General features: G+C 47.9%; 8 protein-coding genes across 9 annotated transcripts; 3 read left to right on the top strand and 5 right to left on the bottom strand.

Moving 5' to 3' along the window:
* The first annotated feature begins 31,987 nt into the window (after positions 1-31,987).
* STC2 (stanniocalcin 2) lies at positions 31,988-42,667 on the top strand. Its single transcript, XM_033073530.1, has 5 exons — positions 31,988-32,162; positions 34,175-34,317; positions 36,729-36,940; positions 40,358-40,732; positions 41,889-42,667. Exons 1-5 carry the CDS (start codon positions 31,988-31,990, stop codon positions 41,890-41,892), a joined length of 909 nt encoding a protein of 302 aa, XP_032929421.1. The 3' UTR covers positions 41,893-42,667.
* Positions 42,668-69,139: 26,472 nt separating this feature from the next.
* On the top strand, positions 69,140-70,633 carry NKX2-5 (NK2 homeobox 5). The gene is made up of 2 exons (XM_033073451.1): positions 69,140-69,440; positions 70,026-70,633. The coding sequence occupies exons 1-2, from the start codon at positions 69,140-69,142 to the stop codon at positions 70,631-70,633; spliced, it is 909 nt and encodes a 302-aa protein (XP_032929342.1).
* A 15,988-nt stretch (positions 70,634-86,621) lies between these two features.
* Positions 86,622-91,285, bottom strand: BNIP1 (BCL2 interacting protein 1). The gene is made up of 6 exons (XM_033073609.2): positions 91,179-91,285; positions 91,006-91,098; positions 90,614-90,705; positions 89,748-89,849; positions 88,969-89,087; positions 86,622-87,239 (listed from the first exon to the last, which is right to left on the bottom strand). The coding sequence occupies exons 1-6, from the start codon at positions 91,263-91,265 to the stop codon at positions 87,043-87,045; spliced, it is 690 nt and encodes a 229-aa protein (XP_032929500.1). The 5' UTR covers positions 91,266-91,285; the 3' UTR covers positions 86,622-87,042.
* An 878-nt stretch (positions 91,286-92,163) lies between these two features.
* Positions 92,164-118,097, bottom strand: CREBRF (CREB3 regulatory factor). Its single transcript, XM_033073123.1, has 9 exons — positions 118,010-118,097; positions 108,710-108,887; positions 107,709-107,834; positions 105,758-106,841; positions 101,516-101,710; positions 99,683-99,872; positions 99,066-99,139; positions 98,569-98,691; positions 92,164-98,023 (listed from the first exon to the last, which is right to left on the bottom strand). Exons 2-9 carry the CDS (start codon positions 108,716-108,718, stop codon positions 97,908-97,910), a joined length of 1,917 nt encoding a protein of 638 aa, XP_032929014.1. The 5' UTR covers positions 108,719-108,887; positions 118,010-118,097; the 3' UTR covers positions 92,164-97,907.
* A 2,466-nt stretch (positions 118,098-120,563) lies between these two features.
* Positions 120,564-130,331, bottom strand: ATP6V0E1 (ATPase H+ transporting V0 subunit e1). The gene is made up of 4 exons (XM_033073391.1): positions 130,187-130,331; positions 128,520-128,567; positions 123,516-123,631; positions 120,564-121,061 (listed from the first exon to the last, which is right to left on the bottom strand). The coding sequence occupies exons 1-3, from the start codon at positions 130,288-130,290 to the stop codon at positions 123,538-123,540; spliced, it is 246 nt and encodes an 81-aa protein (XP_032929282.1). The 5' UTR covers positions 130,291-130,331; the 3' UTR covers positions 120,564-121,061; positions 123,516-123,537.
* Positions 130,332-131,688: 1,357 nt separating this feature from the next.
* On the bottom strand, positions 131,689-135,629 carry RPL26L1 (ribosomal protein L26 like 1). Its single transcript, XM_033073535.1, has 4 exons — positions 135,543-135,629; positions 134,579-134,751; positions 133,629-133,769; positions 131,689-131,861 (listed from the first exon to the last, which is right to left on the bottom strand). Exons 2-4 carry the CDS (start codon positions 134,744-134,746, stop codon positions 131,733-131,735), a joined length of 438 nt encoding a protein of 145 aa, XP_032929426.1. The 5' UTR covers positions 134,747-134,751; positions 135,543-135,629; the 3' UTR covers positions 131,689-131,732.
* A 1,409-nt stretch (positions 135,630-137,038) lies between these two features.
* ERGIC1 (endoplasmic reticulum-golgi intermediate compartment 1) lies at positions 137,039-196,865 on the bottom strand. The gene is made up of 10 exons (XM_033073047.1): positions 196,767-196,865; positions 176,078-176,139; positions 170,116-170,188; positions 160,246-160,340; positions 159,517-159,641; positions 157,207-157,311; positions 154,147-154,207; positions 153,003-153,103; positions 149,432-149,554; positions 137,039-140,672 (listed from the first exon to the last, which is right to left on the bottom strand). The coding sequence occupies exons 1-10, from the start codon at positions 196,784-196,786 to the stop codon at positions 140,565-140,567; spliced, it is 873 nt and encodes a 290-aa protein (XP_032928938.1). The 5' UTR covers positions 196,787-196,865; the 3' UTR covers positions 137,039-140,564.
* Positions 196,866-225,354: 28,489 nt separating this feature from the next.
* DUSP1 (dual specificity phosphatase 1) lies at positions 225,355-228,053 on the top strand. Of its 2 annotated transcripts, XM_033073599.1 has the most exons (4): positions 225,359-225,837; positions 225,931-226,079; positions 226,281-226,500; positions 226,995-228,053. In XM_033073599.1, exons 1-4 carry the CDS (start codon positions 225,468-225,470, stop codon positions 227,363-227,365), a joined length of 1,110 nt encoding a protein of 369 aa, XP_032929490.1. In that variant the 5' UTR covers positions 225,359-225,467; the 3' UTR covers positions 227,366-228,053. The 2 variants fall into 2 exon arrangements, with proteins under 2 accessions (XP_032929489.1, XP_032929490.1); XM_033073598.1 differs by having other exon boundaries at positions 225,355-226,079.
* Positions 228,054-284,404: the final 56,351 nt, after the last annotated feature.

Consider the following 284,404-nt stretch of genomic DNA (forward strand, 5'->3'; position numbering starts at 1 on the left):
GCAACAAATCAGGACAGCTCTGTCAAATGTCCCCAGGCAGATGACAGGAGAGGCAGAGCTGCAGGAACGAGCTCTGCAGAGCAGGAGGGGATGGCTGAGCTCAGCCACCACCTCGAGTTTCCCTTCTCCACCATCCCTGGCAGCACCAGGGTCTCAGTGGCCACTCCAGAGAGCACATCCAGCTCAGTTCCAGAGGATTTGCTGCTCCTGGGGCACTGGAATGCTCAATTCCCCTGTACCATGATCCTGGCCAGCCCCAAGAAAGGATGCTCAGGGATCTTCCCTGTATCCCTCAAAAAGAATAGAGAGTGAAGTTGTCCTTTGCAGTGAGTCTAACACAAGTTTCAGAGTCCTGGCAATGTCATTTTCCCATTCTCTGAGCCCCATCTGGCATCACCTGTCCCAGCAAAACCAAAAGAAACAATAAAAATAAAAATTTTTCCAAGGAAGATTTTTTTTTTCTTTGTGAGCAGAGGGTCTCCATGAGGCCAGTGGAAAGTTACTGGGAGTTTTTCTGTCCCACAGAGCAGGACTGCAATGTCCCAAGAAGATTTAGATCTACACTGGTGCCACTGATGTCAGGACTGGGCTGGCATGTACAAATAAATATGAAGTATTTCGGTGCTGTGTCACAATGGCAGCAGTCTCTTTCCCATATTTATGCCTGCAAAATGTTGCCCTGCAGTATCAGAGAGGACTTCTGTGCAATCCAGGAACTGGTGACAAGACTCCTTTAATTGCACTCAGAAATATATTTTTAGGAATAAGACCAAGAAGTCAATGCAGTTTGCTTCTTGTTAAAAACTAAAATAAAATGTCTGATGGGCTGGGAGAGAAGAAAAATGAAAGTATTGATCAGTTCAACAGCTGGAAAAATGATTACTAGCACAAATAAAAATTTTAAAACCCTGCTAATATTTTAAAGATTGTGTGGCTGGGGAAAAAAAAAGTCACATTTTTGTTTGTTTGTTACTGTTGGGAACTTACAGCTTCTAGAGAATCAGGTTTCCATAAAAACCTATCTGCTGTTTAATGCCACTTGGAGCCTGGAAAATCAACTTCTTAGATATTTAACCTTTTACTCACTGGAAACCAAACCAACCTGTATGGGAGATGTGACAGCTACAGTGGGGATTTTATTCATTTCAGCATTAAAGGGGATGTGGGGAACTTTTTAAAAAGAAAACCACTCTTGTCCTTGACCCCAGAGAGCCTTTTGTTCATCCCACCCACCAAGGGGGAAGAGCAGGCTACAAAATAAAATACAGGAGGGCTGGGAAATGGGGTTATTTCAGCCCTGAGTGCCCCCACAGCACAAATGTGCCAGGCAGGTGCTGAAATGTCTCTTCTCATCCTGAATGTCCAGCCTAAGGGACAAAGCAGGCCTGGTTTTCACAAATTTCACCTTTCTTTTATAGCTAAAACCAAAGAAAGCTGCAGATGCTCCCAAGCTGAGCTCAAGGACTTGAGATCAAGCATTTCAAAGGGGAGGTTCACAAAAACCAGAGGCTGCTTCTCAAAAGGGCTTCTATTTCCCTGCACTTCACACAGCAGCACATGAAATTTCCAGAGCATTTGTTTTTAGACTTTTAAGTCACCTTAAGCAAAGCTAAATGTCAGTTTTAATAGATGACAAAACCTCCTCTCAAGTCCAGTGCCAGCAGTCAGAAAAACTCTGAAGCAGAACTGCTCCTGCCAGCACAGCTCACCCCTCATTTCTTCTGAGCAGTGCAGCAAAGTTCTAACTTCACTGTTAAATGCACTTTTGGCTGCTGCCTTTAGAAATGACAAACAGCTGATCCATTTGTTTCAAAGTTGGTAATAGTAAAAGAAAAAATTTGAAAGTCATAAGCACAGCCTAGTGATGTTGAAGTCCCACTTTCTTAATTTCTTAAAGAAATCTTAGATAATTTCTACAGAAAAATCACATCTCAGAGACCTCAACCTGCAGTTAAGTGCAGCTAAAATTCCAGTCCAGTCACAGAATCCAAGCAAAAGAGCCATCAGAAAACAACAGAAGTTTTACTCCACATCATCTATGATTTATATTGATGATGATCATGCTAAAGCAGGAAACAAAGCAGATTAATTTTTATAAATACCAGTGTTGCAACCATTGTGCTGCTGCCTGAAAGTCACTTTTCCTCACTTTTGAGCAAAGCAAATTTACTCTGGGCTCCATATCACAAAAAAATTAATGAAAAAAAAAAAGATGGAAGACTGATGCCAACGTCACGTGGATCATTTCCAGATTCCAGCCTCTGTTTCACATTCTGTTGTCTTTGATCCTCACACGAGTTCAAAAGTATTTGTTTACATCAAGGTCATTCCAGCTGACTCAATAATTCAGCAGGACAAAATGTTTGAAAGAAAACAAGTGGTTAAAGAAATTATTGAGGGGTTTGTTATCTGTTTGTGTCATGCCATAAAGCGGAAAATTACCTCAAATATTGAAGGAAAAGACATGCATGAGAGATAAAGCCAAAAGCACGAGGGTTCTGGATAACAATTTACAGCAGCAAATACTCTTGAACTGTTTAACTTCTGCATGGTTTCAGAGCAGGAGAAAGTCAAACTGCAGCAGGCAGGTTTAACCCTTAAAAACCCTGTTCATAACCATGAGGCTCTTTCATCCTCACTCAATTTTTTCTTGTTCTTTTATTTCATTTCTGTGTGAATGATGAAAAGTTTGTGGGTTGCTTTCCCCACTCCCCTCCCCATGAACTTGCAGGTTCTCTCATGAGCACAGACCTTCCAGTTTGGCTGGAAAATGAGTTAACAGGTAAAAATGGCACAAGTCCTGCAAGAGCTTCCTTCCACTGGGTTATCACCCTGCATAAACCAGAACAGACACAAGCAAATTGTGCCCCACTCCCAGTGAGGTTTTTGATTTGGAGGCAGCATTAATCCCATCAAGGAACAGTGACTTTCCAACCTATATTTAGGAGCTGTGCTTCTCAGCATCCCTTGCACCACAGCAAAGACAGGAGAGCAAGAGCAGGAGTAATTTAGTGCACACTGCTTTTATCCAGAATTCAAAGAATTTCACAGCTCTGGGGGCTAAAGGGATGAGCTCCCTTCTGGAGCACTGATCTTGGTGGGACCTGGCTCTGATTTCAGGGAAATGCAGTTCTGTGTTTGCTGGTTTTGTGCCAGGGTGGGACCTGTGTGCACACATGTGCTTCCCCATCGTGGCAGGAAAAAAAATACAAACCCCCTCTGTTCCAAATCTGATCAGATTTCCCAAAGCTAGGGAAAGGGAAAATAGAATGGCAGGTTTGAGAGCTGAAAAACAATTCAGGGATTCATCAGAAATGCCACAGGTGCCACAAGAAAGGAGTTTTCTTGTTGGAATGACTGTCTAGCCAAAACCCCAGCTATGTAAAAAAAACCCTCCAGTGCCAGGTTTAACCCAGGGTTATCAATCCTCTGTGCAAACTAAACTCTTTTCCCATCTCTTACCCTCCAAGCCATATTCCTTCTACAATCCCCATCTCTTCACTGATTTAACATTTCCCTAAAGCCAGGCTTACTCCCATTCCTGAGCCCAGTCCCAAATGTCTCACAGTGCAGTGGATGACTGGGAATGCTCTGAACTGAACCTTAGCCCCTACTCAGCCCAGCTCTAACCTCTGGGGATCACCATGCCTGTCCCCTTCTCACCCATCACTGAAAGAATGGCATTTTCATGGTGGAATCACCCTGCTGCCTTCAGAGCTTTCCAGAACTGATAAAAAGACTCATTAACTGCATCAAGCTCCTGATAATGAATTGCCATTTTGTGTATCACAGTGCTGGAATACAATGGAGAACCTATAAGCTAACACCTATAAGCTAACAAAACTTTTTATATCAACTCTTCAAAGTTGCTGAGAAAATTAACATTATATCCTAACCCAGCAGGAATGTTCCTTTAGGTCACACTGAAATCACATTTTACCTCCTGATTTCCCCTCAACTCCCCCATGCTGATATCCTTCCCTCTATTTGATGGACAGGCTCCAACAATTTAAGTTCCCCCCACTGAATTGATCAAGCCCATTGCCCAGCACACTCCAGTGGGCAGGAATTCAGCTCCCAAGTGATTTTGCAGCTCAGACTCCACAGGAAAGCTGGGATGGAGAGCAGCAATGCCTGGAACGTGTGAGATGTGGCAGGAGAGCAGCCTGCAAAGAGTGTGGCCACCCTGGCAGCACCCACAGAAACTCCTGTGAGGTGGGGATTTCAACTCAGCCAGGTCTTGTGTCATCATCCATCCGTCTTCTTGGCTTTCCCTCTCCGGGAGCAAATGATGAATGTGACCTTCTTTGTTTGAGTTCTTGCAATGAAGCACTGTTTGCATAAGGCTCTTTTTTATTTATTTTTTTCCTGCGGCTTGTTGACTTTTATAAGACATTCATAAATTTGTTCTGAGTGCCAGTGAGATGCTTAATGGTGCTAAAGGGAAGGTATTAAGGATAGTCGACTCATGTCAGAACAAGCCACTTGAAAGTAGCTATAAATATTTGTCTGGATTTCATTTTGCTAACAAACAGCTTCTTTTCTTCTTCTCCTCCCATCGCCCCCCTTAAAGGGTTGATCTCATAAACAACAGAAGAATTTTCTCATTAATAAAAAAGCACATGTCTGGATTTGGGTTTTTTAATAGAAACTTTCCTACTGGGGACATTTGAGTCCTTGTGCTCTGTCTGCATGGAGTCGGCTCCCTTTTCAGGAAAACCTTGGCAGCTTAAGACCTCCAGGGTGAGCTCATGTTCTTTTGCACTCCCTCAAACTCATCCCTGCTCTTTCATTGCTCTGGCAACGACTTTAGGCTAGACTTAGGGACTGCAGTGTCCTAGAAGCAAGCCAGTAGCTACACATTCCTCCTCCTTTTGCTCATGAGCACACTGGAGGGTTTTGGATGCCTTCAGGGCTGGAGCCACTTGCCACAAAATTTGGGAGCTCCACCCTGCAGTCCCATTGCTCCAAGGTCACAGTGACATGGACATACAGAATATCCTGCTCTCAAAGTCCTTCTCACTGGGAACCAGGGCTGGTGGCTGGGGGCTCCCACACACGCAGCCCCTCCAGATCCCAGCCAGCCCCAGGGCAGCAGGGACAGCTTTGCACACAACAGTCCCAAGCTGCTTCTTGGAATCAGCAGGGATGGATGCTGAGGGCTTGTCCCAGCCTCTGGCTCTGGGCAGGCAGAGCTCTTTCCTTCCCAGAATAGGCTCTGCTGTGTTTCAGCACTGGAAGAGCAAAGCTGTGTTGGGATGCAACCCCCAGAGGAGGTCTGAGGAGCTCCAAGCAGATGCTGCTGGTTCAGATGAGCAGATAGCTCAGCACTCAGCCAGCAGGAGCTCAGGAAATGGGGGTGCCCAGAGCAGCCAGATGGGAAGGAGAGGAAGCTCTCTCTTTGAAAAGCAATTAGGAAACCAACAAGAGGGGGAAAACAAGGTTGGGGAGGGTCTTTCATTTGTTTGGTTTGACTCTGTGGGAAGAATGAGTTGTCAGTGCAATTTTTAATTTGTTTTCTTGGTGTTCTCACAGACCAGAGCTCGTTGCAGCAGTCCAGAAAGCAGCAGCAAGGAGATCTTGAACACTGTCACCTCAGACCAGCCCCAAAAGAGCCAGGGTGAGTTTTACCTGGATTGTCAGCTTTGGTCTGAGCCAGCAAACCAACTTCGATTTGCAGCTTGAAGTCACTGCTAAAAATATTCAAATCCCCCAGAGAACTACCCCAGACAGCAAGGAAAGCATAAGAGAAAATAAACTTTCTAATACAGAGCTCTAAACTGTCTCCAGTGTTTTTTCTGGACCCATTTGGATTTTCTGGATTTGTGCACAGCACTCTCCGTTATAAGGCATCATTATGGCACAAACAAACCCTGCCTCCAGCACAGGGATGGAAAAGACCTGGCAGATGGTCCAGATCAGCAGAGATAAGAACAAACTACCCCACAGGTGAGGCACCTGCCCAGGGGAAGGCTGCAGCTCCCTGCCAACATTCAGCTCTTGTTCTCCCTCCTCCCCTTTTTTTTTTTTCCTTTTTATTTTATTTTTTTTTTCAAACTCATGTATATCACTCAAGCAGCTTTCCCAGTGCCTGCAAATGCTAATTGCCATGGTTTGTAACATTCTGTACCCCAGCAGAACGAGATGGCAGCCCAGCAGCCCTGATGATATCGTGGTGAATGATTTATCCACCCTGTACCACATTCCTGCACTGTGCTGAAGCAATAATGCTGGGCAGAACTTGGAGTGATTAGTTTGCCTCTGGTGTGGGCTACAATCAAAGGTTAATGGCCTTGAGCACCCAAGAAGTTCAATTAATGCCCTGAAATGGCCTAGCTGGAAGGCCTTTATTAAATGGACCATTAACACAAGGAACACTATTTCATGCCTTTGTAAACATGAGTAAAATACTCCTCACATCCAAAGCACTCAGGCCTTGTGCTAAATCAGCGAGCACCTGAAGAACTCCTTGTTCAGAGATGGGCCCCAACTGCCTTATGGACACATTTCCACCATCACCACAAGTTTAAGCTCTCTAGAAAGTCAAAAGTCTTGGAAAAAAACAGATTTCTGACACTGTTAGGAAGCAGCAGTTTTATACCACCTCCCACCAAAATTCCCAAAAGCCTGAAATGAGCACAGGGAAGAAGAAAATCCTTCAGAGTTCTCCTGAGGAAGGAAAAGGAGTGCTGCTACTCACTGAAGGAGCTTTGCTAATTAATGACTGTGGGGACAGACCCATCCCATGCACCAGAAAAACTTTGTGTGATTGTTCTGCTCATCCTTGTCACTGACTGTGAGGGCAAAAATGTGGATAGCAGCAACCAAGAGCTGCTTCAGCAGCTGATTCATTAAAATGTAGAAAGGTTTTTCTATCAACCCATCCAAGCAATCCATCAGTGCTTCCAGCCACCAACAGCCACGAGGAGGGCAGGGAGATGCAGCCAGGTCATTCAGGGACCACAGGATAACTCTTGGAGATGGATCCAGCAAGAGTGGAGCTGGGAAGAAACCTTCAAGGCCAATGACTTGCACAGGATTCAGTCACTCCCTCAGTGCCCTTGAAGTCACACACTGAACTGCTTTTAACTGCCCAGTCCCAGCTTCTTCCTCTGCTGAGACTGATGCAAGCTCCTTTCTCACATCCATCCATTTCTAGTTCATTTATAAACCTCTGATGCCTAAAGAGGCTCCCTGGGACAGAGGCTGGGCAGAGTTAAAGGAATAAAACAGGAATTTATTAAAATCCTTCACAGGATTCACCTTGGGCAGTGCAAGACCCTGGCCAGGGCTACATCCAAGATGGAAATCCCAAGTTTTCCCACTTTTATCAGTTTTGTTCCATTCCCACCTTGGGGTTCATTGTCCAGTTCCAACCCCAGGCTCTGCAGTCCCACCCTCCCAGATTCTCTCCTCAATTCCCTGTTTGCACTTTTTGGGGCTGGAGCTGCAGCGTGTCCTTGGTTCTGGGGCTGGAAAAGGATTGTTGTGTGTGCCTGGGCTGGGAGAGAGCCTGGAACACTTTGTGTGGAGTTCAGAGTCACACACCAATACAGAGCCTGGAACACTTTGTGTGGAGTTCAGAGTCACACACCAATACAGAGCCTGGAACACTTTGTGTGGAGTTCAGAGTCACACACCAATACAGAGCCTGGAACACTTTGTGTGGAGTTCAGAGTCACACACCAATACAGAGCCTGGAACACTTTGTGTGGAGTTCAGTTATATCCTATTGCAGGGCAGAGTCTGGAAAATATAAAAACTAAAATTTCAGGCATCACCTTAACCCACAACTCCTCCTTGGCCAGGACCAAGCCTTGTGACACAGCGAGGCAGGAGAACGTCGCCGTGCAGCCAGCACAGGTTTGCTTTCTGGGGCTGCCCATCCCAGCCACAAAACTCCCTGCCAAGACAAATTGGATTAAGCTCAGATCAGATTATGTGAGAGCTGGGCTGTGGGGACTTTTCACTCTGGCCTTTCTTCAGCAAGAAGAGCTCCAGAGGCTCAGAGTGACAACAAGGGAGGGAGAAAGGGAGAGAGCCTGGAGCCATGGGGAGAGCGCTGGGCTCCTGGGGAGGGGACAACAAAGGGAGATAAGATGCAAGGTAAATAAAAAGACACAAGAGCTTAGTTGTGACTTCAGAGAGAGAAAGTGGGGGGCAAGGGGTCAAACTTTACACTAATTAACCTTGTATCAGCAACCCTTGAAAGGCTGGACCGCCCCAGGGGCTGTCAGCCTGGGCCATCCTCATCTTGGAAAGCAAGGATGAAAAGAGTGACAAAAAAGGGACAGCTCCACCTTCAGACCTCAGGCAGTTTGCTACAGGTCCCACCTGAACATGGGAACAACATCACTTAAATTTGTTTAAAAAAAAAAAAAAATTAAAAAAGCATTGTGAAAATGTGCACCTGCTCCCTGATCCACCAAAGCAGGGACCTGTGAGCTCACCTGTAAACACAGGACACTGCTAACCCAGGCAATCTGAAATCATTCAACATTTGCTTTTCTGGATCAGTCAAAGAGTTGCCATGGGTGTCCTCAGGTTGCACAGTTAATAAATGGAAGCAACACCTGGTTCTGTCAATGCTATGGGCACAGCAGCACAAATCATGCAGCAACTCAGAGAAATTACGAAGATTAATGCATAAAATACATTGAAAATCCATGTTTTGTACAGGATATATATATAGGATATAGAAAAAAGGTAATTATATCTCTGTTCTCAGTGGCTAATAGGAAAATAGTAAGCCTGGTTTGGGTGTTCTGGCTAGAGGAAACAGCATAATTGCCATTTAATGCCTTGCTTGTTGGCTTGGAAAGAGAGTTTGAATTCTTGGTGTGCTAACACTGAAAAAGCATCAGAGGAAAAGGTGTTTTTATCAAACACTGAATACCCAGCTTTATTCTGATAAAGAAAACCAACCTCCATAGCATCTTCCCTATTTCCCCCCATTAGCACAGGGGATCCCCAAAACCAGTGGGGGAAACACTCAGAGTTCCTGCACACAAAATGGAGATTTTTTAAATTTTTTTTTTCTTATTGGTGGAGTCCTGAATTACAATCCCAAACAGCTGAAGTTACTGCAGCACAAATTGACAAATTAATTCTGCTAAAGGGTCACCAGGCAACACTGAGGGGACTTCTCTTTATCAAGGTTCTGTCTGGAAACTCTGCACACCTTTGTCCCCCCGGTATAGAATAAAAATGTTGATTTTTCAGGATTTGGGGAAGGCAGTGCCAGCTCTGCCTGGCCCCTAGCACACACCAAACTCACTAATGACCCCAGCAGAGGGAAGAACAAAGCTGCACTCCCATTCTCCCAGTTCTTGAGAACTCCTGAAAAGTTCCTTTTGCTCCCCAGTCCACTTTGTATTTGTTTAAGCCCAAGGCAGACAAACACGAGAGGAGCCCCCAGGAATCCATAACCACCCTGATGCTTTTGGGTAGCAAAACCATCTCCACTGCCATCTGTTTTCAGTCACTTCCAAACGAGTTCTGAAGAGTCAATTGTTTTCTTCTAGGAAAAATAAACATGCAAGCTGCTATTCATCCGATTTCCAGCAATTTTCTGCTGTGGGTAAATGTAGCTTCAGATTTTAGAGCTAAGTCTCATTCTCATCCAAAGAATTTTGCAATATAATTACCTCATTTTTACTGACTTGGATAACTGTTGCCCTTTGAAAAAAAAAAATTAAAAAGGGGGGTGTAAAGTCTGCAGGACTAATTCCTCCTCCTGCCCCTTTGTTATAAAATCTTGGAACAACTGACAGTGATTAATCTCACTTGATATTTCTTTGGTTCTCTATTTGTTGATTTAAAGGCATTTTATGACTGATTGTTTTCAGTTGCCTGGACAGCTGTCAGATCTGTACTGTGGTTTGATTTGGCTTTCGGGGAGCAAAATTATTATTTTTCTTATTTTTACAGCTCCAAAACATCGTGGCTGACGGAGGTGGCCCGTCAAAAACCATCTATGTGAAACCAAAACTACCTCCAGATTGAGAGGAGATGGCTCAGGCATTGTGCAGGCAGATTACACAAGCAAGATGTGAAGGCAATAACACATTTTTTTAAATTTTATTGCTAGTTTTTAAGATGCCCAGCTTGCACATCGTCTCAAATACAGTGGCAAAATCCATCCCTAAGTGTAACATCAGTAGTTTTGTAGGAGTAACTTTGGCCTCTGGAGCAGCACTGGTGGAGCTGGTGTGGAGCTGCATTTTCTATTTGTTTTGGGGCTGAGTGCTGCAGTCCAAGTAATTCCCATCCCTGCTTGCCTGGGAAAGGCTGTGCTCAGTACAAGGAGTGTGAAACAGCATCTGAGAGTCTGAAACAAATAAAATAAAATAAAATAAAATAAAATAAAATAAAATAAAATAAAATAAAATAAAATAAAATAAAATAAAATAAAATAAAATAAAATAGTGAGAAGAGCTCAAGAGAGGAAGGTGTTAATACTGAACAGCTCAATATCCATCTCCTTCAATCTCCTGTCTCTAACAGTGACTACAGCCTTTGACTTTCAACCTTACCCAATTTTAGCCTCTTTTCATCTCTGCATCTTCCTTTTACCTCCATCTCACCCCTGTTTGCCTTCTGCCTTCACTTCTCTTATGGTGCATCTTCAAACCAGACTAACACTGCCTGAACATCATCCCTGCCTCATCCTCCTGGATTTTTTTTTTAATTTTTTATTCCAAGCTAAAACCTCATCAGCTTCTACCTCAAACAAGGCTGGAGAGGGCTTGGAGCACAGTGGAAGGTGACCCTGCCCATGGCAGGGGAGTGGAACTAAGTTTTCTTAAATGTCCCTTTTAAATGTCCTTAAATGTCCCTTTAAATGTCCAGTCCAAACCATTCTGGGATTGTCTGATTCAAAATTTACATGAGAGCTTAAACCTGTGAAGAGAGCAGCTGCTGTGACTCCAGTTTGATAAAATTTAAGCCCAGAAGAACAAATGCTCTTACAACCTGGATAGATGATGGGATCTGCTTACACATCTTCATGTTGGTCCCTGTCCAGTTGGACAAGACCAGGAGATGACAGCTCCAAGGCAAGAACTGGATGGGGCAGCCACAGCCCAGGCCCATGCTTAATTCCTCATTCCTCTTTGAAATCTGTGCCTCCCACCCCCCAAAGTTTGCAGCACATGAAACAGCCAGGACAGGGGAACAAACACGGTGAAAAGAGGGGTGGGACTCATCATTTTGCAGACTCTCACTTGGCAAAGGAAGTTGTCTCCACCACCTGAGCCCCCCTCCTCTTTCAGTGCCCACATCACTTCCCAGGCTGCCTCCTCTGGTATTCCTAGTTGAAATTAGGATTACTACCAGCTCTTTTAGAAATAAAAACAACCCACACTCTTCTTTTTTTCACTTACCAGATTATTATTCACCCTTTCAGCACATTCTGAAGCATCTTACATTATTCAGATGCAATGCCTCTGCTTTTCTAACCAAGGGCCTGTGGCCCTGCTACTCTTTTCAAGCTTCACACACATATTTTTGACTTTTCCTCTTCCAGTTCCCTCCTCCACAACGCCCTACAAGCAGTGGAAGTGAGCCCTGCATTATGCCCTGAGAGCCTGTGTGTAACAATAGACTTCAGCTTGGTTTTACTAAATCACTCATCCCAACATCTTCCCTCCCTTGCTTTCTAAACCATGGCCATAAATTGTTGGGAAAACAGCAGAACAGTCATATCTCTGCATCCATGCCCTCAACAGCTCTTCTAACACCCTGCAAACTTGGGCCACCAAATCCACCAGGGCACGTTTAATGGTGCACAACACACTGGTGGAGTTTCCCTCACCCTTGCTCACATACAGATCTTCCAACCTGGCTGAAACATCTGGGAATTCTTCTCCCAGTTCCACAAATCCCTTTCCTGATCATCTTCTTAGGGTACCACCTTCTCCAGACACACATCCCTTCTTCCCAGCCTCTTGTGCACAGGACAGATTGGGAGCATCCTTGAACAAATAAACCCCAGTGGTTTTCCCATCTCCTCTGCTTTCCACCACTCTGCTCTCATTTCTGTCATCTGATTCCTCTTTATCCACATTGCCTGTTCTCATACCCACTCACGTCACACACTTAAGAAGGTGGCAAAGAATGTCAAATGTCTTTATAATCCCACTAAGCCACATTTGCCGCTTCAACCGCCAGCTTAGTTCACTGGGCTCCTTTTAAACAAACACAAACAACCCCAGAAGACGTAACAACAACAGAAACAGGCGGGCAGCAGAGCAGGACATGCTGAAACTCAGCGTGGTCCCCCATTAGGGGGAAAATTTCGAGTGTTTGAATCATGACAACGGCACCACAATGAATCAGTGGATGTGACGGGTCAGCCTCTCGGCTGGTGCAGCGCCAGCAGCTTCCACAGGGGTTCATCAGGCATCAATTGGCCCCATATGTGAAAACCCTCCACAGTTTGTCCAGTTTCTCTCCATATGTGAGATCCCACAGAGCTGTCAGCCAACGTCACATTTCAATAACAGCAAAAACAACCGGGGCTGCACAAACCGGCGCAGCAATCCCATTGCTCATCAGCTGGCAAGTGACCTCCCCTGGCAGCGCTTTTGTTGATCACAGCCCTCTCTGTGGAACAAAACATAGGAGCTATCACGCCAGAGCAGGCTCAGTGATCCATCTTCCCCCCTGTCTCCAGCAGAGGCCAACGCTGATGCTGGAATTGGAGATTGGAGATGGATCCACGACGCCTGCGAGGCACCTGGGCTGCTTGTGCAATCCTGTGCCCTTGACCCAGGGAAAATCTCTCCTGTTCCATGCAGTGAGTTATCCCAGAGAGGAAAGGCTCTCAGGGGCTAAAATAAAGCAACATATGTCCCAGTCAGACTGTCCTCTCTTTTTCTGTCTTTATTTTAGCTTGATTGATATAGCTGAACATCCTCTTTTTAAGATCAAGTCTTTGATTTCATAAATTGATTGAGTTTTGTGTCAAAAATATTGTTCTTACCTAAATTTATAGCTTTTCTCACAGAGGATTATTTTTTTCACCTTACCCTGTTTCTCATGGTTTTAATCCCTTTCCTTGCCTATTCAGCACCAAATTCACGTTGGTCCATTTTGTAGATAAATCCTCTCCCTCCAAACTTTATAAACTTTTATTCTTTTCTACCTTTATTCCATCTTGTCTTGGACATGATTTATATAGTTCTGCTACAACATTATTTGGCTCAGTCCTGAACAGAGATTGCATTCTCAGTTCCCACAAGGCAAACAAATAGATCAGGTGAAAAATTTAAAAACCTGAAATTATATCTTGTACTTGAGGTAGAGTTCAGGGAAGTTGATGGCTGTACGATAAATCATGTCCTTTCTAAACTGTTATAAAGAGCAAACCATTCTCCAATTCAAAAGTGGAGATGGTGATCAGATGACTGCACTATTTATAGGTCTTTTTGTCACAAAACAACTGATTTTGCAAATATTAAACCCAAAGAAAATATGATCTGAACTACTTCTTTCATTTTTTTTCCATCTCTGAAAGAAGCATTTTTTAAATGCTGAGCCTTATAGAACATGCTAAGATTAAAAAAAACTCTCAGGTTAATTTTGAAGCGAAGTATAGACATTTCTGGTTTAAGCTACTAATTATAAAAAAATTTAAAACTAAAAAAAGAAAGTTGATTCTCTCAAATTATGAATACTCAGAGCATCTCCTGATTCTGGAGACTGAAGCAGAGAAGGAAAACTCCTGCATCCATCCCCAAGCTGAATATTCCGTGAGGTACCAAGTGCCAGTCCTGGCAGCCCCGCCACCCTCGTTAGGTGATAAATTAATGCTCGGCTCCCGCTGTGCCCTTGCCAAGCTGGGCAGAGCTCCAGCCCGAGCCTGGCTTGTCCAACCAGCACCCACCCTCTAGTGGGATGAGGGAAAAGTGCTGCTCCAGCTGCTCCCGGCTGGATCCATCCTGCAGCTGCTGGACACCAGAGGATGCTCCTTTAGGATGAGCATGGCCAGAGCTCCCCTCCTTTGCTGCTCTCTGCCCTCCACAGCTCTGCTGGATCACAAAGTGTTTTAGTTCTGAGAGATGATTCCAGCCAGGATGAGATTCTGCAAGGAACTCCTGGGATCATCTTTTCTTTCAAGCTCTGTGCACTGCAGGGTCAGGGCTGTTTTAGCTGCGTTTTTATAGGTGACCAAGCAGGGATAACCCAGGGAATCAGTGGCTGTAAATGTCATCCTGTGCAAAAATAGTGTGGCAGCAGGAGCAGGGCAGGGACTGTCCCCTGAGGTCACACTGAGTGCTGTGTCCAGCTCTGGGACCCTCAATTTGGGAAGGACAAGGAGGGGATGGAGTGTGTCCAGGGAAGGGAATGGAGCTGGGAAGGGTCTCAGAAGGAGAAAAGGAGGCTCAGGGGGAATTTCTGGCTCTGCACAACTCCCTGACAGGAGGGGACAGCCAGGGGGACATCCAGGATGAGAGGGAACAGCCTCAGGCTGGGCAGGGCAGGCTCAGGGTGGACACAGCAGGAATTTCTCCATGGAAAGGGTGCTCAGGGATTGGAACTGCCCAGGGAGGGCTGGATCCCCATCTCTGGAGGTGACACTGAGTGCTGTGGGCTGGGGACGAGTCCAGCACAGGTTGGACTTGATGATCCCAGAGTACTTTTCCAATCCTAATGATTCTATGATTATACCTTTCTTTTTTATAAGGAAAAGAGCAAAATTGCTTAGGGAAATAAAAATCCAGCCCATTTTCCTCTATATGTTAGATAGACCAATGTAATTGAAAAGTAATTAGAAAGTGGAACATTTCTGTTCAACAATGAGCACTGCAGTCATTGCACAACCTGTGAAAGTGCAGCAGAGCTGTAAGCAGGTCTCAAATATTGGTACAAAATATAAGAAGTGAGAAGTCTGTAGGGAAAACACTCTTGAAAAGGAACTGAGAGTCAAACTCTGCTTCTCAGAACCACTGAAATGTGCTTTGCCAGGGACAGGATGAGAGCAGGGCAGCATCACCAGGTACAGAGATACAGCCCCCAGTGCCTGGGCAAGAGGTCAGCAGGTCCAGTGGGCATAGCTGGGGTGAACCACAGCCCAGAGACCCAGAGAAACCCAAATGAAGGCCAAAGGTGCAGCCACAGCTCAGCACAACAGCCCCACATGCCCAGGGGCTGAGCTTAAGCCAGCTCAGGACCTGCCTGCACAGGTGGGTGCCCAGATGGAGACACTCAGGGAAGTCAGAGCCTGCTGAGGTCTGGCAAACCTCTCCTTAAACCCAGAGTAACAATCCCCAGTGGCTCGAGATGAATCAAATTAGGTCCTGAAGTTATAAATGAAGATTTACAATGACAGCGCGAAATGAAAAACCGCTAAGAAATATATTCTGTTCTCAAACATGACACAGTGAAGGGCAGGAATGAAGCAGCCAAGGCCATTAAAAGCAAGATGGGACCTGGAACAATTGAACAGGGCTGAGGAGAGCGTGATCCTTTCCTCGACATGATGCAATCAGCAGCCTCCAGCAGGTCTAGAATGGAAACAGCGTGAAGGGAAGGAGGGGGGGAAGGAAAATAAAGCCATCTTTCATGGATCACATGGTCCCATCAGGAAATATGGAAACCTCTGACTTGTCTGGCTCTCTGTCTCTCCCTCCCTACGGGTCTAGTGCAGAAAGCACAGCCTGTGTGCCCAGGAGGTGATGAAATCCCTAATGCTGTATGGCACATGGGGAATTTGGGGGATTGCAAAACAGGATGTTTCTTGGAGGAAATACAGTCTCAGCAAGCAAAAGGTTCAAGTACGGTACATCTCACAATGATGTAAGAGCTCGATTATGCATCTCCCTTAAAGCCCAGCTTAGGGTTTCAGTTCTAGTAGAACTAATGGGCAACACCTGCTGCGATGAAAACAATTTCCGTCCCTGAACTGGAGCAGAAGTGTTTATCTTTTGAGTCAGAAAATGTTCCTCTAATGTCTGAACAAGACTCCAGGGACGGGAACATATGCCCAGAACTGACGTTTCCGCGCATTAGATCGCTTATAAAAATGGGAATTAGAAAAACCTGGTATCATCAGATGTCTGGTCCAATAAAGTCATTAAATGGAAAGTACAGGAAGGTTCCTCTAACGTTTCCTCTCCCTGCCACTGTAGTCCCAGTTGCTCTTTGGAGAGCAGGAACAGAGGCTACTGGAAAAGCTTGCTGGGGTAAATTGAGAGTTCAAAATTCAGGGCTTTTCCAGACCTATCCCTGGCAAAATTACCATTGGCTTCAGTGGAAACTTTACCCAAATATGGGCCTCAGGACTTGGGCCTTTTGGTTTTAGTTACTAATTTTATTATTAAAGGTTAAACAGAGCTGTTGACAGTACAAACTATTTTCTTACGTAAGCAGTGAAAGGGAGAGTGTCAGATATGCAAGATAAAACAATACTGCCAAGTCAAGGCAATATAGGTTATGGGTGAATGTCCTTTCACAGAACATCCTGCTCCAAACCCCAAGTCTCACCCTTCTCCTCAAGCAAAACTCCCACTCAAATCCACTGGAGCTCGGTGTGATAAGGAGGCAGAGTCAAAAAAAGACCTTGGGGTTCAGCTGTGGTTGCTGAAAAGGTTTTTAGGGGGTGTAGCTGTTGAAAAAACAGAGATTCTACTTTTTTGTAATATTCATTAAACATTATAATGTAAATTAAATGTTTAAGCCATCAGTTATACACACACAACCCTTAACAACAAAGCCCTGGGTGATAGGAATGTCAGAGAGGATATGTTGGGCTTTCCTCCCTTAGTTTCTGCTGTGATGTTCTTTATCTAAAGCTTGGGACTTGTTTTTAATTCTTGACCAAAAATAATAACAGCAAATTATGTGGCACTTAAAAATAATAACCATCCAGTCAAAGGCAGAATGTTCTCCATTCAGCCAAACAACACTTCACTGGTTTGGTGATTAAATGGCAATCCAAAATTTAACTCCCTGGAAAATCTACTGGTTTTATAATGCAATTGTAGTGTCAGGGCCACGGATAGTTCTGTCTTCAATAACAATGCATCAGACACTGAGAGAAATTCCTGTGGTCGCCTGTCCTCCTCAGATACAGTTATCATCCCATAGATCATCAGCTGCACAATGGGCAAGGGTGTCACGAAGTTTTTGACACAGTTAACACATTAACACATCAGACAAATGCAGGACTTGAGCCAGTTCTCACCAAAGCCAGTGGAAATCTCCAACAGAGCCGTGCTGGGCACAGGGATGGTGTCACAGGGATTGTCAATCACGTAGCCAACAAGACAATCCCAGCAGCTTTGTGACATCAGCGTCTGCCTCCACTCGAGGCTTTGGCAGAGCCTCAGGAAGGACTGGCTCTCTGTCTCCTGCTCTTTTAAACAGCCTGAGAATCACAGGGTTTGTTGTTTTGGCACTGGGTGTCCTAAAGGACACTGTCGAGCTTCACAAAATCTGAATAACTTCTGTCTTTTCTTCCTGGATTTCATGTATTTTTGAACATGATTTTGTTTTTGCTTTACCCAGCTTTTAAAAACAAAGCAGCAAGAAGCCTTTGCTCTGCATCAACCCCACAACCCCAAATCCCAGGTCAGCTCTGACTGTGCTGTTCAAGTGTGGTCATATCAGCCAGTGGGTCTGACCACAGAATGTATTTTCTGAGCAAATGTTAAGTAAAACTCCTGTAATTTTGCTGAGTAAGAGTTCACTGGGATTGATCTGCTCAGGGAAGGAACATCACGGATGAAAACGTCCTGTTCCTTTACAGTCACAACACAGCAATAAACACTGTCCCTGGATGCTAGAACCCTGGAAAATGAAGCTTGAAACAGCAAAATCCTTGTGCAAATGGTGCACAGAAACACCAGAACTCCCAGCTTACAACAAAAAGCTTAAAAGTAACAAAAGAGAAGGAAATATTTGATATTAATCCTTAGGGCACTGGTTCCTGCTGGGTTGAAGATCCAAGTGAATGAGTGGGCAAGAGAACCTGATCCTGGAAATAAGCTCACAGAAACAAAAGCAGGAGTCTGAATTTTCCATTTTTGTACAATCAGGGCTATAAGAGCAGAAGCAAACCCACACACATTTTCCTATTAATATGGAAAAACATCAGTCCAAGGCTGGAGAGGCAGAGGCAGAAGACAAAATGAAGCTGCTCTCTCCCTCCCTCTTTATTCCTCTCCATCCCTAACTCTCTGAAACTCTTAAAAGCTACTAAAACATAAATTGTACTAAATTTAAAAAAAAACCTAAAAAACAAAATACCAAAACTAAAAAAACAAAATAAAATAAGCAATAACTGCAACCAATCATTTAACCTGCCAAGTTCATGTGAGGCGCGTCAACAAAATAAAAACACCAATCAAAAAATACGTAATCACCTAGTTTTAAAATGCATAAATAAAGTTAAAAATAAACAATAAATGAACTTCTACATAATTGCATTGATTTGCAGCAATGGGGGCAGCAGGAATGTGCTCCCTCCCTCCCTCCAGCTCTCCTTGGCAGATGGTGGTTGTGCTGCATCTGCTCCTGACAGAATTCTGCATCTGGGACTGATGCAGCTCTTAGCAGTGATGTGCTGTGAGGAAAGGCTAGCAGGTTTGGGGTTGTCCAGCCTGGAAAAGAAAAGGTTTGGGGTCACCTGAAGGGAACCCACAGGAAAGTGGAGAGACTCTTGACAAGGGATGGAGGGACAGGACAAGAGGGAATGGCTGCAAATGACAACAAGGAGGGTTAGATGGGAACCCTGATCTGAGAAATTCTTCTCTGTGGCTGCCCTGGATCCCTGGCAGTGCCCAAGGCCAGGCTGGATGGAGCTTGGAGCAGCCTGGGACAGTGGGAGTGTCCCTGCCCACGGTGGGGGTGACACTGGTTGGGTTTTCATCCCATCCCATCCCATCCCATCCCATTCTGTGATTCAGGGGATTCTGTAACCCCTGGGATTGCAAACACAGCCTGTGCAAGCACTACCCAAAGGAGGTTGCCACTCAGAGCCTTCAAAGGAAAATGGTTGAAGAACATGATAAGCAGGTAAATGGCTACTCTGGGGTGATGATCCATCAAAATCAGATCAATAACACAGCATTCATTACCAAACTTTGCCCAACATAATAAATACACTTATCCCCAAATTTTAAATCACTACAAAAATGCTCTCTTTAAATAAAGTGGAAATGTGTTGTAAGCAACTTCTTATTATTTCACTCCAAAGACCACAGTCTTTTTTTTTTTTTTTTAGCTGCAATTCATAGAAGACTGCCTGGTTTACATGGGAAACTGGGGAATGAGCACTGCCTGCAATGAGTCTGCAGAGGGAAAGAAATGACTTCTCAGAAAGGGCCAAGTTCAGGATTTCAGCCTGCACTTTAAGCAGGGGCTAAGAGTAAAGTCCTGCCTGCTGGAATTGTGAAATCTCTGTAAGCAAGTTTATAAGCAAGTATTAGCACAGCTGGCAAAGGCTTTCAGCTAGGAAAAAGTTATTCCACTGGTGAAGACGTGCAGCAGGGAGCAGATGAACTGATGTCTGAAAAAGCACAGCAGATGGGGGCTGTGTTGAGAAGCCACTGCAATATTCATGAAGGACTTCAGGTCTTTAGAACAAAATTCCCCAGCAGTAGCTATTAGTAAAATATTTTTTCCTCTATTTTTTCCCCTGTTGCCTGCACAGACTGGAGTTTTGCAGACAGCGACAATGAAAACTGCTGGAAATGCCAGACAGAGGGAGGAGATGGACCTGGCACAAACTGTGAGGAGACTGCTCTGGGATGTCCTGATGGAGCACTTCAGCCCTGCTATGGATTTGGGAAGCACTGAGCAGAATGCAAAACTCACAAAAGGAAAAGATGCCTGTTCATACCAGGGCTCCGCTAAAAAAAGCTTTTGTGAAAAGTGGGGTCACAAAGAGCTGACCAAAGGAACTCCAAAATCTACAGTGGTGAAGAAAAGGAAGGTAGGGAATTAAATTAGGCAGATTCCCTCAGCACCAGCTGTTAGCTCCCATCTGTGTGCAATTCCCACTCCTTCCCTCTCCTTTCCTTCCAGAAAGGATTGTGAGTGAGCTGGCTGAAAGCTGGAGGAGACCCAAGTGCAAGCTTGTGCTGGGTGTCCCACAGCTTGGGGAAGATCTTGTGCTCCCCACAGGGGTTTGAGGCCATCTCCAGGCAGTGCCAAGGTCACCAGTGACAGGATTGCCCAAGTGTAGGGAAACCACATGGGGGAAACCAGAAGTTGCTGAAGCAGCAGAGTGCCCATCCCCAGCTGTCCCCAAGGCACTCAAAGGTAGGACAGTGACAGCCTGGAAACCACAGTGCTGCTCAGAAATAACCCTGCCCCACAGAAAACGTGCATGGCTCAAGTACATGGGACTGCAAGAACTAAATCAACTGTAATTATCATCCTCACCAGGAGAAATCCAGCTCTTGGTCGAGTTCTTGTCTGTATAACAGTAAATTGTTCAGATATGGCAATAAAATGATCACTGTCTGCAGGGCTCTGAGTGATCTGTTCCTTCAGCTACCTGCTGTTTTACCATGGTGGTTGTGGTTAAATCAGCTGAGAAAGCTGCTGGTTTGGAAGGGGTTCATCCCTCTGTTAAGGGCTAAATTTTCTCCTGGACATTTCCAGTGGGTGGGAATAAGAAGGATTGCTGATTCTGGGGGCTATTCATGGTTTCCTCACTTCCAGGGTGACAGAGATGAATTGCTCCTCATGCAGACTTTGAGTAAAATTGTGGTGAATCCTGTCCACAAAACCCTTTCATGATGCTCCAGGTGTTTGTGCCATTTACACTGACTGGTGGGAATCAGCTGCTGCTGCTGGACCAGTTCATGCTGGTCCAAAGACCATATTCTGCAGAAAAATGACATAATCAGGTAGTGCCTGGTGGAAAGTCACGTCACAGGGACAGAGGTCAGCGCACCTGGTGTCACAGGAGAAGAGGCTGGCTCTGAAACAGCTCAGTGAGGTAAAGGCTGGTAGAGAGAAGAGAAGAGAAGAGAAGAGAAGAGAAGAGAAGAGAAGAGAAGAGAAGAGAAGAGAAGAGAAGAGAAGAGAAGAGAAGAGAAGAGAAGAGAAGAGAAGAGAAGAGAAGAGAAGAGAAGAGAAGAGAAGAGAAGAGAAGAGAAGAGAAGAGAAGAGAAGAGAAGAGAAGAGAAGAGAAGAGAAGAGAAGAGAAGAGAAGAGAAGAGAAGAGAAGAGAAGAGAAGAGAAGAGAGAAGAGAAAAGAGAAGAGAAGAGGAGAAGAGTAACCTGGCTCTCAGGAAAGGTCAGTCCCTCCTCCAGAACTGAAGAATTTGGGAGCCAGCCCTCATCCAAATGAGGCCACACCAAAAGCAGAGCAAGCCCTCCAGAAGCTCTGTCATCATCACTGGTCAGATGGCAAGGAAAGAGAAAATCTTACCCTGGAGCACAGCCAGAGGCAGCTCTGAACTCCCTAACTGCCCTCAGCAGACCCAGCTGCAGCAGAACGAGATGCCAAGAGACATTTGGGCACAAGGATTGTCTCCTGAAGCCTTCATTCACAAATAAATCCACTTTCACCCCAGAGCAGACACTCAGGACAGGACACAAGGGAAATATGTTCATAGTTTACATATGGTGTCATCCCACTAAAACAGGACCCAAATATCAAAGTGAAACAGTGATAACCAGCTCTACTAAATGTCATTCAGAGCCATAAATGTTCAGTAGGTACGTCAGGGAATGACACACAGTCTAACCCCAGATTTGAGAAATGAAAACATCCTCACTTGGGTTATGATGTTTCTGTCCTTAAAACACACACTGAACTTTTGGTAGGAGAATAATAGACTCCAAATCATTTTAATGAGACAAGAGATGAAATTTGCAGGGACTAGACATCAGTTTGAGAGAAATCTTATCCTGCTGGCAGGAGATTTAATCATCTGATTATTTCAGGAGACGCATTTTGGCATGGGAGCTGTTTGTAGGCTCCAAAAAATTGCACAGGTTTGTTCAAAACTACAGAAGAGGCACAGAACTATTATGTCAGCCAATTAATAGAGATTTTTGACTGTAAAAAAGGACATTCAATCAAAATTGCCTAAACCAATCCTTTCTCATGTATCTAAATTCAAAGTTCTTCAAAACCAAGCTGATCTCAAATCACCAGCTCTCTTATATCTCAAATATCCTTCTCTCTTCTTTTAGGTCTTTACTCTGGGGTGATGATCCATCAAGGTCAGCACCTATTATCAAATTTTGCCCAACATAATACACTTAACCCCAAAATGTAAATCACTACCAAAATACTCTCTTTAAATAAAGTGGAAATGTGCTGTGAGAAACTTTTATTTTTCACTGCAAAGAACGCAATCTACTTTATTTTTTTTTTATCTGCAATTCATAGAAGACTGCAGCTAAACATGTTTTTGTGAATCACTGTCACAAGGCCACTTTGAACCTCTCCTCAGAGCTCTTTAGCCAGCTGAGGACATCTGTGCTGAGCTCTGCTTTCCAGGCACAGGGGGAGGAACGTGCATGGACACAGATGTGCACCCACACATCTCTGAGGGCTCTGGAAGGGGCACCCCAAGGTCTCCAAACCTGACAAATCCTACCCAGCAATGAGGAAATTGAATAGGTAAAATTGGATATTTTAGCAGATACAAACCTAAGGGAGATGCTCATTGAAAGAGAGGCAAACATTGAAGGAACTCCATAACCCTCCTAGACAGATGCACAAAAAAAAAAAAAAGAATTTGGAAATACCCCAGTGTGTTCCAGCAGCCTATAACGGGAGACTGGCTGTGGAAGAAGAATTGCTGGTATGATCTCAGGACTGAAGCCACTGTAGTCAGCCAGTCTGCCCACAACGATGGGCCAGCCAAGACAATACCAGCTCTATGCTCACTGATAATCCAGACCCAAACACAAACTGCATCCCCCTGGCTGGCCACGCCACAGGGAGGACAGCACAGGCTACCTGCTCTCCTAGGTTCAACAGCAGGGAAGTTTCTTTTGCTGCCTGCAAAAACTCCTAATGGGGTCAGCTGAAATGATGGATGTAAACAGCTCCTCCAGCCACAGGCAGTGCCGGATATTCCTACAAGTACTAAGCTCCTGTGGGTATTACACAACTGCCTCTATTCAGGAGGCTAAAAAGGAGTTCAGTCCTGCTTGTATATGCTGGAATCATTACATACAGCGTTCCCATAAATCATATAAATGAGTATTACTGTGCCACTGCTTGGGACAGCTGCTGTTATTATTGAAAACCCTCCTGGCAGCCCAAGCCCGGTGCCATTCAAGCTGAGGTTGGCCTGGGTGCAGTTTGTGCTGGGCTCAAGTCTGTGCCCTGCAGTTTCCCCAGAAGATTTTGGTGGGGTTGAGGCTGCTGTGCCCGTTCCCCATCACCCAAGGGTGACACATGTTGACATGGAGCCCTGTCACCAGCCCCTGACCCCTTGCAGCAGGGTCTGCTGCTGTTCTCCACTTTGTGTGACACAGGGGACAGCCACCCCAGCCTTCCTTCTGGGGACATTACACACACTCAGCAGAAGCTCTCAGGGCACCCAGCAAAGCTGCTGGGGACACAAGACACCGAAGCACAGGCAGCTTTTACCTCAGCCAAAGTGCCACCAGTAATCAGAAGAGACACTTGACTAAACACAGAGGCTGGAAAAGGCAGAGAGGAGTCCCAGGAGGCAGCAGAAGGCCATGGACACCCTGTCTGTGGTCTTGTTCTGCACATTCCACCCTCAAGTTGGCTCTGTCTGAACCTCTCACCCACACACTAATTTATTCCTGCGGGTTTTCAAGAAATAGGAATTCTGAAACAAGATGTACAGAAAGTTTAGTACATGGTGTTAAACTAGCATCCATCATGTCAGTTCTCCCTCTCCAACAAATTCGTTCTGCTTGTTATTATCATCTGTCTATATTCATAAACAATACCCTTATGATTTTTTCCATGCCTATTTATTTCCTCAGTCACTGACTTGGTTTCCCGAGGCTATCAGAAAATTACATATAAATATTTATATAAACAGATCTCTATTTTGAAACGGTCCCCAGCTACTTCTGAATGCAAAATGACATCAACCAAAACTCAAGGCATGCTTGGCACATGGAACCCACTACTGACTGTGAAAATGGGTGTAGCTGAAACAGCCCCAGGAAAGGACCCACCAAACTCATATCCAGAATATATTTCAGTAAATATGGGGCCCAGGATTGGTACATGGATGGGCAAAACTCTTGGGGAGATGGGAGAACAATTTCATGAGGGGTCATTCCTGCAGCAGCCAGATGTGCTGTTAGAGCTGTACTGCAGCACCATGCTCATTGAGGGGGTGAAAGGGTTGAGCTGCACTCCTGGACACATTTCCAGATTAAAATCTGATTACACCACGACAGAGAAGACAGCAAGTATTATCTCTGAGGGTTTTTCATGCAGAGAACAGCATCCAGCAATTCTTCCATTTTGGGTTATAAAGCAATTTGGGATGAAGAGAAAAAAAACCTTCTGAAATAATGCCTTTGCAGACATGAGAAACTGCCATGTACGGTGCCATGCTGATGAGCCCAGCTATAATCCACTCTTTGCTTTCTGCTGACTGGCTGAGCTCTGGTGGTTTATGATGTCAGAGGAACCCCTCAAAAGAATTATAGCCTTTTAGTCAGCTCTGAACCACGTATTATTATGAATACTAAACTGGTTCAAGTGCTCTTTTGGTCTTGCTCTAACATTAGACAAAGTCTCAAGCAATTACCTATCTCTTCAAGGAATGTGTTTTCCTTGGCGTGGGATCCTGCTGGAAGCAGGAGGGAACATTTGTGGATACAACTCCCCCAGAGCCAGCACACTGCAAGGTACAAACACCAGGACAGGGCTCCCATCACCACAGCCCCACAAAATAAAAGGCTTCCACCTCGAGCAAATCTTAATTACTCATCATAAAAACACATTCAATAAGCACAGACAGGGGTGATGCAGGCGAGGCAAAGTTCCTGTGAGCTCCTTTGTGGTGGATAAAAACTGCATTGATTTGGAAACAGATGCCAGCATTAGCCCTGCAGAAAGAGGGGTTCAGGCAGGTTCCTGCACCCCAGCAAGCTCCATGGTAGCATCAGGACCTTCATTTGTGTTTTATAATTTGCCTGTTCCAGTGTTGGTAGCTGGAGCTCTGTGACTCTGCTCACTACACTGACCCCTGGTTTTTCTAAGCCTGGTTTGTAACTGCTGAGATTTGGAGAATCTTTTTTGCCTCAACTGACAATTAACGACTCACTTAAAAGCGTGGTGGTTTTTAATGTGGAATTCAACTCACAGCACTCATTATTCCACAGGAAGAATAAAAATCTATAAATTGTGTCATGTAGGTCACGGATGCAACACCTCTAAGCCAACATGATCAGCTGTGCTGTGTGTCAGAGCCCAGATCCCACAGAATTGAAAAGAGAGGTCCTGCCACACCACAGGAACACTTGGACCTAGGGGTTAATTATTTTCTGTTCCAACAGAGAAGTCCCAAAGCAGTGGGAAGACCATCTATATATAAAAAGTGAAATGTGGTTATGGAAGGCCACTGAGAGCCCAAGATCAGACTGCAGAGATGATTTCCTCTGCTCACTGCAGGATCACACTCAATTTCTCAGGTTCAACATAAAAACAAAATCTGAGCCTAAATTTCTCCACCAGCTGTTGTCCTCTGCACGGCCATTCCCAGGAGCAGCAGATGCTCTGTGGATCCCAGGTCAGCTCAGCTGGGAGCAGCCAGGGCAGCTCCAGAGCAGTGTATTGTTTGGACTCTGATTGTGGAATCGCTGCTGTGTGCAGCCTGTGGGCGGTGACTCGGGTGCTATAATTACCACTCTAATTACATTGGCACGTTTCCTTCTTGGCGAGCCCCGTGGAATTGCAGTCCCGTTACCTGACCTGGGTTTCTGATAGTCCTGCCACAATGGGCTGGAGCATTTTGCTTTTGGTCTGGCCACAAGCTGGTAGGCTTAGTGTGAATTGGAAGGTCAGGAATGCCAAGGTAGTTTTTTTACATTTTTTTTTCCAGAGCAAAAAAAATGTTGTCAACATCCACTTTGTGTGCAAGTATTACTTGTGGCTCCTTCAGGAGGTGAGGAGGAGGAAGGGAGGAACCAGAACTGAAAGGATCTGGCACTTCAAAGGAGAAGGGACTAGCAAATCTTCTGCCTCATGGAACTGCATCATAAACACTCACAAACTGGGTGTGTCTGATAAATATGTCAGCTGGGACACTTGATTAAATTATTTGCATTGGGCTTGGGCATTAATGTCATGGTGGTAATTCTCATCTCTCCTATAGATACTGCTTCAGGATTTGGGGGGTTCAAAAACTCCAAACCATCCTCTGGTGCAGGTGGAGCCCAGCTCACCTCTGGATTTGATGCTGCCCACCGAGTCCCTGTTAACCTCCACTCACACAAAACAAAGAGGATGCTTTAGGCACCACATGCTCTTCAGGTGGGGGACCCAGAAAATGCTTTTTTGCTCTCTTCTTTCCCAAAATCAGGCAGGGTTTCTTGCAGAAGGGCTGTGAGGAGTTTCCATGCTCCTCCAGGCTGGATGCCACACTGCAGCCCTGGGTTGGGAGCTGGAGCTGGGTCCCAGCAGGCTGTGGTCTGGATGAAACCAGAGCCTCCACCACAAATCTTTTGCAGATCCTTCTCTCCTTTACAGCACTCAGGGGGATTCGGTTTCGGTGACTTTGCTGAACAATTCTCTGAATCAAAGCTGCTTCTTGAAACTCTCCAGTTTTTTTCTGATGGATTTTTCTCCCTGCTGGTTTGGAGCTGACCTGGGAATAGGGGTGTTACAGGATGTTCAGCACTCCTCAGTGTCAGGCTGCAGCTGCCTGAGGTAGCCACTTCACTCGAGGAAATTATTTGAGGTTTTCTGAGAGCCTCTTGACAGCAGGTGAAGATTGTTTCAGCTTGTGGGAGCGCCAGCTAGAAGCCTCCACAACCTGAGTGACGTGCAATGTCATGAAAACTCCTGCTAAAACTCACTCTGTCCATGCAAGGTGCTGATTCTGATGTCAGGGTCTGTCATTTCAACCATCACTGAGCAGCTCATCTGGGTCAGAACTGGCAAGTTGGAGATGGCCCACAAATCCCTCCTAACAGGACACCCTTCCATGGGTTATTTTAGCTAAGAATATAATTCTCCACATCTTGCAGATCTCTTCCCCGTTCTCTCAGGGCAGAAAAAAATGTACTACAGTGAGAAAAAGGGAGAAATGGATGATTTTTGGCCAAAGCTCTTCTGTGGTGACTAAGCAGACTGCAGTCTGATATGTCTCAATCTGAACAGCCCCATTTTGATGAGCCTGTCACACATAACTTCATCCAGAACTTCCAGTTTTTCTTTAGCTCGTGCAGTAGTCCCAGAAATCCTCATTGTTGGGCATTATCTGCCTTGTATGAGTTGTAATCACATCACATTTTTGGTTATATCCAGCAGTAATAGAAAACATGCATATCTCCAGTTTGACTTTAAGAATAAAGTAAATACATAATTCTGGCAAATTGCTTGGAATTATAGTTTAACAGCATCTGGTTCAGATATTCTGTAGTAAATTGTTGGCACAGGCATTGCCCCTTTTTTTTATTATTATTATTATTTGAACCAAAATGTTCTCAGAAACACGTGTTTTTCCTCCAGCTTCCATGTAATCCATTTTATGACGGCCACAAAGCTGACAAAGTTTGAAACTTAAACTACCTGGGCAGAAGGGATTGTTTCTGGACACTCATTACACAGCTGATTAACTGAGGAATAAGCAATTCTGGCATGTAACCCGGTGTGTCAGTTGTTTTGGCTTTTTGTCTCAAGGAGTTGTCTTTCTTGAAATACCTCCCCAGGTACAATGTGTACATTCCACCTTGTTTTGCTCACAAATTACATACCTGGCTTTTATGTCAAGTCCAATAGAGCTGCACCAGGTTTTCTTATTCCACATTAAAAGTAACCAATTACTTGAGTAAATACCTGTTTTAAAAATATCTCAGAGTGGTTTCCTGCTGCTCTAAATACTGAAATATTCGGCAGCGTTTCTGACTCCTATAAATCTTTCCAGTAGTTCATATTTTATCAAAGAAGCCACATCAGCTTTAAACCTGGTGCATAACTCATTGAGAACATTTCTCAAATACATTATTTTTACACCAGCAATCAGGAAGAGAATGTATCATTTTGAATATAATTAGCTTTGGCTTTTCGTGCATTTCATTTTCTGTGACTTTATTGTCAACTTCTGCTCGTTCCTCATAAAAACTAGTTACCAGAAATTCAAAATCGATGATGAGAGGGGGGGAAAGTGGCTTAAAATACAACCCTTTGAAGCCTCCCAACAGACCTACATTTACTGAGCCTAACAGGTTCTCCAGTGTCGAATCCCATTTCAGTCACTGTCAGCAGCTTTATTCGCACCATCCGAGAACCAGCTTGTGGGAATTAAATCAACATGTTCCCAGAGCAGGTCCCACACCAGGAGGAACCAAGTCCAAGAGGCAGCTTCCTCCAATCTCCTGACCACGTTCCCAGCAGGGCTTTGCAGCTCTGGGCTGGCCTGGTAATGATGTGTCATTTGCAAGTCAGCACCTTGCACTAAGCCCCGAGGTGGGAAAATTACCCAGGAGAAGAGGCAACACTAAATTCCCCCGTCCTGCTTATTTTCTCAAGTCTGATGAAATCCCCACTGCGCTGCTGGGGCTGCACAGCACAGCTCACTCTAACTCTAGTGTGAAATGTGTTTAGTCACAGATAGAAAGCCCAGAATCCAGACCTTGGCACACCTTCCCTACAGCATCCTCTTCCCTTTTGAAGTCATCGGCCTCTCCGTCCTTCAGAACTGGGTGTGCTCGCTCTCTGCCTGTGTGCTGGAGCCTCTTGCACAGCATTCCTCAGCCTTCACCTGCCTGCAACGGCCTTGCAGGGACACAGCCCTCTTAATAGTCATGAGGGCAGCTCATCTCCCTGAAGACGCCAAACAATTAAACGCTTCCCATTTCAAGGCAGTTGCAAAACGCTCGTGCCACTGCTTGATCGTATGAAGCCTTAATCGAATTGTGAAACACTCTTAAAAAGAAAAGCCTGTGTGTGTTAACTAAAGGGAGCTCAGAGTGTATTCCTGAGAGCTGACAGGTGTTCAGAAGTTCAGGAAGGAGTTATGGTGCTCTCCAAAGTGTTGCTGCTCAAGTATGTCCTCAATCACCATCCTGCAGTCAGGATTCTGTGTCCACGCAAGCTCCCAGCACTGGAGCAAAGCTGCAAGCTCAGTGCCTTTGGGATTCAGGCATCCCAAGTGCCCTGGAAACCAGCCCCTAAATCACTGGAATTGGTAACTATTCCATAAATTCACCTGGCAGTCCATCATGCTGCCAGGGAGTGAGTTACACCTCGCTCTGAATTGCTGGAGCGTGACCTGTGGATTGGATCCCTCCAAAGTGCAGCCACAGCTCCCTGACCCCCTAAGGAAATGCTGCATGGCACCAGGTCCTCTAATCCCAGGAGCACCCTAAGGAGTGACTGAGAGAGAGAGAAAAGCAGGAAAAACCCTGCAGCTCTGAGTGCCACCCGCTGCCCAGCTCTTCTGAGCAGGAGGAGATGGGAAATGCTCAGCTGAGCTGGCAGCCAGCAGATTTCTTCCCAAAGTGACACGAGGAGAGGCTATTTTAGGCACGTTTTGGTAAGGAAAAATGTTAAAATAACCTTGATTTGAGTGATTAATACAATATGGGCTGAAAAGGAGGAGCAGCCCAAAAAGGCAGCCAGGGCTGAGGGGTTCGAGGGACACGCTCTGAGAAATTAGAAGATCTGACTAGAGAAATCAGCCACAGGGAGGAAATGGGGTCTGGAGGATGGAGACTGCACAGAATTCGAAAGTCAAAAGGGTAAAACACCTCCAAAAATTGTAACTTTAAAAAGAGGCAGAAAGATTGATGAGGAATGGCTGCAGGAGGGCATCAGACTGAAAGCAGCAGGGAGACAGCATTAAGAGAAAGCATCACTTGTGAGGCACCAGGAAAAATACATCTTTTATATAAATATAATACAAACTTGCTGATTAGGAGCAGTGCATTGGCTGTCACCTCCTGCAACAGAGAAAAGCTGCAATCCCTTAAATCCTCCTGCCCGAGTTCAACTCATTCAGCCCCTGGTCCTTTGAACACTCGAGCTAAGTTAGACCTAGCAAAGGCAATTAAATAGCAAAACTCTTCAGCAGTATAAATAGTAAGAGAACAAGGACAAAAGAAGGGCCAGGCACTCCGGGTGAGGTACAAATGAAGAAGAAAAACCTATTCCTTGAACAGCCCTGCTGTCAGAAAGGGCAGAGCCCAACCCAGGGGCACGGGGGCTTTGCAGACATCCGCACTGGCACAGCCAGCTCCTTAGAGCAAAGCTGCAAGTTGCAGTTCCGAAGGCAGCAGCATGTTGATAAAAGGGAATTTCCACACGAGCTTGGCACCACCGTTAAGAATTTCAACCTTAAAAAAAAAAAAAAAAAAAAAAAAAAAAAAAAAAAAAAGACGTTGCGATGTCAAACCCTCCGGAAGGATAAAGAATTAAAATCAAACTTCGCACGGCTCAGCCGCAACGCACAAACCCCGTGGGCCTGAGACAAAACCAGGGGAGGGCTGGGGGCTGCCGGGGGGTGTCAGGACGTGCCTGCTGCTGCGTAGCCGTGGAGCCATGGTCCTGCAGCGCGGTGTCACGTCCCGCCGAGGAGACCCTTGCTCGGGGAGGTGTGAGTGGATTTCCTCAAGTGCATTTTGACAGCTGTGAGGAAGCGGGCGGCAGCAGCAGCTGGAGACATTCCTGGCTGCGCACCCCCCCTAGCCCGGCGGGACCCCCGCCCCCGGCACGGCACGGCTCGGCACGGCTCGGCTCGGCTCGGGGGGCTGCAGGAGCGCATGGGGCCGGCGGGGTCTGATGAAACATCTGATGTGCATTACGGCAGGGCAAGGGGAGACACGCTCGCCCCTCCCCAGCCAGCGCGGCACTTCTCATCACCTGCTACGGATTTTCGTCCTGTGCTCTCTCTGTGTGTCTGTGTGTGTGTCTGTGTGTGTGTCCCCCACCCCGCTCCAGACCCCGGACAAAAGGCAGCAGCCAGAGCTGCCTGCTGGGGGTTGTAGGTGATGCTCTCCCCATGGTGCTGGTGGTCTAGGGGGGTTCTCCCATCCGCTCTGCACCCAGGGTACCACTTTCCCCCCCTCAAGTGATGTATTTGGCCCAAATCCCCTCTCAGCAAGCAAGGTACAAAATCCCAGGGTGGGTGCGGAGGGGGAAAAAAAAAAACCCGAGGGAGTGGAGGGTTTCCAAGAAAGTCATTGCAATAGCTGCTTCGGAGAGGGATTTTTATTTTTTTTTTCTTTTAAATCAAGTCTTGCCATGAGGCGGCAGTGCCGCAGGACGGCCGGCGCTGGCAGCCGGCTCGGGGCAGCGCGGACACCCCGCTGCTCCTCGCTCAAGGCCAGCGGCTGCTGGAGCGCCCCGAAGTTGCCCACGGAGGGGGTGGGGAGCAGGAGGGGGACCTCTGACAAAAAAATCTGGCAAAAATCTGACAAAACCCCGCTTTCTCCCCTTTTAAATTTTTTTCTCATTATTAATTTTTTTTTTTTTTTTTGCCGTCCCTCCCCCTCCCCGCTGTCCCCGCTCCCCCATCCCCCGTGCGCGGCGCGGGTGGGGCGGGGGGCGGGCGGCTGCAACCTGCCGGCGGGGCACGGCCGGCCCCCGGCGGGCGGGCGGAGCGGGGCGGCGGCTGCCATTGGCCGCGGCGCGGAGCGACACCTGCTCGGCTCCCTCATGCGAGTGACACCGGGGCTCGGCGGGGATATTTGAGGCTCCCTCCGGCGCCGCCGCCGCCACTCCGCGCTCGCCGCCGCGCCGGGCACATGCGGTTCGCGGGGCCGCGGCGAGCAGCGCGCTGGGCCCGGGTGCGGCACCCCGCGGGGGAGGACGCGGCGGCGGCGGCGGCGGCGGGGGGAAGGCGCGACCATGTGCGCGGAGCTCGGCGGAAAGCTGGCGGCCCCGGCGCTGCTGCTGGCCCTGCTGATGGCCGTGCTGCTGGCCAGCGCCCGGGCGGCAGCGGGCACTGAGGCCACGCACCCGCCGGAGGGGCCGCAGGACAGGACCCCGCAGCAGAAGGGGCGCCTGTCCCTGCAGAACACAGGTACGGCGGGGAGGGCACCGGGGTGGCCTCTGCGTGTCCCCCTCCCCTCGCTGCTGATGCGGCCGCGTCGAGGTTACGAGCGGCGTTTTATTTCGGTGTCAGGCGTAAATCACGGCAGGAAATGGGAGCTCGCTCCTAATTGCCTTTAAAGCCCGGCTCTGCCAAGCACGTGTTGCCCGTGCCCGGCCGAGCCCCGCCGAGATGCTGCGAGCCCGGCCAGCAGAAAGTTTGTGGGAGCGGGTGGAGGGAGCGGGGCTGACCGGGAGGGCTGGGGGATGACCGGGGGATGACCGGGGCTCTGCCTCCTCCGGAGAGAGCCGGGCAATGATGCAACGGGCCGGGGGTTTCTCTCCTCCTCTCCCGCCCCCCGCGCTCCCTCCCCCGGGCATTCTCTGCCTAGGAAGAGAGAGCTGGGGCGTGCACTTGGCTGGATCGCTTCCCAGCCGTGCAAAGAGAGAGCGCGGGATCCAGACGCTTCCCTTCCCCCCCACTCCTCCATCCCGCCCCCCCCTCCCCTTTTCTCCCTTTCCCCATTTTTTTTTTTTTTTTTTTAACACTCTCCGTGCTGCGAGACGTGTTTAAACACACACGAGCAGGAATGCACGAATGCCCATTAGGGACTGCCACATGTGAATCACGGCACTGTGCAGTTCTCAGCACGCTGGAGCCAGGACATGTGATCCGGCACAAGGGTTTGCATCCGGATGCCAACACAAGCACCAGAGCCCCGAAAGCTCCGCGCTCCGCAGCGCTCCACAAAGGGCTCCAGTGCCCCTTCCCACCCCCTCTGTGCCTCGCACAATCCTTCCTCCATCCCACCCCCAGATGCGCTTCAGGGCAGGTAGAAGGGAAAGAAGAAAAAAAAAAATATTAAAAAGTGCGGCGGTGGTGATTTGGGTTGGAGCTGGTGGCGGGGGGGTCGTGAGAACTCCGGCAGGCTCCGCATTTCCATCATTTCCATCCGCGGCTCCTCGCTCTGCCTTGCAGCGGGTGGAAATGAGACCGAAAGTTGCTGTAAAGACTTGCAAATGCACCGCATGGCAGAGGGGGAGGCTGGGGATGGCTGAAACACGCTGCGGTTCCAGGGGGATTAGGCTGGCTCCCAAGGGCGAACTTTAATTAAAGGTACCACAGGGCACAGAGTACAGGAATTCTTAGCATCCTCAGTTCTGGTCTAAAAGCTGCTCCTGTTTAACTTTATCCCCAGGCTTTTTCAGCAACCACCTTCCCTCTGGCAGTGCTACTACATCCATTTTTTTTTAAAGGACCAGAAGCTATCGTGTTGAGAATTGCATTTTTGGGTTGGTGGGGTTGGTTTGGTTTTCTTTTTTTTTTTGAAAGTGAGTATTAGACAGCATTTTTTGCAATATTACATAACATCTGAAAGGGCAGAATAAACACATATGTAATTGCTAGCTCCACTACATCTATTTCATGTACTGCATGTATAAATATAAATATTTTCTATTGATTTCTGCATAGCTGAGCACACATTTGCATTTTTATACAGCTCTTGATGCAAAGGACTTTACTTAATCAGTGAGAGTTTTGCCATTAACTTGACAGACATCCTGACAGGCAAAACCGAGTGGTCTGTAAAAAACACTGTGCTAAATGGCCAGAAACTTGCTCAAAGTACCAAAAATGAAAGATTTTGCTGGCTGGGACCTGGGCTTTTCATTTTGGCGCTTTGCACGAGCCAGAGAGCAAAAATCATGCCTGTCCTCTGCTACTGAGGAATTCAAGAGCATGAGACAGTTCTCAAGTGAAATGGCTTGACGTAAGCATAGTGGATTTGGCATTTACTTGTTGGATATCACTTTCATAACGTAATAGACCCAAGTTTTGGCCCAATTCCTGTGAAAAGCGGGCACGCTGCGGGTACAATTAACCATTGTCACGCATTTTTCTCCCAAACTGGTGTTGGTTGCAAAACAACTCTTGTGTCCCCTACCCAGCACTGGTTCCTGTGAAGAGCTCTTCAAATTAACTCTACCCAATACTCGTTTTAGCTGAGATCCAGCACTGCCTGGTAAATGCTGGCGATGTGGGATGTGGAGTGTTTGAGTGCTTTGAGAACAATTCTTGCGAGATCCGAGGCTTACACGAGATCTGCATGACATTCCTGCACAACGCTGGAAAATTCGATGCCCAGGTAACACGGGGACATGTCCTACCTGTCTGCTTGCTTCTAACACACACTTGGCTTGTGCTGCAGCTCCCTAACACGCCTTTGCACAAAAAACCACCCAGAGCCAGCCTGCTTTTGCTGTGATTCACTAATTCACTAGGAATTTTTCTGTTGAAAGGTCCAGAATCAGGACCTCAGGACAGCAATAAAGCAGTGGTGTGCAACCTGTCCCAGGAGACAGGCTGGCTGTAGCTGCAGCTCCCTGGATCCCTTCCACCCACTGTACCCAGGATAACTCCAGCAGAACCCCTCATGGAGCCAAACATGGTTTTAAGAAACACTGGGAGGCTTAAGCCTCTACACAGTGTTTGTTCAAAGCCGGCTCTGAGACACAGCTCCCAACTCATTTAGAATTATCTCAGTATTTCCCAACGGGGCAGTTACTAAAGTTGGCCCTCAAGACTTGCACACAACCAGCCCAGGCAACCTCCTAAAGCTGCTGTACTCAAACAAGCCCTGGGTTCGAGCACTGACGTTAAAATACGTTACTTCCATGGTATGTGGCATGAAGTTTGTCTCCTTCATTTTCTCCCCAGACCATTTATGCATCATTGAGACATCCTGTTATTATGTCTTGTAAACCTCCTCTCCCATTTCAGTGTGGAGGGAAGGGAACATTCCGCCGGGCCAGCGGCATTCTGGCCTGACCAGGCAGTTTACAGAATAACTTGAGTAAAAGCACCAGCTCCATGGCACTGCTGAAAGTGTGGCACAAATAGAGCTGTCCTCAGGATCCAGCCTGTCCCATGAGGGACCACCCAGCAGGGAGCACTTTTTTGAAGTGTTGGAGCTTTAGGTCCAAATGCTCAAGGATGTACGAATGGCTACTCATTAAAATAGGAATTGCTGTTTTTGTGGGTATCTGAAAACCTTCAGCTTCATTTCAAAGTGGCTTCCAGAAAACATTGATTTATTTTTGCACAATATTTCTGTCAGTGAACAGAGTTGACCAAAGGAGTAGGGAAGGCAGGGAATGGTGCCTGTGGAGGCTGAGCGTAGCCATTGATGCCAGATCCCCAGATACTGCTCATCAAACACAGCCTGTCTCACATCCAGCCTGTCTCCAGTGCACAGCAGAAGATTTAAACCCCTGGAGCTTTATTTAACATGAAGGTGACTTTAGCCTCTGCTATGACATGGCTTTTCACAGCTCCTCTCTGTATCATCCCCAGTTATTTCAAACTGCATTAAATGACAAGACTAACACTGGCCGTTTTCTCTCTGCTCTGGAACCTGAGAATTAATGTCAGTTTGGGTTTATATAAGAATTCTCTTTTTCATCTCTAATTGCCTGCTGTGCTGTGTGTTTGTTCCTGAAGGGAAGGGCAAACGAATGCCTTTGGGATGGGAAACAGAAAGGGATGGAGCAGCTCTCTGATGAGCAAGAAACATTTCTGGCTTGAAACAATTTGGGGGCATCACCTGCTAGCAGGTCTGGGTGAATCTTATTTGGTGTCAGTGGAACTGGGCCAGTGCACTCTTGGCATAAAGGGGAGCAAGGATTTGGTACTCAGGGAGCACCTGCATAAAAGGATGTGAGGCTGATGAAGAGGTGGAGGAGTGCAGGAGGCTTCCATGGGCTCAGCAAAGCACAGGGAGTCTGAGCAGAGCTGTAGCTGCAGGGTGCAGTAAAAGAGGAAAGGAAGGGATGGGTTTGATGCCCACCAAGCCACTGAGTGAAGGAATCACAATGGTTAAAGAGATGCTGCTATTGCAGCTTTCCTCCACCTTAATTTTTAGCTTCTTGGTGTGATTATCTTAATCTCACTTAGAATTTCTTGCAACAGCCATGAAGACACTGTAGGATTATGATTATTATTCTTAGTGCTGATTTGAGTCCCTCTCTGATGAAGAAAATACTGATAGCTGAGGAATAGGGCAGGTGCATATAGATCATGCCTGCATGTCTCTGAGTTTGTAAACTAATTTTAAGATGAGTAAAAAACCCCATGTGGTTGCTGAATGGGTATCTGCTTGTGGTCCTGAGGAGCTCAGCCATGGCAGGATGCCCTCTCCTTTGTGTGAACCTGCTGTTCTGCCACCCTGGAAGCAAATTAATCCAGTAACTCCAGCACTGAATTACTTCAAGGTGCTTACTTGTACTCTTTCCCTCAGCTGTTGGGGCAGAGGAAACCTCAGAGTGGCAGTGAGGAAGCCTTGGGTGTTTCAGGTGCACTGGGATAGCAAAGCTGGGTGACTTGGCAGGGTCTTTTAGGGCAGAGAAACAGAGAAGAAGGGGAAAGCCATGAAGGGATATCCTTAGCACTGTAATAACCCCTGACATTGTCCTGCAGAGAAGCAGCTGGCTGGGCATAAATCAGCTGCTGTGCTTAATGGACAAAAATACAGACCTACTCCATTTCTTTCCTTCTCAGGGAAAATCCTTCATTAAAGACGCTCTGAAGTGTAAGGCTCATGCCTTGAGGCATAAATTCAGCTGCATCAGCCGTAAGTGCCCTGCCATTAAAGAGATGGTGTTCCAGTTACAGCGGGAGTGCTACCTGAAGCATGACCTCTGCTCTGCTGCCAAGGAGAACGTCCAGGTCATTGTGGAGATGATTCACTTCAAAGACCTGCTGCAGCATGAGTAAGTGCCTCCGTGCTGGTGCAGTCAGAGCGTGGGAGCTCCTTCCAGGAGTGCCAATGGGCTGTGCATCTGCCCAAGAGCTGTTTCACCTCCTTCTGGCCTTAAGCACCTCTTGTTTTCCCATGTACAGCACCCAGGTAAAGCTTTCTTTGCAGGGCCCCTTGAGGTTTGTGTAGCAGGGCTGAGATGTGGCTGTGGAAGGAGGTGAAAGGAGTTGGAGTTGGATCTGCCAGTCCCCTCTGTGCTCTGACAAATGCACCATCAGAGGCATCTCACAATTTTTTTTTTTTTTATTTTCTGAGCTCAAAGGCATCGTTTTGACCCCAGTATTCTGTTAGAGGTGACATCTAGAGAAAGGGGGAAGAAGGTTTATGCAAAGTTGTCAGCAAGATGGTAATTTCTTCTTAAAGTACATACTTTGAAATGTCTTGTAGTTAATTGTCCCTGAAAGAGCTGCAGTCCCAGAGGTAATCTCCCATTCATCTTGCTCTTTATTAATTTCAGATGGTTTTTAATGAAACATAGGGTTGCACAAAATGAAGGCACGAGTCAGATTTTTGAGGACTTCATTGCTCTGCCTGGGAGCACAGCTGTCCTCCAAGGAATGGCAGGCACAAATCCTACTTGGAATTGATCAAAGCTGCTACATGACAGCAACAAACCGAGCACAAGCTGTTTGTACTGACTCTTTGTGCACAAATGCAAAAATCAGAGCCTGTTTTTCTTGCAGGTGAACCTCTCACTCCTTGAAACAACTCAGCCTGGCATCAGGCTTAAGCTTAGAGCATCTTCCTACCACGCCTCTGTGCCTTAATATTAGCACAGAAACTCCAAATCCCAGCAGTCATGACAGACAGATTTTTTTACTGAATCACTTCTTTGGGAATTTTAGCCTTGCATTTTATTTTCCTCACTCCCCAGAGGAGCTGTGCTCTGATTCCCTTCGTGCTGAAAACCACCCCCCAGTAATATTTCAGCTGCAGTTGCACAGAGATGCTTCAGTGCCAATTTACTCCCATAAATCCTGTGCTGTGGTTTGTTCAAGCTGGCCATGGTGGCCTGAAAGCAAAGCCCTTTCCCTGGACATTCCTGAGGCTGGGATCAAAGGCATGGCTGGGGGCAGAGCTGCTGTGCCCAGGGCCATGGGCAGCATCCTGCTGGTGAGGGAGAAGGGCAGCAGGGCTCCATCCTGCCCAGCAGCACCTCTCTGGGCACTGCCTGGGCTGTGTCAGCAGCTATAAATTGGGTACTTGGCACCAATTAACACCCCCCCATCATTTGGGGATGAAAAGAACCGTGCGAGCCAAAAACCTGTCCAAGGAGGAGTGAGTTATCCTTATTTTATGAACAGGCTCAAGCAGGAATGCTCAGAGGCAGCTGCTTATTTCTGGGGAGCTGAACTGGGGGGTTGTTGGTTGGAGAAGAGAGGGTCATTCAGCTGAACACCTATAATTTGCATGATCTCATTTAGCGCTTCCTACACTCCAGCATCTCCCGGAGCGGGAGCTCGGCTCTCCTATGCGGGACTCCCCAAATAGAACCAGCCAGCCTCCTCCCCTCCCCTAAATTTAGAGGCCATCTCTGAAGCTCTTGAACTAAGGAACTTGTTCGAGATCAATAGGCAAGTGTGGCAGAGCTGGAAATAAAATCACGTCTGCTGACTTGCAGCCTTGTGCTCAGTTCAGGTACTCTGGTCAGGCCGGCTGAAATGCAGAAAGTAAAACAGGCAAGGAGAAATGGGCCAGTATTAATCCACAGGGCTCTGGCAGGCTCTGAATACCTGAAATATTTGGCAGCTGAGCCACTTTTTAGTCATACCAGCGACCTTTTTTCTTCCAAAGATTTCTGCAGAGGTTATGCCCAATTTCACGAGCTCATTTCTTGGGAGGCAGGGAGGTTTATATCCTTTTGCTGGATACACTTTGTATGCAACGTGCTCAAGCTCTCTCTTATCTCCTACTTCACATTTAAAACAAAAAACCTAAGAGCAGGGAAGCAAGTGGCAGCTCTCAGGCTTGTTCTCTGTGCTGTTCTGACTGTTCTCTCCCGATGAGTGTTCGGAACGCGGTCGGGCAGCAAAGCCTCCTCCTGAGTCAGCTGTGGGGGTCAGGCTGATTTGCTATGGTGGAAGTGGTGACAGGCCTTGGCACATTGGTCCCTCCTGCATTCCAAGTGACTTTTTTTTTTTTTTTTTTGAGCAGCAGGAACAATCCAACCATGGGAAATATTTTGAGATAGGGGAATAGGTGGCTCTCCAAGATTAGCGATTCCAAATGAGTTTAAGCAGTTGGGTAAAATCAGACACTGATCATAATCTGTTGGTTTTCCTCATCTCTTCTGTTTCCAGTTAATGAGAAGACATTTAGGCTTGTCCACAGCCACAGAGGTGATGTATGGGGTGCCCAGAAGTTGCACCCCCATCACCCACCCCTGCTGACCCTGGGCAGCTTTCCACTTGTGCTGTGGATGCTTCCTGCCGTGGAAGATTTTTAAGCACGTCCTTCTGGGCCTGCAAGCAGCAGCTGAGCAGTTGTGTCAATAGACAACATCAATATTGACCCACAAAACTTGTGACCACAACTATTTTAAAATTGCTGCACTCTGTGACCTGTGGCTGAGAAGCCCAAGTGCCTGTGCTCGAGCTGCTGCTGCCTTGGGGACACTCAGGGGGAGGTGGGGAGCACAGAGGGGACTGAGCCAGGGCTGGGGAAAGGTGGATACTGAGAGCTCTGTAAGGAAATGAAGGAACAGAACTTGGTGTGGGAAGAAAAAGTGCCACCAAAGTGGATTCCATTTGTCTGAGCTCTGTTCAGGCAGATCCTGGGTCCTGATAGGATCTTGCCTGTGATGGAGATCAGCACCCAGTGCTCCAGAGATGATGAGGAAAGCCAGAGAATCTCTAGCTGAGTATTTGTTGCTTTCACAGAGGTGAGAAAATGCCTCCCTCTTGCAGCCTGGGGGCTGGTGTGTGCTCTGTAGCACCCAGAGGCAGAGCCTGTTTGGTGAAGCTGGTGGCTCTGGACAGGAGAAAGTGTCCCTAGCTTTGTGTCCTGGTAATAAAGATGGGAGGGTATGGAAAGAGATGGAGGCAGAAGGTGTGAGATGGTTCATCCACTTGCCAAGCAAGACCTCATCTGTTCCTCTGGTGAACATTCCAGTTCTCCCAGAGTGTCTGCAGGGGGAGAGCAAGCAGGATCAACCCGGAGAGGCTTTGACAGGACTCCACTGCGCATTTCCTGCAGCGAAATGGCTGATTAGGATGTGGGATTTTCCATAATTAACGTGGGCAGAATTGCTGCTGAGTCAGGGGGTGCCACCACTGGATTTGCTGTGCCCAGGGAGGGTGAGGCAGATCCTTCCCTGCTTTTTCCCTGGGCTGCTTTTTGACTTTGCTCTCCCTGCTCCCTTTCCCTGCAGGCCTTACGTTGACCTAGTGAACATCCTGCTCACCTGCGGCGAGGAGGTGAAAAAGGCAATAACCAGGAGTGTGCAGGCCCAGTGTGAACAGAACTGGGGAAGCCTCTGCTCCATCCTGAGCTTCTGCACCTCGGCCGTGCACGGAGACGCCGTCCTGGCGGAGAAGAAGGTGGGGGAAGGCAGCAGGGCCGGTGCTGGCCGCGGGGACATGGTGGCCCACGCCGACCCCGAGCACAGGGAGAGCTCACGAGCAGCCAAGGGAGAGAGAGGTACCAAGGGCCACTCCAGCAGCCGGGTCAAAGCTGGGGGCCACAAAGGGGCCCACGGGATCCTGGACCGGGCAGAGGAACTGTCCGACTTCTCCGACATCAGGAGGTGAAAAAAGGCACCAGCTCCCCCTTCCTTCCTTCCTTCCCCCTGAAACCTCCTCCCCTGTTCCATCCTCCCGTCTATGGACATTCCAAAGCATTTCCCATTCAGAGGTCAAGCACAGGGCATTGCAAGATATCTATGGACCTCGGCATCAGTGTGTATATAGTAGCAAAGGGAGAGCAGTGGCAATGGGTTATCGATCCAGCAAACGCGGCACTCGGGTGGCAAAATGTCTCCAGCTAAATTCTTTCCCCCTTTTTTTTTTTTGTTTTTGTACCAAATGGGCGTCGTCTGAAATTTAGGATTTTGTTTGGGGGTGGTTGGGTTTGGGGTTTTTTTTTTGTTGGGTTTTTTTGGGTTTTTGTTGTTTTGTTGTTTTTTTTTTTTCCCTTTGGTCTCCTTGGCAGGGGAGAAGGTTCCAAGCGGGCTCTGCCAGGCTGCATGTGGCTGCTTGTGGCTTAGCACCTCCAAAGGTTTAGGGCACAGCCTTACAGCAGATGGCTGAATTCCAGGGGGATTTGGTTTCTGCCTGTGGCTGGGAACGCCAGGGCTCGGGGCTCTCCATGTGAAGCTCTCTAATGAAGTGGCTGCCCCGTGTCTGGCACAGGAACCGTGTGGTCTGGAGCTCCACCACTCTCTCTGAAGTCACTTCTGAGCCATTGTTCCCACCTGGTGACGCTGCCTGGTTTTAAGTGCCCCCTGTTAGTTTTTAACAACTGCATAACTTGACACTTGCTGATCACAGAACCATACCCAGTCACTTCAAAGGCAAGTAATCAGCTTCCAGACAAGGCAATGTGACTGTTAAGACTTGCACAGGGTGGAGGACCCCCCCAAAAATACTCTCATGGACCTCTGAAAGCCCTGTGCATATTCTCTGCTTCCATCTGCCCCCTCAGTGATACAGGTCTTCCACCCTTACAGCCCAAGCCTAAAGGGGCAGGTGTGGGCTCAGACAGCAAAGGACCCTATAAATCCCCAAATATTTCATTTTTTTAGGGCTGCACTGAAGGCCCATCAGAAGCCTGCCTCTCCTTAGCAGTGTGGTGTGGTTTGCTGGGATGTGGAGCCCCACTCTAACCTGCCCCTATAGCTTGGTTTATCCAAATGCCAAAGACAAGGAGAGGGGATTGACTTGGGTTTTTTAATTCTTGTGCAGGTAACGGCGACCAATCTCCACAGAACGAGTTAGTAAAGGTGAAGAGTGTCAAGAGCTTATTGTCTTTAAGCAGTTTCAAGTGTGAATGAGGTGTTTGGCCATATCTCTCCTACCCCCTATGCAATTGTTATTCTCAGGTTGCAGCTCTGCAATCCTATTTATTCCCAGATATTGTACTGGAAGTGGAGGCTGCGGCACCCACAGGGACAGGAGGGTGAGCTCTCAGCTTCCTCTAGAGAGAAAAAAGGGAGTTTTTCTTAGAAAGTGGGAATCACACCGGGGATTGGAGCCTTCTCATTTAGAAAGTTTGGGAGGAAGGCTGTGGGGGCAGGAAGGCAGTTCAGCAGAGACAGAACGTACCCAGTGAACCAACGTACGTCTTGCTGCATGGTGGGAAGGAGCTGCATAAACAGGAGAGGAGGGTGTTGGAATTTGGCTACAATTTCCAACTCAGATTTCAGTTCCTGCTAAGTGAGCACGGCTCCTAATAGCTACATTCAGGGTTTAATGCAGGGATCCACCCGCAGAACTTGGAGGCACTGCTTTAAATAGACACCACGTAGGAGGCAAGAGGGGACACTTGAGTTGAAAAGGTGTCTCTGTGACCACCAGGTCTTTGCTGGAAGCCATGGCCTTGATCCTGCTGGATTTTAGCAGAGTTCTGTGGTGAAATTTTCGTTTGGTTTCAGTGGGAAGAGCTGGGATCAGGCCAGGTGCTGCAGCAGCAAAGACCTTGGTGATGGTGCAGTGAGGGTGGCACCTGCCCCGTGGGGCTGGTGACAGCTGGTGACAGCTTGGGACACCCCAAGAGCAGCTGGGTTTGTTCCAGCCTCTCTTCCACCTCCTCTGCTCCCAAATCCTGCTGGTGGTACCCTGAGAAGGTTTCTGGTGTGTGCCTCCGTGGGTTCCCTGCAAGTGTCCTCTCCCCCCTGGTGGCACAGAACCACCACGAAGAACAAGCTCAAACCAAAAAGACAATCCAAGCATTTTAGCACAAAAAAATAAAACAAAAAAAGCAAAAAAAAAAGAAGCTAACACAAACCAGAAACAACAGCTTGCTACCAATGTTCTTGCATTGAACTAAAATGAGATCCCTCTGTCATTAGAGGTCTTGATTTATCAATGGGAACCAAACAGATCTACATCTTTGAATGTCTCAGTCAACATATCACCTCAGCATGCATACAGTTTTATTTGTATTCATTGGTTCTGTGGGGAAAATTGTGGATTCCCCTTGTTTAGTCAATGAAAATTGGGGAGGGGGTGGGAGGGATTTTTGTATAAGGCATCATTTTTTTTTCCTCTGTGTGTGAAGATTTTATGTGTTCATCTACTGATTCCACATATGCTATTATTGTAAATATTTAACATTTCTATTTATTATAGTGTCCCCATTTAAAAAAAGAACACTGCTGGCTATGATAATTTAAACGTATGTCATGACCTGTGTTGTATATATTCATGCCACTAGTATGGTTTTTTTATGTTTAAAGCTGCGTAAATATAGTTTTATACAGTTCCATAATGTTATTGACAGCATAAATCATTTATTTATTGTTAAACCTTTCTTTCATATCTAACAGATAGGGTGCGTTTTACCTGAGATTATTTTATTGTGACATCTACATAGCCTTAATTCTTTATAAAAAAAAAAAAGGAGAAAAAAAAAAGAAGTCCATTTAGATACTGTATGATGCTTTAATTAACATTCCTTATGAACCTGCTGTTCATGAAGGAGGTTTAGCTTAAAAGCCAAGGTATGAATGTTTCCTTTATGCTTTGCATCTGGAATGAGCCTTGTTCTGGAATGAAAATACTGCGAGAGAAAAGCAAAACGCCTACAGGAAAAAAGATAGCAGTAAACCCTGGAAAATGCTGTCCTAACTCACAGTGCTGAACTAAAAGGAGAAAAAAAAAATAAAATAAAATGAATAAATAAAAGACAAACTGTCCTTAATTCCAAATCTCTGGGAGAAAAACATACTAGTTTTATCTCGTGTAGAGTTTGCAGCCAAATAAGCTTGTAAATAAAGAAAATGCATATGGCTTTAGACAAAGCTCTGTACCTTTCACACACTATTATTTTCCTTAAACACTAATAAATGTTTTGAATAAGTCTGTGGCTGGGTTTTGTTGAGCTGAGATAAGGGGGTAGGAAAAGCCCTTTGAAGCTGAGCCAGCAGCTGCAGCCAAGGGGGACAGAGGTGCTGGGGCTGCTCGTCCCCCACAGCCAGGCAGGGGCAGAGGGACATGGGGACAGTGCCAACCCCTCCTCCAGAGCAGGGACACACCTCGGGTGTCATTCCCCAGGAGAGGGACACCTCTGCTCTGGGACCTGCAGCTGGCTCTGAGGCAGGAAGGGGGGTGCAGAATCAACTCGAGGGTGAAAAAATGCAGCAGAAAGAAGCTCCTGCACTTCTCAGGCTCAAACAAAGCCCCTTCAGGAGGATTTCCCATGGACTGGGATCTTGTCAGAGCCACTCATGGCTTTAAATCAGCAGGTTTGGGTTAGGGAAGGAACATTGCTGGGGCTTTCTCCTCACTGCCCTGATCATCCTGGATCCCCAAATGGAATTCCCAAATTCCCACACTTCAGGCACAGCCCAGCATCCAGAAGTGCATCCCAGGGGAGCCAGGCAGGGGATGTGTGGCTGACCACAGCACCTGCCTGTGGGTGAGGTGTTGGCAGCCCCCAAAGCCCCAGGTGCTGGATGCCAGCCAGACCCATTAACAAACACAACAGCCAGCCTTGCTGCAAGCTGCAAGGGCTGATAAGATTTGTCCTGCAGGCATGAGAGACTCAGCTCCTGTCACACAGCAAGTTTCCCCTCCAAGATTTTACCCTAAAAGCAGAGGACATCCATTTCCCCTCCTATCAGTAACCTATCAGTAAGTGGCTGTACAGGGATGTCACAGGAGCTCTAATTCTCTCTTAAATCAGAGATCAAAATCTTAGATGCTTGCAGGAGTTTCAGCAGAGGAGAAAAGCAAAATCCAAAGGTTTACAAAAAGCAAGCTGCAGAAACTGCCCTTTGTGTTGTCTCCAAAGTGATTTTCATACAGTGTCGGGGTGTAGGCAGCAAAGGGATGGGAAATTATGAGAAAGCACCTCAGAACATAAAGCACGGATTTTTATTTTTTTTTTAAGGCTGCTTGCATGAAAAAGCACATTTTTAACACTCCTTCTGTGGGGTTTAAAAATAACTAATCCAGTTGAAGCCTTTGGATGAGATGGGCTTCACAAGCCTAAATGTGATTTGCAGCAATGTAGGACCTGTGGCATTTCTTTGCCTGTAGGTGCAGCAGCTCTTTATAATCCTGTCATGGACTGTCAAACACCAACGGGAGAGCATCCTGCCAGCAGAGCTGTCACAGTTTGCTGGGATGTGAGCTCAGACCAACCTGCACTCAGGCTACAGACAAGGAATAACTTGTGCAGGACCATTCACAGTGCATTTTTTTTGTATTTTTTTTGTATTTTTTTTTGCAGGAGCTGCTCCTCACCATGGCTGTGATGCAGCTGAGGTGGCTGCATTCTGCCTCCACACCATCCTCCCCACAATTTCAACCAAAAAAAGTTATTTTTCATCTCCCAACATGTAAAATGGTGAGCATGCATTCTGCTCCCAAAAGTGGCAAAGGTTGGTGATGGAGAAAGGACCCTCAGCTCTCCTTAGGGCATCACAAAACAGCACAGTCAGTAACAGTGCTGACATTAAAAAGTGCAGAAAAAGAAACACTAAAACAGACTGCAGAGCAAGGATTCTGCATTGCACAACCCACTAAAATGTGTTTAATACCAGCTACAGGTCTGCTTCAAGGCTGGAGCGATCTTTGTTCAATTTGCTCCAAGTCACTTGACAAGTGAGGTGAGGAAAACCAAATCCAGAAAATCCAAACTGCAAATGCACATCCACACACAGGTCTCAGCCAGCTGAACAAACCCCACCAGGATTCATCCCTGTGATCCATTTGGACTTATCCTCTTCACGGGCTCCCTGTCTTGCCTCCCAAAAGAACAAAATTAATCCCAGATATTGGCTCGCTCAGGCATACCAAAACATTTACAAATGTATATGGCAATTTCCATATGTCAGCCCACACGGTGAGCTGAGTCAGAGCTGCTGCCAGCTCTGCTCTCCCCAGGTTCCCAGGTGCTGCCCTTCCCTCTCCTGCTCTGCCTGGAGATGCCAGGAGAGCCCAGGCAGCTCCAGAGCAGCTCCGTGCTGCGTCACGCCTGGGGAATGCATCCCAGCGATTTTCCCAGGTGAGGGAATAGTTAAAAGCTTGCTGGGAAGCCTCTCAGCAGAGCATTTTTAAAGCTATTTCCTGACATCTCACCAGAAACACAAATCCCACTCAGTTTTCACTGCTAGTTATGTTCGTGTTTCCATGCTCCCCTCGGAGACTCTCGCAGGAAAGGCTTCTCTCACACCTGCTCCAGGCACAAATTTTGCTGCTTGTTCCCCCAGGGACAAGTTCAGCACATCTCCAGCCTTGAGCCATGCTGGGCAGTGCCCTGTGAACAGCCAAAAATGAATTATGGAGAGGGGGCAATGGACCCCCCAAAGGCAGGAGTTCCACTGATGCCTCCCAAAACCTTTCCCAGCTCTTTCCTGCAGGTCCTGGCACGGGGTTGGGGCTAAGCATAACCTTATAATTAATGAAATCCTCATTAAATCCTCAATCCTCGTTAAATCCTCACCATTTTTTTTGTTCCTGTGCATTTTCTATAGGGGAAGAACCTCCCAGCCAGAGGAGCATTGCATTTTGAAATGCAAACCTGGCGTGTGTCTTGACTGGGAATGTGAAATGGGGACTCGAGGGTTAGAGAGATGTCGAATTCTGGGAAGTTGCAGGGGCTGAGAATTCCTATCTCCAAGAATACTGCCTGTTACAGCCTTAACCTTTTCTGCAAATACCATCCTTCCCTATAAAAACGTGGCTTGGAGTTTATTTAGAAATTCTTTTCGAGTAAGAAGCCGTTCTTTGGAGAGTCTGCTGTGAGGTTCTCCGTGTAGATGGAGGCTTTTTAAAGGAATTCTGCTGGGAGAAGTGCCCCAAGGGCAGTGCCATGCACCTCAGTGGCTCTGGTGACACCACAGACACCAGCCCTGACGTGGTTCTGCAAGAGGAGCCTCAGCAGGGTTGGAACCAGGGCTGACACAGTGCAGGAACAAAGTGCCCCCGTGGCACAGGCAGCACCAGCTTCCCCTGTGCCATTGGAAACAGCAGCTCATGGAAAAGCTAAATCCAGGCTGCATTTTAACCCACACACTGCTATCTGAGCCATGATGGCACGAAATCCCTGCTAGAAACCCCTCTGCCATTTCTCAGATTTTCTGCAGTTTGTAGCTGCTTTTCTATATCCCACAGTCACACCGGGCTACATTTGTCACCCATGAATAATCCCACTTACATTGCAGAGTCTCTTCCTACCCTGGAGAAAAATGCAGTGGGAGGTGTGGGGAAGCTCAGTGAAAGCTGACAGCCAGGAGAGACTGGGAAAGGCCTACAGAGCTCCTTATTTAGATGTCCTATTTTAAGATAAAATGAAGAGGAACTGTGCACATTCAGCATTTTGCTAAACTGACATGAAACCAAGTCACTACAAAATCAGTTTGCAGAGGGGTGCAGTGCACATGCTTGAAGCCTTCTGTAAAATATATTATTATTATTAATATTATTATTATTATTATTATTACTATTTATGATTGCAGTAACTCCTGGCTGTCAGCAAGCCCCAGCCTTGGGGTTACTGATCCATGTATCACAGGAGAGAACCATGGCCAAAAGAAGATTTCATTGGTAGAAGGAAATATTGCCCTTTGCCTCCCCATGCAGAAAATGAAATTGTGCCTGCCTGGGCACTCCCTGCACAAGATGCTTTGCAGCAGCAGTGACAGGAATTACGTGGTTTTCTCCCACCTACACTTGCTGACCCAAAAGCTGCCACTAACTGATGATGAGTTTGCAGGAGCTCATTAAAAGCATTTCAGCCTGTAGAGAAAGAGGGATTTAAGGCAGCCAGGATGGCTTGGAGGGGGCAGAGGATGCCCAGAGAGGCTGGAAATTCCCTGCAGCAAGAAAGGGGCTCTGGGGGTCCCAGCAGCCCATGGCAGCAGCTGCTGACTCTGCAGATTCCTGGAGAAGATGTGGCTCTGTGTGGGACATGGACTGGGGAAAGCTGCCACAACCAACAGCCCGGGGCTGGGGAAGGAGGCTGGGATAACAATTAAAGGCCCAATCTTGGGTTCATCAAAACCTCTGCTGAAACAACCCATTGACAGTAACAGCAGGACATGAGGACTGGGCTTTTGGCTAATCACTGAAGCTTTCCTGACTCCATAGGCTTATCAGAGACAGTTTGTCAAAACCAGAAAAGAGATGAGGCTGAAAATAATCTGTCCTCAAACTTCCCACATTCAGAAATGCCTGATCTGAGGGATGGGGTTTTCATGCAGCACTCCTTGAGCACAGACCCTTTGCTAACCATGGAAAAGCAGGAAATCCACAGTGCCTTTCCACAGAATCCAGAATTGTACAATGCCTTAAGTATGACAAAGGTAAGGCTTGAATACTGCTTTTAAAAATCTGCAATAAAGTTTACCAAGGTTTATGGCATTATAAACCCTATTGCTTGAATTCTGGCCATCCTACACTTTATTTCTGCTGGTCACATATCACAGCTTTAGCACAGCCTGGAATAAAGCTCAGGCCCTCTCTTTAAAGGAGAAAAGACAGCTGTACCTCCCCAAGGAAAATTATACCAGGATTTTGGGGAGGGGGATGGAATAGAGTGATTATTCTGAGCAATAGCATAGAAATCAAAAACCTGAAAGGGTGGAGTGAGAAAGGAGCAGGGACAGTAGTGAGAACACATGATGATGCCAGTCCAGCACACAAACTCATTTAGGAGCTTGCTTGGAACAAGCTGTTCTTAGGGCACTGCCAGACTGACCAGAGACAAGAACAGATTTCAGTCCAATTGACCAACAAGTTGGTCAAACCCTCTCTCGTGCCACTGCCAGCCAACCTTGTAAACACTGAAGGTCAGACAAACATCCAAGTGTTGCAATTTATTGGATTCACATTCCTCTGGCGATTCACCTATGTTTTCTTCTGTCGGGACAAAGGGTTGTGGGCACTCACAGGAGGATCATGTTCTCTGCCAGCACGAGGCACAGGCAGCACAGACAGGGCAGGGGATGAAACAGGAAGCCCGGATTTTAAAAAACAAAAAGCCCCCAGTGCAACACCCACCCTTATCTTCAAATTAAAAACTCAAGTATTCTCCTATCTTAGAAATTCTGTATAGGACAAGAAAATGAGCGAATGTAAAACCTTGCAGGGGTCACAACAGCAGGTGCTGCCACTGAGGGCTCGCTTTGGAGCCACATCAGAGGGAAAGGAGAGTTTTTCCATGGCTTTTCCATGGCTTTTCCATGGTTTTTCCATGGCTGTTCCATGGCTTTTCCATGGCTCTCCCATGGCTTTTCCATGGCTTTTCCATGGCTGTTCCATGGCTTTTCCATGGCTTTTCCATGGTTTTTCCAGAGCTTTTCCAGAACTTTTCCAGGGCTTTTCCATGGTTTTTCCATGGCTGTTCCATGGTTTTTCCAGAGCTTTTCCAGGGTTTTTCCGTGGCTGTTCCATGGCTTTCCCATGGCTTTTCCAGGGCTTTTCCAGAGCTTTCCCATGGCTCTTCCAGAACTTTCCCATGGCTTTTCCATGGCTTTTTCATGGCTCTTCCAGAGCTTTCCCATGGCTTTTTCATGGCTCTTCCAGAACTTTCCCATGGCTTTTCCAGAGCTTTTCCAGAGCTTTCCCGTGGCTTTCCCATGGCTTTTCCAGACCTTTCCCATGGCTTTTCCAGAGCTGTTCCAGAGCTTTCCCATGGCTTTCCCAGAGCTTTCCCATGGCTATTCCAGAGCTTTCCCATGGTTTCCCATGGCTTTTCCATGGCTATTCCAGAGCTTTCCCATGGCTGTTCCAGAGCTTTCCCATGGTTTCCCGTGGCTTTCCCATGGCTTTTCCAGAGCTTTCCCATGGTTTCCCATGGCTTTTCCATGGCTTTTCCAGAGCTTTCCCATGGCTGTTCCAGAGCTTTCCCATGGTTTCCATGGCTCTCCCAGGGCGGTGTCTCCCTGGAGCAGGCACGGCGTGTGCCGCAGCAGCCCCGCGGTGACGCACAGGTGGCAGGAGGAGGGACAGCAGATGAAAGGCAGGGGTCAGCTCAGTCCAGGAGATGCCCCAGCCCTGCACGGGGCCCTCCTGGCTGCCCCAGGCACAGCTGTAGTGAGGCTTGCACAACCCCTGCTCTAATACGCTCGGGGACACACACCCCCACAGCACTCACAGTTTACTCCTCTGGCTGGAAAACAGCAGGGCCAGACCCAGGGACCCTCCTGTGGCACTGGCAAGGCCACCCTGATGTCACAAGAGGGCTGGTGCCTCCAGTCTGGCATTGGGATAAACCAAGAATTATTCTGATTGCAATCTTACACCCCACAGAACAGCACAAAAGCACGAAGCTGGCTCTGGTTTGTCTTTATCAGAGAGGTGAAACTGCCACCAAAACACAGGCCAGGAGAACAACCCCACTGTCTACAGGCTTTAGATGCTAAAGCCCAGCCAGGTGGGAAAAAAAACCTGTGGGAATATTTGCCAATATCTCCATATCCCCAGTGAGGAGCTGCAGGATCAGGGTGGGATTGGATCAGCCCCACAGGAACAATCCCTGTGCCCTTCAGCAGCTCCCAAAGACAGGGCACCAATTCAGCAGAAACAGGCCCTGCAGCACTGATGTGCTCTTTTATTTCTGGCTTTGAACTCCAGGACCTCACAGGATTCCTGGCTGTGGTGTCACCCACACCAGGTGGATTTTCCTGGGGTCTCTCTGGGAAGCTCTGGTGCCTGCTTTCCATCTGACAGCAGCACAGCTGAACCACAGGGATGCAGAACTAATCATGGGAAGAAGGGAGCCAGAAAGGGATTCCAGCAACATGAAAACCAGAGGGGAGTGCTGGAGTGGTGCTATCTGTGATCAGTATCTGTGACCCTTCATTTTCCAAGAAGCAGCAATGATAAGGCAGCTCTGCCCAGGTGAAAGATAGCAGCAGGGCTAATTGTAGCTGAGCAGGCTGATTCTCATGGCAGTGCTGTTATCTCCCTGGATTCCAGCTCCCAGTGCCTGCTCAGAATATCCAGCAGCACAGAGAGAGAGGAGGAGAAGGGGGCAGGAAGGAGAGAGGAGAAAATGAGGAAGAAAGGAAGAAGAAACAAGGAGAAAGGAAAAGTGTAAAACAGACAAGACAGAAAGGGGAGGAACAGAGAAGATAAGGAGAGATGAGAAGGCAAATGGGGACTCTGAGCTGCTCCACAATCCCCTCTCGCAGGGGTTCCAAGCCAGCAGAAATTGCTCACTGTGGGTGTATTCCAAGAGCAAACTCAGCTCGACCCTTCCCTGAGGACACCCATCCTCTGCAAGGAGGGCCCGGGATTGTGTGGAAGGCACAGGGAGTGCAGAAATCACTCCGGAGACACATTACCTCTCCTCTGACTGCTAATGAGCTGCTAATGAGGCTCAGCCTGTGCGCACAGCACAGCGCAGAGGGGAGCCTGCTCTGCTCCCCAAAAACCACCCAAGAACCAAGGGATGTGCCTGTCCAGCAGGAAGGGAAACTTGGTGCCCACTGCCACCTCCTCCTGCCATTCCTGCACCCATCCACAGTCCCCTTGTCCCAGGCAGTGCCCAGATTTGGGGCAGCCCCAGGTTGGAGCAGGGAGGAGCTGCGGGCACTGCCCGTGCTGTGCCCGGCCAGCTGGACCTGTCAGACCTGCTGCAGGTGGCTCTGGCCCTCGTGAGCATTAATTACCCTCCTCACATCCAGGGAAATACTAAATACAAGCTACAAGAGTGCCTGGGCTCAGGAGGTGACGCTGGGAACAGCCACAGCAAAGGATGAAAGGAGCGACTTGCCCCAAACCACGTAGCACAGCAGCAGTGCCCAGCACAGGATGGAAGGGTTTGTTGCCAAAATACAGGTGTCAGGAGCCAGCTGATAGGTGTTTGGTTTGCCAAGACATCCACCTGGGCTCCAGGTATGGCCCAGAACCTCCTGGGTGCTGGTGGGTCCCTGCAGGATTCCTGAATTTGCAGAATTAACACAGAGCAGCGCTGGGTTCAGTGCCAGGCTGGGCGCTGGGAAAACATCTCCAGCAGCATTTGGAAGCAGAATCCTTTAGGTTCAGATGGAAAAAGTCCAAACCCCTTCACAACAACTCTTAAAGCTATGTGCTTCAGGAATAAATAGCAGGTGGGTGAGAGTAGAAAATAAGAAATCCTCCCCTAGTCAGGATCAATGCCCACAAAACCAGTGCCAGCCTGAAAATTCCTGCTGGGTTTTCCACAGTGGGGCTCCTGGTGGAGATGTACATTGAATTATTAAATTTTGGGGTTTTTTTTCATTTTACCTACTTGGATTTAAAATGTCATCAGAAATAGAATCAAAATTACACCATCATCTCTTGGAATTCTTTGCACTACAGAGAAAAGCTGCACAAATTATACATGATGACGTTTTAAAGGAAAGTCAAACTGCTGAAATGGTGGAAGTCACACCCCATGACCTGAACATGGCAAAAAACTCAAGCAGTTTTGAGGAAAATAACTTCTACTGCTAGTACAGAAAAAAATGATCAGAATTGTTCATTCTGATTTATTCAACTGGTTTGAGTGGGATACTTTATCATTCAGGTGTTAATTAATATACTGAAATGCAGGAAAGTTTCTTTTCCATTTCTAGCCATGAAAAAGTCCAAAATACATTCTATTACTAAAACTGTGAAGACCTTGACCAGCAAAAATACTTCATTTCACTCCCTACTCAAAAATTCCCTCAACAAATCAGCTTTATACACAGAACAGGCCTTTATACTCTTTATTTTTCATCTGTAGTTGACACATTAGACAGTTTAATTTAGATAACAATTCTTTCTCCTGACTTATTTTCTGATTTCCCATTTCAATTCCAATAAATTTCATAAATCACAAAAGAAAACCAAAAAGGGGAAAACAAAAAAAAATGCACATCATTTTCTTACGGAATAAATCATCCTCCTAAAAATCTGAATAAATACTTGATAAATGGAACAAAATAAATGTATACAGGTGTGGCAAATCCAGAACAAATCTAGTGCAAGTGTTTAGGCTCTGACTGACATTCTCTGGTCAACCACAGCAGCCCAGTTTAGGATTTTCTGGGGGTCACCATTCCTGGGGCAAAACCTGCCCTATCTCAGGAGGGATTTACATCAGCTGAAAACATTGGCAAAGGTCAGTTTGTTCCCCACAGGGAAAAAAAATAATAATTTTCAGCTGGAGAAGTGCAAGTGCAGCTTGTCCTGTGCCCAGAGTGGGGAATTGGGGCAGGGACATCCTAAATGAGATTCCCCAGAGCTCATCAGCCAGGAAATCTGACTGCAAAGTGTGAACAGTGATCCCTGCAAGGAGACAGCTACAACCCCACCAGTCTGGGATCCAAACTGTGAATATCTCCAGTCTGGGATCCAAACTGTGAATATCTCCAGTCTGGGATCCAAACTTGAATATCTTGATTTCAGGTGTGACACTGTCAGTGAGTCCCTTGGCTCTGGAGCAGCCCCCTGCTCAAACCTTCCCTGCTGTGCACGGTGCAGAAAAGGCACAGCAAAGGTGGGGAAGGGATTCCCACCCATCCCAAGGTGTGTGGATCAGTTTTCCATGGGGAGGAAGGGCAGAAGCATCCCCCAGCCCTCCTGGGGTCCCCCCAGCGCTGCCCTGCACCCCTCAGAGCCAGGTTTGGGAGGGGATGCCCTGTCCCCCAGCAGCAGTGCCCACCCACACTGCTCTCCCAGAGCCACAATTCCCTATTCTGCAGCACCATCTTCAGCAAGAGGGAGGAAAACACCTTCGGCAGGCAGCAGCACGGAGGGGAGGACCTGCGGTCACAGCCAGGAGCAAAACTAAATAAATGTTTAAATCACTTTACCTCTTAACGTTCATGACCCTGAAGCTTGGATGGCACAAAGTCATCCTGCTCATCCAAAATACCTTTATGCCACAGCTGGAGTTGTGTGCCATTCATTTTGGGAGGTTCATTTTTATGTTTCCCAGTGCTGTGCTGGGGCCCCAGGACACACCAGCCTCAGATGGAAGGTTTGGGTCAGGGATGTGGAGTCACAGCATCCCCAAAAAAACCCAACACGGCCAAACTTGGGAATCGTTTGTGGCATTCGGGATTTTGTTGTTAAATTCCTCTCACAGCCCCTTTTGTGCCTGCAGAAAAGCAGCACTGGGATGCTTTGCACACAGTAAAACCAAATTATCTGCTACGTTCCCTTCTTGAGTTTGCTGCCAGCACAGGGAGGAAATGGGAAACAAATGAGATTTGCCCAGAGCCTAAAAAGTCAAATATGACCCCACAACCTGTTGTTCCCCAGCATTCCCACACTCTTTCCCATGTGGATTCAGAGCATCAGGAAGGATAAAAAAAAAACCTTCACACTCTTCTACCTCCCAACTGCTGAAGCCACAAGGGTGGGGAGAAGACACAGAGCAGCTGCAGGTTTTCAGTTTGTTTGATGACACTCCTGGTCAGGTCTCCTCATTTCTGGAGAGGGGCTCAGCTCTCTCCTTCAGTATCCAGATTTCTTATATAACTCTGAGGGTAACAGCAGACGAGGTGCAAGGATTTAAAATAAGAATAATATTAATTTAGAACCTCCAAAAAATGGGTGATGGGCTCTGAAACAATGGAAACTTGATAATATTATAAGTAAACTCTTAGATGTTATTTCAAAAGCTATTTTAATAAAATAAAATAAAATTTAAGAATGCTATTTTCAGAAAAGTTACACTCAGACCACTTGTGTCATTAGTTCTGAAGTTAGTTGCATTATTTTTCAGGAGAAAAATAATCCAAATGGGCCAAAACTACTTCTCACTAAGACGTGAGATTTTTTAATTCCCCATTAAAAGAAAAGCAGAACAATGGGCTGCTGGGAGGGAGAGCAAAGCTCATCCTTTTGCACACTCAGGGAGAATCTGGCCCTCTGTGTCAGGCAGAGTGGGTGACATAAAAAGTGATTTCTACTGCAGAAAAACCAGAGGAGGGTGAGCACAGCCACCACGTCAAGGGGTGACTCTCAAAGCTGAAGTTTTGACTCCTTTCCCACACTGCTCAACCTTTGTGCAGCAGTGGGGAAGGAGAATCAATTCTCTGAATTCAGAGAGCTGTGCAGACCACAGATTCTGGCCGGGATTACCGAAATTATGGAAATTTTGTCAAATTATCGGGGTGGGAGTTTGTTCCTGTGTCTTTTTTTATTCATAAATGCTCCTGTGCTCTGAGCTGCAGAGCTGCAGCTGGGAGTGCAGCTCCCGCACTCCTCATCCCTCCCTCCCTGCAGTTCCTTTCTGCTTTCACTTGAAGGCAACCTTGCGCTGCTGATGGGAAGGGAAAGGGGCTGGGGAAGCACCGCAGCTGCTGCAGGGATCCCAAAATCCCAGGATGGGTCAGGCTGGAAGCGACCAGAGCTGGTCACTGGTGTCATCTCCCTGCTCCACCCCAGAGCTCAGGGGGATGCCCAGAGAGGCTCCTAGAACAGGACAGGGTTAAAGGAATAAAGCAGGGATTTATTAAAAACCCTTCACAGGATTCACCTTGGGCAGTGCAGGAGCTCAGCTGTGCCTCCACCATCCCACCCAAGATGGAAATCCCAAGTTTTCCCACTTTTATCAGTTTTGTTCCATTCCCACCTTGGGGTTCATTGTCCAATCCCAGCCCCAGGCTCTGCAGTCCCACCCTCCCAGATTCTCTCCTCAATTCCCTGTTTGCACTTTTTGGGGCTGGAGCTGCAGCGTGTCCTTGGTTCTGGGGCTGGAAAAGGATTGTTGTGTGTGCCTGGGCTGGGAGAGAGCCTGGAACACTTTGTGTGGAGTTCAGAGTCACACACCAATACAGAGCCTGGAACACTTTGTGTGGAGTTCAGAGTCACACACCAATACAGAGCCTGGAACACTTTGTGTGGAGTTCAGAGTCACACACCAATACAGAGCCTGGAACACTTTGTGTGGAGTTCAGAGTTATATCCCAATGCAGGGCAGAGTCTGGGAAATATAAAAACTAAAACTTAGAGCATCAAGGGTGCAGGAGTGTGTGTGGGCAGCTTGGGATATCCCCAGGGAGGAGACACCCCAGCCTCTCTGTTCAGGGATCTGTCCAGGGCTCGTTCACTGCACAGGAAAAAGGTTTTTCCTCATACCCAGGTGGAAATTCCTGGGATCAGTTCCTGCCCATTCCTCTTGTCCCATTGCTGGGTCAAAGCCCTCCCTCACAGGTGTAACAGGGCTCAGACACAGGGGAAAACCACTTAATTCATTTTATAAAATCTGGTTAATCGATATTTGAACATTGCTGATTTCCCTCTGAAGTTGGTTTAACCCCTCTGTGCTCACAGCCTTGCAAGGAGCAGGGAGGAGAATCAGCAGCTGCAGGGGAAAAATCACAGGGGAACAAACAACCCCTGCATTGGCTCTTTCCTCATCTAAAGCCTGGACAGTGACCCAACAGCAGGGACAGCTCAGTTCTGAGTGGGGCCAGAACCTACTGGGAAGTGGGATATTCCCTAATCAGCTGTCCCCAAGGAATTTTATCCTGGGATCCTCATGGAGCTGATTATCTGAACCATTAGTGAACTTGTGAGGGACAGGTGAGATACAGCAGGCAGGCAGAGGGCAAAGGCACTGGCTGTGCTCAAAATCAGGGGATGAGAGCAGCCAGGCAATTACAGACCTGTCTGTGATGCCAGCAGAAAGCACCAGGAGAAAGAAATACCTGAAAAAACCAAAATGAACAGCAGGGCCTGTGAGGTGGGCAGCAGTGGTAATGAGGTTTGTGCACAGGAAAATAATTAAAGGAGATGCAATGTAGAAGAATTTAAGAGTCCAAGGTTTTAAATTTGTCTTTTCCATTAATTTCAGGGAACAGACACATTGATAAATTACACACATCCACTTTTTGACACTGCTGTGGAAGGAACAGCCAGTAACATTACTGAGCTGCACTCATGAAACCACTCTGCAAAGCAGAGCAGTATTTCACATTTTCTCCTTTTCCTTCTGCTCAAAATGACCATCTGGCAACAGATTTTCTGGAAGGAAGCCTTTTCTCTGGTTTCTGTTTGGGGCCAAACCTGTGCCAGCTTCCAGCAGTTCATGTGATTTAGGGATGCAGAATATAGCTCTCTTCTGAAACGTGCGTGGGCTTGGAGTCAAATTCAGACAGTGAAAAGATCTGGTGTGAAGCAAGCTGTGGGTTGCAGTTCAGTTTTCTCTCTGTGCATGGAATGTGCCAAACTAGAGAGATTTGCATCCCTTTCCCTGCAGTCTCAGGCCAAATGGTAAATTCTGGGTATTATTCCATTATTTTACCCATCCTAAGCACATCAAATCTGTCTGAAGTCTCACTTAAAACTCTGAGGAACTTTCATTTGGAACCATGAGATGCAAAATCCTCCCAAGATTCAGCAGGCACAATTGTAGTCAATTAAATTTTCTTTAAAAATAGAATAAATCTCTCTGCAAGAGGCCAAGAGGTCTCAGGGGCAAAACTTCCCATTTCAGGAGGGTGTGGGAGTCTAGAAAGACTATCCTACAGGAAGAACAATTCTGTCTGTGTTCATTTTAGAAGAGACATCTGAAACTTTTAAGAACTAAACCGTGGTGCCTGACCTCAGCCATTGGTGCACACAGAGAGCCTTGGAGACACAGGCAGGGGAAAAAAAATCTCCTCTATGACCTGCACTGCCAGCCCCAGTTCCACCCAGTCTGGGGGCAGAAAAGAGGAAATGAAACCTAATTCCCAGCTTGGAAACTCCAGGCCAGATTTCTGATCTTTTTCCCAAATGTCCCACATGAGAGAGCTCTGAAACCTGGCTGTGTCCATCTGGGATGGGCAAGGAGCTGCACAGGCAGGGCCTGGGAGAGCATCAGCAGGAGGGGGAGCCTGGCAGAGGATCAGGCAGGGGACAGACACATGGATCCCTAGAGAATGCCACCAGCCTCCCATTATCCCTCCAGGAAACCCTCACTGAGTCAAACTTTTTCTCTTTGAGGTTTCGTCTTTCTGTGTCTAAAATTTGGGTGGCTGGTCCTGGAGGGTGTTATCAGTGGGTTAAAAATAGCTTGGCTTTTATTGCTTGGAGATAAAATGTGGCTAAACAATATTTCCAAGGAAAGAGGTTTGTGTCTGAGTAGAGGAAAAGAAGGAGGGAGCCTCTCTGCCTTTGTGAATGCAATGAAATGCAAAAATTAACATGAAAACTTGGGGAAAATAAATTACTTTCTAAAATTCCTTTCAGCTATACCAGTTCCCAATTTTGCTGTCATTTATTACACCTACATCACCCAGCTGCACAAGCAGGGGATGTGATTTATCAGGAAACCTCCATGCACAGTTTCCTTGCTCCCAAGGGAGCCCCAGCTCCAGCCCAGCAGTGGTTGGTGAACACAGCCCTTGGGTGTTTGCAGGAGCACAGCATTGCAGGGAACCCCTGCGGGAAACACTCCCAGCTGTTTTTAACACGCACAAAAATCAAATTGTTCAGCTAAGCGACTCCATCAAGGCATTCACATCAAACAGGGAAAACAGAGTGGATGTGTGACAAGGAAGGAGCCTTGCTTGGACAAGCCTGGCTGTGTTTCACCTGATTAGAGCAGAGCTCAGCTCCCTGTCTGTGGGCACAGATAACAGGCAGCATTACCTGCTGGAGACAGGCAGGAGATGCTGCTGTCCCTGCCAGAAGCTCTGAGCTTGCTCCCCAGACAGCTGTCAGCTCCTCGGACACACCAGCTGTGCCTTGGCTGCCCCCACACCACAATCAGTGTCAAATGTCCCCTTTCCCCAAGGCTGCAGGGCTCAGGAAGCAGAGCATCCAGACAGTGCTTTATCTCTGTGACAACTTTTTTCTGAAATCAGTCGGGAAAAACACAGCCAGCTATTGCCAGAAAAGATCTCCCACAGCTATTGGCACCGTCAGCCCTTGGTTACGTGGTTTCCCAAGTGGCACAAGGGATGACAGATTCCTATTAATTCCAGTCAGCAAATGGATTATAAATACTCCCCCAGCCAGTTGCCACCTGATAGGACTGTCCTTGAGTCCTCCAATTGTGGAAGGGACTTGTCAACTCTAAATTTACCCACCAGCATGTATTGTATAAAACATAATGATCCTTGGTAGACACTTGTACTGTAGCCCAGCGTGGATTAGACCAGAAACTGCTGGTTCCATCAGCCAGCCAGACATCTCACTATCGCTTATCTGCAGCCTTGGATGGCAGGAAGGAGAAAGGGATGGGTTTGACAGGATGCCTGGGTGTTCCACATCACTCTGAGCTAATCAAGTGATCAAAAGCCAGGCCCACCTCACACCTTTCTGATGAGGTAACAGCTTCTCTTCCTAAGGATGGCTTTTCCCAGCAGAAAAATGTCCCAGCACCACTGATAAAAGTGAAGCCACTCAAGGATGGGGTGTCCCAAACCAGACAGAGCTGATACTGAGCAGGCTGAGAGCATTCCCTGTTAAAAAGCAGGAAGGCAGGGTGCTGCAGGTTTGTACAAATGGGCTGTTCACTTAAAGAGCCGTGATTAGATGGATTTCATTTGACAAATTTAAAGTAAACAAAAAGCAAGCGAGGAGCTCCACCTTTTTCTAGCTTTAGAACGGTGCAAGTGCCTGCAGGTGGAGCAGATGCTCCTGTTGGTGGCACCTGTCTGCAGCAGATTTCTCATCCCAAAGAAACGAGCTGCCTGAGTGGGAGGACAATAAACTATCAGTTCAGGGCATTTATCCAAGGCAAGCTCCTTTTTTATGCCCATTCCTTGTTCATGCACAAAAGCTTTCCAAACTGCTCAGCTGAAGAAGTTTCTCACCCCTGGCTCTCCACCTAAATGAGGCTTGACTGATATTCCCATTATTTTCACTTGCTGAACACTTTTTAGCAGCTGAACCAAAAGGTACCTGCTTCTTTTTGGGACCTGTATCTACCTGCTTTATTTGGAAAGCCTCAGGGGAGAGCAAGGCTGGAAAACAATGCATCAGAAAAATCCTGAGGGTTTTTCTTTGAGTGACTGAAGCACATCTGTGCATTTAGGAAAAGATTTCACCTTTGCACCAGGACCTGGAATTTTTGTTATCTACATGAGAATCACCTAAACAAAACCGAGTTACCCCCATTAAACAGCAATTTCTCCAGGCTTTCTCCATGCCTGGAATGCTGTAGCATCTTTTAACCTCAAAAATTCTTTCCTTTCACGCTGCAACAATATTAAATGGAGTACCCTGAATCCATGGATGCTTTTAACCTCACACTCTGCACCTCAAATCCAGGGCTAAAACTCCTGGGTTATTTCCTCTCCACACGTGGGATGGGCAAAGGCAGAACCTCTCATACCTTCAGAGCACTTGGACACTCCTGAAATGAAAGAGGAACTGAAAAATTCTGAGGTTCAGGAACTTGCTGTGGAACAAGGCTGGGAGCTCAACACCAGGGATAAAACTAAATATTGAATTGTTACTTTGCACTTTTTGGAGGGAAAGGCAGAGCTGAAATAAGCCCTGAGCCTGACAGGGAATGTACACAAGAGTCCCATCCTGAGTGCTGAGGGCTGGCTTTGCAGCTCACTGTGTCCTTTTCCCCTCATTTTTGATGTGTGATAAATCTAAAAAGTAGCTCAGAGTCACTCCAGTCATAAAAGGGGCTTTTTCAAATTTACTCCAGGGCCAGTGGAGCTTACAATAAAAATGTACACAGAGGCAGCAGCGTGTAGTGCCCTCAAAATGCAGAGCAGAAATCCCTCCTGCAGGACATTTTATCCTGCTGGAACTTTAATCCAGCTAATGCTAACAAGTCGTTCAGAATAAATGAGGACAAGAATGGGAATGGGAATCTCTTCCCATTCAATCTCCACCACGGAGTGATCCCAGCCTCCTGCACAGCACCAAAATCCTCTGCACCAACCCAGCCCAGCAGGGTTTTCACATCCCTGATGAAATTCAGGTTCCCAGGGCAGGAGACACGTTGGGATTTTCCGCTCTGTTTTGCCACAGCTTCCATCACCTTAAGTGCAGAGCGTTGCCTGAATGTGAACTACTGGATCAGGTTCATATTTTGTAAATATTATTGTTCTTCCATGAACTTTGGCATCAATGAGAGTGAAGCTGGAGAGGCTGGAATATGACACAAGGCTTTGGAGCTTGGCACTGTTATTTGTCCATTTTTTAAAAAGTGGTGAGGGACGAGGAAAAGGATAGTTTAGAATTGTGGTTAAACACTTTTTTTTCCTCTAGAGACATTGAGGATTTTGGCTTTGCTTTGTTTATTCTTCCTTGGGACTAAGTAAAGTCATATTTTTAAACATAGGACATCGCCCCCTTTCCTTTTATATGCTGAAATCCTCAGAGTTGCTCTAGACAGGGCTCAGGCTGCTCTGCCTGCTTGGAGCCAAATGCATCTTTCAGAGCATTTTCTTGTATTTATTCTTTCAGCCATTCCACTGGGATGTACCTTTGTTCAATTTCCAGGGTGGTTCAGTTTTGTGACTTTCTTTTAAATCACAATATGTCAATAAATTTTCTGATTTTTCACCTCAGTTCTTTTATGAAAGTTCAAGCACATGAGAGATCCTTGTAATTCAGATGTTTGCAATTTGATCAGCACTTTAGGATCTTATTGAATCATTGCTTTCCTTATTTCTCTTTGGGGAGTTTATAACCTTTTTACTTTTTTTAAAAGTGGATGCCTGATGCGCTTTTGACACAAAAAACTTAGAACACATTATTACTAAAGCATGTTTTGACAGTGAAAACCAGTTGAATGCATGGATGTACCCCCTCATTCCAGGATGGAAGCCATGGAGCAGCTAATCCTGAGCTACACACAGAGGCAGTGATGGAAACAACTCCTGCTGGACACAGTGAAGGCAAAAACCCTCCAAAAAAAAAATTCAGGGTAGAGATTTCCACCTCCCTGGGCTGGCTGTGCCTAAAATGCAAAGGCAGGGGATGAGGATCCTGCAGGAGTCAGTGCCCCTGTGTGGACAGTGTCGAGTATCCCCGAGCTGAGGTCGGGAATTCCTCGGGCTGTGCTGGGGCAGCTGCACTGGGGAAGGATCTGGGAAGAAGCAGAGCAGAGCCTGACAGCTCGGAGAGGGCCAGATGTTTTCATCATTATGGAAAAAATCTGGTGGTGCCTCTTTGCCCGGAGAAACACTGGAGGAGGAAATGTCCTCTTGAGCTCTGATCAAGGCTGAACATTAAAAACTGCGCTGGGCCAGGGTCAGGAAAACAACAGAAAGGAGAGGAAAGGATCTTTCCTGACTCCAGCTCTACCCTTAAATGTGAAGGTGCCCTGAAAAGCTGCAGTGCCTCCCCAGGGATTTTTCCCAAATCACAGAGGTGGACAGACAGGGCCTGGAGATGGGGCCCGAGGGTTTTTTTTTCTCCAGCACCACCATCCCCGAGCTCTCTCCTCCCTCCACCTGCAGCAGGTGCTGCCCCAGGAACGCGCAGCCACACAAAACCTGGAGCTGCAGAGCTCTGGGGATGCTCAGCCGGGGCTGCCAAGGACACTGAGCACAGCCAGGGCTGCAGATCCCTGTCTTGCCTTTAAATCAGCTCTGATTTATAAATCGGAGTCCCCAAATCCAAAGCCAAGATCCACCCAAGCCCCTTCTCCCGGGATCGATCCCTTCCCTCAGATTCCTCCTTTCCCAAATCCAGCGCGGCCCCCGCCGGCTCCTCTCACTAATTTTAGCTTTGGGGCACGGCAGATACGATGTCATTAAAAACCAAAAGTACTCCAAAGGACGGCCGGGGAGAAGAGCGGAAAAAAGTGTGAGAAAATGGCAACAGGCAACCCCAAATCCTTCCGATTTTCTCACAAATAAACTCTGCCCGGGAAATAAAAAGGTGATTCACGTTTGGAATTTTTTTTTGTTTGTTTTATTTTTAATTGACAGGGCTTGATCCGGGCAGGGAGGAAAGCACCGAGGTACCCGAGCACTTCTCCCTCCTGTCCTGCTTTTTGTTGGATTTCCAGGGCTCCAAGAAAAAAAATAAAGGCTGCCGTTTAAAATGTGCATCCCCCTCTACCGCTGAAAAACGGGCTGATAATTAAGTTAAAATTTAGGGAATATGGTTTTATTTATGCGACTTTCCTTTGAAGAAAATTAATAATAATAATAATAATAATAATAATAATAATAATAATAATAATAATAATAATAATAATAATAATAAATACTCGCGAAGATATCCAAAACGTGAAAATTTTACTCAGAATAGAAAAAAAAAAAGTTAAACATTTAGAAGAACTTTTACAAGATTTTCGTTTCTTTCTACCCTTTTCTTCTTGCCATGGACTCGAAATATCTGTGTTTTATGTACAGTAACCTATACATTCATCACGCTGATGAAAGCCCTTTCTCGTGCGTGTTTATTTCTCTTATATATTTTAATTTTACAAGCATTTCTTCCCAAACATTTGCCTCCTATAAAAGAAGCCGCGGGAGCACCCGGAATTTTTGCTTTCCGGAGCAGACACAAAAAGGGAACAATTTGGAGAAACCGATCCATTCCTCGTCAGACCTTTACAAAACCCAACAACAGATCATTTTCCTGCTTCCAGAAAAAAAAAAAATTAAATTAAAAATTTTAAAAACCAGCTCGAAGTCCTGATCCTGCTCTGCAGGGTTGAGTTTTTCCAGTTTGCGGGATTCAGGAGTGGGAAAGGAGGAACCGGCTCTGCCAAACGCATCTCAGAGCAAAAATAATCGCGGGTCCGAGAGCTCCGCGGTAGCAGCAGCTATTCCTTTCTTCCTTCCTTTTTTAAAAAATTTTGGTAGTTGTCGTTTTGTTGGATTTGGATGGGATGTTGATTTTTGAGGAGAGGTTTTTTGAAATTATTTATTATTACCTGAAAGAGGCGAGGAGCATCACCCTGGGGAGCGGAGCAGAATTTCCAGGGATAGTGGGGAAAAAAAAAAAAAAAAGCGGGGCCGGAGCGGGAATTCTCTTTTCTGGAGCAAGGGGATGGGCAGGGAAGGCAGAGCGGGCATCCCGAGCAGGCCCCGCGGGGACAGGGACAGGGAAGGGGACAGGGAAGGGGACAGGGACACAGCGATTTCACGGCTCCGCTCGGGGGTCACAGGCTGGGAGCAAAGGGGACCCTGCCGGGGCTCAGGGCTCGGTAACTCGAGGCTCCCGGGTTCATCCTCCCATCCATCTCGGCGGAGCTGATCCTTCCACAAGGTTTTTTTTTTATTCCAGAGGGTTTGGGGCTGGATCCTGGAACAGTCCCCGGGCAGAACCGGCGCGGCTGAGCCGGCATCCCCGGGCTGGGCGATGCCAGTTCCTCACCCCCGAGCACTGAACACTTTTAAGACAAATAAAGCCCCAACACCCTCTGGTGTTAAACGTGACCCCTCTGCCCAGCCCTGCCCCCCCCGGGCACGGTGACATCGCAAGGCGGATCGGATTTTCCACGGGCAGCAGGAAGTACCCGAGAAGTCAGACCTTGATCTCCTCTGGAACACATCGAGCGGACGGACAAGCCTCAAACACCCTGAAATCTGCGGCAGTTTCGGGCTGCCCGGCCCAGCACCATTCCCGTTTGTCCTTCGAAGCAGCCCAGACTTCTCAGTGCCCGCGAGGTATTTCGTTTTTGAAATTGTTTTCCTGTCCCTCGTCGGTGACAAAGCATTGTCACATCAAAGTCTCTTCCATCGTTTAATTCCCCGTCCCTAAAAATCACCGTGTGCCTCTAGCCCTGAGTTTCCCCATGGAAACGTAACGAACAAGCGCTTTGGGGATTACCTGGAAGCGTAAAAAAACTTTTTCTGGAGCGCAGAAAAGCGGCGGGTCCGAAACAAGCGCAAATAACGCGAGCGCTGCCCGGGGACGGGGACAGGTCGGAGAATTCCCCCATCGCTCTCTCTTCACCAGCGAAGTTACAAGCAGAAAAAAAAAAAAAGTTACAGGCAGGGTAAAATTAAAGCTTTTCATTTATCTGCCCCGCTCACAGCTTTCTCTTCAGCCGGGGGGGAAAACACGCAGCACCCGAGGTGCAAGAATTGCTGAATTGTCAGATTCCAGGCACGGAGCCCAGGGCAGGAGGGGAAACTCCACGGAGGCATTTGCTATCCAAATCCTCCTTGCCCAAGTCACCCACGGCGGCGCAAAGAGGGAGCGGGGCTGGGGTGCCCAAACCCAAACAGCTCCGGGGATTTACCCGGGGCTCTGCATCAATTTTCCCGTAATAAAGGGAAGGCTCCGTGCTGTGCCCTGCACGGAGGGGAGGGACGCGATTATTTCCGAATACCCGGTGGGGTGAGCTGGGGGGTGGTGGCAGGGATGCCCGGGATGCCCTGCCCGGTACCGGGGGTGCCCCGGAGGAAGCCCCGGGCTCGCAGAGCAGCGGTCCCGAGCACCGGGCCCCTCTCCAAGGCCGGCTTCACCTCAAGGTCCAAACTCTTTTGGATGGCCGGAAAAAGCGAGCTTCGTTAGAGCTTGGAAGGAGCGGGGGAAAAGAAGAGAATAAACAAAACCCCAATTTTTAAATAATGGGGGAAATGAAGGGGAGAAAAAAAATTATGAAAAGAAGGTTTTAGCTGCGGCGGAGTGGAATGCCTGGACAGCTCCAAACCCTTTTCCCTCTGCAGAATTCCAGAGGAGTGACAGCAAAACCTCCCCTGTCCCAGCCGCCCCCATCAGCCCCTAAAATCCCTCCCGGAGCCTGGGTGGACCCCGACACGCACGGCAGCACCGCGATCCGCCCGCAGGATTCATCCACTGGTTCGCAGCACCCCTTCCCCATGGCTGGGGATGAATTATTGCCCAAAAATCTCTGGGGAGCCGCAGAGATCCCGGGGTGCTCCCGGCGCCGCGGTGGGAACGGGGAGATTGGCACCGCTGCTCGCAAGGAAACCCTAATAGGCTATTTCTGGACTACTGGCTCTTAACAAATCTATAGCACCTGAAGTGTTAGCACTCAATTAGTGACAAGGTTTCAAACCCCGGCGTTTACTGGCGAGGTATAAACAGAGTCCTCGGGAGATAGCTGGGAATTAGAACGGGAGGGGGCCCTGGACATCTTAACCGGCTGGGATTAAGAGGAAAACTTTTTTAAAAGGTACCATCTCTCTCTCTAAACAGTCCGAGGTGTCGAAAGCTCAGAGGGAGAGAGGATGTGCCCTCTGGAGCTAATTGCGGGATTGGGAATTTTTTCTTTTTGTTTGGGTGGCTTCAGCAAGAAAAGTTATAGTGTCTTTTTTTTTTTTAAGAAAAAATAGCACACAAAAATAATACAAAACTCAACACTAATCACATCTAGCAATCCCGGAGAGAAGCAGCGAGCGGGTGTGGACGACAAGCCTCGCCTGCGAGAGGCCGGGGCAGGCTCAGTCCCGAGGGGGCAGCGAGAGCAACCTGAAAACGGTGGGGACAGAACAGGACACCCCCAATTTCCCCTGCCAGCCAGAAAAATAACAGCGGGTTTTTCGCCCTGTCTCCCTCACCTACACCCCTGGGGCCTCGGGCTGCAGAAAGTGTTGCAAGGGGCCTGACTCGTTTTAATTTTTTTTTTTAATGTTATTTAAACGCGATCAATAACGAGTCCATAAAAGTTGAAAGCGATGCGGGAGGGTTCGGGGACACCCGGGCAGGTCCCCCCGGGCTGGGCAGGACCCTGGGGCCGTGAGCAGCGGCCGGAGCTGGAGAAGCTGGGGTCACCTTTGTCCCTTCCCCTGGACAGCCCGAGCCTGGCTTCAGCGAACTGCTGAGAGCCCCGGGAAAGGGAAAAAGGGGGTGGGAAAGGGGGGAGGAATGGGTGCTGAGCCCCGACCCGGAAAGTCCGTGAGCTGCTGTGTGTCAGTAACTTATTCATCAATCAGCCGGACACAGAGCAGACCTGGCCTCTCTTTGCCGAGTGTTTGCTTTTTCACCAATTATTGCGGCCCTGCAGCTCTTTTTGTTGATACAGTAGTTCTAAAAAGTGCTAATGTTCATTTATCAGGGGGCCGAGCCCGGGACTCCCACTAGTTGTGATTCTTCCAAAAATATAAACACGAAGAGAAGGGCTAAGGCTAAAGCCCCCATTTGTTTCTAAACTGCAGTATTAAAAGTGATGCATTGTTGAAGATAAAGCGGAGATAACGCTGTCTGTCTCCAATGAATGTCTCCCCGACGCATTAATGACATTCCAAATGATAGCTCGGGCTTATCGTTCAATTAATCACTTCCACCCTGTGCAGCAGGGCCCACATCGATGGGGCTGTGTGAGCGGGGGGCTGCAGGGAGCCGGGCAATCCTCAATTAATCCCGGACTGTCGGAGCGCACCTCCCACCCCCGGGATGCGCTGCGGACCCCGGCACCGGGAAACCTCCGGGACAGGAGCTGCCCTGCGAGCTCCAAGCCTGGCCTGGGAAGGGCGTTTTGGCCCGGGATAAAGGAAGGGAGAGCTGGAAGCTGTCTCTCCCATCCCGTAGGACCGGGATGCAGCTCTGGGTTTGGGGAGGATAGGCATCACTTTTTTTTTTTTTAGCCTGTATCTAACCTATCCCTATAAGCTTATAATAAAAAGGAGGCGATGAGGTTAAGGTGCCGCAAACACTCTGCAAAGTCCCTCCACGTTCCCCAGGCGCTTCACCCTTTCTCCTGCATCCATCCCCCGGAGTTATTTCCCAGGAAACGCAGCCGCGAGGATCGAGCTGGCGGCTCGGCCGACCCCTCCCCTCGTTAAATGGCAATATTTCAGTTCTCCACAATCCTGTCATCCCAAACAAACCGCTCCCAGCATCCGAGAGACGGGGATGCTGCGGGTCTGGGCAGCACCGCCCGCAAAAACATCCAGAATTCAGCTCCTGGGAGAGAGCCCGGGGTGTCGAGACACAAAATCTCAGGGGTCCGTCCTGCTGGGGGTGGGCAGGTGCTCTCCCCTTTCCAGCCGGGCCCGAAAAAAGGATTTGCACGCTGTGACCCCGAGAGCGGGGCTCAGCCAAGGGTCACCCCAAACTCACCTCATCATCCCCTTCAGGGTCTCTCTGCTCTGCTCCCACCGAGCCCATCCCGTGCCTCTCTCAGCCGGGCGCTGGAGCGCTAAAGGAGGTTCTTTATTTATTCATGATTTTTTTCTCACCCCCCGCCAACCCACAAAGCCCCGAAGCGCCCTCCACAACCTGCGGCTTTGCAGCTAAGGTTTATTTTAGCGGCTCCATGTGAGTTAAATGAATGAGCCCCACCTCTGCCGCATGAACCGGGGACAGTGAAGCCCCTTGCTTTACTCACTCCTCTCTTATCCCTGAATATTTTACATCACCTTCACCCGCGCATCTTTTGGTTGACTATTTTTTTTTCCTCCAGACAGTGCTGCCTTCTTTTTTTTCCTTTTTTTTTTTGTTTGAAAGCTTTACAAACAAACGAGAGGAAAACCCAGTCGGCATTTCTCTCTCCAAAGCCCTGAGCGGCTGCTCAGGGTCTCTCTCCTGTCAGCTGGACTTTGCAGTCACTGTGCTAATTCAGAATATCTGTATAAATTAAACCCCGAGCGCGGATTTCCCCCAGAGCGCTTCACGCAGCAGTGAACTCCCGTTTTTTAAGTTCCTGCCATCGGATATTGCAGAATACTAAAAACGAAACCTCCGTTCTCTCGCTTAAAAAAAAAAAAAAATTAAATCAGCACATATTTGGTTGATGGTTTCCTCCCGGCCTGTTTATTTAATCTGACTGCGTGATAGATAGCGTCAAATAGTGACTTCGTACGCATTAGGCCATTCTTTTTTTTTTTTTTTTTGTTTCAAATGGATGAACAAACCCGCCGCTGCAAAGCTGGATAAATGCAGTGCCGCCCCTTTAAAAGAGCGGAGCTGTTTTTGAGATGTATTACTATATTAGGTGACATGGAACTTTGCATCTCTCATACCATCACCGCAATGTTGGCCAATAGAAAGCTAAAGTCACCCAAAAACTGCCTAGTCCCTCCTTCCCTCGCCTTATGGCCCGCTGTACCTGCCCGCAGCGCACAAGCCGCCGCTCTGGGGAATGCTATGTGCCCCCTCCGGGAGCCCACGCTCCACCACTGCTCCACCTTGCCTGCTCCCCACCTACTTTTCCATGACCCTGGGCTGCGGCCGCTGTCCCGCTGTCCTCCGCAATGTTTCCTAGCCCTGTGACAACCACCCCCTTCTCGGTGAAGGATATCCTGAACCTGGAGCAGCAGCAGCAGCAGAGCGGGCTGGGCTCCATGGAGCTGGCGTCGCTGGCCTCCCCGTCCTGCATGCTGGCCACCTTCAAGCAGGAGGGGTTCGGCACCGAGCCCCCGGCCCTGCCCGACCTGCGGGAGGAGCTGCCCGAGCCTCCCCCCAGCAAAACCACGGCCGCTTTTCCCGGCTCCTACTACGTGAAAAGTTACGTGGAGATGGACACGGCCAAGGAGGCCAAGGCGGACAAGAAAGGTAAAGCCAAGCAATGCTGTGCGGGGCTCGGAGAGAAAGGGAGGGCAGGGGGATGGGGAGCCCGGAGAGCTCGGCCGGGGGTCCCCAGGGGACAGCGCTCGGTCTCGGGGCTAAAGAGCCGCAGCATCTTCATCCCCTCCCGGCCCTGAGCAGCAGGAGCGGGGCTGACCCCACCGAGGGTCCCGCTGAGCCCCCCAGGGCTGTGTCCCTGCCGGAGCTGCAGGGTGACAGGCGAGACCCCGAGCTGGGACAGGAACCAGGTGACAAACGCGATTCCTGACCCGCTCGGGGGTCGGGGTGGGTTTCAGCACAAAGCTACGTGCGATAAATCCAGGCTGGGACACAGGAGGGCGAGACTCGCATCAGTGCAGGGGGCACCGCTGTTTCCAAACAAAAAAAAATAAAAAGAAAAATTTGCTGAAGAGCGGGGCAGGGCCGATCCTGTTGCTGCAGGAGCGGGTGGCCACAGCGGCCTGCGAGGCCGAGGAAGGACCAGGGCTCGCTCACTCTTGTCGTACCCTCTTTAAATACCGATTTATAATATTTTTGCACCATTTTTTCCTTCCGCCGTTTGTTTTGCTGCAGAGCTGTGTTCCCTACACAAGAGCCTGGAGCAGGAGAAAAGAGACCTGGAGGATCCCGAGCGCCCCAGACAGCGGAAAAGGAGGAAACCTCGCGTCCTCTTTTCTCAAGCCCAAGTGTACGAACTGGAGAGAAGGTTCAAGCAGCAGAAATACCTCTCAGCCCCCGAGAGGGACCACCTAGCGAACGTCCTAAAGCTCACCTCCACGCAGGTGAAAATTTGGTTCCAGAACCGAAGGTACAAATGCAAAAGGCAGAGGCAGGACCAGACGCTGGAAATGGTGGGGATCCCTCCCCCGCGGCGGATCGCGGTGCCCGTGCTGGTGCGCGATGGGAAGCCCTGCCTGGGGGAATCTTCCCCCTACAGCTCGCCCTACAATGTCAGCATTAACCCCTACAGCTACAACGCCTACCCCGCGTACACCAACTACAACAGCCCCGCCTGCAACGCCAACTACAACTGCAACTACCCCTCCATGCAGCCCATGCAGCCCTCGGCGCCCGCCAACAACTTCATGAACTTCAGCGTGGGGGACTTGAATTCGGTGCAAACGCCCATCCCGCAGGGCAACGCGGGCATCTCCACCTTGCACGGGATCCGAGCCTGGTAGAGCCCCGCAGGCAGCCCGATCCCCCCGGGATGGGATGGGATGGACGGGCTGCGGCCGCGCTGCGAGCCGGGCTCGGGACAGTTCCAGGCTGCGGGGCTTCAGGACGGTTCGGTGGAACAGCCCCGAGAGGATCTCACGAGTGTGGTGGCCACGGACGGGGCGGGTTTTGGTTATTTCGTGCAGGCACCGCATTTCCCGGCCCCTCTCGCTCCCCTTCCACCCGGATCTTCACCCTGATAATTCCCCTCCTTCCTTCCTACAAACCAGCCGGCAATGTTGTTCCCAACAACACCCAGCCAAGCCCTACAACTCTCTTCTTTTTTTTTTTTTTTTTTTTAAACTTTTACTCTATACTAATTATTATTGACTTCCACATTTATTTTTTTTGCACTTCCCGTACGGTCCCCGCTGTTCGGTCAGCTCGGCATCTCGGCACCCCCAGGTGTCCCTTGCGAGGCTGCTACTGGCAGCCTGGGCAGGGATGAGGACAGACAGACAGACAGACAGACAGACTCCTACCCCAGCCCGGCCGAGGGACACACAGACACTCCGGCCCGCCAGGTCCCGTAGGGTTCTGCACTAAAACGTGAGTTAGTATGGAAATGCACTGTCCGCCCCTTCGTTCGTGTTGCCCTTTGCTGTACAAGCTGACGGAGATCAGCGAGTTGTCATTAAAGAGTGGCTGAACCTTGGCGTCCCTGGCGTTCTTGCGCATCCCGGGGGCTCTCCCGGCTGCTCCCCTTTCCCTGCCTCTCCCCCGGGTTTGTGTATCCTTCCCCTGCGTTCGGCGTTCCCGTTTTACCGCCTGTTTGTATTTTAAGGAATTTTAGAAATGGTTTTAAAGGCGCTTTTCGCGGCTCCCAGCCTGGCAGGAGCGCTGAGCGCCGGCTCGTGTGCCCCGGCTGCGGTCGGGTCATTCCCATCTCCGGGGGTTTGGGGCTGATTTAATCACTGCAAGGACAGGCACTGACACCCCAAAGCCTCCAAACTGCCCCCAGCCCATCCGCGGGAGGTTTCCACGGCCATCCTTTCCCACGGGGAGAAGCACAAAGTGTCCCCAAAATGTCCCCAAAGTGCCCCAGGACAGCGAGGGGAGCTCCCCAGTGCCCGGCTCCTGCCTCTCCTCTGCCCCAGCCCCAGCCCCTCGGCCGCTTTTACGGTAGTCGCTATCAAATGTCAATTATTGGGAGTGAGAAACAACAAACATTGTAATTCAGCGCAGTCACAACATCCTCTGAGAGTGTCTGAGGCTGTCCGGCCGGTGACAGGGCGATTAAGGGGACCTGCAACCCCTCCTGCCTCGGCCCTATCGGCCCCATCAGTAAACAGGGATGGAGACAGGGTGGCTGTGGCCCTGGGACAGAGGATGAAAGGCTGCCCGGGGAATGGAAGCTGCCTGCAGCCTCTCTCCCAAGCCCACACACCCCCCGAGGTAGGATTGCACAGATAAGGAGCTCCCACCTCCTTCCAACCCCTGCAAACGCAGGAGGAGCCCTGGGCGCTGCCCACAAAGCCCCGAATGCAGTGTGGGGTGCACACACCTGTCTGGGGCTTAGGGCTGGGCAGACAGGGACCTCCAGCCTCATCCCGAGGGGAATCTGCCTCGGGAAACTCATCCCAGCCAGCCACAGGGACATGGGGCTGTGACAAAGGGGGCTGTGACAAAGGGGACCAGAGCCTGAAGGAAGGGGACAGGGCATTTAGGCAGGACAGAGAAAAGCAAAGACCACTTGTCCTCATTTAAAACCATCTCCAAGGCTCCATGAGGGCTTTGTGTGTTTGTAGGACACGGGATCCAGATGGGAGAGAGGCAACAGAACAACCCGAAAATGCCCTGCCTGAAAGAGAGCCAAGAAAGAATGGTGTGGGGCAGGAGAAAGCTGCGTTTAAACTGATGAGTGCTGGGGGGCAGCCACAGTTTGGGAAGCCAGCCACAGATTTTGGAGGAGGGCAGCCACAGATTTTGGGGGGGCAGCCACAGCTTTTGGAGTGGAGCAGCCACAGCTTTTAGTGGGGGGGAGCAGCCACAGCTTTTGGGGGGGAGCAGCCACAGCTTGCCTGAGCTGTCAAATGGTCACAGGGGTGCCGTGCCACTCCTGCTGTCACCACTGCAGAGCTCGGCCAGGCTCAGAGCACACAGGGAACCCTCACAAAAAGTCCTGAGCTAACATGGGGGCAGCAGGCAGATTTGATTAAGATTTAGCTAAAACTTGAACTTTCAGAAACTGGCCCTGAGCGGTTTCATTAAGTGGACAAACAAGACAGACAGCAGTGAAACTCCAGGAAAAGCCACAGGAAAAAGTAACTCGCACATCAACACAGAACCCTTCTCACACACTCCCAACATCCTTTCCTCTCCTCAGACCCCGTTATTTTCTTCAACCCTCTTTATTTTCCTCCCATAATAACTCAGAGCTGCAGCTATCAAGAAACCTGCCTGTCCGGTGGGATTTTCCCTGCTCTGGGTCTGATTTCCAGGGCTGCCCTGTTCTCATGAATATCCCACAGCTCCTGCTCCCTCCCCTCCTCTCCGAGCTCCCCTGATCCTCGGGAATTGCATCACGAGCAGATGCAGGGCAGGACAAGCAGGGGCTGGAGCAGCAGCCGGAGCTTGGAGCCGGCTCAGAAATTATTTCAGCAGAGGACACGAGCACAGCTGGCTGAGGCCAGGAGTGCCAGGTTAAAGCCTTTCCATTAGCTGGATTAATGGGAAGTGCAAGGAGATAGAGCAGGAATGAACCCCCAGCACTGACACCAGCCAGGGGAGCTCCCTGTGCTCACAGAGCCCATTTCTCCTCTTCCTCATTTCCTCATTTCCAGCTGCAGCTCCACAGGGTCAGGCGGGGCTAAAAGGTCCCCCCAGGACTTCCAAAAGCACCGGGATTGTGCTGCTCTGTTCCAGCCCTTGGAAAGGCTCAGGAAAACCGCAGGGATCAAATCTGACCCGTTGCTGTGTGAGCCTCAAGGGTTTCCCATCCCTAGGGCAGCACCAAGAGCCTGTGCTGGGGAAAGGCTGCAGAGGGAAGTGCAGGATCCTGGCGTTTCCCCAGGAAAATCGGAGATCCAGAGCCCGGGGGCAAGCTAAGGGGTGTAGGAAAAAAAAGCTTTTAATAAGATTTACACTTGGATTTGATCTCGCTCTTCCCTCAGATTTTTTGGAGGTTCCGCAGCCTGGCACTGGCATTGACGGCTCTGTTCAAACCCATTTTTTGTTGGGTTTTTTTGGGGTTTTTTTGAGAATTCACTGTCCCAGCCGCACCTGAAGGTGACAGGCTGAGAGCAGCTCGGTCTCCTTGAGACAAACCGCACACGCAAGTTTATCCAAACTCTTTGGAATTCACACGATTTGTCCAGGAACAAGTTGTCAGCTGTAAGGGACTGATACCAAATCCCTTGCCTTTTGTAGGAACTGAAGTAATTGTTTTTATCCCCAAAAAAAACACCCGTGCAGTTCCTAAAGTGCCACGATTTTATTCCTTAAGTTCAAGGAGTTTCCACGTCGGAAGTTTTTTCCCTGGAGCCCGACAACAAGACACGGTCCTGGCAGGAATTAAGTGTTTCAATGTTCCTGAGAAGCTCGGCAGGAAAACAACAGATCCACAACCCTCTGTCCCAGCCCTAATTCATCTCCCTGACATCAGTTTAGATCACTATCAGCAGTAAGTGATTTCGTGTTAATGGGGATTATTAAGAAGAATCAACACCTTGAAAATGCCACTCCAAAGCGAGAAAGGGATGGGTTTTCAGCCTGGAGCCCGATTTTTCATTCCTGGTTTGTTATTGCCTAAAACACCAAACGAACGCTGCGTCTTGGCGCAGAGATTTCTCCCAGCAGATCAAGCACTGAAAACGCATTTGGGAAAGTTCATCAATCAAGGTTTAGCGAAGTGACACAGAACACATCACTCGAACATCTCTGCCTGTCTCCCGCAGTCATTTCAAACCCTGCCACTCCAGCAGCAAGAAAAACCCATTTAGAGAGACAACATCACCCCGAGCCCATCAGCCACAGCTCCTCTTGTCCTGCACGGACTGCAGCTGCTGAGATGAGCAAAAATCAGGTGAGTGAGCTCCTCTGCGTGAAGGAATTGCTGGAACTTCAAATGAAATATAAATTATTTCAATGGAGCCTGGATGAATATGCTGAGACAGAAAAACTTGCCAAGAAACTGAGTACCCAGGAAGAGAAACTCGTTTTAGAAGAGCAAAGCATTTTAAAACCAGCTGGATGTGAGCAGTTGGAGCACTGACCCCACCGAGACTGTGGCACGTCCCTTAAGTCATCCCTGATTAAAATAACATTTTTGTGTGTGTGTGAACAAAAATCACGGCCAAACGGCTGAAGCACAGGTCTAGACCTGGAGATTGGGCATTTTCCCAACTCCATTAGAGAGGGGCATGGTGTTGGCAGCAGGTTCAGCTCAGTCCTGCCCACTGTGAGCAGTCCAGGGCTTGTACCTGCTCGGTTTGGAGGGCTGGAAAAATAAGCTGTCCATTAAATAAAAAAACAAAAAAACACAACAAATCCAAAACAAACACCCACAAAAGCAAACAAAAAACCCTACACACACAAAAAACCCCAAAATAAAACAAAACAACCCCCACCATATAAATCTCTTGTAAATGAGAATAAATCTTATTGGTCAAAATAATTTTATTTCTTAGGGTTGGTTAAGACTAATTGGTCCTGGGGAGACACCCAAGATAAATTATAATTTGTGGAGATGGGTGAGCTGAAGGCATGAATGGCACTGCTGTGGAGTTAACAGGCTCAGATAGGGGGGAAAGATTTGTTGAGTATTTCAAATAGTGTGAACTGCTCTCAAAACTAGTCAGCAAGAAATAAAGGAAATTTAGAAGGGTATTTTAGAGTTTTAGCCCTAGAACCAACAAATCTGGCTGTTGAATAAGTTATGAACTTGCACAGCTCTGAACACCTGCTCTCAAACATTTTCCAGGGGTTCTGTGCATTTGGAGCAGGATTTGGTGCTCTCTGCTGCCACAAGAACACACCAGAGTTTATTTTAGCACAGCAGACGTTTCCTAAATAGAATGCACTGTCCTCCAATAAAATCACAATCCTGGCTCCTAGAAATTGTCCCCAGATCCCATCTTCCTGGCCCAGGATGTTTTTGTACTCTTTATTATTTGTGCAGAAGAAAAGCTGCTGTCAGAGCAGCGGAGGGGCAGCACATAAACGTGGGCAGTGTTGGCTGGGAACAAGAAGAACCATTAAAAAATAAAAATATCCTACTCATTTCAGTCAAATAAGCAAGTTTCTCACAGTTTTAACCACCAAAAAAAAAAAAAAAAATAGGATGAGAACATTCTGCCTCAATCTCAGCAAACCTAATGGTATTAAGGAGGTGATTTACGCTGTTTCAAAGGAGGAAAATTCAAATCTCGCTTGACTCCAGGTCTCATTGCTGCTTTGAGCAGCTCAGAGCTGCTCCAGACCCACCCTGCAATTACACACTTCACTTTACAGACGTGGCTAATCCCGCTGGAGATTCCTCAGGGCAGCAGACAGCTCTGACACCCTGCTCATTCCTGGCACGCTCCCTCGCCAGCCTCCAGTGCCCTCCTGCTATTTATTGCTGCTTCTGAGGGTTACAGGCGTTCCCCTCTTTGCTCTGGGTTTTATTTGAGTTACTCCAGGTAATTCCATGCCCGGGGAATGATGCACAGCCTGGGGATTGCAGGATTGCCCATCCTGGAGCCACCAGCACACAGCCCTGCTCAGAATGCAGCTTCCTCATTGCTGTCTTTGGGAACAGCCCTTCCCAAGCAAAACCAAAAAATTTACTATATTTAACCATAATTCCGAAGAAATTAAAGCATAATTGCTGCCATAAAAAGAGATGTTCAGCCCTATCTGCCATCCAACACTCACAGCCACCCAGCATGTCCATCTGGGATCAGAAATTCCTCTTTTAGATGCACACAGAGGAAAAATAATTTTTAAATCACCCCAAAACAGTGAGAGCTGCTGATTATTGGCTTCTCTGGCAGCCAGGCCAGAGGTGACATTTGCATGCTTAGACACCAATTTAGAACCCATCAATAATTCACCTTGAGAATATTAACCTGGATGATTTCTTACCCAATTCAAACTGGAAATCAACTTTTCCACTCAAGTCCTCGGTAGTAGCATTATCTACAGCATTTCATTTTTGTACACACAAAAATTAATTCCCATGTAACAAGGTGAACATAAATACTCTGGTTTTTTCCCCACCAAAAAAAACCCCAAAATAAAAGCACATGAGAGAATCACCCCCCAAGGAAGAACTGGAACAACAGGGATAGTTGTAGGTTAATTTTAAATATCCTTTTCAGTTTTCTTCCTTTCCTGACCACCTCCCAGTCGTGTTTGCCTCAATATTCCGGCTGTGGAAACGCTGTGCTCTGCCCCTTTGATCAGCTCCTGCAGAGCCCTTTCATGCCCTGCTGTCCTCATTACCCCTGGGTTTAATTGCTGTCCTTGCCGGGACAGACAGGTGCTGCAAGGTCACAGCAGGAGATGATGGATGGCTCCGGGCAGTGCCTGTGCAGATGACAACCTCCAAAAACCCTCCTGGGGCACAGCCCTGTCCTTGGGCAGGGATCAGCAGCAGCATCCACAGCTGCAGCCACCCAGGAGCTCCTCTGGGTCCTGGCAGGGAATATTTCCTACCCACACCCCCTCAGTTCAGGCAGGTTAGATTTTCCAAGCCACACAAAGTTATTTGTCTGAGCATAAAGTTATTTATCTGAGCATAAACTTATTTATCTGAGCATCACCGTCCCTGCAGCTCCTGGGAAAGTTTCACACCTGAGGGGAATGAAACAGGAGCTGGACTCGGTAAAATGCAGAATGAGGTGGCTGGGAATGGAAAGGACATTTAAGCAGTTCATTCCCATTTACACCACTTTTTCATTTTTGATTACAATTTTTTCAGATTTTGGTGTGTGCCTTCCAAATTCCCTAGGCCCAGTGCTTTCAATTCTGTGAGATCATTCCTGTTTTATCAGCCAAGATCACAACATCCTATTCACTTCTGGGGGGAATGAAAGTAGGGGAGGTTCAAAATCAGTTGAGAGAAACAATGTGGGCTTCGAGTTTCCATTCTGTATTTATATTTTTTCCTTAAACACAGAATTGATAACTGGATTTTTTTTTTTTTTTTTGAGTGACTGACATTTTGTGGAAAACTTCTTAGGTGGGGCAGAAAAACTTAAAGAAAAATCAGTCTGGGAAAACCCAGCTCTGCAGAGTGCTTGTCATTGCTGCAGCAGCCACTGCTTGTTGTTTTACCTTTATTTTTGGGATAAACTCAAGAATTTTGAGGTCTTGAAATTGAGAAGCCAATTTTAATTGTAAATCTGACATTTGTGGAATATTGAGATGGTTGTTTCACCTCATCTATGGCATTAGAGAGGCACAGGAGAGGAACAAGGATCCTCCAGCACCTGGAAATGCTGCAAAGACAAACCCCACAAACACAGAAATCCCTGCTCTGGATGCTTGGATGGAAAAATTGATGGGATGGACCTTCCCACAGAGGAACTGACTTTTCAAAAAGAGAGAAGGCTTTTGCTGCCCTGAGCTAAAGATAGGATGAGCACAAGCAGCAGCTTTTTAAAGCAGCAGATCCCTCCTTATCACAAACCCGAGGAGGGAGCAGCACTCACAGGGAATGTGGATTTCAGAGCTTTTCCTCCACTCCAGCATCACCCACAGCATCAGTTATCCTGCAGGGACCTGGCTGGACCTTCCCCCTCGTTATTATCCTGATTTTCTGCCTGGGTACCACGGGCTTGGCTTGCCTTTATCATTTTGACTTTTGACCCTGGGATGGAGGGGCTCTGCTGTGCCACCAGCGCTGCTTCCTCCCCAGACCCCCTCCCACCCCAGGGATGCTTCCCAGGAAGGGCTGATGGATCTGCACAGACCAAGGGTCAAGTTTATGTTGATCTACAGGTGTCAGGAGCGCATTGATCCTCTGGTGAAGGCCCCTGAGAGGTCACCATAAATCCTCAGGGGGTGAAAACCCCACCTAGCCGGGCTGCAGATGCTGCAGGAGGAGGCAGATGAAGGAAAGCAGCCGCCCAGCAAGTGTCAACAGACACCCCCAGAGCAGCAGGTGAGGCCACAACCTTGCTTTGCTCTAAGCCAGGGTGGCCCAAACCTATAAAAAAGGTGAAAACATCAAGCAATTCAGGCCCCTGCCAAGGAAAAACAAGCTCTTTTGTTTTAGCTGGGGTGGATTTGGCTTGGCCAGGACTGGAGACAGCCTCAGCACAGACACTTTGCCCTCTTTGGTCAGCACTCTCCAATCATTTCCCTGACAGTGGGGAATTAAATCCACCTCAAAAAGTGCTTTTCTGCACAATCACAGAAAGGTTTGGGTTGGAAGGGAGCTGAGAGATTTATCCCATCCCACCCCTGCCACGGCAGGGACAATTCCACTGTCCCAGGCTGCTCCAAGCTCCATCCAGCGTGGCCTTGGGCACTGCCAGGGATCCAGGGGCAGCCACAGCTGCTCTGGGCACCCTGTGCCAGCCCTGCCACCCTCCAGGGAACAATTCCTTCCTTATACCTGACCTACATTTCCCCTCTTTCAATCTGAGCCCATTCCTCCTTGTCCTGACTCTCCCTCCTCCCTTCAGCTGCTGGAAGGAGCTGTGGGCTCTGCACACACCCCTCTCTTCTCCAGGCTGAGCATTCCCAGCCTGTCCCCAAAGGGAAGGTGCTCCAGCCCCCTTATCAACCTCGTGGCCTCCTCTGGACTCGCTCCAACAATTCCATGTCCTTCTGGAATAATTTTAGAATGGGATAACTCAGTTGGAAGGGACCTACAGAGACCATCTCACCCAATTCCTTGATTTTGCAGATAGAAAACCCCTTGCATCACATAAAGCCACACAAAAAGAATTCACTCCTCTGAATTTCCAGCTCCTCAGGCAGCACTGGAGTTCCCCAAAGCATTTGACAGTGACCAACACACCCCCTGTGACCCCTGGAGCCAGGACCAGGCAGCTCTTTCCAGCCCAGGGTTCCTGTAACTGGATGATTTAAGCCCAGCAGCTCTGGCAGAGCGTGATGCTCAATCCCTTTATCATGTCTCCTCTCCCTGCAGCAGCCAAAGCCAGGGCTAATTTTAAAAAGCAGCGATATGGGGCTGCTGCAGGAACACAGGCTGGCTGCTGGGAATTGAAATAGAAATGGGCATGGACTACTCTCAGTGTGGGTGTTGTGAACTGGCTCTCTGGAGCAGAGTTAAAATGCAGAAGGATATCCTGGTAGCTTGCTGAAGCCCAAAAGTTACAAAATAAACCTGACAAGTTGCCTTTTCTGAGTAATTTTGGGGGATTAATAAAACAAAGACTGAAGTAGTTTCAATGAAAACGAGTTAATGATCAAAACCAAATTTTTACCTGACTCTACTCCTTTGGAAAAATCATCATTTAACATATTAAATCAAGATAAAATCAGTGCCTTGCATTTCCTCCCTGGTGAGCAGAGACAGGACCCGAGGGAATGTCTGGAGCTGTGGCAGAGGAGGGTTAGGCTGGATTTTAGGAAATTGTTCTTCCCCAGAGGGTGTCAGGCACTGTGAGTGAAGAACTTTCTCCTAAAATCCAGCCTGAACCTCCCCTGACAGCTTCATTTCTCCCCCACCTGACCCAACCCAAGATCAGAGAAAGTTTTACAGCCACCCTCGCTGCCTTCATTGCACACCGAGCCCAGCCACGCTGGAACTGGCAGCTCTTTGTTCAGGGAAGCAGAACGTGGTGCAGAACTTTATTTCACAGTGCTACCTAGTGGTTTCTGCAATAAATGATCAGCTCCTCAAAATGCTTCTCCAGACAGAAACTCAGTGGGGAGAAAGTACAGATGACAATAAAATCTAAACTGCCACCACTGCCTGAAATGAGTTAAATTGCAGGGGCAAAGAAAGAGAAGAAGGAAAAAAAAAGGAAAAACTTTCAAATTAATCTCCAGTGTTTCTGACTGGATATTCATGCACATCAACCCATCCCATCCTCACACAGCCCTACCAGATGCCAGCACAGGCATCACATCCATGCAACAACCAGGATTTCTGCTCCCTCACCACCAGGGATTGGCACAGGAGCAGGGAGTGAGTGGCATCCTCAGAGTCTGTCCCTGCTCCTCCTCCTCCAGCTCTGTGCTCGGATTTTCTGCCAGCGTGGGGACACTCAGAATGACAAATCCTCCCCTCCAAAAACCCTTCCACGCTCCTCTCAGACTTTGCTGTGCCCCGTAACAGGGATGATGTTCTGATTTCTGCTCAGATCACCCCCTCCTGCTGCCAGTTTAAATCGATTTACACATTTCCCACATTGATCCACACCTTTTCCAGCAGCACAGGTGCCTTGGCAAACACCAGACGAGGTGCAGCAGCAGCACAAATTAATAAAGTTTTCCTAAAACCTGACAGGATCCAGTGGAAATGTTAAATCCAAGCCTGCTGGATGTGACAGTTTTCCCTTATTTAAAAGGGGGAGAGCAATCCTTGCCTCCCTGGGATCACCAGATGAAAGGAATCGTGTAAGTACTAAGTAGTATTAATAGTCCCAGGCACAAAATATATATATGAGAATAATATGGCCAAACAATACTCCCCAGTTATTTCCAATAGCAGCATTTGTATAATGCCATCGACACTCAACTGCTGATAAGCTGGACACACTTAAGGAATTTTAATAAGCCTTTGAAAAGCTTTAACTGATGTGAATTAAGCCCTGAGATAATTCAGACGCAGGGCTATCACTCTTCAGTTAAAAATAATTGATCTTGGATGTAAACGTCCCGTCTTGTGCCCCGGGGTACAAAGGCACAGAAAATGTCATTTGTCACCAGCAGTGCCTGGGGCTGACGGGCACGTTCCGAGGGGGCTCCGAGCCCACAGGAGCCTCTGCCGTGGGTCAGGGCTGAGGAACCCGCCGGGGATGAGGCTGAGATATGAGAATTAACAACACACGGGGCTAATTGTGACAGAGGCACCGACTGCAGCCCCCGGCCGGGGCTCAGAGCTGCTGCTCTCTGCTGGCTCTAACCCACCCAAACAGCTCTGCAGGGGCAAGGAAAGGCTTCACCTGCGGTTTAGTACTGAACATAAAAGCTTTTTCTCCTTCTATATTTACTGTTTTCTCCACTGGCATTTCCTCACTGTCTCTTCTGGAATCCTCCAACACACACTTTTTTTTTTTTTTTTTTTACAAGGTGATAAGAGCAGGAAGCTCTTGTTGAGATATGCAAAACCTAAGTGCAAACCCCCATCTTCACAAATTTAATTAATTTTCAGAAATGAGAAGGTAAATTCCCACTTGCTGTCTCTCAGCATGAGCATTACTTTATTTATTGCTTACAAAATAATTTACCATTAAGTTTGTGAAAGATCAGGAACGAAGTTTGGGGCAAAGGCTGTGATCACCAAGGACAAAACTATTCTAAACAGACCTACAGATAAAGAGAATTGTTGTTTTGGGGTTTCTTTCCCCTCAATTAAAAACATAATTCTTATTGGTTTGTTTTGAATAAGCAGGTTACCACCACAAGCCAGTCAGTGAAAATCAGGAGCCACTGGCATTGAACTCTTTTAATTTTTGCTGTAGCTACTTTCAAACATCATCTCTGACATCTAAACAAATAGAAATAATATAATGAAAAAATTGCAAATGCCGCTAGAAATACCCAGGTGAGAAGCAGCAAAAGCAGCATCTTTAAGAACACGGCTGAGAAAGGAATCCTTCATTATTTAATCCAAAATACACCGCATACATATATATAATGTGTTATATGTATATCAACATACAGATCAAGGGAAGGCTTGCTTATATTTGAAATAGCGAGTTATCATTTTTAAATATGTATATACTGTATTTCTATGAATATACTGAGCAGGGGAAGGTTGTTTCTCTTGGAAACATCAAGTTATCATCAGACACAGGACAGGAGGCCGACCGGATCAATAGCCTTACTCAATATAGAAAAATCTTATCTTCCTTTCAGGCTGGCTGGCCATAATGTCAGCACCCAGATGCCTCTGACAGAGTTATCGCCCATCAGCAGCGGCAAAAACTGCTCAGTGCTTGGGTGACACCTACGAAAAGCCAATAACCCCAACAGGAAAATTTTGTCCCGCTGTCCATTTGGCAGATAAAGGGACAGAGAGGCGGCCCTGGCCGCTCTTTGAGGCTTTATCAGGATTGCAGAACATCGCTCCGCGGTGGGTTTGGGTTTCACATCCCCATCCCCGACTGAAGAACTCCCGGGGACAGCGAGCGCAGAGCCCGGCGGGGTCAGGTCCCCAAGCGTCCCGGGATGTGACACTCAGCCCTGCCGCTGTTGAAAAGAAGAAAGCGCGAGGCTTTCATGTGCTTCTATATATACGGCTCTATCTGCAGGGGCTGGTGTGCGCTGATGCCGCCGAGCCGCTCTCCCCGCCTGCCCTCCCGGCTCTTATCGGGGCCCCGGGGGACACACGCGGCTTTATCTGCGGGCCAGGCTGGCAGCAGCAGAGTGGCATTTTCCTTTCATGCCGCCCCCGACACCCGGAGCGGGGCAGAGCCCGCCCGGCACGGCCCCGCACGATAAGCGGGATGCGGGGCTCGGATGGGGCAGCGACAGCACCTGAGCAGCCGCACGTTTAAAGGGTAAAAAATAAAAAGAAAGCCGAGTGGAAGCGGTCTGGGGCATGGCAAGGTGGGACAGCAGCCTGGGTGCTCCCAGCCCTTCACCTGATTTGATTCTCAGCTCAGGTCACAGAATATTCAGAGTTGGAAGGGACACACAAGGAGCAAACCCAGCTCTCATGGTCCAGTCATGAGCACCAGGCTGTGACCAGCTGAGCCAACCAGCTCCAGCCCAATTATTTTTATTGGCTTTGCAAGGCTGCGGGAGCCTCGTGGTTCACTCAGCATTTCATGGCAACACCTGGAGGTGCAAACCCGAGTGCAGATCTCACTGAGCACATGAAAGGCCAGGATCTAAACCCAATTCCCCAATCCCTTCCTCAGACTGCAGCTCTCCTTATGTGGGAGAGAATCAAAACTTCAAGGCACAGGTACAGTGAGTCACCACCTCTCTCAATCCATCACCCAAAAAAACTGGCACAGCTTTCACCACAGGTTCCTGTGAGAAAACCAAACCTCAGCTCAGAGCTGTCACTCCCTTTGTGGCACAGAGTTTGTACCACTTTATAGAAGCTAGCAGATAATAAAGTAGTGTTTATTCAACAGCCTCAGCAAGTCCACAACCAGCTTTTGATAGCAGCAGGATGATTTAGGAGCCTGGATGTGGCATTTGGTTGTGGCACAAAGCACCTGCAGCCCGTTTGGAGAACAATTCTCACCTTTGTGGGGAGAAAACACAACAAGCACTCAGTGTCAGAAAGGGCTTTGCAGCCATGTGCAACCACCAAGACACCACCTCCAGGAAAAAAATTGCTTCAGATTCTCTTCTGCAAGAATTACAAACAGGATGGCAAAGCAACATTAAAGCCGATTTCCATCCCCTCTTTTTCCAGAGGGGAGCCCCACACATTTGCAGACAAGCATGCACATGTCCCCTGGATATTCTCAGCCCCCAAAGATTCCAGCCTGACTTGCCTGGCTTGCTCTGGGCCACTTGGCATGTGATAGCAGCCACGCACATTTGGCAGAGACATTTTTAGAAACCTCCCAGCTATGAATTCACCTTTCCATTTTGGTAAAGTCAGTTATGTGGAAAGCATTTCAAAAGCACGACTTCAAACACAAACTTCATTTCTCCTTGATTCTTAGGGGGAATAAACAGTATCATCCCCTTCATTTGTTTTCCCAGAGTTATCTTATCAAATACAGAAATATTGTAATACCACAATCAATAATGAAATAATTATGAGTCAATTCAAGGCAGTCTCTCTCAGCACATTTACAGTGTATGTTAAATTTCTGATTATTCTCAGGTCCACATTTATTGCAGCCACTAAACTTTCCAAAGAAACAGAGACCTGACTGAACACTCTGGAAGTGACCCTCATTTCAGGGTGTAATGGACACCTGGCAGACACCTGCTCCTGCCCACAGGCTTCCCACCACAGCCATGTGGGGATGGAGACCAGGAATGCACCCCCACCCACCACACAGCCAAATATCCAACAGCACTGCCTGGCTCCTGATGCTCCCAGAAGCAACTTCCAGGCATTTCTCCCTTCTTCCACAGGTGCTCAGACAAAGCAAATTGTTCTCAGTGGGTTGGACTCCACTGCAGGGCCTTGCATTCACCACAAAGCTCAAAGTTCTAAACCTCTAAATGTGCTGAGGCATCAGAGCTGCCCCTGCTCATCCCTAAGTGGCTCCAGCTGCACAGCCAAGCACCCACAGTCCCTTCAGTTAATGAGCAGGAGTTCATTAACCCACAGCTCCCTGATTGCTGCCAGCTGTTCTCAGCCCCACAGCAAGCTCCTAGTGGTGCCTTACTCCTTGTTTTAAAGAAGTTTTTTTTCTTTAAAGGAAAAATACTTTTACTGCAGATGTTTAATAAATTCCTCACTCCACTTGTAGGGAGGGCACCTGGTACCTGCTGCCTTTTGAGAGGGAATAGCCCAGCAGTAACAGAGCACTCCTGCTGGCTTTCACTTGTGTGTGAGCCCTCACAGCCCTGAACACTCCTGCACAGGCCTCTTTCTTTCTTTCTTCCCAACCTCTTTCCACTCCTGGAGTCCCTGGTCTCAGAAGGGCTCCAGCCCTTGGCCCCCAGGTCATGGCCAAGACCAAAAATCCAGAAACCATTCCCTTCCCACCATCCCAGGTGGCTCTGCTGCATTTGGCAAAGCAGCCACCTAAGAAAATGTTACTCCCTTTCAAAAAACCAGCACACCAACACTTCTTACCCTTCAAACACAACCTTGGGCACAGAGCAGCAGGACCCCAAGACACAACATCCTAAATACGAATATAAAACCCTCTGCAGACACAGAAAAACTGCCCAGGCACAACTTCCCACATTCCCTGGATCACACAACAAAAAACAACTTCCTCTTCTCAAAACACTGCCCCTAACCAGCCAAAAAATGAGAAGCCAAGTCCTACCTTTGCTGCAGGAGCAGAGCTGTGGCCAGGAGCAGGGCAGGCAGCACAATGAGCCTGGAGGGTTTGGGCAGCCCCAGCTGGGCACGGTCTGGGCTGATTGGGGCATCCCAGGAGGGAGCCAGGGCATCAGCACCAGCTGGGCTCTGCACCAAATCACCCTCTCACCCCAAAGAGAAATCACATTCATCTGTCTCCTCTATTTCCTGTGGTCCATCAGGAGCCTGGATGATTCCTGGCTATGGAAATAAATTATTCAAGTACCAAGTGCTGCAGAGCAACCTGTTGCATCCTGGAATTTCTCCTCTCCCAAAAGATCCAGCAGTTCTGGCTATTTTTTCCTTAATTTGTCTCTAATTGTCTCTCCATAAACTGACAGTTTATTTACAAAGATTTTTGAAGATGAGTAATTTCTCTTATTCAAACCCCAAATATGCACATCAATTTATTTCATTCTTGGTGCAATTCTGTATCTCAGGAAAGGCTGTGAGTAAGAACTGCCCTCAAATACAAGGAATGAATATAGAAATATGGAAAACCACATCCACTCTGTCCAGTCTGCCTGCCACAAAATAGGAGTAACTCCTCCAACTTCCAAATGCACACCTTGGCAGGAATTTTGCAAAGATAAAGCATGAAGTGAAATTATATGAAGAAAAGGAGGAAAAATGCTTTTGATTTTAAGATTGCCAATCTAATTCTCTTATCTGTTGTGTGAATTCATAGTAACAAATGGGGTTCCCATTTTTCTCCCAAGGCCAGAGGGACAGAGCCAGGCTGTGTTACACTCCCAGAAAAACAATTCATGAGCAACCACTGCTGTTAAAGAAAAAGCAGAATTTTTACACTGAAAGGCTCTTTCAAGCCATCAGACTTTGTTTTAAAGAAAACTCTGTTGACATGAGTATACAATAAATATTTTATTAATGGAATGTGTGAGTTTTTCTCTTCCATCCTTGCTCTTACTCTCAGCACCTTACACACAGATGTCAGAGCAGCTTCCAGTCCAAGCCAAGGACAAAACTCAATTCAAGGCAAAAATCAGTGAGAGGTTGAAAGTTCAGACCGGCACCTCTGAGTGCCCAGTTCCCCAAGTGTTTGATTCTCCAAACCCACAGGCAAATTTGCATTTCTTCTTTCCACAGCATGATCTAACAATCTCTTCTGAGGCAGCTCCCAAGCTCTGTGGGGACAGCACAAATTCCTGCCTCCTCCAATCCCCTCCAGCTATTGCAACACCCCTTCATTATTCCATTTAAAAGCCCCACCGTTATCAAGCACCTCTTTCTGATGATTTTTTTTTTAATAGTTCAGTGATTGTTGGAATTTTACAAAAATGGGAAGAGTCTCTTTTTTAGGATATAGAGCACTGTGGCCAGGAAGAGGGCCAGGGCCAGGAAGATGAGCAGCTTGTCCGTCAGCTCCCGGCGGTTGTACTTGGTGATCAGCTTCCTCCCCAGCTGGATGGTCCCAGACATGGACTTGAATTCCTCATTTGCTTCCAGGATGGTTCGAGAAGAATTGGCTGAAATTAAAGAAGGAAAAAAAAATTAAATCAGCAGGTTGTGTTTCAAAAATAGCACACAGCAAAGTGTGTGAGGATGAGATTTGGTAGCAGCGCCTGAGGGATCTTTCTGGCTCAGGCTGACTTGAGGGTGAGACACAGAGAGTTCTCACAGCTCAGGGCTGCTGATGTGCTGAGGAAAAGTGCAAAGTGAAATAACAGCACTGAAAAGCTTAGAGATCCTCCTAAAGCTCCTGAATTTTGAATTTTTGGGTTAGCAGGTCAAATCTAGTTCAGGTTTTTCAGTCAGTGCTGCTGGAAGCAGAGGAAATAGGATTGGTGCTAGGGACAGAAATCACCAGCAGCAGCAGGACAGGGAAACATCTCAATATATTAATTAATTGTACCACTGGAAGTGTTCCCCTGAGCCCCAGCAGGAAATCAGTGTCAGTCAAATGGCCTTGCACAATTATTCAGCTCAAACAGATTTTAACAGTCATTTTTGACACATAAAGCAATTTTTTGCCCAATAAAAATGAGAAGGGTCAACTAGAAGTGTGTGAGGAAACAAACACATGCCCCAAACTTCTCAGCCTCTTTCAAACTGCTAAATGAAAGCAAAACCCCTGGAATCCCCTTGTTCCTTTACAGAAAGCACAGCCTGTGGGACAGTGCATCACCCCACACTGCCCTGCCTGCTCACAGAAAGGTCAAATCCAGCATTGTCTGCTTCCCAAAAACAGAGCAGAAATAGGTCTGCAATTATTTTGCAAAACATTTTTTCCCATCCAGTTTCAAAAGGGGTTTTGATCCAAGTGAAAATAGAAAACTTGTTTCCCAGAGTTAATGACAAAGCAGAGCTTCCCTGCTCCACAGCCTCAAGCACTCAGTGCATCCCAGGGAACGCAGGAATTCCCACTACTGACTCACAATTTGCAGCTGGGTTTTGTAAACGACCCTTGGTAGCTCTTCCCTTGATGCATTCCAAGTGCTGCTCATTCAGAAAGAGGGTGAAGAAGTGCCTGCCAAACTGTCCTTTTAATGGGACAAGGAACATGCTACTCCTGCACAACAAACTGTGCCCAGCTGCCACCCTCACGTGGGGCAGAAAGCAAGGAGGGCAAACTTGTGATATTTATCCTCATCTTTAAAGTTCCCTCCTGCCCAAAAGCACAGCAAGGAAGAGGCCCAGGCAGCAACTTCTAGATGCTCCATGAATCACCAGTTCTGACAGGTCACTTGATTTATTGTTTTAGGAGTCAAAGCCAAGGAACTGGGTGAAATCTTGGTTTCACAGTCCCTGATGCACTGCTGACAGAGCAAGTGACCTCGGGTTCAAGGCACTTGATCTCAGTGTCTCAGCCATCCCAGCTGGAGCCTGGCTGGGAGCAGCTCTCCAGACACTCCTTCCTCTGTGCAGGGATTTGTATCCAGGCTTGTGTCCCCTCTGCCATCCCCCAGCCCATGCCAGGACAGTGGCACAGAGTAACACCAAACACTCTGGGCACTGGGAGCTCACATTGCTTTTACAACAGACTCAGCCTCATCCTGACCCCTCTTCCTTCTCATGATCACTGAACAGAAACTCCAACAAGCACAACCCCACACAAAGCACACTGATATTTCCTGTTTATGTCCAGCTGTTAGAGGAGCTCTGCTGACCATCCCTGCAGCACATTCTCCTACTCTGCAGACAGAGCTGCCCAAAGGGGCTCCCTCCCCCCAATCCATGCCCAAATTCCAGCTGTACCTAAGGTCTGCACGGTCTCCTCACTCTGCTGCACCTGCTGGGACATCATCCTGCTGATGCCCATCAGACTCTCTGTGATGTTGCTTGCACTCTCTGCCAGACTTTCCTTTGTGGTCTTCCTGAAAAGGGAAAAAAAACAAAGCAGGAAGGGGTAAAATTATTCTTTTGGATACTTTGGGAAGATGCTGCTGATTTACTTGGCACTAAACATCTCTGCAGTGTATGAAAGACACAACTGGTTTTCACTGCATGAGAAATTCAGATTATTTTCACTAAACAATAAAAAATAATTACTAAATATGAAAATCCTGAGCCCAAGCAACAGCCCAGAACCCCACAGGGGCCTTTATTTCACCACTTGTTCACCCAGGGTTGTGAAACTCCATGAGCTGGCTGTGGGAGCACCAACACAAACCCATTTTATTATCCTGAGGACCCCAGCTTTCAACACAGAGCCTGCACACACTCACATCCAGTTCTGTATGTGAAAACAGCTTGGATAATGATCCAGTTCTTGTGCAGAACCTATCTGGAATTAATGTAAAACACAATATGTAAAGCTATGAAGGTTAATTTATCCCCTCTCTGCTTAGACATGCCAATGCCAACAAAACCTGAATTCATCATAATCCTTAACAGCCCAAATCTTCACAAAAGGGAAATGCACTCATGAAAGAAAATAGAATTAAATAACTTAAAGATATTGTCACTTCCATTTAAAATGAGTGAATACAGGAGACACTGTTTAAATCCCACAGCACAGTGGGACAGTCCAATACCTTTGTCTTAAGATGTCTCTTCCCTGCAGCAGCTGATCTTTCTCAGAGTTGTCAATAGCAATTTTGCAGGCCAGATTTGCCTTTCTCCAGGCTGCCTGGTTGCTGAAATCACAAGAGCAGAGTGTTATAACATGATGGGAACACCCTGCAAGCACAATTTTCACAAAGCAGCCACCACTGTAACTGGGTACCCCAACACATGCAAGGACCCTCAGAATCCAAGAAATATTTGAGCTGGAAAATTCTTCCATGATCACCAAGTCTAAGCTGTTTCCAGTCCGTCCCCACTTTGTCCCCAGCCCAGAGCACTCAGTGTCACCTCCAGAGATGGGGATCCAACCCTCCCTGGGCAGTTCCAATCCCTGAGCACCTTCCCATGGAGAAATTCCTGCTGTGTCCCCCCTGAGCCTGCCCTGCCCAGCCTGAGGCCGTTCCCTCTCATCCTGGATGCCCCCCCTGGCTGTCCCCTTCTGTCAGGGAGTTGTGCAGAGCCAGAAATTCCCCCTGAGCCCCTTTCCAGGTCCCTCATCCCCTCACTTTCTTTGAATTCCTACACACAACAACATTCTACCCTGACAGTCCCACTCCTCCGTGTAGCATTTATAAAGCAAGGGAAGAAGAAAACTCTGCCAGCTGTCAAACAACAGACTCCTAAACCATCTACTTTGAGCTCAAGTACTCAAAGGGACAGACCAGAGTTGGGAAGGCAGGACAGGAGAAGGGAGCTGCACCTTTCTGTCCCTGAGCCCTTGGTCTGGGACACAACACGGGTCAGTGCTGTCCTTCCAAACCAGACCCTGAGAGACCAAACTCCGCCGATCTCTGGTTACAGAGGATTCGGGAACAGCACCGGCTGCCAGACCCACCTGAGCATTTGCTTCTTGTGGTTCTCCACCTCCCGCAGCAGCGCTTGTTTCTCCGACTCCTTGTCCTGCTCCTTGGCCATCTGCTCCAGCTCCTTTTCGGAGAGCACAAACAGCAGAACCTCACCGAGCCGCCGCTCACACAGCCCAGCCCCGGCCGGGAGCGGATCCGGAGCAGATTTATCTGATAAACCCCCACTCCAGGGCTGCCACTCACCAAATCACAGCCGGGACCCCAAACGCAAGGCCAGGATCTCCCAAAACGCGCTCAGGACACCCCAAACCCCGGCGGGAACCCCCAGCTCCCCACAGAGCACAGCCAGAACCCCTAAAGCACAGCCGGTGGGCCCGGAGCACAGCTCGGTACCCTCAGCAGCCCCCTCAGCGCCCCTCACCTGGATGCGGCCGCGGAGCTGTCGGAATTTCTCCTTCACGGCGGCATTGAGCTCCGTGAGGGCGCTGAGCGGCCCGGGGCAGTCCCGGATGTCCTGGAACACAACGGCGCGCTCAGCTCGGGCCCGGCTCGCCCCACGGCCGGGCCGGGGTGTCCCGGGGCTGGCGGCGGTACCTGCACGGCCGCCTTGATCTCCAGGTCGAACTTGACGATCTCTTGGTGACAAACCCGCAGCGGCACGGCCGCGGCCGCCGCCGCCATCTTGGCCGGGCTGGGCCGGGCAGGGCAGGGCCGGGGCGAGCGCGGGCGCCCCCTGCGGGCGGCGGGCGGGGCTGAGGGACCGGGGCTGAGGGGACGTGGCGGGGCCTGGCGGGGCTGAGGGGACGTGGCGGGACCGGGGCTAGGGGCCGGTCCGCACAGAATGTGCTGATTTATCCTGTGATGAACCACAGAATTCCAGGATCACCGAGGTTAAAAATTACTCCGAACCCGTGGAGGCCAAGCTGTGCTCCATCCCCACCCTGTCCCCAGCCCAGAGCACTCAGTGCCACTTCCAGCCCTTGTTTGGACACCTCCAATCCTCCCTGGGCAGTTCCAATCCCTGAGCACCCTTTCCATGGGGAAATTCCTGCTGTGTCCACCCTGAGCCTCTCTGAGGCCGTTCCCTCTCATCCTGGATGTCCCCTCCTGTCAGGGAGCTGTGCAGAGCCACAGGATTCCCCTGGAGAGTTCCAGGTTTGCATCCAAAGCCTCCCTGGGTTTCTGGACAGGCCAGGCTGACACTGGCCATGAGCAGGGTGGGGAAGCACAAGGTCACTTCTGTGCCCCCAAAATGAGCAGCAGGGCAATCACCTTTTGCTTTTCTCACAAATTCCCCTCGGTGCTGTGTCTCCTGCTGCCCTCACACCCTTTGGACAAAGGAGCTGGAGAATTTTCCCCAGGAGCTGCAGGGAGCCAGGTTCTCCAGGCACTAATCCAGGTTCTCCAGATGGTCCCACACTGACCCAGCAGGGCTCAGCACGAGGAAGGAAAAAACAAATATTTCCTTACCTAGCTGTCATCCCTTCCAAAGGAAAGTTCCTGGAAATACCAGGAGACCGGGGATGTAGTTCAAGGCAGCAGATGCCATTCACCATCATTCCACACACACACAGAGCGATTCCAGACAATATTTCCTCCACAATTTTTATTTTAAATTACAAAGGATGTTGCATACATTGATGAATTTGTATCTGAATAGAAGTGCTAGGGATCAAGGGTGACAGAGTAAACAAAGTCAATAGTTTAATTGTGCCTCTTTTCAAAAAAATAAAACTGCACAACTATTAACCAACATTTAACATTGCAACTCTTAACAGATCATGCTTTGAACAAGGTAAATTTATTTTCTAACAGAGACAAGACTTTCAGTAAGTTTTTCTGAGCTCCAGTTGGAAGTTGATTATAGAATATCAAGGACAGCATTACAATCATGACCCCAAGCATAGGCGGAACAGGATGCCATGTTTTGTTTAAAATGCCTTTTTATTTTTATTTATATATTTTTTTTGCATCTGTATGTGCCATCAGCCTTAAGAATTCACCCAACCACAAATACTGAGCAGTAAGTTTTCCTTGGATATATAATATTTGGGTAAAATAGATGATTCCAATCAGAATGTATGAATATCCATCATTATAAGAGGTTAAAATTAAGTTTTCTGATGAGGTTCTGTTTCCTAATCAGAAGATTTTAGGGTGAAGAAGAAGATAGGGTGGGATGTGCTTTTCCCAATACAAATCCAATCCAGAAGTTTTCCTTACAGTCACTCAAATTTGACTTTAAATATTTAAACTCCAGAAAACCTCTGAACAATGATCTAAAAAGTGAGCTTTATTATTTTATGGGGGAAACAAAAAATTGCCAAGTGGCTTAAAAGAGCTCTGGTTCCACTTTTAGCTCATTAAAAAGACAATAAATGCAGAGTCAGTATTTGCTCCTGTGGAAGTTCATGGATGTCTGAGAGGCTGAGGATTATATTCAGAGTGCAAAGACACCTTCTAGAAGCACTGGAGGGAAAACATGGCATATTGTGAAATGCAAGTTGTAGAAAGACAGAGATTTTAATTTTTTTTTTTTTTTGCTGCAAAGAAGATACAGCTTGAAAGTGCCATCATTGATTAATGACATTGAAGAATCCCAATTGACATTGGGAGATATTCAAGAGTGGTGTTTTCTCAACAGACTAATGCCCTTAATACAGTTACAAGAAGGATCAGTCACTGAGGCAGCGACTGTTTGAAATGTACTTCACACGATCCCTGGGGTAAACAAAATAAACCTCAGCTGTGTGCAAGGCTGTGTCAACAAGCCAAGACCACATCTAGCAGCACTCTCCACTAGGTGATTCCAACTGAAGCCTCCAAAAGAAACTCAAATCATGATTAGATGCACTCTCGAAACTCGGGTCTCAAGGCCAAATACAGATGCTGACATTCACGCTCCAGAACTGGGTTGTGCCTCAGCAGAATTTCAGGAAGACGAGCAAGCACGTTTGAGGAACAGAACTGCATTTGCTATTTCTGCTGGAGGCAGATTGGATACAACCCTTGGAAATTCTCCTGATAAAACCTTTTAGAGCTTTCAAAAAAAAAAAAAACCAACCAAAAAAAAAGCTATGTTTAAATGATTTATGGAAAAGCACATCCAGTCATTATAGTTGTGAATAAGCTGTTTCATTAATGAAGGCAAAGGGTGTCTTAAAAATAAATTTTAAACTGACACTTCTATATTTCCAAAGTGTCTGTTTGCTTTTAGGTTAGTTAAAAGACCCTTCATTCATTTTAGGTTGGTTTTTTGTTTGTTTGCTTTTTTTAAAAAACCCAACTTTTCCCTGGCCCTTTGAATATGGAAAAAAGTTGATCTATAAATTAGGAACTGAACACAGCTGAGCCTGACTCTCACATCAGCTTTACAGCAATGCAACTTTATTAAATCACAATGATTTCAACTGGTATGATAAGAAAATCCAGCCCATCCACACGTAAACACAGCTTTAGCAGTAAGTCTCTCTCATCCCAAAAAACAAAAAGTACTCACCAAGTATCAGTAAATGTGTTCAATAAACCATAAAAGGAAGCGTTAGCAAAAGGGGTTTGGGGTTTAAAAACACCCTTCAGGAGCACCCCCACGTTTTGCAAGGCCATTCAGAAACGGGTCTTCCATAGAAATACAAAAGGAGTACTGAGAGAAACTGAAATCAGCCCTAGCCGCGCTCGCTCCAGCACGCCTTCAGCAGCTCTGATTCCATCTCAGAAGCTTGGACGAGTTCAGAGGGAATGAAAAACATTTAGTTCTAGATGTACAAGTAAGGCACAATATAAAGCCACATCATCATCTGTCATGAAGGGAGGGGAAGGACGAGGGTCATACATGGTACAGCAGAACAAGCAGCCCATCGATTCCAAGTGTGGCACCTACGTTCAGACTGACGAGATCTCGACAAGAGCAGTTATGACAGCATGCTTTTAATATGGAAACAAATCCTAGAGAATCCAGTGTATCAGAAAAAAGGAAGAGCTTCTGGTTGTATTAAATCAAAAAAATAGATCATTGTTTTTGGATATAGGATTAAAAGTGAATATTCACAATGCCTACACTCAAAAACAAACAAAAAAACCCAAAAAACAACCCAGGACTTTAAGATCCACATACTATGTATGAACACTGAAAATCTTTAGAAAATGGTCTTCTCTAAAGATCACCCCAAAACGCATGCCACAATTGCCAAAGAACAGAACATGTACATTTGTTGGTTTTTATACCCTTATAAGATTTCTGTTTGTGATAAGTATACACTAAATGTATATATTTTAATGACACTAGAGGAAGCAGATTGTTACTGGCATTAAAGTACAACCATTTCTAGACGGTTTAAATGCCACAGAGTCCCCTGGTTAAAATGTAAAGCTGCACAGCTTGCCTATGTCACCTTTATGATAAAGTTAAACCAGCAAAAGGTCTTCTCTTTACTCTACATTTTACTGCCAGGTTTTATTTATCTCAAGTATCGCTGCAGCATTCTGACCAGCCCAGAGTTAGCAGCAAGTGGCAGGAATCATATAAAACGCAGTTTCTGTTTTTTTTTTTTTTCTTTTTCCTCTCTTTTTTTTTTTTTTTAAACAAAGTGCTTTTCTCTAAGATATACATACATATAAATAGTTACAAAATAAAGTGTCAACATTAAAAAGCTCAACTATTTCAAAGCTTTAACTTAAAATAATACATAGGAAACACTGAAATGCGAGGGTATGGAACTCACTAAAGATTCAAAGTCTACTTTGAAATGCGAGACCAAAATCATAGTCTGGTTTTCAGACAAAAATAAAAAGCTATAAAGTTGTGTGCTGCCCAGGATTCTCAGGCAGTAAAATAAAAAAAGGTGGGGGGGCTTTTAAATACCTTGTCAGTTGAAGTTTTTACCTGATTTCAAACTGCTCTCTCTCAATGTGCCTGCAGGGTTTGGAGCACAGGGACAAGCTCTGTGTGCCAGCCCTGCCTGGGCACAGCCTGCACCTCACATTCTCTCTCAGGGTTTTTGGGGTCCAGGGCAGCTCCACAAGAACAAGAGGAATACACCAGACCCACCGTGGAAAGCAGCAGCCAATTCTCACCTCACCCAAAAAACACAACAACACCACAAAGCCTCACAGGAAAACACCCACATTCCACTTTGATTTTGCAAGCTTTAAGTGGATTTACAAAGTTTTGCCTAAATTGCCCTGGGTATTTGTTCAGTCTCCTGTAGGAAAGACTTTCTGTACAGCTCAGTAGTGGTATTTTGGCCTCCTCCTCCCTTTTGAGTCTTCCAAAATATTTAGGTACAAAGGAAGCTGTGAGTGTGGCAGGGCCACCACCTTCACGGGCCACTCTTCCTGCACTGTTACCAATTCAGGTTTTTTTCTCTTATAGTACAAGCTTGGATATAAAAATAATCTACTTTATAAACAAAAAGGAATCACAGTACAAACAAACTCAGACAAACTAGAAACAAAGTGGAGAAATTCCCCAAAGGGAGTGGGGAGAAAGCCTTCATGGACTTTTGCATTTTTCTTTTTCAGCAGCTACATTTGAAAATATTTGGTATTTCTATTTTCAGTAAACAGTGTTTTGTCTTCTTTAAATAGGGAGAGAAAGAACAGGGAGGAAAAGGAGGGGGGTCCATGAAACCAGAGAATGATCTTGCCTTGAGATAAAGGACTTTCTCATCAAAGGCTAAAGCTTTTAATCTGTACGTTAACACTGACTACAAAGCCAACTCTTATTAGCAGAAGAGCAAATAAGAACTTTGTGTTAATATTCTTCAATCATAGAAACTACTGAATTAACAAGAATAAGTCACATATAAGTCTGAAGAAGCTAGTTTCGAAATACCTGTACAAAAATATAAAAGTCTATAAATTTGTTTTGTTTTGTTTGAAGCCTGTGTTGATCCTTGGAAACATCACATGCATAATAATAATAATACATCAACTGGAAAAGTGGCAACTAAGGAATTAGATATTTGTAGCTCTTTTTTTTTTCCTCTTTACATATATACACGTTACAATAAAAATAATTTTATTTTGGTTGTTTGGTGGAAGTATACTACAACAAGCTAAATACTTTTTTTCTTTTTTTAAATTCTCAAAGTCGAAAACTATTTTACCAATAGCTTACTAAAATCCAAATATATTAAAATCTCCTACAGTAAGTGCAGAGAAAAAAGATTTAAAGACTCCAAGACGGCCACCAACTTATCTACCATGGAAGCGAACTACAAGAACAGCAAAATAATATTGTTATGTATGAATGCTCCTTCTGTAGATAATTGGACCCAAACAAAAAAATTCACAGTTCAGTAAGATCCCTAACCCTGACCTTTAATTTTTTTTCTTTTTTTCTTTTGTTTTTACATTCAGTACAGTATCATATAAGCTGTGCAAAACTTTACTTAGACTGGCAGTTCGCCATATCAGTTGCATTTGTCTTTGGTACAAAAATAAACAATCGCATTAATGTGCAAGTATTTGTTTTCTTCCGGCCAAAGTACCGAAATTGAGTTTTCTAGAGCCATCTTTTATACAATACATAGACTCTGTGGCATATATCTACATTTTCAACATATTCCTATATACATTCAAAAATTTTTAAGAGCTGGAACAAATACATTAAAACCTAAAATCTCACCATCTATACAGCTCGGTTTTGCCCCTCGGGGTTTTCTTCATACAAAACTTTACCAGCTTATACTGATAGCTCTCCCCACAAAATACAAGGCACAAAGAATATACTTTTTTTTTCTCTTGCTTGCACAGACATTTAAATACTCTATTAAGCTCAGAAAATTAAAGTTTTATATGGCACACTAGCTCTAATGCCGTGTGTGCTATGTACAAGTTAATGGTTGCAAAGAAAGCTTACTGGATTTTTTTTTTTAAGAACAAGAAAAGAAAATCCAATTATTGAAAAATAAAAGAGAACAAAAAACTCCCTACATTGACAGCTTCACCAAAAAAATGCTTCCTCTTACTTCACTTGGACCATAAACCTGTCACAATGTCTGGCAAATGCTAACAATTTCCACTAGCAAACCCAAGTTTTTGCTTCTAAAACAAAAGTGATATATTCTGGTCCTAGATCATTTGAAAGAGAACTCTCATTTCTGCCCTTGAGCTTAAAGCAGCTTTGAAACGATCTGGTTTATGGTCCAAAAATGCTCTGCAGCATTTTTCTACCACGCTGTGATTTTTCTACACTGTTACTTGAAAGCAATGGAACCTACAGGTGAGTGGTGACAGGACGCTGAGCTGACATGCAGAGCAGAATCGCCATGTACAACGAGCACGGGCGGAACTTGGCCCAGGAGCAGCTGCAGTCCTGCCCTAAACCTTGGCTGTGGGTATCCTCAGCCCCACCAGGCCGCCCGTGGGGTCTCCCTCTGCTGTCTTCTCCAGCACCTGGTTCACAAACTCTGATGTCTGTCCAGCTACAGGGAGTCCTGAAAGGGAGGGGAGAGAAGCTGCTCTCAGTCACTGCTCACGGCACATTCCTGTGCTGACACAGCTGCGAGCAGGGAAGGGTGCATTCTTTATTTCAGGAATGGTTTGTAATTGAATGTGGTGAGGTCAGAGGGATGGAGAAGCTCTGCTGGGAGAGCTGGGATTGTTCAGCCTGGGGTGACCTCACTTTGTCCTTCCAGTGCCTGAGTGACACAACAAGATGGAGAGAGAATTTTTACAAGGCCTGGAGTGACAGGACAAGGGGGAATGGTTTCCCAGTGCCAGAGGGCAGGGTTAGGTGGGAAATTGGGAAGGAATTGTTCTTTGTGAGGGTGGGGAGACCCTGGCACATGTGCCAAGAGAAGCTGTGGCTGTCCCTGGATCCCTGGATGTGCCCAGGGCCAGGCTGGACTGAGCTGGAGCACCCTGGGACAGGGGAAGTGTCCCTGGTGGAATGGGATGAGCTTTGGGGTTCCTTCCAACTCAGGGCATTTCTGAATCTGTATCTTCATCTCCAGGTAAATACACAAAGTTCATTGCTTACCAAGAGTGTCTTTAATAAGTATGTTCAACTTTTGTTCCATGTTGATTCCTCTGTCGTCCTTAGGTACCTGCACCCGATTAACTATTTCTTGTTTAATGGAGTTGATGACAAAGAGTAAATTATCTGCAAAGAAGAAAAAAAAGATTAGCTTTACATCACATTCCCCTGGAAGGGATCCACAGTTACCCACACACAGCTGTGTCAAAGGTGTCACATCACACTTAATGTAAAATTAAATGTAACAACAGTTTACATCAAGTATTACCAATATTTTCAATAATATTTACAGCACACGCAAACATTTACATAATTGACACCTTGCAAAATAGCTCAACATTGCAGGTAACCCAATTTCCAGTCACTTTATTGAATGGGCTGGTTTTGTACCAACACAATTGCTGGGTTTGTACCAACTCTGTGACCCAGGTTACATCACAGTGCAAAACACAGACTTGCCCAAACAAATGAAAAATTAGGATGTGAAGAGTTGTATTTACCATATTCCGTGTTGAGACCCCAGAGTTTTACTTTATTGGCTTCATACTGGGCTTTCTTTTTTAGTCTACAAGCCCTGTGGCAAGAAGAGGGGAACAATTAGAACACTGCCAGAAATTCCAGAGCAGTAAGAGCCACAAACTCATCACCAACCCTCCCAGAGCTGTGATGCACAAACTCATCCATCCTCACTCACCTTCACTGCAAACACTCTGCTGCCTGCATTTGCTCTCATTTGACACTTGTGGAATCTAGCAACCAATTCCAGTGGAAACTCATCCTCAACTAGGGGACAAACCACAGCTCCCAAGGTGCCAGCTGCTCTGCTTTTTGATGAACTGGTAGTTCCCATTTCATAAACTGGTAATTCCCATTTCATAAACTGGTAACTGCCATTTGATAAACTGGTAGTTCCCATTTAGTAATCTGGTAATTCCCATTTGACAAACTGGTAATTCCCATTTGATAAACTGGCAATTCCCATTTGAAAAACTGAAACTCCCATTGCAGGAGCTGCCACATGAAGCAGAATTTCTTCAGGCAAAAATTATTTAGGTCTTTATCATTCACTTGTAACAATCCACATTTTCTCATCCCTGCAGCTTCACCCAGTCCATACCTGGAAGCCAATTTGTTCTTTTCTTTCCTTGACCTGGGTCTGGCAGTTAAGGGAAGTTCACTGACAGGTGTCAGGTCACTGATCACCTTATTCAGCTTCCTCAGCTCATTACCAATCTGGAGGAGTTTTCTGGGGTTGGGAGTCAGATCTTCTACATCAGTCCTCCGTGACTTCTTTGCTGCGTATTTTCCTGTTTTAAATGTGCAGAAAATGGGTAGGGAAGTGACACAATACATACACAAATCTGTGAGAAAACACTCTAAAATTGGCATTTTTTGGGTGCAGTTGAAGTCCTTTGTTCATTGCAGGAGAATGGGCCGGAATCAGGTGATCCCCGTGGCCTCTCACAATAGAAAGAGCATTTCCAGACAAAGAGCTCTGTACAATTCATATTCTATCCAGATCAGATAAGAGCAAACACTGCTGGCCAGGCCACTGGATGTGACAGAGAGCATACACACAACTCTGCTGAAAAATGTATGTCACAAGTTCAAACCCTGTTGTTTTGCTCCATCTGTAAACTTGTTAACTCCTGTTCAGCCAAAATATCCTCCTGCACACTGCAGTGGATTAAAGTCCTAAATAATTTTATTGCTAAAGTTCTGTACTAAGAAAGGGTGCTGAAATGATGTTCAGTGATGCTGAGATGAAATAATCCACACAAAGGCCAGTTAACCCCTTTTATTATGTGTATTTGAAGCCCTTTAATGCCTGGTTTTGCACTTGACTCAAAGGTCAAGTGTCCAAGTATCTGGTGGGATGGAGTCCTCAAGGCATGTTTGGTTATTTAATAACAAGTATAAAACAATGGAATCACAGAATGGTTTGGGTTGGAAGGGACCTTAAACTCATTTTTTTCTCCCCCTTGCCATGGGCAAGGACACCTTCCACTAGACCAGGCTGCTCAGAGCTCCATCCTGAGAAAGAGCAGTGATAGGACTTTAGGTACTGATATTTCACTGCAGGATAAAGAAGCTTTTAAAAACTAAGGAGATTTAAAGAAAAAAAAAAGCTTTCTTCCCTGAATAAATCTACAGGTAACAGCAACAACAACAACAGAATCTTTTGATTTAAGAGAAGGCCAACTGCCATGTTAAAAGCAGTAATTTTCAGCTCTAAGGGAACATTAACCTTACAACCAGGGAAGTTGGTTTAATTTGCTCCTTCAAAGCCAAAATCAAATGGAGGAGCCTAAAAGAGGTCCTGTGACAAGAAAACAAAAATACCCCTCAGAGTGGTTTGTTTTGGGTGATGTTAATCTTGTTTGTGGTACAGTAATTGCTCACTGGGAATAAATCACAGTTATTAGAGCAACTGGTTTAAGTTTCTAAGAGGACATCTTAAGGAAATAGTTGATTCCCAGAGGAGTAACTGCTTCACTGTGTGCATTCACAGGGGGAAAACAAGGAGGGAGGAGCAGAGACACAGTTGTGCCTTAGTGCTTGTCCTCCACAGCTCCCTGAAGTTGGCAGCCCAGAGCCCTCCCAGCCTCCTGCTAACACAGGCAGCACTGACAGGAGCAGCAAAGCCCAGTCCAGCCACCCATCCAATATTTACAATATCACACTGAGAGAGCTTTGAACTCTCAGGGTTTCCTCTGAGAGCCCTTGGAAGTCACAATTCTCAATTCATCCACACTCCTCTGCAAGAAACCACACTGAAAGTCCCTACTGTGTGCTCACTGTGCCTCCCTGGGCACTGCAGAGCCTGCTAACTGACTTGGAGCACTTGAATTTTCATGGCCAAAACCTGTCAGCACTTGCAAGGAGGGGAATTTGGCTGCTGAAGGCGTCACAAGGAGGAGACATTTGTGACAGGATGAGGATTTCTTACCGTGGTGGAGCCCATTTTTCTGGTACATGTTGCTGGGCAGGGTGTCCCGGCTCCACTCGGATGGCCTCAGCATCCTCTCCTGCTGGGACGGCGTCAGCTGCTCGCTGTACTCCCAGAAATATCTTCTCTTGCCTCTTTTCCGAGAGGATATTGCAGTCATTTCTTTTAAATCCTCCACAGAATCGTTCTCATACCCTGAAATGGATGCAGGGGTTTATTTACATGCTGGTGACAGAGTTGGTTGTAGCCCTTTAGCAGCAGATTGAGGAGTGAAGTCAAGAGCAAAACCACAGACAGATCTGGTTTGCATTAAATAACAGACTTGGCTTCCAGCATCAACTGCTCCTGGGTACTTGCCTTAAATCCAGGATAGACACTGAGCCACTGATGGGGCTTCATTAGTTGAAAAAACCCAAATTATTTATGCACCTAAAGTCCATTTGTGTTCTCTGGCCCCCTAAGCTGTGGTGCCCCACAATCCCTGCAGATGTTGGACCATGTTCTCCCATCCTGACAATTCTCCCCATGAACTGGCAGGAACACAATCCTAACTCACCTCCACATTTGACAAAAGCATGGAAAGAGAAGAAGATAACAAAGATGGACTAGCAAAAGACAATAAAGGAAAGATGATTCAATTATAGAACACTCTGAGTCCCACAGGATGGAGCCCAACTCCTGCTGCTCCTTGAGTCCAAAACCTGCAGGGAATAAATCCTGGCACTGATTCCTCCCAGGCTGGAGGAGGGGGCTCTGTGATCAGGACAGTGACAAAGGACCAGCTAAGCTGAGGGGATCTGGACCCACTGCTCAACCTCCTGCTCCTCTTTAGTGGATGAGGAGAAAGGATGCTCAGTAAAGCTGTACAATATTTTAGAGGTGAATTATAATGCACTTGATACCATGAACTGCTCATGAAGGACCTAGAAATTGTAATGCCACTGTCCACATCACAGAAATATTTAACCATAACTATGTAAACACAAACCACAGGTTTTCAAACCCCAGATATACTTCAGAAAATAAAGATAAGCTATACTAAGGTTGAAATAACAATCTCAAACCACTGCATGGCCTTTTGTGCTAAATTGCTAAATAACAGTTTACATTTACTTAAAAAAGGAGCATTTCCAAACATCACATATTCTGCTGGAGCAAAAGGAAAAGCTACTAGGCATGGAGTGCAGGCTTAGCAAGTCTTGAGCCCTGATGCTTCAGCTCTGCTTCATCTTCCACCAGCACAAAGAACACTTTCTCCTTTTTAAAACAGTCCATTCAATTAGTCTGTTTGCACTTGAAAAACCAGTTGAAAGAGGAAAAACAAACTTTCTTGCTTTGGTCTCACACCACAACCCAATAGGAATAGAAGTCAGGTATGCAGAAGGATGAAATCCATCCTGAAGTTCTGTTTCTCATAATTTCATCAACTCATTTGCTTGGATTCTCTGGTTTATTGGAAAGGCAGGATTTTAAAGGCAAACCAAACAATGGAACATGCTTTATAAAACATTTGTGTTGTATAACCAAAATTACTGATAATTTACATTAAATACAGTTTCAAAAACCAAAAATATTTGTAACTGTAGCTCCATTTTACTCAAATGCTGTTTGACATAAGTATCAAAACAAATTCAGAAAGCCCACTGACTTTCCACCTAAAAAAAAAAAAGCTATGTAACTCATGATACGGAAATATAGAAATAGAGCCCATCTTCATGATAACACAGAATTAATCCAAGCAATGAAAACAAATCTCTGTAAGAGCTGAAGTGTACAAATGTACAACAAGGTTAAAATCAGGACTTCCTGTTTGCTTATTCAAACTGTAATTAAGTTAGCAACTTCAATTACATTGACTTAATGCATCCTGCCTTGCAAGCCCAGCACTGACCTGCTGCCATTATAAAGTTACATAAAACCCCAGAGCAGTGTCCCAACCTAACACACAAACTTCTTCAGCTGCTCTGCACTGGATTTATTCCTCCTCTTGGCAAAGATCACACAGCAAGGCAGGCTTCTAAGGAATCTGAAAGGGTTCTTGTGTTTAACTCCAGCCCTTCACAAACCTCTCCTGAAACAGATTCTTCACATCCCTGCTGTGGTTTCAGGTTTAAATCCACCAGGGTGAAATGAAGCAGAACAGAGAACAGTGTGCACGTGATTTCTGCATCTCACCAGGTGAAACCCAAAAATAGCCCCATGAAACAAAGCCAGAGAGCTCCTCTCCTCTTCTTCACCCTTCTGGCAAATCATTCCCAGAGGTTTCTCCCAGCTGATGGTCCAGGTGCTCACACTGCTCTAATGCAGAGATTAAAACAATCTCTGTGTCTCTAGGAGCACTTTTTCACTCATTTCTTCTCCAGTGCTACTGACAAATGAATAAACTGCTGCATTTCTCATTTCTGGAATCTCCTGACTAGTTGGTGGTAGGAGCAGTCATTTAAAAGTCTTTCTACTAAATGAGATAGGAAAATTATACTCAGTAATAACAAAACCACCTCGTTTAAATGCTAAAAAAGACCTGGGCTGGTAATTCCCATAATAAACTACTTTTCTTACAATTGCAAAATTACTAAATCTGTGTCATGGTGATAATAAAAACACTGTTGTCCAAACTTGCCAGAGAGCCAGTCACATTTTCAGCTATTTCTCCTTCACTCTATCTAAATATTTCCTCAGATAACACTTGAAGAAAGCATTTCATTCATTCTAAAAGCATATGTGAAGAACAACCAAAAGCAAATTATCTATAAAAATCCATCAGAGGGCCAGCAATAACTCACAGGTTTTTGTTCTTTCAGTAAATTACATCCTCACTCAAAATACCAACTGATTTTGCTTTCAGGGCTGTGGAAGGTTAAACTTTCCTGTGCTGTGCCTATTTTTAGCTACTTTACCCATAGTATTTACCTTTAAAGGTAAAAAGCAACACTAAGTACAAGAGTGACATAATTAGAATACCTGGAGATGTTATTTTCTAAAATAGACACAATGTATGATAAAATTTTGAATATCACCACATTTGAGGTGAATGGGTTCAGGCTTCATTCATGGAAGGCTTTGGCAAGCTTGGATAAGCTCAGATCCTCAGCTAATGCTGCAGAATGTGGATTGTTGGTCAGTAAAATAGTTAATTAAGTTAATTAATTCCACCCACAGCATTTAACACAACCTCTCTTTTTTGTGGATCTCAGGATCCCAGTGCTGCACACCCCCCATGGGCTGCAGAGCTGGAACAGAAAGCAGAGGGAGTTCACTCCAGAAGGGAGGAAAAGGCTTGAAAATGTTAATAAAAATGTGTTGTGTGCATGTGAAAGCAGCATAAAGGGCAGAATGCTTAACGAGTTTAATGCCAACGCAGGAAATCTAATTAGAAAATAATTTCATCTGAGAGTTCATTATGACAAACACTGACAAGCTTTAGGGAAGCTGCTGTTCTCAACAAGGAAAAATTACAGCTGCTTTATCCCCCTCCAAGTTGCATATTGCCAAATGTCTGAATACTTGAATTCTTATACTCCACTACAGGGCATTTATGAGATGTGAATATTGTAATACTTGCTGAAATGAAATTAATACTTGGTTACAATCTGCTTCCCCTGCAGATTTTATTTTTCTACAAGGTTACTGTTTTGTTACCTTCTAGGTGAAGGTTAGTTCTTATTCCTGCTGTTAGAACTCCATTTCCACAGGCAGGAGAGAGGAATTCAGTATCCTCCAAAGCTCCACTAAGTGCTACTGCTGAAAACAACCAAGAAATGATTCTATTCATTTCAGTCATTCTTTGGATTCTGAGGAAAAACTCCACCTGAAAGTAGGACTTAAGTAATTATGAAATGATTTCACTCAGGATGTGATTTCATCCTGACAGATCCAACTCTGGATAAATTCACAGCTACAAAGAAGTGCTAGAAAACTCTGCACATCCTACCAGAGAGCTACAAAAAAAAAAGGTCACATTTGCAGGCAGCTGCTTTAACCTCAGGCTACAGCTGGGCTTCCTGTATTCTCTATTATTATTTTTGTTGCACGACCACAGTTTTTCATGAAATAGGGCAACAGAGACTTTGCATACTTTGAATAAATTGCATTTTGCAAAGCACTTAGAAAATGTGGGAGGAGAGTTCACAGCTTAACATCAGTGCTGCTCATCTGTAACTACCAGGAGTAGCAAAGCTTTCCTTCCCACTCAGAGGACAAATCCATGAACCTCCACATCAGCAAACCCCAGCATGCTGGTACCTGGCTCTGAGAAGGTGTCGCTGATGTCGTCGTCCTTGTCGTCCTCGTAATCCTCTTCCTCATCATCGTTCTCAGACAGCTCGTGCTCACTGCCAAACCCTTCATCGTGGTCCTCATCTTCAATATCATCCTCATCCTCCTCCTCCTCCTCAGGGTCTGCCTTGGCTGACTGCTCACCCAAAGTGTCTGTTACAAAGAGAGAATAATTGTGCTCTTCTTTCTTCTGCGAGGAGTCCGACACGGACGTGCTGGCTGCGAGGCTGCTCTCCCCCACGGCCAGCCCTGGGCTCTCCTGGGGAGGGCTGAGCAGCAGCTCTTGAGTCTCTTTAAAAGGCAACCCAGGAGTTGTACTGTGCCCATGGTGGGGCTCGAGTCCTTTTCTCTCCTGTCTCTTTGCTACAGCCCCACAGTAGCAGGTGTTCTCCTTGGCCGCGTCGGCGTGCGCCTGGCTCAGCACCGGCCTGCTCTGCGGCAAGGGGTTGATCTTTACTTTTGCCTTTTTAACATAGTCTTTACATTCCACGTGAATGTTCACCTTTTCAGTGCTGTACACGTTGCTCTTGGCCATGATCTGGGTGCTGGAAGCAGGCTGGCTGCCAGGCTTGCTGGCCTTCTGGGCACAGTCCGACAGCGCGGCCTCGGCCTGAACGTTCTTGGAGGAGCAGAGCGGCGCCGCGGCTCGGCTCGCCAGCTTCTTGCCAGGTAACAAAGGATTTAAAGGGTTCTGTTTTACACTAAAGAGCAAATCAGGGTAATAGAGGGAGTCTGAGACAGGCTGGGAGTCCTCACTGTTCAGCTGAGCCAGTGTGGGTGTTTTGCTTATCACCTCTTCATCCTGGTATGGGCTGGAAAAGTCATCCAGGCCCAGGTAATCCACCTCTTTTGTCCCCCAGATGTCACAGCTGGTTAATTTAGTGTACTTAGTTAGGTCTTCACAGTAGGTATCCCACTGCTCCCACTTGGAGGTGAAAGCAGCTTCTTTGTCCAGGATGTCTGTAAAAGACTCCAGGTTCTCAAGGTCTTTGCAGTCCTCCATGAAAAGCAAGTTGTCCCTGGAGCTTTGCTGATAGTCCATTTCTCTGTCCTGTGCACAAGAAGTTAAAAGTTAATATAAAAAAAGTATCCATCATCCCTTTCCTCTACTTAATCTGGTAAGGAGAGCTCAATTCCAGTGAAGTATGAAAGAGTGGTGACATAGGAAGAGACCTCAACTTTCAACTAAAAGCTTCTTTTGAAGGTCACAATGAAGTTCAGCTCCTGTGCTTCATCAACAGATCTTCCTGAAGACACTGCTCTTCCTGTAACACTGTATTTTCCTGCTATTGCAAATCCATCTGCTCATCAGGAACTAAACCAGTGGCAATATCTATGTATTTAAAATATGAAAGACATCACAGACATCTCTATAATCTAGGTCAATCTTTCCTGTGTGCTTAACAGAATATGCTTGAGTTTACCAGTTCCTGGAAAACCTCATTCTAACACAACCAATTAATGACCAGGAGTGACCTTTCTCCTTTGATGCAGGGAGAAAATGAAAAAGGCAATGCCCATGTAAGTAGCTTGTGAGTCAAATTTTTATTTTCCTTCCCCTGCATTCACAGCTTGGGTGAAGCAGAGCATAGCAGGGGGAAATTGTTCCCTGGGAGGGTGGTGATGCCCTGGTGGCTGCCCCAAATCCCTGGAAGTGTCCAAGGGCAGGTTGAGCAGGGCTTGGAGCACCCTGGGCTAGTGGAAGGTTAGGACAGGATTTGAGCCTGTCCCAATGGCCAGTTTGAAAAAATGTCTGCTGAGGAAACATCACATTTGCTGGACAAGCAGTCCAGCTCTTCCCTAATCAGCAGCCAGAATAATGAATAATCTTCCTTATTCTTGAACCAACACCCCTTTATTCCTACAGGAAGTGGTGTCAGTCAAGGAGATGGAATTCTGGGCACACACAGTGACCTACCAGTTCATACATGAAGTCTGGATCCGAGCTGCTCGTCAGGACATCCGTGCTCATCAGAGTCTGCTCTGAAAACAGGTGGCTCCGAAAGGCATCCCCAAAAGGAGGGTCCATTCCACTCACACTGGGCTACAACACAAGGCACAGACATTTCAAACATGAGGTAAAAAGGCACATTTTCATCTGCAATAAACAGAAGGAGGATCACCGTTTGCTCCTAGTCTCCACAGATAAGCACATCGTTCCCCAGAGCCTGAGAATGCTTCCAGAGCAGCTGACATCATGCAGGAACAATCAAAGGACATTTTTATCCACCACAGAGCTGCAAGAGCATTCACTGCTCCTTCATTCTTCCCTGTTGGTTTGAAAGTCTTATGTTTGCCAAGTTTTGGGATATGTTGGCATTTGTAGAGGATGAGGGCCAGTCCTGGCGAGACCTGGGAGTCCCTTAATAGAAATAATTTTGTACTACAGCAGTGTTGACTGTGTTTAGAGCCATCAGAGCTCATAAAACTTCCATAAGAAATTGTAAGGAAAGCAAAATTTATGACAACTGAATCCAGATTGTTACCTCTCTCTCAAGAACGACGTGAAATTTGGCAAAAAAAAAGCATTATGCAGGATGACTGGGCATGCAGGGAATGGGCAGCAAGGCCTTCTGCTACATTTCATTCCAGACCTCAATTTCTCTTCTAGACACTCTCACCCTGAGGGTTGGGAAGGGAGAAACACTGTGCTGCTGAAAGTCATTGAGTGTGCTGAGTGTGAATCACTGCAGTAATAAAAGGCTGTTCTGCTCTCCAGGCACCCTCCCTCACCAAGAGAACGTGGCTGAAGCTTGAACAAACACAGGAGCAAGAGCAGCACCACAGCTTCCACCACAGACACTACAAAATAGACATCCTTTAATTTCTTACACATCCTCCTTCCCAGTGCTGGTCAAATTTGTTCTTAAACAGAAGCAAAATTATTTACAGAAGCTAATAAAATCCTAGCAGACTTACCTGAGGCATTTCCAAGCCCAGATTCCCCAAATCCAATTCCAAACTTCTTGTTTTATTCACTTGTAGATTCCTTTCCAGCTTTACTTCAGTCTCAGGGAGTTTACACTATCCATGCAATGAAATTTTTCCTTAGGATAACTTCAGTTCACCCTGATGGAGCTTTTCTGTTTGTCGACTTCTGTGCAGAATAAACACAGCAAACCCCCAAGGAGGTGAGTAATCCTTCACCAACAAGGTGAATGCTTAAAAAACAGCCAAAGGCAAGAATTTCCCCTGAAAACTGATTTTTCCTCAGGGTGGAATGTATAGAAATTTTCTTCCCCTGCTATCTTTCATTGAATGAAAAGCCACAGATGCTACAGAGTTGCTGCAAAACCATCTTTGGCCAAGTTACATTTTGTTGCCTTTTTTCCTCTCTGCTGAGACCAGCAGCTCTACAGACACACCTGAAGAGAAAACCCTGCCAAACTGGGAACAATAATCAGCACACTGCTGGGTATTCAAGAGAGACACAACCTTTATGACTAATGTAACAGAGCCAATAAACTCTAAAAATGTCTCAGGCTACAGTCTCAGAATACAAATTTCAGGCCAGGCAGAAATGCTGTTTTCAGTGGTATCTCCTCCTTTTCTTCAGGGATGAATCCATCCAGCATCAGATAAGATTCCATCAATCACTCACACAGCAACATCTAGTGGTAGAGGATCACAGAAACCATCCAGCAGCAGAGCAGGAGAGACAGATTTCCCCAGGAGAACAAATTAAAAACTGCTAAATGCACAGCTGTCTAATAAAATATCTTCTCCATTAATTCAAGCAAGGCAGATGTTGAAATTGGACCAATTTATCTACTGATAGTTTTACCAGTTTAGGAGTTTCTATAGATCTGCTCTGCTTCAGATGTTTGTCTAATGACTCTTCTGAGCTTAACCCAGCATTTTGAACAGTGTAAGGAAAATGAGTGAGGACTCAGCATTGCTCCTAAGTCAGGCTTTGGTGCAATCTGCTCAGGCTGTGTTTATTCTCCTTTTTGGAAAAACAAATAGTAAACTCTAAGTGTTCTCCCACAGCTCAGAACCCTCCTCCAGCAGCACATGACAGCATCCCCGTGATCATTCCCACTTTCAGATGCTATCTCAGTTACTTTGTCCTCTTCAGCATATGGACCATCAGACTGTGGTAAAAACAGACACTATGCAAAAAAAGTCTTTACTTATCAAAAGAGCCTGCTTTGCACAGAGCAGCTGAATCTAAGGAACAGTTACAGGTCCAGTTGCACAGCAGTTCTCAGCTGAAGCCTCTCAGCCTTGCCAGAGTGGCCATTCCTCACAGAGCCCCGTGATGAACGAGCCAATTCCTTGTGAGAAAAGCTCCTTTCTGCTCCAGACCCTCCAGGGAAGCCTTTACTTATTGAAAAGCGACATTTAAATGAAGTTTGTGCCCCAGCAAGCCCCATCTCCCTTCAGGAGGCAAAGGGCACACCACAGCAGGACTGGTCCCTCCCAGCAATGCCTGAGTCACTGCTCAGCCTCACCTGAAGGAGAAAGGACCTGTCCTGTAAAACAAACACAGACACAGAGGGACAGGCAAGGCCATGATCTAAATACCCAAACACCTTCTCTCCATGCACATTGCTGCCTTTTTCACCTGCACATCAGATGAATATTTGATACCATCACCAGACTGCATCCACAAGGAGAGTGCCAGAGTTCTCCAGGATACAAAGGGGAAAGAAAGGAAACCTCTGCTGCTTCTTCACTGGTTATTCTTTGTTGTGATTTTTGTTAGAGCATGGGCATCGAGCCCCACAGCCAGCACAGGGGGTGAAACTTCATCTCTACTCACACTGATTGCAGTAACAACCAACCAACACTTCCAGGTGCCAGCTTCTGGATCACTTCCAAATCCTCAGAACAAACATTAAAGACTCAAAATACTTCTGCCATCTGCAAGACTGGAGTGATAAACTTCTTGCACTGTTTAAGAATGCCAGTGCACGTCCTCTCAGGTCAAAGCAGTGTATCAGCTAACAATTATTCTCATAATTCTCTTTATGTTTAATTATTGCCATTTTATAATCTTCATATTTAAAGGTAACTTGAATCTCAGTAGGATCTAGTTGACTATTCCACAATGTAAGATTTTTCTTAGTAGCTCTGTGGAGGGGGAAAACACAGTGAGGCCATGAAAAGAAAAACATTGCCTCAGGGAGCTGCACAATCCAGACATCCTTCATGCTCCCAACAAAGCAGCCCTACTTCCAACTGCTTTCCAAATTTCCCAGAAAGATCAAGGTCATCATTAAAAGCCTCCTGCTGTTTGTACTTAACTACCAGTGTTTCTCCATGAACCACTAAATAAAGATGTATGGCACAAGTCAATGACACATATGGAAGCACAGGTGTAAAATCAGAACTTGCTGAGAAGGAAAGTAATTTGTAGTCTGCAGTTCAAGTCCCATTTTTACAGAATTTATCATTACTGGCACTTTCAGCCCAAGACTGAGTTAGAAAAGAATAGTCCAGCTGTTGTGTTATCTATAATGAATGCAGCTCTGAATGAACTAAAAGAGCTGTGGCAGAGCTCAAGTACAGCAGCACTAAGAATCACTGAAGATAAATATAGCAGGAATTTCTGCTTCAGGACAATTTCCATTAATGCCTCCCATCAGCCCTTCCCAAATGCAGGGACACAGGTGGAATAGAGAGCCTGGAGCAGTGGGCAGGGTGCTGGCTCCTCTGGCAACAGCCTGCAGGGAAATCAGATTAAGGTGATTAAGGAGCCAGGCCCGGAGCTGGTTGTGTGTCTGCAGCTCTGGAATCACATCAGTGTCCTCTGCTCCTGGGAGGAGGCTCCTTCCTTCACTGGGACCTGAGGAAGGGCAGGACACCTGAGGGGAGCCTGAACACACAGGGAGAGGGATTCCCCACAAGGGATGGAGTGACAGGACAGGGGAATGGCTTCAAAGTGACACAGAGCAGGGTTGGGTGGGATATTGGGGAGGAATTGCTCCCTGTGAGGGTGGGGATGCCCTGGCACAGGTGCCCAGAGAAGCTGTGGCTGCCCCTGGATCCCCAGAAGTGCTCCAGGCCAGGTTGGATGGGGCTTGGAGCACCCTGGGATAGTGGAAGGTGTCCCTGACATGGCAGGGGGTTAAAATGAAATAATTTTTAAGCTTCCATCCAGCCTGAACCATTCCATAAATCTGTGGTTTCAGGAACAGCGATGTCCATCCAACATTTAAGAATTTGGGCTATGACAGAGGCATGCCTGCGTACATTGCTTAAAATCCCATCAGACATCAACAAAGAACCAAAGCCTGCTCTTTGGAGCTAACACCTAATTAATCTAATGACAAATCCTAGATAAAAATGATCCCCTGTATTTAATATTTACTTTCTGAAGAGGAACAGTGGTTCCAAGATGCTCAGGAAGACTGAATTTCACACAGGGCAGCAGCAGGTGCATTATTTAGGATTATTGGTCTACCCCAGCCCACAACAGGAGCTAAACTCCAAACATGCAGCATTGAGGACACACAGTGCAGCTCCTGTGCATGTGCTGCCTTTTGGGCCACTAAAACACCCTCCTGCCACAACACAACACCTCCACAGAAGCCCTCAGAAGAGAAAACCCCAAAACTCAGCTTTTAGCTTAGCACCTCTGAAAGTCTCTCGGCCACCTGTGTGAATCATTTGTACCATGGCTGTAAGGAAAGTTGCTATTTCTGGCCCAGTTGAGCTGTGTATTTTGTACCACTGGAAAGGCACATGGAGTGTGGCTGTGCTGTTCTGTTGGCTGCACAGTGCTTATTATCCCAGCAGCTAAATGCCTGCTGTAAGTGCATTACAGGAACAATTACACTTTCATGATGGTGACTGCATCACACAGCACAGCTTGTCAAACTCACAATCTTGATGCAGGTATAGAAAAATAGCTCACAAGAGCCTGCCAGTATTAAACCTAAAAGCTCAGGCTGAAACATTCATGGCCAAGTCTGAATTTCAGAGAAAGCACAAAAACTACGCCATGTGCTTGGAAAGAATCATTATGTACCATGCACTGTCTGCTGTATCTGGACATTTTATGAAATACTGGAGTTAGAGATGCAAGAAGTTCTCCTGCACATCTCTTAAAAACATCTTTTCCTTCCACAGTTGGTGCCAACTTGTTTTCTGTTACAGAACAGCCTCTGCTCAGGGCAGTCTCAAGCTGGGAACGTGCAGACTGCCTGGGGTGGAGTCCATCCCTGGAGGTGTCCAGGGAATGTCTGGACAGGGCACTCCTGGCTCTGCTCTGCTTGAGAAGGTGGGAATCACTCACAGCTTGGACTCAATGGCTTTGGAAGACTTTCCCAACATCAATGAACATGTACATTTCTTATTTTGTTTCTGAAAAATGCTCCCTTTTTTTTTTCTGTCTATATGATTCTTCAGTGACTATCCAGCCCTAAAAAAATTCTTTTACTTTTCTCCCCCACCACAAAGACACTAAGTTTATTAGAACTATTATTATTTCATGGCAGTGAGCAGAGACACTCTTTTTAAATGTCTTCCTGCATTTCCACCCACTGCAGTCTCATTCTTGGACTCACAAAAGCAGCCAAGTCCCTCTATCTTGTTGGTGAAGGATTTCTATTAAAATGCCAGCACAAGCATCTAAGGCATTATGCTCTTTGCTTTTTCTGTCCTGGAGAGAAAACAACACCTGCTTAAAACCCCCAGACCCTGAGTGTGATGGAGCATTGCCACTTAAAAGATCTAAAGATACACAGACTGTTTCACTTCTTCTAAGCCTCTTCCCTTCAGGAGAGGGAAACTCTTACTTCAGTCTCTGTTCCCGTTCCTCTACTGACCATCCCTTCCCCCTCCAGTGTTATTTTTCCAATCCTACTCACCCACAGCAGACAGATTTCAAGACCTGGAAGTGATACCTCTAAAGAGAAGCTCTGCAATCACACACACACCAGTTCAGGCAGCAGAGCCCAGGAGCCCCCAGAACAACAGAGAACTCCCTGACCTCCCCATGCCAACACCAATTCCCAGCTCTGGGGGCGCTCCAGCAAACAGGCAGATCCCAGAAACTGATGGAATCACAGAGTCACAGAATGGTTTGGGCTGGAAAGAAGCTTAAAGATCATCAGGTTCCACTCCCCTGCTATGGGCAGGTACACCTTCCACCAGCCCAGGTGGTTCCAAATTCCATCCAACCTGGCCTTGGACACTGCCAGGGATCCAGGGGCAGCCACAGCTTCCATGTGCCAGGGTCTGCCCACCCTCACAGGGAACAATTCCTTCCCCATATCCCATCTAACCCTACTCTGGCAGTGTGAAGCCATTCTCCCTTGTCCTGTCCTTGTCAATTCTCTCTCCATCTTTCCTGCAGCTCCTTCAGGCACTGAGGCCACAGCTGTGTCACCCCAAAGCTTCTCCTCTGCAGGTGAACAATCCCAGCTCTGCCAGCAGAGCTGCTCCATCCTCTGCTCATCCTGGAGCCTCCTCTGGGCTGGGGCAGCTCTGCAGGTGAGCTCTCACCTGAGGGGGCACAGGGACACAATCCCAACCCCTTTCCTGCTGCCCACTGGGATCAGCCCAGGGCATGGGGGGCTCCTGGGGGCCAAGGCAGGTCCAGCTCTTGGCCACCAGCACCCCCAGATCCTCCTCCCAGGGCTGCTCCATCTGTGCATCCCCAGCCTGTGTTTACATCCCAGCCTGCACTGATCATTATGCAAGAAGCAGAAGCAAAAAAAAAAAAAAAAAAAAGTGATTACTTCTTAATCTAACAAACATTCTGCATCAACACATTTTGTAACAACTATGCTCAGTTTAATATATTCCTACTAGCAGCACTTTTCTGTATGTTCTGGAACAAAGACTGAGATTTTATTCTTATTTTAGTGCTAAGAGTGGGATGTGCAGCATGTTAAACTTATTAGAACTATATTAACAGACTTTAATTAATTTTTAAAAAATGGTTACATTTAAAATATTCATAGCATAAACCTTTATTAAAACAACACTGCAGAGTTAGGAGAGTTGTTTGCACATGAGAATTAGTAGTAAAACTAACATTTACATTTTTTTTTCAGCTGTACATTTCCCCTGAAGCAGAGTGGGGTGAAAGCAAAGGCAAGAAACAAAAAGCAAAACTAAACAACAATTCAGTTTCCAATTTCTAGCAATTTTCTACATCCTGACAGGATGGCTGTTCCTACATTTTTTTCTGGCAGAGTCTTTCAGACTAAGAGAAAAATATTCTGTAGTTTCCAAGAAAAAACAAAAAGCAACACAAGTCTTATGATGAAGGGTACAGTCTGCTCTAGTCTTCATACTGTGAAATTACAATTGTTATACTCTTGTTAGAAACGGGGCATCTGTACCAAATACTTCAAAGTCAGCAGCAAAATTTGAAAAAGGCATCAGTCAAAACCGTCCAAAAAGTAAAAAAAAAAAGTGGCTTAAGAGTTTAAAACCAAAAGGATTAAAAAAAAAAAAAAACAGAGAAATTATTATAGCAAGGTCTAAATCTTAAATCTACAAAACTTTTGGTTTCACTTTCATGCCAATGCCACTTCTTATGAATTGCCAAATCTCCTTATCAAGGTTTGATGTTAAAATATTCAATTAAACTTCCCAAATCACAGAGCACAGACATGCAGCCCATTGACATCTGAACCTGTGGTATCCTTTATTTATCCCACACTATCAGTCTATTAGTGGGACAAACCTTCCCAATTAATTCCTGCTGATGCTCACTTCATTCTCTGCCCTTCACAAGGCAGTTTGCCTCTCTCATTATTTAAAAACCACCTGAGGATGCTCAGGGCGCCTGATGCCTCTGCTGCAGATTGCTCTTCCCAGGGAAAACTCCCATCAAACACAGAATAATTCCTTCTTGGCTCGGGGGAACTGCTGGCTGTGGGCATGTCTGAGGTCTCTGAGCTGCTGTTATTTATGCATTTCAAAAGGAATCTCACCGAGATTACTTTAGCAGGAAAGGTTTCTTGCAGAACTATCATACTCAGAGAAGCTGTGGCTTCCCCTGGGTCCCTGGAAGTGTCCAAGGCCAGGGCTTGGAACAACCTGGGACAGTGGAAATGTCCCTGCCCATGGCAGGGGGTTGAAATTCAATAATCCTTAAGGTCTCTTTCAATATAAACCATTCTGGGATTCTATGATTTATTTTCCATAGAAATTCCGACTTCTCATTTAGGCGGCCAACAACAAAAATCGCCCACATTTCTAAAGCACCTGCATCTGCCCCTCTGTAATTTTTACTATGAAAACACATACAATAATAATTATAATTAATGTTCCCCACAAGGATGCTTGGAAGCGATCTTAGAGACCTTTTAAGCACAATCTTTAAAGCATTTACAAGTGTTTCAAAGGCAATATGAGATTGATTCTGTTCTGCCTGTTACGTGGAGCATCATTTCAACAAGTCACCCCTGGAGTGGCAGCGACAGAAAGATCCCGAGCACCTGAAGTGAGACTCGCCCATTTGAGCCGGCAGAGCTGAGCGCTCCAGCCTGCTGCACGGGCTGAATAAACACTGTGTGTTATACCGAGTGTGTGACACGGAATTATCCCTCAGAAACGCCGTGGGATGGCAGGGACGAGGGGAGGGCACGGCAGCGATGTGCCCTGGGGAATAACGAGCAGGGTGGGAAAATGTAAATGATAAATATTGGGTTTGAGTCCTCGGTGACAAGAGGGGTTTTCATCAAGGTGTTCCCGGCTGGGAACCTGTGTGAGCTTAGAGCAGACACGGAGAGGTGTTCAACAGCCGTGTGGGGACACGCTGAGAGCCTCGGGGAACTCGCGGATGTTTTATAACCCGAATGTGCGGGGCCGGGCCCGGAGCAGGACACGGAACGCGCCCCGTGCTCCCCTCAGCGCGGAGAACCGGACCCCTCGCGTGGGCACCGCCCCGGGCCGGCCCCGACGCTCAGGTGGGACAGCCCCCCTGAGGCAGAGCGCTGCGGAGGGACGGGAACTGAGGACGGCCCCCTCGGCCAGGGCCCCGCACGGTGCCCGGGTCCCCCCTGCGTCCCCCGGCCCGGCCCTGACCCACTAACACACCTCCGGCCAACATGGCCGCCCCGCCGCCCAGCGCAGCCTACCCCAGCCGCCGCCGCCCCGCCCTCCGCGCCCGCTCATTGGCTGGCTGCTCCTCCGCGCGCGCTCCCATTGGCCGGCGCGCCTGCCGCTCACCCGCCCAGCGGCCCTTTCAAGCTAGGGTGAGGCGACATGTAAACAAACCCCCTCCCGCCGCCCCGGCCGCGGCCCCGCGACCCCCGCGCCGCGCCCGCCGCTCCGGGCACCCCCCCGGCCGTCCCCGGCCCCGCCGAGCCGGACACACCGCCCCGGGACCCGTGTCCCGCGGGGGGCGGCCCCCGCCCGGCGACCCCCGCCAGGGCTGCGGGCAGCCGGAGCGCACCCGCGCTGTCCGACAGAAGCTCCTTCCCGGGGCCGCGGCTCGCAGCGAACAGCTGTTCCCCGGCTCTGTCATTATATAAACGCCGCGCCGGAGAGGGGACGGTCCCGTCCCGCCCTGCCCCGCACTCGCAGAGCGGGGATCGCTCTGTGCCACCTCTGCTCGGCAGCTTTCGGAGCGGAGCCGCCCGTCGGGCACCAACACGCCCAGGCACAGAGAGCCCGCACGCCCACGGGTCACCCCCGGCCGTCCCGGGCATTCAAACAGGTCGCAATGGGAGGAGGTGACTACGAGCCCCAAAGGCAGAGCAGTGCAGGAGCTGCCGAGCCCTTCTCTCCCTCCCCGGGCAGCCCCTCCGCCCGCACACCCAGAGCGGCCGGGCTCCCCGGCAGGACGGCGCTTTCCTCTCCCCAGCGCTCGCTGCGAGACTCGCTTTCCTTGTAAAGGCACGGGCCGCTCCTGCCGGGCGGAGGCTGGAGGGGACAACGCCGACAACTCTCGGCTCAGCCCGCGCTCCGTCCCTGCAGCCTGTTCTCCTCGCCGCCACCCCGGCCCCGGGCCCCAGAGCCCCGCTCCGGGACCGGACACCCCCCGAGCTCCGCTGCTCTCCCGCGGCCCCGGCAGCCACACCCCCCCGGCGGGCGAGCGGAGCGGAGCGGAGGAGCCGCTGCCACCATCCCCGTCCCGCTGCCCTCGGCAGCCCAGCACACACCTCCGGCCCGCTCTCCCTCCCTCCCTGCAGCCCCCTGCCCAGCGGCACCGCCTCCTCCCACCGGACCACCCGCGGCCCCCGACCCCCGGCCCTCCCGCTGCCCCGCATCCCCCCGGAGCCCCGCGGCCCCCCCGAGCCCCTGACTCACGGCGCTCAGCGGGGGCCGCAGCCCCGCGCGGCCCGGCCCGGCCCCTCCATGCGGCCCCGGGTTTGTTTGTTTATGTCCCTTCCTGACGGGTTCCCGGAAATCGCGTGACTCGGCCCTCACGTGGCCCGAGGGGGCGGGCGCGCGCGCGGGGCGGGGGGAAGGGGGCCGCGCCAGCCAATGGCGGGGAGCTCTCAGTGTCACGTGACGGCGGAGCGGCGCGCGGGGGGTATTTAAGGCGGGGACGCGGGTGCCCGCGGGCAGAGCGCGCCGGGGCGGCGGCAGTGGCCGAATCTCTGATTTCCCGGTCCTGCTGCTGTACGGCCCCGTTCATGCACTTACCCCCTTCATCCGACCATCTTCTACCTGCAGATCTGTATTTTTCCTACTGCACAACCACCTTTCATAGTGATAGTTGGCTAGCCTGGACTGCTTTAGATACAACTGGAGAAATTATTGCTAATGAACATAATAAAAAATAAACCCACTCGTTCTTATCTTGCTATTTGTAAAGAATGTCTTCTATTCTTTAAAGAAGTTTTTGCATTTCACTCCATTTCTTCTATTTTTGCCCCAGAGAGTCCATGACATTTAATTCTGGAAACAAGGGAGCAGCCACCCACCTCTGACAACTCAGCCCTTCACAGGAGTAAAATGCTTCCATGATTTCCACTAGAGGAAAAATAAACTTCTGTTGAGTCTCCAGAACAGTTTCTTGTGAGGGACAGAGATGCAGATATTTGCATTTCCTAAACAACATGAATAAAAGCAGTTACAAGCATTTTAAATGACCTTGACCTGAACTCTCACTCCACACATTGCCAGAGTTTATGACTTAAAAATCTTCATAACCTGGAGTCCTCATTTTTTACCCAAATATCTTTCAGCACAGGTTTTCCATTTCAAGCACAAACTTCTTTCTTTCATACTTGAACATTCTGCATTCTCTTCTGCTGTCAGAAAAGAGATGTGTGATAAAAGCTCTGGTACCTGCAATGTTTGTTAAACACCACTGGCTGAATCCCTCTCTTCTCATTTCCTGCAGTCATGCAAAAAAAAAAAAAAAAAACATTTTCCCAAGCAGTGTTAATTCCTGGCACACATGGAGCAGACCATTCCCCAACCACCAAGCAACATCTAGCAGAACAGACACAAAACATTATTGTTTCAGCTTCTTCAGTCCTGCCACCACCTGGCATCTCTTCAGAGGAAATATTAACCCCTCTGGAAAAGGAGAATGTCTTTCTGGGGAGCATCTAGGTGAAAATTGCTCTATGGCTTCTTTGTCCTGGCTTGGAATAGCTCTTTGCATTAAATCCAGCACCAGTGAGACACCCCCTGGGAACTCTGCTTTACTTCTCTCTTCTAGAGCAAGTGATAGCTTAGGACCTAAAATAGAAAGTTTGTTAAAGACAGTGGTAACACAATAATCAGCATTTGTCACTGAGTGTTTTCTTTTGGGATATTTCACTTCAGGATAAATATGACAAGCAGGTCAACATATAAATCTCAAATCTACAATGATATCTTGAATTATTTCTCTCCCTCTCTTCATACAATGTCAACATGTTTTATTCTCCACACACTTCAAAAATCAAACAACAACCTTCAGGTTTTATATGATCACTTGGTTTCAATTTTCCTAGGAATTATTTGGTACAGACTGTGTGACATGATGGTGTACAACATTGCATGGTAAAATACAGCTCTTAGAAGGTAACATGATAAAAAAAATCCAGTCCCAACAGCTGCTATGCTTGTTTGTAAAAATGGGCACATTCTTCCTTCTTGTGCAATTCACACTGTCCAGTTTTGGATCACTGCAAGTTAGATGTCAGGATCTTGGAATTTCCTGTGCAGTAATGAGTGCTGTCCCACTGAACATGTCCATGGTGCTATCCAAGAGGGAAAAGCCAATAAAATATTAACCACTCCATTATGTCCTTGTGCATAACAGTAAAGGGATAAGTGTGATTTATCTGGTAAGGAAGCACTCAGGAAGCAGCATTTTTATCCTTTGAAGCTGCTCCTCAGCCAACAACTGAGCAGATCCATCCCCAATCCCACGGACTGAGCTGGCACTGAGGAGCCTCAGGAATCATGTCCTGCCATGTCCTTCCCCAGGTCTGCAATTCCACATGCAAGGCTCAGGCCAGCACAAAACAACTGCAATGTTTGCTGTTCAATTCCTATAAATATCCTCCAAACATGCCAGGGATTAAATCAGCCTCCTGTCCAAATCTCTCTGAAGGTTTTATCCAAATTAACCACGTTACCTTTGCTACTCTGACTCCCCCTCAGACAATGGGAAGTTCCTGGAAAAGAAGCTCTCAAGCCAAGCATTCACTTATTCCTGCACCTTTCAGCAATTCTAAATTGCAAATTTAATCCTATTATAGATCTACCCCAGAGGTCGCCATACAGGCAACAATCCCCCATTTATTCCTGCTATTTTACTTCATTATAATTTAGCCACATCATCTAAATATCCTCAGCTCAACTCCAAGTATCCAATTAAACCCACAGAAAAGTAACAGTTAAACATGGCACGAGAACATTTTGTATCAAGCAGAGGATTAGTTTTATTTCCAGGCATGAGAAATTTAAGGCCAGATTTCTCAAGAATACAATTCGTTTGAAAAAAACAACAACAAAAATTTGCCATCAGCACGTGGTACCACTGTTTCTCCTCTCCTCACACAGTTTATTGCACACATTTCTGTCCAGTGCAAGCAGAACAGGGTGAGCACACAATGACAGACAAGCTAAGACCTGCAAATATAAAGTGTTATTACAGATAAAATGTGATTCCATGACCCGTAAAAATAGAAATTTTCATCACATCTGGAGTTAACAGTCAAAAACTGACAGCACCAAAGAGGAGCATCAATTGCATTAGGCACTCTGTTAAATGGAATAGTAGGAAAAACCACAGAATTGTGAAGAGGCCACTTGAAGAACATTAGAAAAGTTAAGGCATTACTGCAGGCTTCGTGTCCAAGCAGCTATGGAAAGGGCACCTCTGGGTCACTGGAGATTTTCATCTCTTCTTCACCTGCAAAGCAAGAGGCAACTCCATTATTCCCTTCCACGCAGACAGTTTGCTAATTGAAGGGCTGGCTGCTAACCACAGCAATTTCCATTCCACAGAAGCACTGAGCAGTGCTCAAGAACTGCAGATAATTCATCTGTGTGGATGTTTTCTTGGCAGTTTCATTTCTGAAGTTACTGCAAGTAGTTTTGGTTACATTCTAAGCTGGTAGAACAACTATTTCCCTGGAATGTTTTCACTGCTGTAACAGCACCCAGTGAGCTGGATGACAGCCCTTCTCCACTTGTTCCTGCTCTGAGAACACAGCCTGTGAATTCAGCAGGCTGAGGAGAAAAGGCAGTGCTGGATCACAGTTTGGAAGAGTCCACAGTGGATTTACCACAGCTCCAGAGCTCTGTGTGCTGCCATCCAAGCCATTAACCTGGTGAGGTATCAGCTGAATTGCTATAAAATCATCCCTTGGATGGGAGGGAGTGCCTGAAAACTCACAGCAAACTTGTGGAATTTGGCACAGATCAATCAAGCCAGCATATGCAGAGTTGCTCAGCAGAACATGAGGAGCTCACTGGAGCATTTTTAGGCTGCTCAGTTGGTAAAATAAAAAGGGTTTGCTTTAATCATCCTTATTTTTAAGGATCTTTCCACTTTGGGAGTTAGCACTTCGTTCTCTTTGCATTTTCCATACTAATCCACCCAAACCTCAACTGAAAGGAACAGGAGGCAGAAACAAGTGTAGTACACGTCCCCTGAATGCTGGAAAAGCACATTTCAAAATCCAGAAATAACTGGGTGCCACTCTGATGGGAATCCATGCAGTGTCAGAGAGATATCCCAGCTCTGATCAGATGGAATCTCACAGCTCCTGACGAGGCACAAACTCCACAGGAGCAAGGACAGGACATGGAGCATCTGAGCCCTGCAACAGCACTCAAACACTGCAGTGCTGTGACCTGGGACAGCACATCTCAAGCAACAAAGCACAGATATTTGAAAATTATTATATGCTTCTACTTTTCCTAACATCTCTTTTTCAGAGACAACAACCTTAATTTTATTCCAAAATCAAGCCAGAAAGGTTAAAACACAGCAGCATGTGCTATGCAGGCTGAAATTCTCCATTAATAAGTTTTAAAATGACAGCTCCTCAGAAACTCTGCAGTCATCTTCAAACACACAAGTCCCCTCTCTTCCTTGGTACAAATTTAACTCCAGTCCTCTGGAAAATCTTTCACTGAAATGGAGGGGAAGGCCTGATTTTGCTAGCAGGAGTCCAGAGGTTGTGTCCTGCCTGTCCTTGATGGTTTTGACCGTGAAGCCAAATTTTTATGTCCAGATAACTCCAATTTCAGATCCCAGGCAACTGATTCATCCTATGGGATTCAGGGATCTTTGTGCCCATTACCAAAACACACTGTTCTCTGTTTTAGCTAACTAATTATATGTTAGCACCCAAGCAGTGAAAATGCTCCTAGGAAATTCTGCTTGACTGACTTAGCTAATTACAGGCCTGGAATTGAAGCAGGGCCAAGTCTACCTTTAGCTTCTGCTTGGTGCTTAAAAGGAGCTGCAGCCACACACAGGCCCAGCCTGACAACATCCCTGTTCACAAAAACCTTCTCTGAAGGGGAGCAAATGTCCAGGACACTTCACAGAAAGCATTTAACAGTTATAGCATCACCTGTCACTGCCTGCTGCACTGAACTGTGTTGTACAAGGACAAAAAAATGTGTTTAATTATTCAGTTACCAGCTTAAAAACTGTAATCATGGCTGCTTGTTTCCACATTTCCTTCACTTGAACCCTCAGTTCCAAATGCTGCCCTCCTGAAGAAGCCCAACAGCATCAAGGTACTTTTAGCACAACACTTTATTTTTGCTGGCCCTGGAGCTGCAAGAACCACATTCCAGCAGCACTGCCCAGATAGCAAGCACCAGGCTCACCCAGGATTAAAGCTGCACACAGGCTGTCATTAAAAACAAAATAAACCATCCAGCTGTGAGCTCAGGAGATAAAGAACATTCTAATGGCAGCTCCCAGTCCAACTTCCCAGATGAATGAGGGCAATGCTGTGTTGCCTTGGAAATCAGGACAGGTCTTAGATGAAATGGTAGCAGGCTTGAGGAGAGGTTTAACAATTGGTAAAGATTAGGAAATCCACTTCTGGTAGCTATTAAAAACCACTCCAGTCCAATTATAGTTTTTTTTTTAGAAGTAATGTTTTGTTCTCCTTACAAACCCCTGAACACAGCACCACACAACAGGATAGAAATAAAAATAACTGTCAATAATTCAGTTCAAGCTTTTCATCAAGACTAACACCCAAAATGTTTTGTTGCAGCCTACAGACAGATTTCTCCTACAAAAGCTACAGCAGTTTGAGCACACTGCTCCCATTCTATTCAATGTCTCCTGAAGCTTGAACACACCAAACACATCAATAAATCTGATCATACTCACCTGCAAGAACTGCAGCACATCCTTAAGGCCAGTGATATCTGAGATACCAGATTGTTTCATTGCTTAACTGTGGCCCAAAGAGAGGGTTCAGCTGAGCCAGAATTGCAATCAGCCAACTGCAAGACAACCCCCCCAACCCAAGAGAGACAAATCAGCCAAATGACAGCTTGTGACAATGGCAAAGTTGTCCAAATATGAGAACTATCAGAGAATAAATGGCTATTTCAGGAAGGTCTAGGTACAAATCAAAATTCTACTCAAGCTCATACACAAGGACCAGCCACCAGCAATGAAGTTTGGCACCAAATCATTCTGCAACAGAAATAGATTGTCCTGTTCAACTGAAAGCAACACAAAACCACCTGAGAGCATTGCCCTCACACCTCTCTTTTGACAGGAAAGTGTTTTGAGACACATGAAACTCAGGTATTTGGGGGCTCAGATGGAAACATAAAAGAGACAGAGCTTTTTTCAGTGCCTTTGAAGCATCCCTTAAACAACAACCTCTGAGAAACATCCTCTCTCTCATTTGCTTCTCAGTGCACGACAACCTGCCCTTGCAGACATGGGATATTTTTCAGAGACTGAACAAAAGTGAATTTAACCCTGGCACAGAGGTCAAGGAACAGGGATCTGATGCAAAAGGGTACAAAAGAACACAAAAAAGACCAAAAAACATCCCCAATACGACACAAACCCAGCTCATCAGCACAGCAGCCTTGCACTGGAGCAGAGCACAAACTAGCCCTGCAGAAGCCACAGCCAGAACTGAGAACAAGAGGAATGTAGTTTGTGGAAAATATCCAGGAAAGCTAAACAGAAATAAATATTCCACTGTTAAAAGATCTATTTGCTTTGTAAACGTTACAAGAGTCAGAAAAAGCAATGGATGCTTCCATGGATTTAAATCTATGTTAAATACTATCTCTATAAACACATTTAGTGAACACACTGGCTCATCTGTCTGCTATTTCTAGAATGCTTTGTAAGGAGGAGAAAAAGCAGAGCAGCTTTGTAATGGGAGCTGCCACAAATGTATCAGAGTGCTTAGGCAGTCATGGAAAATTCCACACAAACCTTGATGCTCTGACCAGCAAACCAAGTGCAGGTTGGCTGCAAAACGCCTGCAACAGCCACGGGCAAGAGATGTGGGTCAGACTCAAAGAAAACACATCAATCCTCTTCACATTTCCCAAGCTTTCTTTGCAATGCCCCTTGCAGTTCTGCACGGGGTAGAACTGAGCTAAAACAAGGAGCTGAGCCTGCAGCAGCCCATCAGTCACACAAGCCTTGGAACACGTAGCAGGCTCTACAAAGGAATTAAAACATCAGCAAGACACCACTGAGAGCAGCCAAAAACCTTTAGGGTGACACGTTTCTACTTTGCTGTCCAGAACAGTGACAATGATGTATTTTGAGACCATGGTGTAAATCTACTTAAGAGAAACACAAATCAGCTCTTCAAATGATCACAGAATTTCTTTTGTGAGGGTTAATTTTTCCCATCCAACAGACAGATCCAAAGAGCACTGTGCCATCTGCCTCCAGCATCCTGAAGTAACACAAGTGGGAGGAGGGTAGAACACTAAAAGCCTGTTAGAGCACATTATTCCCTTTGTCAGTGCAGAGCAGGAAGGAACTCCACGCAGGAATCTCTCACCTCTGAGCCTCCCCAGCTCAGGCCCAGCATGGCAGGGAATTCAACGAGCTGGGAGCACATTCAGAGCTCCACCTATGCAAGCAGGCTGTGCTAAAAGCAGCGTGGAGGTTTGCAAAGGGGTGTGAGGGGCCGTGCTGGAGAGCCCAGCTCTGAGGGTGCCATTAGGGCAGCAGCACATTCCTCCCCCTGCTCTGCAGGGCTGAGCAATTTAAAGCATTGTCAGCCTGCAGCTGCCTTGCATTCAAGGTAAGTCATGGAAAAGCTTTTCCCGTGTTTGGTTTAAGTGATGCTGCTTTATACTGAGTGACAACACCCAACAAAATGCAGCATTCAGAGTAAAACAAACCTCTGGGTGCAAGATGCAATGTTCCAGAGCTGCTAAAAGCAGGTATGGCATTCGAGCCACCCACAGGGCCTTAAATTCTACCAGATCCCACTTAGAACAGTTACTGTTAATTATCCAGCTCAGACAAGGAAATTAAAGTCCCTTCTGTTGTTCCAGAGAGATTTTTTAAAAGGTCTTCCCACCACAACTGCCATCTGTCTGTGCTCGTGTTACAAATTAAGGTCCTGCTATCTCTGTTTAAATGTCAATTTGGGCATCCATATTTTAATCCTGTTAGAATCAGTAGCAAATAATACAATTTTCCAGGCACCCTGTCCTCTCTTAGGACATGATGACACTGTTCAGGAACTGCTTTGTGCACAGCAAAATAGATTTAGACCCTGACAGCACCTCACAATATGGTGCAACCTCTAATTTCTGCAGCAGGATCTCCTCTGACTTTGCCTTAGATTTTATGAGGTTCCTGGGAATGGTTTATTCTTCAAAAGGTTGCTGGGTACAGGATGTGTACACAAATTAGATGCAAATACCTTCCATAGAACAACCAAATGAATCCCATGTAATCAATATGGTTATTTAAAATTACCACTGTTAAATGTAAACACAGAAGAAATGGCTTGAAGTTGAAATGGGACCGAATTCAGTTCAGTGAAAATCAATTTGTCAATCAGGTGGTGTTTAATGAAGACAGGAAATTGTTTTTTTCCCTCTTTTCAACAGGAAAGGTGACTCAAAAGATATCAAAGCAGGTCTAGCAGAGACTGAGCAGCTGTACAGAGGAGCACAGAACAGCAGCAGCCACCTGCTAAGGACACACAAATACCTGGGACAGCAGAAATTATTTTAATCCAGTGAAGAACCCTCAGAAATAATTCTCTGTGCTTCCTTCAAAACTGGTATGAACAATTAAACTCTTTCTTTAATCTCTCAAAATTAAAGTCTTAAATGTTTCCAGTGCCTCCTCCTCCCCCAAGAGGAAAAAGATACAAGAACAATGAACTTCCATATGTTTGAACAAAACAAAGGGAAAAAGGTTGGACCAGATCCTTTCAGCTCCTTTCAACCAGGGCTGTTCCACAATTTTATACAGAATAAATGAGCAAATAAAAAAAGAAAGACTGTGTGATGAGGCAAGTTCTTGGAAGAAGAGGAGAAAAATCTGCTTTTTGTTGTATTCTGGCAAGCAGACACAACAAATGAAATTTCTGTGGTTGGGTACAACTACTGAGGGTTGAAAACATCCGAAGATTTTGCTGGGGTTTTTTGGTTTTTTTTCCAAAGTATAACTGGAGAAAGTCAAAGGAAATTCAGAAAAGAACAAGCAAGAACAGTTTATAAAACAGGCAGTAGGATTTATAATGGGTCTGTTTAGATAAAATAATCCACTAAACCTACAAATCAAATTTCACTGTACATTTCAAGAGTTCACAGAATTCAGCCAAAAGTTAAGAAATTCTACAACAAATGCATTTCCCATCACAACCCAGGGGATGCTGCAGATGCCACAGGGCTCTACTTCAAGGAAAACTCTCCTTCAAATAATAAAGACACCAAACCCTAAACCTCAAGGGTTTTAGAAGGAAAAAAACCAAGTGAGAACTTTAAATTTAAACAAAACTAAAGCTCAACTCTTCTCCTAATTAAAACCCACCCAATTTACTGTAACATAAATGCAGTAGCCCAGTAAAATCACCAAAAAAGTTGCATTTTTTTAAGCCAAACATTTGGGACTTGTTATGAGACTGGGCTGCTACAAACTTCATGTGCAGGGCAAGGAGACCTTCACAGCACTGAGATTGTCAAATTGCAATCCCAAATTCAGGCTGCTTGCACAAATCCTCCAATTTCTATATCCACTCAGCAAAACTTAATTTAAAAAATTTCTGTGGATACAAAACAGATCCAGGTTTGCTGGAGTTTTACAGTTAAGCAAGAGTGGATTCCTAGGAGCTCACATATCAAATAGTCTGAATAGAAATGAATTTTCTAGGGTATAATTTGGTATTAACCCTGAACATCCCACTATTAACCTAAACCAAGGCTGTGTAAGTTGTACCAGTCTGACCCAACAGGCCTCTCCTAGGACATGCCAACACTGAGATGCATTTCTGGAAATATTCACATTAAATTCCTTTGAATAGCATAAATAATACCTAAAGAAAGTACAAATACTACTCAGGTTCAAATGGAACTCCAAGTAATAATTTTTATAACAATTTAACCCTTAAGATCAAGCCAGACTCTTACCACTTTACTCTCCATAAAAAATTCTTTCAAAGTTATTTCTGCACAGCAGATTTATTTTTTCACAAGACCAGTCTCTACAGTCTTTAAAAAAAGAGAGAAAAAACCACAAGCAAGCTTTGTCTTGCAGCTTCCAGCTACAGCTGGCTTAAATCTTGATTAAAAAAAAACATTATATGAAGAGCTCTCAACAAGTCACTTTGTTATTGCTACCAAATCTCCTACAGAAAGGAGGCAGCCTCAAAATACACTGTGCATTTAAACAGAAATGGTCTTAATATATCAAAGTCTAACTAAAAAAAACACCATGCAGCAGCTTTTCCACCCACCACCCAACCAGATTTTGAGAATATATTCAAGGAATCTAAAAGCAAAAGTGTTCAGTGGGTTTGAATTAGTATTACCTCAGAATTAAATATAAAGTGGAAAAAAAAGAAAACAAACCCTAAGAATCAGGAAAATCTTAGAATTGGCCAAATATCATTATACTTGGAGCAAATGAGGCAGTGAACTGGAGAGGAGGAACAGCAAGTCCATGCAGAGGACAAGAGGAATTCAGGTTCCTTTTAAGTCACAATTTTCCAATTGGAAAATTTCTTCAGCACACTGAAGTTCTTTAGGAGTCAGAATTCCAAGAGCTGTCAAAGACCAGCTAAATCTCTGTGACACATTCCAAAAGCTTAGTTCTGAGGCTATAAAAAAGGAACTTGTGATGCCAACAGGAGTTAAGAGGCAGGACATTATTTGTACTTACAACAGGTAGCAGCAAACAGCACAGGTCACCAGCATGGTGTTGATAACCCTGCCAGGAGGAAGGAGAAATGTCATCAGGTGGGGTGTTGTGACTGACCACAAGATGCACAGAAAAACCCCACAGCAAACAAGGACAAGTTTAACTTTGATCATATGAAAGATGACTCAACGTGAACGTTCTGGCTCCTTCCAGCTGAGTGAACTGCAGAGGCTCAGAGCTGCAGGACTGACACAGCCCTGCCCAACTTTTACAGCTGGATTTAACAAAACCACCCTGAACAGCAGCAAAATCTGATGTGTGTCCTTCACATCAGTGAACCACTGAGGCTGGATGCACACAAGAAATGATTTCTCCAAGTGTGGAATTCTACTTGAAGAAAATTTTAATGTCAAATCATCACTTTTAATTTTATATAGTAGGAGGGGTTTACAAACTGAATGCAAAATAAAACCTCAAAGCTGCAGTGTAAAATTGTCTTTTCTTGGTGAAACACAACTGTGTCAGAAACCACAGGAAAGCAGAAAAGAAGGAAGAACCAAGTTCTTAAAATTGAAAATAGAAAAACTGCAGCTACACACACAGAGATGGGTTTGAAATGGGAGGAGAGGAAATGAGATTTTCTAACAATGATCTCTGCAGCTCATGGAACTCAGTGGCAAAGTGAAGTGGTGTTTTTAGTTTTTAAATTATAAAAAGGCATTTCCATCCATGTATTTTTTTCTTCCAACTGTGTAACAAAACCTCATGGTAGGTCAGTAACTTCTGCTGGAGAGGCACAGAACTGCCACACTGCCAGGCCTGGAAGCCATGTTCCCAGGGTATTTCTGAGGACAGGCACTTTTCCAGGCATAAAACACACATCAGGTTTGAAAGGAGGCAGGAAATATCAGAGACTGAGGAATACTGAGGGTTTAGATAAAGAACTGAGAGAAAAGACAGTTGGTACCTGTGGAGTAGAGGGAGTATCAGAGAGAGGAAGAGATTAAGAAGCCATTATCTCCTAGAGAAAAGAGAAAGACAAAAACTTGTCTGCTTTTTAATCTGAGCAGCCACAACCACTGCAGGCAAAACCTCCGTTTAGAAGCCCTGCTGTTGTCCTCAGCTCCAAGGGCACCAGCACAAATTTAACCCAGAACTGCACCCACTGCAGCCCTTCCAGCCTCACCCGTGTGAAACCAGAGGACGGTGGAGTAAGTCAGGAAAGGTCAAGTAAGGAAAGAAAGAGGAAGTTGTTGCTCAAATACCGCCTGACAATGAACCACCTTGACACGGGACGTTCTGTCTGCAGAGCTTTCACGGAATGGTTTGGGTCGGAACAGACCTTAAACCTCATCTCGTTCCACCCCCTGCCATGGCAGGGACACTTCCACCATTCCAGGCTGCTCCAAGTCCCGTCCAGCCCGGCCTTGGACACTTCCAGGGATCCACAGCTGCTCCCTGTACCAGGGCCTCGGGAGAAACCCAAACCCCTGAGGGGCTCCGGGGGCACTGCCCGGCTCTGGCAGCCCCAGGGGCGGCTGCTCCGCTGCCCCTCGGCCCGGCCCAGGCCCGTCCGTGCTGCGCCAGCGCCGCAACCTCGGGGCGCCTCAGAGCTCCGGGGCCTCCCCCCACACCCGCGGGGCACGGAAGGGAAGGTGCCCGGTGCCCGCCGCCCCCCGCTCACTCACCCGCGGTTCGGCCCCTTGGGTACGAGCCAGGGCAGGACGCCGCCGACCACCCCCCAGAACACGCTCATGACGATGATGGGCACCGCCAGGCCGCCGTACGCCATGGCCGCGCTCTGAGGGGCGCGGGGGCGGCGCCTCCCGCAAGGCCCGGCCTGGAGCCCGCCAATCAGCGCCCGTCACGTCACGGGGCCGCGGGAGCGCGCGGGGCGGGAGCCGACGGGGCCGCGGGAGCGCGCGGTGCACGTGCGATGGGAGCGGGGGTGCGATGGGAGCGGGGATGGGATGGGAGCGGGGATGCCGTGGGATGGGGGCTGCAATGGGATCGGGGCCGGGATGGGAGGGGATGCGATGGGAGCGGGGATGCCGTGGGATGGGGGCTACAATGGGATCGGGCCCGCAATGGGACCGGGGCTGCTATAGGATGGGGACCACGCTGGTATCGGGCCTGCCATGGGATCAGGACCACGATGGGATCGGGGCTGCTATAGGATCAGGACCACGATGGGATCGGGGCTGCTATAGGATCAGGACCATGATGGTGTCAGGACCGCCGTGGGATCGCCAGACCAGCCCGGTTCTCATCCCCATCCCAAAAAGGCTGCAGGCTAAGAGGACACAAAGCTCCTGTCGTGTAAAGGTTGGCTCTGAGCTCTCAGGGATTTGGGGACGAGGACACGACCCCACAGAGCAGCTCCACACCTGGAAGGGTCCCACTAATGAACAAACCTCAGGAAATTCCTCAAACACCCACTGAAGGTGAAGAAATTTCATTTTAAGCAGCACAAGCTGGAGGGACAAAACCTCTGAGCCCTCATGACAGAAATGCACTGCCAGTCCACCTGACACAGCTTCACTGTCAGCCCCATGAATGGCTTCTAAAATGCAATTTTCCTCAATTGCCAGCATCCTCTTTTATAGATTCCATTGTTGTTCAGGCAGATGAATTTCTTTCCCTCTCTCCCAGCAATTAGAGGCCCATTCACTGAGCCAGTAAAGTCATTTAACTGCAGGGCTGTCTTCAACTCGCTGCAGCAGCTCTCAATTATGGAGGTACAAAATGCCAGGAAAGATTTCCTCTGACAGAAAATTCAAAAATAGCACCACCAACAGCACTGAGACTGCTTCATCCCATCCCTTCCCAAGCCAGTCAGCTCTGCCTCTTTGTCCTCAAGCTCTGCCATTAATGTAAGACCTGAATTAATTATATATACAGTGCACACAATTAACATGTTAATAATAAAAAAGAAAGCCATGGAAACATCTAATGAAGAGACAGAAATACAATGACTATTAAGATGGATGTTTCAGGATTGCACTGTTCTTTCAGGTTCTTTACAGGGAAAAAACTGTTTTTCTTAACAGTAAAAATAGGTAAAAACCATAAAATACAGTAAAAAGAGCTTTTTAATTTAGTGTATTTTTTACAAACTCAAAATACAGGAAGAAATATTTAAACGCCGAGCAGGACACATCCAGATTTTTAAAAGAAGACACACAACAGGTTGAATTTTGGCAGTTTTTTTAATGGTGTCAATCAGGAAACCATCTATTCTTGCATCTTCTCAATTGTCTCCTCCTTGTACTTGCCCTTCTCCTTGCCCACCTGGCGGGACTTGGCTTTACGCTCCAGGATCTTCTTGCGGTCCTTGTCCAGCTTTAGCCTGGTGATCACCACCTGGAGGGAGCACAGGGAATTCAGGGTCACTGCCCAGCAGTACCAAATGCACAGAGCTGCTCCCACCACCACAAAGGCAGCACTCAAAGCTGGCCTTGACACTTCCACAGCTTCTCCAGGCACCCTCTGCCTCACCATCCTCTCAGGGAAGGATTTATCCAACAATTCCTGTTCCTGCCTCCTCAAACTGGCAAAGAAATTGCTGTGCTGGTATTACTGAAAGCACTGCTTGGAAAATAAAAGTAACAATCAAATCCTAGAAATCTCTTACAAGCACACTTTGTCCTTAATTCCTTGTGCATTTAGGTCTCTCTCAATTGTAATGCCCACCTCTCTGCCCAGGAGGTACAAACTGTTCACATAGCCCCCTGCAAGTCTGCAACAAAACATTTCTCTGATTTCTTTGCATTAATCATCAGAATCTTTCTGCAAAGCTTTATTCTAGCTCCCAATGAATGAAAATTTTCACAGAGTGAAGAACCAGCAGAAAATTCCATTTCTCTCACTGCTGTTCAGCACACAGATACATGCACCACAATGTCACCTTGTCAGTCAGATGTTGTTGCTGCACACAAGTCGTGATGTTTTGGAATAATTCTGCCCTCCCTCTGCTGAACACACCAACCATTTACACAGCAAACCTGTTACAACTGGATTTTTTCCACCAACACTTCCATCTCTGTGCCCACATGGCAAGGCTGAAGCAGACTGAATTCATCTGCTTCAAGCCAGGTTTTGGCAAGTTCTTTTGTTTAGTTCAAAATGTTTCCTGTTATGATCTAAACAGGCTTTGCCTGGTTTTCAGCAGCTCTAAATTCCTCAGGCTAAATCCAGACTCACAAGCATTCATTGTCACAACTGCCTGCAGGGACAATCACAATTCTGAGCATCTCTTTAAGCCTCTCCAACATCCATACTCCTCATCCAGTGCAAGGGCCACATAGCAAAGATTAAGGATTGTTTTAAGTGATTTTGTGCTTTGCAAAGATCAATCTCTTCAAAGAAGGATTTTACCAAGATTCCAAAGCCTCTAGCAGCTTTCTACTCCTAGAAACAGCGAGGAGTTCTTGGTTTCAATTCACATTTTTGCTCAAATATTTCCTTGAGGCAGCATCTCCATTCCTTATTCACAGAATGGTTTGGGTTAGAAGGAACCTAAAGATCACCTTGTTCTGGGCAGGGACAGCTTTCACTATCCCAGGTGGCTCCAAGCCCTGTCCAACCTGGCCTTGAACACTTCCAGGGATCCAGGGGTAGCCACAGCTGCTCTGGGCACCCTCTGCAGGGAACAATTCCTTCCCAATATCCCATTACTCTGTCAGTGTGAAGCCATTCTCCCTTGTCCTGTCACTCCATCCCTTGTAAATTCTCTCTCCATCTTTCCTGCAGCTCCTTCAGGCACTGAGGCCACAGCTGTGTCACCCCAAAGCTTCTCCTCTGCAGGTGAACAATCCCAGCTCTGCCAGCAGAGCTGCTCCATCCTCTGCTCATCCTGGAGCCTCCTCTGGGCTCTCTGGGCTGGGGCAGCTCTGCAGGTGAGCTCTCACCTGAGGGGACACAGGGACACAATCCCAACCTCTTTCCTGCTGCCCACTGGGATCAGCCCAGGGCATGGGGGGCTCTTGGCCACCAGCACTCCCAGGGCTGCTCCATCACCCTGACCCAGGTGCATTCCCAGCACTTGGTACCAAGTTCTGCCCACCCCCAGCATGCCCAGGTGCCCCCCCAGCCGTCCTGACAGGTGCCAGCCCCCAGGTGCCCCCGTACCTTGCTGGGGTGGATGCCCACGTGCACGGTGGTGCCGTTGGCCTTCTCCCGCTGCACGCGCTCGATGTAGATCACGTATTTCTTCCTGTACACCTGCACCACCTTCCCAATCTGCTGCCCCTTGTAGTGTCCTCGGACCACCTGCAGAGAGTGAACACACTGAGCCACGCTCCCACAGCGCCCATGGACAGCCACCCATCTCACCAACCACAGAGAATTCCCCAGGATGAATCCCCAGCTCTGCTCTGTGCACACACAAGCCACAAAGCCATAGTGACCTGAAAACTTCAGCACTGCCAACATGGAACAATGGATCAGGATTGTGCTTCCCCCCATTTTCCCTGCAGTAAACTCTAATGAGACAGCTCTTTGTATTTTTCACTTTTTACCCTAATTTTTCACCTATCATTGTATTTGTTATAAAAAAGCCACTTAGCTTGGCCTCATTTCTAACCCAGTATTTCAAATACCACAGGTACAAACAGCCTATAAAAAAGAAGTAATTATTTGCTTTATGCTTTATTGCTGGAAGTTTTTAATTCAGCACAATGATCAGTGCATGCAGCTGAAGTGCAGAACTGCCAGCACATTTGTGTTCCTGTGTCATCCCTGTCACTGAGGTGAATTTGGGTGACAGCTCAAATCATGACTTGATAAACTCAGATTATTTCAGCCACGCTGAGGGCAAAGCTCCAGCACCAATATGAGTTTGTCTCATCCTTCCCTTTTGCACAGGCTGCAAAGGGACGAAAACACCATCCCAGAAACACCTTCCAAAATCATCAAACCCAAATTATGACCCATTCCCAACTTGTCCCCAGCCCAGATCACTGAGTGCCACATCCTGGGATGGGCACTCCAAACCTCCCAGGGCAGTTCCAGTGCCTTTCCATGAAGGAATTCCTGCTGCAAACTGCCCAGAGAGGAGCCGAGGGGAGGCAGAGCGGTACCTGGACCTCGTCGTCCTTGCGGATGGGCATGGAGCGCACGTTGTACTTCTGCCGCAGCTCCTTGGACAGGGGCGAGGACATGATTTTCCTGCGGATGTGGGAGGGGGCATTGAAATGCCTTTTGCGGTTCTTGCTGCGGTCCGAGGTCACAAAGGGGTTGAACTTCATTTTGGCTGCACAAACAATAAAATAAAATTTAAAAAAAAAATCCAACAGTTGGAGAGGAGCTCACAGCACACACGCTGCACTTCATCACCCACACCCACGGAGTCTGCTGTGGCATAAAAAACCAATTTTAACTCTTTAATCCCACCACTGATCAACAAACTGATATCCCGGGCTCCAAGTAAGGTTGAAGCCTATTCCCTGAACTTCTCTGTTATCGACACACTCAAATCACTCTTCCAATCCAAAACTCAGGACGCTTGGATCCTGCCTGCAGTCACGCCACCGTTCTCATTTATACCAATTTATAAAAATGGATATTTTGGGCTCGCAGAGAGAAGTCGCACTGTCCCAGCACCTCCAATAACGCTCCTCACCAGAGCGCCCAGTTAACACTTCTGCAAATCCCAAACACTTCTGTTCTCTCCTAAACTTTAACTGTGCTACAGGATTGCCTGTCAGGGCACCATTGATGCTGACAGCAAAAAATAAATTAAACCAATAATAAATTAAATTAAAGGCTGTTTTTGCTCAACTCCACAACTGTTAAGTGCACACACTGGCACCTCCCATGCGGGCTGGGCTGCGTTATTAAATCAATAATGCTTTAGGACAGCACAGACTGAAGGAGGCCGAGCTCCCCCGCGGCCCGAGCTCGCCCCGTCCCGCAGCTCCGGGCGGGCCCCCGGCCACCCGCGCCCCCTCCCGCTCCCGGCCGCTGCCTCGCACGGGCCCCGCCGGCCGGGGATGGCCCCGGATGGGCTCGGATGGCCCCGGATGGCGGCTCCCGGTGCCTCACCCGCTGCCGCCGCTGCGCCGCCCGCCCGGAAGAGGAGCCAGGAGCGTTTCCGCTTCCGCTTCCGCCTGCCGAGCGCTTCCGCCAGAACCGCGCCCCCTGGCGGCCGGAGGGCACAGCTGCAGCGGGGACAGCGGGGACAGCGCGGGGACAGCGGGGACAGCGCGGGGACAGCGGGGATAGAGCCGGGATAGAGCGGGGACAGAGCGGGGACAGAGCGGGGATAGCGCCACTCCCATGTCCCAAAGCCCACAGGGACACAGTGACACTGCCCCCATGTCCCTCAGCCTACGGGGACACCAGTGACACTGCTCCCAAGGGACAGCAGTGACACAGTGACACTGCCCCCATGTCCCTCAGCCTCAAGGGACACCAGTGACACAGTGACACCACTCCCATGTCCTTCAGCCCAAAGGGACACCAATGACACTGCCCCCATGTCCCTCAGCCTCAAGGGACATCAGTGACACTGCTGCCATGTCCTTCAGCCCCAAGGGACACCAGTGACACCACTCTCATGTGCTTCAGCCCAAATGAACACCAGTGACACTGCCCTCATGTCCCTCAGCCCATGGGGACACCAGTGACACCACTCCCAAGGGACACCAGTGACACAGTGACACTGCCCCCATGTCCCTCAGCCCCAGGGGACACCCAAGGGCTCCCATGTCCCTGCTCCTGTGTCACTGTCACCCACATCCCTGTCCCCCTAACCCAGCTCACCTGTACAAACCATTTCCCTTTCAGGTAGATGTGGCACCAGTACACATTTTCAGGACTCAGATTAATTTATTCTCCATGAAAATTGGTAGAAATGAACCAAAGAATTGACTGAGACACAGCTTGGGTTGGTTTTTATAAAGATAGGCTGGAACAGTTTGGGACTGAGTTGCAGCAGGCTGGGATTTGGACAAACCCCCTCCCCAGAGCCTTTATTTATCATTTATAGAGTAAGGGACTTTCAGCACCACCCATCACTGCTGGAAATGTGAGTTCCAGTCACTGGGACAGGCAGGATCTTTTCCTGCACAAAGATCTTGCACAAAAGGAATTGGTTTCTTAAGATGGTGCAGATATCCTGAGCCCAAACTCACTGGGGTGTAACCTTTTACTATTTAATCTTTAATAATTGCCTCAGACACTGATTTCTAGTTATGAAGCAAGGCTAAGTGGACATTGAAGGAGGAGGGGGACAAAAATGGGATTATTTCATACACCAAGGAGCACAATGAAAGCCAAACCCAGCGAGTCCTGAGCACAGTCCACTCACCTTTCCTTAAAACAAGGAGGGTGGGACACTGGGTGCTGTACAAAACCCAGCACTCAATGTCCAGACATGACTCAGGGCTGATTACAAAAGAGCCTCGTGCTAACTTTCACCACAGTGACCTGGCTCCCAGTGATTTCACTGTGTGATAACGCTCAGTTCACTGAAATCACAATTAAAAACCAAAGGAAAAAAAGCCCCTTTAGATGGATTTTGCAACAAGAAGCCAATGGAAACATGTAAGAGTTTTATTTTTAATTATGGAACTAAAAAGGCTAATAGTTTATTAACATAAGGTTGCAAATTAAAAAGACAAAATGCCAGAACTCCTTAACAGTCTCCAATGTAGAAATGTAAAAGACTTGTGCTTTAAACATTGCTGTACCAGATGTGGCAGGGCTGCTCCTCCTCCCTGCCCCTCTCTGACATCCCTAAACTCCAAATTCAAACAATTCTTGTACAGCAGAGACTCATCACAGCCATTCCCAGCCCCGTGTGTCACACAGAGAAAGAGCATTAAATGAGAAATAGTCAGGAGCTGGTGGCACACAAGGCCACCTACATTGCAGATCTCATTTTTTACAGCGCACATCAATGCAAGTATTTGAGGGATCAGATCAAACATTCACAGATGCATCTCTCCTGGATGTTTGTACCCCATTTCCATTTTGTTCTCTTTTAAAAATCTTCTTCAGCAGTGCAGAAACTGCCTAGAATACACCTAAATTTCCCAACAGCTAGAAGTTTTTAACTCCACCATTGCATCCATCCTATGCCTCAAGTTCTCACTGTGGGGTGGAGTCTGGAGTTACAGGGAATAATTTAAATTGGGAATTTCAAATATTTCCTACAGGGATGTCTTTCTTGGAAACCCAAATACTTCTATCAGAACACTGAATGAAAGGGCAAAGTCAGAACCTCACAAGTGAGGGTTTTCTTCTGCTCTGACTCGAAATTCTTTTGTTTGCAAGGATGTTTAAAAGCACAACTAAGTTCATTTTATCTTCAGAAAATTAAGAATAAAAGTGAAATCTCATGGGTGCAGAGGCAGTAACTGCCTGGCTTTCCCATCTGGAGAGATGAAGAGCAGATTCTCCTGCAAACACACAAAGCATTTCCATGCCTGAAGGACAGAAGGACAAGCTCACCACAATTTCCAACAGCCCCAGAAGTGGCCCTGGCTTGGCAGCACTCAAAGGCTTAGACCTGGTTTAGAGAACCAAGGTACAGATTGTTTCTCCTGCCAGAATTTGGGTACAATTTGGTTTCCACATCTCAAAAAAAAAAAAAAAAAGTGATTTATTACTTTATTGCAGGGGATACTTTGGCAGAGAGAGCAAGCATGCTGAAGTGTGTTATTTCCAAAAAAAACCCAAACAAAACAACCCAAACAAACCAATTTCACTGGTCTGGTTTAGAGAACTGGCCTGGACTGCACAGGAGGCAATTTCACACAGACAGGGAATGGGCAGAAGGATGGGAATAACACACCAAGGGACACAAGGAATCTGCAACCACATTTGTTTGTGTCAAAAAAATTGTACCAGAGGAGACATTTCAGAAAATGAACTGTACTGCAAAGATCTCCCCTTGCTCAGCTCAGGAGAAGGATGCACTAAATAAATCTCAGTTTAAGAAAAATGCTAAAATATTAAAAATCTCATTCTTGTAATCCACTGCTCCCAAGCTGTCGGCAAAGACTCCCCAAATCCACAAGGAAAAATGAGGATATTTTAGCTGGGAGTTTCAGCTGGTCACAGTGGATTAGAGGAAATCCTTCAGCCAGCAGGAGAAGCAATTGCCATGGAAAAATCCCAGCTCCAGAGGGTTCCACTCACAGGCACACAGACACACCCCCCAAATGAACACAAGCATCTCATTTTTCAAGTTCCTTTTTGTAAAATGGGTAAAAAAAAGGTAAAAAAAATCTATCCATACATGAATGGGTACAGGAAGTTCCATGATCCAGTTTACATCTAAAATAAGAGCAATCAGTCCAGAGAAAGAACAGGGAAAAATTCCAATGCTGTCCCAAGGGCAGAGCATGGCAGGGGAGAGCAGCTGGCTGCTGCTTTTTGGTGGGTGGGTAAAACTGGCTCCACTTTCCCTGCTTCCAAAGCAATGGGACAATTTCATCAGACAATCAGGAATTCTTTTGAAATGCATCTGACTCTAACAATAACACTGAATATTCAACAATTCGTATCATCACAGCATAAAGTTTGGATATTTTGCCTCCTGGAAAAGGCAATGGATATCATCCAAGAGAAACCCTGCACCCATCTTAGAATTTACAGCACTGAGTTCAAGAAATTTAAAACTTTTTTTTTTTTAAAATCCATCCTGAAAGACTTAAAATGTGTGTATCCTCAGCTCAGGCATTCACAAGGCATGTGGAGACTGTCACTACTCAAGGAACAATTGATGAGGCTCTGGAAAATTCACTGGTGGGCATTTGGTCTCATTTTTGTGACCTCATGCCCACCATGAGCTGCAAGACACCCCTGGCAGGAGTTTTCCCCTCCCACCTCCGTTTTTTGGAGGCTCCAGAAGGCAAGGCTTGAAGGAATGGACAGGGAAGCTCAGGTACCATTCTAAGGGATCCAACAAAACTCCCAGCAAGGGTCAGCCAAGGGAATGCTGCCCTGTGTACCTGTGGGAGAGCTGTGTCAGTCCAGGGCTCACAAAAGATGCCTGACTGAGTTTGAAAGGAAAAGGGAGGCACCTTAAATCCTGAAAAGTCAGAATTCCTGTGTTTGACAGGTGTATTGAATGTACACACACAAAGCAAGAGAGGAAGCTGTGCTCATCCACCCATTTTTCTGAGCACAGAGAATATAAAACCTCTTTTCAAAAAACAACAACAACAACAATAATAAAGCAGAAGTGCAGAATCCAGACTTTTGGGTGGTCTGTTTAGAAACAGAAGAAATAAAAGCTAATGCTGTAAAGACAACTATTCCCTTTCAAAGCAAAGGCCACATAAAACTGTGTTGCTCAGTTTGGTTTTTACTTCATGCCACCTGTAAACAAAAGACTGGATATTCAGTTAGTGGGAAGAAATGAAACCACTTTTACATCCAGAGTAAAAGAAATGCCCTCCACTGCTGGGATCACAGGTCACCCAGGTAAAGGTAGCTGGGGAAGGCTTCCTCTTCTCCTTTTTTCACTTCTTTAGAAAGGTTGTATCTGAACAACTGAGCTTTCAACAGAAGCACAAAACATTTCTTGAGATGTTCTTTCTGCCCTCTGTCTCTTAGGTTTGCTGTGGGGACTAACACTTTCCACTCCTCACCAACAGATACATCACCTTTTTGGCACCATGGGTGGAATTTCTTCCTCATGTGTAATTTTGCCCTATACAAAAGTCGATTGTCTGATCATGCAAATCCTACAGAACTCCAGAAAGTGCCACAAGACAGTTCAGCTCTTGGCCATCTACTCCCTAGCTTGTACACTGCCATAGGAACCTCCCAGAGGACAGGCTGCCATCCTTGCTTAGATCTGACATGGCATTTCAACCTCTCTTTCTGGGGGGAGGGAATCGAAACCCACACCCTGATTCCACTGATTTTTCCCTCTCAGAGCTCTGAAATGCATGGAGATTTCTTTGATTTGTTGAAGATGTCTTCACTGAACTGCCTGATTAGAGAAAAAACATACTGATTCAATCAAATAGAAAATAAAGACAAAAACAGGTAGTGGTAGATCTCTCAATCTTTGCTCCTGTCCTTGGAGTCGAGGGTAGAGTTTCACTGCTACTGCATTTTGCCCAGCTGGATCTTCTTCCAGGCCTCTGATGCTGTGAAAATGCAGGAGTCAAGGATCCCAGCTACAGTAAATGTTCCTCCAATGATGGCACATATCTGGAATTACAGAGAGAGGAAACATGTTTGTCACCAAGGAGGGAAACTTTTACACAGCCTAAGCTGGAGGAGGGATCCTGCTGCTGGGGTATTTTCTGGAAGCACAGTAAGAACTGGGAGTGGAATTACATGATGATCATTCACAAAAACCATTCCCTACAGTGGAATAAATTAGTGCTGAACTCCTCATAGCCTGAGCCCATCACAAATCCCAGCTCCCACAGCACAAACACTGCTCCTTGCTGGCCCAAACTCCACCTAACTCAGCTTTCTGGAAGCTCTGTGTTGCTCACATCTTCCTACTGCTGTTTTCTGTTAGAAACACCACAGCAGGCTTTTCCCCATTTCACAAGATAATCATTTACAAACAGGCAAAGGACACAGAAAGAGCACGTGAAGGGCAGTGAGTAACAGAGAAACCCAGCTCCCAGTGACAGCACAGCTCTGCCTAACACTTTCCATGACTGCTCACAGCAGCCAGCTTAACTCTTTGTGGGGCAGAATTTTCCACACAAGATGTGGATCTTGGGTTGAATTAAAACACAAAATTACAGTAATTTCACAATTATAAGCTGCACCATTTTGACTAAAATTTTGGTCTGAACCCAAAGTGTGGCTTATAATCAGGTGTGGCTTATATATGGACAAAGAATGAAAAGTTGCTGTTTTAGTTTGGAGGACAGGTGTCTGCTGATAAAGGCAGGAGCTTCTCTTTGAAATGGAGAATGTAAACCCCCTCCCTCCAAATTATTATCATTTTGAAATCAAGGGGCTCTCAGGCAAAGATATGGGAATAGGAATAACAGTTCTTTACTAGGGAAATTAAAATAGAAATACAGCACTGCAAAGAACAAACCCCAAACCCTGGCACAGTCAGAGTACAGCCTGACACCCGTCAGGCAGGGTGTTGGCAGCAGTCCCATTCCATGGTGGCTGCATCCTCCTGCAGTGACAGATGTGGCTCAGCTGGAGCAGTGCTCCTGTACAAGGTGCAGTTTCCCTCCGGAGCTCCAGTGGGGATGTGGAGAAATCCGGTTTTCCTCTGGAGTCCAGTGGAGAAAGGGGCTCCCTTAGTGTCCCAAAACCTCTGTTTTTATCTTGGTAAGAAATGTTGGGCTCTTCCCCCTGGTTGGAGCAACTCCCAATGGGATGCAGTAATTTTATCAGTGCCACAGTGGGACTCAATGGCCATGAGCAGAAAATGACTGGCTGGAGGAAGGATGGGTTGTGAAAAGATAAAGAACACTGCCCCAGCTGGTTTATAAACCATGGCCATGAACAGGAGATATCCCATGAGATAAAGAACACTGCCCTGCCTGGTTTATAAACCATGGCCATGAACAGGAGATATCCCATGGAGATAAAGAACACTGCCCTGCCTGGTTTCAATGGATGCCCATTAGCAGAATATCTCCCACAGAGATCAGGATCACTGCCCCACCCTCAGCAGATGGTGATAGAACAGACACCTTTGATCACACTCTCTATTGGAACTTATAATCAGGTGCGGCTTCTGTACGGACAAAGAACACCTGGAGTCCGGAATGGATTCGGTAATTTGGAAAACCCGGACTGGATTCCTCCCGGAGTCCGGAATGGATCCGGTAATTTGGAAAACCCGGACCGGATTCCTCCCGGAGTCCGGAATGGATTCGGTAATTTGGAAAACCCGGACCGGATTCCTCCCGGAGTCCGGAATGGATTCGGTAATTTGGAAAACCCGGACTGGATTCCTGGTGGAGTCTGGAATGGATTCGGTAATTTGGAAAACCCGGACTGGATTCCTCCCGGAGTCCGGAATGGATTCGGTAATTTGGAAAACCCGGACCGGATTCCTCCCGGAGTCCGGAATGGATTCGGTAATTTGGAAAACCCGGACTGGATTCCTCCCGGAGTCTGGAATGGAGTCGGTAATTTGGAAAACCCGGACTGGATTCCTGGTGGAGTCCGGAATGGATTCGGTAATTTGGAAAACCCGGACCGGATTCTGCCCGGAGTCCGGAATGGATTCGGTAATTTGGAAAACCTGGACTGGATTCCACCTGGAGTCCGGAATGGAGTCGGTCGGTAATTTGGAAAACCCGGACTGGATTCCGCCTGGAGTCCGGAATGGAGTCGGCCGGTAATTTGGAAAACCCGGACCGGATTCCTCCCGGAGTCCGGAATGGAGTTGGTTGGTAATTTGGAAAACCCGGACTGGATTCCGCCTGGAGTCCGGAATGGAGTCGGCCGGTAATTTGGAAAACCCGGACCGGATTCTGCCCGGAGTCCGGAATGGAGTCGGTAAGTAATTTTGAAAATCCTGACATAAAGGAGAGAAGAAATATCTTTACAACATCAAGCAATGCAATCTGATCTGTGTTCAGGGTATTGAGCGACTCATCAAACACCTGTGCAACAAGCAGGAATTGATTTTCCACTCCTGCCCACTTGCTGTGGATGTGTGTGTGCATCACCGAGCAGCATTCATGCATATTGTTGGCTGCTGCGAAAATTTTACTAAAACATGCTGCAGTTCACGGTTTTTGTTTTTCTTTTTATTTTTTACAGCTTGCTGGCGATGAATGATTTAGGAATTTAAACCTTCACCTTTAGAAATCACCATCTGTTACTGATGCCTCCTTTAGCAGCTCAACTCAGTATAATTCTAATTGCAGGTACCTCTGACCTACGAGCTGTGTGCTGCTACACCAGTAGTATCCTTAAAAAGCCTTGTGTGTTATATTCTGTTGGGAATATGAGCATGAGGCATTGCTGGAGTGAGAAATTAGCTTTAGAGGTCTGGAGTGCCTGGGCGTGGGAGGTCAAAGGTGCAGCTTTGTGTTGGCTCCAAACAAAATTTTGCTCCCACCCTGGAAATGCGGCTTACACTCAGGAGCGGCTAATATGTGAATAATTTTCTGACATTTCCAACCTCAGATGTGCAAACCAAGGTGCCAAGTCGAGTAACCTGCCAGTAAAACCCGGCTTTACGCGATTGTTACAAATTGGTTACTCTGTTGCGGCTTATACTCAGTGCGGCTTGTAATCGTGAAATTACTGTACTTCTAAGAACAGGGTTAGGGAAAAAATTAATCTCCTGATTAGCCTACTTCACTTCTCAAGTGGTACAAAACCACAGAAATATTCTGTGTATTCTGTCAAACTGGAGTCCTTCTGGAAACAGCATCACAGAATTGTTTAGGCTGGAGAAGGCCAACAATACAAAATATTTCCCTGCTACAGTGGGTCACTGCTTTGGGATTGCTCTCTCCTTCAGCTCCCAGCTCATGAAAAATCCCCTTTTTCCCAGGCAGGCTCTTGTCAGGAGACAAGCTCCAGATCTTGTTCCCCTTCTCAAAACCTAGTGTTGTTATTCTCAGAACCACCTCATCCTACTCAACGTAAAAGCCCAAATTAAAAGAGCATCACAGCTATGAAGTAAAAAATGTGGGAGTTAGGAAATTAGAACTGTGCAATGAGAGCATGGCTGGTAACATTTTTAGGGTCTGTTGTGGTGTATCACACATCTGCTGGCACCCTGGGACTTTCTTCCCCTCCTGTGGAGTTTGACTTCTGCTTCCCCACCAGGTGGGTTGTATGAAGCCAGACTTGAGCATAACTCAAATGTTTCTGTACCAAAAATGGTGTGGCAGCAGGAGCAGGGCAGGGACTGTCCCCTGTGCTGGCACTGCTGAGGTCACACTGTGAGTGCTGTGTCCATTTCTGGGACCCTCAATTTGGGAAGGACATGGAGGGGCTGGAGCGTGTCCAGGGAAGGGAATGGAGCTGGGAATGGGCTGAGGGAGCTGGGAAGGGGCTCAGAAGGAGAAAAGGAGGCTCAGGGGGAATTTCTGGCTCTGCACAACTCCCTGACAGGAGGGGACAGGCGGGATTCGGGATTTCTCCCAAGGAACAGGGACAGGAGAGGGAATGGCCTCCGGCTGGGCAGGGCAGGCTCAGGGTGGACACAGCAGGAATTTCTCCATGGAAAGGACAGTCAGGGATTGGAACTGCCCAGGGAGGGTTGGATCCCCATCCCTGGAGGTGGCACTGGGTGCTCTGGGCTGGGGACAAGGTGGGGATCAGGCACAGCTTGTACTTGATGGGCTTTGAGGTCTTTTCCAACCTAAATAATTCTATGAAAACGTTATAAAACTGCAACACAGCTGGCCCAGAAGGGAACTGGTGCCACCCTGCCACGTCTCTTCTCCCACACAGCACCCCATGGGCAAAGCCAGAGACAAAAAAATAACGTAAGAGCAGCAGCAGCACTGAGGGGAAGGAACAAACAGCTCATTAATGGTGGGCGAAGGCAGTGAGAACCACAGCTCCTTTCCATGGGTATTTATAACCCAGAGATGATATTTAGCGAGCTCAGTGAAACAGGGAGCTGCAGGAAATGTGGCTTTTGCAGGACACTCAGCATTCCAGTAGCTCAAGGCTGCTAAAACCAAAGCACCAGCCTGAAGCAAATCAGGATTTTTAGGGGACAAAAAGCTCCAGTTCCTGCCCCTGAGGCCCCTTCCCTTCTCAGGGCATGGCCCAGGGTGAGTTCCCAGGGGAAATGTCCACCATGGAGCTGGGTTATTTCAGTTCAGAACTCAGCTGACAGGAGATGTCACACCACAAACACAAACCCTGTCCAACAGCCAGATCCTGCATCACACAGCAGGAAAATCTGACTTCAGTGCAGCAGCACAAGAGGCTGGGGAATAGAAAAAAATATAAATTCATCTGCAGAGCTCTGTAGTGCTGAGTGGGGATGAGTCACACACACCTGGCACTAGCTGGGCCTCCTGCACACACAGCTTTGAGTTCTGGTGACAAAAAAAGGGGCTTGGAGTCCTTGTGACACCAGTGCTGGGCTCTAGGTCAGCACAGGAGCTGCACCACGGCGTTCCTTCATCAGCACAGCTCCAACAGGCAGGCATCAGGCACTTCTTTAGATTTAATTATAAATTATTGGGAGTGACCTGCATTTAGGTCCGTGAGGTCTGCTTGACTCAGGCCCAGCCATGAAAGGATGGAGGGAAAGAGACACAGAAGTGGAATAATCCCAGTAGTGAGTGGAATTCCACAGAAGTGGAATAATCCCTCATCCTATGGGCCTGAGGAATGCACCTGGAACAGCAGGTGATCACAGCAGAGTGGGATGCAGGCTCCAGTGCATACACAGGAGGAGGCAAGGCTGCAAGCAAGGTGACAGAAAGGTGTCAGATCCATGACTGAGCTCCTCTGGGATGTCCTTTTGAAGTCACAGGGGACCAGCAGGACCCCCAGGCAATTCCTAGTGAGGTAAGCTGCAGAATCCCACCCAGAGATTTCAGAACATCTTGCAGAGCAGGGTCTTGGCTTTAAAAATGCCACCTGTCAGTACCAGCTCCCATGGCTGGAATTACTCTGCTCCAGCTCCCACCTTCCATTATTCGCAGTTTAATTTTTTTTCACACCTAAAGGCCAGATGAGTCCTCTCACACCAGGAAAAAAAAATTCTTTGTATTTTGAATGATTCAGCAGAACTTTGGCTGCTTTTCTGCCTGCTGTCCCCTCCCAGCCCCTACACTGATCTCATGATATAAAACCTTCTTTCAGCTTGGCCACTTACAGGAACTCATGAATTTTCAGCAGTGAAACTTTTCCCCTTGCTCCATAACCTCAACCAGGAGGTCTTGAAAGGCTTCTCTTTATGAGGGATGAGTTGATTTTAAGCAGTGCAGTTTGACAGGCAAAAGAACCCTGTGTTTAACACTCTGCCAAGTGTCTGTGGTTAACTCCAGGATCCCTGGCAAACTCATGGAACAGTGACAGTGGCAGCACTGACCCACAAGTAACACAAAACCCTTTTTAGTACTGAACTTTTTCGAGCATGACAAAGTCAAAAGAACCAGAAACTTATGCTAAACCAAAGCCTCTGCACAGGAAGCACCTCTCAGATGGCACAGAAAATGAAGATAATTCTTCACACCACAGAGATCTAAGGAGCAGGCAGGAGCTGGAATGGGGACAGAGAGGATGTGGGAATGCTGCTACAGGGCAGGAATGCTGCTCTTGGCAGAGCTGAAGTTTTGGAGGGCAAAGTCATGAGTGACAAGGAGCATCAGATAACCCTGCCAGCAGCAGGAGATGCCTTTGGCTCTCTGCTGAGCCCCTCTGCCATGGGATCACCCCTCAGTGTGTCCTTCCTCCAACACTGACCCCCTAAAGCCTCTCTGAGGTCCCCAGGATCACCCCCCATCCCAGGACTAACTTAAATTTACTGAAAGCCCCAGGGGAGCCCAAGGAAGCAGAGAAGGAGCCCCTGTCCCAGAGCCTGAATTGTGGTTTTTAAACTGAACAGCTGCTGCCCAGAACAAGCTGCTGCTTTCCACAGCCAGGCAGTGACTCCACAAGCCCCAGCCCAATCCCTGCTGGCCCTGAGCCCAGTGCTGGTCATCACTAACTGGTCTCCAGAGCAACTGTGATGCAAAAGGCCAGGCTGGAGATACAGGAAGGAGCTAAAGAACAGATCATGTCATCCAAACAGGACAGGGCTGGAGGTGCTCTGGTCTCTGCAGTGCTGCTCCCCCTCCCAAGCTGTTCAGTGCCACCTGGAAGCTGCAAAGCTGTGCTGCAGAGCCAGGGCTGCCCTCCTGCACAGCAATGCTGGCCCAAAGGAGGCCCAGAGCAGCTCACCAGGGCCACAGAGCCCAGCTGAGAGCCTGAACAAGGCTCTGCCTCCACACCTGAGTGTCTGTCACCCCTGTGTGACGTCCTGACACAGCCCCTGCCAGCACAGCACCATCCTCATCCTCCAGAGGAAGGCCATTCCACTGGAATAGCCCCCAGTGAGCTGCCTGGCACCACAACCATTTACAAGACCAAACAAAGCAGCCAAAAATGAGCTGCAAAACTCTCCTTAAGCAGCCCAGCTGCCAGAAAGTGCCTGGCTACCTTTAAAGCCACAACAGAGCAAAATTCACCCTGGGTCCAATTATTCAACACTCAGTCCAGTGAGGAATATGGTGTGTGGAGAGGAATGTTGTTTTGGGGAGGAGGAGAAACTGAAATTCTTATTTAATGAAAATTAATCAATTTTTTAAATCTTTACATCTGTTCAGAAATAGAAGTGGAACCACTGTTCTGTTTTTGGATTCCCAGTAGGAAACACACATGAGATACAAACCCAAAAATGTCACTGTGGCAACCAGGGAGGAAATTCTCTCCTGTGGTCCCTTCTGTCAACTCAGAAGCAAGGCATCACTCAAAAAAGATGCTTTTTATAGGCATGTAATGGCAGAACAGCAGTGAATCAATGCTGATAATAAAATTAGAGAATAATCCCAGCTATAAAATAATTTCCTGTGGAAACACCTCCACACCTTCACCCCCAACAAGATGTGTAAGAAACCTCTGGGAGCATAATTTTAGGGAAAGAAGCAGAGGCAGAATGAGATGCCAAATCATGAAATGCTGATGTTTGACCTTTTTTAGGATTATGTTCTGAAGCCAAGCAGACGTGCTAGGAAGAGAAAGTCTTTCACCACGACATTCAGGCTTTATTTCAAGCCCCCTTATCTGGTTATTTGTGTATTCCAGAGGTCACTGCCTAAAGTGCAGTGAAGGAAACTTGCTGTTTATCAAAAGCTGCAAAATCAGAAATCTTGAAGTGCAACTCTGCCACACTGTTTATGTGACTTCCAATTAAAACAGTCAAACAATTTAAAAATCAGAATTTGAGGTCTTCAGCCAATTTATAACAGCTTCACATTCCACCATGCCTCACTGGCACAGCTCACTGCAGCTTCAATTTTAAGCCAACTCTCTGAAGACACTATTTTTTTTTTAAAGTTCTGGAGGATCTTTAAATAGCTCTTTGCATAATGAATAATTTGGCCAGCACAGCTTTGTTCTGGATGCTGAGATCAGGACTGCAGGATGCTCTCTGGACAGATCCAAACGTAGCTTGTCAGGAAAACACCTCTGGAATTTGATAATGCAGCTCTTCTCCACTTCTACCCAGGAGTAAATGCCTGGAACTGGCATTTCCATATTAAGCCAAGCAGCAGCACTGAGTAAAACTCAGTGTAAAAAAAAATAAATTCAGTGTCTTGTAGGAGAGGAGAGAAGTGGCTGCTGGTAAAAATCTCCACTGCCAGTTTTGTTATTTACTGTAAAAATCACCCAAATACCAGCAGATAGCAAGAACAGGCAGCTCTGTGTCATTTAAGAGTTCTCCTTCATTCACTTGAAGAAATAAAAACCCTGTAGGTGAGAGCAGGATGACTTTGGGGTGGAAAAGGGTGGGCAGGCCCTGGCACAGGGTGCCAGAGGAGCTGTGGCTGCCCCTGGATCCCTGCAAGTGTCCAAGGCCAGGCTGGAGCACCCTGGGACAGTGCAAGGTGTCCCTGCCCATGGCAGGGGGTGGAATGGGATGAGGTTTAAGGTTCTTCCCAATCTGAACCATTCCAGATTCTCTGCACATTTGGTCTCATCATTACTGAGCACTTTTTTCCTGCTCACCACATCAGTTTTACTTCCAAGCTTCTGACATGCTGCAGTAGAGCCCATGCTGCCTGGACAGAGCCTGGCACTTGTGGAACAGGTTGATTTTCCTTCTTTTTGTGCCCAGCTGTTAAATCAAGCTGTCAGAGCAGCCACCTCACACTGCAGCACCTCCCCAGCCATGTGCTGCTGTATCTGCCCCACGGCACAAACTCAACTCCTCTGGACAAGAAAGGCTCAGGAGAGACACCAGAGGCAGGCAGGGGATGGGAGAAGGAGAGTTTAGGGTCACTCACCGAGGTGATAAACCTGTACAAAGGCTGTCTCCTCTCTGTGTACTTCACTGTGATGGGGCTCAGGTCGTAGCGGAACCAGATCGCCGGGATGATGCGGCCGGTGTGGCTGTAGGCTACATATTCCTGAGGGAAAAAAGGGAAATGGCACAAAATGTGAGCAGCCTCATCCCAGAAAGTGTCTGCCACAAACCTGCCTCTGTGGGTATGGCCCTCACCTCACTGCTTTGCACCTGTCTGTCCTGGGTTACAATACAGGGTGTGATAAAAGGTGTCTGTTCTATCTCCATCTGCTGAGGGTGGGGCAGTGATCCTGATCTCTGTGGGAGATATTCTGCTAATGGGCATCCATTGAAACCAGCTGGGGCAGTGTTCTTTATCTCCATGGGATATCTCCTGTTCATGGCCATGGTTTATAAACCAGCTGGGGCAGTGTTCTTTATCTCCATGGGATATCTCCTGTTCATGGCCATGGTTTATAAACCAGCTGGGGCAGTGCTCTTTATCTCATGGGATATCTCCTGTTCATGGCCATGGTTTATAAACCAGCTGGGGCAGTGTTCTTTATCTCATGGGATATCTCCTGTTCATGGCCATGGTTTATAAACCAGGCAGGGCATTGTTCTTTATCTTTTCACAACCCATCCTTCCTCCAGCCAGTCATTTTCTGCTCATGGCCATTGAGTCCCACTGTGGGACTGATAAAATTACTGCATCCCATTGGGAGTTGCTCCAGCCAGGGGGAAGAGCCCAACATTTCTTACCAAGATGAAAACAGAGGTTTTGGGACACTAAGGGAGCCCCTTTCTCCTCTGGACTCCAGAGGAAAACCGGATTTCTCCACATCACCACTGGACCTTCAGAGGGAAACTGCACCTTGTACAGGAGCACTGCTCCAACTGAGCCACATCTGTCACTGCAGGAGGATGCAGCCACCATGGGATGGGACTGCTGCCAACACCCTGCCTGACGGGTGTCAGGCTGTACTCTGACTGTGTCAGGGTTTGGGGTTTGTTCTTTGTAGTGCTGTATTTCTATTTTAATTTCCCTAGTAAAGAACTGTTATTCCTATTCCCATATCTTTGCCTGAGAGCCCCTTGATTTCAAAATGAATAATTTGGAGGGAGGGGGTTTGCATTCTCCATTTCAGAGAGAGGCTCCTGCCTTTCTCAGCAGACACCTGTCCTCCAAACTAAGACACTGTCACCAGATGGAAAGAAGCAAACAGGGAATTCCTGTGAGTGCTCACCTCCCATCCTTATCAAACAGCAAAACCATCTCTTTCCAACCTGATAATGAGAGTGATGGTGATTACTCTCACCTTCATGCAGAGTTACAGGACTAAACAGAAAGGCTGGCATTGATTCTCCATCCTAGATCTGCTCTATTTAAATACAAACAGTTGCAGTTCTGGTTCTGTAAATCGCATGTATGTCTATATTTTGTATATAAATCATAAATGGAATTTATTTTGTAAGAGCCTGAAAATTCCTCCTTGTCCTTGCATTCCTCTGACAGGCTCCCTCCCCACTGGGACCAGCAGTGGGAATGCATTGTCCTTTTAGAATGAATCATCTGGAACCACGTTCAAACCACGTTTAAAACTCCTGCTGAGAGCCAGGATGAAACTGCATACAGAAAAATATTGGCCAAGCTTCAAAAAATACTGGCAAAGGTACAAAAAAATATCCCAGGCTGGTTTGGGAGAGACATCTTCCAGATTTCCAGTGACAATCTCCCTTAATCCATTTGTCTCCCAGCAGGTCCAGTGGCACCCAGGGTCACAGGACACACTGCCCAGTGCCAACACCAGCATCAGCTTTGTAACTGAAGTCACATCTTCCTGAGGTAATATTTTCAGTTTTCAAGCATCAAGACATTCACAGGGTGAAGAAAAATCCAAGGAAAGCAGTCCCAGGAGATCCAGGCACAGGCTGCCTCTGCACCCAGCTGCTCTTCCCTCCTCAGCCCTGTGACAAGCTGCCAGCTCAGATCTCCTCTCCTGGTTCAATTCTCCTTCACAAAGAGGCAAACACAGCCTCAGATACTTCAGAAAGATAAAAAAAAATCCAAGCAACAGGATGTTCATGAGCATGATACCAAAAAAAATTCATTTTGCTCTCTCTGTGCTAGTGGAACAGCTTTTCTCTTCAATCATATTATATAAATCCCAAATTTCCTGATTTTTAGGTGGCTCATCCCATGATGACAAAAGAAGCAGAAATCCTCAGTCATGTCATTTTCATGAATTTTACTGGAGTTGTGCAGCTCACTTTGGGACAGTGCTTATGTGGGAAGTGAGGAAACAGAGGAGCTGAGAGGAGACAGAATTTATCCTTCAGACTCTGCTCATCCCAGCCCCTCTGCCAGACTCTTCCAGGGGTTTCCCATTTCCCTTTCCCACTGCTCAGGGTGGGAGTAAAGGACTGAAGCACCACGAGAAGAAAGCACAGAGGCAGCAGTGCTTCTCAACACCTCATTTTTGACAGAACTGACCTCATTTTTTCCTTCCTCTCCCCTTCTCCCCACCAGCAATCCTGCCCTAATGAGTCAGACTTGGCTGAAGGCCCCAGTTTGCAGCCAAGCTCACAGAAGTGTCAAAAGCTCCTGCTGTCTATTTTCCAAATTACTTTCAGAACTCCTGTCACACAAGTCTTATCAGAACAGCAGTTGTGACATTAAGCAGAACAAATACACTGTAATCTGTACAGAGGGAGATGTCCAAATCCCTGGGACACACCATACAAGCAAGCCCAAAAGTCACTTGTCAGGAACATTAATCTAAGAACTAGTCCAGGAGAGTGTGTGTTCAATTATCAGGGCAAACTAGAAGTAATTAGATATTACAAACAGATTTTGGACTTTCATTTAGCACCTGAATGGCAAAAAAAAATTCAACTGGAAAACTGGAAGATCCTTTCTACCTTAAAAAGTAAACAGGGTCTTTTTTTCCTTAAAAAAAATCAATACATTGAATTATTAAAATGCTGGATGTGGCACTCAGTGTTCTGGGCTGGTGACCAGGTGGGAATTGGTCACTGGTAGGATTTGGTGATCTTGGATCTTTTCCAAAATAACAGATTCTGTGATAATTCACTATCACAGAGCAGGGACTATGAAATACTCATATTTGCTGCTACAGCTCAGTGTAATGTCTGAAATCAACACTTGTAAAAAGCTAAAACCTCTGCTGGCTGATTTGTCTGATCCATCACACGTGTTTTGTTACTGAAACCAGGTGTAAGTGCTGTTTTGTGTGCTCAGCTGCATTACAGCTCCCATTCACAGGCACAACAGGAGCCTGTAAACACCTCCCACACAATTTACAGAAATCCACATTAGCTCAACTGACAGGTGAGCAGAAACACCTTCCCCAGGAATTAAAGCAACACCTGCTTTGACAAACCCTCCCAAATCCCCAACAGCTCTGCTGAGCTTCAGTTCCTCCTTCTCCCAGCAGAGGCTACTGCTCACCTACAAACACAGGGCACAGAGAGGAGCAGAGGGGAGGGAATGGTGGCAGAGCATCCCCTGGGATGCAGAGGAGCTCCTGGAGGAGCAGCTGCTCCTTTACCTTGTTGGCCACCGTGTACTGGTAGGAGTAGCGCTGCTTGCCGCTCATGTCCTCGTACACCGTGGGCACAATCTTCAGGATGTAGTCGTGAGAGGCAAGGGCTGTGCTCAGGGAAGGAAAGGGAAGGACAAGTCAGCACTGAGAGCAAGGAGCCAGCACACTGAACAATTCCAAAAAGTCACACAAAAAGGGTGTCACCCTGCTGCTTATCTCAGTGACAAAGCTCCACATCTCTCATTTCTGCCCTTTGTGCAGAGCTCTGTCAGGTATTGGGTGACACCAGAAGCCACCCACCACTTCTGCAGGACCACAACCCACCCAAGGTTTGGGTTACCAGAACCTTCCTCACTGCCTGCAACTATAAATGGTAACACTTTCATCATCACCACCAACAGCCTGGTTAAGTCAGGAACTGGCTGAGGTTAGGGGTGAGCCCACTGAGATCATTTTGACAAAAAAACCTGAGGTATCACAACCTGTGTAGTTCAATTTTTTCATGCTTTCTCAACTTCCTTCTCCTACCTCTTTTTTTTTTCATTATTTAAATGGCTCATTCTGTTTTTTGTGTCTGCTAAAGCAGCTCTAAAACATAACTCTAAATTACATTTCTACAGGATCTTCTAGCCAAGTGTAACATAATGACATTTGGCTCCTGGAGGTAAAAAAACCCAACCCCAAATCACAACTGTATAGCTTCAGGAAGAGCCATAGAAATTTTGTTCCAGGACTGATGTCCTGGAGGACCCTGAACATTTGAGAGACAACTCTCTACACTGAATTGTACCATTGATTTTTCCTTTTTGTGCTAGTCCATGAAAATGTCCCTTGTGCCATCCACAGAGAAGAAATTTAAAGGTAATTTGTAGCACAAGTACAAGGAAAAGTTCTGGTGGAAGTAACAGCAGCAAAGGGACACTACAGGAACAGGATATGGATAAAAAATTCCATAAGGACTGCAAAGGACCTTGTGGGCTCAGCCTTTTCTGCAGCACTGGAGGAAATGGAAATGTCAGCCAGCAGTGCCTGGATCATTTTGGCTAAAGAGGCAAATTAAAGAGATCTGGCTAGAGCAGTGCTGCAGGAATGGCCCTGCTCTCCCTCCTGCAGAGGGGGACTGAGAGCTGCAATCCCCAGCAATACCCACGGTTTGAGCCGAGCTTGTCTGCTCCCTCCAAGGCATTGAAGGCTCCATGAACGTTATGGACCTGGAAAGCAAAAAAGGAGGATGAAGAAACTCTGCTCTGACTTGATTCTCTTCTCCTGACCTTTGCTTCCCTACCCTTTAACCAGGGGACCAGCCTGATTCAACCTTTCAAAAAAAAACAAAGCCTGAACCCAGTAAAAGATGACCCCAAATATCTTTCAGTGACCATCATCACAGTGGCTGGCTCCAAGTGAAAGAGCTGATTTCACAACATCTTACAAGATGAAACTCCAAAACCACTCCAAAGCTGAAGGAATTGCAGTTGGAAGAGGCCAGTTGTGAAATTTTCACCGTGAGGTATTTCCTAAGAGCTTTGCAGAGTTAACTGGAAGGGAAATAAATGGGAGTCACACTGGGGTGAAAACTCAGGAGTTCTCATGTCAGAGCAGCTGGGTCTGTACAGCTCAACAGCCCTGGAGATGGGAAGCACAAACCCCAGCACTGACATCCCCTCAGCTCTTCCTGCAGCTGATTTCAGACCTGTGAGGATCTGTCTGCCCAGAACAGGATTTCCATGCCTTGCACACGCTGGAGTCTGAACAGAACAACTCATGTGTGAGCTCTCCAGGCAGGGAAAAGCCCATGGCAGCAGCTCTAGGTCAGAGGTTGTGCTGTACAAAGAAAGGACCAAGAACTCCACAACCCAGAAATTCCTGACCTGAACTCACACACAACAGGGAAGAAGAGTTTGGAAGGAGGATCTGGCCGTGGGTGTGACAGTTTCAGCTCAGCAACAGGGCACTGCCATCTCCTTCCAGACCCTCTCAACAACTGACAGCACGTGGATCTGTCTCATCCAGGGCACATTTCCCTGTTCCCAACCCTAAAGAGTGCATGCTGGAGGAAGCAGCAAGTGAACCAGTTTTGCTTAGCAGAAAGGAGATTCTGGAGAGACAAAACCATCAGCAAGTTCAACTGGAAGGTGCTGGGAACAGGAGCAGAGCAAAAGGAACAGCTGGTTCTGCTGCAGGGCCCTTTGCTCTGCTGGAATTTCACACAACCATCATTCCCAAACTACATCTGCAGGCTGTGCTCGTTCTTCACTCATAAGAAGGCATAAGAAGAAAAAGAAGCCCCTGGAGTGGGTACAGTGTTATGTTCAATTCCTGATACAGCTAAGAAGTTTATTATAGAATATCTGGGCCAGAGACTTTAAGATTCACTTCAAACTTTTGGTAGATTTTCTCCTAGTGTAGACAAGACCAAATTCAAACCAGTGAGTTTCTACCTCCAGCTGTAAGGTAACCCAGTAAAGAGAGAGATGTGGAAATAGAAGATGTTGCATTTTTAATGATAATCTCTACTGAGTTCTACATTATGGTGTTGAATAATCCTGGTTTTAACCTTGTCAGGAGAATTGTCTCCTCCTGATAGTAAAAAGGCATCATCTGCTTTTCTCACCTCTCTCCTTACTGACATGCAGGAACTCACTGAATGAGTTCTAATTCTGCAGGTTTCAATTCTGATCTCATCTAAACAAGGGAAAAATCTATGGGAAGTCTGTCACTACTGTGCACCAAGTACTGATGAAGACTCCAAGCTCCTTCAGTGCCAGATGATATTTAAATCTCTGTTCAAAGAGACTGGTTTTTCAGGAGAACACAGCCTGTCCCTCAGTGGATCATTGTGGCAGAGTCAGTAAAAACCCACAAACTCCCAGCACAAGGGAATGAGAAGCTCCTCACCCTCTTTAAGGAATACAAGCTTTTATTTCATCAAAGCAGGTGGAGACAACCTGAAATATTCAAAGGTGCACCAGGACAGATTTCAAGCTCTCCACACTTGCTGGCTCTCACTGCTTGCTGAGTTGTGGTAGCACCTGTTTGGTGAACACATCCTTCTTTAATTTGTGCTGCTGAAGAGTTTGCCACCCTGAGCAGTTACCCTGAACTCTGGAAACACTCAGCTGAGCTTGTCTGAATCAGGAGCCAGCCCCAGGTTTGCTGGGCAGGTTTCTCACCACAAGAACTGAAGAACACTTGCTGCTTGTCTCCCCAGGCTCCTCCTTCATGCTGATTCACACTCCAGCTGCCCTGCTCCAGGATTCCATGGTAAAACAATGCCCATGTTCCCTCAGAGCTCCCGTTTCCCACGCAGGCTGCACAACTCCCTATTAGCACTCACCTAGTACTTTTCATAATCTCAGTGTGCTTTACAGACACTAAGCCAAGCTTATTTATACGCTAATATTTCCTGGTTCCCACACAAGATAATTCCTAAAAGAAGCCGGGAGCAGAATCAGAGGACTACAAAGCAACGCTTAGACTTGTTAGCATGAAAAAGGCTTTTGGAAGTGGGTGTACAAGGAGCAGACTAATGAGACGTCTGTGCTGAGCAGAGAAGATTACAGAGAGACTATGGGTAAGCAATGGTTAGGGTGAGTCTCAAGCTGGGTGTGCACATGTGGAACTCCCACCAGCTCCTTGGAAATAGGCTAGAGAAGAGCTGTAATCTGTCCTTATTGAGAAATCAGGTAATGTTACATAACTTGCAGCACCTGGTGAAACTCTATCCACTGGGCAAGTGCATGCATTCAGCTTCTTCCCAGCAGGGAATTGGCAGTGCTAAGTCTAACTTGTGTTTCACAGAACAGATTTGACTAATAGGTGTCTGCTACACAAGTACAGTGAGGTGAATTCAAAAGAGCCTGACTGCTGCTGGGGTGAACACAGCAGCGAGCACACATCTTCCCTGAGTGCATCACTGCTCCTCCACAGAGGCACAAAGGTTTGTTTGCTGTGTTCATGCTAAAAACAGGATTTTGCTGAGCCACAAACCCTCATTTCTAACTGCCTGCAGGAGGACAGCTGTGGAGTTTTCCAGTTTTGGAAAAAAAAACCAGCACAGTTGTTTTGTGACACTGCTCCTGCCCAAACTGTGAACTCTTCCAGACTTGAGCTTACATTGCAGGCACACACAGGCTTTCCATAAAACCACAGTGTCTAGTATTAAAGCACTCTCACTGGATTCCCCTAGAGCCAGGGAATTGTCAGGACTCACCTGTAACTTGTCCCCAAATGAGAGCTTGTGGATGACGTGAGTCATGTCGGGGTTCTGGGGCTGCGCCGTCGCGCTGTGCGTCGACACGTGGAAGTTACCAGGGACCTAAAATTAGCCAAGACAAGGAAGACAGCATTTCACATTTTATCCCTCAAGGCATTGCTGGGATCTGTGCTGTGACATGGGAATGAATGCCTGGATCCATCCAGGAAGGTGGAAGAGTCAGTGATACCTTCCTGCACCTGACCAACACCACATCAAGCCCTGCAGCCCCAGCCTGGCACCCCCACAGTGCTGATGTTCCTGAGCAGGAGATGCTGAGTGGGTCACTCCCAGCTCCAGAGATTCCCAGAACTTAAGGCTGTGTCTTTCACCCCTACTAAAATAAAATTCTCATCTCTCTTGCTCAATGTGTTACTCCCACATCTGGCAAGGGGGCCCACTGCTGCATTTCTCTTCTGGTACCAGTCATGAGCAACTTTACCTTTGAGATTGTGTGCAAGATTGAGTTTTATATAAAGAAGAAATTCACCACAAACCCACGTGGGTATCCCATACAAACCAACCCTTCTCCACCTGGCAGGAGCCCTTCCTTTCATTTTTTAATGGGGGGAAATACAAAGAACTGAAAAAGGCTCAGTTCCAAGACAGAAAATGAGCCCTGGTGTCACTCTGATGGCACCACTCTGCATGCACACACTTTGCAGGTCACTAGCCCTGAAGCCTTCCAGCAGATACAGCCCAATCACTGCCATGGAGGGTGCAAGAATATTTTCCTATTGAGAAAAGGTTGTGAAATGAAGCAACACTGGATCAATGTGGCACAGCCCAAGGCAGGAGTGGGAGGGTGCTTATACAATAGTGCCCAGCGTGCTCTCTGCAGAGACACCTCAGCAGCAGGGCCATGGCAGGCCACATGCCCACTCCATGTGCTTTCAGGAAAGCTGATTTAATGACCTGAGGAGCAGCAGTGCACTCCTGGGAACACTTTCAGGTGTGGACACCAGCTGTGTCATAAACAAGCTCAGCAAGCAGGGCGTCAGGCCCTGCAGCAAGCAGCACACACCATTGTGTCACTGTCACCTTGTCCTCCCTCAGCAGCTGGGACAGCAACACCCAAGTGCAAGCCTTGCTCAAGTTCCCAAGCCTGGCCAGGTCCCACTCCAGCTCCCAGCTCTGTCCAATTCCTGCCAAGGGACTGCACACTTCCAGATTCAGAGATTCAGGTTTCCAGAGCCAGCAGTCCTGCTCAGCTCCCCTCCCTGTGACAGCTGGCCCAGCCACTGAATGAGACACAAATCAGTGAAGGAAGCTCCTCACTGCCACATTCTGCACTTCTTTGCTGAGCAGGACACACCACATCCAGCAGACAAAGCCCCAGGTGTCTCAGCTCTGTGCTCTGTGATCTGTTCTACCTTTCCAGAAGCCCTTTCCCAGTTTTGTGGACTACCAGCTGCCAGCAGTCCTGGTGCCTTGGAGATGAGGAAAAAGTCCTCTTTTTAAATCCCTGCTCCTTTCCATGCCACAGAACCAGCAAGAGGTTCTGTCTGTTATTTTTAGATGTGTTTTAACATGACCTGGGAGGAAAAGAAGGAAGTAGGATTTTGTAGCCTGTGGTACACCAAGAGGAGTGAATAAAGGGTGTGCCCTTCTTAGGACACCAGCGGGTCCCACCAGTGCCTCCCCCACCCCAGCAAGTCATCTCCAGCATTACACAGCCAGATTATTCAATCTTGAACACACCCATCCCAAAGAGGAGCCTCCTCCAGGCCTGGATTTTCATTCCTTGATCCCCACCAAGCATGTGCTGGGCCTCGTGCTGTATTCCAAACATCCCAGCACGGAGCCCTGGCACCCACAGCAGGAACATTCCTGGCATTGTGCAGCTCTCAGAACAAAGCAGAGCTGGATGCAGCCACTGCCAGAGACCTCTCCAGTGAGTCAGTTCTGGAGGTGCAGAAGTTGTGAGGAGTAAACACAGAAGCCCTTTGGCATCTGTAGGGTTTTCACACATCCCCTGAACATGGGGCTGCTGCACAGAGCTGCTCTCCCTGCTCAGCAATTCTGTCTGCATTGCCTGCTTTGGGGAGTGCAAAAAAGCCCTGGTATAACACATTCCCTGTGTTGTGTGTTAATCCCTGCCCATGCAGGCTGCTGTCCCCACACTGACTTAAATTTCTAATTTTCTGTCTGATCAGGGTCACAAACAATGGCAGCAGAGACAAGATTTTCAAATTTTCACTTTTACCAGTGGATCCTGCCAGCATTCCCCCAGCCAGCACAGCCTCACCCACTGTCACTGCCACTCACCTTGTTGATGCTGAAGTGGCCCTCAAACCTGCAGCCTTCCCCATTATTGAGAGGGATCTTCATTGAGTTGTCAATGTGACCCACTTCGTGCCTTCCCATTTCATCCTGGATGTCCAGTCCAACCACTGCAGGGGTGGGAGGGAGAAGACAAAAAAAAAATCTAAATAAGTAAAAGAAAAGTTGCTTTTACTTGAAAAAAATCCACACTTTTTTTTTCCTGACTGACTAAACTGAGCTATAATGTCCTTTGTCAAAAAATTGTAACCAAACTTTGTAACCAAACTTTTCATGCTGCCTATTTGACACAAATACACCTCCCATGTCCTGCCAGCTGCCTGCAAATCCCAATCACACAAACAGAAAAACTTCAGGCACACAAGGCAGGTGACTTGGGAAGAGCCAACAACCAGCTGGTGCATTCAGAGTTCCAAATGGAACTTGGGGGGTTTCTTACTTACACAAAAAGGCTGCTAGTGAAAAAAAAAATACAAAATAAAAGGAAATGAGATTTAGAAAAAAGGAAAAAAGCCAGTGTGAGGGAGATCAGCCACTAACACATGGTCCAAGAAACCAGGTGCCCTGGCCTGGAACAGAAAGCAATGGGATACTGGCAGAGGCTGCAGCTCCTGATCTCCATCCTGTCACAGAACAGGGGCCACTGTACCAGTCTGGGCCCAGTTCAAGTATTACTTAAAGCACAAAGAGCTGCTGAGTGGAAGGGGTACTCACATTCACAGTGCAGGTTTGGCAAACTGATGTTCAGGTTCACTTCTATTTTCCCTCCACTGTCTTTGTCTGGGTCATCCACGTAGAGCTCATTAACTCTGGAGAGAAAAAACACAGAGGTGGGTTCAGGTACAGGGGTGCTGCACACAGGGAACACCCAAAAAACCTGCAGGGGAGGGGGGAAAGGACTGGAGAGAGGAGGTTTGATTGTGGGATGGCTAAAACTGAGTTACAGAGAGCAGGGAAAGCTCTCCAGGATGGAATGGGAGCAAATCATGGCTTAATTTGAGTTCTTGTTTGCAAGTGCAGAGGCTTTACAGAAATTCTGCTCTGTGCTTCTTTTGCCCTTCTCCACCCTGAGTTTCCAGAGGTGCTACAAAACAAGACCTTAATGCTGAAAGAGGTGGCAGGTTATTGATCCAACCCTCCCCTCCCCTGGGCTGCTACTCCTTTTAGGCAGGAGGGAAGCATGTGTTTTTCCATTTGTTCCATAAATAGTTCAAGAGAAAGGCTGCTCTCAACTCCCCCCCAGGAAAGCTTATTTGTGTCTCTAATTGCCTTTTGTCATTGCCACCCAGCTGACAGAGCAGCAAGAGAAGGAAGGCAGCAGGACATATTTGTATCCCTCTCCTTAATATCACATTTCAATCTATGAATGGTAACCAAAAGTGGTGCCTAAAATTGAGGAGAAGAGGATTTGAGCCAGGAACAGATGGGGAGAAACATCCTGGACAGCAGGATCTCACACACTCTGCAGCAGTCTCCCAAAGAGTAAATGTTGTCTCATAGCACCCACAGTGCTGGCACACATCTCACAGGAGACAAAACACAGATAGAGAGGCAGAGGAATGCAAGAGTATAAATATTTATTGTTGGCACACACAATCCATCTGAAAATAAACCAAAACAACCCCAGTGCTGAATTTGCTGAATGGTCCTGGAGAATCCACTCTGGGGAGACTCACCCCATTGAACAGAGACAATGGGGAGAGATTACCTAGAAGCTCTTTTCCCTGTCCAACAATTAAGATTTGACAATTTACCTTCCAGCTGAGCAGATTGTAAAGCTATGGGAACTCAGATCCAGGCAAATTACATAAAATAAAACTAGTAAATGCTCTGTAGCATTTTTATTTTACATTCAAAGTGCATTAAACTCTTTGACAAGCCCCACTGCAGAGTCCACATGCTAACAGTCACACCAGAGTGAGGCAGCTACAAGGCAGATTCAAAGTGATTTTTGCTCTGGTGATACATCCCTGGGCCACCATGAACTGTTTGCCCTGTGGATGCAGAAGAAACAAAACCTTCACACCGAGAAACACACACATGCTGCCAGGTTTTTTGGAGGCAATTACTCACAGGTCAGTGGGGTTTGCAGACACTCATTTAAAACCAGCACAGCATTTGTCTTCAGCTTCACAGCCCTACCTTTCTCTGGTTTTAATTGGCTTGACAAGTTGCTTGCAATCATTACTCAACCTATTTTTCAAGTGATTAATAAAAATGACACAGAGGGAGGGGAAAGATTGCTCATCAGTGACCTAGTTAGCAGTTTTTTGGCTGAGCCCTGTCCTCCTGGGTGGAATGCATTCTCTCCTCTACGTGTTCATTACTGACAGATTGGGCAGATGGGATTAAGTCATATATCCAAATAGGGCCAGGAGGAGCAGCTCCAGCCAGGATGGGCATTAATCCCCCAGAGCAAGGCAGCTCTCAGTGCTGCCATCCATCTCCCAGCTCCAGCCAGCCCATTTCATAACCCCTGGCTCCTCCCCAGCGCTGATGCCCAGAGCACAGTCAGGTCCTGCAGCTCTGCTCAACATCCCAGCTCTCTGAGGAGAGCCCCAGCACTGTCAGTGTTTGTATTTGCTCATCTCTGTCAGGAAAATGAATTCACAAACAGCAGAGGAGACAGAGGAGTCCTTTTTGCTTTATTCCAATAAAGGGAGAGGCCATGGGGCATCCCCTGGGCTCTCTCAGATTTTTGGAGGCTCAGCCTCCTTTTTATCCCAATTTCCCTCTCTCTGTCCCCATTGCTGAGATACTGGAGAGGCTCAGACTTCCCAAACACTGATACCTGACATTCCCCTCTAATGTACAACCCTCCCTTTTCATTTTTAATTCTTACAGAATTCATAGTTTCCCCCATTGCTTCTTTCATCTTCCAATACCCAATTTCATTTATCAGCAAACCTGCAGTTTGTTTATAAAGGCAAATATATTTTTCCATTCATCAATCAGTAGAATACTTCCCACTGTTTCTTTTATCTCTCAGTGTTAGTTTTATCTACCAGCATTTATCTACAGCTTGTTTGTAAAGACAAATCCCTCATTCCTCTCATTTCTAACCCTGAACCTGTCAGATTTTGTGTTGTTCCAGCAATGAAGGCGCTGGAGCATCTTGGTGATGAGTGAGTGAAAAATAAATTTGTGTGCACAGGGAGCTTGTGGAGGCTGTGACAGAGGAAAGCCATTGCTGAGGTCACTTGGCTGCTCACTGGATCACTGAGGCACACAGAAGTGGGGCAGCTTGTCCAGGTCACACATCCCATTAGAAGCACATAAAGGAAATTGGTTTCCTGTCCTGCAGTCTGGTCACTGGACCAGTGGCTCCCAACCTGTCCCTTGGCCAAGGCTCATGGCCAATTCCTCCTCCTCCTCTTTACTCAGTAGCCCCCTGCCCCTCTCCTACTCCTGTTCCAAATTTCAGAATTCAGAAATCACTGCACAGACATCAGCCAGCTCCTGCCAGCAGATCCCTGCTTTCCTTCCCCTCATTTCCACCTGCAGTGTCCCCTCTCACGGAGCATCATCCAGCTGGATCCTCCCTCCCAGCTCCAGCCACTGCCTCCTCAAGGCTCAATCATGCTGGGGGCCCAAACTGACAGATCCAGCTCCAAAATGCATCCTTTGTGTGTCACTGATCTCCCCTCTCACTATGGGGAACCCAGGGTACACACCACAGGCTGGACTTTTTGGGGCAAACCTCACAAGAAATGTTGTTCTCAACAAACTGCACATTTTCCTCCTCGAATATTTGGAGTATTGGAAATCTCACAGGTAATACAAATTACCAAGGTCAAGGCTATCCCTTCCAGTGAGCCACTGACACAGGTTTGGGTGGCAAAGGTGGCACTCACATGTCCCTTGCTATCCCCTCCCCAGGGCCACAAACACGAATTGTACACAACATTCCTACTATTTAATCCTGGGATGAAAAGCACTATTTACCCCCTCTAGCCACTCTCCCTGAAGGAGTAAGGTCTCTGGTGGAAGAAAAGAAGTTGATTCTAATTTATAGCTCTTTGTCCTACAATACAAAATGTCCCAGGAGTAAATCTGGGATGGGCACAAGGGAAATAAAACCTGAGGGCAGGCACAGAGAGGCAGTGATATTGGTCAAAGTGTGACTCCAAAGGCAGGGTGTTCCTTCTCCAGACATGCAGGAGTTGGTGTTTTCCTGGCTGCTACAAGGAATATTTGAATAAAACCAGCACAGCAAAGGAAGGTGAGGGTGCAGAGCTCTGAAAGTCCAACAGGACAGGTGAGAGCTGGAGCCTCCCACCACTGACCAGGGAACTGCAGAGAAGTTTCTCTGTGATCCAGACACCAGGAATCTGCTTCACTTCTAGAAAGAGCCACTTGGAAATACTTCACATTCCTGAGTGATGCTGCTGGGCTGCTTACCCTGCTTGCTTACAAACTTCCAGCAAACTTCCACGCAAAAAGCTGGAGGGGCCCTTGGCCAGGTCATGGCAATGGCACGTGAGAGCCAAGGGAAGGGGGCCACAGCAGCACAGCAGGGCTTCAGCCTTTTACCCAAACAAAGTCAGACCTGTTCCCTGGGCTTCAGCTCTCAGATTTATTACACAACAGCTTCGTTTCCCCAGAAACAAAACTTCCCCAGTATTTATTCCCACCCAGCAGTTCTGGCCACTAAATTCAGTCCAACAGCTGGAGAGCCTGCAGCCCTTTGGACCTGAGGGTGGGCACTGCACCCACCTTCCAGAGCTTCACACAGTGTGTGCTCTCTGATCACATCTGCCTTGTCCTCTTCCTCCTTGTCCTAAGTCCCTGCTCCAGGTTTTAGCCTTTTTTCTCCCCCTTTTACAACAATCAGCCAGCCTCCTCCTCAGTCATCAGCCACAGAGAAAATGCAGCCACTTACTGCAGAAAGCTGCACTTTACCTTGTCCTCCAACTCCCTCTCATCTCCAGGACCTTATGCTTAAGAGGGAAAATAATTATTCTTTCTTGAGGAAGCCCAAAACTTCTGAAAAGACTTTCTCAGGTGAGCCGTCTTGGCTGCACTTGCCCTTTCATCTCCAATCAACCACCCTCCAGAAACACAACCCTCCAATGCTGAACTCCTGCACCACCACATCTCCAGTGGTGCCAGACCAGAAAACATTAGAGAAAGATTAGAAAAATCTTCTTTTCAGTGTGATGAAACAGCAAGCAGGTCAGCAAAGTCTCCACTGTGTCGTGTGTCTGCTGCTCTGGGATTTGTCATCTCCTGCATCCCCATCGTCTCCTCAGGGTGAAGGTCCTTGTCCCAGATCAGCTCTGGAGCACAGCAAGCATGCTGCCCTACAAAGGGAGGAATTACAGCTCTCCAGGAGACAGGAAGAAAGGAGAAGGGTTCCAAAGACGTCAATGTAGACTTGAGTCAGGAATTGCAAATGACATCATGCCACGACCTTCCGCTTCCGGCAAGCCCACACAGGGCACAGCAACCCTGAGCAGCGTCCAACACCTCCTGTTAGGTAATCCCCACCTTGCTGCACAAACACCAATTAAAGCTTCTTACCTGCCCACCTCTCTCAGGGCTGGAAGGATTACATCTTTCTGCAGAAAGTGCCTGTCTCAAGGTCAGGAGCAGGATTTCAGCTCCCATTCCCCTCTGCCTGCAAAGATGTGCTGTTGGTCCCAGCATTTCACCTGCTCCAACTGGATGAGGCAGCAGGGCTGGAGGCATCTCCAGATTAGTGTCAGGACACAGGAATTGTGGCATCTCTTGGCTTGTGCTCCCAGGTCAGGGTTTGCAGCAGAAGAAACCTCTATTGCAGCAGAATCACACTCTGCTGGCTGGGACCATTCCCATGGGCTGAGAGCCACAAAACACACCCCACACACTCTGGAGAGCCATGGGACAAAAAGCCTCTGAAGACAGGTCTGGTGACAATCCTGCTGCTCTGCAGGATCAGTCCTGGGTATGGAAATGAATCCAGTGTGGACAAGGAACACTGCTCCCTGAATCTCCAAATGAATCCAGTGTGGACAAGGAACACTGCTCCCTGAATCTCCAAATAAATCCAGTGTGAATAAAGAACATTGTCCCCTGAAACTCCAAATGAATCCAGTGTGGATAAAGAACACTGCTCCCTGAAACTCCAAATGAATCCAGTGTGAATAAAGAACACTGCTCCCTAAAAGTCCAAATGAATCCAGTGTGAATAAAGAACACTGCTCCCTAAAAGTCCAAATGAATCCAGTGTGAATAAAGAACACTGCTCCCTGAAACTCCAAATGTGTGAATAAAGAACACTGCTCCCTGAAACTCCTGGAGTTTTGCTTCCTCCCACACTCCTGACAGCCTTCTTGGGGCTATCCTGTTCCAGGCCAGGAATTGGGCTTTGATCATCCTAGTGGGTCCCTTCCAGCTCAGGATATTCTGTGATTCCATGATTCATGGTTTATCCCTTCATGAAAAGGCAGTCATTTTACTGCAGATATTCTGCTGAAGTAATTAATTGCCTCGCAGGGGGGCTCAGCTTTCCAATTAGCAAACTTGTCACTTCAGATAAGTTTTTGTCTGTTATTACATTAAAAAAAAGAAAGAAAAAGCAAACACTGCCAGGAACAGTCTGTTGCTTCCTACAGTGTGCTGTGGCAGATGAATTAGTGTTGAACAGCAACATTCATACCACAAGCACCACATTCATACCCTCCTACCCCTTCCCCTGGCTGCCAATGCAAGGCAGACCAGATTAGTTAATTACATCTTTAATCCTTAATGATGGAATACTTGAAAAACTATTATTGATCTTACAGGACATAATTCATGACCTAATTAGGGTGATAAAACTGTGAGATTATCATCTTGCCAGCTAATAACGTCTAGCGTTGAGCTGAGTTAATTAGAAAAGAGATGGGTGATTTCTGGGCTTCTGCTTTGCAACACAGCAGCAGAGGAATGAGGAGGCTGCTGAAGGCAGGACAAGCCATTTCTAGCCCTCAGACTACTCCCAACTCAACCAACTGTTGATCTAGCCCAGGAAAAACCAGACACATTTAACCTTTTAGTTTAATTTCTTAATCTGAGTCATTGGCTCAGTGGGACAAGAGTGTTTGATGCTGTTCATCTTTTAGAGGTTCAAATCTGGAGCACAGACCTCTTTATCTTTTACAGAATTGAGGAGATTCATCAAAATTCTTGGTATGGAATCACTTAGGTTGGAGAAGACCTCCAAGCTGTGCCCCATCCCCACCTTGTCACCCAGCCCAGAGCTCTGAGTGCCACCTCCAGCCCTTCCTGGGACACCTCCAGGAATGGGGACATTCCAATGCCTGAAATTTGGGCTAAGACTTCAGTCACTCTCAGTCTGAACCAAAACCTAAAAATCAAGCAGATCCTTGACATCCAGAGTTAATGACAATGATGGGTTGTGACTGAGAAAATAAAAATGCTTTTTTTTCCCTCACCAGCCCTTCACTGTGCTTTTCCTGGGAAGGATGCAGCCCCACCTAAGTGCCAGGCTTGGATTTCCTTCATGGCTGCTCACAGGCCTTTCAGGGTCACACAATAAATCTGGAAGATGAGCAACTTGGGAGTTTTGTACCCTCCTCAGGGCTGGTCTCCCCAGGAAAGCCGTCAGCAGCAGGATAGGATGTGCCTTTGGACCATGAGCTTCCTGCAGTGCCTCGGTTTGACTTCCTAACTGGAGGCAGCTCCTGTGCACAGACACAGCACTCATTAGAAACAGCCACACGAGTTATGACACAGCTGCTGTCCTCCCCACACAGGTAATGTTTGGCTGTAGGGCTGTGACTGTGATCCTCGAGGTGAGGCTGTCATTTCTTGGCTCTCTGCCACCCAGACAAGCCTTCAGCAGCTGAGACTGTAAATGCTACAATGGGCTGGTCAAGGCAAAACAGCTTTGAAGTTGGGTAAGAGCAGCCAAACCAAGATTTCAAGTAATTCCAGGCACTGAGGTTGCTGCATCCATGGGAATGTGGAAGAAAGTCCAGCAGTGGTAGAGCCAGTGAGTGTTTGGGGTCAGTGTGGTGCACAGCTCCTTTTCTCATGTTGCAGCACGAGCTCAACAAACCACACCAACCTCTTCTTGCTTTAAATGGAAGGCTCTTGCTTTAAAAGGGAAGCTTTGGGTGCTGGGAGTCAGACAGGGAATCCTGTGGGCACCACTGAGGTTGCCCTGAAGCTGTCCCTGCCCACACCCCACAGATTATTCGGTGTAACAGGGCTCTGAGGGAGGCAGGAGTGCTCAGCAGAGAACCTGCCATGTCTGATGTAAAACAGTGCTCACCTTGCCATCAGAACTGTGCAGCAATCCCCACCCAAGCTGGCTCTGCTTTAAGGGAAATATGACACAAAAGGAGAAAGAGGGGTGCAGTCTCACAGCACAGCTGGCAGTGACACAGCAGGAAAGTTCATGTCATGTAACTGCACACCTGTAATCATTCAGGTCCTGGCTGCCATTGGGAAACTTCAGTCTGGGTGAGGTGTCTGTTGGAGGAGACTCTTAACACTACAAAAAAACCTTGAAGCTTGCAATAAAAGTTGATGAGAACTGAACAGTTTGCACATAAGGAATCTTCCATATATTTTTAAGTATTTGTATCATGGGCAAACAAAGCTCAAAAACCTTTTTGAGACAATATTTCCCCTGCTGTTTGCTATTCCCCAGTTTAATGGCAGCACAGAGTTCTCACAAGTTCCAGACCACGCAGAGCTCCCAATTCTTATTCCCAATAATGAGGCTCTGCTGCCTCACAATGCACTGCCAGTAACACCTGACTGAAAGGGAACCACAAGAAGCTCACAACAACTTGTACTGGGTTTCTCAGAAGAGAAACCAGCGAGTAAGAAATGGAAAATAAAAGTTTACTCCCGCTTTCGAAGTCGCTGAACTGGGCAAGGACTTGAAGTGACTTTCTGAAGTATTTCCACTATTCTGTGAGAGCCTTTTCACAAGTGCTGGGGGTGAATGTTCCCAGCAAGAGTCTGATGACTTGTAACTCATCAGAAGGAGGTTTTCCTACTCTTTTGTGTGAGCTTTTGTGTTGGATGGTCCATGACGAATCAGGTTCCTGCAGTCATTTGTCCCAGACCCTTGCATGACATCCTCTCTCAGATTTTACAGTTTTATTGTGTGCAAACACCTCCTCCCCACAGCTCCTGCTGGGAAAGGCACTTCACCACCTCTCTGAGGTTTTCATGAGGAACTTGCCAGCTGAGCATGCTTACAGCACTTCCCAATGTTTTGGTGGAAAATGCATCATCCTCTTAAGGAAAAAAGCAAGAAGAGGCCTCAGAGAATTTATGCAAAAAGGAATTCCTAGTCAGGAAACTGCCACTACATAGATGTGCACTCCAATAACTGGGTCAAAACTAGGTAAATATTACTAATTCCTCCTGTAAACCATTAACTGGAAGTAAAAAAGAAAGCCAGGCAAGAGAATGTGATCGAAGCAGTGCTTTACTTGACGCAGTCTGTCTAGCTTTTCTCTGTTGTTTAAAACAAGAAACCCAAGGAAACTCAGCCCTGTGAAGTGGCTGATAAGGTGACCCCGGATTTCACAAGCAAACACACGGAACTGAAGTCAAAGAAGCAGTCAGCAAGCAAGAAATGTGAGATACCATCTCTGAAGCAAACGTGCAACAGGCACAGAAAACGATCTCCAGCTTGATTAACTCCTGCCTTCAGTTAAACATTAGTCAACATGAGCGTTAGTCCTGAAATTATATTCTTCATCTATGACAGAGCTGCACAAAAACAATGAAAGAGCCTCTTGGTTATCAAAATGGCCAATCTAACCAAGGTTTCAGAGCCTTTTTGCTCAGCACTGACATCTGTTGCTATCAGGGCCATCATGTGAGCCTGACAGAAGTTCCACCCTTCCCAACTATCCAGGAACTGTGCCTCACACTCAGTGAGCTCACTGCCACATCAGCAGGGTGATGGAGAAGGTTTCCTAGAGCCCAAAACAAAGGTAGATGTGTTAAGAGTTACTAAAAGTTTACTCTGAGGAAGGAAGAACATGAGAACAGGGGGAAAAATAAATCTGATTAACTCGGTGTTAATAAATGCTTCATGCTTGTTCAATGAGCAATTTTTAAAAATAGAAATTATTTCCATTTGTCTCAAAGCTGTCACCACCTGGGGCAACTTGTCCTCAGGCACAAAACCTGTGAACAAGGTTCCCTAGTAAGGCTCAACAGAAGAAGAAAAAATTCACACATTAATAAAGCTACCTGCATGAATCAGAGATGCAGCTCTGACACTATAAAAAAAAGTAATTATTGATATTAAACTAATAATTCTTATTTTATGCAATCCATTTCTCCATGCTGCTAATTATGCAATCCAGCATGCAGCTCATAAAGGATCAAGCAAGTCTGGAACAGCTTCCTCTATCAAAAATAGTTCAGAACCAAGTTTGCCTATTAATTTTAGCAAATTAAAAAGCTGAATGGATGTCTGAGAATTTGGAGTCAACCTAAAGGAATCCCAAACCCATTAGGCAACTAAGTGACCTGGTGAAATTACAGGAATATTTTTCTCAGATAACAGTAAACTTTTAAAGATTCACATGCACACAAACAAGGGAAAATGTGACTTTTACTTACATTTCAGTGGCTATGAATCCGGTGAGCTCAGACAGGAAGAGGAACAATATGAAGAGACAGCAGCAGACAGAGACTGGAACAGAGGTAAGAGGAGGAAAAGGTTAGGCTTGTATGTCTAACAAAAACAAAAACTATTTTCACACTGCCATATCATGGATATGCCACCCATACACAACTGAGAATTAACAATCTTTAGAGTCCATGAACCAGAGAACCCAACAGAGCAGAGATTCCAATGCCATTCCAACATCCAAACATCCATTTTTGATTCCAATGCCATTCCAACACCCAAACATCCATTTTGGGGGCACTTTTTTTTGCCATGATTTCCATCTCCCCACAGCTCCTGCATTCTCCACCTCCAGCACACAATGCTGGTCTGCCAGCATCCCCTCTTCTTGACAACATCACTTCTCTGGAGCCTTGGCTCCCAATTTTAGCACTATTAAAACCTCCAGAAGGCAGAAAGAACCTTGCTTTGAAAGCACACACTGCCCTAACACATTTTTTTTGGGGATAAGGAGACATTTTGGCTCCAAACTCTGTGCAAGGCACCTCACAGCCTGGGACAGCAGAGACATGGCAACACTGGAATTGAGCAGCCAGTGCCTGACTTCTCTAATTTCTGATATATTGGTGCCCAGACAACAAATCCCATGTTTTTCCTAAGAATTCCAACCTGGAGTTGCATGGAAGGAACCCAAAATAACTGGAATGTCACTGTTTACTCCTCACCAGGAAATTATTCAAACCACTGACCATTCAAGCAGCAGTGACAGTCACCCACACAGGAGGGGCTGGAAGGAAGCACAGCTGTAAATTCTATGGATCAGGGATGATTGGAGCAGACAAGGATGTGCCAGCTCAAGGAGACAGGGCTGCAGTGTGGCTGTGTTCAATCCAACCCCCAAATTCACCGTGAATCACTCACAGAAGGGCAAAGCAGGAGCTGACAGGATCCTCCAGGGCTGTGACAGCCAGAGCACAATCCCAGCACAGCCCCTCCATCCCAGCCAGCTCTCTGTGAAATGGCCACTTCACTAATTAAGGTTGAGAAATATTTTTTAAAAATAAAAACCCTGTTCCTCAACTTTATTCCACATGACCTGTACAGCCTGACTGCCCATTCCTTTGGGAAGCTCAAGCAACAAAGGCAATTTTATCAATTTTATCACACAACAGCCCTGGTCCAAATTCCCTTGGTAAAGAATGTGTGAGGTAAGGGAAGGGAAGAGGTGCAGAGGGAAGTACTGAGACAGAGCCTTGAGTGACCTAAAGCCTCGTGCCTCATTCTTCCAGCTCTGAGGAAAGAGAAATGCGTTGCTTCCTCTTCCTCATCAGAATAATTTCAACTGTGGATTCATTGACTGACCCTCTCTAAAGTGCAACAGATTAACAGAGATGCTATAAAATCCACTAGCTAGGATGAGGATAGAGAGGGGGAAAAATCCTGAAGACCAGTAAGAAAACAGGAAGAAGGGATATTAAATCCTAAGTAGAAACCTCAGATGGCCACAGAGTTGCTCCCAAGTCATGGCTGGCAGGACACAGAAGGGCAGCAGGGCTGGGACCCAGCTGAGCCCCTGGCACAGGGAGGAGAAAGGTCTGCTTAAAGCACACAAATTCTGGTGAGAACATCCACACCTACACAGGAGCCCAAAAAAAGAAAGCAAGGCAGGGCATGAGCAGGTCCAGTGTCTGCAGTGCTGCTCACTGACAGAGACACGAGATCTCATCTCCAGCAGCTGCAGGGGAGAGTGTTTGACGTAGACAACTCTTTTTTCTTTAATTGCTTCCCATATTCCTTTTTGGCTTGTTATAATCCCATAAAGGCTTCCCACAGCATCAGCCAGACCTCTCTGCTCTCAAGCACTTCTAGGAAAGCCTGCTACTACTAACTCTCTTAACTAAATTCTCTCCCAGAGCTTCCTCTCTCTTCCAATTTTTAAAGTTCCTTCTCTGCCACTTATATCATCAAAATAGTTTCTTTTCCAGTACTTGCTCCCTCAAGTCCACCTTTAGTTCAGCTCTTGCAGTGAAGGCTCATGACAATACTTCCCAAATACAGCACAGTAAAACTCCACTAACCTGTATCTAAAAAACCCTGCCAGAATGCCCTGAAGTGCCTGGCAGGAGCTGACTTTCAAAGCTCCTCAGTCTTCAAACCACAGAGTCACTTCTGAAGCTGTAAAAAAGATCACTGAGGGTGGACTTGAGAGGGGGATGTAAAATCAGCCTGAAGGAGGTGAGTGGGGAACAACCACTCACTGTCTCTTCCAGTATGGGAGTAACAGGGAAGGGGGAGGTTAAAAACAAGAGAAGGTTTTCCTTTACACAACTAAATCCTGAAGATTCTTAACTAGAGATGCTGAGGATGCTAAAGAAAGAAAACCTGTCAGATTACAAAAAGGAACCATACATGCCCTGAGAAAGAAATATATTGGGGGATACTACAGACAAAGGAAACAACTACAGCTTGGGAAGTTCAGGAGGCAAGTGAGCAAAGCCTGAAGTGTTTAACCTGCCCCTCTGCTCCTTCCCAGGCACCTGCTGCTGGACACTCTGGGACACTGGACACTTGCACTGCCTGCTAAACTCTTCCTACACACACACATTTCCAGGGCAGGGGCAGTTTTTGGCATGGGACTCATGTGACAGCATTATCAGTTACTCTCTCCAGAGGCAGCATTTCCTCAGCTGGAACAGGAGCTCCTGTCTCAGCGTGGAGCTGCAGGCACACAGACATTCCCAGCACAGCAATTTATGCACAGGGTGCTTCAGCTGCTTCTTTCACACTGCAGCCTTTTACTTGCTTCCATGCAAATGTGCAGCCCTACCACCCACATTTGACAAGTGTATTATATTTGGAAAAGTAGATTAAAGGCTGGGATCAGACAGAATCAAACAATTAATGCATAAAGTTTCGCTTAACTGCAAGGGCACGGCGACGTTCCCACAGCTCCTACAACATCTGAGACAGGTTTTTTAGAGCTCTAATATGATAACATGATCAATGTATCAAAGGTTGCTGGTGTAGACACACTGCTGTTGGCTAATCTGCAATCCCAAAAGGATGGGAAACTCTGCCAAGGTTTTTTATTCCTGCACTAACCTTTTTGTACTTGTCCCTTCTGCTCCATACCCCGTCTACGTACATTCCTGGCTCTGCCTCCCCACCCCAGGAGAAATGAGAGAAAGGCAAAGTGTTTAACACATCACACAGGAGCCATGTCTATATTAAGGCATAAAATTAATAGCATTTATTATTCAGTGGAGCAAACTGTTACGAAGCACAAGGAGCGGGTCCTGTTACAGGCGCCATGTGAATCATAACTTCGATATTTCCTGATGTGTATTTAAAACTCCAGCCCCCAAACAGCACCAGAGTATTTCTGGACAACATTTCCATGTGTGCATACAACATGTGCATGCAAACTATGCATCCACACCGATGGCTGGGGAGCAGGATGGTGACAGCAGCTCCTCTCCAGAGCCCCACTGCTCCTGTCCAGCCAGATGCCAGCTGTCAGCCAGCCAGGAGTGCTGCTGCTGCCTCTGTACCCAAACATGGCCAGCTTGTCCCCATGTCTGTCACAGTGGCACCACAGACACGTTACACCTGGAAAAACTGGTGGGAGAGACAGGGATGCTGCCTGAGGAAGGGATTTTTATGGAGGAAAAGGGATGAGTAACTTCTACACACTTCCCTAAAAAGTCCTCAGCAGTGGCTGTGTTGTTCTGGACAAACCTCACTCCAAACAAACAGCAGTGGATTGTTCCTGGTTCCTTCATTCCTAAAAGAATTGTTTGTAACTGAGTGGTTGCCACACAGATCTGAAGTATCTTCTATGCAGAGTTCACTGGAAATTTGGGAATTTAAAAGCCATACCTAATAAAGCCTCAATAATACTCCAGCTGGCTTCTGAACTTGTTCATGTTTGGGATCACCTACTCTTCTCAAAATCCCTCAACCCTTCCCTAAAGCCTTGGCCCCTTCAGCCTTGGTGCTTTCAGCCCTGCTGTCAGGAGCAGAGCTGCTCTTTTCCATCTCTTCTCTTCTGTAATCTGATCTGTGCCTTCTTCCCCAATAAACCTCAAGTCCTTTTTTTGAAATAGACCTTTTCGCAATCCAAAATCCACTGCTGAAATCCTGAGTAAGTCCATTCCTATTCCAGAAAGCCTTCAGCACCAGCAGTGATACTGAACTAAGGTTTCAGCAGAAATCATATGGAACAGACCTAAATTAATAGTTGGCTACTATAGACTATTTTATATCTGCTCTGTAAAACTTGGAGGACTTAAAGAAAGCCAAAATAAAGTTGCAGTCATAGTAATTCCATATGATCACTAAAGCCTAAAAGATTTTCTGAGAGGCAGAACCTTCCCTTGCACTCAAGCCCTCAGTGCTAACACAAGCTGACTTCCCTGAAGCATTTTATCACCAGGTCATGCAACCTTCCCAGGCTTCCAACTGGCCTGGCAATGGGCTGGGCTCCTCCACGGCCTCTTACAACACCTAAGATTAGTGGCTTTCAAATTACAAGCCTGGTCAGACAGAAAAGCCCATTAGAAAAGCTGCTCCCAAGATCCTCACAGGCAAAGCCACCAGTTTGTTGGCCGCTTGTGTGGTTCAGAAGCTTCTATCAGGCTGCCTAAAAACACTCTGAGAAAAAGAAGGAGAACCAGTTAGAGAAGAAAATCAAAGCCTGAGAAGCTGTAAATAACAATAGAGAGAAATAAGTCAGCTAATAATTGTAAGTAAGAGTCACAACCTTCAAGCCTTCCCACAACAGACTTATCACTTGAGCTGTTTACTGTAGATCTGAAAGCCTAAACTCCATGGCCTTTGATGGTTTTTTTGCTTCTAAAATACTCTTTTGCAGGTGATTCATAACAAGACAAATTCTCAAAGGGAGCCCAGTGGCAGTGTGGGAACTCAGTTTCCAAAACAGAAGAGAAGGCAGGATCACTCACAAGTTCAAAGTGTTCTTTCAAAACACTAAATCTCATCCACCTCTGAATTCCCAAACAGTTTGAGTCAAGCTCTTTGTTCATGACTTCAGCAAACCCAAATGGGAGTTGGGATAGAAGTAATTCAGTGGCCAGGAGAGCTCAGGGGACAAGGACTCTGAGAGTAAATATTTGGGGAAATGTTATCTTCACAGAAGCACAGCAGCCAAAGCTGGCAGGGACCTCTCTGGAGATCATCCCATCCACCTCCCCTGCTCTGAGCAGGTTGCTCAGGGCCAGCTCTGGATTTTTGGAGCATCCCCAAGGACAAGACTCCACACCAGCCTGTTCTGGACCCTGCTCCCAGCTCCTGCAGCTCACAGAGGGCTTTCCTTTGTGTCCTGATTCACTGGCACTGACTCAGTCCTGCGTGCTGTCACCAAGGGATGTGACATCACTCACGTCAGCAGTGACATACAGGACTAGTGACCCATCTCCCATGGCAGGATGGGGCACAGCTCCCTGATCAAAGGCAGCCCTGCTCAGTGGGACAGGAAAGCTGCACAAGGAGGGTAATGACAGGCCTGGCAGGATCAGCCTGATCAATGTTTACCAAGCCCTCTGCCCAGCCAGTTTGCTGCACATAATTGTGTGAAATGGGATTACTCAGCCTCCAGCCTCCCTCAGGAGCAGGAAGGAAGGAAAAGGGGCCCAAGGCAAGAGATGAGTATCAGCCAAAGTCTGGGTATTGATACATGGGAGTGAGAGTGGATCTCTATCACTGCTTGGAACTGGAGGCTCTTTAGGGCCCTTCCAACCCAAACCATTCCACAACTCTGAATTCACACAAGCTATCCCACTGTTTGATGGGCAGAACAAGCTGTCTCAGCAACAAAGGACACCTTTCCAATGCTTAACATCCCTTTAAAAAAAATCCCTGCAGACAGAGAGGCCAAACAATCTTTAATTTTAGACCAGGGCTACACAAGGACATCAAAAAGAAGTTACTTACTAATGGCCCCTGTGTAGGTTGGCTGTGTAAGGTCTTTTGGCACCTTCCTGTAGATGTCAAACCTGAAAGAGGAAAAGCAGCAGCCATAAAACAGGTGGAACATTTCAATACATCTCATGCCCCCACAGGGATGAACCATGCAAGTTTTTTCCATCCAGCTTTCCAACAACACTTTTTCACTAGGCTGGAGGATATGGGAAGGAAAAACAAAACAAAACAAAACAAAAAAAACCTTTTCTTTTGTACAATTATGTAACTGTGCTCTGTCTTGGCTCCCATTTCCCTCCACCTCCCTGTTGTGGATCTGTGCAATCTGAACTGTGACAGCAGCCAGGCAAGAAGTCATGCTGGACAAGTTTACAGACCACTGTAAAAAAGAAAAGGATACTCTACAGACTCCTGAATAAAGATGTGTGGCAAAAAAAAAAAAACCCAGTGAAACACAATCTATATTGCCCCTTGTCATTTGTACACAGCAAAGCCAAAAATAGACAACCCCTAAGTCAGAAATCCAGGTGTTGAAACAAAAAAAATCCCTTGGACATCGGATACAACAACAGAAATGAACCCAACAGGTTTGTTCCTCCCCCAGCAAAATCCAGTTTAATATTAGACTGTTGTTTTGATTCAGTCATAGCTTTTAATATCCATAGGGCTCAGCTTTGCTATTTTAAACTGCCCATGGTTAAACTCTCCCTGCCCTCATGTGTTAGCTGTATTATTTCCTACCACCTTGTGTTGCTGCACGCCCAACCCCAATGCAGCTCTGACATCAGTTTTTCCATCACTCAATAAAAATTAATTAATGCATTAAAAACACCCACCCACCCTAAAGAAGGAAGTGACCAGTTCTACCTCAAAATAGACTTTTTTGGATATGCCACAAGAGGGTGAGAGCTGATGCTTTTTCCAGCCCTGGAGAGGGCTTCCAAATTCCCAGTCTACACTGCAAGATGAAACACCCCTGTGTTTATTCAGTATTCCTACTACATCAAATATTTTATTGTGAGTTTAAAAACTAGTTAATTGTTCTTTTTTTGAGTCTTCAACTGCTTGAGATAACTCTGAGGAACTGGAGGAACAAAACAGCATTTGCCTTGCACGAGATCAGGACACTGTGCTTCACTCAGGACTCAAAGCTGGAGGAAGGAAGGAAGAGAGGGAATGGAGAGCAGGTAGAAAGACATTTCAGCTGCCCAGCTCGAGTCCTGAATTAGCTGTGGTGTCACTGAACACCCCAAGAACCCTCTGTGAGACACCTGAGAGCACAGGAGCTGTGTTTTCATCACCCTTCTCACTGCTGTGCTGAACACACCAGCGATATTCCCCAAGCAAACAATCCATGTATGGTTTTCCAGCTGCCCTGGGAACATCTGGAAAGTGCTGTTTGCATTCTTTCCACATCCACTGAAGCATCAGGATGGTGAGAGAACCCAAAGTAGCTGATGACATCATGGTCTCACAGGCAGAGGAAGCTGCTGCTCTCCCAGCCCATTAAATGCTGAAAGCTGGCGTCGTCTGGCCAAAGTCACAATAATAGATCAACAAGGCTAAAAAAGCTGAGAGAGAAACAGAGACACAGAGCACGTGAGCACCAGGAGCTGCTGAGTGTGAGCCAACACTCAGAAATAGGAAACAGCTCCAGGCTGGATTCAGTAAAAACTGCAGTGTGTGGATACTATAAAAGGAAGTTTGTTCTCACCATCAGAAATATTTACTAGTGTTGAAATGATGGGCCCATCACAGCAGGAAAAGAAAAAAAAATCCAGCTTTTTAAACAACTCACTGCAAAGCTGATCTCATAGGAGGCAGAGTTCTCTCAGATTGTCATTTCATCACATAAGTAACACCCAACACCACAAGTTAACTTTTCCATGGCCTAAGTAAGCTTGGATTAGGCAGAGACACCACAAAAAGTGCTCAGTTAAGGTTTTATGGATGAAAGCAGAAGCTTGAAGGATCACATCCAGAACCTGAGCCAAGCAGAAGGGAAGGGAAGGTGTATTAAAGCTTGCACAAGGATGCTGAAATGATTACAGCAATCAAAAAATACAAGTTTGGGATAAGAGGCAAACACTGCTAGTTAGATTCTGCTCCCTGATGTGTGATACCAGTAAACCCTGAAGAAAAAGGACTGGTTATGTGCAAGTTCCCTGGCAGAACAATCAACTGCTTGGAAAAGACACATTCTGAGCCAGGAGGGTTCAAAGTCTGGCAAAGGAACAGTCCTCAGGGCTCCAGGCACCTTCTCCTAAAGGCATCTGATACTGGCCACAAGTGGAACAATTCCCTCAGTGTGACCCCTGTTAGTGAAAACAGCAGTGGGGTTTATTTGGGCAAGGGGAAGCCCAAATGACATCAAAGTTTGAGAAGAATGATGGAGGTGGCATGGCCAGGACAAAGAGCCACCTTCTTCACTCAAACTCCAAGTTAGAAGATATGGAATGTAAAGGATTCAATGACAGCTTGGAAAGTGTTTGTGAGACACCACAGATCAAATGCCAACAGTGAGAACAGGAGCCCAAAGAAGGCTTCATTAATTACATATAATTATAAAAATAAGTAAATCAAGCAAACATCTCAAACAAATCTGTGAAGCTGACAAGAGTTGTTGTAACAGGAAAAGCCTCAAGAAATGAGAGATTTGTGGCAGCTCCTATCAAACCTAAGGGTTAAAAATCTGCCTTCACTAGAAGAACCTTTCTCCTGATGCCCCTGGCTCCTTGCCTACCTCCCAGAGCTGAAAGCCATCCCAGGAGAGCACTTACACTGTCCTGGGAAGAGCAAAGGATGAGGATTAGCCAGCAGAGATGATCTGTGATGCAGGAGGGAGGAGGCAGTGGAGCTGTGTGCTTGGCAAAGGGGAACAGGTTTTACCTGCCCTCAGGTCAGACGTTCCTGCAAGCACCAGCAGTAAAAATTCCAACAAGCCTCCAGGTTCCTGAGGCATTGGTCACTTGGAGGAGTATTTGTACCCTGGGAACAGAGAGGAACCTTGTGCTCTGTTGCAAGAGTTGCCTGCTGTACTCAAAGCAGTGGAAGGCATTAGTAATGCTGCAGGGAGGCTGGATGTGCAGAGGGGCTCACAGACACCCTGTGACACCCACTGACACAGCCTGGGAGTCATCTGTGAGCAGGAGAAACCAGGGGTGTAGATTTACAGCTCCTCACAGACACCCTGGGCATCCACTGGCACAGGCTGGGAGTCATCTGTGAGCAGGAGAAGAAACCAGGGTGTAGATTTACAGCTGCTCACAGACACCTTGTGCCACCCTGGGCACCCACTGGCACAGCCTGGGAGTCATCTGTGAGCAGGAGAAGAAACCAGGGTGTAGATTTACAGCAGCTCAGTGAACTCCCTTAACCTGCAGCTCACTCTGCTTTAGGAAGGGAGGCATCACTTCACACTCCCAGGGCAGGCACATGTGCATTTTCCACTGCACGTTGTTTATATTTAGCTTTTGGCAAGTTTCTTCCTCCCCTCAGAAAGGCAAGACATGTAAGGTGAAGTTGTATCTTTGAGTTGATCAATTAAGATCCTTTCAGAGTGGAAACAACAAACTTGCTGCTAGGAAAGTTCTTCCTCCAGATCATAGAGTGGGCTTTGCAATTCCAGAATATGAGGCTAAAGATAGAATAGGCTGTCATCAATATAACAAAAGAATTTCCTGACACATCCATAGTGTCTTTTCTTTCAATGGAGAGCAGGGTTGAAAACAAAGAAATAAAAAAAGCCCCTGTCAGGAACCAACACTCATAACTACCATGAGGGAATGCTACAATACTTTTTTATCAATCCAAGAGTTGAAAAGACACAGCAAAAAAAAAAGCTTTCTCACCTTCCTGGTGGGAATGTCAGCAAACTGGTGAAACAGCATCCCAGAGATGTGCAGGGGTCATTCCTGACTGGGTTCAAACAGAATTCACAAATCTTTGTGTGATTGAGGCAGGTCTGGGGCAGAACTGAGCTCTCTGATGGCCAGGAGTGCCACAGCCCTCTTGGAAAGAGAGAGGTGACATCTAGGTGGTGACCTCAAAGGAGCCAAGCCAAAGGGGGCAGATTCCAAGGGCAGTGTCAGAAGGGTTTCAAAAGCTGCAGCTGCTGCTACTCAGATTTTTTTTCTTCAGACAGAAGTATATCACAGAATCTCACAGTGGTTTGGGTTGGAAAGGATTTTAAAGAGCAGCTCATTCCAAACCCTGCCATGGGCAGGGACACCTTTCACTAGCCCAGGTGACTCCAAGCCCTGTCCAGGCTGGACCTGGCCATCAGAGAGCTCAGTTCTGCCCCAGACCTGCCTCAATCACACAAAGATTTGTGAATTCTCTGTTTGAACCCAGTCAGGAATAACCCCTGCTCATCTCTGGGATGCTGTTTCACCAGTTTGCTAACATTCCCACCAGGAAGGTGAGAAAGTTTTTTTGCAGTGTCCTTTCAACTCTAGGATAGATAAAAAAGCCCAGGCTGCTCCAAGCCCTGTCCAGCCTGGCCTTGGATATTTCCAGGGATGGGAAGAATTTTTTCCCAATATCCCATCTAACCCTACTCTGGCAGCGTGAAGCCATTCTCCCTTGTCCTCTCCTTGTCAATTCTCTCTCCATCTTTCCTGCAGCTCCTTCAGGCACTGAGGCCACAGCTGTGTCACCCCAAAGCTTCTCCTCTGCAGGTGAACAATCCCAGCTCTGCCAGCAGAGCTGCTCCATCCTCTGCTCATCCTGGAGCCTCCTCTGGGCTCTCTGGGCTGGGGCAGCTCTGCAGGTGAGCTCTCACCTGAGCTGTGAGCTCTCACCTGAGCTGTGACTGCTGCATGAGTGGCAGGGAGGGCAGAGGGACCCAAACATTGCAGATTTTTTTCTAGGGTTGAAGTTTCAGCTGAGCAGAGGATGAGCTCAGTCCCTCAGCAGGAGGGGCTGCCTGCCAGGGCTTTATGTACACTTGAGCAGTTTCAAGTTTGGACCCGAAATATTTCAGGAAATGAAGTAATAAATACATTATTTCACTGAAGATTTCCACACCTCCAAAACAAAGAATACTCTCTGACATCTCTGGAATCTAAAAAGTGTTTTTATCAACGCTGTAAGACGCTGTTAAGTTTTTTCATGAACAAGAAGCAAAGAATGTGAGGCAATTAAAAAAACCAACTACTTTTAGGTAGAACTAACTAGAAAATGGTTAAATTTGAATGTCCTGGAGCAAAGGGAAACTCTGATACCCACAGGAGTTTGTATCAGAGAAGGAAAAGCAGTAATTCCTCCTTCAGTTTCCAGCATTTGCCCATCCCTCCCTGGCACAAAGATGCACTGGTCATGGCAGCCAGGGCTGAATTTCTCCCAAAATTACTGTGTGGAGTCCCTGCAGAGACCCAGCAGAAGCTGTGGGGTGAGCAGCAGTGGAAAGTTTTCCTGTACCATTCTGTAGGGTTTGGTTTTACTGATTTACCTGAGGGGCCAGGGAAGGGCTGTTGTGGAGCTCTTGCACTGTATTTTGGATTCCAGTTAATCAAGCAGAACTGTAACACATTCTCATGTGGCACTTGGTCACAAAACAGAATTTGGGCACTGCAAATCAGCAGCAAAAAATTTATTTTTGTTCCTTTCCAGAAATTAATGTTCACAAACAGGGGAAAAACGGTTTTGTTTTTCAGGCAGATTACGTTTTACCCCAGAAGAACCAAATATTTCAACATCACTCTTCTTTTTGAAGCACACTGCCTCCACTGTAGGTACTTCAGCACATCCTGAAAGTTGGAGGCTGTGATCATTCATTACAACAAATTACATTTCTGATGTCAAAGATGATTAAAATAAAATAACCAAACCCATCTCATGGCTGACATGACTTTGAGCAGGTCAGTGGTGGTGTAAATGCCCCACTGTCACCTTGGCTCAGCAGAAAGGGTCCCTGGCTGTGATTCACCCACAAGAATGTGGGTGTTGAAACAACACTTGCTTCTCCACCTCCCATGCTCACCAACTTAGAGAAGTGACATCTCTTTTTCAGCAGATACCACATTTGGAGCTGAGGTCACTAATTCTGGTGACATTACTCACTCTCAGTAATGAGTTAACTGCCTTAATTTTATTACACATCAGTAGCTTTGAGGTCTCTTTGAATAAATGAGCCTGGTGCTGCTGAACCAATTTGTTTCACTAACAAAAAACCTGAAGTGACTTGCAGGGACAACACATTTTCCAGCAGAAACAGAACTTCACTATGAAGCTAATCAAACACATGGCAATTCTACAGAAGTAACTAAACTACACAAAGGGGGAATTATCAAATACAGAGAAAAAATCAACTTTGAGGGTGTGGAGTCTCCCTTGCTGGGGATGTAAAAGGTTGGAGCAGTGACCCACTGTGGTTCCTTCCAACCTGACCCATCCTGGGACTCTGAGATCCTGAAAAAAGGGGTTTAGGGTCAGTGGAAATGTCATCTCTGACTGTTTCCTTCTTGGTAAGAAACATGACTTCCCTGAGAAAGAGATGGGCTGCAGGCTGAGAAAGGCAAGACAACTGTGACACAAAGACATGGGGTGGAAATAAAGAATAACCTTTAATAAAGAATAATTTTAAAAAATAAAGAAAATTTTTTAAAAAGTCTTTCCAGGCTGAGATGGCTTCAACAAAAACCCTCACTCAAGGGGCTCCAGTTGAAAAGACAGCACAAAGAAGCAAAGAAACAACAAACCCTCTCTTCAGCCCTTCAGTGGGAGGCTGATTTGGGCCACTCCACTCAGGTTTTTGTGGAGATCTCTCTTCTCACACAGAATTTATGTGTCTGCAGTGCAATTACTTCACTCCCAAGGCAGCTGCCTAAGGCAGAAGGCAGGAATAAGTCTGGTTTTTCACATCCCCTTTAAAATCATGGTCACACCAAAGCCACTCTAATTTTTTGCTCTAAAACTTGCACAGCAGCATTTTTAGGCAGAGCCTAAGCTGGCCTTTGAGGAATTATTTCATTCCAGAACTGGGAATAAACACAAGCAGGTTAAAGCAGTTACCAAAGCTTGTTTACCCTTCTTGTTTGCTGGTAATGCCCCTCCCCATTCATCAGCAAGGAGCTGCAAACTGGAGATAAATTCTAGTGAAATATCTGCAATATTTCTGCTGCTGGTTTTCCCCATTTGCCCAGTTCTCCTTGCAAAGGGGATCAGAGTGTGGCTGCAAACCTCAAATCTCAAGTAGGTATGAGGTCACTATTTCTGCAATTCCTGACTAAACAAAGAGCTTGCCTGTTCTTTGCAAAGTCCACTCATTACATACTCACCAGTAAACCCAGTTACAACGTGGAAGAGAGAATTTCTCCTGTTACACACTGTACTTGTCATGTTCAAGAAATGACACACAGGCAGCCCATGCAGACATTAAGTTTTAAAAAACTCAGTCTTGAAGAAAAAAAAAAAAGGTGCTTTTTGTCAAAAGAAGATAAAGTACTTCATTTGTTACACTGGTTTTTTCCTTCAGAAAAACTGCTGCACTTTGCATTTCTGGGAACATTCATTCAAAACAACAATCCCAGATGGCTTTTGATGAAAACAACATCAAAAAAACTCCAGCACTGTGGAAGATACAGAGAGCAAGGCAGGTGCCAAGCACAGTCAAGCCCATGCCAGCATCCATTTGGTTTTTGATAAGTCACTTTGAGGCAGGTCTGTGTGATAACAGGCTTGAAAAAAATCCACTGCCACTTCTTTGAGAGCATCTGTCATTTAGACATCCTAAAGAAATTCATTTTTAGGCCACATCCCTCAGAATGACACAAGCCTCTCTAATTACTTCATGTAGATATCAGTGAATCCAGCCAACTTCAATTTCTATTTGAGTGCCTTTAAAGAGACAAATCATCCTCAGCTCTGAGGATTAGTTTTCCCTGGAGACAAGGACATAACCTTGGCATTTGTCACTCTACCCACTTCTGTTCTTCCTCTTACCATTTCCTATCTGCCTCCCTGAACCTTTTTGTTGTTTTACTGTGTGCCAGAGAGCAGAGATGATGATTCCATCCCCTTTATTTGGGTTCCCTACAGACCTGGTGCAGGGACAGCTCTTCCCACAAGGTTTGTAGAACTGGCTCTGTTTTGAAGCTTGATTTCACGACAGAAGAGCTGCAGTGGCAATTCAGGAAACCAAGGCAGGTGTGAAGCAAGAAGAGAATGAGCAACCTCAGCCCCACTTCAGGAAACACATCTGAGTGCACATGAAATGAGCTGGAACAATGGTTCTGAAAAGTTTCCCCCATGCCACCACACAGCTTTTTTCCTCATACTCCTGCTGCTCCCACCTCTGGAAGACCCTTTTCTAAAGAAAGAGTTGGATTATGATTCATTCAGTGGCTGCTACTATTAAGGTTTTTAGCAGAGATCCCAATTACAGCTGAGAATCCACTTTGCATAAAACACTTCATCATTTTTTAGCAGGGCACGGGAAGCAGAGAGAAACTTAGTCATGGTAAATATAACTTGGATTAAGTGCACCTGACATTCAAAGATGACTGTGCACAAACAGACTCCATTTTCTCTCTCCAGGAACACTTCAGAGGAGGTTGGTGTGACAAAGGGGAGATCAGAGTTTAACCACCCTGTCTCACAAGCTTCCCTTCCCCAAATCAATGCAGCTTTGGAGGCAGAAGGGGAGGAAAAAACCCAGGGCATATTGGTTATTTTCCATGTGAATTCAAGGTATGAAAAGGAAGCTCTGCCTGCTGTCAGAGCAGGATCATTCAGGCTGGAGACACAAATGGAAACGCCCTGGCTTTAATCCCCAGTGGTATTTCTAGAGAAACCTTCCCAGCAGAGGCATGCTGCTCAGTGACAAGGACATTTCTGTCTATGTGCTCTGCTGGCTTCTCTGACAGCTTCTCTGGTCACCTCAGCAAAGCCTGAGAATTAGAGATGCCCAAGAGAAAACCTGGCATGGTGGGGTCTGTGATCAGCCAGGAATGGCATTCCTAGCACTCTCCCCAGCATCCAAAATGGAAATAAATGAAGGAAATAAATGGTTTAATGAAGTAAATCAGATTCTCAGGCTGCAACTTGTAGATCAGGAATGGATGCTCCTGGAGTAGATCCAGCAGAGGCTGCAGAGGTGAGGAAGGGCTTGGAACACCTCATGAAAGGCTAACACAATCTAGATCATTCTGTGCTTTGGGGTGGCCCTGCTGGAGCAGGGAGGTGGCACCAGTGACCCTCTGTGGTCCCTTCCAGCCTGACCCATCCTGTGAAACTGCTGCCCCAAGACTTGATCTCTTGAGACAGATTTAAAAAAAAAAATAGATGGGGTTAGAAAAAGAAATGGCATAGAGGTGGCATAGAGAATACTGCAGGGTTACTGAAAAAAAAATTTAAAAATATTTTTAATAAAAAATCCAATCACTTAGCTAAGATCTTCCTTTGTTTAACAGGCAGTGACTCCTCGTCTGTTTCCTTGGGTCACTGCTCCCAAACAATGACTTTGGGACAATTCATCCCAGCTCTGTCAACAAAGCTGCTGGACACCAGGAGCCCAAGCACACCAGGTGAGGAGCACAAGCCATCAGGTGGCTTTTAACCTCTTCAGAGGTATTCAGCTCCAAATAAAACCAAGCAGGCTCAGACACAGTCTCACTCCACCAAAGGCAGGCAGGTACTTCTATCAGAACTCGCTTTTCTGGCTTCACTCCCTCCTACAAAGCACATCAGACACTCCTGGTAAGATCCTGAAAAGCAAAGCTGCTACTTCTGTAAAATGGATAAATCTAAAGGCACCAATTTAGCTTTCAATGTGACAGCTCAAGCTGAGGGAAATACAGAGGTAGAACAAACAGCACAGCTGTGTCAGGTTTGCACACACGGCGCTCCTTTGATTAGCAAAATACCATCTACTTAAAAAATAAAAATAAAATCCCACATGCCTGTCTGAAGTAGTTGGGGGGAGTTTTACTGCTCACAGTTGTTGAAACCATCCCTAGAACTCCTGTGCCCAGGATCAGAGATAAAAACATTAACCTCTTCAGTTGTTAAATTGCTCTTATTCAGCAGTGTAACAGCTGGGGTGTGCAGAGATGGCCTGAACTATCATTTATCCCATTCCATGTGCCTAAGGACAGAATATGTGAAGTAAAACAGTAAAGATGGCTCTGGAGAACAGCTGGGATCTGGAACACAGAAAAGGCAGGAGCAGGACACAACTCCCCTCTGCTCAGTGACCCTGAGAGGGGCTGGGCATCACCAGACTGCTGAGGAGAGGAATAAGAAGAAGGCAGGGCAAGGGACACAAGCTGCTCAGCAATCCCCTGGGCTGGGTCATGTTCCCCAGGTGCTTGAGAGCTGCTACAGGAAAAAAAAAAAAAAAAGTCAGACCTGGCTTGACCAGCATTTTAGAGCAAGTCTGTGAACTAGGAAAGGATGGGCTTTAACTGGGGAAGCATCAAGAAAAGCCTGGCCTTAAAAAGCAAAGCTTTCTTACTTGACACTAAAAAAGTGGTGAGTCCCAGTGCCCTCTGCATTTTCAACTCCTGTGGTCTTCTCCTGTACCTGTGCTGGGCAAAAATCTCCAATTCTGCTCCAAAAACCAAGCTACACATAGTAAATTCACTCTAAAACAGGTGAAGAAGTAGAGCTACCTTATTCTAACACCTTATTCTACAAGAACACATTATTTTTTCCTATTTTCATTGAGAAATATTAGTTCAAGATTTAGTTCTGTGTCTTTCTTCCCACCCAAAGACAAATGTGCATGTTCTGACAACTCTGCAAGAACACCTAGGCCCTACAACCCAGCACAGAAAATAAAATCAATCACTCTTCTCCCAACCCAACCAAGTAGGTGAAATCTGTTTAAATGAATGGGAAAACAATGGTAGGAAGTCAGCAGCAGGGACAGAAAATAGGAACTACCGACTTTTAAGCCCTTCATTCTGCTAATTCTTTGTTTAGATGACATTTCTATGTTTCCTGTCTGCTGGCAGATGAGAACATGATGTGCAGAGAGCAGCTCAGGACAGCTGTGGCAGAGCCAGGCTGAGATCCCAGGGATGGGATGAGCAGTGGGAGCCAACAGACCTGAGTTTGTTGTGACTCACTGTTTAATTCCTGCTCCACTCAATTAAACCTTTCTTCTTCAGCTCCTTCATTCTGCACAGCAGCACCTGCCAACATCTGCCCACCTTTCCCTCCAGGTGGGAAAACTGCAAATATCTGAAGCTAAACTAGCAAAGTTGAAACAGAATTCAAAGTTCTGCCTGAAGGAATGGCTGAGGTTGTGTTGGGAGGGATTTTAAGCTGGATATTAGGAAAAGGTTCTTTCTCCAGAGGGTCTGATCAAGGCTGTCCAGGAGAGCTTGGAAAGCATAAAATGGGATTTTTGGGGTGTCTGTGCAGGGCCAGGAGCTGCATCAATGACCCCTGTGGGTCCCTTCAGCTCAGAACATTTTGTGACTCTCTGATTCTTTGAAGGTCTGTACAAGGAAAGCAGCAGGAAGGTGGCTTTAGGAAAACAAACTGGATGTGCTCTGCAAGAGCCCAGCTCGGTTCAGGGCTGTGCCTGGAGAGCAGTTTGTGACCAGTCTTGATGGTTTTGTGAATTGGGACACAAACTTTGAAGCATGTGCAAAGTAAGATAAGGGATCCTGCTAATCGCAGTTTCACACAGAAAATAAACCCGGAATACACAAACACCAAAGCCTGGCCCCGAGTGTGAGCTGGAGCTGCAAATACACATCCAAAGCCGGAGCAATGAGCTGATACTTGTAAATACCAAGCAGTAATTAACACATTTTATAAGATGAGAACACACACATCATTAAGCAATCAGCCAGTCCTCATTTACACACAATGGGACATCAACACAAACTGCAGAACCTGAGCTTCACCGCACTAACTCTCAAGGCTCCAGAATGACATCGGGAAATGTTTAATCCTCAATTACTTTGAGCAAGCTCTGATATGAGAAGGACCAGACAGGGAGGTGGAAGGGCTGATGGTTTTTTAACCAGTTTATCAAGCAGGTGAAGACTGCAAATTTTCAAATGCTGTTATGAGTGCCTTCTCACTCACATCACACCAAGTTTTCAAAGCAAACAGGGTTTTTTTTTTCTGACCTGCTGACTCCCCACGCTTACAAACCCAGGAGTGAAATGCAGGAATAGGTTTCCTTGCCAGCCAGCTCCTCCCTCTTAATTCCAGCTCCAAGAACATAATGAAACCAACAGAGGAAGTGTCTGAAACAAGGAGGAGTACTGAGAACAAGAAAACAAGGTTAGGCCAGGAGGACTGTCATTAATTATATAATCCAGCCTTTGGGTAAGTGGACATTTAGGGAAAGGGGCTGAGAGAACCTGGGAGGAACCAGCACATTATGTCATCTGGCCTGCTGGTTACTTAGCAGGTACAGGATCTGCATAGGGACAGAAAAACAAACCCATTTATTTCTAGGACAAAACATTTTCAAATCCTCACAGCAGCTGCTGAAAAAAAAGGCATGAAAATTCATACATTCTGCTCCCACTTAGATTGATTCTTTTCCAAGGAGCCAGTTTTCTTTTTTTCCTCCCTTCTGCCCGCTCTGGGGTTCTATTGTGCTGTCCTGCAGAACACCTTTTTGTCAACCATGTGCCAAATTTTGTGTTTTATTCTTCCTGTGCATATCAAGCTTGTTCTCTCAGGAGTACACGAAGCAATTGTATTGCTGCAATATGCCAAAAGTGCAACTATTTTAGGTGACAGTGAAGGATGGAAGACAGGAAGTGGTACATCACTTTTCTTTTTCCTTCAAAATAAAATGTGAGGCTCAAACACATTCCAAAGGCAATTAGGAGGAGGAGGAGGAAAATATAATCTCAAATACTCAAAGGTGGAGTCTTGCCAGCAAGCATTTTATTTCCTTTTAGGCAGTGAAGCAGGTGTCAAAATGAAGGATGGAAGAGAAATGTATTTTTAATAAAGCGAGCAAATTACACTGTGCTTCATCAAAACAGGAGAAAAGTGTCACGAAGAAAAAATGTTCAAGTAAGGGGAGTGGTATTTAAAGGGATTCAGCCCTTTGCTGGACTGTGAGAGCCACTGCACTCCTGAGTGGGAGCAGCATCTTCTGGAGGACAGAGAGAATGGGGAAGAGCATTAAACATACATGGCTGCTCCCCAAAGGAAGCAGGTTGTTCAGATAAGCTGTAACCCTTCCTGGAACAGAGCCCTCAGCTCAGAGATTCCTGCAGCTCCCCAGCACATCCCAGATCACTTCATGATCCCCTTGGTCCTGAACATTTCTCCTTCTCCCAATGGGGCAGCTGCCAGCTCAGAGTTCTCAACCTCCTGCCCATTCCCTTCCCACAAACAAACAAAATCTGCAGCAGAGTTTGAGCAAAATTCAAACCTGGACTGTGATTTCCAAGGATTTACCTGCACACAACCATGGAAAAAAAAAGAGCTGTACCACAATCTTCCCCACAGCTTCCAGGAATCACAAAATATTAAAGCTCTGCTGATGCCTTGCACTGCTCAACACCTTGAAACAAGATCTGGGAAGAACTATTTTAGCATCAGAAATGTGCAGGTTTTATTTGGGGAAGCTGCTTTATGGTTGAAGTCCCAGCTGCACTTGTTCAGCACAAAAATCAGATTGGTACAAAAGAGCAGAAAGAAATATAACATCTGGGGAATTAAAGAAAAATAAGGGGGGGAGAGAGAGGGATATGTGAAAAAACAACTCCATATTCATAAGGCTTCCCTCAAAAGCACACAGGCCAATCCACACCTACTGCAGAGAGAGATTTCTCCACATCAGTAAGAGAAACTCCTGTCCCATACAAGGGATTAAAATATATTGTACTTTTCCAGAACATCAGGAACTCTGCAGTGAGAGCTCAGGTTCTCCCATTTCAGTTCCAACCCAAGAAGAATTTCTGTTTTTTATTAAGTGTGTTACCTACAGGCAAGTCCAACTCTTCTGCATCACCTGGTTTCCAAGTCGAGTTCCTGGTTTGACACAATTTCCAAGAAATATCTGTATGGATGCCCACTAAAAAAACATAACTAATAGAGATTCAAGAGCTGCAACTTGCAGGTTTTCTACTGATTTTTGGTCCAAATATAACCTGTTATATTTGACCCACGTTCAGTTGGGTCACTTTTTATTCAGAATGACCTGTTATATTTGACCCACGTTCAGTTGGGTCACTTTTTATTCAGAATGACACAAAATCCAAGCAAGGCTTGAAGATTTCACCTTTATCAGAAAACAAAGTCACATTTATATTGCTGTGCTCTACAGAGAGGCACAATTTGGAAGCCAGGTGATCTGCTTTAGGATATAATTGTTCAATAAACACTAAGGAATCATGACCCCCTGGAATCCTGTCAGCAGCAATACAGGTCTGCACATTTTAACACTGAATTAAAATAAATACATCTCATTTGGAAAAAATCCTTCAAAAAAACCAAACAGGAAAGCAAACATCCAAACACACACAATTCAAACAGTCAGCTGCAATGGCCAACTACATCTTGTGTGTGTGTCTGCCATGATTATTACAGAAATACTCAGACATTTCAGTATAAAGAAGATTTACTACTGAAATACTCAGGCATTTCAGCATAAGGAAGCTGTTGTAGATTGTGGCAAGGCTGTGGTTAATTTTTTGGCTGACCAAGTTTTCCATTTCGAGAGCAGCTGGCTCTGCACAGGAATACCTAGACATCACTTCAGGGCTTGTGCTTGGACAGGAAACAAGAAAAACAGATGATTCCCCACTTCTTTTTTCATTGCAAGACTATTCTTTCCTCACCACCTCCACCATTTGAACTACACGCCTAAAAAATACACCAGCACACTCCAAAATACCAGCTGAACAAGGTGCCCAGCTCCCAGTGCAGGCTGGTGGCATTGCTTCAGCTCTGTTTACAGTGTGATTCAGCCTTTTTCACACCAATGAACTATGATGGCATGAAGGAAGCATCTGTGTCACCCAGGACTGAACAAAGGAGGACAGTTAAACTTCAGAAGGAACAATGCAAAACTTTCCTAGGAAGCCAGACCTTAATATTTCCCTACTTACTCAGGAAAAAAAAAAAAAATCTCCACTCTGATGATATTTTGAGAGAAATGATGCACTGGGGAGACTTAGAAAGAAATATTTACATACATGCACACCATGTATAATCAGTTATTTGTGGCACAAACATCAACAGACTCTGTCTGTACAGCCCAGCTTGCCCATCTGATGCTGTGACTGCAGAATAATTTCTCAGGTGCCCTCAAAGGGCTATTGTTGAGCCAAAGTTAGTCATGGCACTGCCTGGCACCCAAACCCACGTTGGCCATTACGTAAAGTGGCAGCAATCCCACTTGGAAGGGTTGTTTACCAGTGGCATTGCTCAATGTGAACTGGAGCAGGCTCCCAGACGTGGCTGCAGGTGGGGATGGAAATGCAGTTGCTGCTGAAATGAGCTCAGTTTGTCAGCATGCTGCTCAAAATGCCAAATTTATGAGGTTGGACTCGATGATCCTTGTGGGTTCCTTCCAACAGAGAATATTCTGTAATTCTATAAATCTGTAATTACTCAAATCAGAGCTGTGCTACAGCCCTAGACATTAATTTAGGAAGTGATGGCTACCAGCTCAATCACATAAATTAATATTTTGGACAAAATCATTGCAGCTTTCCTGCTCTTAGCAAAGGGAGTCTATTTGGATTTAAATTAGACCTAAGAGTTGTGATGGGGAATAGAGAATAGACAGACTGATGCTCACACTTGTGACCTGGCACAGTTGTGAAATCGATTCCTGACCAGATTCATGAGCACAAACCAGATTTCTGGTGATTTTGAGTCTATGGAGAAAAATCTTTTCCAAACTAAGCACCCCTCAGACACCTTCTCATTCACTTGTGAGCTTAAGGCTTGATTTGAGTCTCCATGCTTCAGAAAAGGAATAAAACTGTGTTTTATGGTCCCCCCCATTTTTCTTTTGGTCAGGAATTGATTTCACAACTGTGCCAGGTCACATGTCTGAGCATCAGTTTGTCTATTCACCAGCACAACTCTTAGGTTTAATTTAAAACCAAACATACTCCCTTTGCTAAGAGCAGAAAGGTTGGAGTGGGTCAGCTTTGGTTAAGACTGAACAATCTGATTAAAAAAAAAAACCTTCAGGAACTAAAGCAAAGACCTGCCTGTGCCCCAAAACAATAAAAATGATCCATAGGTCTGAATCAGCACACCCACACTAAAATATCATTTCTCACAGACATGCCAAAGAACAGCTGACAGTGGGGGCCTGTCCTGTTCCTACTGTGCAGATGGAATAAGAGTTTTTGCCTTCCACTCTAGATCAGCATTTAAATCTAAATCTTTTCTAAGCCTGGCTCCTTTCCCATGACCTCTAAAATCCGGGTGCAGCACATTGTTACTTCATACAGATTATCACACTGTGAAAAAAAAAACAGCCAAACCCCAAAACCAAACAAGGAACAATTAAAAAACCCGAATGAAAACATCACAATGATTAACTATGGGAAATAAATTCTGAATTTTGCAGTTACACATAAAAATAAAGATTCACACATATCTGCCACTCTATGTCAAACACCTGGCCAGGGCACAACTGTGAATATCCCAAAATTAGAATAAAAACTTGATTTCAAAGTGGTCTATTTTGGTTTTTCTCAGTGTAACTGAAGTGACCAAGATGGTTCAGAAGTTTCAGTCTCTTACAAATCCCCCAGTAACTCTTCCATGCAAATAGGCAGGTGCAAAGAAAATCCACCAGAGCCAAGAGAAATTGCAGCAGTGCTTCTCTCCAGCACGTTCACGTCCACTGCAAGGGAGTCACTTCATTTTTACACCTGTAATTCTCATTTTTATTGGTGCCATTCTCAACCCCTGACAGCTGGAAGTGCCAGCAGCAGCTCAGCCTCCAGCTAAGGGGATCACACACGTGGGAACCCTTCTGGCTGGCTCACAATCACCACTCAAGATGACCCAGGCTTAGAGTTTAATCTAATTATGATTTGAACCACCCTCAGAAGCTGCAAGTGTGCAGGTGACACCAGATCTTAAAGGCTCCAAGGGGAAATACCCCTTGAGCTCCAGTGAGGGAACTCAAAATCCCCAATCAAACACAGACAAAGCTGCTTTGCTGCCTCAAGTCCTAAAAACCAGGAGATGGGCAAGAAGGGAAAAATCTGTGTCTCTCTTTCAGCCAAATGGGTGTTAAAAAATAGGAAAGAACCAGGCCTTCTGGAAATACAAACTGATTTAGCAGTTCTGTAGGAGGGCTGGTGCCTTGTGACAGGCACTGAACAGACCTGTACTGAAGGCTCCAATCTGGAAGCTGAAAACTTGGTTCTGTACCAACATCACAGCAGGACTGGGGGGATTAGTCTGAATGAAATGCTTTGAAAAATGAAAAGCATTAGGTAAACACTGAGTATTATTAAAACCCTAAAGATACTCGAGACAGAATAATTATTATTCATGTGAGATTACTGTGAAAATATTGGTTTATTTATGATTTCAATGCAATTTGTATTAGGAAAGGGAACCACTGATTAAGACAAGAAAACAGAAGTCCTACAGAAAAGAAAAATTGTACAAAAAAGTACAGGTAATAAACCAAGCTACTTCCACATCAGACTGACTGATGGAGACAAATTCCAAGAAAGATTTCTAAACCATTTTGGTTTTTCAATCTACCTAAATTTAAGACAGAGCAAAGAGATTAAGTCCCATGGAAGTAAATTTTTTAATTGGTGAAGAACAGAAACATTTTTGGTCCTGAGCTGTTTTAATTACTTGTCATTTGTATCTCCATCAAGGTTTGGGGAAGCTATTCCTGGTGCCAGCTGTCAACATCCTGCCACCCTAAAATACCAAAAATAAAGCTCTAAGAAAGGGGAGGATACAAAAACAACAAAACCTTGCTTTCCCAAACGTCCTTGGCAGAGCAGCTAAGGACAGAATTCCTTCAGATGCAAGGTGGAACGTGTGGCCTCCAGAATGGAATTTCTACATGGAATTTTGGACTCTAAAAGTTATGCTGGGGTACTTCTAAAAGTTTCTTAACAATGCAAACCTCTAGTCATGCACAGGGATGTAAAAGACAGGGTACCAAGAACATCCAGCTGAAACCTCTGAGAGAAAAACCTTGCCATTCACACGGTGAAAATGTCATTTCTTCATTCAGAAATTTACTCAAGGTGGTGACCTTATTTCTCCAAGAGCCTTGTATTGCATGTTCTAGAGTCGTCAGGAAGTACCTGTATTTCTTTTTTTAACATATGCATCATACTTCACCTACAAATGTAAAATGTTCCAGCCTCAGCAGATTTTGTTCCACTGCCTGCACTATGAACAAAACCCACAACAGCTAAAAAGGGCTCTAACCTTTGCAAACCTTTTGGTCCTGAACTCTGTTCACACTTCTAAAACAGGAAATTGGCTTGCTGCACGTGACAATGGCTCCTCTGTACTTTAAATATGAAATTGCTCTTATCAATGGCAGCTTTTGAAAAATTCATCCTTGCAGAAAAGCTGAAGTTCAGTGAGCTTATGTTATTTGAGGAAGAGCTTTGAAGTGTCTATTTCTAATCCTCCACTCTGAATGACAAAGGAGTTATTTGCAACTGTGAATGTTTAAAATACAGATCTGAACTGATGCCTCTGTTTTTGTAACTCATTAACACAAACCCTGCAATTCAGCTTTTACTGAACATCTTTGTTCCATTCCAAAGTGAAGCACTAGTGCTGTCTCTTAAGAGGACTATGCTCTTGGTGAGCCAGTGTTTCCACACGCACATTCTGAGACCCAACAGAAATTACATTTTTCAAAGACATCAGAAATAACATTTTCTTTATCTGCTATTACAAAGTGACAGCCACAGCCCAGGATCTCTCATTGTTCATGTATTTTAGGAGTCTGAAAATGGATGGCAATGGGATTCGCAGCTGGCAGAATGTCTCCAAAGAAGAATTTTTCTATCAAATTTTACACAAAAGCAGAAACGAGGCTCTGGGCCCCGGATCCCACATGATCCAGCAGATGCTGTTTCCAGCTTCAGCAAGTTTTCATTCAGAAGCAACTGCCTCCATGTTCAACAATGCCCCATGGATCACACAAGATCCTGTTAGCCTGTATAAATGAGAGGCCTGGTTTAGAATTACAGTAAAAATATAATGCACAACTTTTTGTTTGGGAGAACTAAAGCACTGCACTATCACCACTTCCCATCTCAAGGGGGTGCACATGTAGGGGTCATGATGATCCTGCATGGAAAGGACTGTAGTGAACTGCATATTGCCCAAAATGTGTGTGTTTTTTATTGTAATATTTATGTTGTAGTAAAATCTGGATGAGAAAAGTCATCTGTGCAACTTCCCCTTGGCATCTCTGAACTTGGAAAGGTGCAAATGGTTGGTTCAAGAACAGTTCAAAAAAAGAAAATGAACCCACGGTTGCTATTTTGGCTCCAGTGAAGTCAGAGGGGTCTTTTTCACTTCTGTTTTGGTACCTGACACGGCCCAGGGGATGCAGGAGCTGCACAGAAAGGCCAAATCCTACAACTTGCACCTGCTCAAAATGGCAAAACCAAGGGTGGAGACATCGATGTTGGCTCCCAGCCATCAGACACGTGGCACAGCTTTGGAGCCCTGCTGCACAGAGTGACCCCTGAAAGATGCTCTGGGAGCTCCACCCTGAAGAGTGACCCCCTAAAGCCACTGTGGGAGCCCCACTGTGTTCTCCTAATGCTGCAGTGAACCCCACTGTAAGGAATGACCCCCAAAAACTGCAGTGAACCCACTGTAAGGAATGATACCCTAAAGCTGCAGTGAACCCCACTGTAAGGAATGACCCCCAAAAACTGCAGTGAACCCCACTGTAAGGAATGACCCCCAAAAACTGCAGTGAACCCCACTGTAAGGAATGACCCCTAAAAACTGCAGTGAACCCACTGTAAGGAATGATACCCTAAAGCTGCAGGGAACTCCACTGTAAGGAATGACCCCCAAAAACTGCAGGGAACCCCACTGTAAGGAATGATACCCTAAAGCTGCCATGGGAACCCCACTATAAGGAAAGATGCTCTAAAGCTGCAGTGAACCCCACAGTAAGGAATGATGCCCTAAAGCTGCCATGGGAACTCCCTGTAAGGAATGACCCCCAAAAACTGCAGTGAACCCCACTGTAAGGAGTGATGCTCTAAACCTGCCATGGGAACCCCCTGTAAGGAAAGATGCTCTAAAGCTGCAGTGAACCCCACTGTAAGGAGTGATGCCCTAAAGCTGCCATGGGAGCTGCACCATGACCTTCTAAAGGTGCTGCAGGAGCCCCACCACAAAAAGCGACCCCGTGACAAAGAGACAGACCCCAGACACCTGCAGGAGGAGCAGCAGCCAACAGCTCCGCCCCAACCCCCGCATCCATCACCCCAAAAATCCTGCTGGTCCCTCCATCCTGCCCAGGCAACCCAAAGTGCACACACCCCCTTCGGCTTGCTGGAAGCGCATTTTGGAGCGGGGCATCTTTTCCCTGTGCACATCCATCCATCCATCCATCCATCCATCCATCCATCCATCCATCCATCCATCCATCCATCCATCATCCATCCATCCACCCACCCCACACGCTGCCTGCGGGCAGGGCAGCGGCGCGGGCCGGCGGCTGCTCCCGATCCCCGCGGGGCGGGCGGGCTGTGTCGCGACTCTCGGCGACACTCACCTCCTGAAGTCAAAGGGCATGGTGCTGGCGGTGGTGGCGGCGGGCGGGCTGCGGGCGCCCCCGGCCCCGGCTGTGGCCTCGCTGCCGGCGGCTGCAGGCCCAGGAAGTGACGGCCCCGGCCCCGGCCCCGGCGCCGCGCAGCCCCAGCCCATTGGGCGGCCGGGCCGGCCGGGGCTTCCGCCGCCGGGTTACGGGAGAGGCTCGGAGCGCGGGGATCCGGCTGAGGGATCCGGGTGAGGGGTGCGGGGTGAGGGATGGGGGCTCCAGGGCCGGCAGTTTGTGGGGTCCGCTCAGTGCTCGCCGTGCTCCGCTCGGCCCCGCGGCTCTGGGGGTGCTGGCGGAATCACGGAATTATTTCGGTTGGAAGAGAGCTCTGGGGTCATCCAGGCCAAGCTGTGCCCCATCCCCACATTGTCCCCCGCCCACAGCATTCAGTGTCACCTCCAACCCTCCCTGGGCAGTTCCAATCCCTGAACCCCCTTTCCATGGAGAAATTCCTGCTGTGTCCCCCCTGAGCCTGCCCTGCCCAGCCTGAGGCCGTTCCCTCTCATCCTGGATGTCCCCCTGGCTGTCCCCTCCTGTCAGGGAGTTGTGCAGAGCCAGAAATTCCCCCTGAGCCTCCTTTTCTCCTCCTGAGCCCCTTTCCAGCTCCCTCAAAGCAAAAACACCCACCCCTCCATCCATGTGCACACTTTAAGTTTAGCTTAGAAATTAGGAAGAAATTCTTCCCTGGGAGGGTGGCAGGCCCTGGCACAGGGTGCCCAGAGCAGCTGTGGCTGCCCCTGGATCCCTGGCAGTGCCCAAGGCCAGGCTGGATGGAGCTTGGAGCAGCCTGGGACAGTGGAAATGTCCCTGCCATGGCAGGGGTGGCACCGGATGATCTTTAAGCTCTCTTCCTTTAAGCTCTCTTCCAACCCAAACCATTCCCTGATTTTCTGATAAGCTCCTTTAGGGCCAGCACAGCTCTTTCACCTGCTCTTTGAAATTTTTTTTTTGCAATTAAGACAAGGGTTAAAGTTATAAAAAGCTCCTCATTGGTTAAATGAGGCATTTCCCCAGTCTCTCCATTTACCTGCATGCCTTTTTCTGGCTGCAGCCCTGTCAGGTTCAGTGCAGTGCACGAGGCTAATGCTGTCCTGCTCCAGCAGCATCCCCAAAATTCTGCCACCAGCTCACAGCATCCCTCAGGGATGTTTTGCTGCAGGCAGTGTGACTGCTGCTGTGTTCAGAATCACTGTCACTCACATGCAGTGCAGGTTAGACTGCACTGCAGGAACAAAATATAACTATCCTTGCCTTTTAAGTCTAAAAGCAGGGCAAGAGAAAAAGTGAAATGACAGCAGTCTGAGTATGCAGTATACTGCATTTCTAATTTATTCTGTACCTTTCTTCCTCCTGCTGTCATAATTTTCTTTACTTAGAGATGCACATATTTCCATGTATTTTTCTTTTCACACAGAAACTAGGCCCATACCTGATTAAAAAAAAAATCCAGATTGAAACAAGCAGGGGAAAACAACTGAAGAGTCAGAGCTGTTAATCAATACTGTTTTCATTCAAAGAAAGGGATAATAATTCATGCTGGGAACATGAAAACCTAAACTGGAGGAATCCCAAGTATGAGATAACACAGCATTATCCCCCAGGAGCCCCTAGGGAATAGATAAAAATACTTAATTGTTTTTTTGATTTTTTTTTCCTCCATCTCAGACACCTAAACTATCCTACTGCACTGTGCGAGCACATTCAGCAGATTGCTAACAGATCAGCCACGAAATCCTGCTGCACTTTGCATTGTGCTCCAAAACTGAGCAACGATTAATGAGACAATTCTCATCTCTCATGAGGTCAAGTGATTGCACAGCCATAGCCAGGGGGGACGATCGTAGTGGAAAAAACCAAAACAAACAGTGCCTGTCGAGGTGGTTACACAACCGAGTGCTCCTGGCAAGGCCCCCACATCATTAGCTGTTATTAACTGTCTTGTGCAGAGGCATCAGCTCTCTCAGGAGCCAAGAGAGTGCTGAAGGGTTTACAAAAGCTCTTCACTTGTACAGTAGATAAATCTGGAGGTGGCCTTGAGTTCTCCTCCTGCAGGCTCGAGTCTGAGGAATGCAGCGCAGGCAGAGCTCACGTTGTTGGGATTTTATTTTCCACTAAAAGGTCAAACTGGAGAAAGCAATGGGCTCAGAGCAGCTTTGCTCGCTCACATCCTTGCCAAGGGAAGAAGAAGTTAATGCCCTGAGATAAGACCCTCGTCACAATATTGTTTAATTACATAAGGCTTCTATGGAGCTGGAGATAAGAACAGGAATTTGTCCCCGCTCCAGCTGGGTGCGGCAGCTGAGCTCATGGTGTGTGTTAGAGTGGGAACCAAAAGCAAGGGGTTTATCTGAGGTGGTTGTCCCACCACCAGAACTGGAATGAGCAAACTGATACTGGCGGCTGATGGAAAAATTAACCTTCTTTTCCATGGGAGCAATAAACCAACCTGCTGATAGCACTAGACATAAAACTATCATTTCTCTTCGAATTGCCTTGGGGACATTCATGGAGCCAAACTGCTACTCTGAAACCAGTAAACCAATATTTTCAGACCTCTTTAACAACCAAGAAACCGAAGCAGGAGGATGAATTGACTCACCTAAGACTACAGAGTAAGATCAGCTTCAGTTCTAAATGAGCAAACAAATCCCTTCAGTCCTAATTCGTGTTCATGATTCTTCTTGCATAAAAGAGCATTTTCCTCATTCCAGATCACTTTCTTACAGATAAATCAGATCATGGATGAGTCTATCTGAATGTCTGACTAATGCCTCACAACAAAACTGCTACCTCCTTCCTATGAAAAAAAAATAGTGGCTGAAAAGTGCTTTATTTGAATCATCTTCTTGGTTATTTATTTAATAAATCTGTTTATGCAGGTAAAATGATTCATGTCCAGGTTTCTGGGATATTCTTCATCTCCCTTTTGACTTCACATTAATAAAGTTAATTTATAGAGTTTATATTAATCCTTGCTAATTCAGCCTTGAGGAGACTGAGGGGAGGTCTCTTGGAACTTCTCCAGAGGGGCAGCTCTGATCTCTGCTCCCTGTGACAGGGACAGCACCCAGGGGAGGGCTGGAGCTGTGTCAGGAGAGGTTTAGGGTGGATTTTGGGAAAGGTTCTTTCCCCAGAGAGTGCTGGGCAGGCTCTCCAGGGAATGCCAGAGCTCCAGGGCCATTTGGACACCGCTCCAGGGATGCCCAGGCTGGGATTTTGGGGAGTCTGTGCAGTGCCAGGATTTGAACTTGGACCATCCCTTCCAACTCAGCATATTCCATGATTCTATGAATTTTACTTATGTCAATTTTGTAATCTCCAAGTTTTCTCTTTCCAGAGAAGTGTAACCTCAATCCTTACCTGTTCAGCACGGGGTGATCTAACATCCCGTAACATTCAGAAACGATTTCCTTTTTTGTTCTCTTTGTGATTCCTCACACACGGCTGACTTTTATTTTAGCCTCTGGCTCCTGCCACAGCTCTTGCAGTGGGAGCTGTGACTGGGTCATGAGCAGCATTGTTTGCCAAAGGTAAAGCTGGGTACACACACTCATCCCCTGGGTCAATTAGCTCCGTTCATCCATGGGGAATGCACAGTGACTCTTAGGAAGGTGCAGTGCTTATTCACTTACACCCCTTCTGCTGCAGAGGTGTGTAAAAACACAACCAAAAGCTGCCCCGTGGCTTTTGTTTGGGGTGTTGTGTGGCAGGGCCCACTCCAGGCCGTTTCCCCCGGTGCTTTAATTCACATTTTGGCGTGGCAGGGTGGGCTGGGAATGGAGTGAGCGCATTGCTCTGCAGGGCGTGTGCCCCCGATTATGTGTTGTGTTTCTGCAGGGTGTGTCCTGGAGCACAACTGCCGTTCAGGAAAAGGAAAAAACATTGCAGAGAATGAAGAGAGAAAAAAAAAATGTTATAAAGCATTTTCAAAATATAAATAACGGCGTGTGAGGAAATCTTGCTGAAGGAACAGGATGCGCGTGGAGGTGAAGAATTCAAACACAAGTGCTGTGCTAAGTATAATCAGTAATGAAAGTTCAGCCCTTCCTCTTAGGATTTGGGTAAGCTACGTGTTGGCAGTACTTCCCAAATTCCAGGGAACAAAAAGCAAGCTTTAAATGTTGTCTTAAAATCTTGTTGCGGTGTGGTTTGTTTATCGTTACCACATATGTAATGCTGCCCATCTATTTTTGTGAGATTGGATTTCAAATACACAGTAGAATAAATGAGTATCTACTGAATTTACTGTGTGAGTTCCTTCTTTATTGAATAGCTAAGCTTTTTCCTTAAGAAGACATAACAACAACCTCTTCTTCCTGCTCAATAGGCAGAAGGAACAATCTGATTATTTTTCAGTCACAGGGATGGGTACAACTGATGTGTAAGCGTGGAGAAGGGGATCTGTCCCCTTGTCCTGGGACAGTGGGCAAATGCTAAGGGGAATCTGCCACTCCTAAATCCCCTAGAAAATTTACCCTGCTTTAATACAAACTGCCTGTTTTCCTGGCATGTTTTGGGAAATTCACAGCAAGTAGAACATTTCTTTCTATTTTATTTCTTTTTCCACAATGCCACAAGGAAGTTGCAGTCCCTATCCAGGCTTACCTCATGCTTTGTACAGCACACCTGTGGAGTTCAAGAGGCTGCAAACACCTGACCAAAGGTCATGGCCAAAGGGAGATGCAAGTTAACAGTTAACTAGGGTGAAATCCTGCATAGAGGACTTTGAACACTAAGATCTCAAGGAGATTTGGGATTAGCAGCAGAGGAGAGTTGAGGATTAGAACCTGATTCTCAAAGGTGTAATGCTCTCTAGTGAGTTAAATGCCTTGAATTCCCTTTACACTGAAGAGGAATAGTTCAGGACCAGGAGACTTGAAGGACTTGTGTGCCCATAGCCTGTACTGGTGAGATTCCTACATCAGCCAGTGGGAAATACTCAGGAGAAGGGGACCTCTGAATACCTCCCTGTGAAACTCATACAGGCCACAAAGTGTTGGCTTCTGGGCTTAGGCAGCACATTTGGCATTGACATCTAAATTAGTGAAAAATACACCTGGGAGATGAGCCTTAAATACTGCTTTAAATACTCACCCAGTGCTGGAGAGCCCTTCCCTGGAACATGGGCCTGGACCTTTGAACAGAGTGCTGTGAGAAACTTGAGGCCATGAAGGGAAGGGAGAAATGTGCTCTGCCCAACCTCTGAAGACTGAGCCACTGTGTGAGCAGAAGTGCAGAATTTCTGGTGTTGGATTTGGGTTTTTACTTTGGGAACAGTGACTCCTGGATACTGGAGAAGGGTCCCTGAGTCATTGATGTTAAATACCTAAATACTCCTGAGAGCTCCCTTCTGCTGCCTACATCATGCCTGGGAAATCAGGTCCTGAAGGTCTTCCTGACAAAAGCCCCACCTGATTTCTGGTGAAGAGGCAGGGAGGGAGCAGAGCCCACCCAGAGCAGGGGGGCACAGAAAGGCGCCAGACCCCGCGGCGCCTCGGGGAGCGTCCCCAGAGCTGTGGGCACTGACAGCATCTGCCAGAGCTGGGGAGGGCAGGCACAGCTTTCTGGGCTGCTCTCACCAGCACAGGCGCCAGCAGTCTGCAGGAGTTGCACTTTGGTGCCTGAGTGCTGTTTTGGATCTCTCCCAGAGCTGCTGCACGGGCAGGCTCTCGGTGGGCACTCCGCAGGGATGGGGATGCTGTGCCTGCACCCAGGATCACCTCCCTGAATGGACCATCCACAGTGACCTCTCTTCTTTCTCAGGTGTGAGCTGTGCAAGAGCTCACCCAGTGCAAGGTCAGCTCTGTGTTGAGCTCTCCCAATAAATAGAAATCAGCTTTTTACAGCAAAACGAGTATGGGAGGATCCAGCAGTGCCAGGCCATCACAAAAGCCTTCAGGCAACAAATAAGTGAACTCAAACAACTTGACATGGAGGAATTTCTCAAAGAAGGCTCTGGAAGTTTCCTTGGAAGGCTTGCCAAGTCCTGCTGTGGGCAGCCAGTCCTGCTACTGCAGCTTAGTGGGTTCTCTCCCATTCTCTGACCCTCTGGAGCCAGCCTGTGCGTGAGATGTTGGGCTGCATTTCCCTGACTTGCTTTTGGCATGTCCTCTGTGCTGCCTTATCAGCGTTCTCAGTGATTTCCTCTGGATATTGTGGAGCTGAGTAAGCCCAATGGGACATTACTGACAAGAAATACATACCTTTTTCTTTTTTTTTTCCCCCATCTTTTTCATAGTGAGGATATGGATTTTTAATTGCTACCTCTGCTGCAAATGAGACTTGTGTTTTGCTTGTTCTCACTCAGTCTCTTGGCACTGCTGTGGTGGTCAGTGGATTGGGGAGCTTTTGTCAGTGCTAAAGAATCTGTTGCAGAAATCAGGGCGTGGCCAAAAAAAAATATTTTATAAAGATGTTTTATTAACCCTCTAATGAATTAAGGCAGAAATCATTGTCTCTGGCTTTGTTTTGTCTGCAGGGACGCTTTCCACTGTCCCAGGCTGCTCCAAGCCCCAATGTCCAGCCTGGCATTGGACGCTGGCAAGGATCAGGGGCAGCCACAGTTTCTCTGGGCACCTGTGCCAGGGCTGCCACCCTCCAGGGAACAATTCCTGCCCAACATCCCACCTAACCCTGCTCTCTTTCAGTTTGAAGCCATTCCATTGTTACTCCACGCCCTTGTAAACAGTACTGGCCTCAGATTTGGAGTGGGGTTAGTTTTGGTGGACAATTCCAGATACCCTGAGATCCAATCCAGCATCCATCCTTGGGGCCAGCTCCAGCAATCACCACTTGGCCAAACAGAGACTGCAGAGTGGTGACTGGTGGCTTGAGATGGGGGTGAGGAGAGTGCTGTAGGACACAGAGCATGCAAGGGAGGGTGGAAAGATATCAATGAGTGAAGAGAGAAGGGAATGCCCAGCAGAAGGGAACTGGGACTGACAGACCACACATGTAGGCAGGCCTGAGGAGGAATTTGGAGGTGAGGATAAATTTAGCTTAAGGCAGAAGCTAAGAGGAGATGTACTTGGGGGAGCTGGATGGTCAGAAATGAAATGAAAGGTTCCTTTCAAATGAGTGCAAAATCAGGAATCACTAAACCAAAGCAACAAATAAACCCTTCCAGAAAACTCCTCCAGCCTTCAGAGGAAGGCAGGCCCAGCAATCTCCAGATTTCTCCCTGGCCAAAGAACACTCCTTTCACCCTGGCTCTGCTGAGACCACTTCATGGTTCCTTGCTCAAGCTTCTCACAGGAGAAAGAACCAAATCCTGTCCTCCTCACGCTGTGATGATAAGCCTGCAGTGGAGTTAACCAGGATTTATTTTAATTGGACTTTTTCACTTTTTTCCTGGCACTTTAAAGTTTATGAACGGAAAGGATCAGTCTGACTCAGAGACTGGGCTACTTCCAAACATTAATCTTAGCTGCCATATGCTAATGCAGCTTGGCTCTGGTGCATCCTATGGTGTAAATATGTCTGTACCTACAATCTCTGGTGTCAGAGGCCACTGAAGGGAACACGTCAGAATTTTGGGCAGATTGTGATTGCCTGACATGCAATCTGCAGGCACTGGATGACGTTCTGGGAGGAAGAAGGTCTAGAAAACATCCATATCATGTTCTCTTGAAGTTCCTGTTTTATCATTCTGCAATATTGATTGCCAAAGCTGTGATGCCCAGGGAAATTCTTTGTCCCGTGCTGGCTCTGAAATCTGCACACAGATTTTGGTTTTCCCAGTTCTGAGCTGCAGGAAATAAACCTTGGAATACTGGGTTGGGTTCAGTGGTTCAATATTTAGCCCCTTCTGTTTTGGTTGGCTTCGTAGAGTGGATATAACAAACACATAAAAATGACTGTCCTGCTCATCATGACTTTTCCAGCACTGAAACATGACTCTCTCATCCTTTGTGTTTCACTTTCTTCCATTCTTCATCCCAAATGTTTCCATTCTACTGATTTTCAAATTTCATTCACTGTTTGAGGGCGTGCACTGAAAGTGTTTGGTATTTCCCTGCCCCTTCCTCATCTTCTTACTCACACACTCACTCACTCTCTTCCCTGAAATCATCGTGGGAACAACCATATTAAAAAAAATAAAATCCAAAAAAAAACCCCCAAAACCAAAAAACAAAGAGAACTTTCCAATTCTACTTATTGCAATGGAATTTCCCTGATGTCCTTTTTCCATATCAGTGGATTTTATTTTTTTTTTTGCTGGTGTGAACAGCGTCAGGAAGAAGAAAACTTCATTACAGGACAGTCATTGAAGCTACCATTAGCCTAATAAAACTGATTTTCCTAGATTCCCTCTCCAGGCTATGAGCAGGAAAAGGTCCCCTCCAGAGCTAAGCAGAGCAGTAAACTCATTCCCTGCAGGACATAGGCTGTCCACAGAGATTAACTCCTTAAGCCTGAAATTTAAAAACTTGAAAAGGTTGAAATCCACTCTTTTTAGGGGAGTCACAGCAGACAAATACCCAATCCCAAAGCTGTAGGCTTGTTGCTGACTTGAACAAAGATATTCTCAGTTGAGTAACCACTGGTTTATGGTGCAGGACAACATCCCTCAGCCCTCTCCCAATTTTCTGAGCAGTCCTGAGCTGGGAGCCATCTGGCCTTGTTTGATGGATGGGAAATGATGAAAATCATGATGTTGATTCACACAGTTCTCCAGGAGGACAGAGATTTGATGGACACCAAGCTACAACCTTGCTGATGAGGTGTAGGAGATGAAGCAGGAGAAGCTCAGCTTTCCCACACTGCAGGGAAATTTCCTGAGCACCTTTAACATTTTGTTATTTCCCCACTCTGTGCAAGAGCCTGGACGTTGGGGACGCGGGAGTGACGGAGGAGTCAGCGTGTCCCCTCGCCACCAGGAGCCTGCTCACGGTGACAAAGCACAGATGAGTCATGGCTGGAGCTGCTCTATGTAAATGAGGAACCTCTGGTGTTCCCCTCGTGCCCCTGGGGCCACGTAAAGTTCACATAAGTGACGTGTTCCCGTGTCCCCAGTGAGGCAGGGCAGGGAAATGGGGTAAGGGGCTGTGGTTCCCCCAGAGAGGGCAACAATTGGTCAGAACTGGAGGTGAAGCTGAAAGTGAACCCCTGGAAGGGAAGGTTCCTTCCCAGCAGCAGTGCCTGGAGAAAATTTTCTGTTGCCTCTTGCTGTTAATTGCAAAAGTGATTGAGCCACTGATGGTAAATGCTGGGGGAAGCCGGAGAAGGGGGAAGTAAAGAATTTCGGCAGAGATTTCGTCGCGCTGCGAAATCAGTTTTAGTAAGATTGATGGGTCATCTGTGGCACAGCTGAGAAATTATTTAGGAATACATGAGGGAAGGTCCTGCTGCTGAGTGGCAGTGCTGCAGTCCCTGTCCCCGTGGCCTTGAGTGGGCAGCACATCCCAGCAGGAGCACCCAGGGGAGGAGGAGAAATGTGAAAAAGCAGCGCAGTGCCTGTCCAGAGCCACAGACAGCATTATCTCAGGTGGAGGGCCAGACTCTGACTCACCCCCACAAAAAGCACGTTGAAGTTGACTGAAGAGCAAATCTGATGGAGAATTCCAGCCTCCAAAAACTCTGGGCTCCTTGGCTGTGTGGTCCAAGGGTGCTGTGATTCATGTGGACCCTGCACTGCTGCAGGTGACTCCAGGCAGCCAGGAGGTGTGAAAAAGCATGAAAGGCTTTCTCTTGCATTAGTTGTGTTGTTTCAAATCAGAAGAAAGATTTAATTGACTCCAGTGGGAGTTTTGCTTGGGTAAGGACTTAGGAATTGAAGTGAAAGATGAAAAATAAAATGTACCTTGCTAGTGCAGCGTTTCCTTCATTTACTCAGAGATGCAAGAAACTTCCTTTAAATCATTTCAGAACCCATACCACTTTTTTTTTTGTCAGTATTCAACACGTTTCCTCTTATACATGATTGTTTCTTTATCTGTAGAAGTTATCTGTCACACTGTACAAAAGTTTGCTCATCCCTTACAGTCATCCAACTTTGATAATGCTCAGTACATTTCATTACCTATTTTTTTTTCCTCTTAGTTGATTCAGACACCTGCCTCTTTTAACCCTACCCTTGTTAGCATTGCAGCCACAGCACCCATGTGTGCTTTGCCTTCCAGAGAGGTCTGCACTAAATCTCCCAGGCAGGTGATGGATTGATGCAACTCTCATTCCTCCCTGAATTTAAAGGTCAGTCTTATAATGCTGAGAGGTCCTCCATGAGCTCAGCCCTTCATGTGTTTTTGCTCTTTTCATTACCTGTTCCCCACTCTGTCCCACAGTGTAATGGCTGATAATTGAGCTCTTTTCAATGGTGTGGCTCCTGCTCCATTGAAGGCAGGAGATTTTTCTCAGCAGAAAGCTGACTCATAAGGATGCTGCCTTCTATCCTTAGGAAAAGTGAGTCACTAATGGATTTTTCATTATACATTCAAGTACCACGGACTGAAATTTTGTTCTACCAGTCTCGTCTTGAGGTAGCGTTTGGAAGCCTTTTAGATTTGGTATTTTAGCTATGTCTCAGTGAGGCTCTTGAGATACAAAAGATGCTGTACAAGGAGCTGGTTTGTATTATATGCTGTGAGTATTCCCATTTACCTCAGCAGTGCCATGGTTTCACTCTGTGCTGTGTCCTTCCTTAGCTAAAATCCCATAAAACCCTTTTACACCTGCATCAACAAGTTCAGCATCTGTTTTCAACAGACATAAAGAGCTGAGAGTTGGTTTTCAAAGCTGTACAAAAGCTGAGAAAGCTGAGGCATAACTGAAATAACATGAATCCCATTGCCTCTATTGCATTAATAGAAACAGTCCATTTGTTCAGGCAGTAATAATTTGGTTTTCCTTCAGACAAGCAGTGAATATTCACCACTTCACAATGGCCCACGACAGAAGGATAAATATTCTTGTTTCTATTTTATGAATAAGGCAATTAAATTTAGGGGAGATGAAATTGTGGTGGGGAGGCAATGGGATTATTGTGGATGGAACCCAGGAGTCCTGCATGGTTTTTGCTTCAAAGACTTTGCTGTATTCACAACCACTGCTGTTTAACTTTGAGGGATGTCCATGTGAAGGAGGTCTGGGAGGATCTGTGTAGATTTGCCTGTCCACATTGCATTCTGTTAAACTCCCTTTGCAGAAGGCTTTAGGGGAAAGTCTGAATCTCCCTGCTGCTGGCTGTTGTTTAAAGCTGTGTGATGAGGATGCAGAAGGGATGCTGTTGGGTGGTTGCTTTGTTCTCCATCGCTGTGCTGCAATGACAAGTTTGTAAATCACAGGTAGTTCCGTTCTCACACCACCCAATAACCTCACAATCCCTCTGTCAACTTCCTGAGGGCCTTGGGAAGCTATAATCTGCGATAAAAATGGGAGCTGGAATGTTATGTGTATATCAAAGCTGAAAAGTTGGGGCTGGCTGACCTTTTCATTTTTGAGCAAATGCACTCATTTCCTTTGCGCTGCTTCGCTGTTTCCTCCTGGAGTTCAGCAGAATAGGAAATCCTCCAGGATTGTTCTCCTTAATCACTGGCTCCATTGTGCCGGCTCCTGTTCCTTTCAGGAGCAGTTTTCCTTGTGGAGCATCACTCTGTGCCCCACCAGCTCAGGCAGATTTAAGCTGACAGCACACCATGGGCAGTGGGTGCTAAATTCAGTGAGCTGTCAGAGTAGAGAAACAGCCCTCTGATTCTCAGTTCAGACAAAAAAAAAAAAAAAAAACCAAACCCTCACTGGATTTTACAGTGACATTTCCCAGTGCTTGTGATTAGGCTTAGATGAATAATGAAAATGAGTGGTTCGTAAATTTAGATTTCGCTTCATTTCCATACGTGGGGGGATGTCATTTGTTGTCATGTCACTGCTAGTATTTGCATAGTCATCTGGCAATTATAAAGCAGGCATATGAATCTTTAGGACAAATAACTTCACCAGAAATATATTCTGGAATGCCTGGTAATTATGACTAGCACATCATTTTTCATTTTCTTTTTCATTCCTCTTTGTCATCCAGTCAAGAATTTCCACGCTGTGGCTGTGCAGCCCAAACTGCAGATGGTGCAGCATTTGTGTACACACATCTTTCTCAAAATTAGGCAAGTATTTAGAAATAAAAGATGTACTGGCAATCACCTAAACCGAGGAAATAAAAGCTGAAGTTGCCAAAAAAAGATTATTTGTGTTGGTAACCTCGGTTTTGTAAAGCACAACATAAACAAAACAAAAGCAGTGGCAGGAGAGTTCTCAGGAAGAGCTGAGGCTTCACCAAGTCTTATCTTCTGTTTCCTGTTGCAGCACAGAGGTGTTGACATCATGTTCCTGCACATGCAACATGCAAAAAAAGCTCAGGGTTCATCATTCTGGTTTTGGCACAAATAAAACAACTTTTGCTCGTTGCTGCTGATTTTCTGCTGTGCTGGAGTTGGTGTCTGAGTGGGGCCAGGCAGCCTCTGCAGGTGTTTCACAGCTCACCCAGTTTTTTTTTTTCTCTCTTTTGGTTTGCAATAAAACCCAGCAGTGCTCAGGGGGCTCTGGGCAGTGTGTGACCCATTCCTGAGGCACAAAGTTCCATGGGAAGGACCTGTGTGGCAGCATGGTTGACAAAGCCAGCCCTGGGACAACCCTTCATGCATTTCCACTGGAGTCAAATCTCCAGGGAAATGAGCTTAGGGCTGGTGATGGGGATGATAATAGCAAATAATGCACGCTCCCCTCGCATCTTGGCTGCCTATCAAGACAGACTTCCTGATGAGGAGATGCATCTGTCTGTCTCCAGTCCCTTCCAGGTATCTGCAAGGCCCCATTTTTTTGCAATTACAAAGGACTGCAGATGAGAACATGCCCCATAAGAAGCAATCCAGCAGCATTTGTCCCAGACTCCTGTCTCTCATTTCCATAATCGTTCTCATCTCAGCTCCTCAGACATTAGCAAGCCAAATGTCAGAGCAGCTCTGTCGAGTGCTGGCACTGTGGCAGCCCAGGACTTTTAAAACTAAAAAGTTTTTCTTTTTTCTGCTGGTGCTGTGCCTGGTTTGCATGGGGATGGGACGAGGGGGCGCAGAGAAGGGATGGGGGCAGTGAGTGGAGCTGTTTGCCCCACTCTGCCAGAGCACTTTGCCCAGGGTTTCTGATGGAGTTTGCAGAAATCACCTGGCCCAGCCGTGCCCCACTGGGGAGGGGGCTCTGTGCCAGCTGCTGAACGTGACAGCAGCAAATCCACGGTGACGTTGGTGGCTTTCCTGCTGCTGGCAGTGCCACGGAGAAAAGAGGAAGGGCAGCCCCGTGGGGAGCACTGGGCTGGTTGGGCTCAGCCCAGAACATTCTCCTGTCCAGTCCTTCAGCTTCCAGTGGCTCTGCTCCTCCCAGGAAAATGGGACCAGCTGGGCTCCCCTTCCTCCTGGGTGCTGTACAGGTCATTCTGCTTCCTAAGGGAACAAATCCCATCCCAGCTCCTTCCTAAAGGAACAAATCCCATCCCAGCTGCTTTTTAAGAGGACAAATCCCATCCCAGTTCCCTTCTAGGGGAACAAATCCCATCCCAGCTCCTTCCTAAGAGAACAAATCCCATCCCAGCTCCTTCCTAAGAGAACAAACCCCATCCCAACTCCCTTCTAAAAGAACAAATCCCATCCCAATTCCCTTCTAAGGGGACAAACCCCATCCCAGCTCCTTCCTAAGGGAACAAATCCCATCCCAATTCCCTTCTAAGAGAACAAATCCCATCCCAGCTTCCTTCTAAGGGGACAAATCCCATCCCAGTTCCTTTCTAAGGGAACAAACCTCATCCCAATTCCCTTCTAAGAGAAGAAATCCCATCCCAGTTCCTTTCTAAGAGAACAAATCCCATCCCAGCTCCCTTCTAAGAGAACAAATCCCATCCCAGCTCCCTTCTAAGAGAACAAACCCCATCCCAGTTCCTTTTTAAGGGAACAAATCCCATCCCAGTTCCCTTCCTAAGAGAACAAATCCCATCCCAGCTCCTCTCTAAGAGAACAAATCCCATCCCAGCTCCTTCCTAAGGGATCAAATCCCATCCCAGTGCCCTGGCTTTCCTCAGGAACCCCTGCTTTGCCACTGCAGGCAGCACCAAATGGAATTCCAGTAAATTATTAAGCAAGATAAACAGGCTTTGGCAATAGCAGGACAGACCTCCCCCCAACACGTGGACTTTGTGTAGAGCAAACAAAGTTTGCACCTCTCAGGGCACACAGGTAGCACTCAAAAACATCCTTTCTGCCAAAGTCCAAAAGGAAGTTGCTATTTGTCGAGATTTGGGATCACAGTAACCTTTTGCACACTCCTATCTAATCCTGTACTCACCCAAGGTTGGGCTAAATGTTTGTTTTGGTTATTCTTGACATGTTTGATAATGAGGAACCAAGTGCTGCTTGGCCCTTCCTCTCACTCTTGGTTTATTGGTGCTGATTCTCATTTTATCCTTGGTCTCGTGACACTCAGGTTTAGTCACATCTACCATTCTGTGTGACCTATTTAAATGATGTATAAAGGAAAATAACCTTTGTTCAAGGTGTTTGCTCTCAGTTCTTTTTTCATAAGCTGCTGATTATCAGTGTTGTAAAATGAGATGATTTTTCATGTCATTATTGCTAGAAAGTGACTCTAGATCTGTTCTCATAAATTATTTTGTCCCAGATATACTAAATGAGCAGAATTTGTCCCTCTGGTCTCCTCTAGAAAGGTTTCTCAAGCACACAGAGCACGACCAGAGCAACAAGCATGAAGCCTGTAGACCACTCTCAATTGAAATTTAAAATTTTAGAGGAGCTTTGCCACCTCTTTCCTGTTGATAGCCCCTGCAAACCTGGGTGATCTCATCCCTAGATTGCACTGAGCTGTCAGACAGAAACAGAAAGTTCTCTCCTAGGAAGTCCCAGGGAAAGTGGCAGCTCCCCAAGGCCAGGAGATGCTCAGGATGAGGGTGAGGGGTGGTTCCTGTTGTGCCTTCGGGATATTTGAGAGAGGAAGGGCCAGGAGTGATCCTGGCACCTCCAAGGAAGCCCCAGTGGGAAATTTCCTGGCAGACACAGCAGCTTTGGGACAACATCTGTCACTTCCTACATCACCTCCCTGCCTACTGTAATTGCCACATAAACTCATGCCAGGATTTTCTTTCTCAGCCTTTGAAAACAAAGTTAAATATAAACATTCTTCTCCTGCAGACAGAGAAACTGAGGCACAGAGGACCTGAAGGAGGGTTAGGCTGCACGTCACAGGCAGTAAATCCAGGTGTCCTGAATCCCTAGGACTCACTATCTCCTGTAATAAAGCTTAGCTCAGAGACTTACCCCAAAATGTAATTAATATGCAAAGTGCTTGGATCCCCTTTGATGGAAGATTCCGTGTAATTTGCTATCATATTTTAAATTAATACCTCTAACTGCTCTGTTTCTGTAAAACAGAAATGTGGATAATTCATTTGCTATTTTTGGGGGAAGGACTGAGTCTCTTACTCCAGGAGTTTTAGGTTACAGTCATTTTCAAGAGCAGGGCTGTGAGGTTGCTGCTGCTGTCGAAACACTTTAAAAAGTGAGGATTAACAAACACACAGTGTGTTCTGGGATCCTGGCTCTGGAGGGGTGAGTTCCCCCCCGAGGATGACTAACAGCAGGATGTGGGACATAATTTGCATGTTCTCTGCCTCTGCTGCAATCATTTGTGTATTGGATACTTGAATTATACATTACACAGAAGGTCGCCCACTTGCCAAGCTGACAGCCCTGCTGAGCAGAGCACAGCCCTGGACAGGGGCTGGTGTTATTTCAAGAAATGCTCAGTGCTGGGCAAAAAAAAAAAAAAATAAAAAGAAGAAGAAAACAAAAAAAAAAAGTTCTGTGTATGAGAGTGGAATTTGTCATTTTGGGGATTGTTTACTCATTCTGACCACGCTCCTGCTAGCTTTGACTTTCACCTTTTTTGTATTTACTTCTGCTCTTTTCCTGGGGTGAGTTTGATGCTGCTGGGAGGTGACAGAAGACAAGAAGACATCCCTACACCCCAGTGCTCCCTGTCCCAGGAGATCCAGCCTGGCCAGGGGCAGGTGGGAAAGGACCCCAGAGGGTCACTGGTGTCACCTCCCTGCTCCAGCAGAGCCATCCCAGGGCACAGGATTGCATCCAGAAAATTCTGGAGCATCCCCAGTGCAGGAGACTCCATCCCCTCTCTGCTCCCTGTTCAGGGCTGGGTGCTGCAAAGGATAAAAAATTCTTCCTCATGTTCAGCTGTATCAGTTTCTATCCATTGCTTTTTGTCCCTATTTTCCAAAAGAGACAAGAGAGTTCCCTGCTCTCATTGCAGCCTGCTTGGACACTGGCAGAAAAACACCAGGGGTGCTTTTTCTACTGCCCTGCTCAGAAAAAAACCCCAAACCCCAAACCCCCACAACTCTAATAAAAGCCCACAAAGTCATTTTTGTAGATCTCCTGTCCAACCTCTCTGAGAAATCATCCTTCACAAACTGAAATCCCATGAGAGAAGCAGTGATCACACTTTTCCCCTTCAAAATATTATTTTTTTCTGGCAGTACTGACCACAAGAAAACAAATGAAAAAAGGAAGTGATTCAAAGCTAAGTGACAGAGTGCACTCATCTATCACCTGATCAGCTTTCTGCTGGTGTCACACTACCTTGCTGTACCCAGGCTTAAAACTGAAGGTCTGTGTCCTCCCAAATTCTGTTTCCCAAGCAAAAATATTTTTAGTAACAAGTTCCAGTAGCCCCTGTGCCTTTCCTCTTCTTTGGATTGGTCACAACTGGGCAATCCATGGCTGGGGGAACCATTTTATCAATTCCATTTTTCCAAAACCTGTTTTTTTCAATTTGGGCCTGTCAGAAAGACGTGAAAAATTTTCTTTGGTATTCCAGTGAGAGCTCAAATATTTTATTTAAGGATTACTCATTCACATTTCCCCTTCCCTTCTTTTCCCTTCTTTTCCCTTCCACCAAACCCATGGATTCAAAATGTGCATGGAAGCTGCAGAATCCCATGGAGAAGCTCAGAACATTCCCTGTGGAATGACATTTCCTTCTCCCCGTGCTCTGCTGGCTGACAGTCAGAGCTGTCAGTACCAAATGTGTTATCCTGGGTACTGCAAGAGCTGCTTATCTCCCTGCTTATCTCCCTGGAGTTCCCAGTGCCTCCAGGTGGATTTCTGGCGAGCTGGCCTCACACACCATGTCAGCAGAAATCTCCTCTCCCCCTGGAGCTGCATTCCCTGCTCCCCTTCTCCCTGAGCCAGGCTCCTGCTGATGTCACTCAGAGTTTTCCCATTGATTCCACCCCACTGTTTCCAAACAGATTCCCAAGAAAACCACGGGCACTCCCAGCCTGCCCCAGGTGCAGTGCTGCCAGTGTCCCCTACAGTGACTCCATCCAATATTCCAGAGCATTCCAGGGAGGCTGCACTCATTTACTCCAGGCAAGAGCCTGGCCCAGAGCATAAATTCAGATATTTTGTCATTTATAAACAAAAGTCATCGTTTTTCGGCGTAATGTGCCATCCTCCTGTTTCTAAGTAAAAGATACATCACCAAAGCCTCAGGGGGAAGGGCTGTGTGAGTAATGGCAATGGCAGAGCCTGCATCCCAACAGCCTGCCAAGCAATATTCCAAGAAAATACTTCTAAGTTACAGGAGTTGCGTAAGGGTGATTATTATTTTTGAAGCCCAGAAAACCAAGTCCAGTTGCTAAAAAAGCAAACACATATTTTTAGCCTTGCTGGTCTCTTGATCTCAGACTAATGAGAACCATCTGCACTGGGCCTGGCTGCTGTTCCTGGTAAATAACCTTTCACTGCAGCATTCCAGATGTTTCAGAGGCTTCTCTGTGGAGCAGCGTTTGTCTCCCTGCCTGTCAGGCTCCATTTCTGCCTTTCCTGGCCATGTTTACTTCAGGAATATGCATTCCTTCAGGAAAAAGTTTTTTGGTTAAAAATAGCTGCTCAGGATTTTTTGGCTGATCTTCGTTGGGATTCTCAGCAGAGAATGAAAGTTTTTGTTCCTTAGTGCCAGTGTTGGAAGGTAAAATGGAGATTTGAGATAGAAGTTACAGGATTTAGACTAAAAAACAAACCAGAAATCAGCTGGAGATGGATTTCTAACTCATCTTGATCCCTCTGGGGATTCCAGCTATTGAACAGACACGATTCCTTTTGGTATTGAGAAATTTAAATGTGACAAACTTTCCCAGATACACAAATGTGCTTTTTTCTCAGCAAGGTATCTCACTCGAAAACCTCTGCAGCTCATTATGTAAAGGAGTCCTGTGGTTTGCTTTGCTGCCTCTGCTGTGATATATCCTGGTCCTGGATGTTTCCTGTGCAAAGAAAACACCCCCAGACACGTGGGTCACTTTTTGTCCCAGCCAAGCTAAGCTGAGCCACGCTGATGGAAGGAAAATAAAGGGATTTAAAACCATCCTTTGACCTTTGTGTTATCTCCACCTGGAGCCTGCCCGAAATCTGATGTGCTGCAGCTTCATTAATGCTCTAACTTGGGCTGGGGTTCAATTAGATAAGAGAAGCTCTGGTGTCAAAGCTCCTACTCGGTTCTGGGACCTGCTGGCTGTCTCACACTCACACTGTGCTGCTCAGAGTAATGAATTTTTCCTCATCATTAATCACCCCAGAAAATTCACTCTCCAGTGGGGAATTCCTTTCTGTTCCACACTTCGTGTCACTGCCCCGCTGTAAAAGCTCTGGGAGGTAGAGGAGAGTTTTTTTCTGAAGGTTTGGGGCTGTGAGTGCTGTGTTTTAAGTGAAGCATTGTGATGGCAGTTGCAGCAAACTCTGATTTTCCGAGGTTCCGTGGGCTGGGAGGCGAGCGCGGGGTTTCAGCGAGCGCTCCTTTGTTCTTTTGTTGCCGGTTATCAAATTTATTTCATAACAAAGGTTTCCTGGGCTTGGGGGTTTTGTGTGTGTTAATACTGGTAATATGATTTAAATATTCTGATGATTCATTTTCACTCCAGAGAGCTGAATCAGCCATGTAGAACATAACTTGCTTCTCCCAAACCGTTACCTTTTTCATCCTTTCTCGTCATTTCTATAAGGGGATGATTCATGTTCCTCTTGTATTTACCATTTGAGAATGTGCCTCACTCTTTCAGCTATTTTCACTTCTTGTTCCTCTTTTTCAAGAAAAAAAAAGTGGAGAAGAAACAAAAGTGATTGCTGATCGATGAGGCACATCCCACTGGTGAACCTGGCACGGGAGCTGAACCTGAGCTGGACAGGCAGGAAAAGAAGAGCAAAAAACTGCCTTGAATTATTCAATTGATCAGAGGCCAAATTGAGAAATTCAGCCCCTGGCTCACATTTCACACATTTTTGAAATCCTGTGTGTTCAAGTCAGGGGCTCTGTTCAAATAAATGTGCTCAAACATATCCATATAATGATTTTTTTTTTTCAGTGTTTAACAGAAGTCCCTTATTTTACTCAGTTATTCAACTCAAATTTGTTTTTTCTCCAGCCTGGTTATGGTTGTGCCTGGCTCAACCCCTTAACTGGGGGATGGCAGTGTTAATTATTGATTGACCTGATTACACAAGAGCATTCTGAGAGATGGCTGTGAGATATATAAAAACATAAGGAAATAACTGTGCCAGGCCTGGCGAAAACACTCGGATCCCTGTCCTCAATTTCCACGTGAGACACTGTGCTTCTCAGTGGTGAGATCAGTTTTAAACTCAGAGAGCATCCCTTGCCTTCCCTCTCTCACTGCAGCCTCAGCAGAGCCAGGGTCCCACCCAGGTGTGGCTGGGACCATCCAGGTGAGGTTAGGAACATCCAGCTGAGGTTAGGACCATCCAGGTGAGGCTGGGATGATCCAGGTGAGGCTGGGACTATCCAGGTGAGGCTGGGATGATCCAGGTGAGGTTAGGAACATCCAGGTGAGGTTAGGACCATGAGGTGAGGCTGGGATGATCCAGGTGAGGCTGGGACTGTCTAGGTGAGGTTAGGACCATCCAGGAGAGGCTGGGACCATCCAAGTGAGGCTGGGATGATCCAGGTGAGGTTAGGACCATCCAGGTGAGGTTAGGACCATCCAGATGAGGCTGGGATGATCCAGGTGAGGTTAGGACCATCCAGGTGAGGTTAGGACCATCCAGATGAGGCTGGGACCATCCAGGTAAAGCTGGGACCATCCATGTGAGGCTGGGATGATCCAGGTGAGGTTAGGAGCATCCAGGTGAGATTAGGACCATCCTGGTGAGGTTAGGACCATCTAGGTGAAGCTGGGACCATCCAGGTGAGGCTGGGATGATCCAACTGAAGCTGGGACCATCCAGGTGAAGCTGGGATGATCCAGGTGAGGTTAGGACCATCCAGGAGAGGCTGGGATGATCCAGGTGAAACTGGGACCATCCAGGTGAGGTTGAGACCATGGTGGGGCTCTCTGGCTGCTGGTGCCCTCCAGGAGATGCCACACTCAAAGGAAAATCTCCCCCAGTTTTCATTTTAGGGCTCCCCTCATCCTTTTATGGGTGACTTTTTGGGATTTTAATGGGATTTTAATGGGAATGGAGTTCTTTACAAAACACTCTCAGCAGTGTGTTCATGTCAGCATCCCTTGGGCTGGGCCTCTCTCTAAACACAGCTCTGCATTTTGAGCGGCGGCCGAGGTGAAATCACAGCTGGGGACAGGCTCCAAAAGCCACAGGGCATCTGTCCACACATGTGGCCACCCTTCAGGAGAAACATCCCATGTTTGGGCAAATTCACTCGAGCCAGTGCTGCAGTGTGACCTCACTCCTCATCCATCCCCACCAAGAAACACTTTGTCCAGCACTTGTGAGGACAGCAGCAAGCTGGGCTCACCTGGAGCTTTCACAGCAAACCATGACATCAACCCAGCCCTGAGTTTTATCAAGTGGCTCATGAGCAACGTGGGAGGGTCAGGAGTGGCCGTGGCACAGCATTTCAGGGACAAAGAAATGGATCATGAGATCCCTGTCCTGGATCCCATCCCCCTGGAGTGGCAGCACTGACTCACCCTGCCCCGTGTGCTCTCCTGGAAACAGCCCCAAAGTTTGGCTTTTTCCACAGCCCGAAGGTTTTCACAGCCCCAAACAGCCAAGTGTTCTTCTCCCCTATGAGTAATGCTGTGTTTTCACTGACCACTATTACACACACATCACCTCCCTCCATCACATGAGGGAACCGTGTCATTTTGCAAACATTGTCACAAACTGCAGGGCACTGAATGAATAAGCACTTCTGTGTTTTACCAGCACGGGGGGGATTTTTTAACAGCTCTGGTTTAAACACCACATTTGGTTATAAAGCACCTTGGAAGCTCAGAGTAAGAAAGCACAGAAAAAAAGAACGAGGGTAACAAAGGCTGGAGCATGAACAGTGGAATTTCTTCGTGCCTTGCTTTCCTCACAAGTTTCTTTATTTTTTGACAAGCTCTCATGAAGGGTCACTCTTGGGTCCCCACACTGAGTTACTCCATAGGCCAGGAATGCAGGAATTGTGTTTTTGATAACAAAAATCTCACTTTATTTCGGACAGTTTCCAGTTGCTTTTGCTGTTAAATCCTCCCTCCTTTTCTGTTCCCTCATCAAATAACCCATTTTAACACCATTGGATGTGGGACAAATTTAGACCTGGAGGATGGCAGAAGTGGCACAGGTGAGCAGTGGAAGCACAGCAGGAGGATTCCCTTGATCCCTGCACTTAGCACAGGACTCCAGGAGGAGCCAGAAATGCCTTTCCATCAGCCCTGTGTTATCCCAAGCTTTATCCACCTCGAGTTATTTGTGAGTTGGAAGCTGTTATGTGTGAATGTGAAATTCTTTCTCACAGATCCTTCCTTGGTGGGAAGAGATGGAGCTACAACGAGTGGAGAACAGGTTTGTGGTGGGAAAAAGATGCCAAACTCCAGCTCTACCCCTTCCAGCTGTGTTCTCTCCTAATGGGCAGAGCAATCCCAAACTCAACATCATCCCCTCGTGTGCCACGTCTGTTTACGACGCCCCCACCCCGCTGCAAAGATAAGGAGAACAGAAGAACAACCTGCAAACGGCAGTGCCTCAGCACCTCTTATCTCGATCTTTATGAGAGGGGATGGTTCTGGGAATGTGGAGCTCGAACGCTGCGCCCACAAAACGCTGACATCACCTGGCAGGCGATGAACCCAAGGCTGATGTTCCTGGGCAGGAGAACACGCCTCTCCCCGCTCCTTGGTGAGAGCTACGTCATTTGTTTTCTATTCAAATTCAGCCTCCTCCCACGGAAGCCTTGCCTTGCCCTGCCAGCCATCGGGAGATGTTGTGGAGAATAGGAAGAATAATTTCCCATAAGTGTATTTCATTGTGTATCTAATGCCTTTCATCTTGAAGTAGGAGAACTTTACAAATACAGCGATTTTATTGAATAAATACCCTTATGCCTAGTGCAAGGCATGATTCATAGCAGATTAATAGAGGCAATTAAATGTAAGATTAAATTGCCTAAACCATTTGCCCTACTAAGCTGATCCCAGAGCTGTGAAGTCTATCAGCGCCACTAATTCCCAGAGATTTTCCTTTGCAGGCAGGTATTTAACGATTTTGAATATCAAATCCGAGGTATCCCAGGCTGGCTCTGTAATGCCTGTAATCATGTTAAAACAGCGCTGAGAACTCGCCCGAGGCAGCTCCGTGAGTCACTGCGGGAGAAAGCAGAGCCTGGGACTTGCAGGAGCTGCTCCAGCAGAGTGGAGCCTGGCAGAGTGGGGATGGGGGCTTCAAAAATCGGTGACAAACATTTGGTGGGACAGGGTCACACGAGCCTTCCAGAGTTGGGATGGGGGACTGTCCACACTGCAAAAATCAGTGACAAACATTTAGTGGGGACAGTCACATGAACCTGGCAGAGTGGAGATGGGGGACTGTCCACGCTGGAAATTTCAGTAACAAACATTTGGTGAGACAGGGTCACACAATCCTTTCAGAGTTGGGATGGAGGACTGCCCACACTGCAAATTTCAGTGACAAACATTTGGTGGGACAGGGTGACACAGGGGTGGCTGCTGGCAGAGCTGGTGTCAAAGCCCAGCTGCAGCTCTGGGATCCTCGTGGTTTGGAGTGTTTGGGATGCTACCTGCAGCTTCAGGAAGGGATGGGAGCTCGCAGCAGCTCGTGGTGAGGAGCCTGGCAGTGCCCACTCTGAGCAGGACTGGCACTCACTGCTGTTTGCCAACCCCAGAGCAGCCTGAGCTGAGATTTCCTCAGGCAGGGATGGGAGAAGGGGTTTTTTATATTCCCCGAAGTCCATCAGGATCCAGATGTGTCCCTGGTTGAAATACCTGAGCTCCTACACCAACTCTTCACTGGTGGCCCACAGAAATAAATGTACCAGGTTTTCCAGTCCATGTCTCCAAGGGAGACCCCAACCCAGAGCTGTTTTTTGTGCTGTGCCACCTTATACCCCCTTTTCTGAGAAAAAACAATTTGAGGCAGTCTGAGCTCAGCCAAACCCTGGCCAAAGGGTTAAATCTTGGGATCTAAATGCAAAAAAAAATAGTGTTTTCATTGTAGTGTGAGTCATCAGTAATTCTATATTGTTAGTGTTCTCTGTATTGTGACCTTTCATCTCCAAATCCTTTTTTTGTTTCCCTTTCTTTTTCTTTCTCTCCACCTTTCCTTCCCTCCCTCCCTCCTTGCTTGCTTGCTTCTTTTCATTTCCCTCTCTCCCTGTGTATCTTTATTTTCTTTTTCCTTCTGTTTCTTATGAATCTGTGCCTCTGTAAAAGCTGTCCAAATATTTACAAAAGGAAATGCTGGGTTGTGAAACTGAATTCAGAGAAAATGTTACACATGCTGAAGAAATGCATCCAGCACGGTTTCCAAATGTTCCCACATGCATTTTTGTCCCGTGTCTCAAGTGTTGGGGCTTGATACTTCACATCTTTATTCAGGCAAAACTTGCACTGAAAAGACAGCAAGATCCAGCCTGGGGTCTGTTCCAGTGGTGCTGTAATTCTGGAGTGGTTCCATTTGATTTTGGCCATGGGTGACTGGTTAAAAAGCCTGAATAACCAGTGTGACTGGCTAGCTGGTTTGTGCAATGGGCCCGTTCCAGGACAGGGGTTATCATCACTTGTCACCAAGCTGGGACAAACTGGCATCGCTGTCAAAAACTCTCTGCAGCTCTGTCATCTCCAAAAAAAAAAACATCAGCCAGGCTGGACTGAGAGACCCCTGGAGGAGCCAGGACAGGTATCAGGTCCTGCTGGGACCAAAAAAAAACCCCACAACCCATGATCAAAGTGCCGTGAAGTCATCTTCCCAAGATGTCCCTGATGCTCTCACTCATGTCCTCATGTCCTCATGTCCTCACCATGTCCTCATGTCCTGGACATGTTTTGGCAGGGGAACAGGGAACTGTTTAAGCCCCATCTGCTCCCAGAAAAGCGTCACCTCCCACCCCCTCCCTCCCTGCTCATGTTTCTATTCTTACCCTCACAAAGGCATCGTGGTCCCGGCGCGAACAGGGATTGTTGTGGAGGAAAGGGTTAATTTTGTATTTCCTGGCTTTTGTTAGGGCAGGAAAACGAAGCCTTCAGTAAGTCATTCAAGTCGTTACGAGCTGCTAAAAGCCACTTCAGGCCTGTTTTGTATTCTGCTTTCTTGCATTTTTTTACGGCAGGTTTATTTAAGAAAAGAAAACAAAAATAAAGCAAGGAAATAGGCAGCCCAGGATTGTGAGTGATTAAGTACACACTGCCACATGTGATTAATTTTTTTCTTCCTGATTTACACCGGGTATAAACAAGACCAGATTCAAAAGTCTCACAGTTACATAAGTGCACCGAAAAGCAATTATCGTTGTTGTGGAGGTAAATTCCCTTTGTGCAAAGGCAGAGGTGTCATCCCTGCACTGGCTCAGAGCAGCCAAGGTACCTGGCCCACATTCAATAATTCTGTGGTGCTGGTTAACATCATGAGAAAAGTGGATGTCATGGAGAGCACATTGCTCCTTGGCTGGGCAGGTGGCAGGCCTGGAAATTTCTTTAAACTCGGGAAAAACTGAAGATACTGGGCTTGGGGAAAAAAACATCTCTGTCTTTGAGATGTGTGGGACACTGAGAAGGGTTTAGGATGAGGAGAGAAAAGCCTGTCAGTGGCACAGGGATACCTGTGAGCCAGGCAGGGGGTGGAATAAATGTTTTTTTTTTTCTCTTCCAGCTCAAACCATTCTGTGATTTCATTATTCAAAGGATGTCCCCAGTTCCTAATCCCACTGTGGCTGGACAGAATCCTTCCTTCTCCCGTCCTCATGCCTTAAATCACTCCCACATCACACATCACATCCACAGCAGAAAAGTGAAGCGATTCCTGGGTACAGACCCACAGCAAGCTGCGTGTCTGAGGTCCTTTTCCTCCAGGAAAAATGATGGATCCAGCCCTGCCTCGTGGCCATCTGCCGTGCTGGCTGGTGCTGCAAGGAGCTGGCAGGGAATCCATCCCGGAGAATTCCTGCTGTCCATCTCCTTGGAACCATCTGGGCGGGCTGGTGTTGGACAGGTGATGTGCCAGGTCACCAGAGCTCGGTGCTGTCACATCTTTGGAGGTGATAACATGTGAGGGGGACAGCTGGGTATGCTGCCACCAGGGGTGAGGTCCCTGTGGTGGGACATGTGCAGGGTCCTGCAGGTGCTGCAGTGATGGAGAGGAATCATTTCCCAGCACCCAAATGTGTCAGTGTTCCAGCCGACCGCTGAAAGAACAACAATAAATAAATGGAATGAGAAGTGCGATCCTGTGTTTGTATTAAAGGAACTTGTTGAAATAACAGATTCACTTTGAGGCTGCAGTTCTGGCAGGAAAAGGCACTGCTCAGCAGAGCAGAGACAATCCTGTGGGTGAGCCAGAGCTGGCACTCACCCACCCGTGCCCTGTCCATTCCTGTCCTCCTGGGAACCTGGAGAACCCTGGAGATCTCAGTCAGACACAGAACCCAGCTGGCCTGAGATGGTCAAAGCCTGGGGGAGAAAGAAAATGAGATGGAGTGATGGAAAGAAAATGGAAAGGAGTGATGGGTGGGAGCCTGGTGGGACAGGAGGGGACAGGAGGGGACAGGAGGGAGGGGGGGGGTGGGTGCAGGGATCTCCAGAAGGAGCAGCTGGAGGGGGGAAGTGAAAACACAAAACTGCAGAATGGGGAGAGGAAAGAGCAGCTGGGCAGTGAGGGGGGAAAGAGGAATTGAGGGGGGAAAGGGCTGGGGTGGAGGGGACACTGAGGGGACACATGGAGGGGACACACGGAGGGGACACACAGTGGGGACACTCAGTGGGGACATAGAGGGGACACACAGAGGGGACACAGAGGGGACACAGAGGGGACACTCAGAAGGGACACTCAGAGGGGACACTGAGGGGACACACAGAGGGGACACAGAGGGGACACTCAGAGGGGACACTGAGGGGACACATGGAGGGGACACACGGAGGGGACACACGGAGGGGACACAGAGGGGACACTCAGAGGGGACACAGAGGGGTCACACAGAGGGGACACACAGAGGGGACACACAGAGGGGACACTCAGAGGGGACACACGGAGGGGACACTCAGAGGGGACACTCAGGGGCACACAGAGGGGACACTCAGAGCAGAGCAGGGGAAGTGGCAGCAGCGCTGACTGGAAGCCCTGAGTAAGAAACACCCGAGCGGCTCGGTGGAAGCCAGTCATCCACGGAAATAAAAAAGAAAAGAAAACTTTTGGGAAGTGCTGATGCACCGCAGAGGGGAAAAGAAAAGAGCCTCCCACCCGTGCCCTGCCGGTCACTGGGCAGCCCCGAGACCTGGGGGAGTTCTCAGGGGGGAAAAGCGAATTTTGCGTGGGTCTGCCACGTTTTTTTCCATCTCCATGAAACATGATGGGAACGACTTTCAAATGTGTGTTTACATTATAAATATATACACAAATATACGTGTACACATGTTTATTTGTGTGTGGGTTTGTCTGTACATGCAGATATGCATGAATGCAAATATATGTATGTGTATGCTCGTTCCTTTATACATATATTTTAGGAGAATAATCACAGCCTGGATTATTCCGGGAGGGAGCAGCCCTTGCTGGGGGTGGAAGGATAAAGCCAGTCTGGAGACATGGGCTGAGGACAGGGACAGCTGGCAGGGAGGGGACCCAGCCTGGCTGCTCCGGCGTGACTGGGTGGGTGTGCAAACACAGAATCATTCCGCTTGGAAAACACCCCTGAGATAATGAGCACAGCCCTTAAACCCCGCTTTAAACCCCGCTTTAAAACCCCATTTAAACCCCACTTTAAACCCCGCTTTAAACCCCGTGTTAAACCCTGCTTTGGTCCCTGTGGCCCTGAGTACCAGAGCCACAGAATGTCTATATATGGATATATATATATAGCTAAATAGATATATCTGTGTATATATAGATATATGTGATATTTCAGAGTCACATGAATGAACTTTTAAGATCGTGTCCCACCCCCTCACCTGAGTGGGGCACAGGGGCAGGACTCCCCCTCCTCTGCTGCCCCTGCTGGGGATCAGCCCAGGCCGTGGGGGTTTAATGCAGAGTTTTTCATCAAATATATATATATATGTACACCCCCATACAGATATATACACACATATATACATATTTATAAATATATACTGAGATATATATACACATTTATAAATATAGAGACACACGAATACACATAGATACATAGACACAGGCACATATACAGACACACACCTATACATCCATACACATGTATAAAAATACACATTTATATAGGTATATTTCTATATTTTTATGTTTAGATCAAAAAGTATTTATACATATTTATATAAATATGTATCTATGTATTTTATATTTTTATATATTTTATATGTTTGTAGATATTTATATCTATTTAAGTGTCACATGTGTTACATGCTTATATATTTATATATTTATATATATATTTACATATTTATATATTTATGTATTTGTATATTCAAATAATTATGTATTTATAGATTCAAATATTTACAGGTGATAGGTATTTACATATTAAAATATTCATATATTTTTATATATTTGTAATTTTATATACATTTATATATTTATATATGAATATATTTTATATATTTGTATATTTTTATATATTTATATATTATATATATTTATACGTATTTATATTTCTATATTTTTTATTTTTATAGTTATAGATTTATTTTAATATTTTAGTGTTTTAATATTTTTGGTTTTTATATTTATATTTTTATTTTTTATTTTTTTTTATTTTTTTATTTTTTATATTTTTATATTTTTATACTTTTATATTTTTATACTTTTATATATTTCTATCGGGGGGTTGTGTAATACGTGTGTCTGCTCAGGTCTGTGCGCGTGCAGCTGTGTACAGATGTGCACAGCTGTGTATGGGGGGTTCACACGCACGCGCGTGCGCGCGCCCGTGCCCGATGACGTCACAGCAGCCGGGCCGGGCGCGCCGCTGGCTCGCGCCCAGGTGACGTCACCGGGGACAGCGGCCCCGCCCCTCCCCGAGCCCACGTGACGCGGCCCCATTGAGAAAACGCCGTCCCGCCGGCGCGGCCCCGATATAAGGGCGGGAGCGGCCGAGCGCGGCCGGGACCCCGGGACACTCGGGGATAGCTCTGCCCTGCCCTCCCCAGCCATGGTGAACCTGCGGGTGTGCGCGCTGGACTGCGAGGCGCTGCGGGGGCTGCTGCAGGAGCGCGGCTCGCAGTGCCTCGTCCTCGACTGCCGCTCCTTCTTCTCCTTCAACGCCGCGCACATCCGCGGCTCCTGCAACGTCCGCCTGAGCACCATCGTGCGGCGCCGCGCCAAGGGCGCCCTGGCTCTGGAGCACGTCGTGCCCAACGAGGAGCTCCGCGCCCGCCTGCGCCAGGGGCTCTTCCACACCGTGGTGCTGCTGGACGAGCGCAGCGCCGACCTGGAAATGCCCAAGCGCGACAGCACCATGCTGCTGGCGCTCGGCACCCTCTGCAGGGAAGCCCGAGGTGCCCGCATCTGCTTCCTCAAGGGTGAGTGGCCGCGGAGGGGACGGGAGAGCTGGGCAGGGTCGCCCCGCTCTGTCCCCGGCCGTGCGGCGCTCACCCGCGCTCCTCTCCCCGCAGGAGGTTACGAAGCCTTCTCGTCCGCCTGCTCCGAGCTCTGCACCAAGCCGGCCGCCCCCGCCGGGCTCAGCCTGCCCCTGAGCGCCAGCCCCGCGCCCGGCAGCGCCGATTCGGGCTGCAGCTCCTGCGGGACCCCGCTCTACGACCAGGTGAGCTCCGGGGGGAGCGGGCGGGGACGGGACCGGGGGCGGGCGGGGAGCGCGGAGCTCCGAGCGGGGGTGGCTGTCGCTGTCGCTCTGTGCTCTGCCGCTCTGCTCTCTGTTCCGGGGGTGACCGCCGCTGTCGCTCTCTGTTCCGGGGATGTCGCTCTCTGTTCCGGGGGTGACCGCCGCTCTCCTCTCTTTCCTCAGGGCGGCCCCGTGGAAATCCTGCCGTTCCTGTACTTGGGCAGCGCCTATCACGCCTCCCGCAAGGACATGCTGGACGCGTTGGGGATCACGGCGCTCATCAATGTCTCGGCCAACTGCCCCAACCATTTCGAAGGGCACTACCAGTATAAAAGTATCCCCGTGGAGGACAACCACAAGGCGGATATCAGCTCCTGGTTCAACGAGGCGATCGATTTTATCGGTAAATGAGCTCTCTTTGTAATCCGCGCTTTTTTATGGGTTCGTGTCCCCTGGGAAGTGATTTTTTGGCACGGCTTTTTTCCCGGTAAAACCTCCACCTGAGGTTGGGGAATAACATTCCACTGGGAAGATACACTTCCATTAGTTTAATTCTACTCACAGGCATAATCTTAGCTTCGTAAAGCTGTTTGAAATCTTGATTCAGGAGGCACTGGTCTTGTAGAAAAGAGTGAATTTAAGCGGATCAGTATTAAAGTAATCTCTCAAGGCTGCTGAAGTGACCTGGAGGAGCTATTAGTGTAATTGGAATTGGAGCCCAGAGTGAAAATAGCCGCTTTCCTGAGGACAAAGACTCCCTTTGTCTCAGAAGCTCCGGGTGTACCTATTAGGCTAAGGAAGGGATGGATTAAAGAAATGTAAAGCAGCACTCTGTGCTTTTCCCACCTCTGGAAGCGGTGAGACTTGTTTGCTAACCGTGTGCTTTGATTCTTTCAGACTCGGTGAAGAAGGAGGGAGGAAGGGTCTTTGTGCACTGCCAGGCTGGCATTTCCCGCTCGGCCACCATCTGCCTCGCTTACCTCATGAGGACCAACCGAGTCAAACTGGACGAAGCCTTCGAGTTTGTCAAGCAGAGGAGAAGCATCATCTCCCCGAATTTCAGCTTCATGGGGCAGCTGCTGCAGTTTGAGTCGCAGGTGCTTGCCCCCAACTGCTCAGCAGAAGCCGGGAGCCCTGCCATGGCAGTGTTGGACAGAGGGGCTTCCACCACCACGGTCTTCAACTTCCCCGTCTCCATCCCGGTTCACACCACGTCCAGTGCTTTAAACTACCTTCAGAGCCCCATCACTACTTCCCCCAGCTGCTGAAGGAGCAGCTGAAGAACGTGGCCAGGACTCAGACTTGCTGTCTCAGAAGTGCAATAACCACAGGGACGGTGGCACTTGTGTTTTGTGGGGACTCACCCGCGTGTCCCAGAGCGGTGGCAGTGGAGAGGAGCTCGCCCAAAGCCAGAGGAACCAGGTGTTTCTGCCTTCTCAAGCAAATGTCTGGATGTCTGCACAGAGATCAAAGGACACTGGCTCTTCCTGAGCTGTCCCTCCTTGTTTTCTGTCTGTCCTAAGCCTGCTCCATGTTTAGTAGCATGCTCACCAGTATTCCCATTCCTGGACACTTTAAGCAACACTGATGCTGTTCCCTTTTATATGACAGTCCTATTTATTTATTTTTATGTTAGTGCATTGTTGTTGGGGGTTTTGTTGTTGTTTTGTTTTTTTTTGCCTTCACAAACGTAAAGTTTCATTTCTAGAGAAACCAAATACCTCAATATTTTTTGGTACTATAATCCTGTGTGTGTATATCTGTCAGCTCTTCTTGTTTCCCAAGCACTGACATGAAAGCACCAGGCGAGTGCTTTTTTTTGAGTTGCCAAGGGTTGTATGTTTGCTGGTTTATTTATGATGTGAAATAATATATTTCTTCTTATGAAGACATAGTTTTGTTACATGATTATAACTTTTTTTATACAAATGGAATAAATTATGATATTTCTTTTCATCTGGATTACATATTCTTTAAAATACTGCATTTCACAGTCACAAAACTCATGTGGAAGCTCTGGGGTGAAGAGCTGTAATTTTCAACTCTTCTGGCCTCGGGTCTTGACTGAGAAAAATGGGTTTGAACAACATAATTGACTAGAAACTACTGCAGGTTCTTAACCTGAGCTTTTCTTTGTCCCCATGTAATTGTGTGCAGTGGCAGGGAGCCAAGGCTGCCTTCTCAGCTGGGAGTGGATTTGGCTGCCCTGGTGGCTGTAACAGTTTGAACCAGCTGAGCCTTGGGCACTGGGCTACAGTGAATTTAAAATAGTCCGTCTCCTAAGAAGGAGGAATAAGCTTCCTTATTCCCTGTTTACTTTTAATGCTTGAAAGGTTAAGTCTAAAAATTAACCTGTTAGTAACGGATCTCTAAGGCTTGGCACAAACTCACAGAGTGTTTTTCTTTTTCTGTCCCACCTCCTTAAATCCTTTTTGCAACTCAAACTGCCTCTGCTGCCTGGAGTGAGGTATTTGCTTGGCTGGGCTATGTCTGTAAACAAATCAGGGCATGACAAGGGATCAGGTAACCAACAACTCTCAGATTTTTTTCTTAGGTAGACCCAAATAAATCCTTTCCTGCTGGAGATTATCACTAGAGTGACTTGGATGTGGTGTTTCTGTTGAGGCAAGGAGCAGAGTGGATGTAGCACAGCCAAAGCCAGGCAGGGGAGCTCCAACAGCAGCTCTGTGAGCAGGAGCAGGGTCAGTGCTGGGTCCTGGGACAGAACTGCACCTCCCATGGGCTCTGTGGGGCAGGACACCATCCCTGCAGTCACACCCCCTTCCCTGAGGGCTGTGGGATGCAGCTGGAAGCTCGATTTCCTAGGCAGGGATGCTGAGGGAGCAGCAGGACTCTGAGTTTCCCAAACTCACTCCAGAAGGGAGCCACCAGTTCTTGCATCTCTGCTGCTCACAGAGTCAGATCCAACTTTTGCCCCATTAAAAGTGTTTTTGCTTGGGCACACACAGCAGGTTATGGCTAAAATCAAGGAAATTAAGTTGTGATGTTCAGTGTATAGAGGTTTTGGTGAGCGTAAAGCAGCTATGCTGTCATCACAGCAAGATGAGCAAAGCACCACAAACTCCTGCTGCAGTCCTGCAACTTCCTGGGGTATGAATGGTGCTAAAATCCAGGACTCCTCTCGTGGGAGAAGGTGCCCTTGAAGGACAGGATGATGCACTGCTGCCTCTGAAGTCCTTCCACGTGAGCTGCCCCTCGGAAGCAGCTCTGTCGTCAGCACCGCGCGTCAGCTCGCACCGACTTTCAACCTGCCACCAAGGGAGGGGGAAAATGGAGCAGCTAAAACAGGAGAGATCCCAGGGCACTGAGAAGTGAAGTTAGAAACTCAGATTTTCCTGGAGTGAATATCCTCAAAGTGAATATCCTCCCCCAAACCTGTCCCGTGCTGCAGATCCTGCAAAACCCCTTTGTCCATGGAAAATCCTTTAGCATGTCGAACCTGCCACTGCTGTCCTGATTAAATATTCAAGAGTGTCTCTGAATACGTGAGCCTTTTTACACCTGCAGTAAAGGGTGGGACAAACTTTCACCTTCAAAGCAAAGCAGAGCTTGTTCAGTGGAAAAATACAACCTTGGCAGCCCTGGCCATGCAACCGATAAAAAAAAAAAATCCTGCCTGTTAATCACAATTCAAACAGAAATCCGCTCCCTGACAGCCGCGGGAGCTTGTTTATGTGCTTCTTGGAACAATGAAACTCATTACCTGGCAGCAGATCAGCTTTTAAAACCTAAGCAGGCACCTGACAGAGGGGTGCAAAAGAGAGCTGCTTCAGCACAAAGCCTGCTGCGAGCAGGCAGCCAGGGCAGCGCTCCCTGCGAGCCACCAGCTGTGACATCCCAGCTCTGACATCCCAGCTCTGACATCCCAGCTCTGCCCTTTCCAGAGTTTATATCAGGATCCTTCCTCTGCTCCCTGTAATCCGACTCTGATGCTGCCCAGTCTCAGTCTCCTGCAAAGATTTTGTGGATGGGATCGCTCCCAGATCCAAAACTGCTCCTGGTGTTAGGGGAGGAGATGGGGGAGAGGGGGATCAGTGAGAGTGCCAAATGTGGGACAGCTCTGGGGAGATGGATGGGATCAGCTGGGGGTGCTGGAGAAGGAGCAGGATGGCTGGCAAGGTGAGGGCCAGAGGAGAAGGATGCTGAACTTTGTGGAAGAATCTTTCCTTCCCACCCTTTATTGATTCTCCCAGCTCTGCTGCTTTGTTTGATTGGAATATCGAGGCACACACCCCGGTTTGGGGACTAAATTCCCATTTCTCTGCTCTAACATGAGCTGGCAGGACTCAGCTCATCCCGTGGTACCCAGACCTCAGAGCCCTGGCACCCAGCAGGTGTGTGAGGCTCCCAGTTGGGATCAATGTGCAGCTCTCCAGTTGCATACATCCCCATGGAAACCACGAGGAGTTTCCCCTCGGTGAGGACGGCAGTAACATCACTTCCTGCTGCTGACAAACCAATTTGTCACGAAGTGATAAAAAGGCATGTTTTGTGTTTGCAGGAACTGGCTCCGGGCTTTGTTCCTCCCGAGCCAGAGCTGCTCTCCCACCCCGAAGGCAAACAAAGGCCACAGTGCCCTGCAGAGCAGCCATGGGGACACACAGGAGAGCCCTTGGTGTCCCCACAATGCCACCAAAACACCCCACACTGAACACAAGCCGTGGCAGCGCTCAGCACAGCACCCACAGATGTGTCCCCACAGCCCAGGGGTGTCCCCACATGGGGACACAGCAGAGCAGCCCAGTGTAATCCCCCCAGCACCCAGGGGACACAGCTCCCCGGTTATCACATGGCAAACACAGCCAGAGCTCCAGATTAGACGTGTCTTGGGTAATCCCCTGCTCTCAAAGCTTTTGCCTGTTGTAATCAGCACTGGAGAGGTGCAGGGTGTACTCAGGCTTAGGGACTATCCTGAATTAGTCACCCCAGGATCAGACTTGCAGGGCCACAAGGATGTGTGATGCTGTTGTGTTAAAAAAACAGAACATCACATCCAGATCCCACACAGGCAGATCTTGCTGGCCTGGTTAGCACCTGGGTTTTTTCCTCTGCTGGCTCCAGGATAGCAGAAAGGGCACTGAGAGTTGTTTGGAGGTGATGCTGAAGTGCAGCCCACTCCCCACTCCACACTCACAGGGGGATGGGGAAGGAGGAAAGGTCGTGGTGTGTGACTGTCACTGTGGTGAGAAACCACAGCACCTCAAACCCCATCTCAACCTCCCTCTTATCCTTTTGTTGGTCCAACAGCAGTGTCTGACAGACTCTCAGTGTAGCCAGGGACACTCTGCCCAGGGCTTTGGCTTCCCCAAACCTGCTCCCATCCAATGTTGGAGAGAGCTTGGGAAAACAATTGAAACACAGCCTCAAATTCACTCGTGCTGAAAGAACAAATTGAGATTGATTTGTGCTGTGTGTGGCTCCTCACAACACTCTGCTACAGAGGCCACAGCTGCTGGGGGCTGGCAGTCCAGGGGTGGTATGGCCCAGCTCAGGGTGTGAAAGGTGAAATGTCCCCGAGGTATTAAAGCAGAGACTGGGGAGAAGTGGAATTTTCTGGCATTGCTGTGAGGACTTTGAGCTGCCTGAAGCTGTGACCCTGAGCACAAAACCTCCGAGGGATGAACCCAGGTACCCAGGGGGAAGCAGCTGAGTTGTTCTGCTGCTGGGCTGGGTGAGGAATTCCTGGATTTGAGAGCTGTTTCCCACTTTGGAAGTGCCCTTGTACAAACCTGTGCCTGTCTGGGGAGCAGTGCCAAGCTCCTACCTGGACCTGACACTGTTAGTCTGGCACAGAGCGAGCTGGCTCTGGTATTGTAAGAAAAACAGCCAAAAGCAGGGCAGAAAACAGCTTTTTTTGTCTTTATATGGGGTGAGCCACCTATCCTCCAGGTGTGGCTTTGCTTTTTTCCCTTTTCCACGGGAGTTTTCATTCCCAGGACCCTGTGTGGCTGCTGTCCCCCCTGGCAGTGCCAGCCTGAACCCCAAGAAGTGGCTGAGGAGCGCGGGGAGGTTGTGCTGGGGGTTTCCTGAGCGCCGCTCTCAAGCTGCAGCATTTGCATTCATTTCCTGCTGACTCCTCCTGGGCTTCCCCTGGCAGCCCTGGCAGGCAGGGGAGGGGGTGAGATCAGCCCCCGTGGGCAGCTGGCAGCTCCCAGGTGGGCTCTGAGCCGGGTGTGTGTGTTCTGCACTTTGGGGTGCTCTGAGAGGCAGCAGGATGGATGGATGCTGTCTGATGGGTGAAGCACAGTGGGCATCAGGAACCCCCATCAGATCTCACCCAGGTTTGGTTGGTGAGTCAGGACAAGAATTTTCATCACCAGTTCGTTCCACTCTCATCATCCATGCTATGTGAGGGCCCCAAAAAAGCTTTATTTCTCATCAAAGTTCTGTATGACACCAGCCCCTCTCATATCAATACATTTTCATCCCCAAACTATAGACCACGTTTAAAAATAAATTCCCAGAGGACTCTGATCTGATGTAGTTATCTTCTAACTCAGTAACCAGTTGGCTATAAATTAACAGGTTCTTACTACACTGTATTTTTTTGAATCACAGTCTGTCTCAGAGCCAAATCTAACTCCCACCTGTACTCACACAGTGCCATTTTTAGACTTCTAATTTCTGAGATAATTTAATTTTGTTTGAAAGGAAGATTTTTGTGGTGGAGATGGTTAATGAAGGCTTTTTTCAGGTCTTTTACACACTGGGAAGAAGTGTTTTATTTTCAGTGTATCCTCAAAATTCTTGTCAAAATATGATCTACATACACTAAAATTTTCACACATCAGTATCTTGTTCTTCTTTCAGATCTTGTTAAGGTTTTGTTAATTGGCAGCTGGGCCATAGCTCCATGTGGTTTTAATGGCAGGTTTTTCTAATTTAGGGAGGATATAAACTGCAGCTGTGCATTAACTCGAACAGCATTTCCTGATACTCTGTTCTTGCAGACCAAATGGTAACTCCTGTCTTTTCTTGCCTTCTGTAATGAAATCTTGATGATTGTGGAGATGTATTTCAGGGATTTTTTGGGGTGATAACTTAAAAATTACTGAAAAAATTTGGGGTGATAACTTAAATTGGAGCTGTGTCAGGGAGGGTTAGGGTGGACTTTGGGAAAGGTTCTTCCTTCAGAGGATGCTGCAATGCCAGAGCCCCAGGAGAGCTTGGACACCACTCCAGGGATGCCCAAGGTGGGATTTTGGGGCTGGGCTGGATGACCCTGCGGTCAGTGATGGTAAGAATCCACCCTGAATATAAAATACAGGACAGAAAATGGGATTTCTGCTGCTTTTCAGCGATTGGAAGCACCCAGCCCTCTGCCACCAGCCAGAGACACTGCTGATATAAACAAATAACACAAACTCCACGGCTGAATCTTTCTATTTAAATCACCTAGGTGCTGGTTTCAGTGTGACATTACAGGATGTTTTCTTGGGCTTTGTTGTTCAGACAGAGCCTGCACTCCTCCACGTGTCAGCTGCGATAGCATCAGCGGTGAACCCGGGGCTGTCTGGGCACATGTGGCATCTCCCGGTGTCACTGGGCTGTGCTGGGACAGCAGAGCTCCTGCCTGACCTCTGGTGCCAGCCTGGAGGGGAAATTCAGCTCAGATATACAGAAAAAAATGTTCCCTGAAGTGCCCAAGGCCGGGCTGGATGGAGCTCTGAGCACCCTGGGCAGGAGGTGGAATTAAATCATTTTTTTTCCACCCAGGCCATTCTATGCTCCTGTATCCATGTCTGTGTGATGGGCACTTCTCCCTCTCCCAGCTCTGGGTGGGTCACACCTGGAACCTCAGAGATGACCACTGGGAGCACCTCTGGGTGACCTTTGGGAGCACCTCTGGGTGACCTTTGGGAGCACCTCTGGGTGAGCTTTGGGAGCACCTCTGGGTGAGCTTTGGGAACACCTCTGGGTGAGCTTTGGGAACATCTTTGGTCCTCCCTGATGGCTGAGAATGAGGAACCCGAGTGCTCAGGGCTTCCCAAGCATCTGTAGCACGCACTGGGATGAGCACAGGGAGAATGGAACAATGGAACTGGTGAAAATCAAAGCTCTCTTGGCTGCTGGAGCCTGGTGGAGCCTCTGTTGTGTCCCTTAGAGCCGGAGGATTTCTGAACAGTTCCCACCCTTTCCTACTGAAGGGAACAAAGCTGTTCCCAAGGAGAAAAAAAAAAAATAAATTTCGATCTCTTTGGCTCTTCCGGCTCCATTAGGAGATTTTCCTCCCCCAAATTTCAGCACCTTCCCTCCTTTCCATCCTTTAAACGCCGGTCTGCAGGCGCCAGCGGGGATGGGTGTTGATATCTCCTTTTGTCCCTCTGTTTACAGCTTCCCTTCCAGGCTTTCGGGGGATGGCTGACGTCAGGATGCTCCATTTGGGCTGCTCTGCTGTTTTATCTGGTGTTAATTCCTTCCATGAGCCGCAGGAATGCGGAGCGTGGGGAGCGGGCTCCGGGCAGGGCAGGGGGAGCCGGCAGCGCTCAGCCCGCCCCGCTCTCCCTGCCTGGCAATTGGCTTGCTGGGCACACCATGGTCATTTATGGCCTTGCGAGGGGAGGACCTGTCCCCTGGCACCCTATCTGTGTGTCCTGGCAGCTGGCACAGCCCCGCCTGGCACCGCCAGCCGCTATTTTTAAGGCGCCCGGGCTGCATCCCAAGGATAGCGCGCTCTATTTCTGGTGCAAAATGATCTTCCTCGGTGGGGGGGGTGGAGGTTTTGTTTTTTTTAATGAAACTCATGGGTTTGGAGGCAGGGAGAGAGGGAGAAACAGCTGGGCACAACTGGAAAAGAAGCAGGAAAAAAAAAAAAAAAAGCAGGGAGAGCTGGTGGAGGTGTTGTCCAGAGGGAGAGCTCTGCTGTCCAGCGCTCCTCGCCAAGGGTTTGCTCATGGATCAGGAATCACAAAGGCCTGGGCTTGCTTTACAGCTGGGGTTTGTTGAGGATGCTGGAGGGCTTCACATTTGTTTGAAACGGGCTGCTGGGCAAGTTTGAGATTCCAAAACTTTTCATGAGGCTGCGAGGGATGAGGGGGGATGCTGAATGCAGGGCTGGAAACTCGCTGGGTGCTCTCACCAATTTTGGGACCCGTTTCTCACTCCAGATCAACCTCAGGAGGAGCAGAATTTGTCCTCAGGAGGAGCCATTTGTCCAGCAGGCCCTAAAGAAATTCCTGAAAAGAATCAAAAGGAGTTGCTGGTTTACTGCAGGCCTTGTGGTGATACCAAAAGGCCCCAGATAGCAGATTGATTGGAGAGGGGATGTGACACTGCTGGGGTGGCAAAGGACAGCTCTGCTCCTGCCTCCAGGGCAGGTCCTGCCAGGTTCACTGCAGGAATCTCTTCCCCAGGCAGGAGGGGATGTGCAGGGCCTGGGTTGGACTCTGTGGGAGCCCAGCACATCCCTCTGGATACCCTGGATGGTTCCAGACCCTGGCAGGGAGCTCAGGAGCCTGGGCACAGAGCCCAAACCCCTGTGCCTTGGATTTCTCTCCCTGGGAAAAATTACCACCCTTACATGAAGAGTTACAAGTCACAAAAAATAAGTAGAGTGTAAGTTAGATTATTATAAAGTGAAAAAGTAGGTTTTTTAAATTGTTTATAATAAGGGTCTGGGGTCAGGATGGAGGAACCTGGCCGTGTTCTGTCCTTCTTTCTCCTTCTTCCTGCATCCATCTGTTGGGTGATGTTGGCACTTTTAGATTGGTTTAGAGCAGAACCAGACTGTACAATATAAGTGACAGGTATTGGGAGATAATTGTAAATAATGTTTATGTAGTTTATAGTATAAAAAGATAATCCCACCCCAGGGTGGGCAGTGCCTGGGGCTGAGCTGCTGAATGAACCTCAGCAGTCAGGGAAAGAACTTTTAAATTAGATAAAATAAACACCTCTGGAAACAACAGAAGAGTCTCCAGTGCTCTGGAACACAGAGACTCTTAAACAACACAGGTGGTCGGCTCAGGGAACAGAGACAGCACCAGGCACATGACTCCTGGTGGCTGTGGGCTCTGCCAGTGCAACTTCTGAAACTGGAGCTCTGTGTTTCCTCTTCTGACACACAGGTGGGCTGGTGGTGACACAAAGGCTTCTGAGAAGACAGAAAAGGATGTAAAAGTTTTCTTTGAGGCTTCATGCCATTCTTAACTTTTTCAGTGCCTTCTAAGGACTCACACTGCAGTGACAAATGGCACAAAAAATGTGACACTAATCACAGTGCCAACCAAGTCCTGCTCCTGAAATCTGCTGTTCTCTTACCTCCACCCACCCTGAGGAAGGGCTTTTCCTCAGCCATAAATTCAAAGTGGAAATAGTTGGTATTTCCAAAACTGGCAGCTTTTTCTCTGTGATGTTCTTTTGGAGCAGGTTTGAGACTGGATGAAATGCTTCTGACTTGTGTTCTCATCCAGAGCCAGGCACTCATGTCCAGCTGGGGTCCTGCAGGGAGAGCTCTGTTTCTAAGCCCTGTTTTTGGGAGGTCTCCATCCCCAACAAACTGGTCCATGCTGAGCTGTGCAGTGCTGCAGAGGGATTTCTCCTCTCTCCTAACAATCCAGGACACTTTTCCACGGGCAGGTGCTGCCTGTGGTGCCACTGCACTTCCAGCTTTGGAGATTTTGTTCCTTATGGAAGGGAGAGGCACAGAAGTGCAGTGGGGAGGAGCAGCTGGGTGCAGGTGAAGCTGTTTGATGTCGGTGGGTGAAGGATCCAGGCACTGAGAGCCCAAAATCTGTCCCGGTGCTTGCCCAGGACACTCACCAGCTTTGGCTGGCTTATTGCTGCTTTTTCTCCTTCCCCTGCACGAGCCAGCTTCCATTCAGAACCACAATTTAACCCTTGGAGAAGAGGTGCTAATTCCCCATTGTTTTGCCCTTCCCACCATGACATAAGTGGAGATAAAATATCGCAGTGTCAGAAGTGGCACCAGTTGCTCTGGGCTGTTCCCCTTTTAACCTGGCTTTCTCCCAAATCACCAGCCCTGGAGATCTCAATTTCCTCACCCTCCTCCTCCTTCCCTGCAGCCAGGGTCTCTGAGAGGTGGCTGCAGAGATGAGAAATGGCTTTGGGAGGAGGGTGGTGGCAGCTGAGCTGTCACTGTCAGGGCTGGTGTTTGCAGAGGGGCTGTGCTGCCTGTCCCCTTGCCTGGTGGCTGCTGAGATCTCTTTATCCTCCAGTTCCTCGTGCTGCAGAGCTCAGGAGAGGGCTGGAGCTCACAAGTGATGTCCCAGGGGCTGTGCTGGGCACTCTGTGGGTGCAGAGCCTGTGTGGGGAGCGTGGGTGGCACTGGGGCTCTGCAGGACCAGCCCATGGAGGAGCTCAGGGCTGACCTTATCCCCCCCAGCCAGGCTCTTCTGCCAGGAACAAGTGACAAGGGACAGTAGGAAATGGCCTGGAGCTGTGCCAGGAGAGGCTCAGGTGGGACAGGAGGAATTTCTCCATGGAAAGAAAAGGGGAAGGGGCTGCTCAGGGAGGTTTGGAGTCCCCATCCCTGGAGGTGACACTCAGGCTGGATTTGATCTTCAGTGATTCTGGGATCCAGGAGCTCATGGCTGGCTCATTCCTCCCCCTGCACAGGGGGATGGGGGTGTGTGGGACCCCCTCAGCCCCTCCTGCTGCCCACTCAGACCAAGTGACCATGCCAGACCCAGCCCCTGTGCACAGATGCAGCAGAACCAGCTGGCTGGGCTGGATTTCTCCTCTCACACAGAGGTGGAGGAGATGCTCACCAACAGCCAGAGAGGTGTTGGCTGGGCTGGGAACCCCCCATGACCCACAGGGGACTCACATGGGGGTTTTACAAAACCTTTGTCCACCTCTCAGGGAGCACCATGAGCACCCCTGGCCCCTCTCCATCCTCATGGGGAGCAGCTGCAACCTCCTGGATCCTTTTCCCCCTGGGGAAGGGGCTGTGTTTGTGGGGCTGAGCACTCAGGATCCCTGCAGCAGAGGGGCTGGGTGAGCCTTGCTGCCCAGCGCTGACGTGGGTGCTGCAGGAAGGAACAGTGAGTTCCTGAGGGGACATTCCTGCCATAGCTCTGCGGGGCCCCGTCCCCTCCCCGCTCCCAGCTCCACAGCCTGTTATTGAAAACCATTTCCATGGCATTTTTCCAAGCCCATATTCCTTTTCACACGCCAGGGGTGGAAGCAAACCCCCCCTTCCCTGCCCCAGAGCCTTCTCCCAGCAGCTGTACTTTTCCAGAAAGTGCAGGACAGAGCCCCAAGGCTTCCTTGAGGGCTCCTGGAAAGCAGGAGGGAGGCACAGGCTGGTGCTCCAGCACAGGTTCCCCACAAATAAAAACTTCCATGTCCTTATGCCTTCACCCCACAAATAAAAACTTCCATGTCCTTGTGCCTTCACCCCACAAATAAAAAATCCATGTTCTTGTGCCTTCACCCACAAATAAATAAAAACATCCATGTCCTTATGCCTTCACCCCACAAATAAAAACTTCCATGTCCTTGTGCCTTCACCCCACAAATAAAAACTTCCATGTCCTTGTGCCTTCACCCCTCTAGCTGCTCCTTCACTGCTAATTAAGGTCTAATGAATGTCCAGAGATTGCTTTTATAGAAATTACTCAATCTGCTGCTCGCTGCATTTTGCTCAGTTTTGTCTGAAAATATTCTTGTTTTTCGCAGCATTTTTGTCTTTTCACTTCACAAGAGCACAGATGATTTTTTTTTTTTTGGCCAGCAGTGCTTCAGCAGCTGTAGGAAAGTCAGAGAGGGGAGAGTGTGCTCGTCCCATCTGCCTGGTGGGGCCAGGTCTGGCCCTGCCAGCTCCTTGCAGCACAGGGGTGATGAGGCTGATCTCTGGATCTGGGTATTTCTGCCCTAGATAGCCACAGCCCTGAGCTGTCTGAGGGATTTTTTACCCCCACAACACACACCAGCTCCCTGTGAAATGCAGTGGTTGAGGCTGAAACTGAAAGTTTGGAGAGAATTAGTCACTGCTGTACCCTGGTAACGTTGGCAAAAACCGGCCTCAAACACGGCCCAGGCGAGGGTTTTGCAATCCCACAGCAGCCCTGAGCCTCTCCTGACACTCAGGGAGCTGGGGGGAGCAGCCCAGCCCCTTCCTCCTGCCCCAGGCATCCACAGGGATGGGAAGGGTCTGGGGGCACAGCCCAGCACCCTGCTCTGCATCAGCCCTGAGCAGTTTGGGGTTTGTGTTGTGGGGCAGCAAACGCAGCCCTGAGTGCTCTGGGTGACAGGTTTGTGTCCCCACAGGTCACCAGAGCCATGGGATGCTCTCCACCCACGGCGCTGCCAGTCTCAGAGAGTTCCAGAATCATTTTGGTTGGAAAAGAGCTCCAAGTCCCAGCTGTGCCCCATCCCCACCCTGTTCCCAGCCCAGAGCACTCAGTGCCACATCCAGGGATTCCTTGGACACTCCAGGGATGGGGATCCAACCCTCCCTGAGCAGCTCCAATCCTTTCCATGGAGAAATTCCTGCTGTGTCCACCCTGAGCCTCCCCTGAGGCTGCTCCCTCTCCTCCTGTTCCCTGGGAGCAGAGCCCAAACCCCACCTTGCTGCACCCACCTTATCCCAACCTCAGCTTGGAGGGTCCAAAAATCCCCTTGGGAAGTTGAACCACAGCAGTTTTGGTGTCATTGTTGGCCAAAATCTTCCTTGAAAAGTTTGATTTGGTTTGAAATGTGGAGCTGCTGCTTTGTTTCTCCCTTCCTGGGGCTCTCTGGGGGTGTGAGGAGGGGGCTGTGTGGCCCCACACTGTCCCTGCACAGCTCTGGGGATGGTTTGGCTCCTTCCAGATCCTCAGGGTTCACGTCAGTGCTGGCTCTGGCAGCCCTGCTGTGCTTAACCACCACAAAACATAGCAACAGCACAGCAGCGCTGGCACCCGCGCACAGGGGGAAAGAAATAACACAAAATCAACATGAAACAAAACCAAACGGGTTTGTCAGGCTTGCCTGCACTTCACAGCACAGAAAAAGGCAAAGCTTCCAGGAAATGGATGAGGGCCTGTGAAGGGATTATTGTGGATGCTCTGAAAAATGCCAGCCCTTTCATCAGGGAGTGTTTGAGGCTGTGCTGCTCTGGGCTGGGCTCTCGGGGAACCTCGCTGGCCCTGCTGTCCCCTGGAACCGGCTGTGCAGGCAGGGCAGAGCCCTGGGGCTGCCTGTCCTGCTCTGCCTCCTCCCTGCCAGCCCTGACCTGCCCCGTGCACCTGGGCAGGGTCTGAGCCCCTGGGCTGGGCTGTGAACCCCTGGGCACAGCTCTGAGCCCCTGGGCACAGCTCTGAGCCCCTGGGCACAGCTCTGAGCCCCTGGGCAGGGTCTGAGCCCCTGGGCACAGCTCTGAGCCCCTGGGCACAGCTCTGAGCCCCTGGGTACAGCTCTGAGCCCCTGGGCAGGGTCTGAGCCCCTGGGCACAGCTCTGAGCTCCTGGGCACAGCTCTGAGCCCCTGGGCAGGGTCTGAGCCCCCGGGCACAGCTCTGAGCCCCTGGGCAAGGTCTGAGCCCCTGGGCACAGCTCTGAGCCCCTGGGCAGGGTCTGAGCCCCTGGGCACAGCTCTGAGCTCCTGGGCACAGCTCTGAGCCCCTGGGCAGGGTCTGAGCCCCTGGGCACTGCTCTGAGCCCCTGGGCAAGGTCTGAGCCCCTGGGCACAGCTCTGAGCCCCTGGGCAGGGTCTGAGCCCCTGGGCAGGGTCTGAGCCCCTGGGCACTGCTCTGAGCCCCTGGGCACAGCTCTGAGCCCCTGGGCAGGGTCTGAGCCCCTGGGCACTGCTCTGAGTCCCTGGGCACTGCTCTGAGCCCCTGGGCAGGGTCTGAGCCCCTGGGCACAGCTCTGAGCTCCTGGGCAGGGTCTGAGCCCCTGGGCAGGGTCTGAGCCCCTGGGCACTGCTCTGAGTCCCTGGGCACTGCTCTGAGCCCCTGGGCAGGGTCTGAGCCCCTGGGCACAGCTCTGAGCTCCTGGGCAGGGTCTGAGCCCCTGGGCACAGCTTTGAGCCCCTGGGCAGAGCTCTGAGCCCCTGGGCAGGACTGAGAGTCCCTGGGCACAGCTCTGAGCCCCTGGGCAGGGTCTGAGCCCCTGGGCACTGCTCTGAGCCCCTGGGCAAGGTCTGAGCCCCTGGGCACAGGTCTGAGCCCCTGGGCAGGGTCTGAGCCCCTGGGCAGGGTCTGAGCCCCTGGGCACTGCTCTGAGCCCCTGGGCACAGCTCTGAGCCCCTGGGCAGGGTCTGAGCCCCTGGGCAGGGTCTGAGCCCCTGGGCACTGCTCTGAGTCCCTGGGCAGGGTCTGAGCCCCTGGGCACAGCTCTGAGCTCCTGGGCAGGGTCTGAGCCCCTGGGCACAGCTTTGAGCCCCTGGGCAGAGCTCTGAGCCCCTGGGCAGGACTGAGAGTCCCTGGGCACAGCTCTGAGCCCCTGGGCAGGGTCTGAGCCCCTGGGCACTGCTCTGAGCCCCTGGGCAAGGTCTGAGCCCCTGGGCACAGCTCTGAGCCCCTGGGCAGGGTCTGAGCCCCTGGGCAGGGTCTGAGCCCCTGGGCACTGCTCTGAGCCCCTGGGCACAGCTCTGAGCCCCTGGGCAGGGTCTGAGCCCCTGGGCAGGGTCTGAGCCCCTGGGCACTGCTCTGAGTCCCTGGGCACTGCTCTGAGCCCCTGGGCAGGGTCTGAGCCCCTGGGCACAGCTCTGAGCTCCTGGGCAGGGTCTGAGCCCCTGGGCAGGGTCTGAGCCCCTGGGCACTGCTCTGAGTCCCTGGGCACTGCTCTGAGCCCCTGGGCAGGGTCTGAGCCCCTGGGCACAGCTCTGAGCTCCTGGGCAGGGTCTGAGCCCCTGGGCACAGCTTTGAGCCCCTGGGCAGAGCTCTGAGCCCCTGGGCAGGACTGAGAGTCCCTGGGCACAGCTCTGAGCCCCTGGGCAGGGTCTGAGCCCCTGGGCACAGCTCTGAGCCCCTGGGCAGGGTCTGAGCCCCTGGGCACAGCTCTGAGCTCCTGGGCACTGCTCTGAGCCCCTGGGCACAGCTCTGAGCCCCTGGGCTGGGCTCTGAGCCCCTGGGCACTGCTCTGAGCCCCTGGGCAGGGTCTGAGCCCCTGGGCACTGCTCTGAGCCCCTGGGCACAGCTCTGAGCCCCTGGGCACTGCTCTGAGCCCCTGGGCAGGGTCTGAGCTCCTGGGCACAGCTCTGAGCCCCTGGGCAGGGTCTGAGCTCCTGGGCACAGCTCTGAGCCCCTGGGCAGGGTCTGAGCCCCTGGGCACTGCTCTGATCCCCTGGGCAGGGTCTGAGCCCCTGGGCACGGCTCTGAGCCCCTGGGCACTGATGTGCTGTGCCCCCGAGCCTGCAGAGGGGCAGGGGTGTGTCACAGCCACACGAGGGTTTGGGGTGATCATCTCCTTCCAACCCCCCTGGCACAGACAGGGACACTTCTCTAGGCTCAGAGTTCAGCTGACCTGGCCTCAAAGGGGTTTGAAGTCCTGGAATCCACTCCAGAAGAAAGGGAAAAGCTGTGGGGAGCTCCAGGGAAATGTAAACCCCCATCTGTGTCACATCTGCCTCTGCAGCAGGCCCAGCTAAGTGTCTGTGATCCTGATCAAATCCTGGCCTCAGGGAGCTCAGGAGGGGACTCTGGCCCACATCTGTAAGAGACAGACAAGTCTTTATGTTAATTTATACCACCCTGACAACTCCCAGCCCTCCCCAGCATTGCTTTGCATCCCCTGCCAGCCCAGTGGTACCAGAGCAGGGAAACTGGGGTGACAATTGTGGAGCAGGGAGCTGCTCATCCTCTGTACAACCTTCTGGAGAAACCTGAGCTGTGTTTTGGGAGTCAGAGAGCAGTGGGAAAGGGAGAATGGCTGCAGGTGGGTCAGGGAAGGCAGAACTCTCTCTGGACCCTCTGCTCAGAGCAGGGTCCTGCTTCTGCTGTGGGTGGGAACAAGGTGGCCAGGGAGGGAAAGAGAGCCCTGACCAGTCCAGCTGACAGGTCCAGGGCTGAGCAGGAGCTGAGGTTAATGCTCTCATAATTAGTAATAGAAAAAAAATCCAGGCAGTCCTTGAAGAACTTGCACAACTGAGCTCTCCTGACCCTCCTGGCCATACATTCTGAGGTTTGCTAAGTGCTGCAGACACAGCTGAGTCCTCCCGGTGCTCCTGGGCTGGCTGCACACCCAGAGCCTCCCCTGAGACTGCTGGGTCTCGTATTTTGAAGCAGGAGGAGGATGGATCAGCTTTCCTCCCACATACCTTGGCCGTGCTGCCTCCTGCACTTCCCCTTCCCACACCAGCGAGCTCTTGGCAGGTCATGTGCAGCCCATGGTGCTGATTTGATTTGCTGCCTGATCTTTTTTCTGGCATTTTCTGGGTAAAGCAAGGCCCTTTCCTCAGCCCTAGGGGAGGTTTGTCCCAGCTGTGCTGCTCCTGTGCCACTCTTGTCACCTGGAGCTGTGTGTTCCCAGGACTCTGGGAAACAGCTTGGACAACTCAGGGCTCCCACAGAGAAATTCTGGATGCAGGGAGGAGAAAACCAAGCTGTGACTCAGTGACCTGCACCTCCAGAGTGCGATGGGATCAGCTGGAGCCTGTCAGAGGAGGAAAAAACCACCCCAGGTGGCTCTTTTCACCCCAGATTCTGCCAGCTGAGGGGGCTGAGTGGGTGTGGGGGTGCCTGGGAGCCTCAGGAAGGTGGTGCTGAGTGCCCTGGCAGTGCCTGGTGTGTCAGCAGCGCGATGTCACCGGGATGTCACTCAGCGAGACGTTGCGTCATTGGCGGAGGTGCCGCTGAGCTCAGGATTATTCACACTAAAGTCACATCTGCTGCAGAACCTGCTGTGCCTTATCAAGGAGCTGAGCCTCCAGCACCTCTACACAAAAGCCAGAGAGGACTGAGTCATGGAGCAACCTGTTAAAAATCAGCCAGGAATCAATGAAGGAGAGAGAGGGATGGAGAGAAGTCAGGTTCAGGTTGCTTGAGTAACCCTGGCCAGGCCCCAGGCACCAAATGTCAGCGCTTTTATCACTCTGAAATATTCCTTAGCACATTTTCCACCATTTGTTTCCGTTTGAAACGAGAATCCACCAAATCCTGTGACTTCTGGGAGCGATGGAGTGACTCATGCTAAGCCAAAGCAGGAGCTGCCCTCGGACACCTCACACATCTGGATTTCCTGACTCTCAGCCCTGAGACCTGCAGCACCACCCACTCTTCCCTGGCACTGAGGGGTGCATTTTGTGTAATAAATAATGTATTTTCTAGCTATGATGAGAAAATGTCACACCTGGATTTTCAGATTTAACTTCAGTGTGATTTAACTCATAGTTATTAGTCACAATCAGAGAGATTCATCTTGTCCAGCCTTGCTGTCACATTAGCCAGAAGTTTTTTTGGTGTTTGTTTTTAATTTTTTTTTTGTTTCCATCTCATATGACAACCTCTAAAATAGCTGTGGCAAAATGAGTAAATAAATAGCTGCCAGGGGTTTAAATAGGCGACCTTGCTCATTGTGTTTTCTGGAAGGATCTGTTTTCCTGCACAGAAATCTTTTTCCAGGCTGAATTTAAGGAACTGGGACACTCAGCTGTGAATTCCTGGATATTGTGAGGCCACAACAGTGTTGGCTGTGGGAAAATCAGATTTTCTGCGGGTGAGGGATTTGGATGAGCAGGTCCAAGGAGTGTCTCTCACTGTGGACAGGCTGCAGGGAGTGCACAGAGTGCTCAGGGCAGTGTCTGCATCCACTTAACACCAAATTCCCAATCCAGAAATGGGCATGTCCAGCCTTGAACGAGCTCTGGGGTGGAAAGGGACACGAAAAGGGACACGAAAAGGGACACAGGAGCATCACCCCGTGCTGCTCAGCCCAACAAATCCGGGTACCATTAATTGTGTCTGGAATTACAGCGAGTTCTGTGCCTGTGTCCGTGTGTCTGTGCCCTCTGCTGGGCTGGGCTGGGGCACGGAAAACCCTCTGGGAAGTGCCGGTGATCTCATTTCATGTGGCCTCGCAGACATGCGGGTTCGCTTTTCCTTTTGGTTTCCCGTGCCCTTATCGGATGACATTTCGGCGTCTGGCGGGTCTGCTGTGGCCCCAGCAGGGATTTTTGTGTCCCCCCTGCCCTCTCCTGGCCCGGGGGATGTTGTTCACAGCAGGCAGCAGGTGAGGGATGTCTGCACAGCATCTCTGGTTATTCCAGAGCGCTTCTCAAACACCAAAACCTTCCCGGAGTGTTCGACACCATCCCAAACGCTCTGATGGCATGAAAGCGTTCAGCTTTGTCTGGGGAGGACCCTGACAAGCTCGCTGGAAGGATGTCACCCTTTTTCGGCTGTTTTTGTGCAGGCAGAGCATCGCGATTCCGTCCGGAGCGGAGCCGGGGCCACCAGCGGGGCTGGGGGCGGGCGTGGAGCCACCAGAACTCCCCACGAGCCCCTTACCAAGAGCTAAACGGATTAAAAACTCCTGCTCTTGCCTGACAGTGCTCGCCAGGACCATTTCTAGCCAAAGCAAGCCCTGTAAATCCCTCCGGGAGCGCAGCCGGGATGCGCTGCAGTCCGGGCTGTTGGCGGGGAGAAGCTCCCCTCTAGCGGGGAGATCCTGCAGGTCCCGGACTGCAAAACCCTGGGGAAAAAACCTGGAAGGAACCTGGGGGCTTCAACATGAGCCAGCAGCCGGGGGATGGGGCTCTGCTCCCGAGGAACGGGGACAGGAGGAGAGGGAATGGCTTCAGGATGGACACAGCAGGAATTTCTCCGTGGAAAGGATGCTCAGGGATCGGAGGGTTGCATCCCCATCCCTGGAGATGAGTCTCAGCTCTGTTCCAACCTCAGTGATTGTGTGGCTCTGTGAAAAATTCAAAGCTGAGGCACTCAGTGTGTCCCTGCACGAAGGGCTCCATACCTGATTATTTGTCTGTAATGAGAACAGTGATGATGAAATTGAGTTGTGTTTTCAGCATTCGTTTTCTTAACAACATTTGCCTGTTAATTCCCTCAGCATCCTGAGGGGAGAGTTCAGTGTTGTTGTTGCCTGCTTTTTACAGAGAGAAAAAATGTTAGAAAAGTAAGGGAAGAACATTGGCAAAGTCATCCAAGGTCAGGATTTGAGTGATGCTGGAGGGAGCCTCACTTGAATCAGCTGTGCTGATCTGTCACATCACTCAGCTCTTCTTCACAGAAAACAAAGCTTTGTTATTCTGCAAGTGGTCCTTAACAGAGTTAGGGCTGAAAAATGTGAAGTGACTAAAATGGAACTCTTTGGTCTTCAATAGCATTGTCAGAGTGGAGGGGAAGGCACTCAGAGCATCCAAATTTTGGGTGAGATTGTAGAATTGTGGGGTGGTTTGGGTTGGAATGGGCTTTAAAAACCATCCAGGGTTTTTAACCCAGCCCTGGGCAGGGCCATACCCTAAAGGTGTGGGATACAAACCCAGCCTGAGCACTGGGAAATGGGGCTGTACCAGGACAGTCTCTAAGCCACTCTGATGAAAAATTGATTCCTCTTCCCTGGGGACTGAGCTGTCTCCAGTTTGGGGACTGAGGTTTGTGAAATGCTTTGAGATCTGCTGATAAAAGTACAAAAGCAGCTGCTTGTCATTTATCAGAGTTTTGGGAAGGAAAAGATTTTTTTTTTTGAGGATCAGAACTAAAAATATCACCGTGTTAACAAGGGCTTGAGCCTTGCTGCTGCTCACTGCTCCATGCAGGTGTCTCTGCACCTTCCCCAGCATCTCTCTGGCAGCACAAGGGGACAGGGAATTTTGGGAGCATCTCCACAAACCCCTGCCAGTGCACAGGCACCTCCTGAGCCCAGATGTGCCCTGGGCAATCTCCTCTGCCAGGGCTGCTCTCATTTCTGTGTGTTCCATGTGCTGGGTTATTCTTCCAGGGCCCTCAGAGCCAGGCAGAGGAGAGGAATGCAAACCAGCATTTTCCTCCCCATTTCTTCTGTGAAATCTTCTGCAAATCCTCTGTCCCTAGAGCTGAGGGGAGAGTTTAAGGGAGTTAAACCTCTCTTTGCTGCAGGGTTTTGGTTCCAGGCCAGTAACACATGTTGAGGGTTAGTCCTGCCTGACAGACTCTTGGTGGTCTTGGCATGGAGTGAGTGGGTGAAGCTCAGCTCAGTTCTCAGCAGAGACAGATGTTTGTGATTTTAAAAAATCATTACTATGGTTATTGCCAGCCAGATTGCTTGGAATACAAAAGCCTTTCTTCAGGTCAGGATCAATGCATTTTGGCTTCAAATCTCTTTGGGAAATTTGTGCTCTCTGTGATATTTTAGATGTGGAAAATACATTATGAAAATTTAACCTAATTGAGTTTTTGTCCAGAGCATGACCCTGACACAGGAAGAGTCCAGGATAATGCAGGGGCTATTTTGGGGCATGTGGTGGTTGATAACCCTTTCCCTGCTCAAAACGCTGTAAAACAATCCAGGCCAGTTTTAAATACCAAAAATCCAACCCTCCCCGAGTGGTGCTGAAAAAACACACGTGGAATAATCTCGCATGGAAAAAACAGGCGTGGAAAAAACATGCATGGAAAAAACACATGTGGAAAAATCTCACGTGGAAAAAACATGCCTGGAAAAAAATCTTGCATGGAAAAAACTCACGTGGAAAAAAACTCGCATAGAAAAATCTCACGTGGAAAAAACTCGCATGAAAAAAAACGCGTGGAAAAAACACGCGTGGAAAAATCTCGTGTGGAAAAAACTCGTGGGGAAAAAACACACGTGGAAAAAACATGCCTGGAAAAAAATCTCATGTGGAAAAACCATGCGTGGAAAAAACACGTGTGGAAAAATCTTGCGTGGAAAAAATCTTGCAAGGAAAAAACACGCGTGGAAAAATCTCACGTGGAAAAAACATGCCTGGAAAAAAATCTCGCATGGAAAAATCTCCGTGGAAAAAAACATGCCTGGAAAAAAATCTTGCGTGGAAAAAATTCACGTGGAAAAATCTCACGTGGAAAAATCTTGCGTGGAAAAATCTCGTGTGGAAAAAACACGTGTGGAAAAAACTCGTGGGGAAAAAACACAAGTGGAAAAAACATGCCTGGAAAAAAAACTCACGTGGAAAAACCATGCGTGGAAAAAACTCGCGTGGAAAAATCTCACGTGGAAAAAACTCGCGTGGAAACAACCGCGTGGAAAAAAACTCGCGTGGAAAAAATCTCGCGTGGAAAAACACGCGTGGAAAAAACTCGCGTGGAAAAAAACTTGCGTGGAAAAAACACGCGTGGAAAAAACTCGAGTGGAAAAAACTCGAGTGGAAAAAACACGCGTGGAAAAATCTCGCGTGGAAAAATCTCGCGTGGAAAAAACACGCGTGGAAAAAACACGCGTGGAAAAAACTCGCGTGGAAAAATCTCGCGTGGAAAAAACTCGCGAGGAAAAATCTCGCGTGGAAAAAACACGCGTGGAAAAATCTCGCGTGGAAAAAATCTCGCGTGGAAAAAACACGCGTGCCGGTCGCGTGGCGGTCGCGTGCCGGTCGCGTGTCAGTCGCGTGGCGGTCGCGTGGCGGTCGCGTGCCGGTCGCGTGTCAGTCGCGTGGCGGTCGCGTGCCGGGCACGTGTCCGTCGCGTGCCGGTCGCGTGGCAGTCGCGTGGCGGTCGCGTGCCGGTCGCGTGCCGGGCACGTGCCGGTCGCGTGGCAGTCGCGTGCCGGTCGCGTGCCGGGCACGTGCCGGTCGCGTGGCAGTCGCGTGCCGGTCGCGTGCCGGGCACGTGGCGGTCGCGTGCCGGTCGCGTGGCAGTCGCGTGCCGGTCGCGTGCCGGTCGCGTGGCAGTCGCGTGCCGGTCGCGTGCCGGTCGCGTGGCGGGCACGTGGCGGTCGCGTGCCGGTCGCGTGCCGGTCGCGTGGTGGTCGCGTGCCGGTCGCGTGGCAGTCGCGTGGCAGTCGCGTGGCAGTCGCGTGGCGGGCACGTGCCGGTCCCGTGTCAGCCCGCGGGACCCCGCGGTGCCCCCCCCCCCCCCCCCCCCCCGTGTGTCCCGGTCGCTGCTGGAGACCCACGACGAGAACCACGGGCAGATAAACGTGTGTTGTCTTACACTCGTGTTGTGGGCTGGGAGGTTTAGAAGTTTTTCCCATTATTATGTTAAGCTGCCCGGGGTGGCTCCCCTATTAGCCGTGAAGTGCTCAAGACAAAGGAATGCCTGGAGCACCCTGATGGCTCCATTAGGGAAAGGTGGGGTCCTGCTTTGTCCTTCGGCGCGAGTAGGAGAACTCCACCTGGGGCGCTGCCCTCTCGCCCAGCTGCTCCTGCAGCCACTGCGAGGCTGCCCTGCCCTGCCCTGCCCTGCCCTGCCCTGCCCTGCCCTGCTCCACCGGACTGTAAAAAAAAAGGGGACTGGGACTGAGTTCCGTTCTGTTCTGTCACTGTTTTTTTTTTTTTCTTTCATATAGCTGATGCTGTTTTTGTTTGTCTTATAAATATATCAGTAAAGAACTGTTATTCCCAACCCATACTTTTTTGCCGGAGAGTTCCTGAATTTCCTTTTCCTGGCAATACTGCCCCTTTAAACCAGGACAACTCCCCCTAAGAATGAAAACCCAAAGCAGCTGCACCGACCTGCCCGAGGCTGGAAGGCGATGGGCAGAGCCCGGCTGGGGATGAGGATTCCCGAGCGCAGCGTCTCCACCCGCTCCCTGTCCGGTACTCACGGACCAGCTGGAACAGAACATCCCTGGCAGCGTGCTGGGATCTGGGGCTGACCACCTAGAGAGGTAAAACCCCCCAAAAAGTGAAGCTGTTGGAAAAGAAAGAGTGTAAAAGTGAAAAGTTGTTTTCAACACAGCTCCAGATCTGGTTTATTTCCTCTGGAAAGGTGGGACCTCAGTAAATAATTCATGTGAACATCTGGAAATGCAAAGAGAGATTCAGACAAAGTCCTGCTCACCTGGTTCATGAGAGATGCTCCACAGGGTCGAAGCAGCTGATTTTTGGGAGTATATTACAGTTTCTTTGGAAAATTAATTAGAAGCCTGAATTAATGCTTTTATATCATGATTCATTTAAAATAAATATTTAGTTAGATATAAGCTTTAATGGCCTTTTTGTGAAGTTACAGCTTGGCTTTTTGGCCCTTTTTGCAATTCATCACTTATTCCATACATGCTACCTTGGCCAAGAGCCGGACAATGGGGCTCGCTGTGTCAGGTTTTGTTATGGAGCAGTCGGAATGGCTTTTAACTAAAACAACGTATCTGAAGGAGAAAAATGTATTCACCTTGAATTCCCAACGGCTTCGACTTACTTAAGGCAGCTCTGCAGACACTGGTGTGTGCAATCAATGAAATCAAAACTGCAGCCATGTAAGGATGGCAGAAAGAAGTAAGAATGTAAATGCCTTTGCATATATAAAATATGAGGGAGGAAATGCAGAGGGAGGAAGGAAGCAGCTATCCTTGCAGCTAGGTCTGGAAAAGAGCATTTTTCTGATATGAAATTTTTCATGATCAAATATAAAGGTGTATGAGATTGTTAGGGAAGGACTGTTACACAGTCCTGAAAACAGCTGGGGTTCTTCAAAAAGAATGTATCTTCTGGTACAGATCAATCCTAGAATCCATTTGTCAGTTCCCTTTTGAATGGGAGCTGAAAAGAGTGTAAAATTGATGCCCTCCACCAGAGTTCCAATGCTGCTGCACAAAGAACACACGGTTTGCTTTGGAACATGTGGTGGCAAAACAGGGCCAGCTCAAACCTGCTGAGACTTGGAGCACATCAAAATAAACCTGCTTAACTCTCCCACTGCAACACTTCCAGGTACAGAGGGAAAAGGTGGATACCTTTATTTGGGGGGAAAGGGGAAGGACTCCTCTAGGCACCAGGAAGTGGGGGATTGCATTCTGGCACTGCTGTCAACCCTTCATAGAAATCAGTAATCCTCTATCACAGAATGGTCCGGGTTGGAAGGGACCTTAAAGATCCTCCAGTTCCATCCCCCTGCCATGGGCACGGCACCTTCCACCAGCCCAGGTTGTTCAGAGTTCCACCCATTCCTTGACAGAAGCCCTTGGCTGCAGGAGGGAAAATCCACTTGGGATCCTTCACGTGCTTCCTCTTTCCAGGGTGCTGGCTATGTGAATCCAGTGGGAGCAGGGACACTTGGTATGGGGAAGAATTGGGCTTCAGTGTCGTGGAGGGACAGCAGTATCCATATTATCACCTTTTGGCTCAGGTAGCCTAGGGGTTTGTACAGTGGGGTTTGTACAGTGAGGTTTGTACAGTGGGGTTTGTGCTGCAAGGTTTGTGCAGCAGGATTTGTCCTGCAGGATTTGTCCTGCAGGGTTTGTCCAGGAGGGTTTGTCCAGCAGGATTTGTGCTCCAGGTTGGTCATACAAGTTTGTCCTGCAGGTTTGTGCAGCAGGATTTGTTCAGCAAGATTTGTACAGCAAGGTTGGTGCTGCAGGATGTGTTCAGCAGGATTTGTGGTGCAGGATCTGTCCTGCAGGGTTGGTGCTGCAGGATTTGTCCTGCAGGATGTGTACAGCAGGATTTGTCCTGCAGGGTTTGTCCTCCAGGATCTGTCCTGCAGGGATTTTGCAGCTCCTGCCCCAGGGCTCTGCCCTGCCCTGCCCTGCCAGCAGCTCTGCTCGTGCTGCCTCTGCACTCAGGTTCCCACTGCACCTGCTCAGGTGGAAGTGACTTCCCTGTTATTAGAGGGCTGGGAAAGCTGCCCCGTGTGCTACTCGCCCTCCTCAGGAATGTGAGCGTGTCTGAGTGTTTCAGTGTTTTCTGGGAACAAACAGAGCTCGGTGCCTCCTCCCTTTTCCTTTGAGACAGGCGCTGATTTCTCTTTTTCTAGCACTGGCTGTGGCTCCCGTCTGCCAGCAGTCACAACTTCCACTGGGAACACTCAGCACTTCTGCCTTGTGCTGCTGTTATTATCCATAGGATCCCAGAAATTCCTGAGCTGGAAGGGACCCACAGGATCATCCATTCCAGCTCCTGGCCCTGCACAGCTCCAAAATCCCACCTAGAGTGGTGTCCAAACACTCCAGGAGCTCTGGCAGCCTCGGGTCTGTGCCCATTCCCTGGGGAGCCTGGCCAGTGCCAGCACCCTCTGGGGAAAGAACCTTTCCTGAAATCCAACCTGAACTCCCCTGGTACAGATCCAGCCTTTCTCTGGGTCCTGTCACAGAAACTGGAGCCCCTGATGAGGTCTGAATTCAGTCTCCTCCTTGCTGGATTGGGATTGTTGTTGTAGGGTTATTATCATAAACCCAAGCCACCCTAAAGCCCCCAAACCTGGGGATGAGGGACAATAAATTGCCATATGTGAGGGCAGCACCGTCAGCTCAGGGGGCGGCTCTGAAGGTCACTCAAGTATGAGAGTCTTGTCACAGCGCTGGCACCTGAGGGAGGAGATAAAAAGTGCATTAGCAGCCAGATAAGGAGTATCCACATGTCACTGTCACCCCCTGCTCACACTCCAGCGGGACATCCCTTCCTCAGCCAGCTCAGCCCGTAACCCTGCTGTGTGCTGTGGGCACTGGGAAGGCAGCAGCGCTCCTGTAAAGCATCGTGGTTCCTTTTCTGCTGGGCTCAGCCCTTTCCCAGGCTCCGAGCAGGAGCACACTCGTCTGCACATCATGTTCCCATTATTTTGTCCATGGTTTTCAGGGCGGGATGTGTCTTCTTCTCTATTTCAGCAATTCAAAGCTGCTGGCGCCCAGTAAGGATGTTCTGGATGCAGCTGTGGAGGAGGAAAGCGGCACAGGGACAAATGGTGGCCTCCCCACTGTCCTTTTCCTCCTTTCTGTTATTCCCAGGGGTGGCTGGGCTGCTGTGACAGCAGAAACACTCAGGAATTTCAACCATTCTAATTTGCTCTTTTACTTCCTTCAAAGTCCACATCAGTCCCGCGCCACATAGAAGAGTAAATGAGATAATGGGGAACAGAAGGCAGGACTCATCCCAGCTGGAAATCTCCCAGCTCTGTGGCACGACAGGACCACACGCTGCTTGGGATCAGGAAGAAAAATCCTGACCCTGCTCTGTGGCATCGCCTCCTGATCTTTCCTGTGCCCCGGGCCAGGTGACAGCTGTGGTTTGAAGCCTTTTCCTGAACAATTCTGCGTTGTCAGGAGGCGTGGAGAGAGATCTGGGATAATTCCACTGCTCCCTGCGGGCGCAGGGATGGGAACCTTTGGGAATGCGAGGTGACAACGGGGTGGGCACCTCCTGTCGCGGCTGACCCGACCCGAAGGAGCCTGGCACGGCTCGAACCGCGCCGTTCCGAGCCGAGCCGAGCCGAGCCGGTCCGCTCCGCCCGTGTCCCGCCCGTGTCCCGCGGTTGGCGGTGCCGGAGCGGGGCGGGGCACGGCGGCAGCTTCGAATTGCGGAGAGAGCACCGAGCTGCCCGAGCGTGTCCTGCGACCCGCAGTGCCCCGAACAGACCCTCCCGGTCCTTCCCGGTCCCGCTCCGTCCGCCCATGGGCAACGCCGAGTCCGTCCCGCGCGGCGCCGCCGCTCCCGGTAAGTGCGGTCCGGTCCATGCGTTCTGCCCGGGATGGGAAATGCTCAGTTCGGCTCCCGGTCCGGTCCGTGCGGTTCTGCCCGGGATGGGAAATGCCCGGTTCTGCTCCCGGTCCGGTCTGGTCCGTGCGGTTCTGCCCGGGATGGGAAATGCCCGGTTCTGCTCCCGGTCCGGTCCGTGCGGTTCTGCCCGGGATGGGAAGTGCCCGGTTCTGCTCCCGGTCCGATCCGGTCCGTGCGGTTCTGCTCCCTTTGCGGTTCTGCCCGGGATGGGAAATGCCCGGTTCTGCTCCCGGTCCGGTCCGAGCGGTTCTGCCCGGGATGGGAAATGCCCGGTTCTGCTCCCGGTCCGGTCCGGTCCGTGCGGTTCTGCTCGGGATGGGAAGTGCCCGGTTCGGGGCTCCCGCAGCACAAAACGCGGGTGGGGAGGATGCGACAGCAGCGTCAGGACCCTGGGGAGGTGGTGGCAGGTGCGAGGTTTGACCTCTGCCATCTGAACCATTCACTTACTAAAAGAGTTTATACTAAAACTTACTGTCTCACTTATCCTAAAACTTAAATTTATACTTTATGTGTAAGTGCCTTATTATACTTCAACCCATCCAAGTGTTTTAATTCAATCCCTGCGCGCTGATCTCTCCCAGCTCACTAACTCCAGCAGGCAGGTGACAGCGCTCAGGTCTGAGCCCTCTGCTCACCTGTGCTGGGACCGCCCCAGTCACCTCCGAGAGCCTTTGGCGGCTTTTTCTCCCTCCCCAAACCAAAGCTGGGGCCGTGAATGTACTTTCATCCCTCGCAGCTGCTGCCCGCGCTGCAGCCCTGCCAAACCCGCTGTAATTTCAAAGCTCTGCGCTCCAAAATCGCTGCCAATCCCCGCTCCGGGGCTGCGAGAACAAACGGCTTGGAGCTGGCCGAGCCGCCGGGTGTCAGGTTCTTGTTGCCTTTTATGCGTCTTTTTTTTCGTGTCCAAGAAGTCCAACAGCCGCCAGCTTGGTTGGCTGGATTTGAAGGGAGCTGATAACTGAGCTCAGCCAACCGGCACAAGATGCCAGAGCTCCGGAATACAAATAATCCTGGGTGGGAACGAGAAAAGCGTTGAGAAACGTGCGGGCTAGCAGCATCTCGGTTACTGCTGTTGCTGTAGAGCACTGAGGTCCTGCAAGCCTCAACTTGTTTCTTGTTAACCTCTCCTTGGCCTGGGGCCTTTGGGATTTGCAAAAAGTGCAGAGCAGTTTTGGTTTTGTTTTGGTTTTTTTTTTGGATGCGTGTGACCTGCTGCAGTTTCAGTTTTCAGCAAAACGTCATCATTGTTCCCACGTCAGAAACGGGACCAATTTTTTTAAGCTTTTACAGCAGGGTCTGATTTAATGACTTCTTTCACAAAGTCCTTAGTTTTGTTTTCCTCTGGGGGAAGCCAAAATATTTTGCTGCTGGCAGGATGAGGGTGTTGTCATTTACTCAGCAGAGGGGTGAAGCTGCGCTGCTGGATGCTCCTGCCTGAGCCTCCCTCGGTACAGGTGTGTGTGGTATGGAGGGGAGGGAAAAGTCCCCCTGGAGCTGTGCCAGGAACCTTTGGAGCAGGAGGGTGCATTGCCCCGAGTTCATTGGCAGAAATCCAGAGCGGGCTCAGTGATGCTCCAGCAGAAAAAAAAAAGGAATGTGAGTCAATGCCAAGTGAGACTGAGGTGTCTGCACCTGTAGCGAGGAATTGGGCAGAAAACAGAGAGAAAAACCCCCAAACCCAAAAGAACAAACCAAACCACTCCTGGTCCTTGTTTCCTGCTGGCTGCTGCTCTCAGGTGTGTGGAGCATCTCTGGGCTCGGAGGTGTGTGTGCCCCAGGGGAGGGTCTGTGCTGTTCTGTGTGTGTTCCTGAACCCCAGGGCACTGAGAGCTGGCTGTCCCTACAAATGGGTGCTTTTTAAACCCTGCTTTAGTGGGTTATTCTCTCCTGTCTTGTATTTCTCCTTCCCAGGAGCCGCTTCTGCCGTGTTGAGTTTCGGGGTGGTCAGCTCCCGCCAGATTTACATGTTTGCTCTGTAATGCAAGATTATTTCTAACTGATGAATAACTCTGCTCCCTGATGTTGGTTTTTGTTTTGAAATCTAAACATCCAGTCTTTGATTATAAAGCCAGTTTTGCAAAACAGTTGGCGATAACATTTTGGAAGCTAATGAACTGTTAGGTAAGTCAGACCTCAATAATACCTTGTGTCAACAGCTGCTGCTGCTCCCGTTTGCTTAGCAGTAAAGGTAAATAAATGCATTGGATCAAACTTCTAATATTGAACAGGAGAATTTGAACCAAGATGGAAATAATTGTCAAGGGCTAAAAGAAAGTTCATCAGTGTTTGGGTGGAAAGCAGGAATGTGGGATTGTCAAATCGGTAAATCCTTACAGCTGGAGTTGTCACTGAGGCACGAGGGTTCTTAATTTAGGAATATTGATGTGTATATTTATTATAGATGAGGTTCTGCAGCCTGCTGAGCTGTGCAGGTCCCTGTGTCCCCTGGTCCTGGCTCGGGTGGGGGCTCCAGGATGTCGCTGTCACTGGAGGGCAGCCGAGGATAAAAAGTCAGCGCTGCTGCTCTGTACTTCACTGAGAAATAAAAAAAATACAATGAAAAAAAGGCAAAGCTGAATAAATGCCAGGAAAAGGACACTGTGAAGTTGGTTGCTTAAGGGATCAAAAGAAAAGCAAATAACCATGCAGCAGCTGGGCCCAGGAGAGCAAAGCTCGGAGGGGGACACAGCTGAGGGTGACTTCTCACTCCAGGAGCGATGTGCATCCTTCTGAGCAATCAGGAGCTCTCTCAGTGGGGGAAAAGCTGAATTATTTGCACCTTGTGCAGCTCAACAAGGTCAAAAGTCGCTGAAAGGTTTCTTGGCATAATGCGAGTGCACTTATGCCTGTATTAGATAATCATTCCCCGCCTGAACTCTGTTAATGGTCTTGGAGTGTAAAAGCGAATTGCAGTGCTGGGAATGTTCCAGGTGAGCACAGAGTGCACACGGATCCGACCTTTCCCAGTGCTCGGGTTTCTCCCAAGGTGCCATTCCTGGGCTTTTCTCTGCTCTCAGCTCCCACATTTCTCCTCCTGTAGGAAGTTTTCCGGCTGACCCCGTGCTGGAGAAGCAAAAGGAATTTGTTACCGCGCGGTTTTGTTTTCCCTCTGCTCTCAAAGGGGAAGGTGAAGGATCCCAAATCTGGGCTTAGATGGCGCCAGAGCCTCGGAAAAGGAACTTCAGGGTTCCAGTGTGGAGCCTGAGCCTGGCACTGGCACCTCTGAGCCCAGCTCACCTGAGCACAGCCTTGAGTCTGGCTCACCTGAGCCCGGCTCACCTAAGCGCAGCCTTGAGCCCGGCTCACCTGAGCACACCTCTGAGCCCGGCTCACCTGAGCACACCTCTGAGCCCAGCTCACCTGAGCCCAGCTCTGACTGCAGCCCTGATTCCTACTCACCTGAGCCCAGCTCTGACTGCAGCCCTGAGCCCAGCTCATCTGAGCCCAGCCCATCCCTCACCCCTGGGGACCGGAGCTGCCTCTGCCTTGGGATTTTGATTCCTGCAGTTGGGAAATTCTCAACTCGAGTTTTGTCTTCCCTGCTCTGCTCCTCACCCTGAGTCACTGGAGCCAGCTGCCAAAATCTCCCAGAGCACAGTGAATTCCTGCCTGGAATTCCTGGCACTGCCCATCCTGCAGGGATTCACAGCCCTGGGTAAAGCTCCAGGCAGGCTGGGGCAGCTGTGGGGAGAGCAGCACGTGGATTTGGGGAGAGCAGCACATGGATTTGGGGAGAGCAGCACGTTCATTCCCCTCAGGTTTGCTCAGACACTCTGATTTCACACCACAAATCTACTCTCATGAACTAATTGCTGCTGCTGAAATTCTGCACTCCCCAAAGTGCTGGGGGCTGTGCCAAGCTCAGCTCACCTGGGGATTGACATTATTGTCTCAGGTGGATTTTTACTGATAAAGGAGCAGCATTTATGTGGATTTATCATGGAGATGATAAGATTTGTGGTTGTGTTTCCTTCTCAATGCATGATGTGGAATCACCCCAGAAGTTTGGCTGTGGGGGATTTCTCATGGAATTCCAGGATGGTTTGGGCTGGAAGGGACCTTAAAGCTCATCCAGCTCCAGCTGCCCTGCCATGGACAGGGTCATCTCCCATAGAGCAGCTTGCTCTGAGCTCCAATCTGATGTTGAGGAAAAGCTGGTGCTTAGTAGTGATGTCTTTTTTGCAGATTTTGATGGATTTTGGTTTGCTGGAGGGCCAAACACCAAGTTTGATACAAACCTTCCCAGGGCAGGGGGCTGTGCTGAGGAGGGGGATACACAATGATTGCAGCCCTGAGGAGAGATGGAATGTCCTGTGGGTGTGTTATCAGCTCTGAGGCTGCTGCACACACCTAAAAAGGAGCATCCACATGCCCTGGCCACAAGGACTCCAGTTTTCATGTTTGGCACTCAAACCACGCAGTTATAAATGCCTGCTCCTGCCTTGAACTGGAACATAAATGTTTATAACTCCTGTTGCTCTCTTGACAGCTCACCCATTAATTTAGTGTCGAGACACCTTTTAATTTCTGACCTCATCTGGGTACCAGCCCAGAGGCTGCTGAAGTTGCTGATTTTTCTCCATCAAGGGCAGAAGCTTTGCTTTTAGAATTCTGCCCTCAATTTGCAGGGGTGAGGTTTGTCCCACACCTCTTCCCCTCACTCCTGTGGGTCTGAGAGCCCCTCAGGGAATGGTTCCTGGGCTACAGCTACAAATCCTGCAGTGGAGGGTGAAAGGAATGAGAAACTTTAGGTCTTAACACAATCCAAAAATTCACCCAGCCCTGCATTGTCTCTATTTCTGGGTCCCTGATAAAACCAAAACCGGGTTCTAAATAATGTGCAATATTTCAGCAAGGAAAAGCAAGACAAAGGGGCTATTTAAAGCCACCTTCTTTGCAGGGCTTGGCTGCCTCTTGTGTGTCATTGTGTCTGTGCAAAACACAGACGAGAAATAACAATGTGCACTCCAGTTTAGACCATGCAAAGGTCAGCTGTGGTGCACCGCCTGGCTCTGAGGAGCTGCAGCCTTTGGGTTAACTTGGATTTCTGTGAAGCAACGAGGGGTATCATAAACAGGCACTTACAGAGCAGAATAACCTGTCTGCCCCATGCCTGGCTGCTCTTTTTGCTCTAAATTTGAGGTGTTATCATGGCTCTGTTCTGTCCTGCTGCTTGCATCCCGGATCTTTCACCCCTCAGTGTCCTTGGGTGGATAAGGAGGCCAGGAGTGTCTGTGTGAAACGTTTGGAGAGCCATAAATATAAATGTGAGGTGTCACAAGGTGTGCCCAGCTTGAAAGCAGCCACAAAACCCTCAGGGTGCTAAGCTGGGAGGTGTTTGTTGTGGCAAGGGAAGGAACACAATGAAAGCACTTGTTAAACTGAAGGGAACTGCGCTGCAGCGAGGACAGGCTGTGGAGGGAGGCTGGAAATGGCCCGGGGGGAAAGGAGAGCACGGAGGGGTGTCCTGGAGGTGACACCCAGAGCAGGGAGGGGTGTCCTGGAGGTGACACCCAGAGGTGACACCCAGAGCACGGAGGGATGTGCTGGAGGTGACACTCAGAGGTGACACCCAGAGCACAGAGGGACGTGCTGGAGGTGACGCCCAGCAGGGATGCACTGGAGGTGACACTCAGAGCATGGAGGGATGTGCTGGAGGTGACACCCAGAGCACAGAGGGGTGTCCTGGAGGTGACACCCAGAGCTTGGAGGATGTGCTGGAGGTGACACCCAGGGTATGGAGGGGAGTCCTGGAGGTGACACTCAGAGGTGACACCCAGAGCACAGAGGGATGTCCTGGAGGTGACACTCAGAGGTGACACCCAGAGCAGGGAGGGGTGTGCTGGAGGTGACACCCAGAGCATGGAGGGGTGTGCTGGAGGTGACACCCAGGGCACAGAGGGGTGTCCTGGAGGTGACACCCAGGGCATGGAGGGGTGTCCTGGAGGTGACACCCAGGGCACAGAGGGGTGTCCTGGAGGTGACACCCAGGGCATGGAGGGGTGTCCTGGAGGTGACACCCAGAGCACAGAGGGGTGTCCTGGAGGTGACACCCAGAGCACAGAGGGGTGTCCTGGAGGTGACACCCAGAGCACAGAGGATGTCCTGGAGGTGACACCCAGAGCACGGAGGGGTGTCCTGGAGGTGACACCCAGGGCATGGAGGGGTGTCCTGGAGGTGACACCCAGAGCACAGAGGATGTGCTGGAGGTGACACCCAGAGCACGGAGGGGTGTCCTGGAGGTGAGACCCAGAGGTGACACCCAGAGCACAGAGGTTGTGCTGGAGGTGACACCCAGCAGGGATGCACTGGAGGTGACACTCAGAGCATGGAGGGATGTCTTGGAGGTGTCACCCAGAGCTTGGAGGATGTGCTGGAGGTGACACCCAGGGCATGGAGGGGTGTCCTGGAGGTGACACCCAGAGGTGACACCCAGCAGGGATGCACTGGAGGTGACACTCAGAGCATGGAGGGATGTGCTGGAGGTGACACCCAGAGGTGACACCCAGAGCACAGAGGATGTGCTGGAGGTGACACTCAGAGCATGGAGGGATGTGCTGGAGGTGACACCCAGAGGTGACACCCAGAGCACAGAGGATGTGCTGGAGGTGACATCCAGAGCATGGAGGGGTGTCCTGGAGGTGACACCCAGCAGGGATGCACTGGAGGTGACACTCAGAAACATGGAGGGATGTGCTGGAGATGACAACCCAAAGATGACACCCGGAGGTGACACCCAGAGCACAGAGGGATGTGCTGGAGGTGACACGCAGAGCACAGAGGATGTGCTAGAGGTGACACCCAGCAGGGCTGTGCTGCACTGGTGGGACATGGGGAACCTGTCTGGAATCTGGAGCTGCACAAGCTGGGCAGGGTCTGTTGCAGCCTGAAAACTGAGGCAGGGTTTGGGATCCTGAGGAGCCCATACAGAGAAAAATCTGTAGAGTTTTACTGAGGAGATGGGGCAGATTAACTTTCTGCTGTTACTTATTTTTTGGAGGGGGATACAAGTACTTGTGTGTTTTTCAAATGCCAAAGTGTGTGTGTGTATTTAAGAAGTTTCAAGACAATCTCAGTGCTTTGAAAAGCAGCTCTGATGTGCCCTCCAAGGAGGAAATCTTAGACCAGCAAAGCCAGGAAGGCAGAGCCAAGGAGGGATATGAATTTACTGGGGTCTGTAGGGCCATGGGCTGTGCTCCAGCCCTGGGGGATGGGAATGATGTCCACACCCCCAGATTGCTGTGGCTGCTTCAGTGTTGAATTTTCCACTCACAAATATCACACTGCAGAACATGATGAGGGTTTGAGAGAAGCCCCAGCTGTGGGGGTCCCACTGTCCTGGCCGTGTGAGAGGGAAACTGAGGCCTGAGGTGATACCTGAGCTTACCTGGATTTTTTTGCCACCTGCTGTGGATGATTTCTCTTCTGCTCACAGCAATCCCCCAAATCCTGAGGCAGTTCAGGAGTCCTGGCTGAGATCCCTGCTGTCATCTCTGAGCTGTGCTGCCTTCCTGGTGCCAGTGGGTATAAAAACATCACATCCATTTCCAAGCCTTATCTGTGCCTCCTTTCTGCAGGGCTGTGATGGATTTTTGGCCTTGTTAGAGTAATCTTCTGCGAGGATTTATCTATTTTTTTGTGTGTCAAAGATAATTTTTATTTTTTTCAGGGCTTCTTCATGCTGAATTAATTTGTTCTCTGTCAAACCTGTTTTGTTTTTCGCTCGGGAACCCAACTCCCAGAAATGTGTGTGCTTCTCTTCTCCTGTGTGTGGCACTCCCATGCCAATAAATCCAAACCATCAACCTGCAAACCCTCTGAAGGAACACAGCCCTCTGCTCAGGGATGGCTCTGGCTCCCAGCTCAGGCATTCCCAAGGGATGGGGCTCCCCTTGTGAGCCACCAACAAACCCATTCCCTTCATTTAGCCAGGAAAAACCACTTTAATTTTGGGAGATATGGAGCCTTCTCCTCCTTTTCCTCCCTGTGCCTGGCAGACAGGAGCTGAAGGTGGTGGGATGCTGCAGGGACAGTTTTTCTCTCTTTATCCAAACTGGGATAAACGTGGTTTGTTTGGGCAAACTGGAAAAACAGGTTACTCAGAGCCTGGGAGCTGCTGCTAATTTATATTTTTTTTCTACATCTTTATTTACTGAAGGTTAGTGGAGCTGAAACAAACACCCTGTTAAATGGCACAGGGTAAGAATAACAGCCTGGGGCTGAGCTGGGTCTGTTATGGCCAGGGCACTCCAGGGTGATTTTGGGATGCTCCTGGTGGTAGCAGGGATGCTAAATCCAGGTTTAATTGATATCCATACCTGTGTGCACAGAGCAAACCTGGGCAGGGTGGAGAGGAGGAGTTTGGGGCAGGATGGAGAGCAGGAGTTTGGGGGGCAGGATGGAGAGCAGGAGTTTGGGGCAGGATGGAGAGCAGGAGTTTGGGGCAGGATGGAGAGCAGGAGTTTGGGGCAGGGTTCAGAGCAGGAGTTTGGGGGGCAGGGTGGAGAGGCAGGAGTTTGGGGCAGGGTTCAGAGCAGGAGTTTGGGGCAGGATGGAGAGCAGGAGTTTGGGGGGCAGGATGGAGAGCAGGAGGTTTGGGGGGGCAGGATGGAGAGCAGGAGTTTGGGGCAGGATGGAGAGCAGGAGTTTGGGGCAGGGTGGAGAGCAGGAGTTTGGGGCAGGATTCAGAGCAGGAGTTTGGGGGGCAGGGTGGAGAGCAGGAGTTTGGGGGGCAGGATTCAGAGCAGGAGTTTGGGGCAGGGTGGAGAGCAGGAGTTTGGGGCAGGGTGGAGAGCAGGAGTTTGGGGCAGGATTCAGAGCAGGAGTTTGGGGCAGGGTGGAGAGCAGGAGTTTGGGGCAGGATGGAGAGCAGGAGTTTGGGGCAGGATGGAGAGGAGGAGTTTGGGGCAGGATGGAGAGGAGGAGTTTGGGGCAGGATGGAGAGGAGGAGTTTGGGGCAGGATGGAGAGGAGGAGTTTGGGGCAGGATGGAGAGGAGGAGTTTGGGGCAGGATGGAGAGGAGGAGTTTGGGGGCAGGATGGAGAGGAGGAGTTTGGGGCAGGATGGAGAGGAGGAGTTTGGGGCAGGATTCAGAGCAGGAGTTTGGGGGGCAGGATGGAGAGCAGGAGTTTGGGGGGCAGGGTGGAGAGCAGGAGTTTGGGGCAGGATGGAGAGCAGGAGTTTGGGGCAGGGTGGAGAGCAGGAGTTTGGGGGTAGGATGGAGAGCAGGAGTTTAGGGGGCAGGATGGAGAGCAGGAGTTTGGGGCAGGGTTCAGAGCAGGAGTTTGGGGCAGGATAGAGAACAGGAGTTTGGGGCAGGATTCAGAGCAGGAGTTTGGGGCAGGATTCAGAGCAGGAGTTTGGGGCAGGATTCAGAGCAGGAGTTTGGGGCAGGATTCAGAGCAGGACTGGTGACAGGATCAGAGCAGGACTGGTGCCATGTGGCTGCTGAAGTTTTTGCTGTCAGGAGAATCAGCTGAGGGCTGGAGGAGACTGGAGAGGCTGAGCAGGAGGGAGGATCTCCCACTTCTCTCATTCCCCTCACTCTGATATGGAGAAACAAACCCAACCCAGGCTGGGACAACTCCCCTGTGAGGCTTTGCCCCTTTCCAGCTGAATGTTTTTGGGGGCTCTGGGTGCTCCTTGCTGGGTGTGGGGAGCAGCTGGGGCTGAGCAGGGTTTGGGAGAGGCTGTGCAGAATAAGAAAAACAAGAAGCAGTTGTTTGTTAAGCTGCTTTGTTCTCTCTATTTCTGTAGCTAACCTTTTGCTTCTCGAAGCAATAAAAAAAAAAAAAGCCAACAGAACAAAAACCAACCCTCTTCATAAAAAATATTTCAGGGTGTTTCTTTGTGTGCTTTGACTAAGCTGTTCCTCATAAACCAGCAGCTTTTGCGTAAACACAGGCATGGCAGGCAGAATTATCTGCTTTTTCTGCAGCTGTCAAGCACCTTTGCTCCCCCAGTAATGTGCAAATGAGGGGAGTGAGGCTGGGAGAGGAAAAGCAGGCAGGACTGGGGTGCCCTCCTCTGCCAGTGCATCCCTCCCTGCCCCTGATGTGCCAGGGGTGACCCTGGGATGCCACCAGATGTGATCAGGGCTCAGCTCCAGGCTGGACACTAAACCAGCCAAGGATTCACAAGGCAGGGATTGAAAACCCACCCTGGGCTGCATCTTTGGGCAGGGGCCGTTCTCAGGACTGTAAATGCAGCTCTGCAGAGGGGCATGGGGGGCTTTGATGTGAACTTTGAATTGCTCAGCAGGGCTGGAGCCCCAGCAGAGCTCGAGGTGGCAGCAGCAGCTGCTTGGTTGCTAATTGCTGTGTGTGCTCCCTCGTGGCCTCCAGTCAGAGCTGACATGCTAAACCCAGGATCTGCTGGAGAGGAGAGACCTCCCCTCCACCCTTTGGGCTGTGGGCTTCAATAATTTCTCCCTTTTTTTTTTTTTTCCCCCTCTCCCCCAGTTAAAATGAACAAAAACTGTGTCCCGTGACAGCTCTGATAAGCTGGAGGCTCCAGACATGCCCCAGCACAGACTGCCCATTACAGCCTTTGTTTATTTAAAAATAAAAAGCCCAACCTCACTATCTTGATGATGGAAAAAAAAAAAAAAATTCCATCAACGCGCCAGAGGCGTAATTGGTGCCAGTGGAAACCAAAAATGACCCTTTGCCTTCCCCTCCACCCACCTTTTTCACAGCAGAGTGGTTTGGGAGGGAGCTTTTCTTAGCCCTTTCCATGCACCCAGCCCAGCCTGGTGCTAAAATTCCAGGTGGGATAATGCATCCCTGCCTCTCAAACTGCCAGCAAATCCTTCTGGGCCCATCCTAAGGGCAGCACAGAGTCCTGGCAGTGCTTTAGGAAAGATGCTGATAATGAGATTTCCTAATGAGGGATCATCCTGGTTTTTGGGTAACTCTGCACTCTGTTCCCTGGGACACTGATTGCAGCTCAGCACTTCTCCTGGCTCTCCAGACACAGCACAGAGGGTCCTGAGGGTGTTTTAGGGGTGGTGACATTCCCAGCTCAGCTCCTGGGGCATGGCAGGGAAGGAATCACCTTTTTCCTCATTTTCAGCGTCTTTCCAAATGAAGGATCATCCTGGTTTTTGGATATTTGTGCACTCTGGGACACTGATTGCAGCTCAGCACTTCTCCTGGCTCTCCAGACACAGCACAGAGATCCTGAGGATGTTTTAGGGGTGGTGACATTCCCAGATCAGCTCCTGGGGTGTGCCAGGGAAGGAATCGACTTTTCCTCATTTTCAGCATCTTTCCTAATGAGGGATCATCCTGGTTTTTGGATATTTGTGCACTCTGGGACTCTGATGGCAGCTCAGCACCTTCTCCTGGCTCTCCAGACACAGCACAGAGGGTCCTGAGGATGTTTTAGGGGTGGTGACATTCCCAGCTCAGCTCCTGGGGTGGAATCACCTTTTCCTGGGGCTGGTGGCTCTGCCAACCTTCCTGCAGGAGCTGTGACCTGCCAGCATTTCTGTCACCCTCTGGGCTCAGCTGCCTGCAGGTGTTCAGCCAGGTGTCCCTCAGGGCCACCAAAAGCAAGGGGAGAAGCAGCAGGCTGGGCTGAGCCTCTGGGGTTTTTGTGGGCTGGATTTCATGGGAGGATTATTGCCACACAATGTGCTTTTGTGCAATTATGTGGTGTCTTTTAAATCGTTTCCTCCAACAAGGCTGTCCACACCCAAACCAAAATAAACACGCTGGAAGGCTGTAAAGATAAACACACAATGCTCACCCTTAAATGCAGTTTTTTATCCCCCATTCCTTCCAGACACCTGCTCTGTGTCCTGGGGAGGAGGAACATCCAGGATTGCTGAGTTAGGATCACCCAGCACAAACTTTGGCAGATGCTGACTTTCCAAACCTTCATTCAGACCATCAATATATATATTTTTTTTTTTGTCAGTCAGTCACACTCTCAGGAAGGAGAAAGTGCAGCCTGGGCCTCTGTCACCTCCTTGCTCTGCCTTTTTGAGATCAATACTTTCTTGTGCTGGCACCCATGGGCTCCCAAGCCTTGTTCCACATCTCTGAGATGATTTCCAGTTTGCTCTCACCCATTTTTGGTGCTGCCCCTCTGAACTTTTCTCAGCTTTCCTTCACCAATAATTTGTATTAAAAAAAAAGGAAATTTTAACCCCTGCTCACCCAGCCTGTTTTATGGGCTGATAAATGTGATCTCCCAGGGGAGTTGGTGTTTTGGGGTGATGAAACTGCTGGTTATTTTCCTCCTGTCCCTCCCGAGTCCTTTCCTGATTTTTTTTGTTGTTGTGTCCCCAGCAAATTGGGCACAACCCCCTCTGCTATCACTCAGTGCTCTGGCATCTCCTTCATCCCAGTGAGGTTTGTTCAGTCTCTGCTGGGAACCCCAGATGGGAAAGTGCTCTGGTTTTAATTAGCATCTTAATTAGTTTATCAGGCATTGGCACCACTGTCGTTGCTGGATGCACTTCTCAGCAGAGCTCTTGTTCTTGCTCTCCTTCTGTGCTTAATTTTTGACTTATTATAAATATAATTTTCCTCCTTCAGGGAGATATTCCTCTGAAATTCAGTGTTTGTTAGCTGAGCTGGGTGATAATTTTTTTTTTTTCTCCAATAACCAAACCATTTTGGTTTTTCTTCTTCTGCCCAGCTCCAGATAGTGCCTGATCATTAATCCCAGAAATGTGCTGTGGTAGGAAAGGTGGATCCCTCTGACAGATAAGCTTGACTGACATAAATAATTTAGTTCCTCTGCACTTTTTTTCCCTTCTGTAACTGCTGGAGATCGAGGTGACCCACAGAGTCATCTGAAATTCTGCTGCAAGTGATCTCCAGGCTTGATTTTGTTGGCAGCTGTAATTTATAGTCATGCTCCAGTGGCTTCAGGAAGATTACATTCTTTATTTTCATATCATCTTTCTGCTACAGTGAGTGAAGAAAAAATATGGGTATTTTATCTATTTACTTTTTTGGTGTGGTCTGAGTTCTGAACACTGAGTTTCTTTCATCCCTTTCCCTACTGATTTTTGTCTTTTTTGAATCATCTTTATCCTTCTTTTGCTGCCTGTGCTGTCTCTATTCTGCCTTTTTGCTGGGCATTGCATCCCAATTTCTGCCATTGTTTTATTCCTTTTCCTCCTCTTTGGCAGAGCCTTTCCTGGGATTTTGGGACCCTTGGGACCATTGAGCAGAGATGAGTCAGTGGTTCTGCCTTTCCCATGGCCTTGGGAGGGGACTGGGGCAGCCCAGGGACAAACTTTGCTTTTTTTCAGCAGCCAGAGGCTGAGTGGGACCCTGTGCTGGTTGGGCTGGGGTGCTGGGTGCTGCTGCTGAACCTGCTCCGGGTCCATTCTGTGCTCCTTGCAGGGCTGTGAATCCCCTCAAGGATGGTTTTCTTCTCTTCCCAGAGGTTCTCCCGTGCAGCTTTGCACCCAGGAGAATTCAAGGATGGTTTTCTTCTCTTCCTAGAGGTTCTCCCTTTGCACCCAGGGGAGTGCAAACACGGGTTAGGAGCTGGCTGAGACCCTTGGCTCTGTCAAAGGGAGGAGAAGGTGGAGAGGGAGTTCCAAGGATTTGCTCACCAGTGGAGCCTCATCAGTCTCAGTGACAGAAAATCCTCCTTCCCATGTTTCTACCACCTCAAAAATCTGAGTCTGTGTGACCAAGCCTTGCTCAGCAGCTCTCCTAACTCAGGGCAGGGTACCAGGAATAATTCCCAGCGCAGGGAATTACTGGCAGGGCTGGCCCAGGCAGGTGCTCTGTGTCAGAGGGGTGTTAAAGGGTTCCTGGCAGGGATTTGGGATATCTGAGGGGTGCTGAAATTACAGCCTGTGGGAATCCAACTGCTGCACAGGCTTTGAGCACCGAGGGGAAAGGAAAGAAAAGCCCTGTTGGCTTTTTGCTGGTGATTTCACTGGCAAGGAGGAGTTTGCAGCTGATGGGGGAAAGTCTTGGCTGCTGAGCCTGGAGTGGGATGAGGGACTGGAGCTGGGCTTTCCCATTTCATCTTTATGGCAGTGACTCACTTGACACTGTGACTTGATTCTGTAATTGTGGTGTTTGAACCTGAAGCTTTGCAGATGGGGAGCTGACACCAGGGCGTTCTGCTCTGCTGGTGTGAGGAGAACCAAGCCAGCTCTGATGGTCCTCAGCCCCTGTCAGGTTCTGTGCCAGCCTTTCCCAGCTGTTCCCAGAGAGAGAAATGGAAATACTGGCTCATCAGAGGGTGTTCCTGGTTCCTGGGGTCTGTTCCTGGTTCCTGGGGTCTGTTCCTGGTTCCTGGGGTCTCTCCAGCCCTGGTGTTGGTGTCTCTGCCCAGAGAAAACCCCACAGCTGGAGCTGCTGTGGAATTTGGCTCTTCTGGCAATGCCTGGATGTTCCCTCAGCAGGAAGAGGAGGGAGTGACTGGGAGGATCCAGAATCTCCTCAGGGCAGGGAGAAGAGCTCTTTACCTCGTGCATTTCTGTCCCTCCAGGTTTTCCAGCTATTCATGGGTATACCACGACACTGTCAGTGCTCTCTGAAGAACACTGGAAGTGCTCTGAGATCTGCCAGGAAACTTTGGGTGCCTTATTCATGATTCAGAGGGACTGAGCCACTCAGCCTGATGCAAATTCACACAGCATCCCTGTTTTGCAGTGTTTTCACTCAAAGAAAGGGGTGAGAAAGATGCCACAATTTTCCAAAGTCTGTCTGAAAGGCAGCAGGCTGGACAAAATTGTAGTTGACAAAATTTGTGTAGACAAAACTATCACTGGGCTTTCTGTGCATTTAAATAGCTTTAAAAATGACTTCTGTAGCCTGGAATCCTCCTTGCCATCCCCAAATCCACCGAGGGCAGGACTGGCCTCCACATCTGATCCAGCTCCTGGTGAATCATTATTTCCACTCCTTGTTTTGCATAATTGCTTTTGCTAATCCTCAGCTGCATTTGCATTTTCTCAGTGCTCCCCATCCCCTTCCTCCCTTCCTGGGTGCAAGTCTCGAGGTGCCAACATGCAGCTGGTGTCCCCTGTGATGTTCAGGGGAGCTGTAAATGCAGGAGGAGCTGGTCTTTGGCTGGTGTAAATCATCAAAGCTGTGCTGAGTGGATCTGTAGCACTCAGCTGCAGGAATTCCCAGGGGATATTTCATTGCTGCTGGCTGGAACAGGGAAATGGCCTTGTTCAAACATACCCGGTGTGAGCAGGACTCACAGCTCAGCCATTCTCTGCTCCTTTGTTTTGGCCTGTTAAGCTTTAGCAAAATAAAAATCAATCTTTTGGCCTTTTCTGCTGGTTCCTGTGTGGTGTCAGGTGTTTTACAAGCTCTCCACATCCTCTTGGCCACACAGCAGCCTGTTGAACTGGAACCCCTGGCAGCTCACAGGAAAAGGATTGTCAGATGAAGTTTAGTGACTTACAGGGTGGAAAGTTTCCCTGCAGATAACCAGAGTTCAGACCTGTGATTCTGACTTCTTCCAGCACTGATTCCACTTGGGTTCCTTGCTGTTAAAAGATGGGAAGGCAGAGGGTTTGTTGGGATTCTGCTGCATTAACCCCATGGCCAGAAATGGTTCAGGGAGAAAAAGGTACCTGAGCCAAGCCTTGTTGTCACAATGAAAGGAAATTTTCCCTTTTCAACTTGAGCTGAATTTGCAAAATTGGTCCCAATGTGTGTCACCCAAACCCTCCAAAATGGGGTCAGCAATAAACAACTTCACTTCAGCTCTCCTGGAATAGGGGGCCAGGAAAATGTATTGAATGGAAAAGGATGGGATCTTTTAAAAAATAATTTAAAAAAAGGAAGAAATGGCTCCTTTTGGGAAGGAATTGCAAACAATGGAGGTAAAACCCAAGACACAAAGCCATGCCCTGTGTAGGCTGGGAGCTCCAGAGCCATCCAGCCTCAGGCTGGCTCCAGCCACATCATTTCCCCTCCAGAGAATCCTGGAATGGTTCAGGCTGGAAAAGACCTCCCTGTGTGTGTTTCTCCCATTCAGGAGCAGTGTTGCCAGTGGGCAAACACTAATCCATCCTGACAGCTCTGCCCATCTTCCTGCTTGGGTCTGGCAACCAGCAAACAGCTTGATTAAGGTCCCTGGGGCTCCACTAGTGCAGCTTGTTGCCTGTAAATTAATCAACAGGTTTCCTGTGTTTAACTCTTTGTGGGAATGTTCTGTGTTGCTGTGGGTGGTGAATCAAGCCTTTAGAATTGGCTTTTTTTAAAAGGAACAGCAGAAATAGCTTCAAAGGTTTTACAGTCCTGCGTTCTTGGGGCAGGAGGTGAAGAGATCCCGTGGGCTCTGCAGGTGCTGCTTGTCTGACTTCCCATCTCCAAGAGCAATTTCAGGCTTTTGCTTTATTTCTCTTGGCTGTTCACCCCCTGTAAAATATCCATTACCCATGCAGAGGGCAGCCAGATGGAACCTGTGCTTTGCTGAGTTATCCAGGAGAAATCAGATGTGCTCTGGCCCCTCAAATCAGAAGTGCAGGGAGGAGTGGGACCTCCTGGCTGTTCTGAGGTTTGCTCTGGAGCCATGGGCAGAAGTTGCCAGGATGTTTTATTTGGCAGTGCTACCTTTCAGGCTTTGGGCTTGTCCTTTAACTGTTTGCTCTCACCACAGAGGGATTAGGAAAAATAACTTTGTGCTGTTGTGGTTTGCACCTGGGCTTTGATAATGAGCTGAAGGTTTGGGGAGCACACTCTGAGTTTTCAGGGGAGTGCAGACACCAGGATGGAGATGACTGATGTGTGGATCTCTCATTAATTCAAAGCTCACAGGATTTCCAGCTTCTCACAAGGGGTCACTCAGCTCCTTATCTCCATTTTCCATTCCTGTGCCTGTTCTCTCCCCCTCACTGGAGGCTCCATCCGTGCATTCTCTCTGTGTGCACTGTCCTGCCCTTTGTCTCTGAGTACAGCACAGCCCTGCTGTGTCCCACTCCCCCTGAGCCCTGGGACAGAAGCAGCACCCTCACCTGGAGCTGCCTCTGCTCTGATCTGGGCTTCACCCTGCAGTGAGCCATGCTGAGCACAGGCTGAGCCCTGCTGCTAATATCGATTATTTTTAGAGCAAAGACAGAAGAATGTGCCTGTGCAGAGGTTGTGTCCTGCCCCAGCAGCTGGCAGAGGGGGGCTGTCCTGCTCTGAGCCCCTTCCCCCAGCAAGGATGTGCTCCTGGAGCTGCCTGCAGTCACACCAGAGCTGGCTGAGCTGTGGAATTTGCCTGCAGGAGCTGGCCAGCCTCTCCTTCTGGATGATTCTCTCATTTGATCACACTTTTCATGCCTGTTTTACTCGAAGGCTTTAAAGCATCTCAGTGCTCCATTGAGTTGTTGCACCCAGGTGTGAGCAACGCTTCCTGCCCCACAGCAGTGCAAAGGAATTTGGGGAGTGAGGCCCCAGCTTTGCATCCCTGGCATCTGTGGGTGAAGCAGCTTGTGGAGACCTGCCCCAGCAGTCAGAGATCCCTGGCAGGAGCTGAAGCACCTGCAGGAGCCAAGTGTGTGAGCTGGGATTGCCAGGGATGCTCCCCGTGGAGCTCCCCAGGTGACAGCAGAGGAGGTGCTGTCTCTGCAGTTTAAAATGTCATAAAGTGAATCTGAGCAGGTTCTTTGTGGTGGGCAGAGTGCATTTCTGAGGGGTGGTTTGAAGACAAACGTGCTCTGGCCACTGTAGGCTTGAGGGCTGAGGGAATCTTGGGAAAGACCTCAGAGAGCAGCGCTGAAAAACATTGCTTCATGTAGAGTTTATTGAGTTATTGAATCTGAGTTGGAAGAGAGCCACAAGGATCCACTCCTGGCCCTGCACAGACACCCCAAAATCCCATCCTGGGCATCCCTGGGAGACATGTCCAAGCTCTCTCTGGTTATGGGGGGAAGGAGCAGGATGATGCTTGGCAAAATGCTGTTTATGGGCACATCTGACTGGAAATTTTGGTGTCCCTCCACCCTTCTCAGCCAGCAGCAGTGGGGTTTGGGTCTGTGCCCTGTGCTGTGACTTGTCCCTGGAATTGTCACATTTTCTGTGCTGCAGGGGTTTTTCTGGGACTGCAGCACCTGGCCAGTGCTCTGCTCTGTGTGTGCCTGTTCTGGAGTGAAACTGGGGGTGGCTTCTCTAGAAAAGAAAATATTTCCTGGGTATTTGAGGTCAGCATGAATTGGGAAATGATTGTGAGCCTCTCAGGCTGGATTGGTACAAATGGCACCATCAGTGCAGGGGGATGCAGCTCGGTGGGAAGGGGTGAGGAGGAACAGCACCAGACATAACCTGAAATGACTTAACAAGCTGCTCAAGTGTTTTAAATGCATGTGTCGGGTTTTTTTCCTTTAATTTAAATTTCCTCTGACATTTCATAGGCTTCATCACTCAACGTGAAGCCAAGATCCATGTGAGTGTGTGCAGTAGGATTGTTTTTAAATTTTATTTTAAATACAGATGTCTGGAATAACTTTTTTGCACACACTGTAGGAGTGTAAAGGTTTCTAAGCAACATCATTTCATGCTGTTTGCATTTGAGAATGTAAAACAGGGTTCCTTTTTTTAAAAGTCTCTGCAGTGCAGGCATAATTACAGGATCCCATTATGCAGCATTGTGTCTACGGTGAAGCCTGCCCTAATGGAATATTCTGCCTTCTGCTGAAGCCTTACCTGCTTTTTACCAAGACACTTAAGGACTTAATTAGCGTCATTATAGCCTGCCACCCCCTTCCTCAGCCCCGTGCATGAGGGGATAATGATCTGTCCAAGCTAGCAGTGTGTTACTTCCCGTGGTTAACTGCACCACATGCAGGGAGCGTTCTGGAGCTCGATGCTGCTGCCCTGAATGGAACATGGAGGAGGAGGAGGGAATGAAAGCATTTCCTAGGAGCAATAAATACACTCTGTGTTTACTTGGCCTGGTCCCTGCTGCTGAGCTGGAGGGTTTTGTCACTGGGGGATCCTGTGGAGTTCCTCTGTGTGAGGCTCAGCTGAGCTCAGAGCAGCCCTGCAGGGCACCCAGCCCTCAGCAGAGAGCCTGGGGGTGCCAAAACCTCACCAGGGTGTCCCTGTGGATGTGCTACGTGTGGGCATCTTCCATTGACCTGTGCATCCATCCATCCATCATCCATCATCCATCCATCCATCCATCATCCATCCATCATCCATCATCCATCCATCCTCTCCATCCATCCTCTCCATCCATCCATCATCCATCCATCATCCATCCATCATCCATCCATCATCCATCCATCATCCATCCATCATCCATCCATCATCCATCCATCATCCATCCATCATCCATCCATCATCCATCCATCATCCATCCATCATCCATCCATCATCCATCCATCATCTATCCATCCATCCTCTCCATCCATCATCCATCCATCCCTCCTCTCCATCCATCATCCATCCATCCATCCCTTCATCTTCTCCATCCATCCATCATCCATCCATCCATGGAATCAGAGTAGATGGAATGGTTTGGCTTGGGAAGGACCTTAAAGACCAGTTAAATTCCACTCCCTCCCAGTTCAAGTCCACACCTTCCACTATCCCAGGATGCTCCAAGCCCTGGCCTTGGACACTGCCAGGGATGGGGCAGCCACAGCTTCTGTGCCAGGGCATCCCCACCCTCCCAGGGGACAATCCCTGCCCAAAATCCCATCCAAACCTACTCTGAACTGCCTCCTTCTTGCTGGACAGCAGCTGTGCTCAGTGGCTTGGAGTGACAGGAGCTGGTGGTGGTGTGAGGACACTGCTCTGAGGGAGGCTGGGGAGGATCCTCCTGCTGCCACAGGACAGCATCTGCAAGGCTCCTGTCAGCTGGATGCTCAGGCCTGATCCCCAGAGGTAAACAACATTTGCACTGAGCTGCCCAGCAGAGTTTTATAAACATCTGGGGGCTTTTTTGTATTTTATGGGATGAGGAGTGTTGGCTTTAGTACCAGAGATGGGGCCAAAGGAGCTTTTATTGCTGCTTAGGTAACTTCTCTGGCATGTTGTGTTGGGAGCCCCAGCCATAATTAATGAGGTGTGGGAGTGCTGTGGTGCATGTGTTGTTTTGTGGGATGGCTCTTGCTGCTGCTGCACTCTGTGCCAAGATGTGGCCAGGACGTTTTCCTTACAGCTGGACAACCCTCAGCCCTCCTGTGTCCCTCTGTGTCCCTCCTGTGCTGGCATTTCTGCCCTACCTGCTCTGCCTTTTGCTCTCCCAGCAGGTTTTCTCTGGGAGGGAAATTCACCCCAAACCTCTTCTCTTTGTTGGTTCAAGTGGTCAGGGATTTGGGAGCAGGTCCTGTAGGATGTGACACTCCCACAGCTGCATTCAGGGTAGATGTTTAAATATTTGTGGCTCATTTTTTGTGAGAAGCAAAGATAGGGAAGGAGGAGCTGTGATGCTGAAGGATTTCCCTCTTTCCTTGACTCACCTGGAGTCCTGAGCATCACCTGCTGCTCCCTCACCTCAGCACATGTGCATGGCCTGGGGTGGTGCAGGGAATTCCTGCAAATCCCAGAGCTGCTCCAGGGCCTCATTCCCTGCCTTGGGGAAAGTGTCCTTCCCTATGGCAGGGGGTTGGAAACAGATCATCTTTAAGGTCCTTTCCAGCTCCATAATTCCATGATCTCCTGGTCTGCTCTGCTCATCCAGGCTGCCTCTCCTGCCCTGTCCATTCCTACAAGGATTGCCTGCAGGGATGCTGTGCCTGGTATTCGTATTTATTTTTTATTTTTTATTTTTTTTTTTTTATTTTTTATTTTTTATTTTTTATTTTTTATTTTTTATTTTTTATTTTTTATTTTTTATTTTTTATTTTTTATTTTTTTCCCCAAACCCACTTGTCTCTTCTCTGGCTTTCCCAACCTCTTTCCTCAAGGAGCTGTGTGTGATCCCTGCTCAGAGAGCTGGGAACATCTCCTGAGCCCCACACAGGAAGGTGCAGGCAGTGCTGGCCCCCAGCACAAAGCCCATCCAAGCTGCAGCTCCCTGGTGTTTTCTGCAGGTTTCCAGCAGCGCACGTTGCCTTTGGCTTCATAAACACTGCAAAATGGTGCCAGATGGATGGAGCTTTATAGGATCTGCCCTGTGCTCCGTGTATTTTAAACAAACCTGGGAGGGGGTTTGGGCTGGATCCTTGTTTGTTCTTGAAGCAATTGATGAGGGCTTCAGAGTGCTCGTCCATCCATCTTCCATATGGAGATAAAAAGTTTTGGCTGAACACTGCTAAATGTGCCGTCATCTATCACAGCGGAGGCGGGATTGTGTCAAGGAAAAATAATCCACCATCAGGCTCAAAAGGAGAAAAAAAGGGAAGGGAAAAAAATAAAAAAGGAAAGAAATAAGATTTCCAGTAAAACGCATCGCTTTTAAAAATCCAATTCACTCTTTGCCAAGTCATTGTTTGGTTTTTTAGACTCGTTTCACATGAAAGCAACCTTTAAAGGTTATTTTATCCCTCTTTAATGAGCTATAGAAATGAGGCTGGTCTGCTACAGGGCAGAGGGCAGGGCTGGGGCCGTGTGAGGAGCAGCTCTGTGAGCTGTGCCACAGCTCCCTGGCTGCCAGATCCTGCAGCCAGCAGCTTCCAGCAGCAGAAATGAAGGAGGATCATCGATGTGGATCTCTCCCCTTGCTGTGGTGGAAGTGATATGTGCTGCAGAGTGTGTGGGAGAGAATAGACAGGGCTGGCTGTGTTTTCCTGGAGGGTTCTGGGTGCTGGGTTTGTACTGGGGACCAGCTTTGCTGACACTCCTGCAGTGCTGGGTGCTGAGCTCTTTTTGGAGATGTGACCCCAATGAAAGCCCCTGGCAACCTGCAGTGAGTGAGACCCGGCCACCATCCTCCCCTGTGGGCCAGGGGACACCAAACCCCTGCCAGCACAGCCCTGTGCTCCCCTTCCTCCCTCTGTGGGGTGTTCAGGTGACAGCCAGGGTGTCCCAGCACCTCTGCAGGTCCAGCCCTGAGCAGCAGGGACACAGAGGGAGGGAGGGATGGGCAAGGTGGGCACGGGGCACAGCTGAGCAGGGCTGGCAAGCACAGCAGCAGGGTCTCTAAATGAGACCCATCAGTGTGGGTTGGGCTCTTCCTTCTCCAGCCAGACAATTTTTCCTGCCCAGGCCCTGTGCAGGAGCAGATCCAGAGTCCCCCAGCCCAGCTGGGAACCCTCCCAGCCCAGGGCTGCTGCATTTGCTCTGCTCCCAAGGGCTGTGCTGCTGGAACATCTCCCTCCTTTTCCTCCCATTCACATCACGTTGTCTGAGGCTTTTAGGGGAGCCCTGGCTGATGCAGGAGGAGCAGCAGTGGGGGGTAAACGAGCAGAGCTGTGCACAGAAAACCCAATGTGTTTGTGCCTCCTTGTGCTGCTGTGCATGTGGGACACAAACCTTGCATGTTGCTCCAGGGTTGAGGGCAGCCTGGTGACCATGCTGGGGTGATTGATTTTCACATCCCCACCTGATTTTCACATCCCCACCTGATTTTCACATCCCCACCTGACTGATTTTCATATCCCCACTGCTGGGATGCCAGCAGGAATCTGCACTGAAGCTCTGGCCCTGCCTCTGGAGATGCATTTTTCCTGAATCCTCTCTCCCAGCAGAAATCATCATCTGCACAGAGCCCGTTTGTGTGGGAGGGGGCTCTGATGGGAGGGTTGTGATGCTGGGGCTGATTTTGGTGCTGTGGTGTGAAGGCTCCCCCCACAGCAGGAGCAGGCACCCAGGGATGCTCTCTCTGTGTGAGCAGGATGTGGTGGCTGGAGAGGAGCTGGGGAGCTGCCAGCAGGGAGAAATTCCCTCTGAAGCAGAGCTGGGGAGGATGCTGCTCTCTGTGCAAGTGTCAGGAGGCTCTGAGCAACACAGAGCAACTTTCCTATGGGAAAGTCAAGCCTTGTTCCATTTTTAACCCTTGGTAATTGAGTCCAGGGTGCAATGTGACCCCAGGTTACATAGCTGTAATGCCTTCCCTGTGTGCTGGGCTCTGGGCTCTCAGCAGGGGAAGGAGCAGTCGGCTGCTGCTTTTGGCCCAGCTCCATGAAGAAGCAAATTTGTCAGTGGCTGTAAATAATGAAGATGGGGAGGCAGGAAGTGGAACATCTCCTTGAGTGCCATCGCCCTGGGTGGCTTTGGGGACGCTCAGTGGCTCAGGCAGGGTGGCAGGGGAGTTTGGGGGTCACCATGAGGTGTGTCCATGGGGGATGTGTGTGCTGGGAATGCTGTGAGCAGAGGAAGGAAGGCAGCCCAGCTAGGCCAGTGTTCTGGGCAGGGCTCTGTCCCAGGGGCAGTGACCTTCCCAAGCCCAGCTTTGTGCTCAGGGATGGAGCTGGGGAGTGACACAAACCCTGTGTGGGCAGTGATGCTCAAAGGGGCTGCCTGGGACAGAGGCTGGGCAGAGTTAAAGGAATAAAGCAGGGATTTATTAAAATCCTTCACAGGATTCCCTTGGGCAGTGCAAGAGCTCAGCTGTGCCTCCACCATCCCACCCAAGATGGAAATCCCAAGTTTTCCCACTTTTATCAGTTCTGTTCCATTCCCACCTTGGGGTTCATTGTCCAATCCCAGCTCCAGGCTCTGCAGTCCCACCCTCCCAGATTCTCTCCTCAATTCCCTGGTTGCACTTTTTGGGGCTGGAGCTGCAGCGTGTCCTTGGTTCTGGGGCTGGAAAAGGATTGTTGTGTGTGCCTGGGCTGGGAGAGAGCCTGGAACACTTTGTGTGGAGTTCAGAGTCACACACCAATACAGAGCCTGGAACACTTTGTGTGGAGTTCAGAGTCACACACCAATACAGAGCCTGGAACACTTTGTGTGGAGTTCAGAGTCACACACCAATACAGAGCCTGGAACACTTTGTGTGGAGTTCAGAGTCACACACCAATACAGAGCCTGGAACACTTTGTGTGGAGTTCAGAGTCACACACCAATACAGAGCCTGGAACACTTTGTGTGGAGTTCAGAGTCACACACCAATACAGAGCCTGGAACACTTTGTGTGGAGTTCAGAGTCACACACCAATACAGAGCCTGGAACACTTTGTGTGGAGTTCAGAGTCACACACCAATACAGAGCCTGGAACACTTTGTGTGGAGTTCAGAGTCACACACCAATGCAGAACCTGGAACACTTTGTGTGGAGTTCAGAGTCACACACCAATACAGAGCCTGGAACACTTTGTGTGGAGTTCAGAGTCACACACCAATACAGAGCCTGGAACACTTTGTGTGGAGTTCAGAGTCACACACCAATACAGAGCCTGGAACACTTTGTGTGGAGTTCAGAGTCACACACCAATACAGAGCCTGGAACACTTTGTGTGGAGTTCAGAGTCACACACCAATACAGAGCCTGGAACACTTTGTGTGGAGTTCAGAGTCACACACCAATACAGAGCCTGGAACACTTTGTGTGGAGTTCAGAGTTCTATCCTAATGCAGGGCAGAGTCTGGGAAATATAAAAACTCAAACTTCAGGATCACCATCACAAACCAGCCCTGGGAATTTTGGGAGCCCTGCAGGCACTGCCAGGGTTTGGAAAGCACACCCAGCAGGGACATCCCTCAGCCTGCATGGGAGACACTGGGATCTCCTCCAGCTCCCTCCTGCCTCTGCTCTCCTGGAGCATTTGTAATCTGATGATTACACTGAGACAACACTGATAAAAAATTTATTTGAGCCTTGTCATTAAAAATAGATGGCTGTAGCCTAAAGGTGACTCGTTGGGTGAGTTGTTTGCTGTTCTGCTTTGTTATGAAGCCTGAAAATTACTGCATTTTTTAAAGTAATGTTGCTTGTTTTCTTCACACTTCTTTCCAACCTCACAAATATTAAATATGCCATGTCAGGTTGGTTTTGTTGCAGTCTCTAAGGAAGAGCTGCTCACTGGGAACTTTCTCTGCCCTGAGGATGTCAACAGATCATTTATCCACCAAGAGGAAAACAACAAATGAGACCTTGGAAGTAAAAAATAAAAATAAAGTGGAGAGTTAGCAACAGTCAGCAGTTCCTCTGGACTTGCTGCTTCAGATATCCTTGTTGTGAATTCCTTGGGAAAAGGGTTTTGAGTTTTGGTGTTAAACACTTCCAGACCTCCATCAGGAGGGAGCAGGCCAGCTGTTGCTCCAGATGTTGCCTTGGGGAAGGATCAGATCACCCACAGGAGCTGGGTCACTGCAGCTCTCTGGGATGCCTTCCCCTTCTGGTGCTGTGAGGAGCTTTTCTCAGCCTTGTCCCCAAACATGACCTGGGATCATCTCTGGGGACACTTGGGGACATGGGGTGGGGAAGGAGAAGTGGCCAGAGGCCGGTGGGAATCCCAGAGGATGCTCCAGCCCCAGGAGGTGTCACAGGCAGGGGAGGACAGGACAGTGAGTGGTTTTACTGCCACCCCCAATGTCCCTCTCTTGATGTGGAACAAGGAATTCTGTCAACCCTTCTCCCCTCTGAGAGCAGCCCAGGCCCTCTCCCACCTCTTGGGAGTGCTGGGAAATGCCTGATTTGGGGTTGGCACAAAGCAATCAGAAAGGAGTTTGTGTTTTCTTGCCTTTCCCCACCCCCTGGATGGATCTGGCTGCAGATGCTCAGTGTGCAGCTCAGGATTTGGGAGCCCTGCCAGGGCTGACCTGCATCTTGTACCAACCAAAGCAGAGGAAACATCTGCTCCAGGGGGGAAAAACCCTGTGGTGTTTGCTGCCAGCTTGGCTGGGGGTAGAGAGGGCACCACAAGAGAATGTTCAGGGTGGAAAAATGAGATCTGGCTTCTCCATAGCAAATTGTGTCCCACAGGCTCTGTGGGGCAGTGAGAGCAGGATTGCTGCAGTGACTGGAAAACCCAAATGGGAAAGTCCTCCCCAAACCCTCTGGGGAGCTGCTGGGGGTTTGGGCTGGGATGTGAGACTGAGGCCATCAGCCAGGCAGGGGACAGGGTGTGTGACACCCTGGGGACATTAATTCCCAATGAACTATGAGTGCTGAGAGGCTGCATTGCTCCTCAGGGAGGGCCAGATGAGGATCAAAGTCACCCTCGTTATTGCAGCTATTTTAATTATTGCAGCTGTTATTATTATTGCAGTTATTAATATTATTGCAGTTACTATTATTGCAGTTATTATCATTGCAGTTATTATTATTGCAGATATTAATGTTATTACAGTCATTATTATTATTGCAGTTATTAATATTATTGCAGTTATTATTATTGTTGTTATTATTACAGTTATTATTACAGTTATTATTGCAGATATTAATATTATTGCAGTTATTATTGCAGATATTAATATTATTACAGGAGTTATTATTATTGCAGTTATTAATATTATTGCAGTTATTATTATTGCAGTTATTATTGCATATATCAATATTATTACAATCATTATTATTATTTCAGTTATTAATATTTTTCAGTTATTAATATTTTTGCAGTCATTACAATTATTGCAGTTATTAATATTATTGCAGTTATTAATATTATTGCAGTTATTATTTTTGCAGTTATTATTATTATTGCAGTTCTTGCAGCTGCTGCTCACTGGGGACAGTGCCATTGCTGCTATCCCTGCTGAGGTCACCTGTGGAGGTTTGGGGACACCAGTGGATGTGTTTTGGATGCATCAGCAGGGACAAACATCCTGGGGTGACAGCAGAGTGAGGGAGGGGTAGTGGTGTGTTCAAACTGCTCCAAAAGTGAAGTTTACTTTGTGTAGAAATTGGTTTTTAGACTGTTCTGCCAGAGCCTGTGGCTTTAGAGGACACACAGGAATGGTTTTTGTTCCTTTTCCAAGGAGGAGCAGTATTAGACCATCCTCAGGGCTGGACAAATCGTGCAGCAAGCTGCTGTTTGCAGAAGGGCTCTGTGGAAAAGGCACTTAACCCAGAGAGAGGCTGGGATTCCAGAGCTGTGTCCTGCTTCACGTGCAAAGTGAAGCTTTTCTCAGAGGTAAACATCACTCTGAGGCAGGATAAACCCAACCTAAGGCAGGGTTTAGGGTTAAGGGAGGGGTGGCTCTTCCACAGGCACAAATTAATGAGTGTGGAGCTCTAAAATGGGCAGGTCCTGGCAGGCAGCTCCATGCCCAGGTCCCCCCAGGGTCCCCCTGCCCAGGCTGAGCTGGGCAGGGATGAAAGAGCAGCAAAGAATCGACTGCTGAAAATTTCCTTTCCTCTTTTGGGAAGGATGAGTGAATCTTCACTTCCTCAGGGTGAATCACACTCTGTGCTCAGCTAATCCTGCTGCCTGTGCTGATAAACTCTCCAGCCAGCCCTGATGATTTCCCAGCATCTTTGTTAGAAAAAATAATGTCAGAAGTGCTTGCAAGTCAATTATGTTTCATGTGACTAATGTTAATTATTATTACTTTTATTAGTTCACCTAATCCCCCAGGATCCTCTCATTAATGAATGTCACTAATTTGTTCCCAGAGGGCACTGTCTCCCACCAGTGGATTTTGGAGCATTTCCCCAAACTGCCCTCTGTTTTTTTATTTAATGCAGCATAAAATTTGATTGGAAGTTAATTATTGTGAGCTGGAAGTTTCCACAGGCTCCTGTAAACATCAAGTAAGCTTTGCAATCTGGGTTATTTTTACAACGTGTCAGGCAAAGAAACCCAGGGTAACAGTTTGGGAATGCTGGGAGACATCAGATTGGAGATGGGAAGGGGAGATAAGTGATGTGGAGGAGCACACCCCTGTCTGAGCAGGAGGTAAGGACTGTGATGGATGTGGGTGCAGCAAAAAGAGGGCTGAGATAACCTGAATTAATGCACAGAGCACAGAGTGAAATCTGAATTCTCTCTGTGCTCTGGAGGTTTTGCATGGATACAAAAAAATCTGAGGATCATTAAGGCAGTAAGTTGGATATGGAAGAAAATCCTTGGATAAAAGCTTTTCTCTTGGTTAATTTTTAAAATTTAATTCACTTTTTTATATATATATATTTTTAATTTGTTTTTTTTTCTCCTCCATGAGGCTCCAAGGAAATCCAAGGACTCTTGTGTGTTTTTGGATGTGGAGCAGCTGCTGGCTGGGCAGTGGTGCCCATTCCCTGCTCAGTGCTGCTGGGGGGGATGGTTTGGATGCAGCCACAAGGAGAATGGTTTAAAAGCCAATCTCTGTGAGCCCAGGCTGTGCTCACACCCTGTGCACAGCCCAGCACATCGAGCTGTGCTCATCAAGCTCCCTGCCAGCCAGTGAGAGCTGGGCAAGGATTATTTCCATTCCTAACAAAATAACAAACCACAGCACTATGGAATTTATCATATAGGAGCAGCAGGAGGAGGGCAGGGCTGGCTGAGCACAGCACTGAGGGCTCTGCTTGTTGTGTTTGGCTTGGAGAGAGAATTCCCAGTGGGATTTTTGGCACAGCAATCAATCCCTGTCTGCTGTTCTTTCTGGGATGGAGTGACAACACAAATGTGTGCAGGGTGCCAGTGGTGGAATGGGATGGATTAAACATCACCAAGGTCCAACCAGGGACACCTCCCACTGCCCCAGGGTGCTCCAAGCTCCATCCACCCTGACTTTGGACATTTTCAGGGACCCAGGGGCAGCCACAGCTTCTCTGGCTCCCCACCCTTGTGAAGCCACAAGAGGAGCTCACCTTGTCCATAACTTGTTGAGGCACTGGATAGTCACTAATTTATTTTTTAAAAGCACAATTCTATCCCTGGGTGTTTTTTAATAAGGGCACTGCTCAGTTTTGTGCAGACCTCCAGGGCATCCTTTCCTCATGACTGTGTCTCTGTGCTGGGGTCACTCAGCTCCCTGCTCAAACTGGCACAGTGTTGCTCATTTCCCACTTTTGGTTTGGAGTGCAGCCTTAATGGAAATGTTAATTTACAGTAACTACTTCCCAGTGTGTGGTTTGGGAAAAAGCTCTCAGGTTTTCCATGTGGTTATCAGATGGTGACTGACTGTAAAACCCCAGCCCTGTCCTGGGCCTGACAAAGGTCCCAACAATGGGCAGTGAAAATAAAAGTGCCCTGCAGTCAGCTCATGCCCCATGGGGTTATTTATGGGCAACTTTCTTGAGAAGTATCATAAACTTTGTGATTAATTATAGGGAGAAAGCAATTAATGCTGTTGAGACAGGATAGCACTGGAGTTTCTCTGCCTGTAGTCTGAAAGTCTTATTCTAAATTTCTTTTTCTCTGTGTTGTTAATAAAGTTCTTCTTTTTACCCTTTTAAGTTTTAAACCTGCTTTGTTTTTACTCCTAATCCTATCTCACAACAAAATTAAATATATTCCAATTAACAAACCTAAATTAAGACAAGGAATCAGAGTGTGGCACTCAGGCACTGGGCAGGTTTTCAGGCAGGGCTGCTGGCACTGCTGGATAATTCAGCTGCATCCCTTGGGCTGTCCCTGCACCTCTCACTCTTTGGGAAGCTGCTCAGCTCCTGCCCTGCTTGGGGGCAGAGGAATGCTCTGGTCTGGGACTGTCCCATCCCTGCCTCCTGCTCCAGTGTGGGCTCAGTTCCATCATTTATTCCTGCTCTGCTTTACTTCCCCACCTCAAAAATGGGAATAAAGCAGCGTTCAGTTCAGAGATCTTAGACAAGACAATCAAATGAGATCTCTCTTTCCTCCTTGGGAGTGGCCAGTCCAGAGCACAGAGCTGATGGGACAGATTTTTTCTGGGAGGTGATGATGTGGTGACAGCAAGGTGGCACGAGAATGAGGAGCTGTAATTTGGAGAGGGCAGCCCAGCAGGATTTGTCCTGTCACACATCCTCGTGTGACCAGCACAGCTCAGGGCACCTCAGCCTTGCCTTTTTCCTTGGGAGAAAGAGGGAATTTTGCTGGAGGGCACTGTGTTGGGTGCAGATGTTTTGTGTGCAGATGTTTTGTGTGCAGATGTTTTGTGTGCAGATGTTTTCTGTCTGTCTCAGGTCAGCTGGAGTTCTGCCAGCCCCAGTGATGTGGGATGTGCAGCAGGGGCCAAGCCCTCGCTCAGACACTGCTCTGTGCTCTCTGAAGGTTTTTTGGCATCCCAGCACAAGCAGGGCCTGGGCTGAGCTGCTGGCACTGGTGCCAAATCACCCAGAGCAGGTTCCTGTAGCACTGTGCCCATGCCAGGCTGCTGTCTGGAAAGCTGGACATGAATTCCTGAATTCCCTTCTGAATTCCCTCTAGAATTCCAGAATTCCTGAATTCCCTCCTGAATTCCTGAATTCCCTCCAGAATTCACTTCTGAATTCCTGTCTTCCCTCCTGAATTCCCTCCAGAATTATCTCCTGAATTCCTGAATTCCCTCCTGAATTCCTTCCTGAATTCCCTCCTGAATTCCCTCCCGAATTCCCTCCTGAATTCCCTCCTGAATTCCTGAATTCCCTCCTGAATTCCCTCCTGAATTCCCTCCTGAATTCCTTCTTGAATTTCCTCCTGAATTCCTGAATTCCTTTCTGAATTCCAGAATTCCCTCCAGAATTCCCTCCTGAATTCCCTCCAGAATTCCTGAATTCCCTCCAGAATTCTTGAATTACTTCCTGAATTCCCTCCTGAATTTCTAATTCCTTCCTGAATTCCCTCCAGAATTCCCTCCTGAATTCCTTTCTGAATTCCTGTCTTCCCTCCTGAATTCCCTCCAGAATTCCCTCCTGAATTCCTTCCTGAATTCCCTCCTGAACTCCCTCCTGAATTCCTGAATTCCCTCCTGAATTCCTTCCTGAATTCCCTCCTGAATTCCCTCCAGAATTCCTGAATTCCCTCCAGAATTCCTTCCTGAATTCCCTCCTGAATTCCTGAATTCCCTCCTGAATTCCCTCCAGAATTCCTTCTTCCCTCCCTTTGTCCATCTTGCTGCCAGCACCGTGCTCTTTGCTCACTCT

The sequence above is a fragment of the Catharus ustulatus genome, chromosome 15, assembly GCF_009819885.2.
Source record: "Catharus ustulatus isolate bCatUst1 chromosome 15, bCatUst1.pri.v2, whole genome shotgun sequence".
NCBI classification, from domain to species: Eukaryota; Metazoa; Chordata; class Aves; order Passeriformes; family Turdidae; genus Catharus; species Catharus ustulatus.

Coding starts and splice junctions, on each gene's coding strand:
- NKX2-5 (XM_033073451.1), top strand. CDS start 69,140: ATGTTTCCTAGCCCTGTGACAACCACCCCCTTCTCGGTGAAGGATATC. Junction 69,441..70,025: donor GGCCAAGGCGGACAAGAAAG/GTAAAGCCAAGC, acceptor GTTTTGCTGCAG/AGCTGTGTTCCCTACACAAG.
- STC2 (XM_033073530.1), top strand. CDS start 31,988: ATGTGCGCGGAGCTCGGCGGAAAGCTGGCGGCCCCGGCGCTGCTGCTG. Junction 32,163..34,174: donor CCTGTCCCTGCAGAACACAG/GTACGGCGGGGA, acceptor TACTCGTTTTAG/CTGAGATCCAGCACTGCCTG. Junction 34,318..36,728: donor CTGGAAAATTCGATGCCCAG/GTAACACGGGGA, acceptor TTTCCTTCTCAG/GGAAAATCCTTCATTAAAGA.
- DUSP1 (XM_033073598.1), top strand. CDS start 225,468: ATGGTGAACCTGCGGGTGTGCGCGCTGGACTGCGAGGCGCTGCGGGGG. Junction 226,080..226,280: donor GGACCCCGCTCTACGACCAG/GTGAGCTCCGGG, acceptor CTCTTTCCTCAG/GGCGGCCCCGTGGAAATCCT. Junction 226,501..226,994: donor CGAGGCGATCGATTTTATCG/GTAAATGAGCTC, acceptor TGATTCTTTCAG/ACTCGGTGAAGAAGGAGGGA.
- BNIP1 (XM_033073609.2), bottom strand. CDS start 91,265: ATGGCGGCGGCGGCCGCGGCCGTGCCGCTGCGGGTTTGTCACCAAGAG. Junction 89,850..90,613: donor CACAAGAAGCAAATGCTCAG/GTGGGTCTGGCA, acceptor TTGTGATTTCAG/CAACCAGGCAGCCTGGAGAA. Junction 89,088..89,747: donor AGAGACATCTTAAGACAAAG/GTATTGGACTGT, acceptor TTCCCTTTTCAG/GAAGACCACAAAGGAAAGTC.
- RPL26L1 (XM_033073535.1), bottom strand. CDS start 134,746: ATGAAGTTCAACCCCTTTGTGACCTCGGACCGCAGCAAGAACCGCAAA. Junction 133,770..134,578: donor GCAAGGACGACGAGGTCCAG/GTACCGCTCTGC, acceptor CACTCTCTGCAG/GTGGTCCGAGGACACTACAA. Junction 131,862..133,628: donor TGGGCATCCACCCCAGCAAG/GTACGGGGGCAC, acceptor TGCTCCCTCCAG/GTGGTGATCACCAGGCTAAA.
- ERGIC1 (XM_033073047.1), bottom strand. CDS start 196,786: ATGCCCTTTGACTTCAGGAG. Junction 170,189..176,077: donor AACCTACACAGGGGCCATTA/GTAAGTAACTTC, acceptor CCTCTGTTCCAG/TCTCTGTCTGCTGCTGTCTC. Junction 149,555..153,002: donor AGTACACGGTGGCCAACAAG/GTAAAGGAGCAG, acceptor TTTTTCCCTCAG/GAATATGTAGCCTACAGCCA.
- CREBRF (XM_033073123.1), bottom strand. Junction 99,140..99,682: donor AAGAACAAATTGGCTTCCAG/GTATGGACTGGG, acceptor TTCTTGCCACAG/GGCTTGTAGACTAAAAAAGA. Junction 98,024..98,568: donor ACTTATTAAAGACACTCTTG/GTAAGCAATGAA, acceptor CCTCCCTTTCAG/GACTCCCTGTAGCTGGACAG.
- ATP6V0E1 (XM_033073391.1), bottom strand. CDS start 130,290: ATGGCGTACGGCGGCCTGGCGGTGCCCATCATCGTCATGAGCGTGTTC. Junction 128,568..130,186: donor CCCAAGGGGCCGAACCGCGG/GTGAGTGAGCGG, acceptor TCCTCCTGGCAG/GGTTATCAACACCATGCTGG. Junction 123,632..128,519: donor GCTGTTTGCTGCTACCTGTT/GTAAGTACAAAT, acceptor GTTGTCTTGCAG/TTGGCTGATTGCAATTCTGG.